Source organism: Antedon mediterranea, chromosome 1 (assembly GCF_964355755.1).
Source record: "Antedon mediterranea chromosome 1, ecAntMedi1.1, whole genome shotgun sequence".
In the NCBI taxonomy this organism is placed as follows: Eukaryota; Metazoa; Echinodermata; class Crinoidea; order Comatulida; family Antedonidae; genus Antedon; species Antedon mediterranea.
Window position 1 is genome coordinate 35,287,237 of NC_092670.1, and position 229,144 is coordinate 35,516,380.

General features: G+C 33.4%; 13 protein-coding genes across 19 annotated transcripts; 6 read left to right on the top strand and 7 right to left on the bottom strand.

Annotated features, from left to right (window-relative positions):
- Positions 1 to 21,349: 21,349 nt before the first annotated feature.
- Positions 21,350 to 103,530, top strand: LOC140044030 (PDF receptor-like). Of its 4 annotated transcripts, XM_072088654.1 has the most exons (16): positions 21,350 to 21,541; positions 45,480 to 45,600; positions 80,356 to 80,775; positions 83,020 to 83,133; positions 83,763 to 83,899; positions 85,337 to 85,440; positions 85,816 to 85,972; positions 88,815 to 88,968; positions 89,229 to 89,286; positions 89,950 to 90,019; positions 90,361 to 90,446; positions 94,152 to 94,344; positions 94,747 to 94,851; positions 96,743 to 96,790; positions 97,840 to 97,931; positions 101,385 to 101,472. In XM_072088654.1, exons 3-15 carry the CDS (start codon positions 80,697 to 80,699, stop codon positions 97,912 to 97,914), a joined length of 1,380 nt encoding a protein of 459 aa, XP_071944755.1. In that variant the 5' UTR covers positions 21,350 to 21,541; positions 45,480 to 45,600; positions 80,356 to 80,696; the 3' UTR covers positions 97,915 to 97,931; positions 101,385 to 101,472. The 4 variants fall into 4 exon arrangements, with proteins under 4 accessions (XP_071944755.1, XP_071944810.1, XP_071944643.1 ...); XM_072088542.1 differs by lacking the exon at positions 97,840 to 97,931 and having other exon boundaries at positions 21,355 to 21,541; positions 101,385 to 103,529; XM_072088709.1 differs by lacking the exons at positions 96,743 to 96,790; positions 97,840 to 97,931 and having other exon boundaries at positions 21,354 to 21,541; positions 94,747 to 94,809; positions 101,385 to 103,530.
- LOC140043671 (uncharacterized) lies at positions 29,469 to 32,707 on the top strand. Its single transcript, XM_072088201.1, has 6 exons — positions 29,469 to 30,431; positions 30,980 to 31,007; positions 31,270 to 31,659; positions 31,778 to 31,865; positions 32,145 to 32,322; positions 32,433 to 32,707. Exons 3-6 carry the CDS (start codon positions 31,461 to 31,463, stop codon positions 32,691 to 32,693), a joined length of 726 nt encoding a protein of 241 aa, XP_071944302.1. The 5' UTR covers positions 29,469 to 30,431; positions 30,980 to 31,007; positions 31,270 to 31,460; the 3' UTR covers positions 32,694 to 32,707.
- LOC140043774 (P2X purinoceptor 7-like) lies at positions 32,807 to 35,943 on the bottom strand. The gene is made up of 5 exons (XM_072088276.1): positions 35,624 to 35,943; positions 34,744 to 34,804; positions 34,327 to 34,493; positions 33,976 to 34,145; positions 32,807 to 33,468 (listed from the first exon to the last, which is right to left on the bottom strand). The coding sequence occupies exons 1-4, from the start codon at positions 35,854 to 35,856 to the stop codon at positions 33,977 to 33,979; spliced, it is 630 nt and encodes a 209-aa protein (XP_071944377.1). The 5' UTR covers positions 35,857 to 35,943; the 3' UTR covers positions 32,807 to 33,468; position 33,976.
- On the bottom strand, positions 101,552 to 126,777 carry LOC140043866 (general transcription factor 3C polypeptide 4-like). Of its 2 annotated transcripts, XM_072088446.1 has the most exons (17): positions 126,652 to 126,777; positions 126,185 to 126,335; positions 125,905 to 126,034; positions 125,462 to 125,537; positions 124,168 to 124,294; positions 123,500 to 123,626; positions 122,572 to 122,839; positions 121,912 to 122,041; positions 119,653 to 119,842; positions 119,288 to 119,391; positions 114,199 to 114,440; positions 111,228 to 111,327; positions 109,469 to 109,628; positions 108,686 to 108,735; positions 107,468 to 107,557; positions 106,105 to 106,188; positions 101,552 to 101,644 (listed from the first exon to the last, which is right to left on the bottom strand). In XM_072088446.1, exons 1-16 carry the CDS (start codon positions 126,757 to 126,759, stop codon positions 106,121 to 106,123), a joined length of 2,121 nt encoding a protein of 706 aa, XP_071944547.1. In that variant the 5' UTR covers positions 126,760 to 126,777; the 3' UTR covers positions 101,552 to 101,644; positions 106,105 to 106,120. The 2 variants fall into 2 exon arrangements, with proteins under 2 accessions (XP_071944547.1, XP_071944474.1); XM_072088373.1 differs by lacking the exon at positions 101,552 to 101,644 and having other exon boundaries at positions 104,919 to 106,188.
- A 553-nt stretch (positions 126,778 to 127,330) lies between these two features.
- On the top strand, positions 127,331 to 131,631 carry LOC140044290 (histidine protein methyltransferase 1 homolog). Its single transcript, XM_072088799.1, has 8 exons — positions 127,331 to 127,463; positions 128,053 to 128,153; positions 128,371 to 128,554; positions 129,035 to 129,195; positions 129,738 to 129,916; positions 130,399 to 130,497; positions 130,979 to 131,094; positions 131,207 to 131,631. Exons 1-8 carry the CDS (start codon positions 127,367 to 127,369, stop codon positions 131,245 to 131,247), a joined length of 978 nt encoding a protein of 325 aa, XP_071944900.1. The 5' UTR covers positions 127,331 to 127,366; the 3' UTR covers positions 131,248 to 131,631.
- Positions 131,632 to 131,780: 149 nt separating this feature from the next.
- On the bottom strand, positions 131,781 to 135,713 carry LOC140044385 (pyridoxine/pyridoxamine 5'-phosphate oxidase-like). Of its 2 annotated transcripts, none has more exons than XM_072088983.1 (7): positions 135,670 to 135,713; positions 134,815 to 135,106; positions 134,212 to 134,311; positions 133,903 to 133,956; positions 133,381 to 133,509; positions 132,720 to 132,796; positions 131,781 to 132,425 (listed from the first exon to the last, which is right to left on the bottom strand). In XM_072088983.1, exons 2-7 carry the CDS (start codon positions 135,099 to 135,101, stop codon positions 132,260 to 132,262), a joined length of 813 nt encoding a protein of 270 aa, XP_071945084.1. In that variant the 5' UTR covers positions 135,102 to 135,106; positions 135,670 to 135,713; the 3' UTR covers positions 131,781 to 132,259. The 2 variants fall into 2 exon arrangements, with proteins under 2 accessions (XP_071945084.1, XP_071945005.1); XM_072088904.1 differs by lacking the exon at positions 135,670 to 135,713 and adding an exon at positions 135,500 to 135,524.
- Positions 135,714 to 137,266: 1,553 nt separating this feature from the next.
- LOC140044579 (uncharacterized) lies at positions 137,267 to 145,813 on the bottom strand. Its single transcript, XM_072089154.1, has 13 exons — positions 145,549 to 145,813; positions 143,280 to 143,578; positions 142,491 to 142,747; positions 142,034 to 142,260; positions 141,670 to 141,914; positions 141,422 to 141,503; positions 140,894 to 141,054; positions 140,365 to 140,465; positions 139,684 to 139,946; positions 139,251 to 139,332; positions 138,595 to 138,738; positions 138,016 to 138,139; positions 137,267 to 137,506 (listed from the first exon to the last, which is right to left on the bottom strand). Exons 1-13 carry the CDS (start codon positions 145,811 to 145,813, stop codon positions 137,267 to 137,269), a joined length of 2,490 nt encoding a protein of 829 aa, XP_071945255.1.
- A 1,569-nt stretch (positions 145,814 to 147,382) lies between these two features.
- On the bottom strand, positions 147,383 to 158,283 carry LOC140044600 (cubilin-like). 2 transcript variants are annotated; one of them, XM_072089298.1, is made up of 16 exons: positions 158,054 to 158,283; positions 155,763 to 155,886; positions 155,020 to 155,235; positions 154,324 to 154,532; positions 152,805 to 152,964; positions 152,391 to 152,441; positions 152,054 to 152,282; positions 151,840 to 151,955; positions 151,073 to 151,441; positions 150,894 to 150,941; positions 150,609 to 150,727; positions 150,045 to 150,273; positions 149,453 to 149,821; positions 148,697 to 148,915; positions 148,602 to 148,660; positions 147,383 to 148,112 (listed from the first exon to the last, which is right to left on the bottom strand). In XM_072089298.1, exons 1-16 carry the CDS (start codon positions 158,132 to 158,134, stop codon positions 148,089 to 148,091), a joined length of 2,622 nt encoding a protein of 873 aa, XP_071945399.1. In that variant the 5' UTR covers positions 158,135 to 158,283; the 3' UTR covers positions 147,383 to 148,088. The 2 variants fall into 2 exon arrangements, with proteins under 2 accessions (XP_071945399.1, XP_071945318.1); XM_072089217.1 differs by having other exon boundaries at positions 147,384 to 148,112; positions 148,602 to 148,915; positions 158,054 to 158,280.
- Positions 158,284 to 163,872: 5,589 nt separating this feature from the next.
- Positions 163,873 to 178,799, top strand: LOC140044737 (uncharacterized). Its single transcript, XM_072089413.1, has 16 exons — positions 163,873 to 163,987; positions 167,966 to 168,225; positions 168,544 to 168,743; positions 169,605 to 169,729; positions 170,668 to 170,839; positions 171,986 to 172,091; positions 172,537 to 172,698; positions 173,869 to 173,909; positions 174,156 to 174,271; positions 174,468 to 174,741; positions 174,912 to 175,035; positions 175,541 to 175,693; positions 177,063 to 177,103; positions 177,685 to 177,809; positions 177,925 to 178,198; positions 178,634 to 178,799. The coding sequence occupies exons 1-16, from the start codon at positions 163,880 to 163,882 to the stop codon at positions 178,729 to 178,731; spliced, it is 2,379 nt and encodes a 792-aa protein (XP_071945514.1). The 5' UTR covers positions 163,873 to 163,879; the 3' UTR covers positions 178,732 to 178,799.
- Positions 178,800 to 178,845: 46 nt separating this feature from the next.
- LOC140044817 (tolloid-like protein 2) lies at positions 178,846 to 189,963 on the bottom strand. Its single transcript, XM_072089532.1, has 9 exons — positions 189,585 to 189,963; positions 186,053 to 186,158; positions 184,839 to 185,054; positions 184,023 to 184,307; positions 183,260 to 183,346; positions 182,934 to 182,981; positions 182,159 to 182,369; positions 181,069 to 181,217; positions 178,846 to 180,630 (listed from the first exon to the last, which is right to left on the bottom strand). Exons 1-9 carry the CDS (start codon positions 189,672 to 189,674, stop codon positions 180,182 to 180,184), a joined length of 1,641 nt encoding a protein of 546 aa, XP_071945633.1. The 5' UTR covers positions 189,675 to 189,963; the 3' UTR covers positions 178,846 to 180,181.
- A 4,614-nt stretch (positions 189,964 to 194,577) lies between these two features.
- On the top strand, positions 194,578 to 204,329 carry LOC140044517 (uncharacterized). The gene is made up of 16 exons (XM_072089098.1): positions 194,578 to 194,622; positions 194,918 to 195,031; positions 195,243 to 195,505; positions 196,803 to 196,999; positions 197,922 to 198,046; positions 198,282 to 198,426; positions 198,619 to 198,733; positions 199,068 to 199,232; positions 199,619 to 199,659; positions 199,975 to 200,081; positions 200,324 to 200,597; positions 201,169 to 201,458; positions 201,571 to 201,974; positions 202,441 to 202,546; positions 203,199 to 203,418; positions 203,873 to 204,329. Exons 1-16 carry the CDS (start codon positions 194,620 to 194,622, stop codon positions 204,097 to 204,099), a joined length of 2,796 nt encoding a protein of 931 aa, XP_071945199.1. The 5' UTR covers positions 194,578 to 194,619; the 3' UTR covers positions 204,100 to 204,329.
- Positions 204,330 to 204,853: 524 nt separating this feature from the next.
- Positions 204,854 to 215,626, top strand: LOC140049552 (uncharacterized). The gene is made up of 5 exons (XM_072094457.1): positions 204,854 to 205,383; positions 212,686 to 212,816; positions 213,263 to 213,375; positions 213,807 to 214,025; positions 214,234 to 215,626. The coding sequence occupies exons 1-5, from the start codon at positions 205,046 to 205,048 to the stop codon at positions 214,447 to 214,449; spliced, it is 1,017 nt and encodes a 338-aa protein (XP_071950558.1). The 5' UTR covers positions 204,854 to 205,045; the 3' UTR covers positions 214,450 to 215,626.
- Positions 215,627 to 217,132: 1,506 nt separating this feature from the next.
- Positions 217,133 to 228,334, bottom strand: LOC140049561 (polypeptide N-acetylgalactosaminyltransferase 1-like). The gene is made up of 11 exons (XM_072094468.1): positions 227,666 to 228,334; positions 226,162 to 226,358; positions 223,017 to 223,183; positions 222,276 to 222,534; positions 221,811 to 221,924; positions 221,264 to 221,381; positions 220,846 to 220,946; positions 219,702 to 219,927; positions 218,957 to 219,049; positions 218,679 to 218,819; positions 217,133 to 217,926 (listed from the first exon to the last, which is right to left on the bottom strand). Exons 1-11 carry the CDS (start codon positions 228,089 to 228,091, stop codon positions 217,774 to 217,776), a joined length of 1,995 nt encoding a protein of 664 aa, XP_071950569.1. The 5' UTR covers positions 228,092 to 228,334; the 3' UTR covers positions 217,133 to 217,773.
- Positions 228,335 to 229,144: the final 810 nt, after the last annotated feature.

Genomic DNA, 229,144 nt, shown 5'->3' on the forward strand with positions numbered 1-229,144 from the left:
TCACTACGACATCAGTAGTTTTACTTTAGGTTAGGCCTACTTGGCAGCCGCCTGGACTTCCTATCCGTCTTGGTTACGCGCTTATCGTCTATCTGTTGCCAAACAAAACTTAGGTCAGTAAGGTATGTCACGTCTTTCAAGACAGTTCCAGTTTAGCATGCAGTCATCATTAATTATCATAATAAGCGAAACTAATTTAAAGATGACTGATATGAAATGATCAATAATTTCGAATTTAGTTTCAGAACCAAGTTTATTTAGGTATCTTGGTGTATGATGAAAACTGAGTATAGTAATTCCGCAGGCAAGTGTGAGGTGTAAATGTGATGTGCCCATATACTGTATGGACATGGTGATGTCATATCACTACCATATTTAAGCATATCATTACAATTTTTGGGCACATCACACTTTTTTTTGTCAAACTAGTATGATAGTGTAGACATGGCTTCATTGGTGAAAGTATAGGCGTCTACTTGAATTATGCCAAAAGTTACAATATCAGCTTGATTATTTTTTAAACACATGTGGAGTATTTCAACATTTGAGTTTTTTTCTACTTTTAATTACATAGAATGGAATTTTGTTAGTAATGAAATGCAAGAAAAATTGCTGTTGTTGGAACACGTTCATTTACTTTCTTGTGACGTAAGAAGCGTTTTAATGTTTCACGTTTTTATTTACCACTGAGCCTTACCTGGCAAAATTTCAACACGAATATTGGGGATCTTGCTTCCTATCAATCTTCCACTACTTCCCCTTCTAACCACAAGAAAAAGGATTAAAAAAATATCAGTCAATCCTAAAAATATAATTTCACAATGATGCGTTTCATTTTGATGTACTTGTAAGTTAATAGTTTCCGAGTGGGTTGTTGTGTCCGTATCGTTAATAAAAATATTGACCAAGCGGTTATAAAATTAAAATTCTGTTTTAGTCAACAATATTATTGATTGACATTTATTAGATTAGATCTTGGCCTTCTAAAACAAAATGTTGTTGTCATTAGAATATTAATATTACACATGTAGGCCTTATTATTACAATGTAATTCCGTGTGCAAGTCCTGTTAAGACGCATAGATTTTATTTTTCATTGCTTTTCTGTAGATGATTCTTTGTGTATTTTGTAATACCGTACAGCGTTAGAAAACTGTAATTTTTCGAGATCCAAACATAGTAAACAAAAGCAATATATATATATTTTGTTAAGGCCTAATTATAACTACTTGATGCAAACTCTAGAATGTGTAAAATATTGATTTCTACTAAGTTTTTTTAGTGAATATGGATAATTAAAGAAATTAAATGTTGTTCGTTACTCAAAAAGTACATTTTAAATATTAAAAAAAATCAAAATTACTAGCCGACTAATATTATTTGTTACTTGCTTTACTTCCTTTTTATTTAAATTAGACTTGATATTTGTACGTTTTAGTTGAGATTTGGCAATTTATTTAAGTAGTATCATCATCCACAAAATAATATACAACTCTTTCTAACAGTTTAGTATAATCTGTATCAAAACATAGAAACTGCGAAATATAAGGTACCGGTAGCTGTGGTGTTTGAAAATCGGTTTACAGGTTACTGTGTTTTAGCATATAGGCTAATACGGTACTCATTACAGATACACAGTTTCAAGTCTATCAGAGGCTTTAGGCCTACTATTATTTCTTAAACATGTTTTAATCTAAGATGACAGAAGTTACCAAAGGCAAATCGTCATTATTTATCAGGGGACAGTCTGGTGATTGGAGACTACAAAAGTCACGATAAAATTGAATAAGCCGGACGAATCTATTAGCTTGATGTCTATCTAAAGTAAATATTGGATTTTGTAAAATTATGAACGACACAGGAATGTCTTGTTTGCTGACGAAATCGGGGAAACCTTAATTTAGACTGACTGTGAAAGGACGGTGAAAGAAACAGTACGAAGCGCGTACGCCAATGCGCCTCTGGTTGACCTGCGCGATACCTTTGATCTTTACCGCATGGATACCTGGGGTAATTTTGTTGGAGCTGTGTAGAAACTCATCTATCATTAAACTCGACAGTTTTCAGTACAACTATTATACACCACTGCTATTTGATAAATAATCATTCGCTTTGTATTTATAGCACGTACATCATCATTCTCACCAGATCACACAGCAAGTTTTGTTATTTTATTATAATTTTATTCGAATGGAAACCTCGGTATTTTAGCTTGACTAATTTGTTTTGATTCATATTTTGCTTAATAAAGATATAAAATACTCCAGTGGAATTTGTATTTTTTCCGTGACACAAAAGGTTTTTTTACACCTGTTCCTGTCCGGCTCCGGTAAATAAAATCGAACGTCAATGTTTTTAGTTATTAACGTAAATAAAACGTAGCGTAAATCGAACATATGAGCTCTGATTGGTTGCGCATTTTATTAGCGTGGAAAATAACTTTACTTTCTTTTTTTTTTCCAATACCAGATTTATTATTCCACTTTTTGTATTGTATTGGTACCGTACGGTACTCTTCTAAAATTTAGACTATAATAAATACATCAAAAAGGAACTATTGATGGTTGACAAACTCCGATTACATCTCATTTAAAAAATAATTTCATAATTCAGTTTCAGTTTTTAATAGTTATGTTAGGTTCTTTTAAGCTACTTACTAAATCATGCTCTGTCTACACTATCAAACTTTATGTGACAAACAAGTTTGATGTGCACATGGACATGATGATGTCATATCACTACCATATTTGGGCACATCACACTTTTTTTGTCAAACTAGTTTGATAGTGTAGACAGAGCTTTATGAAAACATTACTTCGGTAATGTTCCAACATAGACGAAAATGCAGAGCATGATTTTAGTAAGTTGCTTACCACTAAAAAAATACAATGAAACTATTATTATTTGTTGATTAATTAGGCATAGCATGACCATTTATTACCAATTAAACAAGACATTATTATTAAGAAAACCTTTTTCTATTACTGAATGTGCTCTATAACAGAGCGCCACTTTATTACACCTGAACATTCTCTGTAAATTGATATGTAAACATATGTTCCAACAAATTATGTACTTATAACGATTAGCCACCCGTTGATAGAAAAATGTACAGAATCAGATCTGATATACAATACAAACTCTCAAATATTTCTCTTACACGAATATAAAAGACAGTTCAAAATACTTTTCGATTGTCACTCAAAAGCAGCGATAATTTTTGTAAGGTTTGAGACATAATGTATCATTTTCAAGTTTAATGTAATTATAAACTGAAATGAAATTTGTAATGATCATAATTGATTTGATTTTATTCCGTTTCAACATATGATTACAAGACAATATGAATTCAAACAATGTACAAGCAAATATAGCCCATAAAGTCGAGAAAAAAAATCAACTTAATTCCAATGGGGTCCTTTAAAAACAGTATAAACAATCACAACAAACACCATAGACAATCACAACAAACAGCATATACATACAAATCAAACACGCATAAAATAAAATATGGCAGAAGATTTACAATTTAAAAAAAAAAAAATATGAGACAATAGCAATTGGATGAGCTAGTTTTATTATCGAATTGAAAGAAGCAAAACAATTAAACTATAACTCTTAATTTGGCTGACAGCAAATGTATGCGTTTTGATAATAAGTATGTAAATCAAACAGAGTTGTTAGATTTTTGCTAAGTATTTAGGCATCATTCAGGCATCAAATGTGAACACGGTGGAAAGAGGATAGGGTTAAGTTTCATTATGATCCCACATCATATTATAGTTTAGAAAAGCAGAGGTTTGGTTTTGCTGCTAAGTAAAAACAGTATGCTAAATTATTTTAATTAAAAAATATTATATTTGAGGTGATCTTTGGTTGGAAATTTAACATAGAGCATTCATTCATCCTTTATAGAAGGAGAGAAAACTTCTGTCAGTTAATATCAGTCAACGACACAAAATGATAATATACAAAGAATCGTTAAACAAGTAAATCGTCTCAAATACTTCCCATTGTCTAGAATATCTACAAGATTGTTATCTTTAATTGAACGTGATTTTTATATAACTAGACAGAATTATTATATTTTATCGTGGGTAGTTTAAAAAATAAATTAAATTAGATTTAATAGTAATTATGTAGACGGTACACCGTCTTGTTTGTGTTGTTGACAATTTTTCAGAGAGTGTCAATGACTCGGACATCGTAGGGGGATGACCAATATTTTGGTAGTAATGACCTCGAATTAGAGGTGGACAACCGCATTTATATTTTAAGAATATCAAAGCTGTCACAGAAACCTAGATAAGTAAGACAATTATTTCTATGTTTCGTATTGAATGTATCATGCTTTCTTCCAATTGTGTTTACTGAAAAATAGAAAATGTTTAAAACTTAATTTAAAAACAAAGCATTTTAAGAAAGAAATTAGGAAACTCAACTCCATAATTTTAACCAACCGATGTTCTAAAATACTATACTCAAAGTGTATAGTGAAAGTGAATGAAGATGATTTTTCGTGATTAAATTTTGTTGCATAGCATTTCTACTTATTTTATCTAGTTTATGGCAAAAGTATATAATACTGTACTATGTTTTTTTAAAAGAAGATTGTAAATTAGATATAAATAAAATATATAAAAAAAAATTAAATAAAGTCAGTGATCGAACAATCAACAGGTTATAATTTGTAGGCGTATGTATAGGCTACCGGTAGTATCTTGACGAGCTGCAATTACATACTCAATTATCAAGGTCGGGTGAGTCGATTACCCTTTACCTATAATAATTTTAGAGAAAAAAGAGAGAGTGGGTTCAAATATATCACAGGTATCTCAGTCACTAACCTCGAAAGATGGACGTCGATATAAAGATTAAGGTACTATATTATAACTAGAATTAGTTAGGCGCAAACGTAACGTGCATGTACGTACGCACGCTAAACCAGGTGTGCGTTATTAGGATGTATGCTATACTATGACCTGATGTTTGTTAACATTGTTAAATTTAATGAGGGTCCCTAATGATCATGGATGAACCACTCTCGTTAAATATTGTTGAAATAAAAAATAAAATAAACTAAAAAAGTCGATTTTGTACAAACACAATATGTGATGCGCAGATGGTGTATATAAAAAAAAAACAAACAAGCGCATACAACTCGACGCAAACTTCGTTAAACTAAATACTGTAAATACAAAAATAGGCCTACTGCAAATAAATAAATATATGAGCGTTAATATAAGCGTTATATGACTTCTGTATGCACTAGTAAGAATTCCACTATAACATAAATAACGATTCATAAATAAAGATTTTAAAAATGCTTTTACTTATTTAATTAATTATTAAACGAAGACCTTATTATAATGGGCTAATTGATGATGATGCCAATTTATACGTCATTTAAGCCTATGGTACATTTTTCTAGCACGTACGTTTACCTAGTTTTATGAGACTGTGGGATGACTTCTTGGAAAGAGGGCTGTCTAAATTAAAATAGGAAGTAGGTAACTACCGGCATCTACTTTAACATTAAATTAATGTGTAGTTCCAATTGTTGCACAAAATAAAACTAACCCGGTTTAAATCAAGAACAAATTATCATTATTATTTTTCCAGCATTTATGATTTGGTGGAAAATGGCTTTGCACGTGTAGTCTATGCGGTATTGACTACGGTATTGGAAGCAAAAATGTGCTAAAATTATTCTAAGCTGACACTTAAATGACTTTTGAGGGATGACAAAGGCTATAGCATAATCTTGTCACACCAATGTCAAGAAAAGGCGGGTGGGCTAAATGTTAACTTTATAGCCTGATTCCTTCAATCACTACGGAGCTCTGCCAGCAAAGTAATAAATCAAGAAAAGGAAATGAAAGTAAATTAATTGATGATAGATCTATTCAACATATCCTATAATTTCCTATCTGCTAATGATCGGTCAAGTCACATCATACTCTTACAATCAACTCAATCAGTTACGCACCGGAAAAAAGTGTTAACGGATCAGTCTCATCGGTCAGTAAAATGGTCAATCATAGACGGACTTGCTCTTCGGGGCCTACCAATGTTAGCTACAGGGCATTAGGGAGCCTCTGTACACTGCACGGAAGTTAAAGCAAGGGAAAGGAAAGTTTATGCAAAGTGGGGGCGCTTCGTCCACTAGACTACAGCATGTATTATATATAATAAAAAAATCAAAATAATAGAAAAATAAATAAGATAATTTACATATTTAAAAGATGAATATTATATTATTAATACTATAGTATTTAATATAATATCCATGTTTAAATATCTAAAATATCTTATTGATTAATTAATTAATACTTATGTACATAGTGTATTTTGAGTACTATTTTACTTAATTTCACCCGATTCTGCAGTTTTCATTAGATACTCTCTAACTGACTACTGAGAGTCAGTTAGTCTCTAACTGACTACTGAGAGTCAGTTAGAACTATCTAACTGACTATTGAGTGTCAGTTAGAAGTCTGGTGTATTAAAAGCTTCTATGTTATGTTTATTTGAATATGTCCAGAAATTATTTTGTCTTGACTCAAATCGTTGTTTGTGAATATTTCTTGAGTAGCCTAAAGTTGTTCATCGTGTCACAGTCGGCTTATGCTATCATTATTATTTAATTATTTTAATTTAATCAGTAATTCCAACCTGATCATTGTCAATACATTGAAATAATTAGGCATTAATTTAAGTAATTGTATTAAGTTGTGTCTGAAAATATCGAACTATGGGCGTGTTTAAAATCGTGATACATTCGGTATTTTAGTACAGTATTTGTAAACCTTATTGTGTATATTAAAACAAGGTTAATTCATGTCCAACGTGCTTTACAAGCGGTAAACACGTCTTTAAAATAGCAATATATAATTGTATTAGTATCGAATTAGGAATATTTGTCTAGGTTGCCTAAAGCACTTCTAAAATGGAAAATTATCTGATACAATTTGACTTGACAGAATACTGTATGTCCACTAAAGCTTGGTTCACACTAAGGTCATAGTGTAATGTAAAGTGATTTGACCAATCACAAGCGATATATTATTCAAATTGTCGCTTGTCATTGGTCAACTCGCTTGCGTTGCGTCTCTAGTGAGAACGCTTAATGTCAAAACAATTTACGGCGTGCGTAGGCCTTATGTACGTGTAGACGCACTCGTAGACACCAGTAACTTCACTCTTCTCTGTTGAATTTGGCAGAACTTAAACACTTGAAAATAAAATACTAAAATGGATGGAAGTACAGTATAGATATATATTCCCTCACTTGCACTGATGAAGGGCTAGTGTTTTCTGACTGTTTACTTTATCGTTTTGATTTAGCTTTTCGCTTTTTTTTTTGTATCTCCATTGACACGATATTATCACGGTATTCAACACGCCCACCACCACAACGCTCACTGCAACATTCTCTCTTTTAAACTAAAAGATATATATTTCAATGTAGAAAATTACTATTTATGAATCGTTTATATTTCCAAATACATTAATTTTTATTAGCTTTGATATTAACTTAGTTTAGAAAATGGCATGGATTTAGTTTCATCATGTGAATTGACAGTGGCTTCCTGGGTCGGGTGACTGTGAGATAATCACGTGACTAACTAACCTTACTGAATAAGTGAAAGGGACATAAGTTACCCCAATGTTTGAAACACACATTTACATCGTCAGAAAGCATTTTGTAATTGGAATTGATTATACGGTCCCATATAGATAAGTATCATTTCAATGTTAGGTATGAGCTATGTTAATTAGTTCTATGGTACCACTATTACGTGTTCAAAATGTCTGGTCAATGTTTAGATTTTCAGATACAGGACATAACCATCAGGAATTGCAGCAGATAATTACTATACATAATTTTAAATGAGTTTGTTTTATTGAAACTTTTCATATAATTATTTCATTATCTTTTACATTCCTATTCTTTCTGATGTAGTAATCTTCTTGTATTTAAAGTTGTCATATATTTAACTGGAATAGCGCATAAATAGTTTGAAACTATATTTCGAAAAAAAAAACTGGCTTAGTTAGAAATGGTTAAAAACAAATCTTTAACTTTTAAGTAAAATTAAGCCTAGTGTATATTTAATCGAGCCATCTTTAATAGTTACTTAAATTAATTGAGAAACAGACGCTTTTCTATTTTTTTTTTCAAGAAAAAAGCGAAAGGTTTTTTTAATTAGGTCAAATAATTGGGATGGTTACTCACATCGTATTAGTGTACTGACCTATTTTCTCACCAATGACTATATATTTTACTATTATAGGTCACTTTTTGATTTTGAAATAGAATTGCCTGTTTTTGCCCGCTTAGAGAGTTCATAATAAGTAATATAATATATTTCGTTCAATATTTTATACTTTATGGACTTTATTATTACAAAAAAATTTGCAAATATTTAAGATAATTACAAATTAAATTATTGGCTGGACCGAGTATAGAAAAGTTATGTTTTTGCGACAAACTGTGTTAAAATTAGGAATACACATGCCTACATTATCTAAAATGAACGAAAAAGTGGGAACAACTTTGAGCAAGGAATCAAAATGAATTTAGCAAAGGCAATACTTTGCTCTGTATTAAGTGAGTGAGTGGCCAAGCAGTTAAGACAGTGGAACCGTAATTACGTAGCCATAACATCGGCAGGGGTTCGAGGCTCACTCACTCCATGGTTCTGGTGGTAGAACGAGTCTTCTCGGATAAGGACTATAAACCGTAGGTCCAGTGTACACATCTAGCTCGTGTGCACTTTAAAGAACCTAGTACATCTTTCGAGACGTGTAGGGGGTTACCCCGGTGTATTAGTACATCACAGCCACTGATCACCAATTCAATTCAATTAGGGAACACACTTCATTTCAATTATACTTTTAGAAACCGCGACGTGATATATTTTTACTATAATTTTGTTTTGCTCTTTCATAATATAGAAAATAGTCTGAAAATGACGAAATACCGTATTGTGAACAAGGGAAAAGACTCTTTCCTGAGTAAACTAATATAATCGTCAAATTATTATTATTATTTTTTATTTATTGTACATCCAACAGTGTAAACACCAATAACAAGATGAAATATACATATATATAAGAACTATTTAACATCAGTAACGATTAGAATCATATTTAAACATTAATAAAAATGTTTAATTATCTAACTTATGTATCAGACATTTAAACTTAATTTTAACATTAAGACGTGAGAATTGTACATTTATAATTACTTTGGGACGGAGATTATAGACAGGGACATTAAGATAAAAATTAGAAATGAGATTACAGGTAAACATAGAATTTAAACACTTGTACAAAAATAGTAGATCAATAATTTGTCTTCTCAATTTTAGAGAGGTAATGGGACAGAAGACAATCCATTAATATTATTATTATTATTATTGTTTTTTTTTATTTAATTGAAAAAATATACATAAGAAGGTTACCGGAAAAAGGGTGATTTGAAAAAAAAAATATTATTTTTTATTTTTCACATACATTTATTTATAATATCTTACATCATATAAAAGAAGTGTAGCAATTACAAAATAATTTAGTGGACTAATTGCAAAAAAAGTAGTGCAGGTCGTCATAAAATCTATACAATTATGTCAACGTACTTGCTAAATGATTACTCAGGATTATGATATTAAAACCATGTTTTAATAATATCATCAACAGACATTTCAACCGATTTCATGACTTTCGTTTTGGCCATATTTTTTATATAGTTTAACTTTTATGTGACCTTATGTCAGATAGTCAGGCACATTAAGATAATGAGATAAACGTTTTTCGTACGCGTAAAAATTCGTCAACGTAAAATTACGTTACGTTACGTGGTTTCACTGTCGATTCCACTGGGAAGTAATAGTTTATGACAATAATAACAATACACATTATTAATAACTATCAGTACCATTAATTTTTACTGCGCAGTTATTGTTTTTAGCTTTTGACACTTGAATGAACAGTATCTTCACAGGCACTATTTAGGCTATGAAAACACCAAGAAAATGTCTTTTTCTGAAACGTATACCACACTGTCAAATCAATTAGTCCTTCATGTCACGTCTTATTACATTGCTGTCATACAACATTGTTATTTTTCTATAATTGGCCACATCTCTCACGGGAGTTATCGGCTAGACTGCTTTGATCACTCGTGGGAAGATCTTCACCAGTCGTACCTGGTGGTAAGAGTAATGCGGCTAGATAACCACGTGACCACTTACATAGCTTGACGTGAATTGGCGTAATAATATATCTATGACGTCACCGCGACCAAAGCGCGACATTTGAGTAGGTAAAATGAGACAAAATAAAAGTGTTGGTTGACGAGGCTGCCATGATCAGTCAACACGAGTGGATTATGAAATTGAATCGCAATAATAATATATTTATTATGAAAGTTTACATCGAACGTGCAATACATATAATAACATTTGACATACATAATGTGTTTAACCAGATCAAACATTGGTTCATTGTTATGCCTCCTTAGAGAGGAGATGGTTGGTATAAAAAATGCTTGATGTAATATTTACAGCAAAAAAATGTGTTAAGCTCTGTCTACACTATCAAATTAGTTTGACAAAAAAAGTGTGATGAGCCCAAATATGCTATGTGATATGCTTAAATATGTCATTGATATGACATCACCTATCCATATATGGGCTCATAACATTTTGTTGTCACATAATGTTTGGTAGTGCAGACAGAGCTCTAGACAAGTAAGAGGTGTGAATTTCACTCTTCCCTATCTAGGTTAGACCTATAACAAACAATACACCTTTTAGTGTTTTTAAAATGTATCTTTCAACGTATTATTTACTTATAAGTTTAATCATTCGATTTAGACAGGGTAGTTAATTAATGATATTGAATCGTACAAAGCAAATCGTAAATTTGTGCGAATCAACACGATCGTGTAAAATATAAATCAGCAACATAATTCACTTATACCCAAAATTCCCCCAAAACTGTAGCTAATGTTCTTTTTCTTTTGTAGTTTTCCCACTTTTATTTCATCGTCATTAAAATTGTTTCATTCATTATGTTTTTTACATTTATGCATCTAATCTAATTCATCATAATTACATATTTACAGTATTCGGTTTGTACCATGCTACAAATCATAACCAAACTATTTACAGTATGGGAATGTAGAAAACATATACCAATATAACATACACATCTATACATTCACACACCTTAGGCCTATACTAATTCATATCTTTTCTTCATTGAAACGTATTCATCAAATTATCTAGTTTTGTTTATTACCCAATGTTATTAAATTTAAACTTGATATAATATGTCATTCTGATGACCTGTTTTAGTAATCAATCCAATCCGACAGCCAAACATGTCGCGTGGTAACAATGTCATAACATAAACCACTAAATACCCCAGCATTACGATTCAAGTGTTTTCAAGTCGATGTTAGCACAACAATGAAAACAAACCTAGGAAACGATTAGTGGTTAATGAAATATTAATGTACTAGACTCAACTCAGTACCATGTCTACGTAAAATAACAGATTTAACAGAATTCAAATAAAAACATTAACTCAAAGATGTAAACACTTCTTAAAAACAAAAAATATTGACGGGAATGAACTGAAATTTCACCTCGGCTATTGTCATTTCCAATACAGACGGAAGGAGGTGGGGGATACATTATTCCACCAACCAAACAATAAACGACACTAACAAATAATGTACATAATAATAATAAAACAGAACCGACCCACGTACTTCTAATTAAGTTAGGAAATTAGGAAATATTAAGGTCTGAAACATAGTTAGTTAATCAATAATATTTTATTCAGTGAGGCCTTGAAATATTTATCGAAATATTTTAGTAAAACTTTGTAAAGTTCACAATATAGTACTGGTGATAATTTCATATTCCATACCATCAATACAACTCTATTTTGAATGTTAAAAACTGCCGCAAGATGGCGCAGTCTCGGAAGTGACTTCGGCGAATCGAAACCGGAGGTATGACCGCTTGAGTTAAAGCGCCACGAAATCGAAAAATTTAGGATCCAAAATACTTCATTTTCTTATACTAAGAGACAAAATATGGAACAATTATAATGTAATTGTACTAACATGTTAACATGAATCTACCTATCGCGGAACATCTAAGACAGCCAGGGAAGACGGTTAGGCATATCGTTGCATTGTCCATCTACTACCTCATCGGAAAATTAGGCATAATTTATTGAAGATAAAACGTTCGTTGATAGAAGAGAATAAGATACAACATACAGCGACATAATATCTCTAGTAGACTGGTGGAAATAGCTCAAAAATAGCCTTTGAGTCAAACAAATTGTAAAAAAAATTGTTTTATTGTTAAAATATGTTCAAAATCCACCCTGATCTGCCCCAGTATAAGTGACCTAATTTGCATAAAATCAAAATGGCTGCCATTTGACATTTTTCATCGCAATTATAATGATACAATGAACGGTTTTCACTGTCACTTACTAATTTATACAAATACATTCTGTTTACTAAATCGTTTTAAATGTAGCCTTGATTAATTTACCTTTTGCTTTTAAAGTTTACGTCATGTTACCGCACTAATGAGCTATTGATTAGTGTCAACAATTTCCTTAGTTTTGTTAAGAGTAGGCCTAGTAATGATCAGCACGTTCATTGGCCTGTGTCCAGATCTTGACCAGATAATTATTAATTTAAATTAAAATCCTGTTTGGTCAAGTTCCAAATACAAATTAAAAATAAAATAATAATAAAAGGCGTCTTCAAATTATTATAAATGACAAGTTTTAATCTTGTTTTTTTGTTAAAAATAAAACACTTTCACAATTATTACCAACATGGATAACTCAATATAAAGTACAATTTTGTTTTTATAAAATTATCTGCGGCCTAAAATGAATCTGTTCAAAAAATTGCAGAGAGCAATTAATAATGAATAAAACGGACCTCCTTGCCAAGTTTTTTAATGTTTAGTAGAGGGCGCTGACATATATTTATTATATATCTTAACATGATAATTTTATTCATATATCCCGATTTGTATGCCTAATATTCCTGGTATACGCTGCGTAATGAGTAGCCTTTTAAATTGTGAATCATTAGAAAACAAAATCGTAGTAGTTAGACTAGAATTTGACTTAATTTTACTTTAGGCCGATAAATGTTTATTTTGACAACGTCTGTGGCACCAAAAAGATTCATAAACGTAATACTGTAAGGCAACATGCTGCAATAAACTTTATTTTAAGAGATTCATGGCATTTCTATGGCATTTCTCGTCGTGACGTCATTGTAACTATAGTTTCATTCCGTTAAACGTAAATAATTTTGCTTTAAATACATAAAGTGGAATCATATTTCATATTTATTTCTATAGCTATTAAAATAACAGATGACTTCTTTTAAAGAATTATTAGGCCTAAAGTCAGATGTAAAGAAAACATAATTATAGTGAATATAAATGGTTTCGTGACTTTATTTTCATGTATACTGCCCTCTTATTTTAATAACGAATATTTACGAGAGAGTTATGGTACAAATATTCCATGAGGTTAGAAATAAAACCTGGCCTAGACTGTTTTAACGTGGAATTTGTTTTTCGTACCAAAAAAATAAATGAAAACAGGTACTATCATCACACGATCGTTAAATAGTATACAAATAATGAATGACGTTTATGAGTGGAATGTTTGAAATATAATCTTTCATCATTCACCGAATGACATTATTTTTAGCATTCCACGAATATAAACATACATATGTGTTTTATGTAACATCTAAATAGATTCCTGTCATTTGAATCAGATTAAATAAAAGGTATAGGCCTTTCCACAGTAATGGTATTAAAACAAATATTTTCCAAACGCGAAAAGTACTATTGCACGCTAGACGACCCACAATCCAGTACCTGTAATGAACAGATATTACTAACCCGCTCCACAATCGTTTAATCAAATAAGAAGAATATATTTAGTTATTTTATAATGATGCCTAGCTACGCCTTTATTTGAGTGCTTGCATTTAATTTGTATAGAATATTACTTGTGTTTTACACAAAAGGTATAGGCCTTTCCACAGTAATGGTATTAAAACAAATATTTTCCAAACGCGAAAAGTACTATTGGACGCCAGACGACCCATAATCCAGTACCTGTAATGAACAGATATTACTAACCCGCTCCACAATCGTTTAATCAAATAAGAAGAATATATTTAGTTATTTTATAATGATGCCTACCTACGCCTTTATTTGAGTGCTTGAATTTAATTTGTATAGAATATTACTTGTGTTTTACACAAAAGGTATAGGCCTTTCCACAGTAATGGTATTAAAACAAATATTTTCCAAACGCGAAAAGTACTATTGCACGCCAGACGACCCACAATCCAGTACCTGTAATGAACAGATATTACTAACCCGCTCCACAATCGTTTAATCAAATAAGAAGAATATATTTAGTTATTTTATAATGATGCCTACCTACGCCTTTATTTGAGTGCTTGCATTTAATTTGTATAGAATATTACTTGTGTTTTACACATAAATACAATACATACAAAATCAAATGATATAAATATTGTTGTTATTTATTATTTATTATTTTATTATTTTTATTCAAAATTTATAGCAAAAATACAATTCTTTGTCGAATTTGACGTTCCATAGCATAACTAACTATCACGTATCGGTATGTCCATACCTAAAATGTTTGTATTTCAATGCGCATCCTCCACATCACTGCTAAGTCAATATAAAATGTAAGGTAATCAATATCAACGTGCCGTCTCTACGAGTAATAACACGAAATAGTATCTTACGTGCATGCATGAACTGTCATTAATTCGTATCGGGGATAAAATGAGTGATTTATGAGGCGCAAATGCGAAAACGATTATAGGAGGCCTACGGGCGACATAATAAAACAAAATAGAATGTAATTCAATGTTTATCAATAAAGATAGCAATATAAATGGTTATAATGATAAGTTTTGTTTTATAGACTTCTAGAGCGAATGAGAGTTAATTGCCGAGGAAGTTCTATCAAAGACTTCTATGCAAAGTACTGTATCATACGTACGTCTCGACTATATAGGCCTAATTTCCATACATAATGCAGACATAGATTGAGGAAAATGATACATTCCATGGATTATATTACTAATTAAAGGCAATTGGAAAGATCATTATTAGGCCTAACTAAATTTGAGTTCTGGTCAGAAGAAGCGTCATGGGCCGAGAAAACACATTTCTCCCTGCTACACTCGCGATCACTACCCGCCCCCATACGTATCCTAAATCTGAAACGTCTACATTGATTAGTCTTCAACAATTTGAATAATTGGATTGAACATAGAACTTGATTAGCTGAACAATGAATGAAACATTTTTTTGACTGGGCGAGGTGGATGCACGTAAGGCCTACCCAATGTAAAGCCACCAACAACGCAATAAGCCTACACTTGTACAACCAAACAAATGCAATTAAAACGCAACCTTAAAGCTGTTCATACTGTGCGTCAAACTTATCCTATTAATATTGCTCCATGTGAACGTAACTTATCAACAGTTTTAAGGCTGTTTCACACTATTAAGCATTCGAACGTACGTTGTTCGTCGTCTGCAGCAGTGTGGACGCCATCGAATTGGAATTGTTTTAATGCACGTACCAGTCCTTTAAAATCCAATTCAGTTAACGTAGACATTCAATAAACTAACAATAAATATTTCCACTTTATCTAAGCAATTTGTATAAACAGATTGTCCACTTGAAATGTACGTTGTAGAGTAAAACTTAAACATTTTACAGCAAATGTCACCTCGGAGTAAAATAATGAATATATCAAATAACGTTGAATAAACTTTTCAGATTGAATTTGCCAATACGGCCTCTAGGCTCATAAAACGAGAATGGAAATTCTAGAGTGTTTATTCTAATCGCCAGATGAACCGTTCTATCCAGGCAAACATAACGACTCACTTTAAACATGAATTCCTAGAATGTTTTTTTATCCTCAGTAGAGGAATGTAAATGGGCTGTGATTTATAGTGTCAACTAACTCCGCAGTGGGCAGTCTTCCAGTGGGCCTATGGTCGTTGACATAATGTTTCCCCAGTATCCTTTATATACAAGATGAGTTGGTGTTGTTTTTTGTCACAGGTGCCGTAAAGGGACATTTAGCTAGCAATTATGGATCAGAGTAGTTTGTCTTAGGTATTTGAATTGGATCAACGATGAACGTTGTAAACCTATCAGCATATTCAATTCAATGTTTAGTCGCGTGCGTGCAACGCGACTCTACAGCACACTATTATGTCGGTCGGATGGTTGGTAAACACCTCAAATTTGAGCACGCGACTGCAGCCATGTATATGGCCTTGTTTATTTCCGAATTTCGTATAAATTAACAAACAAAACAATCTGACACACGACATTGATGATGATAATGATGATGATATTCGTTATGTAGAGTATTGATCTGTTAGTGTAAAGTTTTACGAGGCAATCGTAATACCTTGATAGAAAACAAATGGTTTGTAAGCACCTCAATTCATTAAACATCAAACCTGCGATTAAATGTTGATTGACTTCGCAAAGTTGCATCTCTGAACTGAGTAGCGTCATGACAAGCAATGTCAGTACAAAACTACTCTAGGCTGACATCGTAAAATAAAGCCGTTTATACGCGTGTCTAAAATTAGCCACTGTCACTTTTGATTTTCCGTAAAGGCAGTACGAGTACAAAAATAAGAATGGTCCCTGAAACCATGGAACTGAAACATAGGCCTATTAAAGATGTATTGTCCCCTGAAAATAATATCTTTTTTACATTTTTTTTTCACACAATATTAACTATTCACTTTGACCAAAAATTGTATCAAAAACAAAAATTATTTAAATTTGCCTGAAAAACTATAACTTAAAACAAAAAATAGTCAAATTGGCTGTCAGCCAATGGGCTTTTGATTGAATTTAACCCTTTATTTTGTCATTTCATAAAGTGAATACATTATTTTGTGTTTATTTTTTCTACGGAAGTAATTAACTTGATTAAAACTAAAAAATGACATATTCAAAGTCGGATTTAATTAATCTTCATTGTTTATGTTTTTGGGGGACAATACATCTTTATAAAAAAAACCCATTGCATTTTACAAACAGATATTGATAGCCATTGTGGCTAATGATATTGTTTATGATAATGAGTAATGCTGTATTATGCTTATGTATGCTACAGCAGTTATGTGACGCCGATGTTTCATTTCGGGCAATGACTTGTTTTGCCCGTCTGGCGTTTCATACCCGTTATACGTTAGATCAATATACGAATTAATTTTGATCATCAAACGTGTCTCAATATAATACGACCGTAGTTCATCAAATAACACAAATATTAATAGAGATAAACAATAATTAGGTACACGTGGTAAATCTATATATTTTACTGGGTTCAGTATTTTCTAGTTCAAAGAGATCTAAGGCCCTTTTTGAGATCATCCAGACGTATTTTTTTTTCTTGGCGGCTTAGTTGTCGTATCGTACTTTTCGTGTCGTTAATTTTGTATCGACTGTAATGTAAAAACGCATGGCAGTAGGCCTACATGGTGAAAAGAATATACCGACAGTAACGTTTAGTAGATGACACCGTTTGACGGTGACGTTAAATAACGACAATGTTATTTAGGATGTTTTGGTATATACTTGCATACTTCATTACATCAATATGTTACATATTACTAATATGTAATGAAAATGAAAAACCATAGCCCGGTCTCTGCGTTAACGCAAAACGTAACAGTGTAGAAAGATTTGAACGTTGAGTCCCGGGTATCCTGACTGTAAGATAATGCAATCCACTTAATCAGGGGAAGATTACTTTTTCCTGGTTTAATAACCTAAAGCTCTAAAAATACAGGATATAATACTTTTTTTCTTGTTTTTAGTGATGCGGGTTCAATGACGCTGGTAAAATACTGTTTTCAGAATAAGCCCTACTATTGTATTATTTCTTTGAAATAGTTAATGTACTAGTTTCGTAGATACTAATTGTCTCGACCAGTGTTGATGCAAATATGTTCTGATTGATATGTGATAGAAAAAAAGGGTTTATAACATTAATCAACGTTCATTGACACTGGTAATAAAGATGTGAAGCATTTGTCTCTTAGAAACATGTCTAGTTAAGCATGCTAGAGTTCGGGGCTATCGTCCGGTCTCAGAGTGTTGATATCTTAAACAATGATTAAACGTGTTTATAGCGTTTACAGTACGTCGATTAGTGTGCGATCATGATTAAACGTGTTTATAGCGTTTATAGTAGGTCGATTATTGTGCGTTCATGATTAAACATGTTTATAGCGTTTACAGTAGGTATTGTGCATTCATGATTAAACGTGTTTATAGCGTTTACAGTACGTCGATTATTGTGCGATCATGATTAAACGTGTTTATAGCGTTTACAGTAGGTCGATATTAGGCGTTCATGATTAAACGTGCTTATAGCGTTTACAGTAGGTCGATTATTGTGCGTTCATGATTAAACGTGTTTATAGCGTTTACAGTAGGTCGATTATTAGGCGTTCATGATTAAACATGTTTATAGCGTTTACAGTAGGTCGATTATTGTGCGTTCATGATTAAACGTGTTTATAGCGTTTACAGTACGTCGATTATTGTGCGTTCATGATTAAACGTGTTTATAGCGTTTACAGTAGGTCGATTATTAGGCGTTCATGATTAAACATGTTTATAGCGTTTACAGTAGGTCGATTATTGTGCGTTCATGATTAAACGTGTTTATAGCGTTTACAGTACGTCGATTATTGTGCGTTCATGATTAAACGTGTTTATAGCGTTTACAGTAGGTCGATTATTAGGCGTTCATGATTAAACGTGTTTATAGCGTTTACAGTAGGTCGATTATTAGGCGTTCATGATTAAACGTGTTTATAGCGTATTACAGTAGGTCGATTATTGTGCGTTCATGATTAAACGTGTTTATAGCGTTTACAGTACGTCAATTATTGTGCGTTCATGATTAAACGTGTTTATAGCGTTTAAAGTAGGTCGATTATTAGGCGTTCATGATTAAACGTGTTTATAGCGTTTACAGTAGGCTACGTCGATTATTGTGCGTTCATGATTAAACGCGTTTATAGCGGTTACAGTACGTCGATTTAGACACACGCACAGTTTTAACCCAGTTGATATTTTTTGTCTTTGACAAGTATTATAGATATATACCGGTTAATCATTTCCACCTTTTAGAAACATACTGATAATGAAATGATCGTTGTTTTAGAGAGAAATTGATACAGCATTCCAGAATATTCCACCGAAGATTGCAGGCTCCTTTTGTATTTCTGTAGGCTTATTCATTTTAAATTGTTTTAAATCATTGTAATCATTATATTCAAATTGCTGTTTGTATAATTTTGTCAGTTTAGTGCATTTTACTCTCAGTGAAAACTACCTTTTTTGTTTTGCTGAAAAAAAAAGATTGTTTGTCTTTTCTTAAAATTAATTATTTGCCTTGTGCCTTTTTGATATTTCTATTTATGTATATAAATCCAAAGGCAAATAACTGAAAAAATGACAATGATGTGGGTATCAGTGACTGGATCTCAATGGAGATACAAAAAAAAAGCAAAAACTAAATCAAAACGATAAAGTAAAACAGCTATAAAAGTTAGCAGAGCTTTCGGGCAACACTAGCCCTTCATCAGTGCAAGTGAAGGAATTTGGATAACGTCATAGTATAAGAACTGGCAAGTGCTGCCTTGGTGGACTATGATTATTTATGTATGTATCCTTATATGATGAATGGAAATAAATAATTAAAGAAAGAAATAAAGAAGAAAAGAAATGGTACAACCTATTTATATCCGGGCATCTTAGATGATATCCTATATGTTTGTTTATATATTTCCGGACACCTTCCTTTGAATTTTTGTCCCTATTAATTTCATTACTTTTCATTTTCATTGACTTTTGTTATGTATGAATTTCGCATTTTTTTATATTTTTGCTTCGCTGTTAAAAACATACCTTAGAGGGTTGTGAAAATGTCATAGTTAACTATAACGGAAATAATGGGCACATCAATTTTAACAAACAGAGGTTCAGTAGGCAATAGGTTTTAATTTGGCCTACTTTTACAAATCGCCGTAGGAGAGGTTGATGTTATGCAACTGTAACTGGCCTAGGCCAGGTTTAGGCTTAGGCTAGGCTGGTTGAAAAAAAAGGGATCGCCGAATGTTGGGTACATGACAGTAAGGGCCATAATTATTCCCTGTAATGACATTTTACTAATTATAAAACTGAAAACATTGCTGCTGCATATACGGAGAAGTGACATCATGCTACTTTTATCACTTAACTGTGATTATATTTGTGTTAAAAAATTGATCGATTCAAACCTGAAATATATAAACACAATTATTGGAATATAAGTTTGAATCATTTATGGAAAAAAATTTCCAACATATTTTATGATGGGCCAATACATATTATCTTATTATACTTCTTCTTAGCCTAAACTTTCCCATTATAACTAAACTAAACTAAACTAAACTAATTATGTTTTAATTTTAGGATGAATACAAAATATGGAAAAGACATTATAGGCCTACAACAAATCGAGTGTGGATAGCCCTTATACAGGTAAATCCTTCACTCTTTTGTTTCGTGGTTATTGCATGCTGGTTTGTAAAAAGTTATTTTTAAATCTCTATGAACTCCTTCTGACTTGTATTTGGATGTCAGCGAAATGTTAATAAAATGTCTGGCAAACAATAATTAGGACGACTAAAATATGTGGAAACGACACTATGCTACAAATCGAGTGTGGATAGCTCTTATGCAGGCACACCTTTCACTTTTTGTTTGGTGGTTGTTGTTTGTTTGTAAAAAGTTATTTTTAAACTCTTACTGAACTCCTTCACGCTCACTTGTATTTGGGTGTCAGCGAAATGTTAATAAGAATGTCTGACAAACAATTTTCGTTTCACCTGTGATTGCCTTCAGTTTCAAAACAGATAATCCAATTTCAAAACGATTTCTGACAGAACATAACAAATTGATTTAATTGAGATGATTTGATAAAGTTGGCAACAAGTGTATCGATTCAATCTAACAGTGTGTCATATAATCTAAACTGAATGCGGGGAATCAATGACGTCACTTTCTAGATCAGATATCTAAAAAAATTATGATACACCATAGACATTTAATATTTCAGGCACAAAACTACTTTACACATTCTAAACGCGACGTAACAGATATCACCACTTGGGTTTTCAAGCTTGTTTAACTTGTGAAGCTAGATGCATCCGTAGAGAGCGCTGTTTTTGGGGCGCTATACTTTCATCGCCTACTTGACTGCATGCATTTTGCTTCTCTCCAAAGCGCTCGAAACACAAACAAACAAAAGCTTCGAGAAGGATAAGGACATACCATCTACCATCGGATATCCGCACATGCTTGAACCACAGCCTCATAAGGTAAAAACATCTTATATATTTGTAATCATAAAGAAGACAAAGGCATCAATAAATCCTCCGAACAAATAAGTAGAATATAGTTATTTAATGTAAGTCGTGACCAACAACTGCTGACATGACATGTACAGCAGATCTTTTTAAGTAGATCAAACTAATTTGTCTTTTTTATTTTACTCGACAATTATTTCTTTCTAGAGTAACTGTTAAGAATGTTGTAGGTTAAAACTATATTTTCTGGAAAAAGGGAAGTAAAATACGTATCAACCAGATTCCTAAATAGGCCTATATCGGCTAGCGTCATCATTACTATGGTTTAAATCCATGGGCCCGTGAGACGTATCGATCTAAATCTCTATTATATTGACAAAACATTCATTTACCACCAAATAATTATTGAAATAATATTTCATATATATATCATATAACGTTGCCCTAACATGATCTCAACCGAGGGATGAGGTCAGTCGGGTTGAGTAGGCCTAGCTACCCAGACATAACATTCCAATTCAAGCAATTCATTTCCGTAGAACCGCGTGAGACCATTAATGATTGTATCTTAATTGACACCGATGAATTGCCTGTTCCATTTGCTTCCTGAATGCCATTAGTTTGGTATTTAAGCACAATGCTCTTGCCAACCTAGCCTAGCACATACTTTCATGGTCCGGCAAAAGTTCTCGTAAATTAGACCTATTGTTATGCGTTATTTAACAACATTGCGCGCCGTCCAAACGCTGATAAACCCACGTGACTAATGTGCGTACAGTGTACTTATCAGGCTATAGTGGAAATGAGATCTTGACCGGACGAAAACATTTCATTAGTTAAAATTAGTAAATTGGTCTAGTGCAACAGAAATTTCGGCCACCAAATGTGAAGATTGATATACTTACGGTTTATATGGGACATTTGAGGTTAGGGTTAATAATCGTAGCTTCTCGAGTCGACTGTATGTCTCCGTTGGGTCACTGACCAGTTCGGTGAATTTTGAATTCATTCACTATGCCTTGACTTTAAATATGTAATAAAAGTGGTTATTACTATTTATAAAAGAAAAGGTCTTCACTCCAAAAACACGCCTTAAATCTTACCCTAAGGGTTTTTTTTTTTGCAGAAGCGCCACTAGTTTGGAACTAGTTTTCAATCCATATCGGTCAATTAAGTCTTGTTGGTCTTTAAGCGCTGTGAGGGCATTAGTAAATAGCGCTTTAATAAACAGTTTATCAATATTATTATTATTACTTTACTTAACTGTTATTGAATTATAAGCTATGCCTTCTAATTATATAATTGGTAGGCCTATATTAAACAGAAAATAAACCAAAATCAAATTGACAAAAACAGTGGGTGTAGTGTGAATTACCTATGACTCTCTTGACAAAAATAATGAACATTACCCTTAACAAAAACAACTTTACAGATTAAGAATTATGTAACTTCTATACCGTATCGCATAGGGTTCAGTATAACAGTTACTGTATGATATATTTAAGCCTGCTAGCCACAACGTGATCAATATGTTACTTTAATTGCTGTTGTTGTCAGTGAACTTGTTTTATAACTTCCGTTTTCACTGCTTTAAAAGTTTATTCTGGATTTAGTTTTTGTAACATGTCTATTTTTATCCCCCATAATCATCTTAGTTTATTTGATGGGATTGAGGATAAATGTAACAACTCACTTAAGTATTATTAAAGCTCATTCACATTTCTACTGACATTTAACTTATTGAATATTCAACACACTATTAATGCCCGTAGCTAGCTAGTGGATACTAACAGGTCTTCACCTTTTGGATATCCCTTTAATAGAGGTGTCCCCTAAATTAGGAGTTGGTAAAAAATATATTTCCCGTCGCTTGTCCGATGAATTTCCACAAGAAAGTGTTCCCATAGTGGCTGTAAGCTGAAGAAATTCCACATTCACCAACAAACTTTAATATAAAGTGTTAGATGCGTATGAAATAAAAGAGAAGAAAGTGTCCCGTTAGTAACTGTAAGCTGCGGTGACCCCGCATTCGTCGACAAACTTGCAGATAAAATAGTTGATAATTACCGGTTCTGGGCATAGGCACAAGTGTACCACAAAAATAGCCCTTGTGATATCCCCAACAAAACAATAACAGTACTTTAGTTTACCATACTGATGCCAAAGAGTAACGTGTTGATTACATAATTTGAGGCAATACGATGGTCCCATACATATGGAGCGTCGTAGTGGACAAACTTATGTATTGAACATTAATTATAGAGTGTCCACTTGGGATTTTTTAAATAACATTATCGACAATAGTAGGCCGATTTTTATTGTAGGTCTATTAGTGATATATGCCGACGATACGTCTGAACTTGATCATGCTCTGCGGAATTCCAGGTATAATTTAAATAGGCACATTTGATATTGTAAATATACAATACAACAATCCCAAATAATGCCAATGTACGAACTATTTTTTTTCTTCTATAAGTTATGCTATGTGAATGATGACATGGTAGGCTATATTTGCTGTATTATTTTGCATTTTTAGAATCTTTAAAAAGAAAAGATTAATCCATAAATCACAATAATATGGAAGTATCTTACGCTACACGTGCATTTACATATTTACCAAAGATTAATAATTACAGCTAAAACTGTTCTGTCGTTTAAAATAACAAACGTTTACGCATGCTTAAATTATTGTTGCAATTTTAGTGTTAGTTTAGTGTTTTTATTTTCTTGTCTGTCTATTTTATGTTTGCTAATCGGCCGATAATTATAGCTTTCAATATTGAATTACCGTTATTTCTACTATTGTTATTGTTTTTTAACAATGGCTTTCAATACGTGATATTTTAACATAGTATCATGTTAATCGTATTAAATAAATGACTTCTGGGTTGTCGGATCTTGGTTGCTTGGCAACGTGAACCCAGCTACTGCTATTTGACCGACGATGCTATTGTCACGTAGCTATTTGTCCCCAGGGACACTTTTGTACTTTTTTTATGAACTTTTTCTTAGTTTGTATATAGTACTGTATATGTAAACACAGTTTTCAGTACCTATAAGACTCTGTATATCTTGGATCATTAACCATTTTAATTAGAGCCTGTGACTTTACGACGAACAAATAGCGATGCGTGCCCGTCTTTCTAACTTTAATTAAAGAAAATGATACATCGAATAGAAATCTAGAATACACTGTGTAGTATATACGATATATGAAAAGACGAATATAAGAATCCCAAACTTACTCCTATATTTACCATAAACCTTACAAAACCGCAGCATTAGGCCGACATTCGTTCGAGAGTCTATTAACAATGTTTACGTTCTTTCAATAAAGTTTCGATTATGTTATGACAATATTTTTTGATAACCTTATCGTCCTAATCAATATTCGTGGTAATGTTTTATTGTAGATAAGCTTTGTGCGGCCAGTGCTCTCAATATGCGCAGTTGAGATGAAAAAAACCCCTCAAACTTTCTATATTGTGTTACATTATAAATAATATACAAATTACCCAATTATCTATTAACAATTTTATATCACCAGCTATTATAAATATTGGATGTGATACGTAAACGGTTTTCACAGCAAGATCCAAACCGTAGGATATTCCAAACCCTAACTTATGATATTGAATACGAATGGCATCGGGTGGTATGACCTTTCCGATGGACAGTTGTTGTGTTATTTTACATTTCCTTATGGACTTACTGGAATGCCATAGTTTCCTTTTATATAATATATATTATTGTTATAGCATGTAGCCTAGTAATAACAAAACAGGCCGAGTTTCCGCTGCCGTAACAAAATTATCGGTTAATTGTTTAACCAATCAGATAATTACTAAAAAAAAATAAAGTGCGCATGATCAGATTTTACCGAACAATCAAGTGCCCAATCACAACGCAAAGATTTTTCCTTCAGGTCAAAGGTTAAAAGTGATCGCATTTATCCAATAATTATCTGATTTGAATGAGATAATTTATTTATTTATTATAATTAAATTTTATTTTTTCTCGAGCGGAATCGGTTAAACCCCGTTTCCACAGGCGGTTTATCGTTTAATTTTCATCGGTTAAAAATGTTCATCGGTTAATTTTTGGCTGCGGAAACACGGCATCGAAGATTCCTTTTATAACATACTGTAGTAGCCTAGTAGCAATCGAAAAACAGTTTATACGCCACGACATTTGTACGAATTGATAATGCAAATATACAGTGCGTGCCGTGATTACTTTCACTTTTGTATTAACGATTATTATACATCACTTTATATGCAATGCTTTACTACAGTACTATGGAAGGCGAACACCGTCAAAATACAATTACAAACACAACGTACCTACTACTACTACTATTACAAACATATGTAATAAAAAAAAAAAAAAAAAAAAAACCCATAAATATGTAATTTCTAATAATTCAGAGGCAGCATGAAAGAAAATTGCTCTAAAACCATCCCGACCACTAGCATTTATAAGTATAGTCTCTTTTTGTACGATCACTCATGTTAATTTAATTATTAAAAAAAAAAAACCGCTTTAGGGCCTAAGTAAAAAAAATAATGGTAAAAAAAATGTTTAAATGTAGGCCTAATTGCCATGTCAGAACGTATACGTATGAATAGACAACCGATTTCTTGACCCGTGTAGTCTTATAAGAAAACACAGTAATAAATGTCATGGCATGTATTTTATATAGATATCTTCTTTCTACCCATCTTGGGCCTCTAATAGTTCTATCTCCTGAAACTGTTGTTGATACTGGCTTCGAGCCTGAAGACACATAACTGGTTTGATAAATCTATAATCTTCGCCCAAGTTATTTCTGGTGGTTTTCCATGATTTTTATAAATACTGAATAAATAAAACGCGGATTATTTATTGATAAAATTTGTACCAAAGTTACCACAGCCGTCTATCAAAAATGCGTAAGCATTGGACTATTAGTAGGGAATGGAGATGTTCAGTCATTTCTAGTTTCCTTGCAGTCGTTTTAAAATGATTGCTAGTTTCCTTACAGTCGCTATTCTCAAAGTAAAGTAATAAGTTCTATTTCGACTTCTAAAGTACAGTGAGCAACATGATATAGACAAATTAAGTTTTGCTAGTCTAAATCTAATAAGTACAATTTTTACTAATTTGTATTCCATTAATACTAATTATAAGATGCTCGGCAATGTGCATTGTGCATGACAGAGTGTATTGTAAGATTGCATATTGTAATTTATACCTATGTTCAGTTGAACGCTCCTTGTCGAGGATTTAACAAACATGCAAATTGTCAATATGTAATATGCCTATATCAAGAGAGAGAATAAATTATTTCTTTTTTGTTTTATTTGTAAGGTCTATCTTTCAATGTGTACTACTACTGTAACTGTGGCCTCACTGGCCACTTCTTTGAGTTGAAAGAACACTGAGGTCTTGAGTTGTATTACGATTGTGTTACAGTTACACTACTATATTGGGAAGTTAAAATACTATTATTGAACGTTATAAAAATAAATTGATTGTGGCTTGATTACAAATTGTTCGTGTTCTTTCTTATGTATTATCTAAACTCGAAGAAGTTGCCAGTAAGGCCGCAGTTATAACTATTATATTTTATGGCCCCAGATTGCCCCAAATGTATAAAATGCACTGATATTTCCCCGTTCTAATTTGGTACGTACCGTACTAGGTTACTGTACAGTAGTTCCGCAGTACGATTACAAATAAACTCAACTCAATTCAATTGCCTTTCCACACTTCATCCTGGTACCGATGTAGATATAAAATCAGTGGTGGTGTAACATACAGCTCCTGGTTTAGGAACCCTAAGTTAAGAGGCCCTACAATGCTGGAGGCCTCGAGCGTTTTTAGCCTTTTTTTCGTAATGCCTGTTTTTTCCCCTGGGCACTGATCAGGGGCCCCATAAGCTACAGAGCCCTTGAGTTTAGCCAGTGAGCGCTCATAGCCGTTACGCCATGACTGTTATAAAATGTGACGATGATGTTCTACAGTAATAACTGATATAAGGCGATACACTAAACGTGTTTTCCAAAATGTATTAGGGACATACACTTATCGGGCAATGAATAGTCATAATTAACTACGCGGCAATAAAGTAGACCACCAAAGCATGTCCTGAGACCACGTGATATATATACATGCACATTGTATTTAACCGGATACAAATGGTCTGTCATCATCTCCATAGTTATTTGTAACTGAGCTAAGTGTATGATATTTTCTTACATTAAAAGGATTTGGCATTTTAAAAGTGAAGATAGTGCACCATTGATTGATATTCGCTTTAAACCACAATTCAGCATTCATTATGTCGCTAGAGGCATTGTAGTTTAAAAGCTATTTCTGAAAAAAATATACTGAGTATACGATGTTTATGTAGCTTGCGATTCACGTTGGGAAGATACCCAAGTAAAGTTATCCAGCCGGATCCTATGTGAAAATATTCAGACATGTTTTAAAGCAAAACAAAGATTTTTAATGGGGGTCTTAAAATGGATATGAAACAATATCAAAATATCAACAAAAATAATTTTGTATGAATGCTTTACATATGAAATAACACCACACCAAAAATTAGGTTTAAATACCTTGTAAAACTTGAGAAATAAATAAGTTAAAATTCAGTGTAAAACCATCGAAAGATGGCCGACCAACCATCATGCCATCTTGGATTTTATTAACGTTCTAAACAAACGTACGCGGAATCTTCCGATTAATTTAAAACGCCCGCTTTTGCATCCACGGCAGCAGCTGTTTCGTGATTGGTTAAGAATGCCCAACTACAGCCAATGAGCTTCTTTCAAAGCGGACAGGAAGCGAACGTAAACAACACACGTCATACATCACACACACGATACACACATGTCAAGCCGATTCTAGGCTAGGCCGGCCGACCGAGTGTTTACATTTTCTCCAATATTTTTACCTAATGAAGTTTTTTGCATAAAACCTAATATGATATAAGCCCAATTGAAGGACAATGGTAGTAGTAGACGGCAAAAGACGAGAGCACCTCTTGAATGGACCTTGAATGATGATGGATTGCCTTGAATATCACGCATCGTGCATTAAACTAAAAAGGTGGACAATTTGTACCTGATGAAAAAAAACCGGGTAAGCTCTACTTTTTTATTCGTGACTCTAAATAATGGCCATCATATAAACTGTAGTACAGTATTATTAAATATATGAATTATATTATTTATTTAATTTAACCTTTTGTTTACTAAAAATACTGCTGTTAATTCAAGTTACAAGCTTGACCTATATATTATTATTACTCAAACTTTGTTTACTCGACCATTACTGGGCAGTAGCTAGGCCTACCTATGGTACCAGTCGAGTTTTAGGGGCTATACCAATTACCTTTATATATATTATATACTTACTATCTTTTATCTTTGCAGATGGAATATTGACTTGTTGTGGCAAGAAATGCAAGGAATTAAAAACTGATTTTACAGCATTGTAGATTTATGTTGCATTAATAATAATTCTATTTAAACATAGAAGAATCTTAAAATGTGGACCAAGGAGTATTGTTCAGATTTATAAACATTTTAATTATATAATAAATAATATTAATAAATGTTTTAGTCAATTTGAAAGAGTAGGGCCTATATAATTTTATATTTATTTAATTTCTTGCTGAATGAAAATAAATGAATTAAATGTACACTTGTCTCAATACTATTTTTTATATTACACACCTAGTCAACCATTTTCAAACATTGGCCTATTTTTGTTCACCATTTATTTATGATGTAGCTGTCTACCTAGTTGTTGAAATATTGGATCGTTATCAAGCTTGGTTAAAAACAATGGCCAATACTGTATATACTTATATAGGACAGGCAGCTCTATCATTGCAAAAAAATTTCAGAAATTTGTCTGTCCAGCGTCAGCGTGTGACACACTGACATGACCCTTTGGAAAATCCATAGAGGAGGCATGCGCGTCCTCTGGGACACGTTGGTTTGAGAAAAAATCGAGTTGAATACAGTGCAGTCGTCCAGTTGGATAGTACAGTATAAGGTTTTCCGAACAATGCCTAATGCGTGCTGTATTGGGGGGTGCAACAGGACCCCAACATCCCACCCACATGTATCCTTTCTCCTTTTTCCAAGCCAAGTGGACCAAGTGGAAACTTTCAAAAAATGGGAGGATTTCGTAAAACTAACTAGAAAAGGATACATCTGGAAGCCGTCTCATAAAATATGCACCGAGCATTTTTGTATAGAAGATAACATAAACCACACCGAAATACAAGAGATGGGAAAGAAGGGGAAAAAAATAAGATACCGTCTTCGTCCTGGCGCTTTCCCAACATTGAAATCGCCAGTAATAGAAGAGAATAGGGATGATAGCACGAAGCCAAAAAAGAAGATGCGGACCTGTTATCGGAGGCGAGAGGTCAATAGGGTAGGCATACAGTACTCAAATCACAAAACATTTTGTTTATCATAAATTGCCCAGATAGAATATTGGTATTTTACTAAAATACAACTTACGAATAGAAACAATCTCCATTTAGGCCTAGGTCCTAATTTATGAATTGAAATATAATAATTGTGGATAGAAATAATCTCCGTGTAGGCCTAAACTTCTTCGTAGATGCATGACGGCTAATTTAAAAATAGCCAAATTTTGAACGCGCGTTACGCACAGTACTTTTTAAATTGCCGTACGAAATAATGGAATGCGGCATACAGGGTCTAGCATTGTCACTAGACTCTATAACTTATTATACCGTCTTAGGCCTACAATCGTTTTAGATTAGTTCAATCTGGTAAATACGCATAGGCCAAAAAAACGCAGAAATTATTTATTTATTTCTTCTTTTTTTTTTCAGATTTTAGCCAGCCGTGGTCCAAGTACATCGTCGGTAAGTAGGCCTTTTTCACGGATGGCAAACAATGCTGTGCAGGGAAGCGTAACCAACAGAAATAACATAGCACACCACAGTAGTGTATAAAAGCATAATAGGCGCCGCAACTGCATCGCGGGAAAAACGGTGGTGACAAACGCTTATGCTTATACACGGGTGTTTTTTTTTTATGGATTTTAAGCGAACAAAAAAAACAATTTCTAATTTTTTTTCAGACATACAGTGATGTTTTAGGCCAATCTTTTAAGAAAATGTTACAGTAACTTTATTTTCTCATACGATCATCCATCCGTTCAGGGGTTACAATTTTTTAATTAACATGGTGTCTTCACTATTTTTTTTTACGCTTCCCTGCACAGCATTGTTTGTCATCGGTCGAAGATGTCTTCCATTTCGTGAAAAGGCTTATACAAAAAGTCTATGCCTATCTACCAATTAAAATTAATGCAGGGAGTCGTCATTAGATTAATTTTGATTAAATCCCTATGGAAACTATTACTAGTACTGTTTTTTAAATGTAATAATTACTATATTTTTGTACATAGGCACAAGGACAGTATGTGCAGTCTTCAGGTAATGCCAATATTAATACTAAACTTTTTTACATTGATGATTCTGTCTTCACTATCAAACTACTATGCTTACATATGATGGTTCTATGACATCATCATGTCCATATATGGGCACATCACATTTTTTTGTCACATAAAGTTTGACAGTGTAGACAGAGCTTTAGGCCAATTGTTTTTATTGCACACTTATATATCTTAATTTGATGTAAATCAAATACTTGTCAATGCTGTTTTTTGACATGACAAATTTACTTACACAATAGATTCAGATGATGAAGGAAGAAATATAAGAGGCACACGTGGCGCATTCAATTTATATTCGGAATCCGACAGTGATAGTGACCATGACGATGCAGATGCGGACTACATTGCTCCAGATGACCAAACAGATTATATAGAACCAGCGGATACTGTTAGAGGTCAGCGAAAATATATCGTTGGTCAAAGAGAATTAATGGCTCTCTTTGACAGGTGTCGGCAGTGTGGAGGGAAAGCAGATAGAAAAATAAAGAGAGAATGTGGAACAGCAGTAGAGATAGAGTCAAAGTGCAGAAATCGAAGTTGCGGCTATCAATTTGAATGGATGAGCCAACCAAAACATGGAAAAATGTTTTTGTTTAACATTCTTTTGTCTGCCGCTATTCTTGTGTCAGGTAAGATAAGGTTTATTCTTTTTAATTTTTATGAAGGCTTGAAATAATCTAAAAGTTTACGGTTCAATCAACATGGACACTATTTACAGTACATAAATACATTTTTTTATATTTCTAGGTTGTTGTATAACACAGTTTTTAAGAGCTATAAGATTTTTAAACATTGCAGTTTTTACTGATAGAACATATTTTTACCACCAGAAATGGTAAGTACAGTACAACTATTATTATATTTTTTAAATGGTCTATCGCATTCATTTACTTCTGCTGCCTCTCGCTTATGGAATGACCTACCCGCCTCAATTCGATCATGTTCTTCTACTATCGCCTTTAAATCTGCCTTAAAAACTCAAATTCAAATTAGCTCTCTCATACACCGTGCCTTTAATCACTTACTGCTGGAATTGGCGCTTTACAAATTTGTATTATTATTCACAGCAATAAACGCTCATTGGAGCTCGATGATGTGTTATGTTTTTTTTTAGGTATTTGCTGCCAGCTGTGTCCTGTGTTTTCGCAGCGCAGAGAGAACACAATTTCAAGAGCAACATGAATATTTCATGTGATATGCGCTGCGATAGCCCAGGACATACAGCCAAGTTTGGCACGTATACCACAATTGATGCAGACACCCATAAAGTAATCCACATTGAAGTGGTCCAAGTAAGTCGTCAAGTCAAATTTTCTCCATCTTCATTGTACCATAATACTTTACCTGTACTGTGCTTATAACAATTATTGGTAATAACTTTTTAACTGAATTTGTTTTACAGAAAGATGAATGTTCGAATTCACCAGCAATGGAACTGGAGGGGCTGAAAAGAACATTGATGGTTTTAAAAGGTTACGGAGTTACCGTGGAAAGAATTGTTTCCGACAGACATAGTAGTGTAGCTGCCTACCTCAAAAATTCCATGCAGAATATAATACACTACTTTGATGTGTGGCATGTTGCTAAAGGCAAGTATTTAACTACTTCAATTCATCACCTTTGCTGGACCAGCACTAATATGGTACATGATTATTATTATTAAATTATACACTCAACTGTTCAGTACAGTAGTCCATTTAATTGCCAACAATCTTTAAACACAATTTTTTTATTTTTTTAAAAATAAAAAGCGTGTATACTATTTGAAGATGTTTAATATGATCAAACTGCTTAGTTAAATAATATAAAAACTGTATTTTCTTAAATTGACATGCAGGTGTAAAAAAACAATGTCTGAAGGGTGGAAAGCTTAAAGACTGTGACCAGATAACAAAATGGATCAAATCTATTGTAACTATGATTTATTGGATTGCGTCAACTACACCCGAGACTAAAGATTTGAGTTACGACAAGGAACTAAGAGTCCAAAAATTTAAAAGCATATACAATCATGTAAGAGGGATACATGAACATGAAACTCCATTGTATCCCAAATGCATGCATGGTGAACTGGAAGAACGGGATTACATTCTCCCAAGTAAGTATCTCATGTGTATAATTAAGTAGTAACCAATCTCAATCAAGGGAAAAATTGCACACTGACAAACGAACATTTTACAATTTTACAATGTTTACTGTAATGTCTAAACACATGATTTGTTATTATCTCGAATACAGGCTCTAAAGCTGAGGAAGTTTTGTCAAAGATTCTGAATTCTTCATATCTTTTAAGATCAGTTCAACAGTTATCACCTACTATCCAGACATATTCTAACGAATCATTCCATCAAGTTATCAATCACTTCGCTCCAAAAATGCATCCATACCGTTTCAAGGGAATGATTGCAAGGTAGTATTATACATCTTCCCAAAACAAGCTAAAAAATGAAACAAACAAAAATAACTCGAGTCATTGGAATGGTGAAAGACAAACAAATTTTTTACTATTTTCAGAACGTACATTGCTGCACTGCATTGTAATGAGAATGTCGGACGGTGCCAGCAAGAAAATAAAAAAGGCGAGAAAGAGTATTCATTGTGGTATTCTAGAGCCAAAAAAGACTGGGTGGCAAAAAAACATTTAGTTAACCCCACTTTTGGTAAGATTGATTTATTTATTTAAAAAATATAACATAATTATATGTTTTCTGTAATCGAAAAGTCTTATTAATATTTATTTGGTTTTCCTTTCAGAATACGCAATTAACGTCATTGAAATGGCAATGTACATGGCAAAAACAAATACAAAAGAACTATATTACACACCAGAGATAATGTGTGACCCAGGCACTATTGCAGAGAAAATGCCAAAACCTGACAAAAATGAGTTTGTAGCCCAGTTATTAAGCAGATTTAAACCTACAACATAATGAATTGGAGTCTACCTTATCTATCCAATGGTGGATATTTGAACCCTGTGTAATTGTTGGCTTCATCTGGGAAAACATCTCGTATTTTTTTCATAACACAAGATGGCATTGGTATTCTTCGGTCCTTGCCAAGAAACCCCCAGCACCAACGTACAAATTGGCGGTATGCAGTATATCTGTATCGCCTGGAAAAATGTACAAACAAAAGAAAAATACATGTTATTGTGTTCAAATTATTTATTTATTTGTCTTGTAAGATTCCCGTCATGTACATTCCTCCAGTTGGAAATTAATAGTAGATTGATATACATATGATATGATGTAATATATTTTTACTTTGCTTTTTACTTTTACTCTGTACAGTACCTTTCTATTGCACCTTCCACCACATGTTCTTGGTATTGCGAGACATACTGCCAATACGCAATTTGTAGTGTTGCTGGGTTTAAAATTGCAGGTTCGAACCATGGGTGTGTTGTTACGCACCCAGTGTGCTGAGGTCCCTCCTTATTTTTGTTGTTGATTTTTTCTACCTGTAACAAAATACAAAGAAAACATGTAAAAAATTTATTTAAAGCCAAAAAATAGTTGGTCCGAGTCAGATTTAATGGGTTTTTGGTTATATTAAGCCATTTATTTTGTCTTTTTATTTACTAAAACTGTAAAACGGCCTACCGTACTATATTCGAAATTTGATTTTATATCTTCATTCTTCATGTGACAATGCAATTCTTGAATTTGTGTTTTTTCTGAAAATAATTAATTATTAGAAATTAATATTACCTGTTGGCAACAGTATCTATTCTCCCATGTTTCTTCTTCCACACAGTTTCCACATTCACACCTATTTAAACAAAATCATAGATTACACATTAATGTGGCTCATTGTTTCCTACTTTCGCAACGTGTATAGTAGAGCCCTAAATATATACAGTAGATAATTAATATGATTTGTGAAAGTGTAGTTGCAGTAATTTTAATGTACTGCCTAATTTAATTAATTATGCCTACATTTAGTCATTACATAATAATAGGTTGTACTAGCATACTATTACTAGCCTAGGCCTAATGTACAAAATGCTAATATGGTGGACTGCCTCTCTGCTTAGCTAGCCTACCATACATACCTACTATACTAATCTACTCTGTAGTCTATTTTTTATATTCTAAAAGTAATTCTCCTACCTAGCCTAAAATAATACTAATAGTAGCCTACTACTAGGCCTGGTAATTATAATAACTACAACTTCCTGATACTGATAGTACTAACTAGCCAGGACTAGGCTAGGCTATATCATATATGAGCCTACTAGTTAGGCCTATAATAGTAGTAGTAGGACTATTGAATATAGCCTAGGCCTCTAGCTCTATCTCTAATATAGCTAGGCCTAGTAGCAGGTGGACTATATTTATATAGGCCTAGCTAGGCCTAGGCCTCTGTACTAGGATAGGCCTAGGTTCAGCTAGCCTAGGCCCTTAGCCTGGCCCTACTAGTAGGCCTAGGCAGGACAGGCAGGGAGGCTTTATTTTCGCGTTGAGTACAAAGAGTGAAAAATCTAAAAGGTGGGAACAGCAGTAACTCCAAAAGAACTCCAAAAGTAGGTCTAAAAAAACGGGGGGGGGGGGGGGGGGTCCCATCACATTTCTCTTACTTATCGCTTACCATTCTCGACCTTGCCTAACATGCATGTTAGGTGGAAGCCCAAACCGTCCGAATTCCCTGGCCCGACGAGCGTCAGGAGGTAGGCCTAGGCCTAACCGATCGTCTGCTGCGGGCCTTTGCAATGGTGGTAGACGTGGGTCATTATCGAACGGTCTTAAATTGTCAGGATTTACTGGTAATAAATCTTCTTCTATTTCTATATCCGCTACAAAATATTCCTCTTCACTATCCATTCCAAAATGATGATAAAAATAAACTAAACACTCCTCCGCCGTCGATAGTGGAAAAAAAATGGCGTCGGGGTTTCTCCATAGCGATCGTCGTGTAATTGATATTTTCACACATGCGCACTGTATCTACGTTTCTCCAGCTTCCCGGTGCAAAACGTTAGTCAATTTGCAGAAGATCGCCATAAGAACAGATTTTAAAATTCATTTTAAAAAATAATCGGTTGACAAACAAACAAAAATTTTATCCGAAAACATTTAAAACATATTCATAAACAAAAATGTAAAGCGGATAAGCCAACGCTGTAATAGTATAGAGCCAATCTGCAAAAGTCTGTGAATGACGGATTCTCCTAATGCAAATTTTTCTTTTTGTGACGTCACAAAAAGATTTTTTGTCACCGATTGAGGGGGACCCAGACGTCCATAATATTTAGCATAAAGGTCACTGACATGATTCTATGCGTACTTTCCGATAATGAAACTAACTCATTTTTTTTAACATTGTTTCATATCCATTTTAAGATTACGAACTCAGTCGTGTTGAGGCATAATTAAGGTGTTCAAGTATTAAAATCGATCGCTGGTGGTAGGTGAGTATTGCGGCTATATAAACGATTAAGGTTCCGTATCATGTTAAAATAAATAAATCAAATCATTACGGATAATAGCATAAATAGCCCGGCAGTAATAGCTATTCTATACTTGGTATTTCAGCTTTCTATTTACAGCTTTCTTTCCTCGGGATCTTCCGCATTTGTACCTCAACTCCCGTCGGGATCTACCGAATTTGTACCTTATCTCCCCTCAGGATCTACCGAATTTGTATCTCATCTTCCCTCGATATCTACCGTATTTGTACCTCATCTCCCCTCCGGATCTACCGAATTTGTACCTTATCTCCCCTCAGGATCTACCGAATTTGTATCTCATCTTCCCTCGATATCTACCGTATTTGTACCTCATCTCCCCTCGGGATCTACCGAATTTATATCTCATCTTCTCTCGGTATCTACCGTATTTGTACCTCAATTCCCCTCCGGATCTACCGCATTTGTACCTTACCTCCCCTCGGTACCTACCATATTTGTACCTCGACTCCCCTTCGGATCTACCGCATTTGTACCTTATCTCCCCTTTGGGATCTACCGAATTTGTATCTTGTCTCCCCTCCGGATCTACCGCATTGGTACCTTATCTCCCCTCAGGATATACCGAATTTGTACCTTATCTCCCCTCGGGATCTACCGAATTTATATCTCATCTTCCCTCGGTATCTACCGTATTTGTACCTCAATTCCCCCCCGGATCTACCGCATTTGTACCTTACCTCCCCTCGGTACCTACCATATTTGTACCTCGACTCCCCTTCGGATCTACCGCATTTGTACCTTATCTCCCCTTTGGGATCTACCGAATTTGTATCTTGTCTCCCCTCCGGATCTACCGCATTGGTACCTTATCTCCCCTCAGGATCTACCGAATTTGTACCTTATCCCCCCTCGGGATCTACCGAATTTATATCTCATCTTTCTTCGGTCTACCGTATTTGTACCTCATCTCCCCTCCGGATCTACCGCATTTGTACCTCAATTCCCCTCCGGATCTACCGCATTTGTACCTCATCTCCCCTCGGGATCTACCGAATTTGTACCTTATCTCCCCTCAGGATCTACCGAATTTGTATCTCATCTTCCCTCGATATCTACCGTATTTGTACCTCAATTCCCCTCCGGATCTACCGCATTTGTACCTTATCTCCCCTCCGGATCTACCGTATTTGTACCTCAACTCCCCTCCGGATCTACCATATTTGTACCTCATCTCCCCTCCGGATCTACCGCATTTGTACCTCATCTCCCCTTTGGGATCTACCGAATTTGTATCATCTTCCCTCCGGATCTACCGCATTTGTACCTCATCTCCCCTTTGGGATCTACCGTATTTGTACCTCATCTTCCCTCGGTATCTACCGAATTTGTACCTTATCTCCCCTTTGGGATCTACCGAATTTGTACCTTGTCTCCCCTCCGGATCTACCGCATTTGTACCTTATCTCCCCTCAGGATCTACCGAATTTGTACCTTATCTCCCCTTTGGGATCTACCGAATTTGTACCTTGTCTCCCCTCCGGATCTACCGCATTTGTACCTTATCTTCCCTCAGGATCTACCGAATTTGTACCTTATCTCCCCTCGGGATCTACCGAATTTATATCTCATCTTCCCTCGGTATCTACCGTATTTGTACCTCATCTCCCCTACGGATCTACCGCATTTGTACCTTATCTCCCCTCAGGATCTACCAAATTTGTATCTCATCTTCCCTCGGTATCTACCGTATTTGTATCTCAACACCCCTCCGGATCTACCGCATTTGTACCTCATCTCCCCTCAGGATCTACCGAATTTGTATCTCATCCTCCCTCGGTATCTACCGTATTTGTATCTCATCTTCCCTCAGGATCTACCGTATTTGTACATCAACTCCCCTCCAGATCTACCGCATTTGTATCTCATCTCCCCTCAGGATATACCGAATTACGAATTTGTATCTCATCTTCCCTCGGTATCTACCGTATTTGTATCTCAACACCCCTCCGGATCTACCGCATTTGTACCTCATCTCCCCTCAGGATCTACTGAATTTGTATCTCATCTTCCCTCGGTATCTACCGTATTTGTACCTTATCTCCCCTCGGGATCTACCGAATTTGTATCTCATCTTCCTTCAGTATCTACCGTATTTGTACCTCAAATCCCCTTCGGATCTACCGAATTTGTATCTCATCTTCCCTCGGAATCTATCGTATTTGTACCTCATCTCCTTTCGGTATCTACCGCAGTTGTGTCTTGTCTGGCCCCAAGATCTACCTCATTATTTTGTACCGCATCTCCTTCGGTATCTACGGCTTTTGTATCTCATTATTTCCCCTCGGGATCTATCGGATTTGTAACTCGTTTCTCCTTGGGATCTATCGGATTTGTATCGTTGTCAGTTTGAACACAGGTACATTTTCTTTTCACAAAATGGGATTTTGGTTAAATTTAACTTTTATTTTGTTTTTTTTTATAAGGGAAGTCAAATATTTTGTGTTTTTGTTATGGCCGTAAATAACTTAAAACTGCAAAATGGCATTCAGTATGATTTTATTGATCTTAATTTTGAGGGACAATACATCTTTAAATTAGATTAATATACATACGGATGTAATATAAGGTCAAAAGAAATAAAGAAACAAATTGTGAGTACTGATTTAAGATATAATACAAGAAACAGCTACTTTTTAATACATTTCTTAATATAAAGTAAATTTAAATGATAAATAGTTGTACTTTTACTATAACTTGCAATAAACATAAAATGTACGTTTTTAAAGCATACTTTTACTCCATCGATTTTATGTACATGTATAGATATAGTGCCTTTTTAGCTGTTATATTGCATTTTATTGTTCTTTATTTTATAAAAATGTATGTATGTTATGTAATATATATTTGTAAAAGGAATGAATAAATGTGGGTGACCCCCACGAAAGAGAAAAAAAATATACAACTAAAAAAGAACAGACCTTGCAAGGAAAGTCCTTGCTCTTTATTAAACTTAACTTAAAGCTACTATATATCGCAACCAGATTAATTTGGAGGATAAATCCGTACTCCTTACTATATTTTTCGATTTTGAAAGTTTTGTATCTTTATGTTACTTGAATAAAACTTTCAAAGTAACACAAGTAAGATTTTACCTAAAGTTCTTTGTATCAAACTAGTTTGACCAAAAATGTGCTAAAAAAAATAGTAGTGATGTGCTTTAAATTCAGAAACATCACTACCATTACTATCATGTTTAATATGAAAGTGATATGACATCATCGTGTCCATGTATAGTCACACATTTTGTCACATAAAGATTGAGCTTAAGAATTGTTTGTGCTCATTTAGCAGACCGAAATAACATCTGAAACATTCCAGTCAGTAAATTGTAATATAATTATTATGCATTATGCACTCCTATTACAGTATAAGTAAGGGAATGCATCCGGCACACAATAATGTGTCCCCTTGATTACGATGTCCCCTGCATACGGTCGTCCCAAAAAGGAGAGGGTTTCGACTGATTGCGTGTTTTTGTTGCATCTAATAGTGAACCAAAGAACTGGAACGATCATTGTTTTTACAAAGAATTGCGTCCAATTAAACTTTATCAAATAAGAACGCCCACATCAAGCTAAAATAGCGAAAGTATATTAACAACAGCAAATAATTGGTTCTATTCTAGTAGTAGGTTGGTGATAACAGCTACTCTATACTACTACGTGTTTTTGTTACTTATTTTGCTATTATTTTAATCAAATGTGTTGAAGGAAATTTATGAAACAAAGTACAAAGCATTTATATAGATTAATAATATGCCTGCACATATATATGGCTATAAATTGTCTTTACCTATCTGCACTAAGGTCTGAAGTCTGTCTGATTATGGTAAATACAACAGTTATTAGCTACACAGATGTAAACAAACAAACAGATCATCTGCGCATGTGTATTATTTTCTGAGTGAGCACAAACACATAAACAAGTACGCGATCTTGTAACATTTATTATATAGCTCAGTTTTCAAATTTCAAAGTGCATAGTTTTAAAACCATCAAACATACACACACGTAATAGTTAATTACAAGAAAAACAAATTCGAACATAGGTGATGTTGTTGTACAGGGTAATAAATGAACATCACAACACCAGCATAGAAACATCATAATGTTAGCATGATATTCTGCATGCAAATTGTGAATAATAGCAACATGAATACACTTTATTGCAAACATCTATATGTCTATGTCTATTTATATTATTGCAAACATGAACAAAAGTAATTGTAATCGTATACTTTACTATAGAAGATGAAATACAGTAGTGTATTGTAATCGTATACTATAGCAGTAAAAAACATCAGTAATTATCTTCTCCAGAAAAAAATAAAAGTCAAGAGAGCTTAATAGAAACAGAATCCGTAGATTCTTCAAAGTAAGGACAGCGAAATGACCTATATAGTTTCATATTATCTATTTTGAAATTATTACATTCTAGCATAAAGTTTAGCCATCGTCTGTCTTTTCATGCCTATTTGGAATTAGAATTATATATAGCGAAATATTTCTATTAACAATTAAATTACATTACAAGATTATGGAACGCCGTTTATGCAACATTTCGATGAAATAAATTTTATGACGCGATATCTGAATTTCATTCAAAAACATTTCATTCACAAATTTCAATTTAATTAAAACATTTTTTATTCAAAACAGTTCAATCAATTCATATCGATGCATTTCATTCACATATCGCGTCATAAAATTAATATCATTGAAATGTTGCGTAAACAGTGTTCCATACAAGATTGTTGTTTTTTCAATAGAGGCGAATAATCGTTTTAAAAATAATTTTTAAGGTTAACAATATTCCTTTTACTTTTATGATGTTGTTTTAGGCAGTTACAATAAAGAAGAAGGAAGCATTCGGAAACTGTATCACGCGAAAGCTTACCGAATACTTACTACGGCTAACAAAAATTAGTATTTTGAAACTGGAACTGGGCATGCGCAAACACCAAAGCACGTCTGGGAAAATAGAGTCTATGCAGACAGTAGTAAGACCTTTTCAATAATAAACAATGTTTTCATTTTGCGTTTCAGTTTATCTTTGTAAAAATATGGTAAATATTTTTGGTGAATGATGTAAAGATGGAAAATTGCTTGATTAATGAGTACGTTTGTGGGCGTCTGGAAAATTAGAATCACGGCCTTGCTGAGTAATCCCGGAGTACTGTACTAAGTTTAGCTTACTACTGATTGTTAAACAAAAAGGCCTATTTCTTACAATTTTAAAATGGAATATCAATAAAAATGCATCATTTAAATGAAGAAAGAACAATAATTAAAACTGATACGTCAAAAAGTCGGGCGGCGTTTTTTGTAAGAAATATTTCTTGTTTCAACAATGATTGTTTTAAAAATAATTTCTAGATTGTATTTTTGTCAAAATACCGATGTTTCTTCCTATAGCTTATTTACGTGCGTGGGTTCAAGTGTCATGTCAAATTTAACGACTTGCTATTTGGTCTACAAGTTAAAAATACATCTAATTATTTATATTATGAAGTGATTTATTGGTGTTCGAAATGTCCATAATACCTAGCATTGCTGTGTCACTGGAGTTAAACGTGATGTGGTATGAAACGCCAAAGAGAAAAACATTTTTCCATCTCCTTATTCGAGAGAATTTTATGCACCATTCAAAGTTGTTTAATATAGTATTGTATTACGCCTCTATTGTTAAATTGCCATGGTTGATAATTCCTAAGTGTATTAAAATGTTTCAGCGAGATCGAGTCAGTAGACCAGAAGGCTTATTGGAGACAAACTTACACTGTTAACCAGAACACCTTCGTGTTTTAAAAACTGAAACATATGTCTTTTTACATACCAAGGGGCCTAACCTAAATGGCCAATACTATTTCCAGTTTTTTTCTTGGACCTCTCAAAATCCTAATAAGAAGTCACTTGGTAATGGTATAAGCATATGAAAACTAGCACCCCCAAGCGGTTTGTTATGATTTATACTCACTTGATTTGTGTTTGATCACCATTTTTCTCTATTATCTTAAAAGCGAATTTTATAGGCCTATAATTTGAAAATATGCGGATCAAAATCAGTTAATGTTAAAATAATTAAAATAGCAATTAAATTATAATTATGGTAATTATTGCGTACTGATTGACAAAGACGAATGATATCCTTTAATATTATTAATCTTTTCTAGCTTGATCGCTTATTTTGAAATGAAATCCCACTAATTAGCGTCTCCCAGAAGAGCACTTGATATGAAAGCTGATATAATAGTGCAATTGAGTGTCAGAGGACATGATCTGTTGTCACTCTGTAACCATGGTTACATCATAATTAAAAGGGTATTCTTACGACGAGTCTTTCACAAAATAATTTTTTACTTGACCTAACACCTAATTATCTCTATATTTTATAATTTAAACAATGTTCATGGCAAGAAAATCAAACAGTTCAACATTTATGGCACTCACTTACTATAATAGTTCAATGATATGGAATTAAGCTTATTTACTTAAACATTAAGCGTCCTCGGTGAATCGATTTATTATCAAAGGTGCAAAACGCGTTCCACAGTCACAGAACGATATCTACGTAACGTTCGTCGTTGGGCACATTTTGTCGCTCAAGAATTTACGATAAGATAACATTCCATATTTTACGAGAGTAAATCTAATGTAAACTTTTGATTTCATATTAACAAAACTGATGATTGATATGTAGTTACTGTTTATGGACCTCATCGCGTGACCGGCAAATTGTTGTACATTTTATACAGTACCAGAACAATATTTATCTTAACACAAAATTATGTTAATACATTTTTTCATAATGTTAGAATGACCAGACCACGTCAGTAAACATAATCAACGAATTCCTTTCGATAATGACGGATTCTTCGTCATCTAAAAATAAGTAAACTCGTTTAACTATATTCATATTGTTACAGCACAAATTAACCCCCACACCCTCACGTTGATTTTAGAACTTGCAGCATTTTTCCAAAAAACAAATCCTTTAAAAAATAAAAACTTTTAACTGGAATCAATAATCATTCTACATTTTAATTCATTACTTTATTGAGGCTTTCTTATTAGACAGTAATTATTAGTGAGTCAAATTATGTATTTTGTTCAACATTAGGAATAAAATAAATAAAATGATTTATAAAATAAGCCGTTTGATTTGATTATTTTGTATTTTATAGTAGTATTTTTAAAGAAATTATATACAAACAATAGTGCTAATATTTTAAAAATTATATGAGAGCATGTTCCATGTTGGAGAAACACACCTTACCGGTGACAGCGTTTTGTTTAATGCTTTTGTCTCTCCTCGGCTTCGTGTCTTGTCTTCATATATATATATATATTTCTATGTTTTGTAATTATTATTTCATGTTTATTGCCGAAATGAATAAAATAAATGCGTTTGTGCTACTTTATAATTTGAATGTTTGTTTTTATTAATAGCGCCCTCTGTTACACAGATTATGTTTGATACGTAGTTTACAAGACTACACAGCTGTTGAGTCTGAAAGACATTCTGTGAAGGCAAAATGTTTGTTAGATTCAACTGCGTAGTATAGCGCGCATGCGCAGAATGTTTGTTTTGTTACATTCTGTTATTCGCCTTTGAATTGTACCTTGTCTTAAAATCGAAAGTCCCTCTCAAACTCCAATAAATACTCTAGACTGTTTATGATTTTATGTAATAAGACCAGTTAGAAGTGTAATAAGTGCGTAAACCCATATAAATAAAAAAATTAGCTGTGTTAATATTATGCGGAATTCTGTAAAAAAAATTAACCCCCCACCCCCAACTTCCCAACCCTAACTTCCCAACCCTAACCCCCACCCCACCATCCCCGAATACAACAACATTTCACCATTGTTCTTTATTGTATGTGTTTTTATCGTAGTCTTCTTAGACAATTCTTTACTGATTGATACAAATTAATAATTGTATTTAATTGTTAAATGAACTCTTACGTTCAACATTGATTAAATCCGATTCTTCCCGAAGAGTTGCAAATAATCTGTTTTGTTGTTGTTTTGTTTTTGAAATACTATAATCTTAATTTTAACGACAGAAGATGAAAGGAAAAGAACGTTGTTTAGAATAAAATGTAAATTTTAATCTCTGTATAATTAACATTACCGTACCCTCACTTAAGCTTGTTGGCAAACCATGTATGGTTGCAGGCAAAATTAATCAAAATGGTAGCTAAAATGTTTATTGACCACCAGGCAACCACTGTGTGTGTATCGTTGATAACACTCTAAAATCGTAACAAATTCACATGCGATTTTATTTAGATGTGTTTAATAGGTTTATCCTCGAATCATTGCATCGTCGTTCTAATCTATTTGTCAAATTGATAACAAACGAGTTATTAACCGTCTGAATTGCCATTAAAAGCAGTTATTAAGAATAATCATGGTGTTTCTCTCAAAACACTGTTACAGCAATTGCTAAGAAATGGTTTCCACTTTTAACGGTTTACATAACGCCCGTAAACTGCATTTAATTTACTTTAGTTATAATAGGCCTAAGTGGTATTCATTATGCAATACTTTAGGAAATTGCAGTGTTTTCGCTGCAGTTCCTCGGTAGTCATCTTCAATTATATACATTGATGAATGCACGGAAAGCAACGTTGTCAACGGTTTTAACTCCAGGTATCGTGTTACCAATAATTGAAATATCCTGGAACGCTTGACCGTATTGTATTGATTTTTCATAAAGAAGAGATTTTTAGTTTATACATAGTTATAATACTTCAACACCGGTAAAGGTCATTTGCAGTCACGTGTCACTCTTATCTTATTCATATGAATCTGATTAATGTATTACATACAGTATAACAGTTTTTTTTAATAGACGTTCAATTCTAAAGCTTACTGAAAGCAACTGAAAAAAACTACAGATTAACGCTTACCGGTGCGTGTGTTATCGAATCGCCCTATTTATACTAAAATATGCATTATTATTTTATAGATAAGGTTGAAACATCGATAGTTTGCCGTTGATGCAAGTCAGTTGGAAAAGACACGTGCAAATACACATTGTATAATATTGAGTTCAAGTAGGTCTGAGCACATTGATCCCATGGCCTAGGGTAAGTCATTTTGTAGTTGTTTATCTCGTGTGTATACCAGTGGTGGCTCACAGGTTGATGAATGGTGGTGGTAGGCCTAATATGGTTGAAATACTGCTGAGTGAGAAGAGTGGAGGACATTAGTTTATTTTTCTACTAAGTTGATTGAACAAAACGTATGATGTAGAAGTACTCCTACAGTTACAAGTATTATTAGATTTGTCTATTGAGTTTGTGATTACGATTAGAAAAAGCAAAATATAATGTCTACTTTTTCGTTAAAACATAAATTCGGTTTCTTCAAAAGATTCAGCATACGTACAGAATACCAATGTGCTTCACGACCTGGCTTTCATCATCCAGTGTTCAAAATTAATCAGACAGTATATATAGCATGCTCTAATGTGGCATAATGTTTCTTGTGATCGTTTCTATTTAATTTATCGTGAAAATAAATTTAAAGTAGTGTAAATTTATCCTTGAACTTCAACTTTCTCTTACTAGTAAGTTAATACTGATTTTGCCATTTATAAATGTTCAATGATACGTATTAACGATTGAAATGTAACCTATAGGATTTAATATCTGACACGTTCAAATGTCTCTCGATGAAGGTCACGCCGCAATGTTTATACATGATTTTAGTTAGTACATGTGTCCATTATTAGATATTAATATTTCCTTATTCGTAATCCGTTTTTGTACATGTGTAGTATACTAACAGTTTCTCTGCTTATAATTATTATGACCGCGACTTTGTGGGAATCAATTAGTGTACAGCTGTAATAATAGGCATTTTGGTAACATTACATGCGACGTGTCCATAATGTGTATGCACTGCGAAAGCTACCATTTGGAAGCAACGTAACGACGTAGGTGCCACGCGAGTGGTTTTTGAGCAATCACAATCGACAACTCGGGTGCTCCCTCCATCGCGACATGATTGGTTAAATTACATGCGATGCGGTTACGTCATTGCGTTGCGTCTAAAGCCCTGTCTACATTATCAAACTTTGCGAGAAAGACATATTGTGATAATGCTCATTATATAACGACCATATTTGGCGCACATCACATTTTTTGTCACATCAAGTTTGATACACCGGTAGTGTAGAAAGAGCTTTAGTGGGAACTAAGCTAAACGTGCGTTCAGACGATAATAAGTTTATCGCCTTTGTTCCGGCCTCGTCAAGTGTGTCCATAGTATGTTATGAATGCGTTTTTTATGGCCATCATGTCGTGATCTCTATGGACAGCCAATAAGGCCAAAATAAAGGAAATGTCGAGAGATCTCAATATCTTCATCTACTGTATCTTTTTCATTTTAATTAATTTGAAAGGTTTTTTATTACTCTTCGTGCAAAAAGGCAGACGAGTAAGTATTTTCAACAGACGATATCTACATAATTATTCCCATATATTTGATCTAATGACCGTTTATTTACATTACAATGCGCTAAGTAACATTTTGTTAATTATTTACTCGTAATGGCGCATTAAGAGATGATTCCTACACGCGTAATTTTCCATCGTACTGTGCTGGAAGCAAATCGATTGGATCATACCACTATATTGAGTACGGTATCATTTAAAAACAATTTGTCATTGTTTAATTACCAGCTAATGACACTGTTTTATGTTTGGTTATTGTTAAAACTTCGTACGTTTTGAACATTAAATTGTGTATGGTTGGTTTTAAAACGTGAAAGAACTAGGTGTATTACAGTATATTTAACCATAACTGTAGATGAGGTTAGGCTTGGAACGGTGTATGATATCACTCTGGAATAAAGAAACTCTAGGCCTATTAATTGAACTAACTACTGCTCCAATACCTTGTGGCGTTTGTATTTGATCCGGTCGTAGTGTACAAAAGATGCACTTGTTTTAAAAAAGGTTCAAAGTTCAAGTTTTCAATTTCCTTTTCAAACAATTCACAATACAATCTGATAATATATGTATTACATAACACAAAACGCACTTTTCGATGTCAATGGCACACACACAGCAAATATCTTTGTCCAGCGTAACAAGATGATACACACAATAGGCTTCCGGTCTGTTGCCATTAACACGTTGCCACCAACACGTTGTCCCCCGCCCATTCCCCACCCGGCCTGTTGCCAACCGACCTAATATTTTCCCGTCAGCACCCGACCTATTATTTTCACTTGGACTATCCCCACCCGCTATATTTTCTCTAATTGGCTTTTCGCTGCCCAGCCTATTTGTTACCCTTTCGCCATCAATTACATTATACTATTAATAGTATGATTCCTTGACACATCTACATGCGCGCGCACCTAAACTATACTGTAAATCTCAGACAATTAGTACAAAAAGCTAATTACTTTTTCCGCGTTCACACGACGACTAAGGACATAACATTTTACCGACGTCATTATTTAAAACATAGTTTGTTTTAAATTAATGAGTTCACAACATTTCATTGATGTAAGCCGTATTTTTTCTTGTATTGTGTGTCGTACGATGTAATTAATTAAAACCACACACAGGGTTGCTTATGTGTCATTTAATATTATCGTAAAACATTGTTTTTTTATAACGTTAATGTGCGGGTATATCAGTGTGTTTTGAATAATGCCTACATGAATGTTCGTTTGTAATGCATTAACTGTAAAGCTTGGTTCCCAACTTGAAATATTCCAAGTGACAGTTTTGATGATCCATCGCGTCGTGATTGGTCAAATTCCGTTTACATCCTCGGGTTGCGTCATGTAAACCAATGTTGGTTATTGTACAAAATGAATTCTCAATATCCACACTCTATCCAGTAATTACAAACACGTAAATTGTAAACCGACAAACATAACATTCAGTGTATATTGTAAATAAAGTTCTCAGTTTTCCCCTTTCTATTTATATATATAGCCAGTGTAGCATACACAAATCTACATTATTACTAAACAAATGCAATACAAACTCTAAATTCAATCAATCAATCAATCAATCAATCAATCAATCAATCAATCAATCAATCAATCAATCAATCAATCAATCAATCAATCAATCAAGCAATCAACGTAAACATTTATTTTCTTTTCTGAATAAGGTATTAAAAAATTACGAATTTCGAATAATACATTTCATAAATATATATATACGGAACTTTCGCCAATGAGCTATGCTCGACGCGACTATGAGATCATGTTCAGAATATGAGCACTGTTTCTATAATTTACAGTATGATTTATATATATATGTTATATATATATGTTTCTATAACTTGCTGTATGATTTTGTTTTTGCCAACTCTTATGCTATGACTTTATCCAAATTCCCTCACTTGCACTGATGAAGGGCTAGTGTTGCCCGAACATTAATTCTAAACCGCCCGGTGAAATACTGAAATTTAATTAATTAATTTGAAACGATAAAGATGAGGAAATCTGTGAGAATGAGAAAAAGTCGCCCAAACCGAGACTCGAACTCGGAATGAAAGCCCCAGTAGTCTAATGGTTAGGACATCTGCATATCAAGCAGGCGGTCCGAGTTCGAGTCTCACAGATTTCCTCATCTTTATCGTTTCAAATTAATTAATTAAATTTCAGTATATCACCGGGCGGTTTAGAATTAATGTTCTTTGCCTGTTGTGTTTATATAGACTATTTTGACTTAGGCCTATACACAAATAAACCTTATATAATAAGAACAGCAACATGTAGAAAGAAAGATGGCAATCCACGAAAGACAAAAATTAATCAGTCAAATTTCTTGAAGGTTTTACATGTTAATACAGTTAGAAGATTACGTAATTTTATAGAGCTTAAAAATAATTCTTGAATATACCATTTTAATGTCACCTAATAAAACAAAATGTATTTACCTAAAAAACTGTAATTTAAAGCAAAAATATAGTCAAATCGACTGCCAGCCAATGTGTTTTGGTTGAATTTAACCTTTTATTTTGTCATTTTATTTTCAGGGTTTTTTCTACGGAAGTGATAGACTTTATTAAATTACAAAATAATCTATTCAAAGTCTGATTTTATTAATCTTTTTTAAAGCACAAATACATCTTTAGAAAAAAGATTTTAAATCAAACAAGAGCAACCTTAATCGTCGTATGTAGTCCCGGGGCTATATAATAATATACAGTACTTTAAAATGATTGTCACGTGAACTGAATGACATTGTCATTTGATTGATGTTCTAGAAAAATCCTTATTCTACAATGTATAACATCAATACATTCGATAGCATGAGGCAACAATAGAGATTATTACCTCATAACATAGATTAACATGATTAAATGTAAATGTAATTATAATCGTCCTCGGGTCGACTTATCTGGAGAGTATGAGGACATTCGGAATACAGACCCTAGGTATAATAAACCAAGTTGACCAGACGAAAGACAGGGTCAGAATACATCGGAGTAATCCCCTGTTAGTGGAGTAGAATGCTGTACTTATTTCTTAATGATAAAAAAAAATTGTTGTTGAATATGCCATTTTAATGTCACATAATAGTTATCCAATTCGAACACAAATTAAAAAAAAATATTTATTAAATTATAAAAAGACTGATATCGATCGACAAAACTAAATATTACATTTTCATTTGAATCACTTTTGAATCGCATTTAAACAAAATATGTCAAAATATGTATATTTTGTAATATGTTATAATGTTTGAATAACATTTTTTTGTTGTTATTAAACTTTGTGGCTGACATGCATGAGGTCCAAAACACTTAATAAAAGAGAACGATATAAACACGAAAACGAGAAAAAGATATGCCGGGTTTAGGTAACCCGAGTTCTGATGCTGTAAGCCGGGTTTGGGTAACCCGAGTTCTGATGCTGTTATGCAGGGTTTAGATAACCCGAGTTCTGATACTGTATGCCGGGTTTAGGTAACAGGTAACCCGAGTTCTGATGCTGTATGCCGGGTTTAGATAACCCGAGTTCTGATACTGTATGCCGGGTTTAGGTAACCCGAGTTCTGATGCTGTATGCCGGGTTTAGGTAACCCGAGTTCTGATACTGTATGCCGGGTTTAGGTAACCCGAGTTCTGATGCTGTATGCCGGGTTTAGGTAACCCGAGTTCTGATACTGTATGCCGGGTTTAGGTAACCCGAGTTCTGATACTGTATGCCGGGTTTAGGTAACCCGAGTTCTGATGCTGTATGCCGGGTTTAGGTAACCCGAGTTCTGATACTGTATGCCGGGTTTAGGTAACCCGAGTTCTGATGCTGTATGCCGGGTTTAGGTAACCCGAGTTCTGATACTGTATGCCGGGTTTAGGTAACCCGAGTTCTGATACTGTATGCCGGGTTTAGGTAACCCGAGTTCTGATGCTGTATGTCGGGTTTAGGTAACCCGAGTTCTGATACAGTATGCCGGGTTTAGGTAACCCGAGTTCTGATGCTGTATGCAGGGTTTAGGTAACCCGAGTTCTGATACTGTATGCAGGGTTTAGGTAACCCGAGTTCTGATACTGTATGCCGGGTTTAGGTAACCCGAGTTCTGATGCTGTATGCCGGGTTTAGGTAACCCGAGTTCTGATACTGTATTACCCTTTTTACACTATCGACTGAGAGAGGAACACGAGTTGAACTCGGAGGCAATTTCCATTTACACTAGCCAAAAAAACTGCGAGATGAACTCGAGTTGCGCCCATTTACACTGCATCGATCACCCCGGTGCTGTCAATCAAATTACTATTGCAAGCGCACACGTGGAACTTAACTGACTATGATTTAAACACTGGAACATATCGACAAATCTCATATAAAAACATAATAATCCGAATTTAAACACAATTTATTTAATTTTGAATATAATCCAGTGTTATATTTTCTTTGTGGCTATTAAGATTATCATTTATTATTTTAAAAATTAGGGCCTAACAATTATTTTTGTTTTTAAAATGACTGCATTTCCGCCTTGTAGACTGTACGTACATTAAATAGACCTTAAATTGTTAGGTTGGCGTAAAAATAGGGTAGATACGGTAAGTATTTAAAATAAAAAATGTATTTGTTAATTAGCATAACAATGTATCAATGAAGGAAAATTATTATATGGTACTTTTTCAGTTCCTAAAAAAGATATCATTTTCATCCATTGGGACGTCAGTATTATATATATTTTTCCCTTTTTCAATAATTAGGCCTACATAGAATCGGCCAGAGTAGAGTTACACCAATGTTAAATTATTTTTTGGCTTTCTGGTAAGGTAGAATGCACACGAACAATTTCAATATTTTCAGCAGAGAAGAAAAGTCATAAATTTGTTTGTGCCTTTAAAAGAAAATAACGAACAGCACAACATATCGTACAATTATTGTTTTAAGCAAAGAAGGTGTATTTTAAGCAAAAAAAATCTATTTCGTTTGCATAATATATTGTATTTCTGTGACAACATGTTAAATTTTCACGTCAATGACCTTTAACAGCTCGGTGTTGAACCACAAAAACCGTTTACACTTCGTGTCTCTGGTGTAGATTCGACTACACCGGAGAAGGTACACCGAAAACATTCAGCTTCGTTTCACCCCGGGGAGAGCACACCGGGGTGGTTGGATTTTCCCATTTACACCAGTCAATAAAAACCACAACACCGGAGTTCAGCGGCCTGGTGTACTAACAACTGCGGGGTTACACCGCTGTTATGGTGATAGTGTAAAAGGGGTATGTCGGGGTTAGGTAATCCGGGTTCTATTACCTCGGATTTTATTCGTATAGATTTTATACAGGAAAAGAAGAGGGACACTCTTCTGCATACCCCTATTATAGTATCATCGCGTTTGAATTATGTGCACACAATGTTCTTAATTGTATGTATAGGTCTAATTCTCGATTTAAACCGAATCTCAATCCCTCTCAAGCCTCTCCCCTTCCCACACACTCACTGTATTGTTGACATTATACAAACTACAGTATTCAAAATAATAATGCCATGTTGATACTTTTTAATAAACGACTTTTACTGATCGATTCAACACTTTGAATCAAAATCCCCCATTAATTAACTGTGTCATCTGCAAGTAATGCTTTTTAATTTGTCAAAGAATGTTTGTCCTTTTGTATCTGTTTGTATAGGATTAGTGTTGCTACGTAGCAACTTCGCGATTGTGACGATTGTCTTGAAATAGAAAATATTTAGCAATGTATAAATACAATACAGGAAGAGAATAAGGAAGAAAAAAAGAGAAAAACAGCAAAAGGAAAAAGACAAAACAGGAAAAAAGGAAAAACATATAAAGAAAAAAGGAGAAGAAAGATTAACAAGCACGAATGTGCAATACTCGGGGTACAGCGAAAGAAGCTGTATACAGACGTATACAGTTAGAAAGTAAAGAAAATAGGTTTCGCCAGGGCTCGAACCGGGACCTTCTGCGTGTTAAGCAGACTTGACAACCACTACACTACGAAACCTCTTACATTAAAAATGTGGGTTACAGAAAGTTATTTAATCCATTTAAATTACAAATAAATGGTAATAAGCACAAAGCAAAATAAACATGTGTAAAAGTGATAATTACCGATTACACAAAATAAGTATTTTAAAAAATAATAAAAATAAGATATACTCTGTATAATTATCATATTGCGTATACAGTACTTTTCACCATAAATTAAAAAAAAAAAGGTTTCGTCCGGGCTCGAACCAGGTACCTTCTGCGTGTTAAGCAAACGTGATAACCACTACGCCAAGAATCCGCATATAACCATATAACTACATAACGCTGTGGTGTGTGTCACACATTGTGGCTTCTTAATTAAACAAATTAATTAACAAAAAATTAAATATCCGGCTCTATAGCTTTGAGGACATGTCCCTGTAGTATGTTCATGCCAAATCCCAGCTCAATACTATAACGAATAAGGGAGGAGTAGTACTTTAAAAATCGCACTTTTTACTCAATAGTGTCCAGATGGAGGAAGAGAAGGAGAAAATGAGTAAGTACTAGACTCGGGTACCCCGAGTAAAAACTAAGAAAAAAGAAGAAAAAAATATGATTGTTTTTTAAAATAGGTATTGTATTGATAAATATAAACTCAAAAAATCATTAATTTCGAAGAAGAGCTGAGACAAAGTCGAATAGTACGGTAGCTTTTGTGATGCCAATTAATTCAACAGCTAACTTTATCTCTCAACACTATACGCTTAATGCCTACAATTTAAGCTACTTCCCATACCAAGTATAATCTTGAAGCAGTTCAAGCGATGTATTGCAAGGAAGCTATAGTGCGGCTTTTCAAAAATATGTAATACGTGCTTCTCTGTTGTATGTTTTGATGTGTGTAAGACGATTGTTTTGAGTCCTTAAGTGAAGGTTTTACGGCACGAAGTATCGGCGTGCCGTCAATAGACCGGTAACTTTCCAAAATGATAAAATATTTAAAAAGTGGATGCTCGTTCTATTAAGAAAATTAACGCATTAAATAGTAATTTACTTGAAGAGTGTGTATGTATCACTTGTAACTGTGAATTAGGTCGCTCGTTCTCACCAACATCAACGGTATAGCATTATATTACTGTACATCAGGTATTATAATCTTTATTTTGTTGTTGAAAGACTTGCTGTTTTTATTGCTCTCAGTTTTTGGTTCCTATTTTTAGACTTGATGAACAATTGAAATCAAGAAGCACGTCTATTTGTGTACGTGCGTACATGCGTAATGTGCACGTACTATATGCGTTTATTACATTGTATGTTGTTGTGATTGATTCGCAACTCACTTTGACAAGTGACATACTTTTGAGTGTGTATACAAAAACCGTTTTGGTTCGTACCTGTTTATATTAAACATGTTTTTTTTTCTCAATAAAGCATCTCATAGTTTTTTTAGACAACATACATTCCAAATATCGAAATAATTGATTTTATTTAGATTTATAGTGTCATAAATATTTAAATAAATGTTCTATATCGCAAAATACTCAATAAGGTGAAAACCTAATGACAGAGACATCGTGTATTAAAAGTACGTAATACAGTTAGATAGGTATCTGGTACAATTAATCATTATTCATTTATATTGACCATTATAGTCTAGTTGCAAAAAAAAAACCAAAAACATCGCATATTATTAAATTTTAATTAAAGATGTATTGTCCCCAAAACATGAAAAATGGAGTGAAGATTAATTAAATCAGACCTTGAATATGTTATTTTGTAGTTTTAATCTATTTTGATAAGTTAATCACTTTCGTAGAAAATACGGAAAAAACGGTTTTATTCAATCAAAAACTCATTTGCTGGCAGCCAATTTGACTATTGTTTGCTTTGGATTACAGTTTTTCCAGGTAAATACTTTTTTTTCTATCCAATTTTTTTTTTCCAATAACTATGTGACCGTTTGAAATAGCATATTCAACAAAAATATTTTTTTAAAGAATTTTTTTTTTCAGAGGGACAATATATATCTTTAAATTATAAATATGGCAACTATGATAACACAAAGTTTGAATTCAATTTATGTAACCTGAAAAGCTAAGCAAATTTATGTATTATAATTTGTATGACGCAGTTATATTATATTAATGAAACATTTACCGTGAAGCGATTGGTTTAAAGCGTATTGGAGTATTTACTTTTCCGTATATAACTCGTCTAAAAAACTTCGCCTAGCCTCTTCTTATATTTAATATACAGTTAACCAGAAACGTAGGTCAGAGGTCAGGAGACTTGCTATTGGTAACCAACCTGTAATCCAACTGCCTGCAGCAGGGTCGGGTCACCGGCGACTAAACCGGTACCCCACCAACTCATGACAAGTCAGGTCAGGTGTGGAGAGTGGTTGGACATCCAGTACTAAAAACAAAAACCAACTATAAGGGAGTTGGTTCAGGAGGACCAACGACGGCCATCCAGCAAAACCCCGCCAGCCTGGAGAGAAGAAAGGCACCCTTGGGAGATATGGCTTATGCATGTGTATGACATGATAAGTACAACTACAGTACTAATTTCCCTATGGAAGCACTTGGTGCTCTACATCTCATCTGCTATGCCCCTACGATACTCTAGGTCATGGGACAACTATAACTAAGGAAACTCGAATAGACATGTCAGTATGCAGTATGCATTATGTATCAATCTCAAAGAACTGGTAATCGACAATAACTATAATATCGCTTCAAAATCAATATTTTTTACCTTTCACACATTTACCGTATAACAGGAAAAAATTACGAACTCGATGTAACTGTCACATGATGCACCCACTTACCGCGCGTAATTAGCCCCGTTTTAAACGCATGTTGAATTGTGCGTGTTATGTTTCTACAAGCGGGACGCTTCTATCGGTGTAGATTAAGTGTCTCATCCAGGCATTGCTTATGATTTGAGAGCACGTTGAATAATACTCCGTAAAAGTATCCGTTAAGCTACATATCACGCTGCAGCAATGTTATTACCTTTCTACCCTGTTTTATTTATTCTAAGTGCATCTGAAGACATTATTGAAGAGAAAACACATTAATTCCCGCAATGGAAGATGCAGTGAATCATATTAGCTCATTTAACTACAAGAGGCGCTTTGGAAAACTCATTTGCATCGCGTATTTGAAACATTAATTTCGCATTACACTTGTATGTAAATTAAATGCAAGTAGGTATACATGTTATACTCACGATTCACTGATAATTTGAGAAATAGTAATATTGGTTACATGTGCTTGTTAAAGTAAGAAGTGGGTTAGTCATATAGAATCTGCCGTAACGTAATGAGATGTGAAGTACATTTTCTCATCAATAAAAATGGAATGTCAATATCACCTAGCAGAGTTGTTCTCATGTGAGACTAGAACCCATCATCTACAGACGAGATTACTAATATGCCTTTGAAATCATACATGTGATGGAAGCCATGTTTATCGAGAAACAAACCATTTAAGAACAATAATATCAATGTAATGATCAATGAGAGAATTAAACTTTGTCTAGATTTTTTCATTTTTTCTACTTAAGTCAAAATAGTTAGGTTAAGTGAAAACTTCGATTTTTGAATGAATTACTTCATTTAAGATATAATAAGATAAAAAAGAAGTAAAATATTTTTTTAGGATATTTTAAAAAACTGACAAAACAACATTGAGTTAAAATTATGTTTTTGCCAAATCAAGTTTGATAAACCTCACCTCACTTGGTCCAAATGCAATGGTTCCTAGAAGCCTTTTTTGGCTTTTATCATTTGTTTGTACTTAAGTCCTTGAAACTTTGAAATGGATTTCTTAATTATGTAAGATAAAAAAAAAGAAAAACTGGGAAAATACTTAATTAAAATTATGTTTTTAGCCATCAAATTTGATAAACCTCACTACTTGGTTCCAAGGCAAGAAGCAAGTTATTATTATTTTTTTTTTCAATTCCATTGTATTGTAACCGATTGACGTAATTTGAAATGTAACTTTATCTTCTTCTAATATTAGGTTGCCTAATTGTGGACACGTGGCTCGTTAAGCCCTGGGTAGAATATAATTGTGCTATCTAGATCTAACGATACTGAATGAACTGGTACTAAGGACATTATTGTAAAACTTATTTGATATCTTTAATATTCACCCAAAGCAATGTGATATTGCTAATGACACATACCGACAAAAGTACATTCTCATGTTTCAGAAACGCATAATCAAAAAAACTTTATGCGGCAAAATCATCTACTATCCAAATATAGCGACTTTAAATACAATCGTAGTACAGCTTCTATATTTAGTTTCAATCGAGTAAACGACTTTGTAATCAGATCTAACAGGAACAAAAACGCTGTATCCATTGGGTGTTGGATAGAGACCCTTCCATTTTCGACGACCTAGGACCTAGGACCTATGACGTCATGGTTATATATTGTGCGCATACGTTTGAGTTTGTCATGTCGATTGTCGAACCCAATTTCTTCAACCTTTTTGAGGTACAAATAAATTGATTTCAGTGAACAAATTACGATGCATAATTTATTTAATTTAAGTCCTATATGTCACTGCTGTAAAGTTACTCCTTAAGCGGCTTTAAAATGACTTTTTCTCAGAAAAAGGAAATGTCAGGATTCACGCCTGCATATGAGGACGTCATTTGCCTATCATATTTCCAATTATGAAGTATATTGGATAAAATATCTCAATAAAAAAACCGATAGTGTCATGAGATGTTTACACATGTAACAAAGTAGAAATGCATTTCACTGTACTGTATGTGGTTATTTTCTTATAACTTTTCACATTTTAATCAGAGTAACAATGATAATCTACTCTCTGTAGTTGTCAATAAAACACCAAGTTGTTGGTATCTTTACTACAGCATGGCCTTTGATGCTTTAACATTCTAACACCACCACTAAAGGGTAACTAAGTTTTTAATATGTGAAATATCCTCAGCATGTGTACCAAATGTTACAGAATTTAGAAAAAAGTTGATGTTATGCCACAATTGCCACGAAGCCCGTAAATCACATAGTCCCCCAGGGTGGGGTTATTTGTCACGAAGGAAATTAATGTATTATAAATGGTGTTCTGATGTTCATTAGTTGCCAACAATTCTTTCACATACCATATTTATTCAACCGTGTCATAAACTGAATAAATTTATGTGAGAAGGTTTTATCATTCGATATTAATGCATAGCTTTATGATGAATGAACATATATATTTTTTTATTTTCATCATCAATATCCTCGTTTTAAAGTAGGTTAAGATAATTACACTTTCTAATTCCGTAATTGAGGTTTGGGTAATACATTTTTCCAATAAAGCAGTCGACATACATTGGTTAGAAGGTCTCTTAAAAGTTTTTTTCAACAAAACATGGACATTAAAGATGAATAAAATTGAAAAAAAAAAACTTTGAATACGGTATTCTCTAGTTTTAATAAAGTTATCCACTTTTAGCCTAAAAAAATACCATTTGGTTTCATTTAACAAGAGAAAATTCCCTAATTTAACCATGTCTTCCAACAACATGTTTCAGATAAATTAGGGTTCATTGAGTAAATCATTTTGATCTAACTTTTGGTCAAAGTGGACAATATTATGGGACGTTAAAATGGTCTATTAAGAAAAACACACTAAAACCTAATTATTATCTTTGACAGTCAATAAGATCGATAAGATTATTAACTTCTGCGACAATTTACCTTCTGTTACCATTAGCAGAATGAATTATCTTAATTTACTTGAAATGTTTGTATTGTGACTTTATGAAGGCTTAATTTATTTGCATCAGCAAAAATGTAATTGAATTAGATGATATAAGATAAAATAGTGGATTTAAAATAATCTGAATTGTCGGTTAGTTCGGTCATCGCCACAAGGTTGATGACCATACTATTTGAAACCGCTTTTGTTTAATAATATTGTTTGTGTTTTTTAAAATAAAAAATAATATAGATATGCAATAGAAGAATTATTTGATAGATTTTTCGAAAATCTATATGTTATCTTGGATTAGAATTTAGGTATTACTCGACGGTTGTATATTTCTTTATAGGCGAAACTTCCCAACGGTAAGTTTCGAGCGTTAATGCGTCTACAACGATCTGAGAATGCCACGTTAAGAGGTTCTTCAGTGGTCTTGGGCCTACATCCATTATTCACTTGGTCTGGTTTGGATAAGGACCTTTCCATTTTCGACGACCTAAGGGCCTACAGCCTATAATGACGTCATGTTTATATATTGTGCGCAGGTGCTTGAGTTTTAAGTTCAATGATGTTAAATTCAATTCTTGCGAATGATCGTTTTATAAGACATTATTATACCGTAGCTCTTTCGTGGTGTTGTTTATAAAACAACGTGTGAAATAAAAAATGTCATTAACTTGTGTTTCTTATGTTTATGTAATTACAAGGACTTTTGATAATGTTCTAGTAGTAGACGATTTTGGTTGTTAAACTAATAGTAATACTTGTGATTATCATAATCATCCGGGTCTGAATTTAACCCACCTCAGTTATTCTTGCGATATCTTTATTTCTTTTCTTAAATGTTTTAAACTGTTTTTTTCCTTTATGTTGGTCTTTTAGTGCTAATTGATATTCCTCTTTCCATTGCACTTTCTGTTTATGTCTTTGTACAGTAGTTGTAAATTGTGTTTTATTGATTTAAAACGTTGATTAAAACTCCTCTCCTTGGTGGCTTGTACACTTCTTTTTTGTTAAAATGTGTATACATTCCATACCAAAATATCCACTATTCATTTCTATATACGTATCTATTTCTTCACATTCTTTATTAATTTGTTGATTTTCTGCTGTGATCTTTTTTTGCTTTCAGAATATTTTGATATGTGTGGAAACACTTTATATTAGATCAATTTAGAACGGAGAACATCTCGACGTTTCGGTCAAAATACATTAATCTTTTTTTCTGAAATGTATCTTTCAGATTTATGAAATTGAAGAAAGAACACACAGGTGTTATTATACACATTATATTTTTGTCTTAGTTATAAATCATAAGGCACAATTACCAATGTAGACAAGGTGTAATAAATAAAACAGAAATATTAGGAATATTGGATCTGTCTGTATTTTATTATATAGGCCTATAGCTAGTTTATCCATGGTCATTCAACTACCTTTCTGAAGTTTCAGATATATATCGACTCCCCTGATCATGTAGCCATGTTCAGACGAGGTAAATGAAGTTAGAGTTTGCTAGTATAAAAATATCTGAGTAAGTGCCTGTGAAGACGATAAATTATCTCTTCTAAAAAAAATGTTTCTTAAAAACACTTTGTTGAATGTCCCTAGAATACTATAGAGAATGTTTTAGAACCAGGACAAGTTATTTTACATAATTTTGTTAAACGATTGGTTTCTATCCCCACGATCATTTTTTTTATCATAAAAAATGTTACATATTTATTACAATAATGCATTAAATGCATGTTTTGTATGTCAGTGCAATATATTATATTTATATGATGTAGGTCTGCATTAAACACGTTTTGCGTAGCAGCTGTTGCTGCTGCCAGGTCAACTAAATTTAAAATTGCTTAGTTTCATTGGCTAAAAAGACCTTTTTTTTATAGTACTGTACGGTTATAGATTTTATATAACTTGTTAGCGTTGTATATATATATATATATGTTTGGTCCACAACTAATTTGATGTCGTACAGAAAAAAAAAACTCATACCAAAGGAGTAGATAATGTACGTTAAATTGAGCATACCGTAACTTTGTATACCGTTAACGAGTAAATGACGTCTGGTATTCTCCTGTTAGACTAGTAGTCTGGCAGCAGCAATTTTACTTAGAATGACGTAAAGAGATCGATTGTATCAAAATATAATGTAGTGATCATTTACAAACAAACACGACTGACGAGGGTTAGACGGACTAATTCTACATTTTTGCTTCATAATGTTCTGCGTTGTTTTATCTGGAATTAATTGACAAACCAAACGTATACATGCATTTTGTGTTCTTTTTAAAAAAAAACGAATATTATGTGCGTACGTCGTAACACATTAGTATACACAGTACAAAGACGGAAAAATATAATATATAATGCTACAGGTAATAAAGAGCATTACACCTTAAAGTAGTTACGGCCGAGATTTACATGATAGAAATCCGGATAAAATGTTTATCAATGATGACCTGGATTTGAAAAGGTGTTTTTATTTTTAGTCTTGTTTACGTTTTATTTATGGCCGGCTAGATGATGTGATAAAGTTCATTGCGTCCAGCAGATATTTGGCAACAGATGCAAATGATTGAATGATAAACCACGATCCATCCAATATTTAAAGACCTAAAAATATTTAAGCCATCAGCAAAAAAAGGAAAATCTATGTAATCATGCAGAAACACAATTTACGACTTTTCTATACCTTGTTCTACTTAAAGAACAAGCAATTACAATTTTCTGGTTATTTTGCTATTTTTCCAAATTGAAATATTTAAACGGCAAAGAAGGTTTATCATTAATCTACGTGAATCTCTGCTATTTCTCTCAGAAAATAACAGATACGTTTTTCCAATAACTTTGAAAGCTCAATATAAACCAACATATTTAGTGAAAATGTTTCGTGTATGGACAGTTGCTTTTAATCGCACCATTTGCAAATGTTTGTAACACATTATGTAGCTTTTTGTTGATTCAGCTCATTATTTTTAGATAGGAACAAACATGTGGTACGTTTAGATTGGAATGTCGTATGATTTAGACTGGAAAATATAATATATGTAAAACACTATATACGTAAACTGATTAACGTTAAGTTCCAGTTGCTAAGCAACGAATATGATATTTGCGCCAAAGACATATAACGCTATTAATCTAAAATCACTTAATTTTAATTAGATATTATACTATGTATGTTTTTTTGTATTCACACTTTTGAAATACATGTTTTACGACTGAATGATCATTTTCGCACACTTGTATATCAAGTAGACAATGTGACGAGACGATATAAATGTATTTCCTCATAAAGGGCTCTCCAGGGGGTTTGTTTACTTGAAACAAAAATAACTATAATCAACATTTTATCATCTTTGACATCATCATCACGACCATTGTCATGTCATAATCATTTTGCAACATAACATAAACATGATATCATAGACTACATCAGCAGCATGTAGCCATTATCAACACTAGTATTAACTTGTAATCATCAACACGATATTATTAACATTTCATGCAAGCATGATATCAACAGCAACTTTCTCTACTTCGATATCATCAACATGATATCGACAGAGTCATCACTACTTCGATATCATCAACATGATGAATTAACATTTCATAAAGCAACATAATATCAACATTATCATCACTACTTCGATATCACCAACATGATTAAATAACATTTCATGAAGCAACATGATACCAACTGCATCATCACTACTGTGATATCATCAACATGATGAATTAATATTTCATGAAGCAACATGATATCAACAGTATCGTCACTACTATGATATCATCAACATGATGAATTAACATTTTATGCAAGCAACATGATATCAACAGCATCATCACTACTTCGATATCATCAACATGATGAAATAACATTTCATGCAAGCAACATGATATCAACATTATTACTACTTCGATATCATCAACATGATATCAACAGCATCATCACTACTTCGATATCATCAACATGATATCAACAGCATCATCACTACTTAGATATCATCAACATGATATCAACAGCATCATCACTACTTCGATATCATCAACATGATATCAACAGCATCATCACTACTTTGATATCATCAACATGATGAATTAACATTTCTGAAGCAACATGATATCAACATATCATCACTACTTCGATATCATCAGCATGATGAAATAACATTTCATGCAAGCAACATGATATCAACAGCATCATCACTACTTCGATATCATCAGCATGCTATCAACAGCAACATTCTCTACTTCGATATCATCAACATGATATCAACAGCATCATCACTGCTTCGATATCATCAACATGATGAATTAACATTTCATGCAAGCAACATGATATCAACATATCATCACTACTTCGATATCATCAGCATGATGAAATAACATTTCATGTAAGCAACATGATATCAACAGCATCATCACTACTTCGATATCATCAGCATGCTATCAACAGCAACATTCTCTACTTCGATATCATGAACATGATATCAACAGCATCATCACTATTTCGATGTCATCAACATGATGAATTAACATTTCATGAAGCAACATGATATTATAATTATTATTGACTTCATGTGACTTCGATATCATCAACATGATATCATGACACATATCTACATCATCATAAACTGTATATAACTTCTATTATCATCAACATCATCATCTGCATGTAATATAACATCATCAATGTCATGAACACGGTAAACCACTCTTATTTGATAACACGTATAATGTCTTTTTTGCGTGCTACAAACATTGAACGTAAAACATGTAATAATGAATATACACTTATTATATGTGGTTAACTTATAAATTTTGTCCGAATCAAGATTGACTATGGACAAATTCATACATAGTTTTAATAAACTCGGATTTGTGATAGAATCTATAATTTCATGCATTGTTGGTTATCTAATATATCCAATTAAATAATGGATGAGAAGGGAAAAAAACAGTTAACATGACTGATTTTATTCATTCATGTGTGTAATAGATGTAGATTAAGTTCAATTTTGAGAAAATTACGTATTATGTAGAGCTTTAACAGAGAGATTGGATTGGACTTGTATGGAGTATGATAGATAAAAGTAAATAATCAGCTGTGCTCACTGACCGTGTAAACATAATCTTAATTTAAATTATATTAACCTATGGGCAGCCAATCGGGTCATAATGACAGCTTAATAACTCGTGCATATAGCAATTTAACCCTAGGTTTATGTTCGGTTTTGAATCTAGGTTAACCAACGTATCCTTAAAGTTTTGAGTGTTTGTTTATACATTGCAGATATACGGAGACATTTCTGTAAATAATGATTATCGCATTTCATTGTCCGAAAATCATTGCAAAATCTCTCATCTTCATGTCCTAGTTGAGATACTTTGATCATGTGATTGATTGATTGATTGATTGAAATATATATTTATACTGGGTAACCTCTTCAGTCAAAGACTGGTCTCCCAGAGGGCCCAGTTGGTGATCAGTGGCTGTGATGTACTAATACACCGGGGTAACCCCCTACTCGTCTCGAAAGATGTACTAGGTTCTTTAAAGTGCACACGTATATGTTTAGTTTTGTCATTTTGTCATTCCTGAAAAAAAAGTGTGTGTAAAGTATCACTTCCAAGCCTCTGACGACAGGGAAAGAAGAAATACGTAGGATTGAATCTTTTAAGATGTGGTGCTGGAGGAAAAGGTTAAAAATTAATTATATTCAAGTTAAGAAGAAACGAGGACATATTGATTGAAATAGGAGAGGAAAGGCAAATAATGAGAAGGATAGCGGATCAGCAAAAACAATGGATTTGAAATAGAATTAGGGAAGGAGAATGATTGAAATTGTGATAGAAGGAAGATATGAAGGTAAAACAAGAAGAGGAAGAAAAGGGATAGCTTGGCTTAATAGATTAAAAAACTAAAAAGAAGAAGCACTAAATAGAGAAGCATTGAGAATATAGACTGTCATGGACCTGCCAAATGGCAGAAGACAAGATAAGACAAGATAGATAGACAAGACAAGGTTGTTTAGAATGATAGGCCTACTATAGTTCGTCATACTTCTACCACGAGCATTATTTATAAATTCGTTAGCAACTATATACCTATAACTTAACTCACTACTATATTTTTAGTAGTTTCCAATTGGTTATTCAATACCACAAAATATGTCATAAAAAGCACGTCTTCTTCTTCTGACTGGGGTATCACGTACGTTAATACCAAATATGAATAATTGATATGCTTATATTTATTTAAGGCGCTCTGGTTTCTGAAAGACTGGAATTTAGGAAAAAAAGTTTCTAGGGCAAGATCTGGAGTGTGTCGGCGCCTAAGGTAATTGCCGAGTTTTTTTAGTACGGAAGTCCCATGCATAATTAAACGTTACGCTGTCTATTTTTGACACGTATTAACGGTACATAAACACCCGTATGTAAACATAACCGAATTGTTTTGTTTCCTGCCACCTGAATGAAATCTTAAATTTCCAAAACTACATTCGGATTTTTTTCCTCAATTTTTTATATTAATATTATTTTTAACATTTTTATTTTATCTTTTGATATTACTGCATTCAAATAAGAAAAAAAAAATAAATTGTGCTTTTCAAAAATGCAATAATATACAGTATTATAATGTTATATTAATATTGTTTTGTAAGTTTTCCTTTTATCTTTTGACATTACTGCATTCAAATACGAAAAAAATATTGTGCTTTTCAAAAATGCAATTATATAAAGGCAACAAATTATAGGTTTACAATGTTTTATTGGTGGGATTAAGATGAAGGTCACATGTGACAACTGTAAAATAATGTGAGTAATATTTAATATTTTGACAGTTAGTTTTTAAAATATTCAATTCATTTTAATAACAGTATATTGATTTTCCTTTTAAGCAGGAACTCATAAATAAATGGATGAATAAATAAGTACAGTAGTATTTTAAGAATAGCCACAATTTTAGAAATAGGAAATTTGTCGAAGTAAACATAATAATAGTATTTGAAATCAAATTTTCGTTTATAGTGTTGTTATCAGTGTTGGCAAATCAAGCTGACATCACTACCTTGAAAAGTGCAATGATAACGCATAAAACGTTGGGTAAGTTCAACGTGATTTTGTCCTTCACTACCAAATTATATTGTTGGAAGGAGATGATTTTTTTCAATTTTATAATAATAGTAATCTGTATTATATTATATATTATATTATAATATATATTATAATACAAAAACAGAAAACATACCCAAAATATACATGTGATCATTGTTCACGAATACAATATCTAAACTGCAAATGCGTGACGAGTTGTTGTTTTTTGTTTGAGGTGTATTTTCTTTCAAGACAATACAAGCACAATCTTTTCATCTTAACGTAGTCTTCCTCTTCTGTGCTTGACATTAAAACTGCCCATAAGATGTAACCTATAATTTATTACTCTTTTATTAATTATTATATTAACTATAACAATAATCATAATAACAATAATTACAATAATTAAAAATAATACTACAGTAGTAATGACTATAATTTGTATGTGTTTTAAATGTAAATATGTATATGTTTGTATGATGTAGTATGTTTAAGAGGATATTAGCCCTTGATGGCATTTGCAGCAATAAAGAGATTGAATTGAATTGAATTAAACACATTGGCATTTCCACAAAATGCTATTAGGCCACTAATTATTGTAGGTGAAAATACAAATAAGGCCTACGATCAGTTAATTTGTTGTAGTTTTATTGTGTAGTGGCACGCATTCAACAAATATTGTTACATTAGTAGAATAGAATATCCACATATTGATACAATTATTCAAAACCATTATTAGTCATTACACATGGAAATAATCTTGGACGATGAATAAGTTCTATGGAAATGAACTGATTGACACCTATATCAATTAGGTTATATTAAAATGAAAAGGTTATACCATTTAGAAGAGGACAGGTGATTTTTTTGAGAAAAATATAAATGACGTCATAACAATATTCAAAATAATGTACAGTACACTGTTTTTAACAACCCTTTCGGGTCTTTCGGAAGGATATTAACTTACCTACGGGGCGCAGTTCGGGACAATACTTATGTCAACGACACAGAAAATAATTCTATTCAGGATTCAGGCATTTCTTGTTGTAATTTTAATCAATAACTTGCATAGTGATCAATGCATATTGGCTTTGGTATACTGTACTCTATCACAAACTGTTTAAAGTTCGGTCTAAACTTGTTATTTATTATTTTGGAAACACCTACTAGCATCTTTACATTCTCCTTCCTCTTCTCTCACTCTCCCGGCCTACTTCCACACCCCATTTAAGCTTAATTGTATGTTCCTCACGAACATTATGAACTGTTATCGTACAGAAATACTGCGCGCACTTAACAACCGTTTTTACTCAGGAAAGTGTATAACATTTAGTAGCATACTCCATGCTCCCCTCCCATATCACCAAATGCTTATTCGAGCGGGTGCGTGCGGTAGCCTAGCCTACTTCAATTTCATTGAGAGAATAAACTAATTTCAAATCCATTACCGTTGTGTATAGTAAGCAGGTGTCAGTATTTATCAACACAAAGTAAAAGCGATTACTTTGCGAATAATAGTTATTATACCTAACAAGCAAGACATTTTTTTCACAGGGTCATATTCAGTCTTAAACCGTAGTTTATGTGACAGAAAATCGATGGAACGCAACACCTGCTTAAGCGATTCACCTCAGTTTAAGCATGCGGTCATCCATCTTCAAGTTTTCGTCGTTAATGGCACGTCATAAGTAGTGAATTACATGCTCTCTTTATCAATTAGAGTTGTAACTTTGTCCTATTTCATTTTCCGGTTCTGCAATCATTGATAATCATTGCATATATTTGATAACGTATCGTGCGCAATCCAAATTAATTGAACTAACGTAAAATGCGAAACGGAAAATTTGATTTGAATGAAACTTTTTTCCAATCATGATATCAGAAAACTATAGAAATAGTCTCAGTTCCCCAGACCGTGAATGTATTGTATCTTTCGAGTCTTGCATTTCATTGGTAAAACTGTTATCCGGGTCCCAAAATGATCTGTGAAATAACACACGACGTAAATGCACTTGTTGGTGTCTCAGTATCTGACTATTTAATGATAAGTCAAATTCCTGAGACCCAACCTTAGATGCAAAGGAGGTCATGTGATACTCCACAGGTCTTTGAACTACATTTTATAGGGGTCTAATTTTTATAGGGGTCTAATTTCTGTGCTGCTTACAAAACCAAAAGTTGCGCGCATCATGACGTATGTACTTTGCGTTATAATGAACACGTGTTTGCGCAAACTCTGGTAATATTTGTACAGTACACTATGTAGAGCCGGTACAACGGTTTTAACACACTGAAAACCTAGGCCTACTGATTGTCTGGGTTTATAACATATGCCGCTTTGAGTCGTCGGCGTACGATGCAAAGAACACGCACATCTGCATTGTGAAAAAATAGATTTCAATTATCTGAGATAGGCCTAAAAATATATGCAAATAAAATGAAACTATGGCCCAATTTGTAAATAACATGCACCTTTCTTTTGACAGTCTTGGAAGAAAGCAACATAGGACATTTTCCCATCTGCCTTTTGTGAATGTTCCATTTCTTCACATCTGCCATGATCGAGTTCCGCCAAATGAAGCACATTTCCAAACAGTATACATTCAAAACACGCAGACAAGTAGTATTGAATTTCTAGCACAAATTACAATGATTGAGTATAAATTTGCCTCTGGAGGTGTCATGCCTTCACAAAAACCATTATCCTGTCAGTTCCAGTACATTATCATTGATCTATTAACTTATAGTAAATTGCTATTAATTTTTTCAAAACACATTCCTATTGAGTAAAAGTATTGCTAAATGCGCAACAATGGTAAACACATTGTGGATACATCGTAAGAAACCCCATTTATTTTGGTTGGCTTCGGGCGGAACTGTGGCGTTGGATCGACCAAATAACGTCCCAACCCTAAATCTCGCTATATTATTCGCAACGACGCCATTGGTAAACGGGGCGCCATTAAAAACAAAAGTAATGTCATACTCTATCCATCACTTACAAAATAGTGTTTGTTTCAGTAAACATCTTCCGACTTCTGACTCCAAGTACTGTAATAGATAAATAAAGGCTATATAACTATTTGAGGGCAATTATGTATGTGAGTATTATGAGTGCAGACAACGTACTATTTATATGTGAATTAGTGGCGTCTAGCTTCATGTTGACGCAATTGTAATATATTAGGTAAACCAGGAAAGAGTGAAATCACACTTCCTTAGATAAACGGTTCTCTCTATTTCAAAATATATGCGCACCGAACGCATTATTTTTTTACCATTTTAAGAAATCGTCAATATTTATTTTCTATGTTAAATAATTGCAAGATACCTGACATCTAACCTGCCAATATTTCCTTAATAAATAATGCCCACCGGATTCTTATTATAGAACACATACTGAATTTAGTAATTGCATGACAATTGGAAATAGGAATATTTGTATAGTTTACGTTACCTAACAACATTAAATGTTTGAGGCATCACCCAATGTTCATCCTTAAGATTTTTACGTTAGCGATCATTGTACCGTCATAATTTGTTTAAACTAGATTATACAGTTATACAGTGTCTCACGTGTTGGCATTTTCTCAATTATTTTACTGTTCTTTTTTATTTTGTTTAAACTGTATATCAATCAAATTTGAATTTAACGCATTACAATTGTTTAAAATACATATTACGTCCAAGCCGCAAGGTAAACGATATTCTCTTTTAACATCGGTTGAATGAAAAATCAAACGTCTACATCGTATCAAATATACTGAATTATATATCAGAACGTGAAGAATCCCTTTAATTATCACTATCACATAACGCATGTATAATTCAAAGCTCTTCTTCAGATAAAATGTCTAAACTTTACAACGTTCTATAAAATCGATTTCCTAACGTCTGTTTACTCATTAGTCCAGTCAATCTAATGATATACCCACCACAAATTGCAATAGTAACAAAGCAAGTATTTTTGAATTCCATATAAAGTGTAGAGCAACATACTAAAAGTCACCGAAAATCCAAGCATTGGGTCAAGGGGTCAGAGGTCAATAAAGGTCATTTTAATTCAAAATTAATATGCCCCATTAATTACATATATTTAACCATTTGAAATACATTATATACAAGTTTGATTTATGTCATCCGAAAGCTTATTAAATTTCCTATTCAGTGATATCAAACTTATAGTCATAAGATGTTATTTAGAATGTCATTTTTGCGGAAAAACACAACATAATGTGTCAATTTTGGCAAAAAATGTTGTTTTAGCTGTAATCAACAATGGTATACACACAGGGATACCCTGGGGTGAACATTTCAGTCCAAAGCGATACACTAATGACCAGCTCAAGATGCAGATGAGTGACATCTCCGTTCCTGTTGCTTCTGGATGATCTACATTCCATTTTTTCCAGATGACATTTGTGTTGCCATGGTTACAGTATTTATATTGGGATGTATAAGTATTTTAACGATTTTTTAACCAGTAGAAATACAAAGATGTTCAACAGCAGTTTGACAATGACCTCCATGTTGTATGACGTTCGGACCATCTGGACTGGATTGAAAGGGTTTCTATGAGAAGCCTCAAAGAAAACCAGAGGTTTGGCAAGAGATATAGGAATGAGTACATCCAGACCAAATCTGCGCTGAAATGTATGTAATGCCTTGCAATAGTATCAGGGCGTTACTCCAGCAGCGGCCAACATAAGACCTAATGGCCAAACGTCAGGGACACAATGGCAATTGAAAAATACATTTGGTTACGACTCAGAGACTTCATACCATTGATACGGGAGTTACTGCAGGTGATTCGGAATATAAGCAATGTGGTATTAAGCATTAAATATTTTGGCCAGAAAGTCTTGCAATGTATTCAAGATCCTGGTAATCAAGTCATATGTACATACAGGCAAATATGTGTGCATTGATCCTACAGTTCCAGAGGAGACTCGAGGTGACAACATGAACATGAACTTTGTTATCCACCAGCACTTTTTGAAACTACCAACTTACAATACTTTCAGCTAATAAACCAACATGATGCTATGTGGAAACAACTTCTTCTGAATAGTCTAACACATCCAAATCACTGAATGATGTCCAGTAGGCCTACATTCTAGATGGTAGTGCTCTACTGCACAGCATTCCATGGAATAGTGTAGAGATCTGTAAAAAATATTGCTCTGCCATCATAGTCTTTGATAATTATGAAAGCGGTTCATACACCAAAGACGGCGCACATGGTAAGGCGTGTCAGGTGGTAGTGTCCCTGTACATTTTACCAGTGACATGTTCCACAAAATTAGATCACTTTCTGTAACAAACAACAATTTATAAATCTTCGTAACTAGTATTTGAACAACATGGCAATGAGTGAATGCAACTGCTGATGCAGATGTTCTTTCGGATAGTACAAAAAACCATTGAATCAGCAAACAGGAAAACATCTGTCATTATCCGATGACACGGATCTACTAGTGCTCCTCTGCAATCAAGCATTTAAAACATCTTGTGATATTCTTTAGACTGGAACTGAGATGCTGGACTATCAAACTGGTTCAAACAGTACTTTTGAGAGACATCTGTGATAACCTTCTGTTTGCTCATGCGATACTGGTGACACAACATCCAGAGTTTTCAGAATTGGCTCTAAAAAAAGCTTGTCATTGCACTTATTTCTTACATTATGCTGTAGTCTTCAGATGCAAACAAGCTACAAAGGATGACATTGTGATTGCTAGAGAAAATGATTTAGTGTGTCTGTACAATGGACGACCTGGAAAACGTGGAATGCCTTTGACTCCATCCCATCTACAAGTACAACCTCGCATATCGCCAACTTCATAATCGTACCACAACCAAGGTACTTAACATCATGTTCAAGTTCAAGTTATCTTTTAGCAATGGAGTGGGGTTGATATGTGTACCGAGGATTGGGGATGGAAGATCAGATGATGGAAACATGGTTCCTCTACACACAGACTTAAAGCCAGCACCTGAGTATCTCCTTGAAGCATTCAGGGGTAACTAGAACTACATGTGGTGAATGCAATGGCATTTCACTGTACTAATACCCGAACAAGAAAGTGATACTGATGACATATAAGTTGTGAGTCCTTTTCTATTTGAAGGATTAAAGAATATCATCCCACACGGAGCAATTCAAATAAAAAGGTCTGGATTAAAATGATCCTACAAAATATACAAAAATATCACAATACACAGTACAATATAACAAGAGTCAAAGTTCGAGAAGAGTCGGATGGCAACTGGCAAAAACGAATTTCTTTTCCGGTTTGTTCTACATGCATCGAAAGCGACACCCATGAGGCATAAGCTCGAAATCACTGAACAAGGCATGGTTAACATTTTTTAGAATAGCTCTACTTTTTTCTAGAGTTTGCATGTCACAGAAGGAAGATAAGCTACAAAGTTGACAACCTATTAATTTAGAACTTAAGTTAACAATTCTTTGTAGTGAGTTTCTCTCTTTGACCCTAAGACTAAAAAACCAGCATATAAAGGAAAAAAGTTAAAACGTTCTTAATAAAGGAATTATAAAAAAAACCTGAGAATTACTTTATCTATCGACATTAAAATGGTTCAGCTTCCTTAACAGATAAAGTCTCTGGTGTCCTTTCTTTACTATTCATGCCTCTGTATTTAATTCCCAGCTGAGAATGTCCTCAAATATAGTACCTAGGTATTTAAAGGAATGGACAATATCGCTGGTTCGTCATTTATGATGGATACCAGAGGGCTGCGTCCTTTCTCCTTCCTAAAATCTACAATCATGTCCTTGGTTTTGGTCACATTGGGTTCCAAGTAGAAGTTTCCACAAAATTGGATAAAACAATCTAATGCGGAACCATGACCGTCCTGTGAATTTTGAAGGAGAGACAGCAAGACAGTGTCGTCAGCAAATTTGACAAGATGACTATTGTCCTGTTCTCTGCGACAGTCATCATTCTTCTAGCTAGCATTATTTTTCCTATTTCATGATGATGCAATAGGTACAGGAAAAACATTATTTGCACCAAATATTACCAAAATATAAATAAAATATATATAACCATAATTTAGTTTTACGTAAAAGGTCAATGACCTCTATAGTTACATAAAAACTGTTGTATCAATTAGTTTTTAGAGTAAGCAATACATATTATACACATTTGTAGTTATTTAGATGTTATTGGCAGGCATAAAATAATGTTACCTACTACTACACTACCTGTTGTTGATAACAATTTATCATTATTATAGGATTATTTTTATTATTGTTATTATTATTTATTTATTTATTATAAGTGCATAATTAATTCAAAATACTTAACATCATTTTTCCTAATTCATATGACGATAGGTACAGAAAAAACACAAGTTACATCAAATGCATCGACAATTATGGAATAAGACATTGCATGTTAATAATTTTGTTAGGAAAAATTTGAGTTTTTGTAAAAGGTCAATAACCTTTTGACCTCTAGTTACGTATAACTGTTGTATTAATTGTTTTTTTAATGTATATTAGTAGGATATATATACTCTACACATTGGTACTAAAGCTATTTAGATATGATTATAAAATAATAGATTATAGGCATAAACGCTACCCCCTACCCCAAAATTGTTTACATTACATTTGATCAAGAATCAATTTCAATAAGAATAGTACATCATTACTTTTAAAATTCTTCTAGTTAACATCATGTTTCCTATTTTATATATCGATAGGTACAGAAAAAACACAATTTTGATTAAAATGCATCCACAATTATGGCATACGATATTGCAGTTAATCATTTTTTTAAGGAAAAAATGATTTTTTGTAAAAGGTCAATAACCCTTTGACCTCTAGTTATATAAATAAGTGTTGTATTTTGTTTTTTTAAATTGCATTTTAGAAAGAAATATATATTCTACACATTGATATCAAGATTATTGAGATTGGATTTAATAAACCCACAAGTTATGGGCATAAATGTTACCCCTACCCCAAAAATATTGATGGAATAAAATCACTATATAGTTGTTGAGATTACGTAAAAAATAATGTGTTCCAATGCTTCAATTTTCGGTGACTTTTAATATGTCATTCTAAACTACATTTGGAATGAAAAAATCAATGTTTCGTTACTATTGCAATTTGTGGTGGGTTTACCTCTAAATATCACTAGATTGACTGGACTACATGGGATGCCTTCTGCTGTAAACACAATATTAAATATAATGCACAAGTACAATATTAAAAAAATGTGTAAAATCCTATTTTCCCCCTACGTTTAAGTCAACAGAAGTGCAAATATACATCGTTGATATATTTATTTGATAGGTACAATGGTTAAACCTAAACGTCACATGTTTCTTGGTAACAATTGGTAAGGATATCAACACGTAATTAGTATAATTTCAACATTTTGGAAGATATCAAATTTAGTTTACGTAAAACATAAAGAATAAAGCAGATAATGAACCTACATACGTTTAGTAAACAAACCTTCCTACACTAATATGAAAATCGAGTATAGTTTACTTCAATATGAAAAAAATACAAGATAATATGTATATCCACGATTCTATAAACTACGATATTAATTTGATTGTATTGGTTTTCCAGCGGCACTTTTAGACCTTATTATTTACTCGTTTACATTGGTTCGTATCCACCAAAGTTGGCGATAACTGCCAAAGTTACCGGGGTAAATAACTAAGCAGTGAGTGAGTGGCCGAGCGGTTAAGACAGTGGAACCGTAATTACGTAGCCATAACATCGGCAAGGGTTCGAGGCTCACTCGAGTCTTCTCGGATAAGGACTATAAACCGTAGGTCCAGTGTACACAACTAGCTCGTGTGCACTTTAAAGAACCCAGTACATCTTTCGAGACAAGTAGGGGGTTACCCCGGTGTATTAGTACATCACAGCCACTGATCACCAACAGGGTCCTCTGGGAGATCAGTCTTTGACTGAAGAGGTCACCCAGTATAAAAATGAACAAACAAACAAGCAGTGATGGTTCGTACCCACCGAAGCTAGCGATAACTACCCAACTTACCCGGGTAAATAACTAATCATGATGGTTCGTATACTTAGCAATAACTGCCCAACTTATCCAGGTAAATAACTAAGACTGTGGGTTCGTACCCACTAAAGTTAGCGATAACTGTCCAACTTAAACGGTTAAATAACTAAGCATCATGGTTCGTGTCAACCACCAAAGTTAGCGATAACTTTCTAACTTAACCGGGTAAAATAACTAAGACTGATGGTTCGTACCCACCAAGGTTAGCGATAAATGTCCAACTTAACTGGGTAAATAAGTAAGCATGATGGTTCATATCCACCAAAGTTAGCGATAACTTCCCAACTTACCCGGGTAAATAACTAAGCATGATTGTTCATACTCACCAAACTTAGCGATAACTGCCCAACTTACCCGGATAAATAACTAAGCATGATTGTTCATACTCACCAAACTTAGCGATAACTGCCCAACTTACCCGGATAAATAACTAAGCATGATGGTTCGTATACCCACCAAAGTTAGCGATAACTGCTCAACTAACCCGTGTAAATAACTAAGTCTGAGGGTTCGTACCCACTAAATACTCAACCTACCCGGGTGAATAAATGAGCTGGCCATAAGTCTCTTGGTTGGCCAAAAAACTTTGCTTCAAAAATATATTCCGGTAAATTCAAAATCTCTTTTCAATTTAAGACCATCGAACTGATTGGTCTTGTAAGGAGAATTTAATGACGACTTGTTGAAAATAGCAAAATGGAAATAGGTTTTTCATTTTGACCCGGCAGTAATTTTATGGAGATAATAATCCTTTCTAGATTAATATCATTTGTAGGTTAATCCGTATTTCTAGTCCCAACAGACGAAGGTAGCGACACGTCTCCATGGTAATGCGTTGATATTACCAGGCAATCAAATCGTACATTATTTTAGCTACACTTTCAATGGGTTGTTGGTACTATCAAATCCCATGTGTGTTAATGCTATAGGTCGTTTGGCGATAAGTGTTTTTCTGTCATCGGTCCTAGATTGTGGAATAACTTACCATCTTATATTCGTGAAGCCCCAAATGTGCAATATTTCAAGAAAATGTTAAAAACCTATCTCTTTCCTAAATAATGTTAATGAAATTATTACGGTAACTTTTTGTAGGCCTATAGGCCCTCAAAGTTTATATATATATATATATTTTTGTATTTTCATTCCATTTTCTATTTTTTGTTTTTTTGTAAGTTTTGTTGAGTATATAGTATTTTCTATTATACAGCGCTTTGGTCACTTGGAAAAGCGCTATATAAATCCAAAATTAAATTTAAAAAAAATATACCACAAAAGGGGGTATGATACATCTTTGATTCATTTTTTGTCTGTACCCATGTCTCATGAGGCGCCCTCTGCTAAGTTTTTGCTGAAAGTTTTCGGTAAATGTTAGCGTTGAAATATAGTTGATTGAGTTTTGTGAAAATGTGATTAAATCGTAGATTCTTTTGGAAACTGTGGTTTCAGAGGATGTCACAATACTTATCGTTTTAGACTAGCCTTAGTGGATTATCATTCGTGGCCAGGTGGTCTCGAATCGCGGCGGCCACACTATAAACATTCGCTGCGCCATGACCAAAAACAGTTGGGTTAGGAGTTAACGTTGGGATGTGTATGATTAGACTTGCCCCAAGTCTGTTTATTATCTTTTTTATGTTAGTCCACCAGTCGGCTTTTTATTTCAATTTTTATTTTATTTCGATTTTTAAGTAGTATACATATGAAATGCCATATGCGCCAAAATATTTTTTTGAAAACTAATATTAAGTCAAAACTCCGTCTAGAATAAAGACTAGTGCATAATGTGTATACTTCTGGTACCCAATACATGCCTCACCCGATCCATTCTGGTACCCAATACATGCCTCACCCGATCCATTGATAGGTTAATGGATGTTGAATCACATGTTTAATATTCATAGTGTGCTATATCCTCGGGGGACAAACTATTTTCTATTGAATTTCTAACTTTCATGAGAGACCTCAAATGATAACTTGGTCATTCATCTTCAGACACATTTTGCATAATGTTGTTAAGGTAGAATTACATTTAAAGGTGTTATTTCTTCTAAACCATTATTCTAAACATATTGTCATATTTGCTAATTACTAAAGTACATCATTTTAAATACATTGTCATTATATATAAACATACGATGTATCCAGATGTAATTGTGTATTTTAATTGATGTTAAATGTTAACACACTTTCAACAGGGAGTAACACTGTCAACTTCAAGTGTTTACTAAAATAAATTTTACCAATCTGTATTATTTACGTTAAACCAGTAAAGCTTGGTTTCCACTTGTTACGTAACGCAACGCGACCTACGTCGTCGGTTCCCACTTGTGATTACGCAATACATCACTTTGCGTCAATACGTCGCTGCGCTGCGTTCTAGTGGGAACCACGCTTACTAGATACGTAACCAGATGAAAACATTTTTTGAAAACTTTACGAATGATTGGTATAGCGACGCTTTCAAATTGGTACAGAGTCAGAACTAATATTTGAATCCGGGACCTGGGAATAAAGATCAAGAATAATTTCTTCCTCTTTAACGTATTCATAATATTGTTCGATTGAACAGTATTTTTTTCTGTGTGACAGCGACGAAATGAATATTTCTTTCTTTCTTCAGACTATTGTATACATAATAAATTATCATAATTGCTATAGTGAAATTCTGTAGGATTAAATATATATAACAACTGCGGTGTAAATTTTAGCCTGGTGTCATTTTAAAATATTTATTAACATAATTATTTTTGTTAATATATTAAATTGATATAGGCCTATATGTAGAAAATATGATTCAAATGAATATTATTAACAGACTATAAAAATTAAAATTGCATTGAACAATACTACGATTGTAATTCGAACACTTCTGCGCACAAATACTGAGCATCATTTTTAACCAATAACAAACTTGGCGATTAAATGAGACGTGTTATGTAAATTACAGTCAGGCGGAGACATACAGTTTTAACTGTTCATTTGAACAGCGTATTTACTCGAAGTCGAGTTCATCTATAGGCCCCCCAAAGGCTAAGATTAAACAATTGGATTTGTAACTTTTAGGCCATCCATCGTTTGTAGACGTTGATTTAAATTGCGATAATTTATTCTCAGACAGGCTAGGCCGGAATTTTCCACTTCAATTTGTATCCGTTTCGTCTGTATTGTATTTCATGAAAACTATGATAAATCTTGTACTCGTTTGAAACGTTGTATTTTTTTTACAAAGGTAAGTGTTTTTATGTTTTAAATATTAATTAGATAAAAGTTGTGAAATATTTGTTTATGTTTTAATTATTAATGATCTGAAAGTTGTGAAATATATAATTTCATAAGAAACAAGGCCATATACATGGCTGCAGTCGCGTACTCAAATTTTAGTTTGTGTTTAACGACCAACCGACCGACATAGTGAGCTGCAGAGTCGCATGAAAAAAAAGAATGTGACGTTAGTGTGTTCTTTGATGTTAATGTGTATGCTTCTGAAGCTTGTAACAAATAATAAATGAAATCATTGTTAGCAACATAATTACTGGTCACTGTGACTAAACTGGTAATGTGACTAAACTGGTAATGTGACTAAACTGGTAATGTGACTAAACTGGTAATGTGACTAAACTGGTAATGTGACTAAACTGGTAATGTGACTAAACTGGTAATGTTTCAGTTTTCAGTTTCAGTTTCAATTTTTATTTTCCAATATAAACAAGTGTTATGAATATATGCAAAAATGGAAGAATGACCAAAAAAGAGCAAAGCTCGTACAGTATTTGGCCACCTTAACAAAATAATTAATACATGATACAAACATAATTGAAGCACAGGACGAGACAATACTAGCTAAACATGTTGGAATATGAACTCAAAGATAGTGCGATAAAACCAAAAAAAGCAAAAGAATAATGTAAATGTAAACATATTTGTAACACTCATTGATAAGTTAAGAGTAAATTATTTTTATACAACTTTTTATATACTTTGACAGATGATGAATTACGAATAGAAGCATCAATACTGTGACTAAACTGGTAATGTGACTAAGTGGTAATGTGACTAAACTTGTAATGTGACTAAACTGGTAATGTGACTAAACTGGTAATGTGACTAAACTGGTAATGTGACTAAACTTGTAATGTGACTAAACTGGTAATGTGACTAAACTGGTAATGTGACTAAACTGGTAATGTGACTAAACTGGTAATGTGACTAAACTGGTAATGTGACTAAACTGGTAATGTGACTAAACTGGTAATATGACTAAACTGGTAAACTGTAAACAATAGTATTTAACTGCATAATTAGACACCTGCATGCTATGACGGTTATTTATCTTTTTAAAAGATTATTTCATACGCATCCAACAGCGAGCAACTCGGCAATTACAGGTTGGATAGACTAATTCATAATTTGACGTGCTTGTTATTTGAGTCTTGGGGTAGAGTAGATAAAGCTGTTAGTTACCTTGGTACTAAGTCAGGTTTGAACCATGAAATTCACAACAGGCAATCGACAATAAGAGAAAGCACCAAAAAAATAACAGAAAATAACCCTTAAACAACCGAACAAAGTAGTACTGTTACTGTAGTTTTCATAGTTTAAACATTTTGTTCATAGTTTAATAGATAATTTTAAATTTAATATCGAAGAAAAATAAAATAATTTCTTAATTTGATTTTGTAAGAAAAGGTAGTGCATCTTAAACACAGGGTTCCCAGAAAATACTGTAAACGTATGCCGTACACACTTTGACGTAATGTAACGCAATAGATTCACCCAAACTGTGTGTTGTGCCTACATCAACGTAATTCAATTTAACTCAGATCTTCTCAGTTTATAAAGCTATACATAAATCAACAGATAAAGTCAATTGAGCTGAAAAGCTAATGTCAGTCGTTGGCTATCAAGTTTGTGGAACATGAGATAATTAACAAGTGTAGTGCAGAGGTATAAGTCGTCCATACTTTAATCTGTACCGTCGGCTTTACGTTTTTTTAACTTTAATTCTGACAAATCCATCGCCTTTAGTTCAACATTTAAAATAATACCTTATAATTCTCAATAGAATGTTAATTATCTTTCCTTAATCTTCAATGTTTTTTCATATGTATATGGTTTATCATATGATAATTGATAATACATGTATTTTTTTAACACGCATGAAGAAATCTTTGGTGACATTAGACCTTTATTATTGGCCCTTATTTGTCAATTTCCAAAATAATTAGTATTTTGTCCTTCTACTTATGGTTATTCGTCCATTTTATTAATTCACGTATACAGTACACCAGTGCAAACTATCTGCAAATAATACATGTTATGCTACAAGCATCTTCGTTGTGCTTGCTATTTTACGTCATACGTCATATCCCGCGTTTAAAACAAATATAAGACGTTTCAATAACAATATTTTCCCTGAAATTGTCCTCATTCATTTATTTATATTTCTGTATGCTTTTAAATGCTTATTTCCACCCACAGATTTAATTGGACGTCAGAAGAACACGAAATTTCTAAAAAGAATTGTGATTGGTTGTCTTAAAGTTTGCATGTTTATATGAATTGGTTAGCTCAGAAACGTCGCAACTTAGTTTACGTCGAAGTTTGAAAATTCACTCATCTAGGCCTATTGGATTTCAATTGGTCATGTGAGAGCCTGTTATTGTTAGACTGGATTTGATTGGTCATCTGAGAGCCTGCTATTTTTAGACTGGATTTGATTGGTTGTTTGAGAGTCTTCTATTAATTATTGGTCGTACAGTATATGACGGGACAGTTACCTAAACGTACATTGAGTAGAAAAGTATAAATACAACTTTAAAATGGATTGGAATGATAAGGCGTGCACTGATAAATGCCGGGATAGATATTATGATTATGAAAAAGAATTGAATCTAAAAGGTAAGCTATTAAGTAAGATTGGTAAGATATTGAATAAAGCTAAACAAACGGTGTATTTAGGTAATTTATGACACAACGCAAGAACATACTGGTGGTATTTAAGGTAAAACTAATATTAAGCTCTGTCTACACTATTAAACTTTATTTGACAATATATGGCACATCACATTTTGTTGGTACCTAAATTTTGATATTGTAGACAGAGCTTTATATATGTCATGATCATGTCAGAATTTATATGTCATGGTGACGTTGGTCAAAATAGGTGATCTGTTTAGGCTAATGAATTATTTTTTAAACTAAAAATGTGCACGGCAAAATCACCAAAAAAAAGAATTTGTTTTTTAGATCCAGCCTCGAGTACGTCGAATGGATTCTAATAATAATAATCACATTTTTATGGAACCATTCTTAAAATGATGTCAAAGCGCTTTTAGAAATATTATATTGCGGAAATTTAAAATTAGTTTTCAGTAATTTCTAATACGAACATCTGTTTGAGTGAAGCGTTCCAAATGTACTTTTTATGGGTACTTTGTTCATCATTTTATTATTCCTAATTAAATGTTTCGTCGTAATTACACACGTGTGTAAGAAAACTTAACTTTAGTAGACAATTTAGTGGTGTAATAAATTCTGCATTATAACGCTTTATGTTCGCGTTTAAAGTAGATGATAAACTACTGGATGTAAAGCCTTTTTTTTATTTTCGAGGCCCCTTTATATTTGCGATATTGTAACCTTTTAACCTGTAACCTACTGCATCTATATATAAATGTACGTAAGGGCATCTATACAAATTATGAATAATTCTGAAATAATCGAACACAATGCAAACATGTTTACTTTTATATTATAAATCCAAAGACAAAATACTGAACAAATGACAATATTACTATTAGTAGCGTTTGCAACTACCAACGGTAAACCTCGGTCTATACTATCAAACTTTATTTGACAAATGTGATGTGTCCATAATTATATGGACACTTTGACGTCATAGGACTACGATATTTGGGAACATCACACTTTTTGTCAAACTGGGTTGATAGACAGAGCTTAAGAATCTAGGCATACATTAGGATAGCGTAGGCCTAAGTAGACGTACCGTAGAGTTTCCTCAGATTTGATTTTGATTCCAACTTGGACGCAAAAGATTCAACGACATTGGCGCAAGGCAAGTGAGTTGACGTATCACAAGCACGACATTTCACATGATCCATCGTGCGTCGTGATTGGTCAATTACTTGCGGGGCGTTACGTCCTTGCGGTGCGTGCAAGTACGTATGAACGAAGCTTTACTCAAATTTCAGTAACAAAGTGTCAAAATACAAAATTGAAGAAAACGTTGTTCCAATCAATCGTACAGTAGGCCTATACGATATGTTTACCCGTGCAATCGTGTTGTAAAGTTTGACCGTGAGAGGTTTATTTATTCTTCTTTAAACTCAATCTAGCATTGAAATTTGCTAATGTATAAATCTTCTTAATCTCTTACAAATCGCTTTGGATTTTTAGTCTAGAGTAGATTTACACCGCTCAACAACATCATATTAATATCTCCGCAGTTTAATCTGATATTAACACTAGCCAACTGATTGAATGAATCTAATTAGAGCAGTGTACCGTTAAAATACATTATATTCACCAGACGATAAACACGTTGTTGACAAGCTGGCCTACATTATAAAATCTGTGTCCACACACATACATACTAGTATTAATTTATTTAAAGACTTATGACCTATTTTGATAGCAGGGGTCATGACTAATTGTAATAGTTAAATAAAACAAACCAATAGATATCGTTTAGACGGATTTTATGTGTGATTTGAAAGGGTGTGTTACGTAATCTACGCAAGTTAATTATTAAAAATATAATTATACATCATAACATAATTTGATTGTTGTGGTGAGAATAAAACAATTATTTTTCAAACCAATCCAATAAATAGTTAATTCTAACCGCATCATCAACACAGATATATTTTAAAATAATAAACACAAACATAATTTGTTATTAGGCCTACATCAAACCCTGTAATGTCAACTATTACCGTTGTGGAGTTACGTAAGAAGTATCAGATATCTAAAATTGAATCGTCAAAACTTGCGTAAAACGCGTTCCATACTCCCTCAATTTCGCATTTACTGTAATATATTTTCCTGTTATATTGATTTACAAGAATGTTCATATTTCATGTTTTCGTTATAATTACTGTGCTTTTAATTGTTTGTTGACAGGTGCAGCGTACTGTGGTGTTGATTTTGACAGTACAATATGCTGGCCGCCTACACTTGCAAATGAGACAGCAGTTGTGGTGTGTCCTGAAGGAAACCCATTAATAGACACCAGCAGTAAGTATAGCAAAACAGAGATTAGTTGAAGAACAATAGTTTCTTGACTCAAACCGTCTTTATTAAGCATTTTGTACAGTATGTGAAACAGTATCAACCTGATTTCTGTTGCGCGTGCGCTTGCTTGTGAATTAGTACTGATGTGCTGTTCCTGATCATTGTCACTTCGTTCTACGCTGAGGTGATACCGAGTCACCATCCAATCGAATTTAAACAACAGAGGTACCATAAAAGCCCCAGTGGTCTAATGATTATGATAGATCAAGCAGAAAGTTCCGTGTTTGAATCTCTTTGAAAGATTTTTACATGTGTATGGTTTAAAGCATCTTTCGACAAACTGTTATGTAAAACTATATGCTTACTAATAATAGGCCTAACATGAATATTTGGGCAAAATGCATTTAGGTATTGAGGTTTCTACACTCAATTTTTCAAACAAATGTTTCTGTCATTCATCGCCACCCCTTTCTTTCTCTTCTCAAAATCCTCGTTTATCTGCGTTTGAATTTTAATGTAATTCGGTTACTTTATCTTTACGTTATCGAGTAGGCCTACTGTTTTATAAACTTGTTTTAATTTAACAATATAAACAAACAATAATACGTCTACCATGTCTTTTCTTTTGGCAGAAACAGCATTTCAAAAATGCAACATCAATGCAACTTGGAACAAAATTCCAGGATATATATTACAATGTTTTTACGACGACAACAAGGAAGTAGTAACTCATAAGCAAACGGATGAGGAATTAGCCGCAAAGGAACAGGTATACGTTCAAGTTTATATTAGTATCATCATTGAAGAAGTTTTTGAAAAAAAATTACGTATACATTATTGATTGCATGATTAGTTCCACAATGAGTTCGACCCTATCTGTATCATACTAATTGCATGCTTAAGCAAGATGACATGTAAAGCCGTTGGTCTCGTATACTTAACAGTGCACGTTAACGAACTTGGTACACTATTCGTCTCCCTAGTCCAGATCCCTATGTATTTTCGTGTGCAGATCATGGGGAAAGTGTAAACATTGTGTTTTATGAATATTTGAATCATGCTGGTTTTAAAAACCCATGTTGTCAAATTTCTAAAATTCATCTTTGACCTCTGACCTCAATTTGATTGTTTTGACCCATTGAAAACAAAATGATCATATCTTTGCAACGCTTAGATTAAATGAAATAATACATATCATATAACTCCGTAACTAATAGTTGGACAAACTTTAAATAGGGCTCAAATTAATCTGAAGGTATATGTTTCTATTCAGTCTAATAAGAACTTTTTCAAGAAAATGACCCGAAATATTTTTATTGACCTTTGACCTGTACTGGTAGTACATATTTCTATAATCTCAAAAACTATTGGCCGTAAAATGGTTGTTTTTGTGAAATGGTTCGAAAAATTTACATTTATATGTTGTATAATAACAACATTTTATAGAAATGTAAAAGAATTCTATTTATGATCACTAACTTTGTAATTTATTAACATCACTAGCATTTGTTATAATATTAAAATGTGTCATATTTGCTGATTTTAAGCACTTCACATGAATTTATCAGAAAATATGTGTATTTAATATAAAATTTATTTTTTTTTATATAAAGACAATTTAATTGTCTATCAAATAAGACTATTTTCAAATTATTATGGCTAAAACTTAATTAATGTTCACACTTTCCCCATGATCTGCACACGAAGGCACTTTTTTTGACATAGGGATCTGGACTACCCGGTGTGCTGATCTGGTAGGCCTGCACTGCGTGGGTCCATGGAGGGCTTAATCTGAGAATTTCCTCAGTTTCCAGTTAAGCTTGAGGACAAAGAATTATACATTTAACATTTAATCGTCCTCAATTTATTACTGCAGTTGGTATACCAAAAGACCTGCCTAATCACATTTATTAAAATCTATGAGTTATCTTCAATATGGGCCTTCTCTGAGTTACTAAGCGCTTACACTTATTGTTTCAGAATTATTATAAAAACGTAGCAACAAAAACTTCACTACCACGTCTTGTGGTTTCATTTCTATAGGAATCCGTTAGGAATCGAAAGCGTATCCACGCATGCGCACATTAACTTTACAGGACCTCTGTATTGTATAGGCCTACATTTTAAAATTGGTATTTATGCCTATAATTATGTTATGGTATGATGATTTCGTTATTCCTAATCAATAGTTTTATATATTTTACAGTTTTTAAACGACGTTGCTGGTATAAGTCGATTTGTTGAATTATTTTTTATCTGCCTCTCGTTATTCAGCCTTATCGTTGCGCTATTTGTCCTGAATTATTTCAGGTTAGTATTATTAGTGAACCAGAAGATTTAACTGTTTTTTTATAAGCGAAATAAATATGTTGTTATTTTTATTCTTATTTTTGTTAAAGGTAAATACATTTATTACAATTGCAAAATGACCTATTTAAAGTTGAATTTATCTGTTACTATTGAATACTGAAAAGCTTTATTTGTCCATTATCATATAAAATAATAATGGAGATTGGCAAATATATATTCGTACGATTAAAAACAGATATATATATTTACAGTATATATAATATAAACAAAAAAATTGAAATATAGAATACACACACATTGTTCGTGATTTTAGAGACAATACATCTTTAAATTGATAAACACGATACAAACTTGTTTTCGTTTTACTTTATTCAGTGCTCTTAAGTGCCACCGCACCCGCATTCACAAACACTTATTTTGTGCTCTAATCATCTTTGAGGTCATCTTGACAATCACTGTTGTCGAAGAATTAATTAGTTTCTATAAACCAGACCAGTGCTCCATAATTAAGGATGATACTATTGCGGCGACCGTAAGTATCATATCGCCATTCTTTTGAAATAATTACAAGTAATATATATTTATTACGATATAAAACAACAAGCAGCCTGAAAGTTAAAAACGTTGAACAAATATAATTGAGATAAAAAAAAATAAAGAGCATGGGCCCGATTTATCAATTTTGCTTAGCCAAAAAAGTCGTCTTAACTTTACCTTAAATTCTAAAGTTTAATTTTACGCATGCGCAAAGTAAATTTACCTAAGACAATTTTTCTGCTTAGACGGTTATTAAATTATCTTTAGTTATTTCCTTAAGCACTTCTGAAATATTTCAGCTTAAGCAAAAATATAAGCAAATATTGATAAATGCCAAACCTGTTGCTTAATACGTGAGTTGAGGGAAGGGATGTGTTTGTACGCAAGACAACCCTCGACTCGATGGCGTACGCTCCTGCAGAAGCACAAAACAACAGGTTCCCCGTTTGAATCTTTAATGAAGATATTGACTCATTATTGGCTCATAATTCAAAAACGTCACGCATACTAAATTTGCTCGCTCATGTGGTTTAATGCTAAAAAGTTAAACAAAGTTTTTCATCAGTGCAATTAAATTCTATGATTTCATCAATGTAACACAATAAGCAATTTCGATGGACCTGTAGTTTGTTTTATCGGAAACAGTACTTGCTGCACTATTATTTCACTAAGTAAAACAAGATTATTAAAGAAATACTCTAGGTCATTTTAAAGAATTGTGCACAGTACTGTACTTTATTCTTCATAATGTAGACAATTAGACCAAACTAAAATATAGGTTGTCCTAACAAATGTCAACGATGTAAGATCAAATACGCGTACACCATAAAATGATGACGTCATTAATAATGGGCCGGTCTCGTTACCCAAATTATTTAAATTCGTATTTAATGATATAGAACAACATACGATATACGACAGTATGCCTTCTCCCTTGAGGCATCGAGTAACGTATTTTGTTATGCTATAATGTTCGTTTCGATTCGACATACCGATTGGATATTGAAGTAGTTTTTCTATATCCGGAGAATTAATTACGATCTATAAGCAACTGTCAAATGTATTTTTCCCTTTTCAATAATACATCAGCTTAGGTTTACCGGCTTTAAAATGCATATATGTTCTATATCCATGCTTACTCAACGATGCGTATAAAAAGTACGCATGCAAACACACGGATAATTCACACTAAATTGCAAAATTTGTAACATTTCTACTAATCCTTGACTATTGTGAGCTTAAAACATAGTGTTAGAATTGCTTTATCTTTCAATCCATTCAATTTGGAGAAAAACGCTCTAAGCATGAGGTGATAGAACATTCTCTTCCTCGCACATAAAGTGTAAAACATAAATATAACTATACAGCAAGTAATGTCGATTGTAACCTTAGTCTCTTTTTTTTCAAATATCCCATCTCGTTGGTGAACCCACTTTTAAATATATAGTATCCAGCAGTATACTTGTTGAATGGTTAAATATTACAATAATAAATTATCATTATTATTCAGACAAACTTAGTCTGGTTACATCTTACATCTCTTAATGAACAAGTTTCCATGTTTTGTGTGACTACACCGTGCAGATTCTGTTTTCAATGAATTCCAACATGTTCTCCAATTATTGTACAAATTGCTATACAATAATATCTGTACTGTACTATATTTACGTTATAGAACAGTCCAGTAAAATGTTATTAAATGAACATTGTAAATGTTGGTATTTTAATACTATAGTCATCATCATCGTCACCAGCGTCGTCATCATCATTTATTACAGATCGTCGTCAACATTATCACAATCGTGATATTTATTTATCGTTATCATTATCGTCCTCATATTTTTACCATCGTTATCATCATAGTCAAATATCATTTTCAACATTGTCATTTTCATTGTCAGCATCATCATTAACATTTTCAACATCGTGGTCATCATTGTCAATCATCATCATTTTTACCATCGTCATAATCATTTTCAACGTTGTCATCTCACCATCGTCATCATTGTCATTATTATTGTTATCATTGTGAGCATCATTATTGTCATAATCATTTTCAACATTGTCATCATCATTGTTATATCATTATCACCATCGTCATCATCATTTTCACCATTGTCCCAATCATTTTCTACATCGTTATCATCAATGTCACCATCGTCATTGTCACCATTGTCATAATTATTGCCACTATCTTTATTTTCAACATCGTTATCATCATTGTTACCATCGTCATCATCATTTTCATCATTGTTCCAATCATTTTCTACGTTTTCTTCATCATTTCCATTGTCACCATCGTCATTGTCACCATCGTCATCTTCATTGCCACCATCTTCATTATTTTTCAACATCGTTATAAGTGTTACAATCGTCATTATCACCATTGTTATCATTATTGCCGTCATCTTCATTATTTGTCAGCATCGTTATCATCATTGTCACAATCGTTAATGCCACCATCTTTAATTTCAACATCATTATCATCATTGTCACCATTGTAATCATCATTTCCAACATCGTTATCATCATTTTCACTATGGTCGTCATCATCATCATAATTGTCACAATCATCATCATAATTGCCACCATCGTCATACTCATTTTACAATTGTCGTCATCTTTGTCACTATCCCTGTAATAATTAAATTCATATATGATTTTTTGTTTAACTTTGAAAAAAAACCCTATATTCATAACATCACGATTTTAAAATAATTTACCACAAAAATTTTTTTTTATTTTTTATGGTGATGAGAAAGCCGCCGTAGTTATTTTAAGTTCATGTAAAACTCCTAAAACTTGAAACTAACAACTACTGTTCTTTGTTATAACAGCCAATTTTATGTGAAACTCTGATTGTAGTGAGAGAATACAGCCGTTTTGTTGTCTTTGCTTGGATGTTCATCGAGGGACACTATTTGAATGGACTCGTATCAGCGGCAGTCTTCGGCACTCCGAAATTTGTTCTTTACTATATCTTTGGTTGGAGTAAGTAGACCTATGATTATAACTAATACTACAAGCTATTCTTTCAAAAATTTTTTTCGTATTAGAGAAGTTTGTTTAGATAATAATGACATTTTCAGAGCAACAGTCAAATACAAAAGTGTGGTTTGGAACACTTTTTATATGCTCACACAAGGTTTTAATGGTACATGAAATGTGTTGAAAGTCGTGAATTGAATTTTTTTGCTTGGTTTAAATGTTGGTAGATTGATAATAATGTTGTTATTTACTTTTAATTTCAGTGTCTCCTTTACCGTTTCTTGTGCTGTGGATAATATTCATGTCAAAATCTGTTTTGCAGTAAGTAGTTGATGGCACATTGAAAAGATCTTTGATTTGTGAATGGTTAATTTCCTATAAATACTTACGATATAGTCTAGACTTAACGATGATCGATCGAGAAGTTGGCTATGTATTATATAAACTATTAAGTGTCTGTTTACACGGGGCACCGTTACCCTTGACAAGACATGGACAACAATGGCAAAGAACAAAAATAAACAGGAAATTAAGATAATTATCAAACTAAAAAGTAAGAAGAACAATTGTTTAATGTTTATTGAAATTTTGTCACCGGGCATTTTTCCTTTTTCGTCTTTTTTCCATGTAAATTGATTGTCATCATGTATTGTCCCCCAAAAACATCATAAATGAAGATTAATTAAATCAGAATTTGAATATGTTATTTTGTAGTTTTTATAAAGTTAATCACTTTCGTAATGTTTTCACTTATAAAAATAAATCGTTAAATTCAACCAAAAGTTATTAACTATTATGTGACATTAAATTGACATATTCAACAACATTCAACAAAGCATTATTTTTTCATAGGACAATACATCTTTAATATTCCTAAACAAATTACGGACACAAATCAAAACGTACGTCGTAAAAGAAATAATAACTTGCTATGCGGCAATAAATTATAAATTAATGATAAAATGTTGTATTTTTATTATTTAGATGTTGGTATGATTATGCATCTTCAAAATATTATTTATTAGTCGAGATTCCACGCCTCTCACTTTTAGGGGTAAGTAAAATGGCGAATTTATAAACATGTACAGTACGTAAATGTGTTTTGCATATAATAACCTTATAAAAACAAAGTATAAGTGACAGTGGACATACACTAGAAATACCATGTAGGCCTACTATACATACTATATGTACGAATTATTTTTAATTCTATATGAGATGCATGTACCAGGTTTCAGGATAATGCAGGTGTTTTGGGATGTTTTGTATTCGTTGAAAGTTTGACGCCTCTTTAAACACTCTTTCAACCCGGGAAATTATTTTTTCCATTAAACTAGTTGTATATAAATATGTTGATATAATATGTATTTTTTTATGAATCCATTTTTTGTATAGATTAACATTGTTCTTCTTTTCAACATCATCCGGGTCCTTGTAACGAAACTTCGACAGAACAATTCTGGAGAAAGTCAGCTTGTGCGGTAAGTTTTCTGATCGAAATTAAATGGCCCTCTAATAATTAACCTCTTGTAAATTCAAGACCATTTAAATTAAAATACTTCTCAAATTAAACATCACTGTTTGAATATTTAATGAAAAGAGATAAATTTATTGATAATACAATATTGATAAAAATTAAGATTAATGTTATTATTAATAACATTGCTAAAATAATATAGTTTTTTACACTGACATAGTTTGTGCGGTAGGTTTTGTGATCTTCCTAAAATTAACTGGCCCTCTAATAATTAACCTCTTGTAAATTCAATACCATTCTAATTAAAATACTTCTCTAATTAAACACCACTGTTTAATATTTAATGAAAAGAGATACATTTATTGATAAATTCATTGATCAATATTGATAACAGTTTATATGTTGGCCTAAAATGAAAATTAATGTTATTACTAATAACATTGCATTGCTAAAACAATGTAGTTCTTTACACCGACTTAGCTGTTCACACTTGTTCCGATCTGTGCCTGAATAGGCCTGAAAGACCCTAAACGTCCAGAAAATCAGTACGTTTTGACGATTTTCTGTGTTCTATAGTATATAAAATAAAATGAAACATCTGCCTCTTCATCCTAAAGATTGGATAATATTGATGCCGAATAATATTGTTTTAGATCATTATTTAGCTATTACTGACGATTGTGATATGTCATAATTACTTCAGTGACATGATGGATACCCCAATGCTTAATGTTATTGAAAAGTATGTCATTATAAAAGTTGTTTACGTAACTGTGAGAAGAGTTTTTTTTATAAAAAGTACACGTTTTGATCATGAAAACTTTTGGAAATCTTAAATCTCTACATGCTAATATGTATTTCTCTTATTCTTATAATTGCAATGTACTAATTTAGGATTGAGTAAGTTGACACTCGTTTCTCGTACGATACTATGTCCTGCAACTGCAACCCAGCTAGCTGAATGTTCACCGGTAAAATAGTGTTTAGCTACCCAATGTTAAGGGTTTTAACACCGTCGATGTGTTATGTATATAATGAGATAGATAATTTAGACGGTTATGTTCACTTAATTGGACATTCGTGTGTTTGGGGTTTGTCTGTTACCCATCACCTGACATGAGCCAGCCTAGTATATCATTGCTTGAAGATATGAGAAACTGTATGAAATCGCCAGAGAAACGAAGTAGACCTTTAATGCTAGGTTGGTATTCTAGATAACCAATCGTTCATAGCTTCTATGACATCACAAACACATTTGACCGTTTATTTATAAGCTTCACAAGCCAATATGAAAACAATTCAAGGAACATAGTAATCAAGTCAGAAAATGTGAATAGCATAATGTGTTCTTTAATCGGAAATAGAGGATTAGAAGACTACGGGATATGTGTCTCTCGAAGTAGACCAGATTGGTTTCAGGCATCTCTCCATGTATGCTACAATAATGGTTTTTTAACGATTATAAGCAACGTCTTAGTTAAGTTGAAGATGTTCTCCAGATGGAATGCCATCCTGAGATGAGTAGTAGTAATTTTGTTTTTTTTATTTATTTCATTTATGTAATTTACTTTCTATGGACCAGAGTTTCCTAAATAAAAGATTGAATGAATGAATGAATGAATGAATGAATGAATGAATGAATGAATAATAAATAATTTGTAAATCACTCAACGCTTTATAGCTTTAGTTTTCTGGGATTTGTTCAAACCTCGGAACATTTTTTCAGAGGTGAAATAAGTTCATAAGTTGTGATTTAGATCATGGAGGTAAATCAATTAATGTTTATCTTTATAGAGCACAGCACAGTTTATGGTAACTCGTTTTGTAGAGTATGCATATACTATAATCTGGTGCTGGTGGTTGACTCTGTCCATTTGAGGCCTAGGCTAGTAGTTTTTTGTTCAGATTTTCTGTTTTAAACGCACTTTTATTGTTGCAATTGACACTACTAATTATGGTACAGTACATTATAAAAGAGATAATTAAATCGTAATAATAAAAGCAGCAAGTTTAGTGCTGAAATAAGTTGTAAATAAAAATAAAGCGTACGTCTGTATCCTTTGTATGCCTATATCTTGAGGCGGTTAAGTGCGCTGTTGTTCTTACATTATTTTAATTAGTGGTTTTCCACTGTAGATGATCACAATTATAGCCTTTAAGAAAGTGCAAAGCATTAGATCATCGAATCCAGAATCTTAAGTATAATCGAACGAGGAACAAACATAATGTGTCTAAGCCACTTCATCCTAGAGTAGGCCTTATGTCAGTTGATGCAATTTCATTTTCACATAATGATTAAGTAATTCAACGTAATATTAAGATGTGCACATTAGCCAATCAACGTTGAGATATAGATGCTATTCTCTATGGCGGTTTTATGCGACAAAGTGGAGACGTTAATGATATCATGAACGGTGGCGTATCGGATAACCCCTGAAGCAGCAGTGCCCAGGGGAAAGACATTAAAATATGTCAAAAAATGTTAAAAACGCCCGAGGCCTCCAACGATGGAGGGCCCTCGTGTCTCTACGTTAGGCCACTGATAATGGATCTCTAGTCCATGATCAGATCACCAAACACAAGTGTTCGTATGTAATCCCACATCCCTTATTATAACTCGCAAGGGTCTGGTTTTCCTCCACTGTCTACTGGACGCTTGAAAATATTATATTATTATTAGACATATTAGTATTATATAATCATTTATTTATTAACTGTTTGAGCTTTCTGTCTTTTATAAATCAATAATAGCAATATCAAATTAGTAAATCATATGTATGCAGTAACTACCGTTCAGTTTTATTGATGATGAAACAAGTGCGTAGTTAGTTAATTAGAGCATACTTGTCTGTTTTAAATAGCATTACATGCAATTAATTATATGTAGCTGATCATTAGTGCACGTTTGAAGTGACCGCCGCTTACGACCGACTTGGGATAACAGAGTATATGACAACTGTTTATTACTTGTTTATGATTTTTGTCGAATTGATTAGGCGGAAAGAAATTACCTCGTAACACAGTTCTACAAAAATTATGATTCCTATCAATGCTAAAACATAATTATTAAATACTCGATTGTTATTTTATCATTAATGTAAAACTTTAAAGTATTATATTAATATTAGTATGGTTTGGCGCCTTTAGCTTTAGCCGTACAGCCGCTTATGTCATTAATTATTATTATTCTATGACTTAAATGGTACCATGATTATTATTACGATTACTAAAAATAGCAATTACCGAACTTTCTAGACCTAAAATGACTGTTGAATTATAATTTATTGGTGTGAATGTCACGTGTGTTAATGGTTGTCATTATTTTTAGAACATCAAAAGGCATATAACTGTCGAAATAACATAAGTTATAGTCCTCTACTTTAATGTCGCACCATCCTAAAAAACTTTGTGATCTGAATGTTCTGAGGGAAATGGATAAAACGACGTCTTCAAACTATAAACCATTTGAGGGCGCTTATTCATGCTAAAATTGGTGACGTAATTAATATTTTCAGTTAACATTTTAAATTTTTTTTTAATTAACAAACGCTAATTATAAGCATAAATTAAACAAACGGTTTATTTATTTATACCTAACTCGTTTTTAAACATCTGTTCTCCATTTAACTCTTATATAACATAAATATAATACTTATTTTGTATCGTCTTATTCAAAATTATTAGTCTTTTTTTCTTTTTTCTTCCTCAGAAAAGCAATTAAAGCAACCGCTGTTTTAACACCACTGTTGGGAGTGTGTAACCTCACGTATTTAATAACCCCAAATTCTGAAGCACATGAGCAGTCTAAGGTACAAATAGTGTTCAATCACTGTATCATAAAGCTGCCACCTGCTATACAAGGCTTTATTGTGGCGTTGCTGTACTGTTTTCTTAATGGAGAGGTGAGTTCATAGCCTAAAATATCGAATCTAGGCCTATAATTATCGTGACTGATTACACAGTTTTGTTTTCGGCCGAAAATAAAGAAGATGGAAATATGAATACGCATGCGCATAAGCCATCTAATGGAAAAAAGCATTAACTACTAGTCAAAAAGTTTTACCTCGTTTTAAGTAACAATTATATTTTTATTAAAAAATTATTTCTGTCTTATTCTATATTATTCAATAATGTAGCCTGTTTGATGTGCAATATAACATGAGTATTTATATATATTTTCCTAGAAAAGCAAGTCCAAAGGAGGATCTTAAATGTTATATTATCCCATAAATCAGGCAATATTTTTAATTAATTTCGTCATCAACCAAGTTACTGCCCATGAAAGGATATCTGTTTGCTTTTAGGTGCTAGCCATTTTGCGGAGGCGATGGTCAAGTTGGCGATTACACCGGATCAGTGGTAACACAGTGCGTCGAACTTCAGCCTCAGTTTTCACCACTCTTACAGACGTAAGTGGGGTAGCCTTCCTCCTAGTTGATATAACTTAGCTCCTTGATATAATATTTAAATCAAAATATGTTCTTCAAATCCTTGCTTTTATATGGCGAAACACTATCTAGTATAGAATATCACGACTTGCATTAGGCCTTAGAAAGCATGAGTAATTTCTATCCTGTCACGTGTGAAAAAAAATAAACAAAAAAAAAAACAAAAGAAAAAAACAACAAAAAACAACAGAAACAAACAACAACAAAAAAACAACAGAATATTTGTTTGTATTTTAAATATTTATTGTGTAACTTATATAAAGTTTATTGGATTTATAATGATAATATTTTGTTGTGTTTTACCATGAGATTGAGAATCTGTAATCTATAGTCTCGGCATGTAGACTTCCTAAGACACGGTACTTACTCGAATATGTGCCTTGAAGATTATTCAACCAATCATCGTCACTGATGAAAAATAAACATTTTTGTTAGAGTTGAGTACTGTTTGTAAGCGACAGCCAACAGCACTTTGTGAAATATGTAATCATCCCTAAAAAACTTATTTCGGTCGTGGTTAGTAGTTCACCACGAAGAACATACCCACTCGATTAACTACACCTCTTGTCTGTGGTGGTTCAGGCGTCTTTATAAAACAAATATTAATTATGTGTTATGGAAAATTATACAGTAGTATTTTGAATATTTCCAATTTCCGTTCCTTAAGCTTGGTTCCCAATAGCGAGGCAACGCAGCGATGTATCGACGCAAAGTGCTGTATTGCGTAATCACAAGTGGGAACCGACGACGCAATAGTGCTGCAAATATCGCAGGTTTGATTTCACGCAGGCGGGGGCAAACACAATTATTAGAAGGGCATTTGCTTACGTTGCGTAAGCTTGGTTCCCACTAGAACGTAACGCAAGGACGTAAACGCAACGCAAGCGTTTTAACCAATGACAAGCGAAGTTATAGACAGTTAGCAATCACAAGTCAATTCACTTGCGTTGCATTACGTCCTTGCGTTGCGTTGCTAGTGGGAACCACGCTTTAGATTGCGTTACGTTGCGTCGCTAGTGGGAACCACGCTTTACTAGTGAACCGTAGCACATGACGTGAGCAACGCACTCTGGGTCTCATTCCAGAGGGTACGATATAGGTCCATCGATCAATTCCTATATCTCAGGCTCTAATATATTGTTTCAAATTACTTACCAACTAATTTTACTAATAGCTATTTGTGTAAAAATATGTCATGTTGAATGAACAGTATATACGTTAGTAACATTTATTCTAAATGTCGTGTCACTTTTAATTCAACTTTATCCGTATTAAAATTTATGTTGTGTGCTATTTATTTTCAGTGGGAACTCATTTATCAGTACAGTATTTATCTACTATAGGCCTACACAGATAGTTCTATATTTAAGAATTAAGTAAATCCGTTCATAGAGGTATAAACCACCATGATCCGATGAAATAGAAAGTGTGCAGTCATTTTGACTTTTTGTACTTAAAGGAACGTGGCCTTTTCTTTATAGGAGGGTTTATAATATTCGGGTATTGTTTTCAAAGAAATGGATTTAAAATGAATGACCGATCGTATTGGCCGCGTAATAGTACTTTTTCCATTTTGTCGTGTACGAAAAAAAAATCTTCTCGCGTACGAAAAGAAAAATCTGCATGAAATCCAATAGCAGCGACTCGCACGACGCGTTCACAACAACAAGATCGTAACAATGCATGGCAATGACAAGAATCTATTTAAGTAGATGATATATAAAACAATAGAATTTCATCTTTCACCTCATGAAATTATTTGTACAATCGCACTTACACACATTTAATTTTGTATAACATAAAAAAAACTTTTGGAATAGTTATATAACTTAATTTCATATTTTTATTGAAGGACACTGAAGCTACAGGAGCACGCCGCGCAAGTGCTCGCCAGACCTATGTAAGTTTACATTATGTATTCCAGGCAAAAAAAATGTGTTGCACTTAAAAATTGTATTGTTCTGTTGTGTTACATTGATATAATAGAAAATAGAAAAAAAATGGCCTAACACTTTATACTGTACTGTAAAATCATTAACATTGGTTTTTTTGCTAAATCGTTGTATTCATTCGTGTTGTATTTCATTTAAATTCGCATGGATTTAGACATAATTACTGTTAATTCTACGGTGTACCCTTTGAAATATATTTATGCTTTACTATGCCCAAACATGGTATGCCCAGGTTTTACTATGTCCAGTAAAAAACCTTTACCCCATTTTGCTTGAAGTCTTAGGCATACAGATTAATGCTTGAATGAAACACTGGGAGCTTCATTGTGCGTTTGTCTTGGTGACTTTAGACCAATCTTATTTTATCGTAGGCCTGGCTTGGTTTTTATAACTCATTGTGACCATGGTACCTCCATGTTGTGACGTAGACCAATCCTTATGTAGGCTTAGTTCAGATGTGCATGTATTTAGATGCAAGCTTGACGCAAATTGATTTGCAATAATGCTAACTAATCTTCAATGTAACTGTGTGTTGTGTTGTATATATTTGAAAGTTTGTTTCTGTTGGTCTATACGTAATGTTATCAGAACGCTTGATATCAGGAATTGGTCGATTGCATGACACGTGATACACACCAAACACTACGAATAAACAACTGGTAACGAATATGCGCATGCATGCACATGTTTACGTTGGTGGTAGTCTGGATCCTAGGCGGAGTTTTGACTTAATATATAAACAAGATAGATAATTTGGCACATATAGCGTTTCATACGTATAATACTCTAACATAAAAAAAGACCACAAATACAGAATTGGGGCAAGTCTACGTTATGGTAGCTTCCGCGACAACCCCAGTTGGGCACGAGTCGCGAAATCATGACGCCGGACGGTTTGGAAGACCTATATATTCGTTACATTGTGTTACTTCTGTTTAGTGTTTTGTCGTTAAATGTTAAATTGTAAAGTACTTAATATTATTTCTGTACTGAACAGTTCACTTATGCACAGAACAAGAAGACACCACCATCACCACCCAGGCCTAAATCTGACCTCTGGCCCATATTTTAGAACCACTACTCATCATGGTAATGTACGCATGCATTCACCACACTAATGCATGCACGTAGTTATCACACCTTTGTATAATCCCTTTCCAAAATGACTCAATACATTAAAGCTGACCGTGTATTGTAAAAGAAAACAAGTTTGATAAGCACAAGCGGCAATATTAGCCAATTACAATATCAAAAAGCAGAGCTCATTGGAAGGATCACACCTGACTACTTTTGTGACACTAAATAAGCTCAATCCACCAATTTAAACGCTACACTTGGGAAAGGTTGGAACTTAATTTAATGCAAACTTTTAATGTCAACATGACAGAAAATTCAGTTAATTTTGCCGCCTGAATCTTTGAAGTGCAGCGCAAGTCATTCGACCAATTATAGGGAATGGATTATTAGACTTGTCACTTCTCTCCCAACTCGCGTTGTACTTAGGTCCTTGAATTGCCAGAGCCATATATTGAAAGAGTTACGGTACATATCGGTGTATATAAATAAGAAATATTTCTTACAAAAAAACGCCGCTTGACATTTTAAAATTATTCATTATTCTTTCTTAAGATATATTAATAATTCAGACAAAATATGTTTTTGTTACCATGGAAACGTGTAACAAAATAAAAATATGTTGGTTAATCGCAAAAATACACAAAATCTAACATAGCTATTTAATTATAAATCACATCATGCCTATTTTGATGGGTGTTAGTAATCTGGTTGTATTTCATTGAATAATTGATATTTCTGCTAATTTTCAACAGCATTTAAAAGAAGACATGTGTACCTTTCCAACAATGTATTATTTTCCAACAAATGATATTCTACTAATTAAAAAATAGCATTTAAAAATCGATGGTCAATTTTGAACTTTAATGTGCTGTGTGTGTGTGACCTCAACCTGTAGGCATGCGACTGAGAGAGACTGAGAAAATTCTTCCACAGTCTGTTGATTCGCGTCAACCAATCAAAAGCCGAGAACCAAAAATCGTTCAACCGTGAGCCCTCATAGACTCTCTTTTCCCAGACGTTTTTTAGTTCCAGCTGGGACCTATAAATTATAGTCGAGTTTACAAATTCCCAAAACTGTCGGCCTTAGAACTATAGCTACCGTGATGATAAAGTTTCTTAATGAGTATGTCCTCTTGGGACATTACTGGCTGAAGCCGCGGCGCGAAAAATGAAAATAGAATTTTGCACTTGCAACTAATTTGCCGCCTTAAGACGCAAATTAAGTTCGGTTTCTAATTTGGCAGTGGAACCTAATTTGGCGTGACACCGGCCATCCGATTAATAATAATTATAAAATATTTAATTTAATATCAAAACAATCCATTTGTTCAAAGGTTTTTGTTAAAATAATTCTTTCAATAAGGCTTCCTTGCGTAAGCACGGTTGTGGTCGTACGTACGCGTGTGAACCTTTCAGTTACATAGCTAGTGTCAACCAGGCTTTAATGTACATTACAAGAAAGTATTGATTTTCTACTTAGTAAACGAACCTTACCTTTATTCTTGTAAACTCCTCCAACACAGACTATACGCTATCATTAATCGTGAATCGTTTGTTTATCGACTCAACTGTTTCATAATGGATCCCTCGGTAGTAAATAATGTTTATGCCAAGTACGTTTTCTTTTAAATACGCTAAGCCTATTTAGTAAAACACAACATGTATTAAGTTAATTCTATGATCGGAGGAGTACTTTCTAGGCCTACTAGGTGCACCCTGAGGAGAAGAGTCCAATGAGCATAATGAACATTTCGACCCTCACTGTATCGTTCAGTAGAAGTGGTGTTTACTAGCTAGGCCTACTAGGTGCACCCTGAGGAGAAGAGTCCAATGAGCATAATGAACATTTCGACCCTCACTGTATCGTTCAGTAGAAGTGGTGTTTACTAGCTAGGCTACTTAATATAGAACCTCCATTGCATTTCACCGTTTTTGTTAACAAAATAAAAACAATTCACTGCCTTGTAGTATTGTTATGAAAGTATAGAGCATTTTTGTGTTTGAATTTATACTGATTAGCATGTGTATGTCGTAACTGCATTTTGACTGACGTGTAACCGCCTATATTGTATTGTAATAACAGAATTGTGTTCTCTTCCCTATTAAAACCTTTTATTAAATGTAATGCATTTTTGTTTATCTGTTTGCCTTGTTTATATATAATGTTTCGTGTAATCAAATATTAAAAGTGATGAATTATACTAACTAATATTTTACTAATATTTAATATTATTAATGCAACAATGAATGATATGCTTGTTGGTATCGATTGATTGATTGATTGATTGATTTATCGATTCTATTTTGTATTGTATATTTTTTGTGTAAAGTTCCATGGCGTGCGCGTAAACCAAATTAATATCAATCATTCGCGCGTGCAACTTTTGTAAATCTGTGTTGTGTCATTGACGATAAGATAAATGTTAATATTAAGTGACCGTATTTTTTTATCATTACATCGTTTCAAGAAACAAATTGATTTGCAACGTCTTGCTTTGTAATGTAGGTCATTATATATAGGACGACTAAAATTGACCGGAAATAAAATTTAAACTTAAGAAAATAGATATCCAATTTAAATTATATGGATGTTTATTATTCTTAGTATTAACTTATGTTATGTTAGAAAATATCTACAACTTACAAGGCTACCCCATATTATGTCTTATGATAATTCAATACAATATATCAACATCATATAGTATAGTAATAACCATTGTTATAATCCAGCATGATCGTCATACCATGCCATAATATATCTAACATAATATTATCAGTAATCTTATATCATGATAACCCCCAGTTGTTTTATTTAAAACCATTATAGTTAATAGAAATCATGCTTATCAATAACCATTAACATTTGTATATAACATATAGTATAGTAATAACCATTGTTATAATCCAGCATGATCGTCATACCATGCCATAATATATCTAACATAATATTATCAGTAATCTTATATCATGATAACCACCAGTTGTTTTAATTAAAACCATTATAGTTAATAGAAATCATGCTTCAATAACCATTAACATTTTTATAGTATGTTTGTCTATTATGTAACTTGCCTAATCATCATTAATATTATCGTTTTTTAACACGATTTTAATCTCTTCTATTCACAAAATACATTTAGGCCTACAGTTTGGAAATATTTTATATTGTTTTCTTTCATAGTGAATTCATCATCATTATCATTACATCATTACTATAACAATAATCATCACCGTCATTGTAGCGTCATCGACATCAACTTTTCCACAATCTTGTTATGAATATTTTCAATACAATCAACACAGATGTTAATATCATCATCCTGATCAATTAACCGGTTTTAATTTAAGAGGCTATTTCATTTTATAATGAATTCGAATATTCATCAACAGTATAATCTTATGAATAATTATTCTTATTTATCCATATAATTATTATTATTTTGATTATTACTTTTAATGTTATAGGTCCGGATGGCGACAATAAAGGATGATGACGAGCTAGACAAAATTGATGAAACAACGCCCTGTGCACCACAACTTCACGTTGATAACCACGATAAAGAAACTAAATTAAATGGTCACGTGTAATGTTACGTGTATATATACACGTGTAAATATCCCCATGTAAATAGCCCCGTGTAAATAGCCGCTTGTAAATATCCACGTGTAAGTTAGCTTGCCTGCTTCCAAACGTTTTAACAATTCTCATTACCTTATCTTGCTTTCTGGAAAACGAAAGGAAATTATTATGAAAAACGTTACGTGATTTGCTTCCAGAAACTGAGAATAAATGACGATAAAGCTTCTTACTATTTATGCGTCGACAGTTGGGACAATAAATATGAACACTACTTGAAACTTTAGAACATTGGACGTTTTTAAACATGTGTATAAAATCGTAGAAATGCTACGCTCAAAACGGTAAAGTCGTAATGTTCGATACGAAAGCATATAATTTTTTAATGTAACGGGTTACAGTTTGGTACTGCTATTTATATTATTATGATATAATATTCTTAGAATTGCGAAGTTATGAACAGATTATTGTGCATCAAAGTATGTTGTCGCGACAGAGTAATTATGAAGTATTTTAACTTAAATAACGAATGTTTCGTAACTATGTAACAAAATGTAGATATGTTTTTAACAGAAACTTTTAATGTACATTTAAATATATTATTGTAAAAAGCTATTGTTAATGTTCTCAGATCGAATGTTGTGCTCGTATAATAGACAAATCTTGATTTATATTGTGGTATTTTAATCGTGTAAATGATACAGAATGTACACAAAAATAGTTGGACCTCAGTATCTTCAAGTGCACAAAATAGTAATAAAACAACTCATCAATTCTCCAGTTGGCTATTAGATGTTAGACATTTGATATTGATATTGCCGAACACGTTTGAGCGATTTTCTATAAAAAGTAAAACGATTGTGTTTTTGTTTATATATTGTAGAGAGTATTCGAGACGTTTACATTTCAGGTATAGTAATAATAGTTCCATTGTTGCGATTAAATAAGAAATAATGAGTTGAAAAGAAATAATGAAGATGGGCTGGTCTATTCAACGAGGCAGAGCCGAGTTGAATAAACCATCTTCTTACTAATTCCATTCATAAACATTCATTATTTGTACACTGTGCTAAATTATTTCATTAAATGTATCTATCCTTTAGTCTATCTTGGTTTAGGCTGTCTGTATTATTCAGCTTAAAATAATTAATTTCCTATGCCAGATGACCGAATTTATAAAATCGGTCTTTAGAATAAATTTATTGTTATTTTTATTACTATAAAGCGTTGCTTTAAATTATAGACCACCATTTCGTGGATACAACATGTTATATTCATTTGATGGTTTATTATACAGTATAGGCCTACTACACTGTAGCATGAAGTGAAGTAAGCCTACTAATGCATTACCAAATTCAATCAATGTTCAGTAGTATTATTTATTACTTGTGTGAATTCGGTTATGCCTGACTAGTTTTAAGATATACATATTTTAATACGTAACTGAATGGTGCTTTGTGTAGTCTTATAAGTTATATTAAACTTAAAAAATACATTATGATTCTGTACCATGGAGACAATTTGGTATAAATTATATTACAATCATTTGTTTAACTGTTTGTCATGAACCAGATAAACTATTAACTAGGAATTTTGATTTACAGACCAGATAAATAGAGTTCCAAAGATATATGCCTGTTCAACTGAAATGGTTGCAATTAGTGGCCATTTTTCAACAATTTTCCTGTACTATTAGTACAGGGATTTTTTTCGATAAATGGCCAAAATGTCATCTTTTTAAAATTCAATAATTATGCGATAATATTGCAAAACCAAAAGGGTCGAAAATTGGCTATTTTTCGAAAAATTTCCTGTACAGGGAAATTTTCGAAAGATGGCCCAAAAATATCCACCTTTTAAAATTCAATAATTATGCGATAATATTGCCATATGTGTGCATATATTGTGTTATTATCATCTTATAGGGCCATAGTAACTAGTTACGTCAAAAATAAAAGGGTCGAAAATTGGATATTTTTCAAATATTTTCCTGTACTATAATACAGGGAAATTTTCTAAAAATTCAATAATTATGCGATAATATTGCCATATGTGTGCATATATTTTGTTATCATCATCTTATAGGGCCATAGTAAATACTTATGTTAAAAATAAAAGGGTCGAAAATTGGCTATTTTTAGAAATTTTCCTGTACTATATTACAGGGAAATTTTCGAAAAATGACAAATTTTCGACCCTTTTATTTTTAGACATAAATGGTTACTATAGCATAATAAACATGCGCAGAGTCGAATAATGGGTTTTGCGCATTTCAATTATGCTATAGTAACCAATTATGTCAAAAAATAAATTGGTCGAAAATTATTTTCAGATATAAATGGTTAATATAGCATAATAAAAATGCGCAGAGTCGAATAATGGGTTCTGCGCATGTCAATTATGCTATAGTAACCAGTTATGTCAAAAAATAAAATGGTCGAAATTTGGCAATTTTTGGTAAAAATTCCTGTACTATAGTACAGGGAAAATTTTCGAAAAATGACCAATCTTCGACCATTTTATTTTTAGACATAAATGGTTACTATAGCATAATAAACATACGCAGAGTCAAATAATGGGTTCTGCGCATGTCAATTATGCTATAGTAACCAGTTATATCGAAAAATAAAAAGGTCGAAATTTGACCATTTTTGGAAAAAATCCCTGTACAGGGAAATTTTCAAAAAATGACCAATTTTCGACCCTTTTATTTTTAGACATAAATGGTTACTATAGCATAATAAACATGCGCAGAGTCGAATAATGGATTCTGCGCATGTCAATTATGCTATAGTAACCAGTTATGTCAAAAAATAAAATGGTCAAAAATTATTTTTAGACATAAATGGTTACTATAGCATAATAAACATGCGCAGAGTCAAATAATGGGTTCTGCGCATGTCAATTATGCTATAGTAACCAGTTATATCGAAAAATAAAAAGGTCGAAATTTGACCATTTTTGGAAAAAATCCCTGTACTATAGTACAGGGAAATTTTCCAAAAATGACCAATTTTCGACCCTTTTATTTTTAGACATAATTGGTTACTATAGCATAATAAACATGCGCAGAGTCTAATAATGGGTTGTGCGCATGTCAATTAAGCTATAGTAACCAGTTATGTCAAAAAATAAAATGGCCGAAAATTATTTTTAAACATAAATGGTTACTATAGCATAATAAACATGCGCAGAGTTGAATAATGGATTCTGCGCATGTCAATTATGCTATAGTAACCAGTTATATCAAAAAATAAAAAGGTCGAAATTTGGACATTTTTGGAAAAAATCCCTGTACTAGTACAGGGAAATTTTCGAAAAATTACCAATTTTCGACCCTTTTATTTTTAGACATAAATGGTTACTATAGCATAATAAACATGAGCAGAGTCGAATAATGGATTCTGCGCATGTCAATTATGCTATAGTAACCAGTTATGTCAAAAAATAAAATGGTCGAAAATTATTTTTAGACATAAATGGTTACTATAGCATAATAAACATGCGCAGAGTCGAATAATGGGTTCTGCGCATGTCAATTATGCTATAGTAACCAGTTATATCGAAAAATAAAATGGTCGAAAATAATTTTTAGACATAAATGGTTGCTATAAGCATAATAAACATGCGCAGAGTCGAATAATGGGTTCTGCGCATGTCAATTATGCTATAGTAACCAGTTATATCGAAAAATAAAAAGGTCGAAATTTGGCCATTTTTGGACAAAATTTATAAAAATGGCCAAAATATCCACTTTTTAAAATTCAATAATTATGCGATAATATTGCCATATGTGTGCATATATTGTGTTATCATCATCTTATAGGGCCATAGTAACTAGTTATGTCAAAAACAAAAGGGTCGAAAATTTGCTATTTTTCAAAAATGTTCCTGTACTATAGTACAGAGAAATTTTCGAAAAATTGCTAAAATATCCACTTTTGAAAATTCAATAATTATTCGATAATATTGCCATATGTGTGCATATATTGTGTTATCATCTTATAGAGTCATAGTAACTAGTTATGTCAAATAATAAAAGGGTCAAAATGCGGCTATTTTCGAAAATGTTCATGTACAGGTTTTTTTTTTTTTAAATTGACAAAATATCATTAAAATTATTATTGATGTAACATGCATAGAACATTTGATTCTGCGCATGCTCAGAACACATTCTGCAATTGCTCAGAACACATTCTGCACATGGCAATTATGATTTTTTTTTTGATTTTTCGAAAATTTGTTGAGGTAACATGTGAGTCTGTGCATGTAATTTATAGTATAGTTAAGTAATAAAAGGGTCGAAATTTGGCTATTTCTCGAAAAAAATGTGTGTTTCACAATTTCTTGTAGCTTGTGAAAGTATGTATTTGAATATTTTAAGAGCATTTCAATTTTGTTGTGAATACTTTTTTAAACAAAATGTATCTAAAATACATGCTGGTAACTAAGCATTAAAATTTAATCTTCAATGTGAAAAGTAGAAGTACATAGATGGTAGTAAATGGCAGGATAGGTGTTGACATTCATCCAAAGCTCTGATGCAATTTCTGTGTAGGTGAATATACAGTATGTATAACCTACTAACAAACAGAGATATATACTTGCCAATTATATGGCAATGTCACCATGGAATCATTTGCCCACCACAGTTGATACAGTTTGTCTTTAAAAACATTTTAGACCAGTCATCTAAGGAGAAAATATAAAGAACAATTACTTTTCCTCTAGAAGAAACACTGTTCCACCTAACTTCTGTTCCATTAAAAACCAAACCCTGTACCATCACTACCTCATCTCATCTGATACCCTACCACCAATCCACCTGACACCCTACCACCAAAGCACCTGATACCCTACCACTAATCCACCTGATACCCTACCACCAATCCACATGATACCCTACCACTAATCCACCTGACATCCTACCACCAATCCACCTGACACCCTACCACCAATCCACCGGACACCCTACCACCAATCCACCGGACACCCTACCACCAATCCACCTGATACCCTACACCTAATCCACCTGTTACCCTACAACCAATCCATCTGACACCCTATAACCAATCCACCTGATACCCTACCACCAATCCACCTGGCACCCTACCACCAATCCACCTGATACCCTACCACTAATCCACCTGAAACCCTACCACCAATCCATGTGACACCCTACAACCACTCCACCTTGATACCCTACCACCAATCCACCTGGTACCCTACCACTAATCCACCTGGTACCCTACCACCAATCCACCTGATACCCTACACCTAATCCACCTGATACCCCACCACCAATCCACCTGATACCCTACCACCAATCCACCTGAAACCCTACCACCAATCCACCTGACAACCTACCACCAATCCACCTGACACCCTACCACCAATCCACCTGATACCCTACCACCAATCCACCTGACACTCCACTACCAATCCACCTGACACCCTACAACCAATCCACCTGATACCCTACCACCAATCCACCTGAAACCCTACAACCAATCCACCTAGCACATCACCAATCCACCTGGCACCCTACCACCTGACACCCTACAACCAATCCACCTGATACCCTACCACCAATCCACCTGACACCTTACCACCAATCCACCTGATACCCTACCACCAATCCACCTGACACCCCACCAACCAACTCACCTGACACCCTACCACCAACTCACCTCACACCCTACCACCAACTCACCTGACACCCTACCACCATGCCCACCTGGCACTCCACCACCAATCCACCCGACACCAACCCCCCTTACACACCCCCAAACTGAAATATCAATGTGTTATTTTTGTTCTTACAGTGGATTTGTTACTTTTCCATTTTTGTTTGTACAACTCAATCGTGATCCAAATTAAAGCAATATTTTCAAAATAAATCTCATTTCATAATACCAAACACTTAAAGAGGATATGCAACAAATTCAAATGTTATCCATTGGATATGTACCTGCTTTCGGCTTTATTGCAATGGCACCGCAAATATCACAGTAATTCGTCTGTGACCTTTGACACAACTGTAATGATTGACTACATCGTCCTATATTTAACAAAAAAAACAACCAAAACTAATAACTATTTTTGTTTCAGAAAATGCTAACACAAATTGTTGTTGACAAAGAAATTAAAGTCAAAGCAGTTAGGTAGGGGCGCCCCGAACCATAAGCCAAATCGGCAGATTTTATAAGGCTCTCCTTGACTACATTTCTGGTACAACGTTTTAAAAATGGAGGTCTAGTGTGCAAATCTGGCTTGTGTGCACTTCATTGTAGGGTTTACCACAGTTTCCTCCTCAGCCTCCGTTGTTGTGGACAGACACATTGACAACAGTTTCAACTTGGTGACGGTTATTATATAAAAGCGCAATATAAATAAATATGAATTAATTACTGTATATAAATATGAATCTATTATTTATCATAGTCAACTAACTAGTGAATCTAAAATCTAAATATCGTCCATGTACGCATTTGATTAAAGATGTATTGTCCCTTAAAAACATGAAAAATTAAGATAAATTTAATAGGTTACTTTGTAGTTTTAATCAATTTAATCACTTCCATAGGAAAACTAAATTTAAAAATAATGTTTTTACCTATAAAATAACAAAATAAATGGTTTCATTCAACCAAAAACTCATTGGCTGGCAGCCAATTGGACTATTTTTGGCTTTAGATTACATTTTTTCAGTTAAATAATTTTTTGTTTTGATCCAATTTTTAGTCAAAGTGGATAACTTTTATGTGACATGAAAATGGTATATTCAGTCAAAAATGTTTTAAGAATTATTTTTTCAGGGGGACAATACATCTTTAAAACTTGAATACAATATTCAATTGTGTTTTAACAAAATTATCAGTTTAATACTTATGTTTATGTGTAATAATTTCTCAGAAATGAAATATCTAGCACATTTCCTGTACATACATAAATCATCTTTCGACAATAAACATTTCTTGGAAGACATTTTCCCATTAAAGCATTTAAAAATATTTACAAATTATGATTTATGATCGTTACTGAAATTAGCATTTATTTAAAACATTATGTCATTCCATCAGATTATAAATCAATACATCTTCATAAAGTTTACTACAACAATGTACTGCAGTAATCAATCATAGTACTGTACATATATTAATTAAACAAATAATATTTGCATACTTACTCCAGTTGTGTTTGTTTTTGCATTCATCTTCATATATATTAGTAAATGGAATATGTGAATTCACATTAAGAAAAATGATACATTATTGATTATATAAAATAAATTTCAAAAATCTTTGTCAAAAATCAATAGAAGTATAAAGTATTGTACATAATATTTCAGCGAGCACATATATCATATTCCTATTTATTTTTGTGATTAAACTAACAGCAGAAGCATTACTTACCATATCAAGTTCATCAGTATCAATCAGTGTCAATTTGTCTTATCACCGTATCATCATCTTGTCATATCATATTACTAAAATCATCAACATTTTTTTCTGACATTTTCTTCAATATGCATTGTCATAATAAACATTTTGCCAATTATTCTCATATCATATTCCATCATATTCATTATCATCATCATCATTAGTCATATCATATTACTAAAATCAACACCACTGTAATCTGACAAATTATTTTCTCATTATTATCAACATTTTATTCAATATGCATTATCATACTAATCATCTTCCCAATTATTCTCATATCATATTCTTTACTATCATCATCTTCAATAATCATACATATTATCAATTTAATTATCTCTATCATCATCACATCAATATGTATCCATCCTGTAAATAGAGAATTCTCGCTGTTGAGTGTAAATAAGATAAAATCCTCTTTCACTACTTTTCATCATCATAATCTTACCCATTCACATTTTTGTTATCATTGTCATAACCATTATCATCATCAGATCATTATCCTTTATCACTTAAAATAATCGAAAAGGATATCATTTTGACACAAACAACAGGATTCCCTATGTGTAATATTTGGGTTCGTCTTCTTCAACGAGTCGTAAATATTGTTTACTAACATCTTCTCTTCACCATCGCAAAGTGCGTTGCAACTTGACAGCCAGTTGAGGGCGACGTAAACTGTGGATATTTCTGAAAAAACGCACCAAACCAAAAAATTACCAAAAAAACATGAATGTTAATGTACATTTAAACATTAGTCTAATTTTTCCTGCAGCAAATAATAGGGCTAAAGTAACCTTTTCTATAATCTTGGCTTTGTAGACCATGTATTGTAGATTTCTGTCCTACCATGGTTAATTTAAACAAAATCCTTCCATGCTGCATTGCATAATATAACTTTTAAAAACATCTGTCCTGACGTCCATATGGTGTTACTTAAGCTCTGTCTACACTATCAAACTAGTTTGACAAAAAAAAGTGTGATGTGTCCAAATATGGTAGTGATATGCACAAATATGGTAGTGACATGACGGTGGACTAGAACACTAAAAGAGGAAAGAATTTGTAAAGTTTGTAACAATAATTTAGTTGAAAACAAGTTTCATTTTGTTATGTCCTTTATATAATAATGTAATTTAAGTAAAAAAGAAAATATTTATTCTAACCTTGCTAAGTTCATTTACTTTGCTTATAAAAAGAGAAAGCTTTATTTAACGCACTTGTTTATTTTATTTTTTGTATTTGGGCCAATTGCCTACGTATAATAAATGGCCTATACTCCTAGGAAAGAAAGACATCATATGTCTATATATGGCGCCGTAGTTGGCTGCCGATGACACGATGTGACCCTTAGGGGAGAAGAATGTTGTTGAAAAGGTGTAACATCAAAGTACACAGCACTCTGACCTTCATGAAATAGTGCTATAAATGTCGCATACATACATACATTACATATACATCACATTTTTGACACATTAATAAAGTTTAGTAGTTTATACAGATCTTTATAATAATAATAATTTATTTAAAAAAACTGAAAAAAAAAAGAATTAAGAATGGATAGACGAGTAGAAAACAAATTGAAAAACAAAGGCAAATACGTTCAAGTAGTGACAGACTCTTGACAGAGATCAGAGAGATCCATCATTCGCAAAGTAGAATCTACACTTGTGGATTAAAATATAATTTATAATGTATATGATAATGATGAAGTGAGAATCAATATTGTTTGACATATATTATGATTTAATATTACAGCCAATTTATAACTCCAAAATCATAATTTCAAATGATTTAAAAAGCTTGCCTTAATATAATCCAGATAGTATGGCGACCTACATCTTTTTCTTACAAATAAAAAGGTGGTTTAAAAAATAATATTCAACCTTTAACCTATCATCCATTACTGCGTTCTGATTGGTCAAATTGCTGTTCTAGTATAACGACCATGCTTCTTAGTACACTAGAACCCCTTCATTCGGACACATACAGTATTTAGGGACAGTACTTTCCAATAAAACGAATGAGGAATGTTTTAATATTATGGCCAAAATGCCTCTATTCAGGATACTTTGTTTGGTCCTGTATTTAATAGATGATTTTATACAAAACCTAAATAAGTTATTGTCATTTGATTGGATGATTGATGGTCACATGGCGTGGAATAGTACGCACTAAAACATATTAAGAAATTTTTCAATTCAGTAGTCATGTTAAAAAAAGGGTTAATGCATTTTTCAGTAATTCTATTACTACTACTTTAAACCATAAATATGCCATAGTTTTTACCTGTTTCTGTGAAAGATTGTTGTGAGACTTCCCAGAGCCTAAGGGAAGCCATTAAGTGCTCGGCTAAGAGGGTTTCAGTTATCTTGTCTGCCTCTGCTTCCTGTCAACACAAATAAAAGGAAGTGATCATTATTTAAAATGATGGGGATGAAATACAATTCTCCCAATATCAGACATTCTTTGGCTGGCCTGATTTTGTAATAACAATTCATCAATTTTATCAACAAGTTTTAACAATTAGTAATACAATTTAAATCATTAAATTGACTTTTAATTTATTACTTAATAAATTAAATAATTTAAATATAGTAATAAACCAACAACATGTATATGGTATTTTGAATGTGTTTTTAAAATCTAAAAAGATTTAGGACCATTTTTGGAAAAAATGGTTTTAGAAGAGTTTCTGCTTTTCAGAGTCCGGTTAGGAGCGTTATTTTCCATTTCATTGATAAAAAAGGAATCAAAATATAAAGCACTGATACAGATCAGCAAATCTGTACTGTCACCGCCAATTCTTTTAAATTGATGCTTATGAATTTTAAATATTTGTTGGAATTTCTAAATTGGGGCATCCATAACCAATTATGTAAAACTCATTCAAATTGTTGAAGAATTATTTGAGTACAGACTTAGGGGAATTAATCATTTTAGACATTACTGAAATTGGTTGATGGAAAACACGATTTGTAATGTACACACACGATGCATTCTGGGAAAAGTGTTACAATATAGATTGTACATTTGGGTTTACTATACAAACACACTAGCATATAAATGAGATCAACTGAAATCGAATGAATTATTGTAAAGTGGATTATTTAAATTACCAATGCTAATCTTCAAAAAAAAAATTTCAAATCATCAGTATTGAATCAATTACTCTACATCCATAATACTGAAGTGGCACTTAAATACTTCACTTTGGTACTATAATATTACTGATAAACTATTGTAACATGTGATGCCAATGTCATAAGGGCAAATAAGATGGCCACTACAAATAAAGTTTAACATGTATTATAATAAACTTTATTAAAACAATAAGTGTTATAAAATATATATATAAAAAAGCATGGAAAAAGTATCCCATTGGAAAATATTTTCTAAATTATTTAGTTTAAATGGCCGTTGTCAGTGCCTGTCAAACAATGTCATTATTACCTCTCACTAAAAATGGTGTGCTATATAAATCCAAAGGCAAATTATTGAAAAAAGGATACTGCTGTGGGTATCAGTGGCAGGATCCCAATGGAGATGAATAATAAGCAAAAAAGCTAAAACAAAATAATAATAATATATACAAAAAATATTTATAGTGCTTTTGAGATTTATTCTAAACACAAATTGTTTAGTAAATGATGTTAAATATTCTCCTAAAAAGTAGATAAATGTGTATAAACAGTCATAAATATAATGGTGTGAACATACTTTATGCATTCCAAATTTTATGGGATCTGTACTTTGATAAAGTAATCATTCCACAAATTTAAAAATGTTTATAATTTTGGACTAATTCCAACAAAATTGTAAAACTTTATATAGGAAGGAATGAATTGCTTGTAATAATCAATTATTTTAAGAAAAAGTTTAAATTAAATTAGCATAAAATTAGTATGGAATAAATTAATAATTAATTCTAAAAAAGGTTTAATTAAATTTAAAAAAAAGTGTAATAAAAGTTTTAAAAAGTTGTGCATATTGTAACTATTGACAGTTTCAGGTCACACCATTTTTAGTGAGAGATAATAACGACATTGTTTGACAGGCACTGACAACGGCCATATAAACTAAATAATTTAGAAAATATTTTCCAATGGGATAAGTCGGTCTCCTTAAAGGCCGGTACACACTGAAAAAAAATACACAAGGAGCATCAAATCACACCATAAGTTTGACGGTTAGTGTGAACATCCAATTAAAAATGTGCAAGTTTAATTCAACTTTTATTGTCAGCGACTGACTTTTTGTCTGAAACTTTATTATACCTCAAGTACTATACGTATGAAATGCTATATGTGCCAAAATATTTATCTTTTTACCAATATTAGGTCGAAATGCTGTCTATAACCTAGACTGGTATTATCAGTACAATAATATCTAAGTTTCAGTTGGAGTATTCTATTTTTCAACAACAAATTATTCATTTCAATTTCATAAAGTAAATTATCTTGATTTTCTAGATTTAAAACATATTATTCATAGAATAAAAAAACATGATTGATTACAATATAATTTAAATTAATGAGAAACCATTAGTAGTAATTGTATTAGCTCAAGAGAATTGCCCAACTCATAAAAAATTAAGCACAATGGCAATTTCGAAAAAATTATATTGCTATATAAATCCAAAGGCAAATTACTGAAAAAAGGATACTGCTGTGGGTATCAGTGGCAGATCTCAATGGAGATAGATAATAAGCAAAAAAGCTAAAACAAAATAATAATAATATATACAAAAAATATTTATAGTGCTTTTGAGATTTATTCTAAACACAAATTGTTTAGTAAATGATGTTTAATAATCTCTTTAAAATAAAAGTAGACAAATGTGTATAAACAGTCACAAATATAATGGTGTGAACATACTTTATGCATTCCAAATGTTATGGGATCTGTACTTTGATATAGTAATCATTCGACAAATTTAAAAATGTTTATAATTTTGGACTAATTCCAACAAAATTGTAAAAGTTTATATAGGAAGGAATGAATTGCTTTTAATAATCAATTATTTTAAGAAAAAGTTAGTATGGAATAAATTAATAATTAATTCTAAAATGAGGTTTAATTAAATTTTTTTTAAAGTGTAATAAAGTTCTAAAAAGTTGTGCATATTGTAACTATTGACAGTTTCATGTCACACCATTTTTAGTGAGAGGTAATAATGACATTGTTTGACAGGCACTGACAAAGGCCATATAAACTAAATCATTTAGAAAATATTTTGTAATTTATTAAAATTTCTCACCATATTTGTAATGGTTTGCTGACGATTGTGGTCTTCTTCTAGACCATGAGGGCGCTTTCTTTCGCATATTGCTTTCAATTTGCAGTTGAAGAGATTCAACTGGTTCAAATATTTATTATGGCCTTTGCTCTTTGCATCAGGTTTTGGAATAGATAACTGATCAACCTCCTCATCATCAACAGCAGTAGCAACAGATTGACGAAATAACTCTAGATACTCCAACTTGTTTGCAATATCCTCACCTAGGGCAAAATATAAACCATATATATTATTATTTTTAAATTCTATTTTGACAAACCAAAATTAGTAACTGACCTGAATGACACTTTTAGTGCTCATTTCACGAGTACTTTCTTCAGAGTGACGACTATATTGTTAAGCAAAATGCTCACCGTTAGGTGGCGTTCACCTAGTAACAATAGGGTCGTATACGTGACTCAGGAAATGGGCGCCTTTGTCTCGGTTCATGGTTTTCTCTCCTCTTCGTCTGCCTGATCCATATTGTCCCCTTGATGCGTCTGGTGTTTCCATCTTCTGCCCTGTCTATGATCCTATTGTTAGGCGAACAATGAGCGCTGGAACTGTCAGTTACTAATTTTGGTTTGTCAAAATAGAATTTGAAAATAACGTATCTTCAACCCAGATGAACATTTTCAATCAATTATATATATTAATTAGTTCCATTCCTAAATTGTTTATATCTACCAAGCTATCTTCATTGTTTTCTACTCTTACTCTCTCACCAGCCTATTTTTTTTATTTTTTTTTATTTCAGTCCACTCAGGCAGTGCTTTTCTTCCTAAATACTTTTTCCAAGTACTCTTATCTGCACTGATGAAGGGCTAGTAATGCCGGAAAGCTCTGCTTATTTTTCTGGCTGTTTTACTTTATCATTTTGATTTAGCTTTTTGCTTTATTAGGTTATATGCATGATATGCATATAACCTCTTGATTCTGTCAAAATCTTTATTTATTTATTTATTTATTTATTTATTTATTTATTTATTTATTTATTCTTTCCTTAGCACTATTTGTCCGTGAATTATCTTGGCATCAGTTTCATCTATCTAAGTCAATTTTTCAGAGTATATTCCTTATGGCCAGGAATCGATGTGGTTATGTTTTCACGATGCGCAATCAAAAATTACGCGGTCTACGCGCGATTTAACGAAATCACGTTTGTAATCATATCTTCACAAACATGAATCACTTTTAAACAAAATTTGGTACTCATAAATTTCAGGTCACATTTCATCATATGGCAATACAATTACGTGCGTAGCGCATATAACGCATGCGTACGCGCGCTTAAAATGTTGAAAATTGTCAGAATTTATTTTCGATGAAATTAGAGTACGTTTCAGGCAATTTTAAGCGTTTAAAAAATTGCCATGAGTGCGCAGATTTTTGCACGCGCACTGCGCGTCAAACGTTAATGCGCACTGTTTGTGTCCGATTACTGTTGTATAACCTTTCTTTAATAATATCATCATATTTTATTCACTTTTCAACGCGAAACAGCGTTATACGAGCACGTCAAAAGTGACGGGCTACGCACGTGTAAGTTAACAAAATGGTGAAAATATGCTAAATTTTAAAATTAATATATATCGTTAGAATGCTCGGGAACACCTATTTTTTATTTAATTTTCTTGAAGTGTATGTATCATATGTATGATTTATTATGAAATTAGAAGAACAAAAGTTGATTAAGTCATCATTAATGGCATATTAAATTTAACAAAATTAATTTCGACAATCAAACAAATTATAACATTTTCTTAGGCCAAAATAACAAACTTAACGTTAACTTTCTTCCTTAAGAAGTTCATATATTAAAGTTAAAAGTATATAGTTTGACAGTGCATCATTTTTTTAAATTTTTAAAGATGTCATCATAGTAAAACATTATAATTTATTGCGGTATGTATTAATCTATCTGCACCAAAGTGGTTACTGCATAGTAAATACATGGAGGAATTTTTCTCCAACTTTTAGTCAGTTGTGTATGGCTCGATGGTCTGTGCTCGTGTCAATGGCATTCAAGGTACCGAGTTCGAGTCTCACCTTGGGAAACGAAATAAGATTTTTTTTTATTATCCGTATTGTTCAAATTTATTTCTTAGTGTATATATTATACACATGATTTATAATGAAATCTAGATAAAAAGTTACTTTATGTCTTTATTATTATGTAACAACAAATGCGGTTTATGACATTATACGCAGAGGGATCTTTGATCGGATTGTGATACCGGCTATGGTGTTCGCGTTAGCAAGGTCCTATCATATATTATAAATAATTAAAGATTCTGAGAAAATCAATCAATCAATATATCTTTTAAAAATCAATTATCTTTATTTAAATCAATGCATATAACCTATAATTCGTCATAGTGACGAATTAAATCTAGTTCTATTTTGTATCTTCATTGAGATTCAGCCACTGATACCCACAGCATTGTCATATTTTTTTTTAGTAATTTGCCTATGGATTTATATATATATATATATATATACAGTACAGGATATTACGCTCCTCTACTTTCTGCTATATACATATATACTATGTTGTTTTGTAGAGCACTCTTCAGTTCGAAATGGTGCATTTTTGTTGTGAATACTAAATTGGCATATTAGCAACACTATTTGTATTTTTGTATTGTATTTGTATTTTGTATTTATATTTGTCCTCAAGCTTAACTGGAAACTGAGGAAATTCGGATTAGGCCCTCCACGGACCCACGGCAGCCAGCAGTGCAGCGCCTACCAGATTAGCACACCGGGAGACGATCCCCTACTCTTTTCGAATAGTGTACTAAGTTCTTTAACGTGCACTGTTAAGTACACGGGACCAACGGCTTTACATCCCATCCGAAGGACGAGGCAATGAGAGTAAAGCATCTTGCCTAAGGATGCAATTAGTATGGTACAGATAACCTCGAACCCATGCCTATCACATGCTAGTCCGATATTACCATTACACCATCACTCTCCAGTATATACAGCACCCGCCACAATTTCTAGACGGTCTCCCAACCAGAACGCAACCGGGCCCAACATTGCTTAACTTCGGTGCCCTGCATAACTGGCTAAGCCTATATTTTGTGCCAGTTCTGCGGTACATTTCATTTAGAAACCTGAGCTGCACTGACGAGATCTAATAAGATCGAAACAAGATCGAAATAGTACTGTCTGCAGGATATATATACAGTATATATATTTTCTTTTTCTTTATTGTTGTATCTAAAGGTCTTGCCAAATTGTATTTTTGCTTTGCTAGATGGATCAGCCTTATAAAATAAAATTGAAAAAAATTACATATATCAAATTATCATTTGTAGGAATAATTATTCTCTTTTTTTTTAAACCAAAAGTACAACAAATTCTATGTCAATTTGATTATTGACGTGCCCATTTATTATCAGGTATATTATATTATTATTATCTAATTATTACAGCTTAATTAAAAATAAAACAAATTAAACTACTATCAAAAACATTTTATAGGTTTTTTGATTGTTTGGAAATGGAGTGTTGGTTTCTTACCATTACCTGTTATTTATTGTTGACAAAATAGTGTGATAGCATAACTTTTAGACTGACTATTTCTAGCAAATGTTGTTAATATTTCAAATATGGTATATACTACCACTATTGTTTAGCTGTCTTAAATGGCTATAAATTGAAAGAACTGCTATGGAATTTCATTTTATTTATTTCAACAATATTTTATGAGGGTGGTCCATCCAGCATCAGCTGATCATTAGGGACCCTCAAACAATACAAACAGAAAATACAAAATAAACTATAAAAACATAAAATTAACAAAGATAAAAATAAATAAAATTAGAGAAAATCAGATAAAAGGAAATAAAAAAAAACAGAAGATAGAGATAGCTGAAACATAAAATACTTATAAAGAAAACGTAATGTAAGAATGTATGTCAGACAATGAAGTACTGTAAACAAAAGCCATTGGAGAACATTAGAAACATTACATTGTATAACCTGGCCTACAAATATAAATAACACTCTTAAAAACAATGTCGGTTGAAATTGATATAACATTTAAGGTAACTAAAACACAATTTACCATTATTCAATTATGAGTAAACTAGGTTGTATTGCATTGTTTTTATAAGATCATTGCGCACACTTCTATTTGAAGTATATTTAAGCTATACTAAACGAGAGAATGTACTGTGTTTGAATCATAATATCTAAACTATCGTTGCTATTAAGTGTTTTGCGAGTAAGGGTATAGTATTGTAAAAATTATGAACATTGTCAATTTTGCATCACATATCTTTACCAAAAAGCTTTTAATACAAATTGGAATAACGAGTAGTTTGGGTAGACAACTTCTCACATTCATCGATTGTCTGAACTACAGTACTCTTGTTGGTAAGCTTCAATCACTGCCATTTCATAACTGATTTATTTATAAATTCAAAGGCAAATTACTGAAAATAATGACAATGCTGTGGGTATCAGTTGCTGGATCTCAATGGAGATATACAATATAATAAGCAAAAAACTAAATCAAAACGATAAAGTAACACAGCCAGAAAAATGAGCAGAGCTTTCGAGCAACAAGTGAGAGTACAAAGTAGAGAGTATTAAACAGACAAGCGCTGCCTGAGTGGACTGGAATAAAAGAAATAAAAACAAAGGAGGCACAGGCTGGTGAATAGAGGGTGGAGAGAGTAAGAGTTTGAAAACAAAGAAGATAGCTTGGTAGATACCTGTATAAACAATTTTGGAATGGAACTAAAAAACAACTAAAATGGTGGTTAAAATATTTAAATTTAAACTTATGTAGTCAATGGAATAATTTTACCAATCTAGGAGTATATTCTTAATGTTAAGTACAAAAGGTTTTTTGGCATAATATGTTATAATGTATATTTTTTTCTATATGGTATACCTTAACTCAAAACATCTTCTGCCATTAACCTGTAACTTGGAGTTGTTGTTTTAATATTAGTTTTCAAAGTATGAGTTTTAAGTTTTGATTTCTGTATTTTGTATTTAATTGAGTGTTGAAATATGGTAGGTAAAACAAAAATTGTGTTTACTTATTTACCTTGGTCAGGGTTTAAAAGCTGCTGATGTAACTCTTCAGCTTCTATTTCCCAGTTAAATTTTACAAGGTCGCTCTTGTGCCGCTTCCGAGATCGTTTAATATTTCTAGAAAAAAAAAGTAATTTAAATATAATACTAAAACAACAAATAACGATTGTATGTTTTAGAGAAGAATTGCGCATGTACAATGTTTTTTTTTTTTTTTTTCACCTTATTTTGTCACATAAACTTTGATAGTGTAGAAAGAGCTTAATAGAGCTTAATATGCACAATGAAGACAGTTCTAGTCAAAGTTAATAAGTCAACAAGTTTTTAACAGACAATTTCTCACTAAGAACCGTACGCAGTCTTTAACGGCACACTTACGTGCAGACCTCGACAGAGAAGGCAGCATTGGGTGAGAAAACTGTGCCATAGCTAATTTTGCTTCTTGTTTTGGGTGCTTCAGCAACAGTGGTAGAAAGAACGAGCAAACTCCCTTCAACTTTGACAGTGATTTTTTGTTTCATCATAGTCCTACTAACAACAGTTATAACATCTCCATCTGAGCCGAGACCTGTGAATAATAAGAACAAAATAAATCTCTTATTGCTAGTTGTTTATTTTTGTTTTAATGTAAAACGCAATGTGGCTTTTAGCATAATGCCCTCTATCTAGCCCGATTTTTTATTATTATTATTCTCTATCAACATGTTCTACTGCTGAATGTTCGATCCAAAGGACCAGGCACCAAGAGTAAAGAATGGTAGAACACATATTATAAAGGACACCTTCAGGACCCAAAAGTGTCCACTTAATAGGGGTACCCCTTGAATAGGGAGAGATACTGCTAGCCATCGTCTTTGCGTAAGGCTGCATAACTAACTAGAAAGCCACTCCGAGAGTGCATACCTCCGCCTACTGTAAAATTCTCCTACATAAGATTTCTCCGGTAAAAAATATATCTATAAATATTTGTGTGTGTCTTAATGCTGTTTGCGATTTAGGCTAATTTCACTACAAGCATGTGTATTCGAGTTTGTAACAAGCCTTTCAATTAACAATAGGTTCAGTTGACTAACAATAGAACAGCAATGCGAAAATCAAACGAGTGAATTTGAAAAGAAATAGGTTTTTTAAACTACTCGCATCAACAAACGTGCACATTAAATCAAGTTATGTTTTAAAATTACAAATCACAAATTATAACTCTTGCCTCTTGTACAAAAATGAAGTTTTTTGGACAAGTAGTTCTCGAGAAAATGCAATTTCAGTTAACTTGTTACTTTAAGACTGCTCACCGGCTTTTGAAAAATTCTGTCCTATCTTTTAACACTAGCAGGTCTGAAAAGTATACTCAAAAAGTGGTCCAGAATTGGGACTGTGGTCCCAAATGGTCCCAAAATATAATGGAATGGTCCTTGACCACATATCTATCTGTATATTCATTTTGGTAAAGATCTTGTAATTACTTTTTGAGCAATCCTGCTAACAAACAAACAAACAAATGAAAGCACTCAGAAACTGAGTGAAATACTTGGCAAAATATATCCACTGACTCGGAGCATGTTGAAAGATACATTTTTTTTGCTTTAGGTATTAGCTTTACATTGTTAAAATCCTGCTGGGGTTAATAATGTGTTTAAATAATTTTTTGATACAAACAACTCCGGCATTGCAACAATGACCTTTCTAAAATCAAGATTGACCAGAATAATGATCGAGGAGTGTCTTGAAGCTGTACCGATTTGCGGCGCCTCTGCCTTAACCCATGTAGTAATATATCAATTTACCTGAAAATCAATAGGCATGTTCTGTAAGTATATACCTGATGAAATAAGGAAGGACACACGCTGGTGCTAACAAAACTACTTATCAACTTACAATAGTTTAATTTGAATAACAATAGAACAGCAACGCCAAAAACAAACGGGTGAATTTGAAAAGAAATAGGTTTTTTTAAACTACTCGTATAAAAAAGCTGGTACACTGAATCAACTTTTGTTTTAAAATTAAAAATCACAATTTATAACTCTTGCCTCTTGTACAAAAATGATGTTTTTTGGACAAGTAGTTCTCGAGAAAATGCAATTTCAGTACACTTGTTACTTTAAGACTGCTCGCCGGCTTTTGAAAATTGTCTCCTATCTTTTAACACTAGCCGGTCTGAAAATAATATCATTTTTGTTATTTGTGAAGTTATTAATAAACCAATTTTGTTGATTTTCAATAGGCATGGTCTGACAATATATACCTATCGACACCCAAAAATTCAGAACGATAACTTAAAAACTGTAGGCGCTATCGTGCTAACAAACTAACAAACAAACAAACAAACATACAAACATACATACAAACAAAGTGAATACTATACTTGGCAAAATTCTTTTTTGCCAAGTAACAAACAGACAAACAAACACACGCTACCGATTACATATACCTCCTTGGCGGAGGTAAATAAAACGGCTATTTTGACTGTTATGATTTCACGCTCTAGCGACACAGGATATTTGTTGTCTTCCCCCTAACCGTCATGTTTTGTAAAGTCCGTAATGTCTCTTCTAAATGACTAGGCACCAAGAATAAAGTATGTTTAATTTACAATCCAATATTGCATTTAAATCCTTTACATACTTTTAAACTTACCAGTAACTTGAGACGAGTGTAGTGCATGCGTGTACCCTTTTCTTATTACTTTTGGGTTGCCATTCTCATCAGAGTTTAAATCGAACACCAAAATGTATTGACCTTTGGCACAAACAAGTCTATAGAACATCTGCAGAAATAAAAATTACTATTTTTAACCAAATGAAAAAAGATTCTTTGGAATGGAACTGTCAAGAAATTGTATAAAAAGAAAGTGACACAATATGTACTTAAGGACATCATTCTTCCTTCAATTGAACATTGAATTTATATTCACTTTTCATAAATTAAAATACTGTATTATTTTAAAATCAATATTTCTTTTTAATTGAAGAACAGTACATATAATGTAACTTATAGTGACCTACATTTAATTCTTAAGAATAAAAAATTCAATATTAGTATTACTCATTTTGGACACTTCTATTAAAGACACTTTCATTTACTTTCATGAAACAAACAACTTGCTCAAATATACGGTATGTTTAAACACAATGGCCACGCCCTTTTTAATGAACACCCCGAATGGCCACGCCCTTTTTAGTGAACACCCCTAATGGCCACGCCCTTTTTAGTGAACACCCCTAATACAAGATGGAATTGAGAATTTAAACTCAATTAAGAATAAACACTGCTGTGCCACATATGATTAAGAATCACCTCATTTTCTTTTTTGTCAAACAAGCTCCACCAGAAGAAAGAAACTTCAATCAAATCTTCTTCCCAAAGTGTTACTTGATTTGCTAAAGTTACTTGTGATTCTGGTTCCTTTGTAGGGTCAAAGTTCAACTTCAAAATCTGTATTCGTCCATCAGTGGTTCCAACTACAAGTAAGCTATCCTCCAATTTTTTTGATTTCTGTTCCCATTTGATAGAAGATGGAGAAGGAATTCCAGCATCTAGAATGCCAATGAGGCTAATATCATCTCTAGAAGATTTAGGAAAATTACTTAGTTGAAATGAATTGAGACCATTCCCTGTTATAAGGTAATAGAAGGATAATTAGGAGCAAGAATTTTCTGCACATTGTCGTTTACTTTTCACTCTTTAAATGAATTCAAACAGTTAACTTAACATACTGTAAGTTTATATGTGTGGATGGAGGTTACAGTAAAGTTCATTGAACTTTAAGTCGAGGCATAATGACAATGATGTAGGACTTAATTCTTTGAATACAAGAGATGACAGATTGTGGTAGACCAGTTATCATAAAACTTTAACTTACATGCACGATGACAGCCTCAACCCTGCTTAACATGTACAGTACATACATTTTCAATAGAATTGCATATCTTATAAAATACATATAATTTTGCTTAATTTTATTTTTCTAATGGCAATATGCCCTACTTTACGGTGGCTCCAACACACCGTGACATTACGGGTTTGGGATAGAACTGACTGTCATGAAATGAAATCAGTATATAAATACATAGCAAACTAAAACATAGTTTGACAAAAAAGTTTGATGCCCAAATATGGTAGTATTATGACATCATCATGTCCATATATGGGCACATCACATTTTTTGTCACATAACGTTTGTTAGTGTAGACAAAGTTTTAGATTTAATGATTAAGTAGCTTACTTGGATATAAATGGAAGTAAGCATTTCCAAAATATCAATAGTCCATCTATTGTGTAAGTAACAAGAACTGTATAGGCTCTCTCTCCTGCTTCGATTCTTTCATTGTACACACCAGACCAACACATATCTAGAAGTATCAGTCAAAAATATATAACACTGAAAATCATAATTTTAAGTAATTAGGTTAGGACACCTCTATTCAGGAGACAACCTGCAATATAAGTTTTGACTTAATAGGGTTCTGCTGTTATGTGAGGAATACAAACAATGCCAGGTTGATTATTTGTGAAATGAACGAGTGGAATATATGTTTCAACAATACAGGCCACCTCTATTCAAGGGACACGCCTATTAAAGACGACACCCCATTATGGGTGACAGAATTCTTTGAAATAAACAAGGGGAAATACATATGTTTGGACACTACAGGTGTCCCCTAGGGTTTTACTGAACAAAAACCATGCAAGTGATTATTTGTCAAATGAACGAGTGGAAATATATGTTTTTAACCCTACAGACTTTTTAAGGGACACTCCTATTAAGGAGACACCTACATTAAAGGACCACCCCTATTAAGAACACAAATTTTTTGGTCTTGAAAGTTTCTCCCTTAATAAGTGTTCTACTTTATGTTAATATAATAATAAAAAGAGAATACATCTGATTACCATTAATAGATACCATTGAAAATCTATTTATAGCCAAATCGATGATATTCATTCCACCAGGATCAGGCCTTAGTCTGTAACCTTTGTCCTTAGCATAGTCAAGTAACATAGAAGAAACATTAACCACCTAGGAAAATGAAAAGAGGGAAGAGTGAATGTAATTTAGACATATGATTTAGTAATATTTGTATTGGCCTACATGTGGTATTAGATGGTATAATTATGAAGGTAGTTATGGCATTGTAAGTGCCACCGGCGAAGATTGTCCCCCTTAATCACAAAATCATTAAATTGTTGAAATGAAATAAAAAGTAAGACTATGACACGCATGGCGTATCGTATGTAATATCTTCAGACGCTTGATACGAGAAGAATTAAATTATGTAAAGAATTTGCACATCAATGCGTCTGTTCCAATTTCTTCAAAGAGTGGTTTCCTATTAATTCTCGTTCTCACAGTATGCGCCTTAGTAAATCCAACAAATTTCTCATCCCCCGTGCTCGAACCGAAAGATATGCCAAAAGTGCTATACCCTTTCTTGCCAAACTCCTTAATGACAAATTATTCTTGTTTTATTGGTCGTCAATTGCAATTTCTTCTTGCGTGTTTTTGTACTGCTTTTGTAAATTTTCAATTTTGTATATTTTTTATAGATTCTTGAATTTTTCTTAAAATTTTTAGATTTTTGTCCTTTTGATGTGTACATTATCATGGTAATATTGTTTTAATTCAGCCTTGTGCTGTGATTATGATATATTGAATAAATAAAAAAATAATGAATAAATATCAGAAAATATAGTATCTAATCTATTTGCATGAATATAACCCAGTGCCTAAAAGTGAGTAACCCAAAATAATTATATTTTTTTATGTGCTCAGAAATCAATTGAAACGACCTATAAATTACTCAAAGAGCCGGACTTCTTAACGTCGGATTTTTACCCCCTTTCCTGTAAAATCGTTGAATCCGGTCCATTTAACGCAACTTAACGTGACTGGAAAATAGGCTTTAGGCATGATCTTGAGACTTGTCTGCTTGTACTATAACATGCTTTACACTTGACTTGTCTTTCAGATGGGACATTAGGAGGGATCATTTTATAATGTGCTGATCATAGTTCTGTAGACTGTGGATATTGTGTGGGCACAAAGGTGACATAATTCAAACTTTTTTAGTTCAGAAATATATTTCCTTGACTGCTGTACAGTGAGCTTCAGACTCAAGCACCATTGGGAAAGCAATAATCATGGCCACCCCTAAATGAATGACAATAAAGCAAGGAATTTCCATACCTCTTTCCATTTACCTAATGTTGTTTCAACATATAGTTTTAGTTGATGGTCGGTCTTTAGAAATGACAAAATACACCTAAAAGACAAAGAATGTATTATTGTAAAATATAAAATTAATCATCACCATGTCAATTATGCCATAAACCCTCCGCCACTATTTTTAATGTTCTTCTCTAGACAAGTCTCAAGATCATGCCTAAAGCCTATTTTCCAGTCACGTTGAGTTGCGTTAAATGGACCGGATTCAACGATTTTACAGGAAAGGGGGTACCATTTCAAAATCTTTTGATGTCAATTTATACAACTCGGTAAAAATAAAAACCAGAATGAAAACAAATTATCAAGACTATCAGACAATAGAAGAGAAATGTAAAAATGAAATAAAATGATCATGTATCAGATGAGAAAAGAGAAATCTTTAAAAATTGAACTTAAAACATTACCTATTTGTGTTTGTACATCCTTTTGGGGACCAACATATTGATCTTTGAACTGAACGCATGAGACCACCTGATGCTGCATCACCAGTGGGTTTTCCAATTGTGCCGTCTATATGAAATCTTGCTCCACCATCTAGTAAAAAAAGGATTTTTATTTTACTCAAAGCTTGCACTTAGAATTTGTGTAATCTGCACAGAGAAGTATTGAAAATATTAAATTGCTGCTTTGAAATTAAATACATTTTTTTGCAGAATTTACTGGGATATTTTTTTTAAAGTTTACCACAGTTTTTGTTGAAATTGCTGGTTAGCTTATCAGAAATTTTCTTTACAGACAGTCCATTGGTAGAGTAGTAGTGGTGATCTTCATACTCTACTGCACATTTTTGGCAGACAAATGTGTTGCTGGTGTTTTCAATCTTGCACACTAACCTCTGAAAAAATGAAACAAATTACAAACAAAGCAGGCACTTCTTGAAAAGGCGCTTTAAATTGATTAGTAGGCCAGGCCCTAGCTGGTTCATTACAGAGAAAAGGTCTACGTCAATAACAAAAAAATAATTGGGGGCGAATCAACCTCGAATCAACAAACGTACGTCTATGCCGCTAGGTTGGTGTACTGTCTAGGTAGGCATATATGCATACGCTACCCGGCCTACATACAGATCGCAATAAAACCTACTCATAATTATATAAACAAAAGAGCTCATTTAATTATGATTACAAGCAAACTATTAAATGATATCATACAAATATGTTTATAGTCTTTTCAGATGCAACGGCAACCGTCAAATCATCAGAAATCGCAACAGAATTGCATCCATGCAAAGCACTAGCAATATTTATGGAAGCTGACATTTTGAATTTCAATGGAAAGATTCATTTTTTGGCGTGTACAAATTTTAATTTAAAAATTACCTTTTCCTAATAATATTAAAGTACAAAGTAGAGTCATCTATGTTTATAATCAGCCAAGTAGTTTTATAGTTTAATGTATTAATTATATTGATATTTGACTGAATAACAGAGATAATAAAAATAATAAATGAATTAAATATTCAGAATTGCAGACTTTAGACTAGTTTACACCAAAATTAAATGGAACAATCCTCATTATTGGTACTATTTGTACGGCAACGTGTACTAAGGGCAAATAGCAGGTAGTACGCTACGGAACGCTCCATTTTACTCCCGGTACAATCAAATTAATATTTACAACATTGAAATATACATATTTATCATTTAGGTTTAAATATTTCTCAAATATTATATAAAATTAAAATGTAATTATATTTTATTTATTCAATTAAATTATTATTCGATTAAATATGATAGGACGTACCTGCAAACGTTTGTTTAATTCAACTGTAAAATGGAACAATCCTCATTTTGGTGACACGTGCGTATACGGCAAAGTTAAAAAATAATAACAAAGGGCGAATAGAATGTGGTGTGGTTTGAATAAATGAGATGTAAACACGAAGTGATGGCAGAATTTCGGTTTGATTTTGTAGTTAAAGATAACGATGTTGAGACTGATTACCCATTAGAAACGCTGAAAAGTAATTGTGTATTATCAGTGCATATTAAAATATTAATTAATACTGTAGTAGTATTATGTATTTGCCTCCTAGCCTGACCCTAGGCTACTCACACACTGTTTATATACTACTACTACTACTGTATGTACTCTCTAGCGTGAGTAGGCCTATATAGTCCTACTACAGACATCTACAGTAGCTAGGCCTATTCTATTTATGCCTACTTGATTCAGATGATACAGACTCCCAGGGTGTATATACTATATTTAACTATAATACTGTACTGTACTAGCAAACTATTTCTCTTCTAATTTAGTAAGTAACAATACTACAGTGTCAGTAAGTAGGCCTACTAAATTCTAATACAGGGTACAGTAACAATTGTCGTATTCGATTGAGAACTTTCAACATAAAGATTCGTTGAGTACTTTTTGTATTCGAATTGTAAATTTGTGCTCAACAGAAAGTCATTTGAATAGAAAACGTTGACAACGAAAGCTTTTTCGTTTAAGAACAATCTCAACGCTCAAAATACTCTGTTAAAGAAGTACTCAACGGAAAAACTACTCAACGGTCCACTCGAATACGCTAAATGTCTTTTTTTATTCAGCTGCAGCTGTTCCCGAAAGTACTACTTCAGCAATAGGGCATAAAACATCATCAAAAAGTGCAGAAGAGCTCATCGTTGATCTGTCAGCTGTGGAAGACCAGGTTATATCATACTGTTTTATTTTTGTTTCTTACTGTTACATAATCAATGTTGCAAGAATGTAAAAACATACAGTAGTATGAAAGTATGTAGTATGAAAATGTCCTGAATGATCACCCCTCAATAATCTTGACACATTCTGTCTGAATAATTTCAACTTTATAACAAAATGAAACATTGTAACAAACTGTAAACAATATTGTGTTTTCTTTTTTTCAGATTAACCCTGATGACATTGATGTTATTCAAGTTGGAGATATTGATATCAAATACATAAATTCAACAGGGATAGAAGAAGAGATCAGGATAGAGGAGTGTGAAAGGGATAATAAAATCACCAATTCAGACAATTTGGCAAAAGCCATTTTAAACCGTTCAGATTTAATCAGTGGGGTTTATGAAGGTACTAAGTGTACATTAAAAGGGCACTCAGAGAGTGCAAACCTCCACCTATAATATTAAAACTAAACGTGTTCCCATAAAGCTAGCTATGAACCCATCCTTTAAAATCTTATGAAAATCGAGCAATAACTTTTTGAGTAATCCTGCTAACAAATATAGAAATAAAGAAACACACCCAATTGACCTCATAACCATTCTGGCAGAGGTAATAAGGTTGATCATTGTTATCGTGTTTTTAAGCCACTAAACACAACAAAAACTTACAGTGGTATATATATATAATAAATATTAAAATATCATGTAAATTAATTTCAAAATTAACTCCTTCTTCTGTCATGTTAGTGCTGCAGCCATTTCTGGGTTTGAATCTACCATATAAAATGCAAAAAACTCCATAAGATGCACTGTATCATCATGTATCTATGTTCTGCGTATTTAATTCTTGTCTAACAACAATCTATTTGTTTAACCTTGGCCTCAGGTGGATTGAAAGTATGGGAGTGCTCTTTAGATCTTGCCAATTTCCTAGCACAAGAAATCACATCATGTGAACATCTTGACGTCCTGGAGTTAGGATGTGGAGCTGGTATCCCAGGGTTATATCTTATGGCACAGGGTGCTCTAGTACATTTTCAAGATTATGTAAGTTTTAGGTATAGGCCAATAAAAGAGTGCAATTAGTCATTGGGGTGTCGATGTGCCTATAGTATCACAACTGATGTTGCATGATACTTAGCCTAAAGTTGCCCTTATGTCGACGTGGAAATCAACTGAACTGTGTTGACATTAGTGCTCCGAGCAACTGACAGGCACAACAAAAATGTTGACATAAGCTTAGTTGCTTTCACTTGTCAATGTCTGGGACTGGAAACATCAAATCAAGTCACACGTATGGTATAGGTAACTGTGATCAGTTCAATTTTACCGTAAAAGAGCCTGGGCATACACAACTATGAAGCGCACCGTACAGTTTCAGTATTGAAGTAAGTGCTCACACACTAGTTCCTTTCAGTTCTTTCGGTTGCTCAAGATGTCAACATAAGCGGTCTCATGCAACTATAGTTCCTTTCAGTTTGGTTGAGTTGAGTTCCATGTCGAGTTCTGTTACCCTTTAGTTCCAAATAATGTTTGACTATCTAAATTTCTTAAAATTCTAATTTACTTCACCTGTTTTTCATTAATAGAATTCCGAAGTACTGGAGCGATTAACTGTGCCAAACGTGATTATGAATCAACAGAATAGAGACGATCAAAAAGGAGTTAAAAATAAGAAAGAAAATCAAATAAAACAATCTTGTCGTTATTTCATTGGTGACTGGTCCGATATGACAGATGTCCTAAAAACCAACAATATACCCAACAAGTAATTTATTTCTATTCTGAAGGCAGTGCATTCATTCAAATTCACATTTATTCAGCAATATAAATATTTACATTACAGAGATCTTACAGAGACAAGTAATTGTCTGTAGTCGTAAGACCCTTTGGAGAAAAAAAATATAATCACAAAGAAAAAACATTTTAAAGGTACAACAAAAAAATAAGTAAAAGTGTGCATACATTCATTATATACATCGACAAAATGGCATATTCCATAATATAAAACAAACTAATACATATGTATCTAAAAACACCTTGTTATATTAATATGTTGAAGCTAAAAAGAAAAAATGTGGTATAAAATAAAAAGCATCTCAAAATAATATTTCCATCTTGTGAAAGTCAATATACTACTGTACTGGTAGATAGTCTTAATAAATGATGGAATGTTTTTTTTTGTGAATACACAATGAGTTACAAAACAGGGTTTTTTATAATAATATTTGTATTTTACTCTTTATTAAGGTATGACGTAATACTGACATCTGAAACAATTTATAATGTGTCTTACTATGAACGCCTTCATGATCTATTCTCAGCTTCATTAAAACCAGCAGGCTGTGTGTATCCTTTTGATGAAATAAAATCTAGAAAACTAGTGCTTTGGCTGGGGTACTGTACTGTAGGTCCAGGATTTCTGAAATGGGAAACAGAGGCGTGCTATCCAACCCCCTACTGTACACCCCCTTAATAGAGAAGAGGCCCCCTAAGCTCTTATAAATATTACAAAAGGTATAATAAACAAAATGATCCCAAACAATATGGTCTTGAAAAATATACCCCCCCCCCCTCCCCTACATCCCTCTTCTAGATCCCCAAAAATGTAGTTAAGCTCTGTCTACACTACTACACTAGTTTGAAAAAAACAAGTGTTATGTGCTCAAATATAGTATTGATATACCCAAACATGGTAGTAATATGACATCATCATGTGCATCATAAAGGGGCACGTCACATTTTGATAGTGTAGACAGAGCTTACACTAAAGTATGTTGGGTCAGGGAAAGGTTTTCGTGCTTTAGATAACTTCTTAACTTGTTATCAGATATGTAGCAGCAAAGACACACTACTTTGGAGTAGGTGGTGGCACCAGAGTCTTTGAAGAATTTGTTATCAAAAAGCAAATGTTTAACATTAGTTGTTGTTGGAAAAATAATGAAGGTAATATTACAGTTTTCATTTCACTGAATCTATAAATACAGTACTTTACAAATACCATTTTTAGTATTTAATTTTTAACATGATTACACAATGTGTTCTTTGTTCTTGATAGGTTTACAACGTGAAATTTTAAAATTGGAATTCAAAACATAGAAGAAATTAAATTGGTTTTAGATTCGTGAAATGATTAAAAGACCAAGAACGACAGACGATAAGGTGGAGCAGATTTTACCAGAATGGGAGACAGACGATAATGTGAAGCAGATTCACGATCCATGCGTCTTAAGCTCTGTCTACACTGTCAAACTTTATGTGACAACAAATGTGATGTGCCCATATATGGACATAATGATGTCATATCACTCTACCATATTTGGGCACACTTTCGCCTATAATTGTTGTTAGTATGTATTGTAGTACTACGTTCGAGAAAAGATTAAAACATAAAACAAAGTCATGTTATCTAGTAGTATTCAACACTTTTATTTAAATATTGTATATATAATGATGATAAATAATATTTACTATTCATTTTATAAGCCACACTATGATTTACCTATTCACAGCATATGAAAATCTTCAAAATTTTACCACTGTTTTAATTGTGCCCTTAAACAAGCACAATGTCTAGAATAAGGTACTGCAAATACTGTAGTATGTAGACACATAATAGAACCAACAAATTTAAATACATTATAATTTTATAGAATAAGTTTACATGGAGTTGAATGTCAACATGAGCCTGGTAATTACAGTGTCAGTTCAGATCTTTTTAAAGGACTTTTAACACGGAGCAGTGTACTTGAGTCATTAATATAACTATTGCCATGGAAATACTGAATTATATACAGTAGTACACTATTTATCATTTATAACTAATAGTATATTAAGTATATTTATTGTCCAAAAAAGACCCACAGTGCCACAAATAGCCTAAACTGTAACATTTTTTTACAATACAAAAATTCAAAAGAAAACTACATAATAGTTAGTGTTGAGTTATAATTAAGTGCATAAAAACCTGAAAGCTTGTAACACTCCCACCTACCTTTTGAATATCTGAAGCCTAACTTGCAATTACTTACTAGGAAGACCGTTAGATATCATTGCATTTATAGGCCAGCCCTGCCCCTTACAATTATAATTAGCTGTACATCTTCTAGGCCTAGGGTTGTTGTCGTTCATATACCCAATCACCTTCTCCATTATGTAATAGTACTTGATCTACTGTTTCATTTTCTCTGAGCTTTCTAAAGACGATCCTGTCGTGGATTCGATTGCTTTGACCTTGCCAAAATTCAATTTGATCTGGAATCACTATATACCCTCCCCTGTACAAAACAATGTTTTTGATAATTTTATAACTGATCTTAAATGTACAGAATATAAAAATGTCAATAGAGTAGGGCAAAGATCTTGAATCCTTTTTTTTTCTAAGAAAATTATGAGAGTCAAATGGCAGTGCGATTAAGGCAGGGGTACCGTTTACTGTACCCAAAGAGCCAATAATATTGGAATTTGGTTCGTGGCGGACTCGCTCCTACCTATTTGATATAAATAGTGGGGAGGGGATAGGGGAGGCTGTAAAAGAACCTCAGAATTAGTTGTAGAATTTTAAAAGTTACCAGAAATCAGGCTTTGGTATAAGTTTACTTTCATCTTGGTATTTCAATTCCAATTCTTCCTGTTTTTTAATTAGTACCTAAAAAAAAAAATCAATTTTTAATTACCAGCTTTGACATTTACCATCTTATGATGTAAGTTATGATGTAAGTTGCAATGTAAGGCAATCTAACAACAGGACACAGCTCACCTTGCTAAGATAGGAACTCCTAATAGTCCTTTGATCTTATTTCTGGCTGCGACAACAATACTGTACTATGTACTTATTCTCTGCAACGCGCAGTGTCTGTTAAGGAATGTGGAACTGATCGTGTCGCAGCCACAGATAAACCCTTTGATCTCTGGAGCTCAGCATCCTGTTGTTAATGTTAGATTGCCTTGCTTTAAACTCATCAATAAAATTGAACAAACATATTTACTGTTACTCGGATTTGCTATCAAAAGTTTGTATTTTAAATGTTTTTTGATATTGCATGCTTCTATTTTTCACATATTTATGCTACCTTTGTTAAAATGGAAGTTTACTATAGACCATGGCAAAAAAAATTAAAACAAAATATGGACTGGCAATGCTATATAACTCTCCAGATGTTCCATGTTGGCACCTCTGTGTTATTGTTTATAAATGCACTATTACGTTATATTTAATTGAACATTGCTTACATCTCTGCTGCTGATTGGTTGGCTTTGATTGCTAACAGTTGCACCTATTTGACTACATCTTGGTCTTGAATGGAAGTATTTACACGACTCCTCCTCAGACAACCTCCTCACTTTTCCGTCAATCCGAACCTGTAATTAAAATGCAGAAACCCATTATGGTATAACAATATCGTACAACAATGTGACTGTGATGAACGTCAGTTTACAAAAACAAAACACGTCCTACGTTCAAACGACACATACACTAAACATACACGTTCAACTAAAATTTCCTTTCGGAAATTTTTTAAATTTTAATTATTTTATAAAGCAAAAAAGAACAGCGTTGTTTTACAAAAATCTATAGACCATTTAATAAGCTCAAAAAATAAAAACTGGTGGGAAAGGGTATACATGCTCAAAACACAATAATGTGTTAAGTTGTTTGATTTTCAATCTACCGTCTTCGGTGCACAAACTTGTTTAGAACTGTGCTTTTTAGTATGTGTTCAATGTAGCACAGTAAGTCATAAAACATCATACCTGCTTGTTTAAAGGTTCCCAATAAAACACTAAAGATGCATATGGATTCTCTTTCTGAAAAAAGACAAATTTTAATTTAATAAATATCGTTGTTTATCAATTATCATCAGTATTCAATCAGTCTTTAAATTTACATTATTTTTGCATCTTGTATCCTCTGCCTGTGAATGAAAAATGAAATAACAAAAATATGCACAAATCTTAACAACAACAAACTGCTTAAGTTTTCCTAAATTTGAATTAAGAGTTTATTTTGTACAGATCAAGAAGCCTCCAAAAGTGCTAAATTTAAACCATCTTTTCACTTACAAGTTCTTTCCCTTTGCGACTGTTAAAGTTTGTATAGAACTTGAAACCTTCCCTGCAGTAGCCCTTCAAAAGTACCATTCGGGCTGATGGTCTACCTTCTCTAAAACAGTAAATGTGTTATTGATTATAATATAAATATTAAATGTAGTATTTATAAGAGCCATAAATGTCTCTGAATCTAAATAAAAATTGATCAATTGTGTATATAATACTTAATAAATTACATTAATATGAACTTTGGCCAAAAATAAATGTTGGTTTTACGTCCAGGATTTGAATTTGAATTACTTTAATTATTAGCCAGTGTGATGTACCAACATGAGAATGATAGGGTAAAAGTCCAAACTCTTAACAGTAATCATTCAATCCAACATTCAATACATTTTAAATTGAATAGACGTAGGGGGAAAAATAGCAAATCAGAGGAGGCGTGAAAATATTCTGTTTTATTTGGCCTATTAAGATCAATTTATATTTAAATTTTCTCAAACTTTTTTTAATTAATTAATTGACAACATGATGAGGACTTCAAATTCTCTCTCTCGATTCACCACACCTGATGTTGCACCTGATTAAAATGCGAAGCTCATCTAAATTTCTTACTTTGTAGCTGTGGCAATGGTCATTTTATTTCCTTCTTCAATCTTGTCATTATTGCATGCTTCCTTAAACCAAGCGTCGAATTGTTGAATGGGATCTTTGCTAGAAAGATGACATTCCAAAAACGCTTCATGTTCGCTTTTGTATGCCGTCCTCATATTAGCCACTTCTACATTGTTTATGTCGTTAATTATGCCCGACATACTCCAAAAGTGAGACGTGCTATTTACAAGACACTTTGGCACCGGACTGATAAGACGTTTTAAAATAAAACCTCTGAATAGAAACATCAAATCTTAAAAAAAAACATACAATTTGTTCAATCTGTAAAGGCTTTGCCACTGAATACAAAAAGCCTACCTAAAAAACCTAGGCCCTTTAGTACAGGCCTACTCTATTCAGAAATTATAACTTATTTAAAGTTAATATGATCATCAATCAAGCTGCGAAGTTAATGTTAACCCAGCCTTATAGTTCAGGCATAGAATGCTACTAACTAGGCCTAGCCCTCAAGAAGGCTAAGCTCACTGTGTACAGCAGTAGCAAGCCAAGGTCTAGGCATAGCTACTGGGTATGCTTAGTTAGCTGCTGTAGCTAGCCTCTCTATTAGGCTAGTTAGGCCCTGCTGGCCTGGACCTGCTGGCTGGGCGGACCTGGCCACAACACAACTTCATTCTCACGAGCCTACCAAACTTCATCATAATGCGTCTTCTACTTCCATGGATCGACTTGCTTAGTATTTATCAGGGATCTCCTTTATCAGATGCCTAATTTGTTTAGAACAGAATATATGAAAATACTAAAAAGATTACGAATCCAATCAATAGGAATTCTACTTTTTTTTATTTTAAAGCTTACCTGTGTTACATAACCAAAGAAATGTTTTTAATAACCGGCGGCGGCCAAACAAAGGTCATTTGTCATGGATGAATGATTCTGCGATTAGTCGATTATTAATATGGGGAGAGAGAGATGTCGGTCTCCAATCAGAGAAGGGTGGATACAAATTAGTAATAATTCATTTCACTTTATTTTTCTAATATCAATAATTTATCAATCTCATTAGTAAATGCCTGAGAAATTTACTTCTTAATTTTCTGTAAGATTTCATTAACATGAGATGCACGCAAATTACAATATGAAATATCCATCATTGTAAACTATATACTACAGGCCCGCTGTCTAAGCATGTATATTAAGAAGATGGAATCCCATGGAATACAAAGTTAGGCCTACAACATGAACAAGAACACTTATACAGTACTAACAATCAAAACGCCAATAAGAAAAGTTTTGCATTTAAATGTGCAAGATAGTAGGCCTATAGAAACTGAATTTCTGAATTTCATATCTAATATTTTTTTTCACACTATAGATAAATTTCCTTTCGGAAAACTAATAAAACCACTTGTTTTTAATTGAATGCAAAAATATATAGACTATTTAATAACCTCAACTGTTATTGTTTTCAGAGGTAGGTTTTGTAAAAATCCTTTCAATAACATTCTTAAAAATAATTTGACCAACATTAAAATGCTCACATTATCGTGATATTGAACTTCTGATGACCCGTTAAAATGTATAAATATAAATAATATATAAAAGCTATTTAGAAACTGAACCTTTACTCTTTAACCTGCATTCAATTCAATTTATTTCGAATTTTATATGAACAATACATACAATAAACATACATACACTTGCACAATGCTAGATCCCGGGGACCTCAACAGCGAACTCAATCGCTTTGATGGGAAGAACCTTGAAAAATCATATATGAAACACCGTCATGTGTCTCAATACAACGATACTATATAGTCACAGCATACCATAGCAGGCCTATGACTATAATACGGTACATTATTCTGGAAACATTTCGAGTGTTTCAAACCTTTGAACTTCTAACATTTATTGCAACCGATTCATTAGTCTTGTGGCTAACTATCATTTTGATTGTTTGAGCTTAATAAACGTGACAACGACTTAGAGGCTCGTGCACTAGCATCGGCACTCTAGATAATAAATCCAATCTAAAAAACTGGTCCGCGACACTAAAATTACCTAAGTAATTTTGGTAGATTTGCTAAATATTAATTTACTTACAGAACGACAAGTTAAAATACAAAAGACGATGAATAAGTTCTATTTACAATAAATATTCATAAGAAGTGGTTATTTATAACTTATATCATAACTACACTACATTTAACGAAGTTGATGACAATTTCGGAAGATAATTTCCTCATGCTTGATTGCCACTAGAGACGCAACACAAAGACGTACGGTAACGCAACGTAAGGCAGTTGAGCAATCACAATTAGCGATAAATTATGCGAACTGTCGCTTATCATTGGTCAACACGCTTGCGTTGCGTTTACGTCCTTGCGATACATCCTAGTGGGAACCAAGCTTAAGCAAAAACATATAACATTTAATACAAAATTAAACTTCAAAATCAAAGACTCGTATCCATCATTGTAAACTGCATTGTTGCCGAAGAAACGAGGTCTGACGTAGATGCCTGACTGTCGGATGATTTTCGTTTTTGTCGATTGTGGCGTCGCTTCCTCAAGTGATTCTTTACATTCAAACATGATAGAGATATCTTCCATTGCTCACGAACATCTTTGTATCGAGCGCAGTGAAACACGAAGATAAAAAATCCTTGGAAGGTTAATCCAATAACAAACAATGCCTACAATAATAAAATAAAAAATAGTAATAACTTGCAACACCTAGAGTCTTAGGTTAAATAGAAATAATGGTTGAGTATTTAGCGCCTAAACACGTTTCTAAAAGTTTGTAAAAAGCAGTGGGTAGATGTTACACATACAGTACTACAACTTACATCTTTCACAGTGGCCCCTTCGTGGCGAACTGCTGCCAAAAACGGCGTTAATTTGTCTGTTTACAACGACATTAGTTTGAGAATTTAATTTAGCTGTTCAATGGTTACTAAAAGAATACATAACGCGTATACCGCATGTAGCTAGTCCCGGGGTTCAATACTGACCTACGTGCCAGGGTTGTAACTCACGACTCTTTAACTCCACTCCCTACTAAAGCCTCAAATGTAATTTATAAGCACGAAATTATGAAATACTTTATCCATCCTGTAATTGGCGAGTTTGCTCGCTGTTGGATGCGTATGAAATATAAACAAAATATACATAAAATTTACAAAAATAATTACAATTGTCCTACCTGGCATACGATTTGAGTTACTTGCAGCGGAGTGTTGACTGAATTGTAATTGATGATAGCAGCCGCACCAAACACCCACGTAAGACCAAGAAGAACAAATAAGGCAACTGCACCTCTTAGCTGACTCAAACGATAGTCTCTATTGTCTGAAATACAATATTTGAAGATAAAAATAATAACATACTAAATCGTCACCAGGACTAGTTACCTGACGCGCGCACACGCACCGTAAATCATTGTGTGGGAAATTGCGATATGATCAACACGCCAAAAGCTTTCACTTAAGAATATTAGACCCATTCACTTGGAACTTTCATTCAGGATTAAGAGTTTAAGTAAATGGTGACTCGATCTGGCAAAACTGGCAAATATTTTTTAAATAATGAGAAACTATAAATTATTCAATTTATAAATTTGAAAATGACTCAAGTAGATTACAAGAAAAACAGCGTTTGAAAGTTTGCAATAAAATTGTTAAGCTCATAAAATTACCATAATCATGGTTTTGAGTGTTTCCACTTTCATTGACATTAGACGGAGATGATGATGCTGGTTAATTTTTGCCTAAATAATGGCAACTTAACTACTTGATACATACTGTCATGCTGTGCTTTGTCTTTAATCACTTTAAGAACAAGTCCAAAAACCGTTGCGTTGAAAATAACTATCAATGCCATGGGAAAAACAAACACCCAGTAGAAAGTTTTTCTACGCAAGGTGCATCTAAAAATGTAATAACAGCATGGTTAGTGTATAGTATATAGTACTTCATTTTCAGTTTTGGAAAGAGAGAAGCTTAAAAGTAGTCTGCACTAACAACTAACAACTTTAGCAAATTTGTCTGCAAAATGTTTTTTACCGAGTATGATAATAATGTAAAGTGTGCTCTCGTAGACTTCTCTGCAACCTTGCTTTATGCAGTTTGCCCGTCCATATACTAGCAAATTTAAAACAAACAGCATAAGCATTTCCTTTAGAAACCTAAATACTGATCTACATCTACAATTATGTAGTGTGGATTTATTATTATTGATGAAAAGGTTAAATAAGAGTGTCATCATTTCTATACACTATCGAACTTTATGTGACAAAAAATGTGATGCGCCCATGGAAATGATGATGTCATATCACTACCATATTTGAGCATATCACTATCATAATTTGGGCACATCACATTTTTTTCGTCAAACTAGTTTGATAGTGTAGTAGACAGAGATTTAGATCATCCAACTTACGTGAATGCACAGTTCGAGTATGTTCCATCATAACATTCCATAGAAAGGAGAAATGGAGTAGAGACTATAAATAATGGCAGCCCTGTAATAACAAATAGTTTCCTTATTCAAACGTGTCCTTTTTGCAATTAAATTTCACCATCATGGCGATCGTTACTGCTAAATATAGGCCTATTGAAACAACTTTGTCTTTTAGCGTTTTACAACAAATACACATTATTTTATTATTATTGAATTGAATTGAATTGAAATTTATATTTATACTGCTGGGTAACCTCTTATTTTCACCATAAATTCCTAGCAGCTAGTGACTATTTGATTCTATATTTTCTTCTTGTGTCGTGTTTGTTTAATTTGTTGATTTGTATTATATTCGTAAAATGTATCTTTTGCCTGAATAAGTAAAAGAAAAAAAACCCAGAAAAAAACTTGCCCCATGCTATGATACCGCTTCTTAGTACAAAATGCGAAGTGTATTGTGTAAACACTTTCACCAGGGCCAGGTACAGGTTCACAGCTTCTACTCCATTCCACATCATGGATACAAGTATGAAGTATGAACGAAGAAAGTTTGCCACACGGCAACCACGTATTCCACTAGTCATGGTTGAACTGATTACGAGTACCAACAGAAGTAGCAATACTGAAACGCTCAGATTGACAAGGATCAAAGTCGGGCGACCTCGTCGTAAGTTGCTAATGATAAATGGATTATGGTAAAATATTACATTGACGTCACATCATCAAAATGAGAACAAACTTCAATCAGCTACGTAACTAGATTGACGTTTGTGAATAAATAATTACCAAAATATGAGTTAAAGGAGAATTATTTTTAGCACTTTCAATGGCATTACACAGTGGTACTTTGCAGAATGGTGGTAATATGGAGGTAGTCATTCGGAGTCTGCCTGCACTAAGAGATTATATATGTTACAGTAGACATTTATTGGCTGTTCAATGTGTCCCCTCAATACTGTTGAAAAGGGGTAGGTCTACTAAACATCGTTATTGCCACTCTAGTTTCAAAGGTGTCTCACGCAGAAGGGTGTGCCAAATGAGAGGATCTACCGAATATTCTTTTAATATAAGCATTGGTAGGCCTACAACTTACCGATATATAGCATACGTCATTATTGTCAAAATTAAGCTAATTGTAGATAATATATACCCAATATAACTGACAATAGCAATGCCTTTGGTGTAAGGAAATCCCTGTAAAAACAAAGAGAGTAAACTGTTTGGAAATAAAATAATTTTTGTACTACATTATTGCAGTAGTAGCATTAGGCATACAACTCTTCCTCTACGACAAAACATGTTGTACTTCTAATGGAATGCTCGAGTGATATTCTAGGTAAAATCTGAAGTAGGCCGGTTTTTTAAAATATTTATTTTAAAGTATGCCTATTTTGTTTATTAGCCTTGAATTTGATCTCGATAATTGTAATGGATTATTAGTTTTAGTATTGTTGTAAATACTGGTCGGTCTGAAACCAATACAAATCTTGTGATATTGTGTAACGATTTAAAAAAAGGTTCACGGTAACAAGTACACATAAAACCATGTCTGGTTCGTCCACAACCATTTACAAATACACTATAGGTAGTCTGTCTATCGAATAAATACAAACAATATTTACCAGCCAATCGAATGAGCCCGATGGTGCTTCGGTGGGTTTTTTTGTTGGCGGGATTAACTCTTCAATGAGACTTATCAAATCAAGATCGTGGCACAAGCATCGTGTGAACGTGGCATTAGTATAATTCAAATGACATTCGGCTTCAGACCATGATAGTGAAACTAACAACATAAATAAAGATTGTAATAATAATTAGATAACGATGTATACATGCCAATTAATTAGTAAATGTGGTAGTTTTGGTGAATAATAGGACGGTTCTAAAAGGTGATGGCTCAAACACTGGTTAGAATTATTACCATCATGTTTCTTGTAGCCAAACTAGTAGCACACCAAGAATGATGCTATTTTATGTACAGTAATTACTTTGAAAATTAATCAATTATCTACTAACAATGTTACCGTATTATATAGTTCAGTATCTAGTTTAGTTAAATCACTAATTTAGTAATCGATATACTTATGTATGTATGTTATAAATACAATAAAAACAATTGAACAATTCAAATTATATTGTTAGATACCTACCTGGCGTGAATTCCAGGTCGGAAATTGTCACATTTAGTGGTGTAATGTCTCCAGCAGCGCATTGGAAACTTGGTCTTTCATACTACAAGATACAGCCATTTAAAAAAAGAATTTAATATAAAAATAATAAAAGTACCTTAGTAAAGTTTTGCAAAGATATTAGGCCTATAGATTAATTGTAGATTTTTGGAAGAACGCTTTTTGTAGATATAAATAGTAGGCTACATCAGTTTGTTCATTCTTCTTACCAAATCATGATTTTCAACAAGGTGATGGAACGTCACATATATTGGTTCAGTCAGAGAATCAACCGCTTTATCGTCTGCGAACGCATGTACATAAACCATGACGTTGTCGCTTACAGGAGTTACGTCACCAGTAACGGGAATGAAAAATTTGGTTGTGTAGTACACAATAACTGCTGACCTAACAACTGTTGAGCCACTACTACTCTTCGTATTCATTCTGTCAGTATCACCGTAGAACTTGAACGCTGTAAAATTGCAAGGTGGTTAACTAAATGACCTTAAAATTCCCAATAATCAAAAATTAAAAATTCTGTATAGTTAGGCCTAAAAGTTTCATCACCTTAGAAGGCCTAGCCCTACTTACATTTAGGCTCCCAATCTGTTACTTCGATAGTAAGAACAGTTGTTCCTTCACTGTCACCATCTCCACAGGCACTTGAAGAAAAGCTAAATTGACGTGGCAAGTTAAACCATCCGCTGCCTTTCGGTTGATTCAATTCAATCATGAGGTTAGCGGAATAATGTTCAATTTTCTCTGAATTCTGCGGAAAAATCACCGCCTCTGTATACTTCTCCAGGCTATTCGCTAAGCTGTTAAATAATATTAATAACATTTATTATAAATTTAAAGCACACGAGTATACGAAATCAAAAAAGTAGGCCTACTATCTAAAGCAATACTGTTGCAACATTACTTGTGATCCGTAGTGTTTTCTATATGTTTTTTGTAATCTATTTAATTTTGTCTATAACAATTTTCCATCGCATTTTCTGTATAGATAAATAATTATAATTATTACTCAATTGATTATTCTTTTTACCTTAATGTCGCATCCTGCGATTTATGAAGGATGTCCAATGGAATATCTAGGATATTACTTGCAATAAAAACCAGTAGGTCACCGACTGAAGGCATCAGGTCAAACACTTCGGCCATCCCGTAGCTTTGTACAAGTTCGACGATGGCTGCCGTAACTTTCACATCTTCCTCAGTCAGCAAAGTTTCGTTTCTGATTAAAGATTCGACGGTCTTTAAATACACAATTACTTCTGTTGTGTTTCCTACTTCACGTCTGTTCTGTAAAATACCATTTACTAAAATTTGTTTTCTTTCTGTGCAAATATTTTAAAATGAGATTGATGATAATGATCATGTATAAGAAAATTAAATAATGTTATAAAGATGTTTGAAAACAAAAAGGTTATTTAAACCAAACGTCTTTGTATAAACTTTTAAAACTTCTTTTGTAAGTGTATTATAGAAAAATATAAGAAAATTAAATGAAAAAAGGAGGTACGGAATTCAAAGTGAATTTACAAGATTTAAAAATGTTACTGAAATCAAATTGTTAATGATATTAGAAATTTAAAAAATGTGATAAATAATATGATTTTATGTGATGACATGAAAGATGATATTAATGTGAATAAAAGTGGTGTTTATGCCACAAAATAGAAAAAAAACATCTGTTTTCAAATTGATTTATTTTTTACGCCTTTAGCTTGTAGATTGCTCTTCTATCTTACCGCCGATGCAAATCCTTTTCATTTATTCATCCATGACCTACTTTGCTTAATTATATATTATTACAATTCTACATTACATTTACCATTGTCTGTAGAGATGATTCGAGACTGTCCTGTAACTCTTCAAGTACCAGTGTGATGTTCGAGTGCCATCTACACATGTCAGTGACTGCTGCTCCCCATGTAGAGTTAAGAGAAAACGGCATCCGTCTAATTAAAAAACCCTGCGGTGGAGGAATGCACGGCCTGTATGCCATGGAGCTAGGATGGTAGAATGGCCATACACCATTGGGACAGGGAAGGTAAGCATAACTTCCCGCAGTAGTTGTATTCCACATAAAATCACCCTTCAAATCATCGGTTGGGTCACTCCAGCAGATATCTGAAACATAGGTATACCACAGAAGTTATTGTATGCCTAATGATTTGTTAACATGTGTTTTTCAAACTAAAAAAGGGATTACTTTTTTTTATTAAACCTTTTCTGACTTCAAGCAGCATTTGTTATGTAATTGTCCAATAGTTAAAAGGATATGGAACTTCCTCCAAGAAAAAAAGGACAGTATTTTTAATACAAAATTGATACAATTAGAATCATTTATAAATCAAAGATGAAATTGTTAGAGATTATAATAATTTTTATGAACCTTTATTTTATTTTATAAGGAGATGGAAATCTATGTTGTTTTTGTTTGCTTTTAATTTTAATTTTAATATGATTATGTTTTCCTTTGTAATGTCTTATAATTATGAAAAAGATAGATAGATAGATTTTTCAAGACACATCCATTCACTGATAATACACATTTAGTTCATGTATAGTATAACATGTTTGGATTGAACAATTTATTAACGTAACAAGAAAACATAGGTCTGGCCATACCTAGATAAGCATTTTTAATTAATTATTTAACATTGCGCGTTTATAATTGGCAAAATAGCAATAATCTTCTTTACATCTAATGGAGTGACGGGTAATGTTTGGTGTACTAGTTACTAAACATACTAAACAATCAAATTGTAGGCATGTATCAAGTTATCGTGTAATTCTTCGTTCGCAGATGTTCTTAATGATACGGGATAATGATAAGCCAATAACTAAGCACCGGATACTCATACACGGTATTATAAGTTCGTAACAGGGAAATTCATCATAATATTCATACAAAACAGATTTCCTATGGAAAGCTCCATTAGAGTTCTCGCTAAAGTTTGGATTCAACCATGCTTTACATCGGTGGACGTCTTAAACAATTGTAATACCGGGTGTTGACGAAAAACAAAGTTAATTTGACAATAAAAGCTGTTCAAAAGTTATCAATGATTGGTCCACGGAACTATTTAACTTACCGTACCAGGTTAAATAACTAAACCTGAACGGACCGGCATTTTATATACGGTATCTAAAGATTGTATATGCTTAAAGGTAAAAACGGTACTGTACATAAGATTTTCCACTCCCGTGCGCATTACGCAATTTCATCACGTGTCACACACGATACTTATTTTTAAAATTACATGCGAGCATTTTTCAAAGGAGTGCTTAACAGTTAAGCACTCCGTTTTAGGGAAGATCATCGCAAACGCACATTGACTTCAACTGGAGTGCTGAGTGTTTACCAAACATGTTTCAATAGCCTCTTCCTGTGAAGCTTTTATTTCAAGAGTTTGTTTAACGATTGTAAAGTGTTAAGTAAACACAATTGCGATTGCTTCCAACTGAAGCACTAATAGTTTCACATCCAACAAGCAATAAAAGCAAAGAATATCATGGAAGCATTATTCGTTGGTTGGTGTTTCTTTTATAATTCTTGGAAGTCCAACCAAGAGTGTGTCAAAATATGTTTGATATCACTAACGTTAAGAAAACACCGCCTTCAAGTACTTGGAGTTAATGCACATGGTGTACTAAAGTTCATTGTAGAGGTTCTACCTGTCTATGTATTATACAGTACATTATTTTTATTCAGAAAATTATTCAGGTAACTTTTATAATAGCAGGTTTTGATAAATTATTGGGCTTTTTGTGTGTTTAAAACTGTACTATATAAAACATATTCAGGTAACTTGTATTGTAGCTGGCTTTGATAAATTACTGGGATCTTTGTGTGTTTAAAATTATACTATATGAAAAATTAACTTATATAAAACACAATGAGACTTTTACACATTTCACTGTTGACACGCCTTGATGTGCCTGTTCACATTCACCGAATCATATCAGAGTGATATCTGATGTATCTATTCAAGTTATTAAGTCCGATATACAGATAACTCCGATAGGTCATACTACATACATCAGGTTAAGAGCGCAGAACAAGTTAAACATAGATAAAATAACATTATTCTCACCTGTCCTGCATTCTTCTGTTGAGGGAGCATCCGCATTGTCCTTATGTAATTCTCTGAGTTCTTCAGGACTGGCAATTGTTGGCAAGGGCGCCATGGTTGATAGGAACTCAGGAACGAATCGTGAAGAGAAGTTTCTCAGCAAGTCAGATTTGTGAACAAAATTACCTTGATTATATTTATCTGATATGCTATCTGCTACAGTTTGTTTTATGACAATTATAATAAATAGTTTTAAAATAGTTGATGAACGGTTCTTTTTGGCCATTTTTAATCAACAACATTAATTTCAATAACAGTTATGTCATCTGACAAATTCGTTTAATTGCTGGCCACCTGAAGAAATACAAAGACACTTGCTATTGGTTCACAATTAATGCAAAAATTATAGATGGTATTGGTAGCAAAGTTAACATACAAACACATTATTATAGCCTACGAATATGAAAACAAAGTAGTACATTACATGACAATGGTTAAGACAAATAATGTGTAATTATTGTTTTGAATAAGATGCGCCTGGTGAATTAGATTAATATTAAATTATTTTCAACTCATTTTAGTCTAAAAGTTCATTCTAAGATCGATGCATTGATTTAAAAGGAGTCTAAGTGATAATTGATGAAAGTTTGTTACTAAATAATAAAAGAGCATAGAACAAAATTTAACCAATAAATGTTCGTGTCCGAGGAACAGTATAATTGTAAACAGTCTTCATTATAACTACATACTACAACAAAATCAGACACTTTATTTTATTAATGAAAAACAAAAAGAAAAAAGTAATCAATAACCTGATAGATTTGCCCTTTTGCATATAAAAAGAGAACTAATTATTTTGCTGTTACTACATCTTAAATGTACTTATTGTACTTGGGCCAGTGGCCTACATACTATAAAATAACAGGTCTTTAATTATTGACTAGGATTATGAGCAGGTACCGGTAAGCATGGCGGTGTTGAAAGAGCAATGATTGGTATAAACGCATATATTGCATTTCTTCAATACGCGCTTGGGATGATTGCTCATGGTATCATACCAGCCTATACATGTGTTTGTTCTTCCTGAATGGTATTGAAATAAATCATGGAAGATAAAATTAGAAATCAATTGAAATAGGATCGATTGTACTTCCTTTCGTGTGATAAAGAAAATTGTCGATTGATAAAGCTATCAGGATCATTTCAGTTCGAAATTGAAACTTGTTCATTATTCTATAGAGTGATTCTAATTAAAGACCAGCAGTTAGATATTACAAAATCTGTTTCTAGTTGTCTCATTATAGAATGGATAGGCCATGCTACATTCATTGAAATAGCTACATATAACATATTATGTACTTTCTATCATAATTTCAACATTAGATCCAATGCCACAACAATGGTATTAATAAGACATTGTACTTACCCTGTTTTTCGTCAAAATTGAATGGCACACTTTATTTTTGTTCCAATTTATATAATTCCAACATAGGCCTAAATATTTCAAGTAAGAATGTCTTTTCGACCTTTACGCCAGCTTTGATAACCTGAGATTGCGGTAATCAGTGTGTGCATTAAGATACCATTCAGGATTTTCAGAGTGATTGGTCAGTTAACTACCACGTGATAATCCATCAATTAAGGTTTTAAAGTATTAAGATAAATCGTATTTACCTACTATTGTTTACTTCAGTAATGTCATTGAACGAATGCGTTCAGTGTTGATGTAACGCGTTTTGTGCAATGTGTTTGAGATTCCTTGTGTTCCAAATCGACCAGTATGAATTCCTTTAGGTTCCAAAGTTTTGTAAACCAATAATTATAGCCGTATAGCACAACTTAACTCAATTTTATTTTCATATTTTACAAATCATGGAATAATTATGTATTAGTATACATTTAAGCAGCTAAATCATCTATTAAAGCAACATTAGTAATTATATTGTTATTTGTTTTTATCTATTAATTGAAAAATATCTACATTATAAAATCTACCTTTTCAATAAAAATCTATTAAAACGTATTAGCAACAATAACATTTTTATTATTCTATAAAAAGCAAGATTTAAAAAGCAACTATTTATTTAAATGTATTTATTAAAGTGCAGTTTACAAATGTTAAACTATTCTAAAACTATTTGATCTAACTTCTAAGTTCGATTAGCACGCGTATCATCTAGAAATTTGTTTAAAAAACAAATATGAAGCTTTAAAACATAATGAAAATAAACGAATTAAATCATAAACATTATACATTTACTATTATCAACGTTAAAAAAAGATCGTTATCATAAGCATTGGCCCTAATTTGCATAAAATAACGAAAATACCGTTGGTGGCGTCCTGGTAATAATTTTCTATTTTTTATTTGTTTATGAAATTCGGCGTTTTACGAAGGAGATGTTTTGTATAGTGTATGCCAATAGAATGTATATCAATACAGTTGTTGTCTGTTATTAGCAGATTATTTGTTTTAAATTTTGATCACGTCTAGGCCTACTTCTTACTGATGACCACTGTAATTCGATTAAAACTGGTTAATTATTAGTTTGTTCGGCCGTCTAGTACATCTCACGATTACCAGGCTAAAAGAAAATCATAATTATAATTATTATCTGTTTTTACACAACTAATCGGAACTTGTCTATACTAATGACAGAGTAATATTAAACTAGGTTAATTCATTTCATCCATTTTCACAAAACACACGGCAAGTTTTAGTAAAGTTAATGTTTAAGCAATAATACACCCTTAGCAAAATGAATTAAGGCTAGATACAAATCTCATTTCATTTCATAAACAATGTATTATTATTAAGACAGGATCACAATATAAAACAGATACACTGTTATCTGATTGTTTGATCCTGTATAAATATATTATTTATTATTATTATTATTATAAGGAAGTTATAATTAGTTTATTTTAGGAATTGTTTGTATTAAAGTTTGAATTATATGGGACATTCAAAAGTGTAAAAATAAAGAAATGAGGCACGCCTAAAAAGATAGTAAAACATGATATGACTCTTATAATATGGTGTTTGTATAGGTGTGCCATTAATAGAACCTTACCACAAATCCACTTCCTTCTTCTGGTTCTGGGTTAGCTTTCGGTCCTGGTTCTGGTTTACCTTCTGGTTCTGGTTTACCTTCTGGTTCTGGTTTACCTTCTGGTTCTGGTTTACCTTCTGGTTCTGGTTTACCTTCTGGTTCTGGATTACCTTCCGGTCCTGGTTCTGGGTTACCTTCGGGTCCTGGTTCTGGTTTACCTTCTGGTCCTGGTTCTGGATTACCTTCCGGTTTTGGTTTTCCTGGTTTACTTAGCGGTGGCTTTGTATCTGAATCACATTGGTATATTGGGTTACCACCAGCGTCTTCGGGTCCGTCTATCAATAAAACATTGGTAAATATTAGTGTTCATTTTCTATAGAAATAAATTCTGTATCTGTTTATTGTCCCCCTGAACATTTTGTTGTTGAATATTCCATTTTATTGTCACATAATAGTTATCCATTTTGACTCAAAATTGGATCGAAAAGAATTTTATTTATCTGAATAAACTGCAATTTAAAGCAAAAATAGTCAAATTGGATGCCAGCAACCAATAGGTTTTTGGTGTAATTTAACCATTTGTTTTGTCATTTTATAGGTGAAAATAGAGTTTTTCCCGTTTTTTCAACTGAAGTGATTAACTTTATTAAAACTACAAAATAACCTATTCAAAGTATTATTTAATTTAATCTTCATTTTCATTTTTTTTGGGGGAAAATACATCTTTAAGCTGGGTTCTCACTTGGACGCAATGCAAGCACGTAATAACGCAAGTAAGTCGAGCAATCAGTACGGCGCGATAAAACGTCCTTGTTGCATCTCCAGTGAGAACCAATCAAAAGTACTGTAGTGTAAAATAGTAATTTACTAACTAAATGTAAGGTCTGTATCTTCAAAGGAAATAGCGAACCCTTGGTAATCACTGCCGTAAACATCGGTATCAAACTCCATCCACAGGGCTCCTTCATTAGAAAGGAACGACACTGGGTCAGGTAGGGTAAAACCGAAATGACCATCAATATGTATCGTTTTATTATCGTTTTTGCTGCATCCGTCTCCAACTGTTAATGTATCACGTGCTCCTTCCGTTTGAAACGTCTGAACAGTTGCACGTATGCGCTTGCCTGGTGGAGCATTGATGATGTAAGTGCATTTGGTGTTAGGAGGATAACCCAACGGGTAACCTGGAGCTGCGATGGCAGTGCGTCCTCCCTCCGGTACGTAAAATTGTCCTCCGCATGCTGTAAAACGTGTGGAAAAAATGAAAACATTAAGTAGTAGCAGTGTGTTACATTTGTAGTTAACATTCCGTCTAATGTAGCAGTAAAATCATATCTTTGTCACAGTACAGTATGATTTTCTACGTGTGCAATTACCTAACCTCATCTTCGACTTGAAAGTATGCGTTTCAAAAGTATGCTATAATTCGTGTTTAATATAAAAAAAAAATATGTATATACATACTCGTATCAGGAAATGAATCAAATTCTACTATCCATCCCTTCATTTCAACGAGGAAATTTGACCTGAATCGTACCCACAAGTCTGTCGAATTTAAAAGAAAATCGTCCGGACGATCACTGCCACTGTGCGACAGAATGACGCTATCAGTGTCGTCTGGGTCGTTGCCGCGTCCCATTTCAAATAGGTCGTTCGACAACTCGGTTTCAAATCGCATAAAACGAACATAAAGCTATAAGAAAATAAACATAATTGTATGAGATGAGACATTAGGGCTACATTATTTACGTACGAAAAGAGTCACGCTTATGGTTCTGGTAACACATTTACCCAAAACTATCAACTTGTAGGCATGCATCTTGTCATTTTGGTTCGTGTGTGATGTGTAAAGTGGAAAACTGACACCCACGTCCACCATTATGTAAAATTGCAAAAAGAAAAGAGGTACTGTATATGCAGGATACAAGGATCAAGTTTGAATAGATACTAAGCTAGTAATGTGGTTGTTAGTTAAAACTTTTAAATAGTTTGCGTTATTCTATGAACAACTTAGTCAAATAAAGTTACCTCTGCTGCTATGGGGAAAGATAGAAGCCACGTGCATTCCATCATTGGATTGTAAGCAGGCGATCCGGGTGATTTTAATTCATATAAAGTGTCCGTTACTGTTACGATGTCACCGCAACCTTTGTGTAAAATGTAATGATAATTATTGACTTAATTTGAATCTACAACATGTTATATTTTAAAATTCTGTACAAAGGTTATGTACTTGTATGGTGCCTATAAATCATTATGAATGTACATTGTTGTTTTCGTATAGTTCTAAAGAAAAAATGCACCCTTTTTTACCTGTGTCTAACTTTGGGCCTTCCTTTGGCTTAAATTTTGTGCTGGCCTCTGAAAAATATTAATGCATACAGAATACATTACAAATGATCCAATTATATATATTTAAGGTAATATTTTCGATTACAGGTCCTAAAGAAGCTACTGTTTTCTAAATAAGTGTTTCTGAATGAAATACCCACTTTTGTCTGAAGCATCATATACATCGACGAAGAAGCCCTTGTCTGCTGTTGAGTAGTCAGACGAAAATACCAGCCAAGCATTGTTTTCTCCAATAGTTATGTTAGCCGGATTTGGTAGTTTTCTACCGGTGTGTAAGGTGATAGCATAATTTTCACCATTGACAGCAGGTTCCTTTCCGCTTCCCAAGCTCATACTATCAAACAAATACTCAGTACGGAAGACTCTGAAGAAGAAACTTAATTCAGTACCTGGTGGGGCACTGATCTGCCAGAGACAGAAGGAATCTAGCGTGTAAGAACGATCGGGATAGTACGGAGTTGCAATGGATGCACTTCCTCCAGAAGGAAGCTCAATATTGCCACCACAATCTAAAAGACACAGAACAATAATTATAAGTTTTAGGATAAATTAACAATCTCAGATTTTAGTTTGGTTTATTACTACAAGTCAACGCAAAGGCGTGTGTTACAGTTTTAGGATACAATGCCATTCTAGTCCTAGTAGTAGGCATACGGCGGATGTTGGATTTTGGACACCTGACTTGCTAACTTCTACTACAGACTTGAATTTAAAAAAATTTATGACGTAAACATATTTTTACCATAATTATCAAGGTATGATTGTAGGTAAAATTGAGGTAAATTGTAAGTATTAGGCCTACTAATTTTCACAATGGAAACGTACCATATCTGCATCAATCGGTATGAATATGCCTAATAGTATGACTATATTGCCTACATTCAGAACTGGAATGTAATATACATACCGTTGTATGGCTGATCACGAACAATTGCTTCGAAACCAGTCCTCGTCAAAGCACCATTGGTAACTAAACGTACCCACAATTCGCTTGTTCTTGAAACAAAGGAATCCGGTAAGTCTCTATGCGAAAATAGAAAATTTGTTTAGACAAATGACTCAACAATTTTGGAAAATAAATTAGGCTCACTTTACCTCTTGACATGCATAATGTATCTTACCTCCCCGTGTAAACCTTTTCTGGTAGAGTAGGCTTAGCTCCGGATCCTACCTCTATCCTATCCATTCTCTCTTCAACATCCATTCGCGTAAAAGTGATACCTGCACGGCGTCCAGGTGTAATTTTGACAGACCATACACACGATAGGCTGTTGTTATAGTTACCGGGGTGGTTAGGCGATTTGATTTTTCTTGATTCATTCACAGCTAGTTCAATTTTCTCATTGCAATCTTCAAAAATGTGATGAGATTTACTATGTTAAAGCTTATAAATGAACCAATTATAATATAACCGACTGATAATATTACAAGGAAGACTGTCAAAATACTGTACGTTACCTTCGTTGACTTTAAAAGGAAACGGACTACTGGCAACTGGAACTTTCGGATCTTTGAAAGAAAGTGAAAAAGAAACAATTAACTGATAAGAAAGCCTATAAAGTACCACAACACACACAAAAAAAGAACTAGTGTTTTTGTAATTTTTATGTCCATTTTATCAGTTCTTTTGTTATAGGACCCAAGTTAAAATAAGTTTTAAACTGTTCTTAATATTTCTTTGCATTTCTTGTAATCAAGGCCTGTTAGTTTTGTGCAATTGTTTTTCTGTTATTTCTACGTTATTTCTAATTATTTTTAAACCTTGATTGCCAATTAAAGAAATATAAATTCAGGAACTTTATTTGTAGTTTTTTTTTTTTTAATAGAAGCATAATAGTAATATAATTTTCAGAATAAAAATGGTTTCATTACTGTACACTTCAGAGTCAGCTACATCTATTTTAAAGCCGGCTTCTCTATCCCAATCATCGCTAATGAATGTGATGAACAACTCATTTCCAGACGTCGTGAAGTTGTTAGGTGTTGGTAATTTCAAGCCAGTATGTCGGTAAATGATATATCTATCTTTTTTCTAAAGAAGGAAAACATACATTATTTTTTAATGAAAGGGTACTGTAATAATAAATAATAATAGGATTTTTATAGCGCACATACCACTCAAGAGTGCTCAAGGCGCCGTGAAGTTGTTAGGTGTTGGTAATTTCAAGCCAGCATGTATAATAGAATTCAACAAAACAATAACAACAAAATAACAAGGCCAACAGCCATTAAGTCGCGTGCTACAATGCATAGTGATACCGGACCGACAGACAGACCGACAGACAGACCGACAGACAGACAGACCGACCGACCGACATAGGGAACTATACTGACCGAAATTACTGAACATGTTTAAAAATGTTGAAATGTTTAAAAAAACATTTATATTTTTTTAATTTACACGTGCGTAGCCTGTCACTTTCGACGTGCTCGTATAACGTAATTTCGAGTTGAAAAGTAAGTCAAGAAAACAGAAATCGGGCAAAAAGAGTGCGCAATAACATTTAACACGCAGTGCGCGCGCAAAAATATGCGCACTCATGGCAATTTTGTAAACGCTTAAAATTGCCTGAAATGTACTCTTATTTCATCGAAAATAAATTTTGAAAATTTTAAGCGCGCGTACACATGCGTTACATGCGCTACGCACGTAATTGTATTGCCATATGATGATTTATGCCCTGAAATTTATGAGTACCAAATTTTATTTAATTGTGATTCATGGTTGTGAAGATATGATTACAAACGTGATTTCGTTAAATCGTGCGTAGACCGCGTAATTTTTTATTGCGCACCGTGAAAACATAACCACATTGATTCCTGGCCCTAAGGAATATACTGTGAAAAATTGACCTAGCTAGATTAAACTGATATCAAGATAAGGTCAGAAAGCGATAAAACGCATAGTGATACCGGACCGACAGACAGACCGACAGACAGACAGACAGACAGACCGACCAACCGACCGACATAGTGAACTATAGAGTCGCTTCCACGCGACTAATAACTAACGCCTGTGTTGAATATTTATGGAGTCATTATAAACGGCAACAAACTGTCACCAGAATTTTTGTAATAATGCCCGACTGCCTAAACATTGTAAAATAAAATGTCGAAGCTAAACTAATGTTCTTTTTTTAATTTGCAATGTTTAGATTTTAAGCTGAAAACAGGGTGCCTCGCTAACGAGGCTGGGCAGCTGTCACCTAGCTCCGCCAAATTTGTACTTTTAATCACTTTGATGCGACTGAATATTTTCTCAAACAATTCAGTGAAATCACTGGTTAAATGTCAGTTTTGTTGGAGACTGTGTGAACTTCCGATAGGCAAGTTCACAAGTACGTAAGTATATACGTGTATGACTATGTCAAACAAACAATACAATAACTACCGTTGAGTCTTCTGTGAGTCCATTGCCCATACTGACGTAGTCCACTTCTGGTTCAGTTTTGAAACCTGTAACGATTGCTGTAAGCTGACGTCCCTCGGGTACTTTGACACTCCAGTAACAGTCCATGTCGTCTTCGTAACGGGCGGGGTAGTTTGGTGATGTGATGGTAACCTTACCTTGGGCTTTTAACTCAATATCTTCACCACACCCTAATTGGTAAATATTCGTATTAAAAATAAGTTTATGATAGGGCTCGCCGACATTCATATCCTACATTTAAAGATGCAATTGTTATTGTTATATTGTATAAAACAGTAAGATAAATCACAGTGTATCGATTATCAATGTGATCGAGTAAATACACAACATAGTTAAGGCCTATAACATTTATATGAACAATTATACAGTACTATGATGAGAGATTTAGCTTTCATATTCACTCGAACAAAATGAACTTATGTATCCTTGTACATCAGGAAGAAGTTTACATTTGAGACTACTTACAATTTTTTTTCCAGATCACAAGTATTCTCAAATGTACTAGGAATATTCTGTATTATTACGACAGAGTTAGGCTAAACATTTCTACTTGATTCCCTGACGTAAACACTGGGCCACGAGTAATATAAATTTACATATCATGTCACATTGTTTTATCACATTGTTTAATATAATAAATTTTAATTTCTAACGTACTTGTAGGTTGGAATTGACGTAATCCGCACCATTCTTGTTTCTCTTCACCGGCACACTTTGACTTATCTTCGTAACCATAGTTTTTCAGTGTCTGATTTAGGCATGACGGTAGCTGTTCAAGTGCACACGTTTGGTAACCATCACAGATCTCTTCCCATGACACGCAGATGTTCTCTTCGAAACATTGTACTCCTTTAAATGGATTGCCCTCACAGACTATGGATAATCAATTATTTTATTTTATAACAGCCCTGTAACAACATCGGTAACAAAATGGTAAATTAATCTATGTATTCATTTTTTCTCGTTTATTTATTCGTATTTTCGTTTGTTTTGTTTTTTTGTTTTTTTTGAAATATATATTTATACTGGGTAACCTCTTCAGTCAATGACTGATCTCCCAGAGGGCCCAGTTGGTGATCAGTGGCTGTGATGTACTAATACACCGGGGTAACCCCCTACATCGTCTCGAAAGATGTACTAGGTTCTTTAAAGTGCACACGAGCCAGATGTGTAAACTGGACCTACGGTTTATAGTCCTTATCCGAGAAGACTCGTTCTACCACCAGAACCATGGAGTGAGTGAGCCTCGAACCCCTGCCGTTGTTATGGCAAGGTAATTACGGTTCCACTGTTTTAACCGCTCGGCCACTCACTCATCAAATGTTTGTTTCATTCGTTTATACATTGATTCATCTCATATAACATTACGTACAGCAAAGCATAATTATTGTTATACTTACAATCAGTTCCTATTGCGTCAACAAGAATTTTAGCCGAGTCAATAATGTATTCATTGTATTTTTTAGAATATCGAGATGCCTGCCTCCGTTGTCTGGAGATGAGATCTTTTAAATTCAATTTTTTCTAGAAAGAAAATTTTACAAGGAACAGTAAATAGTTTTTATAAGTAATAAAAATGTATACAAAAAACATTCAAACACGAAATAGCCCATATAAAACAAAGGGAAAATCAACCACAGCAAAAAAGTGATTAAAATTTATTAAATTAAAACATGATAATATTTTGAATGCTACAGAACATTTCGTAATAAGACAGTACAGTATTATACACATGCAGTCAAATCATGTATTAGTTTTGTACTATACTAATAAGTACCCTAAGGCCTATATTTAAAGTAGAGACATATAAAAGTATTTCTTTTTAACCACCACAATCATAAGGGTGGAAGTAATTCAAGCAATAAAGAAGGTGACAACCAGACAATATTCATCCGCTGTTTTGCTTTGACAAAATACAAATGTCGTTTTATTTACTAAGCATGAAAAAAACAAGTCAAGTAAAAGCCCATAGATTAACCAGGGGACTTCAGTAGCAGTTTGCTCGGATTAAAGGTTATTTTTCAGAAAGAACCTTTCGAAGAAAATCTGTATACGTCATCTTGCAAAACACCATTACATTGTGGAACAATTGTTAACGATCTACAATGGTATCTGTTAAATACTGATAACAATAGGCCTACAACACAATAATTTTTGTAGAGAAATCATGTCGCGCCAAACGTTTATTATTATTACTAAAAGAGCGAAAATTAATTACTACGTATACATTTTGAACGCGCGATAACTTCTTGTTTTTTACATTATATATTTAGGGGTTGAAATAATGAACTTAAATGTGATGCAAATACTGTAGTAGGTGCATATACAATAAATTACAAAAACGTCTCTTCTTTCTACGCAAATTAAACTCTTTTAAAATTGACCGTACTATTTTACAACTTTTTTTATACTTATCTTAAACAGTGTACTTAGTTTTTGCTTAATATGTTATTATGGTAATTCACGTTTTAAAGATAGACTTTTATTTAATAAAGTAGTTAAACAAGGCAGTAAAATAGTAGGCTCGGAACAAATTAAACCTGAAGTTTTATATAAGGAATTAGTAATTTACAATTATTTCAAAAGACCACGCTCCCCCTCTGCACTATGAACTTAACAAAAGTCAACGTAGTGACAGACTCCTTCAAAGAAAAATTAAAACAAATAGATATGGCAATTCATTCGTCCTTGCTGCAATTTATTAGTAGTATTTTAATCGATTTTTTAGGATTTTATATCTATATTTTATATCGTAATTTATATATTTTATGTACTGTGTCCATTTTATATTTGTATGTAGGCCTACTGTATTTTGAAAAGGCCAACAGAGTTTCCCCATGGTGATAATAAAGATTTTAATTGAATTGAATTGATTTCTGATTGGACGCGCAATCCAATTTCATTAAGCATAATAAAGTTTAGAGACAACTATATTAATTTCATTGAAGCGAAAATATCAATGAACTGTGATCTCTCGCTGAAATGGTTCTGGAAGATAGAAATAATAATGACTTCGCATGCGCATAAGATGGGCTTTCGGTTCGCGCGTAAAACTGACCTACTGTGAAAAAAAAAAGGAATTAAGGTTTACTGGACATAGTTGAAATATAATAATGGTAAAAACATTCCTTAGACGGACAAACTTGACTAAAAATACAATGAACAACGTGGCAATATTCAAGGCTATTGTTATTAACTTTTTGTTGACCTTAAACTGTCTTGTCAGTCAATTAAATATTGTATAGTGTATTTTAGTTTATTTTGATATTAAGATTAAAATATCATTTGATTGATACGGTCCAAAGTAGTTTAACAGCAAACAAGAACACTGTGGTCACTGTGTTAGCTCCCACTAGCTTTTGTTTATACCGACAATTGTTGCAAATAAAAAAACTAATAATCATGACGTAACGATGACGTCACAGTGATACTTGCGTTAAAATTTGATGCAATTAGAAACATGATAATTAATATTAGGCGCCATACGCAGCAAAAGTTTTAAAATTTCCACTTGTATTTTTGCTTGACACTTTTGCTGCGTATGGCGCCTCATAGATATATACCGTATAATAAAGGAAATTACAAAAAGGTTTATGTCGGAAAAACTTTATTTTAATTTATCCTATTTTAGTTTTGTTTTAATTGCTATATTTATGGAAAATTACACACGAATAAAGAGAGGTTAACTTACAAGCTCAGCATCACTGCGATACCTGGACTCAGACAGAGCAACCAATGCACCTATGGCAAAAAGAACGCACCAGCCCCTCATACTGAAATGACCTCTCAAGGTAGTACTTTAACGTCTATCCTACTAAGCTAGAACCTCTGCAACAAGACGTCCACTCCTTGCCCCTAGACTGACAAAGTAACAAGTAATTCGTTCACCTTGGATCTCATCGAAAACGGTTCACATATGGTTTCTACATCTTCGGGTTATGGACTTCTGACGATCGAACCCTGGGAATATTATTAACAAGTCCCTATGGACCTGGGTTTGAAGTTTTGACCAATCAGAAGTGTCGGTCTGCGACACAATTGGACAGACAAGTTTGGTGTGATCGTTACAGATTACGAGTATTAGCAACTAATATTTGTCGGTCGATCGGATTAACTTAATTCGGTTAGTAATAACACAATTTATTAATTTTGTTGGAAGCTGGTAACTCTTATAGAGAATAAAAATAATAATAGAAGATCTAATAGTTTGAAGAGATGAAAGGTATTTCCTATTCGATACTAATCGAATATGACGTATCTAATATAAGTGTGTTTAGTATACATTAATCATTGGAAACTGGTCGTAAAGTTGACTGCATTAAATGTCATTATGCCTAAGTTAACTATTGTAACAGCAAAGTAAAACAACATTTAATGCAATTACATTCCCTACAAAACTGCATGTCAGAATATGATACCGTATTAAACCACCACCCAAACGTGCCTGCAAACAATTTGTAAAAACTTAAATATATTGAGTGAGATTAGTATGGTACTAATATTATTATATAGGCCTATTCAATATTAAATAAATGATAAAGACGCTAGTAAATTACCAACTGAACATTTTATTGCACTCAGGCTGTTTCATGAGTATGAACTCAATCTTCAGGTGCTTGGCTCTGAATGATAGTCACAAGTGAATACAAAAAGCTATAATGAAGTTGTAAGGCAAAATTAAATATTATATATTAGATATATATTAGATATTAAGAGATATCTTTATTTCCGAATTGATTACAGCTTGGCACACCATAGTATGGTATGATATGAATGATTTTAAAGTAAAAATAAGCAACAATTATTATGTAAAGCACAAATTAGAGAACCAGCTGATTAGGTAAAAAATAAAATTGAGGTTGTTTAAAGACTATAAGGTTCAGAAATCAAGTAAGTTTAATCTTAAAAGGAATTACTGGATTGTCCTGTTGTTTTTCATCATAGTCTGAAATGGAATTACACTTCGGACAGTGACCATCAACCGTATAACAGGTGTTATTAAGTTTTGTAATCTAGGCCTATATTAACGATTAGAGCTGCAAGAAAAGTACCTTTGACATTTACTGTTCATCCTCACGCCCTCTTCAGTCGACATCTGCGTGTGAACTTTCAGTTTGTAGTATCATCATCACAGTATGACAAGCCGTTAATACGTATGTTTTGATAATAATGTTTATTATGTAATACAATTACAGCGCTACAAATGTAAGAAGTCACGCCATAAATAAAAGATGATTACTTTTTCCAAAAAAAACACCGTATTGATCAGCATGCATAGGCCTGATTAATAAAACAAAAATAAAATCAGTAAAACATAATAACTGTAGTATATAGCAAGCCCTTCAAAAGTGCTGATAAATATGCTTAGCTGGCCTATAGCTCATGACGATCTTTTGAAAAAAGTGCCATTTCGTAAAAAAAGAACGCCCTTCACATAACCTGAAGCTAAAATGTTGTGTTTTATTTATAAGCGTTTCTTCATGAAATACAATTTCTGGAACAAATGCTTGTTTTAAAAATATAAGTCATTTATATTGGTCAGAGTTCATATACAGATGTACAAATACATTTAATTCGTTGGTATTTCAACTGACTGGGCTTGGAATCAGAATCAAAATAGCACCATCAAAATTGGCATCACATTAATTCCACTGAGAAATAAAACTATTGTGCTATTACAGAACACATTACTAGGAATATTGTATTAATTGAAATCCCCAAAAGTGTTCTTATCTTTTCTTGAGTGCCTACTGTTTCCTATCTAGCCTATATAACATATCCTCAAATTGCAGTTTGTTGTTATATATTATTATTCGATATAATTATGTAATTTCAAAAATTATTCTCATATTTTTTTAGTATGAGTGTTTATTATTTTTTTGATATGATGGCTATATCATGTTGATTTACTGAGTTTTATCTGAATCCTAATGTACAGTAAGTATAGCGACATTGTGTATTTAATAAAAATAGATATTTTTGATATAGCGCAAATAAAAGATGTCTCTATGCGCTCCACAATAAAAGAGAAAGAGTGGAAAACAAAAGGAGGAGAACAAAAAGACAAAAACAGCAAGCTAGTACCCAAACTGGAGTATGGGGATACACCATCACCGCTAACTGGGGATCAGATATTTGGTAGGGAAGTAACTAAGACTAGGTAAAAGGTTACTCCAGGCTAATTTAATTCCTCGGATTAAGCACTGTTATACAATTTATAATTAGCCCGGTGGTTTTTGATTGACAACATGTAAAGTTAGTTAAACAATATAAACCGTGAAATGTAAAGACATCAATCAAACGTTATTGCTCAAATCACGATTGCTGTTGTAAATTGATGTCCGCCCTCATTCAATCCAATTGTTTTCTTCTGCAAGTCAGCTTTTGGTGCGTATTAAACTATTCTGATTGGTTAAAGTCAACTGCTAATCCTGTGTTATCATTCTAGATATTACGAATATCTGTCTGGACCGGAACCGAAAGAAAGGAAAATCAATCGATTAAAGAGCTATGAACTATACCGGAAAATAGTCAACAGAATGAAGAGATATGATAATTATTCATCTGTTGAAAAATCGTGGTAGATTACAAAAGTTGTGATTTGTTATGGTAGATACGGAAGTCACCTTTAGTTAAAGCCCCATTCCCTACGTTTTTTAGATCTAATTTAAGATCACAGACTATATTTAATGTAAAAATAATACTATATGGTCCTATTGCGATAACTTTTTTCGTCTTTAAACGGTTAAAAATGTGAAAAATAAGTCGATTCTAATAATTATAGCGGCCCGCTATAAATCCCAAAATGCATTGCGCGCGGATGGATATTTTTGTTTTTCACCTGTAATTCGCCCACTTTTCGATCGATCGTGAGGCCAAAACAAATGGAAGACTCCTAACTTTTCAGCGAAAATACCGGGTTTTCCCCAATTTGTATCAACGGAGTATGGCAAAAATAGAAAGACAATTAATGCAGCAACTATACAACGTCAGGCTAGGTATATAGGTAGCGTACGATGTTCGTACGTTACCGATGTTTACCAGCTAGGCCTACAAAACTAAGCCTAGCTAGGCTAGGCCTAAGACCGTCCACGAGAGGTCGATCGCCGCGAGCTACTTAGGTAGTGCATTGTTTCTCACTTTTTATCATAATTTACCATAAAACGTACATTTAAGACAAGGAATGACATGGTTTAATGTTTTTAAAGTGATATATATGTATTATTTTCCAAAAAACGTCCAAAATTGCAGGGAAGGGGTCTTTAAAACTCCGTTTGTAACATTACTACGTGTAAAGATTTGTCTACACTATTAAACTAGTTTGACAAAAGTGTGATGTGCCCAAATATGGCAGTGATATGCCCAAATGTGGTAGTGATATGACATCATTATGTCACAATGATCATGGGCAAATAACATAACTCTTGATAGTGTAGACAGAGCTTTACCCGTAGTATGCCACGAACGAACTTTTAACCAAAGGTTCAATACAACGTCTCTCAAGCGTGGTTCCCACTAGAACGTAACGCAAGGACGTAAACGCAACGCAAACGTTTTAACCAATCACAAGCAAAGTTATAGACAGTTAGCAATCACAAGCGAATAAGCCATCGCTTGTGATTGGTCAATTTACTTGCGTTGCGTTACGTCCTTGCGTTGCGTCGTAAAGCTTGGTTCCCACTAGAACGTAACGCAAGGACGTAAACGCAATGCAAGCGTTTTAACCAATGACAAGCAAAGTTATAGACAGTTAGCAATCACAAGCGAATAAGCCATCGCTTGTGATTGGTCAATTCACTTGCGTTGCGTCCTTGCGTTGCGTCGCTAGTGGCAACCACACTTAGCAACACATTTATACAGTATATGCCTACTTTTTATTAAGGTGTTTTCTATCTACTCGTATATAGGCCTATTTACACTTCTCTTATCACTATAGAACATGAAAAAACTTATTTATGGAAATATTTTCTATTTCACTAACAGGATTTAAACACTATTGAGAAAAGTTAATTGTCATGGTGCTTTATGCAATGTGTTAATTGATATAAGAGACAGGGAAGGGAAACCAATCCCATATGTATTCGGTTTAGTATGACTTACAAACACTAATAGAATAATTTAAACCAATCCTAGTTTTAACCCTTTAGTGGGTACTCAAACGGTTGATGCACTTTTTGAATTTCATGACACTTTGAGGTTGGGTTCGATTAAGGTAGGCCTATTACAAATAAAAAATTCAAAAAATCAATTACTAGGCCCTACTAGAAGCTAACAGCAGTCATCTTCAATCATGTTACGAAATGTTAACATTGGAGCATAGTTTGAATACAGTTGAAGTAAATAAAGTTTCTAAGTTAGAAAACCCAAGTCTAAATTACGTTTAATCTACCGGAAAACAGACTTCAAACTAATTCTCACATACTGCAAATAAGTTTGAAATAAAATTGAGGACGCTGCTTCATTTGACGGAGTCACGTGATTATTTCTGTTTCAAAAGGAAATGCTTTTCATTCAACACAATGAAACATTAATCAATTATAATTAAGTAATTATAAAATAATTTAACCTATCCTATAAAATGATTGGTAAGATGTGTGTTAAAACACAGAGGAAAGTAATTCGCGATCAAATTACAGAAAAAAAATAAATTCAATTGTTAGCCTACTTTCCTGAGAGCCAACCGCGACTCGATGTTTTTAGTTTGTTTAACCACCTTTCTAAATGTTGCGCCAAAGTTGAGTTAACGATAAGAATAATCGTGGCTACCATGAACACTTTTAGCAAACGTTTCATTACCTTTTCCATGCAGTAGGCCTATCTTACAACGTCAGACCTACTATAACCCCCTCGGGTTTCTATATTTCAAATGGCAGGAATTCATTTCAATCCGGGGTCACAGTGAGCCGTGTATGTACCTGCATACGGGCTTATTTAGGAATGTCACTCTTATCCCAAAAGAATTTCGTAAAGTCTGAATTTAAAAATAGAAAAAAAAAATCAACCTTTTCATTACTAAAGAAATGCAAATACAGTTATGTTTCTATTGAATGTTCTAGAATTATTTAATTCGATATTCAGTAGTATATATAATACTGTCTAATAATGTTTAATCAACTTCTCATAAAAAATAAAAGCAAATTGTTTAGCAACCACATCATCAATTTCAAACTATTTCTGGAATTTGGAAATATTACTTAATTAAAAATGCAGGTAGTTAATCGACTATCAATATTATTATTATTATTAATTTTATAATAGAATCTTTACTGTTTGAAAGTCTTTCTTTTTCTTGTCATCTATATATCATCACGTGACTTATCTATTTTGCCTGTCTCAAAAGAAGTAAAGCAATAATTGAGTGAATTCCGGGAATAATAAGAAACATAAGTCGATCAATCCAGTGTAAGTCTAACGTCACCCAACGATAAGTGCATATATTTGTTAATACTTTAGACGTTTCAAAAGGTGTTGCATAACCCCTGGATAGGTGAGTTTACGCGTATCTCAATGCTGCAACATGGTTCGGCTTGTTGTTGTTATCACGCTGATTTGTTTCTGTTGCATTGGAGATACGAATCATTATCTAGGAGGAACCTTTAACTGGCGACCACTCAATCAAGGAAAGGTAAAGTACACATTTTCTAATTTTAACACTTCTTTAAACGTAACGAATTTTTTCCTGTTGTTTTTCATCTTCTTGTTGTTCTTGTTGTTTCTAGTTTTTTTTTAAAATTATTATTCTGTACTATTGGCCATTGGCTGTTGGATGTGAATTAAAATAAAGTAAATAGTTACGGACCAACTTACTAATGATTATGTGTTTTAATAATCGTAAGTATCAATATTATATTCGAGTTTAGCTTTACTAAAATATTTCTATTACCTTTTTATAAAATATCAATCATTTCGTGTTTCATGTTTCCTTCTGTCTCCTGCTATTCTTTCAGATAATTGTTTTTATAGTGAGCATGTACACAGCTGAAGCGTGTCCCACAATTTGTATCTATCATTTTTTCTCTAAAATACTTAGCTTCTTTAAATTCCATTAAAATAATCTGTACTTTTGAAACGTGAAAATCAAATTAGCGGATATATTGATTATACATTTTAAAACTAAAAATATATATTTGAATATATTTGAATGCCAGAGGAATTTTGTGAATAGCGACCTTTGACCCTGCAATTCCATTCCGATTTTGGTGTCATATTGTAGATCAAATGGGGCCATGTTTCGTGAGATCTGGATGTGATCTCTGGGTTGTTCAGATAAACAAACAAACCAACCAACCAACCAACAAACAAACCTATGGGAGTGGAAACACAACCGCCTACGTATACATTCTTTGTACACACTAGGCCTAGTAATGTTACTTTCAATATACATTATAATCTGTATTTGATAGCACGTAACAATGCTAAATGTCATACGAGGTATTACAAAAAGTTAAATCTTTTGAGACAGCCTAATAAAATAACATTAAGTTTTGACAAATCACCGACAACAGTTCCAAATGTAGCTTCTTATAGCCTATGAAATATCTAGTGTGCACGTAGAGGAGGTCCGGGGTTTTAACAGCTACATCCGGAATAGATTAAATTATCATTAATTGCACATCAAAGTCGTGGTTATTTGATATGCATTTTTAATCTCAAAAATTATTTTGAATAAATTTTAATTTATTTAGGTATCCTATTATTGACATGTATGTTACTTATAAACTATGTTTAGTGAATAAACACAGACCAATATTCAGAGAGAGCGTTTGTACGTTCAAATTCAAATATTCTTTATTCATCCTCAATCATGAAAATATACAACAACAATATATGAGAACATAAAAAAGATGAAAAGGAAACACATAAAAACTCAAAAGAGCTTGACGTTTGCTCGTTATTCCAAGCATTTACTACCGAAATGATCATGAGTATAATTTTTCATAGTATAATTTTTGTAGTTAAGTGTTTGCATATTTTAATTGATTTTGATATATTTGAATACCTTACAATTAATTCTCGGTATCCAGAGTCCCTCACCTTTAAACACATGTATGCTAGAACTAATGCATTTAAATACTCCCTGTTTGTTAATTTCCCTCGAATATGGGAATGTATCCCGCATGAAGTTCGTAACAAAGTCCTGTTTAACTTTAGGGGGTTTAGAAGGGATTTGAAAAAATGTATTACTGATATCGAATTCATCTAGACTATCACTGTGTTTTTATGTCTATTGCGTTTTTCGTACTATTAGTTGGGAAAGCCACTCGACAGTGCAGTTCTTTTGAACTGATCCACTTTTGGTTACCCGCAGGTGCTGATAGTACTTTTGTTCTGTTTTGTTGAATGATGCCGTACCTTGTTTATGATATTTGTATGTTACCTGGAAATTGAATAAAATAAAATAAAATAAAAATGAGAAGGCTTTAAAATACAGTTTGATATCTTTTATAGAGAAATATAATAATAGGGCCTAAATCTCACAGATTAGACAAGGAATTATTTAGAATGAGTTTTAAACTTAACATAATAGGCCTGTTTTTGACAACATAAAAATACACACAAGTGTTTATACCATTATATAATTTAGAATACCACAGTTGTAGAAAACTAAGCGGAAAATGTTGCTATTCATTTACAAAATGGATACCGCCTAAAGGCCTGTTCATACTAGGACGATAACAAACGACGATATATGAATGTACACATTTCCTACAAAAAACTGAACAAGTTTTCATTTTATACTTGTAATATCTTTTGTGAAAATTAGGGAAGAGTGAAATTACAAATGAAAATTATTAATTTCACTCTTCCCTGGTGAAAATAATATTTCACAAATCGTAACAATAGAGTTATTGATCGTCATTAGTTATCGTCCAAGTATAAACAGTCATTTAAGTGACGTCATTTGGGTATAAATAGTTGTCTTAGTTCTTACTGATGTTTTCATATAATAATTTGGATTGTGATGATAACTTTGTATTCACGGGAACAATATAGTAAGTTGATGCTGGTTCATCTTCTTTGATATTATAATTCATGATGGTGTTGAACATTTTCATAATAAAGAGAAAGTTATTTCACATTATTGTCAATGTGTTTCCAATTAAAGTTATTAGTGGTGAAGTGAAACATTAAACTAATAATACTGGTAATACACAATGCACACATACACCACCGGTGCATACACAAATCTCTAAATATAACTTTGGAACAAATTGTTTCCATGGTACAAACGTGTAAAAGTGTTTCCGTTTTACATTGATGTAAAATCTAAGAGCTTTAAAGTCCCGTTTACACTAGGGCGATACCAATCGAAAATAAATAGATAAACATACATTTTTCTTACATAAAACAAAAATAAATTGGAAGTTTTTCTTCTACCGCAATATGATAATCATTTAATACTGTCCTTGATAAATGTAATATTTTAAAAAATCTAATCAAATGACGTCATAATCAATAAAAACAATAAAATCGTTGTATTGTCACTATATTATTGCACATACTAATCATGACGTCATTTCATTGGACGTGTGAACATAATTATTATTTTCATCAAAGGCAGGATAGATGGTTATACTATAGTTCTAGGATAAAAACTTGTTAGATTTCTTTTGTTTTATGTATAAAAAATGTATGTTTATCTATTTATCGTCTATCGTTATCGCCCTAGTGTAAACGGGCATTAAAACACATACAAAATGATTGTAAAAGCATCACCGCTACAAAATGTGATTGATAATGAATAATTGGATCTATTGTCTTGTCATCTTCATGTTATAGTTGCCAAAATGCAAAATATAATATGATAATGCATTTCCCGTACAGTACTTAACCTGACACACTTGTAGCTAACCTGACATAATATGATTTTATTTGATTTGAATTTCATTTTTGATACAGACACTATGTTGATATCACTCACTTAAACACGTATTATGTTATTTCAAATTAAAGGATCATTGGCAATTGGTAATATTTTCTAATAATCAGTTTGTCTCTTTTAGCACCAACATGTTCTAAGTCTCTTAATATATAAATACATAAATATTGTTTCAGGTTATGCGACAGTATAGTCGCTTTGTAAATATTTTTATTTATAAATTCCATGACTAACTTCTGTGCACAAATAATATAGCCACGTGGACGATTTTTGAAGTTTGCCTTTTGGGACAAAATGACTCAAACTAGACCTAGACCTATGTCATCTTTAAACTGTTTTGATTTTGTTTTTGTCTGATTAGATGACGTCATAAATAATCGTATAGTACATTTAATTTATTGAAATGATCATTAATTGTAGTTTATGTATGCAATGGTTATGACTCAACGCGTGCGAACAAACAGCAGTCAGAATGGACTGGAATGGCCTATAACGTCGAGTCGAGTTCGAATCACAGATTCGCAATGGCGCATTCGTAATTGCACGAACAACTAACATGTTTATTATCTTTAAAGAGCGAAATGAATGAATAATTGAAAGGAATTACTTCTGTTTAAATTCGTACCAAAAAAATGCTTTGTGGTGTTACTTTATTGTAAAAATGAAAAATAAAACATAAATGATTTGTAATTTATTATGTTATTTTTATTATAAAAACATCAGGTTGAAGTTTCATGGACAATATCTTGGGATAGAAATGTAGAAAAAAGTTTGAAACCGTTGTTTGATTGTCAGGGAAGAGATGAGATCAAAGGCGAAGGTCTTCTTTTTTGTCTTAACTGTTCAAATCCTGTGGCTTACCCCAAACCACTGCGACTAAGATGTGTTGGTTACAGCATACAGGATGGGTACAGTTTGGGCCGAAACTCGTTTGTATTTGAACCAAGAGATAAAAAGCAACCGTTATCAAAGTTTATGCTGTCGTAAGTAAACATATTTTACGTTAAAAAAAGATACACATAGCAGAAACTTTCTTGGAAACTTCCCGTGAAACGTAGATGCATGTTTTAACTATATGGCCATTCAGAAGGACACAAACATTTTGTTCAATTGGTTCCACTGTAACTGTATTAACATTAAAACTGTATATTATTTTGAACTATTACACAACAGTATTAACTTGAATTGTACTTAGATGTTCTTCATATTTTCTTCAATTTCAAACACTAATCAGCATTGTGCAATAAGCGCTATATAAGAACGAGTGTATTATAATTATTGTTTTTTAATAATTTCACAAGATATCAACGTTCCAAGAACATCAGTCGATCGAGTAGTTATTGGCGGCAAATATCAAATTACGGCGGCGGATCAATGTACAAATTATGGAGAATGATGGTAGATATTGACACGACAATCGAAAACTCATCGCCAATAGCAACATTTCCACCTATATACATCGTGCAATACGCATGCGGAGATGTGAAGATTAAAATATCTGGTGTGTAGGCCTATCTTTTGTGTTAACATATATACGCCTAGATCATAAGTCTATTACAAAGGCCCCAGTTATCTAATGGTAGGACCTCTACGTCATATTAAGCAGAATGATTTCTTCAGCTTAACCATTTTACAATTGATATTAAAGTTCTATATGGTTCTTGTGTGGTTTAGAATGTCTTATGTTCCTTTCAAATTGATATAATAAATCGTAATGACAATAATAATTTCTAAATCGAAAGCTTAAAAAGTACCATCTGTGTGTAGGTTAAAATGTTAAAAAAGTATATGATTTGATTAGGCTGTTTATACTGGAGGCCTACTTGGAAGAAACAGGAGTGAAGTTGTTACCTGGTGGTTATGATGCTTGGCTACCACTCCAAGGGTCCTGGGTTCAAGTCCTGTCACATGTCAGGATTTTTTCTAAGGACCAAATTACTCCACTCCCAAAGACTTGTAATAAGACTTTGTTTATGTAGAGCATCTTGTGTATATGTTTGTCTTGTGAACCTCTGAGGGTCCGTAATGATCAGCAATAGCTGGATGGATCACCCTCATTAAAAAAAAAAACATTATTAAAAACAGGTTATTGTACATGTACTATAAGCTAGTTAAACGTAACTATTATATCTTTGTTTTATATTGTTTGAAGGTTTGCATGGAGAAATCAAATATTAACATAACGTTTGCGGTACACCACGTATATTAGTTTCGCATTCTTACTCGGCCTTAGAACGATCAAAGCATATTGATGAAACGTCGAGAAACTCAACAGTTCTTTTCAGAACTAATATACCTGGTGTACCGCAAACTTTACATCAACATATCTTAATTGTTATTCTTTGGACTTTTTTTTTTGTAGTTTATGATCCCGACGGCGATAAAGTGAGATGCCGGTGGGCAAGTGGTCCAAGCGAATGTCCACCACAAATTATGAATGTTGAGCCGGTATGCGGTCAAATATCACCCCATACAATAATGGATGAGGTATGACACATAAAAGCCTATTCTAGCCTGAAATTGACACACGCTAATCATAGTTCTATAGTTTTTCTAATATACGGAAAATTTTCAAATTGTTCACGATGTCGAGCGTTGACTGTTGCTTTCAAGCAGCTGTGATTGATCAACGTAAACTCCTATGTTACAATGTGAATGTTGAAATTTTTTTTAATGAGATGTAAACTTCGAATGTTGTATTTTGAGCTACTCTGTAATTTGGTCACTAACCGGATAATTATAACGCCCACACACAATATGACATTGCTAAATAAAACTTTCCGGGTAATGCTTCGGAGATATTATGTTTTCCCTTATAGAATGATAGGCACGGCCGGTGATTAACCTTTTTGTGACTTTATAAATTAAGTTACTTGCTTCTCTGCTTTCAAATTAAAGACAAGAATCACTTAAATTAGGCATAAATTTGATTTTCAACTTACTTTTTACTAGAAATTTCAATGGCTTGGGTTTTTCAAAAAACGAATACATATGTTACTGTAACAAATACAATACAATGGGTATCAGTGGCTGGATCTCTAGATACCGTAGATACAAATGAAATAAGAAAAGAGTTAAATCAAAACGGTAAAGTATATAATTAGGCCATATACACGGCTGCAGTCGCGTGCTCAAATTAGTGTTTACCGACCAACCGACTGTAGAGTCACGTTACACGCAACTAAAAAGACAGAAAGTGTTAATCTTTTGGAAACACTAACATGGCTATATATCGGCTTTATACAATTATTTAGTTTTACTTAATTTAATTAATAGCATACAGAGCTGTATACATAGGCATAGTTAAACAGGCTATAAAAAGGTACACAATAAGAGTGAACATAAAATATTCAATATTATTTTTTCTGTATTGAATATGATATCAGAATGATACTTATGCTAGTAATACATTATTTCAATTTTAGGATAACTGTGAATATACGTTTCCCGTGTCCTCACTTACCTACAGAAACCCCGATTATGGAAACCGAAAGAAAAGCTACTGGTTTGCCGTTCCGATAACTATCGAGGATTTCCGAGACGGCAAAAGACTAAGCAAAGTTCCATTGCAGTATTTAATAAGAGTAGATAAACGAGGTAGTGTATAATCATTACTCTTCATAATCATTTCATACACCTCTCCTAACTGTTTACAGGGATTGAAACCTCACCCATGTCCCCCTTCGCTGATGCTCTCAACAGGGACATGAATTAAATTACCCGGGTAAAAACTATGCCTAAAAAGTTCGAAAAACTCTTTTTGATGTTTCGCTGAAATGACCAAACACAAGAATCCCTCCTGTCTACATGATAGATGCTAATCTCCACATTTCCATTTACCTCTTCCTGGCATATATATGGAAATTAAATTCCACTGAGATAAAAACATCATTTTTCAAATTTAAAAACAAAAAAGTGCAATGATTAACACGTGTCTAAGCATTTCCGATATAGCCATAATAAAAACCCCAGTTGTTTGGAGATACGGACCTTTCACAAACATAGCTTTCCCTGCAGTTACGTGTACTCCATTGGGGGTCTACACAATTCTTCCCTGGCCTACTCTTTTCCTTACAAGTATTGAACTCATATCATCATATTGTTGTTAATTCGGCCTAGCGCCAAAACGTCTTATTACTAAATCTGCAACGTTATGGGGCACTTCTCCGGGGATTTGTCGTGAGACATGATGAGTTGTACTGAAGACATGAATAGACTTCATCGGTTCCTAACAGAAATGAATTTCAATGGATGATCTATACTGTATAAGAAACTTTTTGGCAGTAACATGATATTAGGCCTATGTAGAAAATCTTTGTTTAATGTGACAATTTCCGTTTTTATATTGTTCAATTACTTAGCTCATTTCCCCATCTTATCTTCAACACCAGTCTAGCTAAATTGAATTGAATGACCCAATTTATAACGACATTTCTTATAATATTCTTAAAGATGTATTATCACCCAAAAACCTTAAAAATTAAGATAAATTAAATCAGATTTTAGTTTGGTGAAGTTATTGTGTAGTTTTAAATTCCGTAGAAAAAAACGGAAATAACAATGCTTAAAAAATTACAAAATAAACCAAAAACCCATTTGCAGCCAATTTGACTATTTTTACTTTAAATTTTTTTTTCGATCCAATTTTTTATCAAAATGGAAAACTATTATGTGACATTAAAATGGCATATTCTACAAAAAATGGGACAATACATCTTTTATGTTTCCTTTGTTTTGTATTAGTTCCTAGTGTATGTGAAAGGCCAACGTTGCAAATTGGACAAGAATGCCTTTATCTACTTGTGGGAGAAATGTGGATGCTTACAGTGAAGGCTGATAGTTCGTATGGGTATGACAATCCTAGTTTTTATTTTTTTAATTTCAACTATCTTTAAAGAGAGTAACTCTTCCAGTTTTAGTTCAATGAGTTAACCGATATTCAGGGGTCCTCTTTAATAAAATTAAAATACATTGCAAATTAACAATAGCAAGCAATTATCATTAAAATTAGGAATATCACAAAAAAATATATAAAATAACATCTAATAAATCAATACTGTAGCTTTCATCTTTCAAATTTTAATAATTTTACAGCAAAAAAAAAATCGAATCTATTTAAATAATTTATAGCTACAGTTGCATATGGCAACATACTCTGTTTAGTTTTCATTACGATAATATTGTTCCTTAAAATATATATTAATTTTTTTGTAGTTATCAATATGCTATTGTTTATTACAATTATGTTTTTTGTTGTTATTACAATGCTACTTGTCTTTTTACAATTCCACTAGTATAAGGGACATTGCGATTCTCCCTGGAACAACCGACATTACGATGTTTGAACTAAACGACGCCTCTACAAAAACTTCAGGATTTAGAAAAATAACTTGGACTCCCACTGCTGGTTTTACCGGACAACATTTCATATTCATCTACGCTATTGACAATAACGGGTAAAGTATCATTAAATTATTCACAAAGTCTAAACAAAAATAATGGAAAGAAAAAAAAGAAAACAAAATCCAAGGGAAAAAAACCAATTATAATAACTACATAATTATTTAGATAATGAATGTGAATTTAGATACAGGTAAATGTGTAGTTTGTTGAGCCATGAAAAAAGCCATACGTACTATTGATAATAATACAGTAACGTTTTACAATGTTTTGTAACAAACCTAATTAGGGAATAGAGTGGCTTATACTATTAAGTGCCCATATATGGACATGGTGGTGTCATATCGTTACCATATTTTGGCATATCACTACCATTATATGGTGGCTTATACTATTATATTGCCTAAGGTTTGACAGCTTTGCATGTAAGTAACTGTGCCGAGCAATTAATATCGTATAAACAATTTCATCAAACTTTTAGAGTTTAAAATAAGTTTTATACAGTAAAGGTTAAAAGTTGAAAGCTCATAATTATGTGGATTAAATGATCTGATGGGGCTAATCATTCCTCATCATGGAGAGTAACAACTGTTACTAGTTATTCGGTTGCCTTATCCTCGAGTACATCCTAGAGGATTCTAAAAACATTCAAATATCTTGAAAATGAATTATTAAATATGTGTTTTTCTTTCTTTCAAAAATTGGGTCATTTATAGTTCATGTTTTAAATGTAAATGTTTGGTGTTAGTTTATGATCATTTAGTACTGTAATTTAATTTAAAAATGTCAATTAAAAAAAAAAATGTATTTTTCGATCTTTCAAAAATTGGATCATATTTATAGTTTTTTGTTTGTTTTAAATGTAAATGTTTGATGTTAGTTTATGATAGTAGTATCATTTAGTATTTTATTTTAAAATAGCAATTAAAAAAGAAACATATTTTGTATTAATATTACAATTTTTTAGACTGATATTAAGCTAAGGAAATACAATTGAACGTTTACAGTACTTCACAGTAATTGTAATGGTAAGGGTCCTGCAATGAGAAAAGGTCATTGGATTAACATAAAGTTCTGTCTACACTATCAAACCATATATGGACATGATGATGTAATATCGCTACTATAACACATTTTAACAAGTTTTAAAACTAAATAATACATTTTGTAATTTTCCAAATATATACTAATAACATTAATTACTTTTTACTGTATTTTAATCATAGATATCGCAGTGAATATAAGACAATTACGGTTAATGTAATTCGTAAGTAGAAATTTCATTTTAATGTCATTTTTTATTTGATTAAAAAAGTATTTTTCCCCAAAAATAAAAAAAAATTAATATTAATAAACTTAATCGCTTTCGTTAAAAAAGGAAATAAATATATACAGATAAATATTGTTTTCAATTTATACAGTATTATCTTTAAGCTAATCGGAGAAATTAATTACCATAATTCCTTTAAAAAAATATAATGATTATGCTAATTGGACTCATTATTTATTATAGAAAAATGGGCTGATACAAAAATACCGGAAACACCCGAGGTCACAGGTCACTACCCAGCATCAAATAAAGTCTATGATATCGAGAATCGCTTCTGGAACATTTCATTTGATCATACGGTAACGTGGTTATACTGTATTATATTGATGCGCTGGTTTCCACATGTTTATCTTATTTTTTATATAGAAGATTCCATCATGAACCCAGTAAAGAGTGAAGTTTGATACACGGCGCGGCAGTAAGAAAAGCGACAATGTAATGGTAGTTTGCGCATGCCTACGGAGTTGATCTATATTCCTCTTTATAATTATTCAGATACAACGTCCAAGCGACTCCCGTTACGTCACTGTTTTTGATGATGCTGACAACAAAGAGACATTCAAAGTGGACTTGTCAAACGAAACTGCTGTCAAAATAAACGACCGGAAAACCTATCACTTTTACGGACCTAGGCTGGAGCGTGGCCAAACGTACCGTGTCGTCATCGATACTGGCGCTACGGAATCGCAATCATGTGACGCGTGCACTACCAGTTGCGCACGTTTTCCGTCAAAGGGTGTTACTTTTCAAGTGCTTACTGGAGAAATAGGTATTTTTTTTAATCTTAAAATTCTAACGTAATACAATAACAGTATAGTATTGTAATCATTACAGATAAACCGCAGCACCCATGAGGATCTGGTTATTGAACATGCTGGAAACATTGGTTTCTCTGTTTGGAAGTTTGAATAATAACAAAACTATCATTTTTTTTCGTAGTTGAGGTAACCGAATCTCCTTCTTGCGATTTGATCCTGCCAGAGGTTGACATTGGACGGAACTGTACCTATATACAAGTAGGTTCGATATGGCAAAGAACAATTACTGCAGTGAATACAAATGGGTGAGTTTAATGCTATACATTTTATTAATGCTACCGGGTATTGCTAAACCCCGCGAACTAAACAAAAACATAGCAAACCCATTTGACCGAAATACAATTTATTGAATCATATATAGTGTACGGTACGACTCACTTGATAAAGTGTATTAGTTATAAAAATTAAATTATGTTTGTTAACTTTTTATTTTTGGGTTAAAACATCATTTTTTGGTTAAAAAGGATTGTGTTAACAACTGGTGTTTTACCCTATATATATTTGTTACAAACCAAAATGTCATTGTTTTGGCTGGCATACCAAGTGAGTCGTACACTATTCAATTACATTTATTTCGGTTCAATTGCGTTTGCTGAGGATTTGCGGGATTTAGCAATACATATGCTACCAACTATATGCAGTCAAATTATGGTAAATTGTTGAAGAGTAGTAGGAGCATTATGTGACTCTCCTAAAACCTCAATTAAATTCAAAATACTTAATAAACTGCCCAAAAATTCAAAATTTCAGATTCATGTCACTGTTCATTGAGGGCGTCAATGGAATGACCATAAGCAATGGTTATTTAAGAGGGGATTTATATGTCCGGAATCTGTCGTGGAAACCAAAGAAAGTTAACAAAGGACGGAATATAGTACAAGTTATAGCTATTGGAAGTCATGGGTAAAGTATAAATATTCATTCATTCATCAGTGGAAAATTACTTCTATTTATTGTAATTTGCATATAAAATATACATAGAAATTATGTTTGCTCTGAGATATACAAAAACAGAAAAATTGAAAAACTAACAAAAACATTCACTCTCGTACGGTATACGTATTCAGTGCCCGAATGGCAGCTAGATAAAAGCTGTTACGAAACCTATTTGTACGAGAGACGATGGACCGGTAAACGTCTACCACTACGTAACACCTCAAATACATTATGCATGGGATGAGTAGAATCTTGCGATATAGCATGTGTTTTTTAAATTAATCGATTTTCAAAAAAACGGATTCAATAGAACTCTGCTCTGTTCCAATATACATGATGCGTATAATAGTTGTTCACATGACTGTATAAACCTATACAGAGTGTGTTAACGTTCACTTAAGCTTGGTTCCCACTAGAACGTAACGCAAGGACGTAAACGCAACGCAAGCGTTTTAACCAATGACAAGCGAAGTTATAGACAGTTAGCAATCACAAGCGATCAAGCCATCGCTTGTGATTGGTCAATTCACTTGCGTTGCGTTACGTCCTTGTGTTGCGTCGCTAGTGGAAACCACGCTTAAATGCTATTGTTACCATGACCAATAAAACAATTACTGTATCTTACATTAAAGGCATAATACATTCCATTTACAATTACTCCTGGGTCTGAAAGCAGTTTATTCTGTAGAGAAAGTTCGTAAATGAGAAGTTCAGAAGAAAACTCTACACTTAGGAAAAATGACGAATGCCATGCAATTATGAAGACAATTAAAGTCTACTTCCATTTTTAACTGTCGTAATTGAGTTAGTAATAATAAATCATCTATTCTAATATAACTAAAGTAATAATTGTATTTCTAACTTTACAATATAATGTCAACTAAAGATATTTTTTTACAAAACCATTGACGATCTTTCAGATTTGATTTGATTGATAGAAAGGTAATCACCAATCAACTTAATACAAATGTATTAAGTTATTTACTTTTAGCAAATCAAAAAGAGGTTAGGATGTTTATGAGTGAATGTTATTTTAAGATTCTAAAAAGTCCAAAAGCCAAACTGATGGTGTTCTAGTTAGTGTGAAGGACGCCACTAAGCAAGCAAGATCAATGAAGTTAATTTATTCTCTTTGTGGAAAATCCAATGGATTTAAACATAATTTAGGTGATCACGATACTTTTCTAGGCCAAGCTGATGTGATTTCCAAAAAAAAGATACAAAATGGTTTCATCTTACAGGCCACCATATGGCAGGCAAACGCCACCAAAATCAACCATGTTGAACTAAACTGGAATTTGATTATAAAATATACTGTCATTTCTATAATTTACAGAATGTCTAGCCTTACTGAAGAAATAGAACTGATTGTTGTCGGTAAGAACAAACAAATAATAATTCTTAATACAATAATAACAATGACAATAATATTCAATACAACTTTGTAGAAAGTTTACATCTTGTTCCTGATGCTCTTTCTACTACCGTCACTAATTGATACTTTTCTTTCTTCTTGTTGTTTTTACAATAACAATTATAGGACTTCTTCGTCTTTATAACGTGAATTTCTTTGTTTATATAAAGTTTACGGTACACCACGTATCTTAGTTCTGAAAGGAACTGTTGAGTTTCTTTTTATCTCATCTTTGTTTAGGCATGTCTGTCACAAGCTTTTTGCTTTTTTTGAACATGCCTTCTTCAATTTAGTTACCTTTCTTTACACCATTTTGTATACTGTTTTAATTTGAAGAAAATAAATGTTACTTTGATTGATTGATTGATTGATTGATTGAGTTTCTCGACGTTTCAATCAATATGCTTTGATCGTCTTTAGGAGTGAGAATTCAGAAAGTTCAGAAATTGAAATATGCTTAAGTCGCTTAAATGTATACACTACAGTATTCTGTTACAATATTGTTGATAGTGTAAATGTTGAACATGGACTATCATATTTTCAGACCAAGCACCAAAAGACCAAGATAATATCAGCGGACCAGCAGTAGTTACGAGAGAAAGCAAACCTCACCAGAACGAAGTAGTAACATCACCAATTACTAACATTACTATAGCATTTGATATGAAGGTAATACTTCCTAAAATTAAAATGCTTTACATTATAGGAAAAAAATCCATATTTACTCCTCGGTTAATTAGAGACAAAAATGTGAAAATATTATTTTTGTACATTTTTTTAAAAGATAACAAAACCTGTTAGTTCGGCATACATCCACATACAACAACAGACAACCCCACACACCGTATATAAAATTGATGCGTCTGGTGAAGACGTCACAATCGATGACGTCACAGGACGTAAAATGACGGTTCTTCTACCCGATGGAAGTATACATGGTTCATATAGAGTGGTAATTGACGCTGGCGTCGCTGTTTTTCTATTCTGTGATATTTGCAATAGTTCACCAGAGTGCAACTCATTCAAATCACAACCAGCTCAATGGGAATTTCATATAGGTAAGACGATATTTAAAATTTCAATTTATTGAAGAATACAACAAATTCAACCTCACAGGAGAGCTCTTAAGTTTGAGTTATGGGTCTCATTTTTTAATATAGGGAAGTGGTGAACATAATATGTATATTTCTACAAGCGATTCCGATTAAAATCATACGTTATGGGCGCAAATTGTCTCAATGTTTATACACAGTGTCAAACTAATAATGTCCGGGATGGCGTAGTTTAATTAAAAAAATATTTATAATTTATTCCACTTGTTATAGTCGTTGTTCGAATTTTGAGAAAAGAAAGAAGTGGGAGAAAACTGTAATTTAGGCCGACTATAAGATTTGAGTTTTAGCCTATTCCGCTGTTAATGTTCAGTGGTATCTCCTAAAAATCCTTATATCCTTAAATATTTAACAGTTCCAATCATTGTTTCTTGTTTTCAGACAAATGTGGTTGCAACACAATCCTTCAACGTTTGAACGATGCTGAAGAGCGCCTCTTGCGGTTAGAATCAGCTTTGCAAAATTTAAATTCCAAGTAGACCTAACTGAAACAATCTATTTTTATATATAAATATAAATACAAGGACGACTAGTGCTTAATGAAACTACTAACAATGTTACTGAACAAACGGACAATGCTAATTCAGACAGTGTTAATTTCATACTAAAGTATTTATTAGATCTCGTTTAATTACAGTAATCTTCTCCTCTTCTAATCAATTAGGTCTATTGACATAGTGAAAGTGTGTCCTAGCCTAGGCTGGAGTCTCTGATTAGGTACAAAAATCAAAACTAACAGAATTCAAATTAGGCCTATTTAGACCCTCAATGATTTTGTTTTGGGTCATTCCTCTTCCTGGATATGTCGCAATCGGCGTTTCATACGATAATGCATAATAACCCATTTACGATCAGTATCCGATGGTAAAATCTATAGTTTTTAATTAACACGATGAAAATGTGTATCTGAAAGAAACTTTGCCTACCTCAATTAAAGAAGAATGATACAAGTCATCATTAAGTCAAAACACTTTATGTATGAAACTTTCAAAAATAAATCCATGGAAGAGTTAAAGCCTTCCTGATATGTGTACGTTACTATCGTTATGGCGGTAATACGTTAGTGACGATTAATACCAGTTTAAAATGACGCTTGAATGAACATGCATGCCGGTGACGTAACCATAATTACGTAATACTGTATTTATTTAAGGCATGTAAGCTATTTGTGATTTTTCATAATGCATATTCATGTCGGTCTTACGTCACGTCATTCTGAGGGACGGAATCAAGTGACGACCGTAATGACGTAATGAAAACGTCATCAATTATGAAACATTGTAAGCGCAACGGTAGATCAACTAACTAGTTTAAACGATTAGATGTACCTATGTAGTTGTGTTATTTAAAACATGTTGATACATAATGCAATCTAAATATTGAATTGCAGAAGTTTAACAATCAAAAAATAAAATTAAGATAAAAGGAAACATTAATAAGAACCAAAAAAAATGTATATAACAATAGTCTAAACTTAAATCAGATGTAAATAATTGTGATTTGCAGTACACTATTACATTTTGGTATTTAACAATTGTATATAGTATTAAAAGCATACATACATACATCCATACAAACAATTTATTTTGCGCCTTATCAAACAATTTCAAGGCGCATTTAAATTATTAATAATGAGCATCAATAAAAAGTATAATAAGTTTTAACAAATGTCTTGTCATTTGCCCAAAAATGTATCTAAAATGTTACAAACAATTCATAAATTAAGTTTTAAGATTTAAAAGCAAAGCTACAATTGGTAAACGTGTTAAACCAATTTATGTTACGGCAGAACTAAGAAGCTTACTAAAACATTGATTGCAAATGTTAAAATACAGCATCAACGTGCATAACATATGCGAGAGAGTGGATACGCCATACTTTCAAGCGATAATGTTTCCTTTTTGGTGTAGGCACTGTTAATAAAACAAATTAGCCGGCAAGGTCTTCGTCAACAGACGATGAAACAAAGCTAATGGAAGCCTCGCTGTTACCATCCTCACTTGGAAAGAGTTCGTCATAGTGTTTCTTGTCATATACTTCTATTATGAAGCCCGCCATCTGTTTAACATCATCAGACGTGAAAAGCATCCATCCTTCAGATCCAGACGTCGTGTAAACATTAGGAGTAGGTAGCTCTCCACTGTGCGTCTCGATAAATGTATTGGTCATATTTTCGTCCGGTTCAAAGCCATCGCCAAGTGTAAATTGATCATAGTTTTCCTCTGTTTCAAAATCTAGAATCTTGAACGTAATCTGGCGTTCCTGGCTGTGGACGAACTGCCATAGGCATTCACTTGAAGGCTCGTAATTTTCGGGAAAGTTTTGTGAGGTAACTACTATACTCTTTCCATCTGGTACCGTCAATTGACCACCACATTCTAGATAAAATAAAGTAAATTAAGTGATTTAAAAAAGCTTACAGTACAGTAGTTATTATACCATCACGTATGAACTTTTATTTGAATACTCTTATAATATAACCAGTTGTTTTGTCGACGTAGTATATTTAAAGCACATCTAAATATGACATTGTTAGAAGATGACTTTGAAAAAAAGGTATATTTCGTTAATAAATAACTATAATATAAAATTCTAGAGAGATCAAGTACATTCTGTATAACCAGTCGACGTAATATCATTTTCAGCACATTATAAATATGACATTGTAACACGTGGTATTTGTTGCTTTCTCTTGGAAGATGGCCTTTAAAAAGTATATAATCGTTAACCAATAACTATATAATATATGAGTTATAGACTAACAGTATTGTCCTATTTTTCATGTGTCAGGGTACAACAAGACACGTCATACTTACCAGAGTAGTATTTTTCTTTAACCTGTATTTGAAAACCTTTTCGGTTAATGGCAGCATTTGTCTCAAACTTGATCCATACTTGGTTACTCTTAGACACGATGTTCGTTGGCGCTTTACCACCACTGAACGATTTCAACAGATTTGCAGTCCTTTGGAAATTAAAATTAAATCGTAACATAGTACATATTTTACCATAATAATTCTATCGTATTAAGCCAAAGAACTTATAACACAAGAATCTCCTGTCCTTCAATTTGCATTCAAAACACAGTATCGGAAGTACAGGGTTAAAAGGTCAAACTGGGCGACGCCATTTCACAGCATGGAGCAGCGCCCCCTCCAAACTAGGAAGTCAATTACTCTACCCCCTAGAGTATTAGCAGATCCCCTCTATGATTTTGACTTTCTAATTTGATGCGGGCGCCCTACTCCTCAGTCAATTAATCTATACCCCCTAGAGCAATAGCAGAACCCCTCTATGATTTTGACTTTCTAATTTGATGCGGGCGCCCTACTCCATGGCTCATAATGGCGCCACCCATAGCTCTATTCTATCCCACAATGCCTTTCGAAATTGTTACGCGCTTCGGACGAACAGGAGATTCTTGTGTTATAAGTTCTTTGATTAAGCGTCTTTCACACCTGTTCCGGCGACGGCAAATCCAATCGAACGTCAATGTTTCGTTTTTACGCGGCTACGCTTGGCCGCGTGGAGCGTCGTGAAAACGAAACATTGGCGTTCGATTCGCCGGACCGGAACCGTGCCGGAACAGGTGTGAAAGGCCCTTACACCTGCTCCGGCACGGTTCCAGTCCGGGTCAGGCACATCAAATCTAACGTCAATGTTTCGTTTTCACACGGCTACGCGCATATCGATTGGTGCATAGCCGCGTAGAGCGTGGTGAAAACGAAACATATTGACGTTCGATTTGATTTTCCGGCGTGCCGGAACAGGTGTGAAAGACCCTTTACTCAACTAACATCGGTCTCCGCAGGGCATCTGGTTAATTTAAACATTAAGATGACATCTGCTCCCGCAGAATCTAGATGTACAGTTTATAATCATTATAAAAGTGGAGAAATAAGTTACCTTCTAGGATCAATTCCGTCACCGATGTTTATATCGTCATGGTTGTCTTCAGTAGAAAATTCGATAAAGTTTATACTAATATGGCGTCCGTTACCGACTCGATATTTCCAAATACAATCCATATTTGAACTGTAAAATTTCGGGAAGTTTGGGCTTTCTACAATAACCGTTTCTCTGAACCCTATTTCAACTACCTCTGTGTTACCACAAGCTAAAATAAAAACACGAAGTTTGAATATTGTATTCAAAGGTGTGTGCACAATTATTGGTGCTACTGCAGTTTTGCACCTGGGCATAAGACTTCACAGTCACCATCACCGCCGGGAAATTGGGAAAGCTCGGGAGATTTAGGTGCGAAAGTGCAGTATCACCAATTTAGGGATTCGGACATATAAGATACATAATAATTTGATTATTATTATAATAATATTGATTATTATTTTGAATATTGTATTAAATTATGTTTTCTCTGGTCGTATCTACAATCAACAACCTCTTGCATTAAGCACAACTTTCGCTAAACAGTGGCACACTCTGAGTTCGCAAACAAATTTTTACTAGTGTATATTATGCTGCTTTTGTAGTATATTTGGGAAACCTGTCAAATATGTCAGCGGAGAACAAAACCAAAACAATTACAAATACTACTGTAGTATAGTATGTATTTAAACCAGCAAAAGTATATCTCATTCGAAAGATAAGGAATTACATTTAAAACAATCTTTAGGGCTTAGTATTAGGAAGGCAAACGGAAGATCGACTGATGTATACTTACATATCCGTTCGGTATTCTTAAACGCATTCTCACCAACAACCTTAGCCTCTAACAAAAGCAAATGTTAAAAAGTTAATTTAAAATACTTTATTTTTTAAAAAGCGCAAATGTTAATCACAGGCTTTCATTTGTTGTTCTACATTTCGTTAAATTAAGGTATAGAGGGCAGCATACTGTTTTTCACACACACACTCTTGCCTGCTTTGTTTGTATGACATGAAATAGTGTTTTATCTTCAATTCCCGATGCCTAATAAAACAAGGCAATTTATCCCCGTTTTCTGCTGATAATATTTGAATAATTAAATGAAAAATAAAACATCTCACCCTTGACCCTTGTGTTAAAAAAGTCAATAACAAATCCTTTTCTGCTGTCCCAGTCATCTGATTTGAATGTTAACCACATAACGTTACCTACGAATTAAAAAAGTGGATGTAAATGTCCATATTTACACTCATGAAATTATATTGACAAATTATAATAGAAAAAAAATGCTAATAGGAAACAAAGGTAGGCAAATAGGTCTAACAGAAGGAAAACAGTTATTTAAATAATTTTACCTCTATCTCTCTTTTATTGTATCTAATTGTTTTTAAGAAAGGAGAAAAAGAAGAAAAATGTTGTACATGTACTTGTTTGGACGAAATTTAATCTGTGTTTGTAAATATATATCATTTGATGTTTTTATCTGTGTTTTAATTGTACAAATGTGGTCAGCCATAAGCCATAATTGGCTGTTCTTGTAGTAAGCAAGAGTGTGATTAATACAAATAAATATATATATTATATATATATAAACATATGATGTTTATATATATAATTATCTGCACTGACGAGATCTAATACGATCGAAACAGTACTGTCTGCAGATTGGATATATATATAAACATATGATGCTTAATACGGTTAATAGAGGTCATCGTGGAAAAGTTATAAATCCAAATCCACGGTTATTAATCAACATCAACAGAAAAACAATTTAATAATAATAATAAATAATAATAAATAATATATTTATACAGGATAAAACAATCAGATAACAGTGTATCTGTTTTACATTGTGGTCCTGTCTAAATCAAATCGTTATACCAGTGCTAGTGAATGACTTTGGTTTTGGTAAGTTTTCCCCACTGTGTTTATAGACGATCGTCTCGGCGTCATTGTCGTATTTTTCGCCGTTTCCGACACTGACATAGTCGTAGTTCAGCTCTGTGTTGAACTGCCGGAAAAAGACGCTGATCCTGTCGCCCTCTGGTACACGAATTCTCCAGAAGCAGAAACGGTCGTTGTAGTAGTTATCAGGAAAGTTCATGGAACGGATTCTTCGACGTTTGGCTTTCTTGTCTCCGCTGATGAAATAATCTTGTCCACATCCTAAACGCACAATTTATAGAAACATTTTTCGTTTATTTTAATATAATTTCAATAGTAGTATTATGAATTGAGAGTGAATGTGATGTGTTAAGATAGTTGGATTTACATAGCAGTTGGTGGATGAAACAAGGTGGCGGGAGGCATTATTTCTTTTCCTATTAGGTTATGGTAGAAACAATAGAGGGCCTGAATCCATGCATTAATATTCATGATGTGACGGAAAACCTTGGAAATAGTTTTAACGCGGTAATCGAAAATAATCTCTCGTCGCGCTGCTAGGGTAGGTGCTGAAAAACTCACCAACCATGTAGCCGCACCTACCGTGTACGTAGGTTTCTTAACCTAATAGTGAAACAAAATAATGCTGGCTGGAGGAATTAGTATTATTTAAGGAGTAAGCATAGGTTAATCACAAATATGTTATGCTTAACTTCCAAACATTAGACCTATTGTTCCAGGATGACTGTTAGACGTCCATTGACCTCAGGATATAAACGTACATGTGTCTTGTTTTTTAGAAAGTTTACTTACTTTTTGGCGCCATTTTCTTCCAAACACACCAACGTTCGTTCTCATCTCCATCGCACATGCGCTTATCTACTTTACCGTAGCTTGCTATCGTACGATCGATGCACTGGCTTTTATACTGGATCCCACAAGTCTGTTCGCCATCGCAGATTTGATGCCAGTCCACGCAGACCATTTCCTCTGGACATTGGACTCCTGAGTATGGATCGCTATTACAAACTACAATTTACAATAATATAGGCATAAGAATAGCGAATTAGTATTAGTTACTTGAGTTAGGTTTCAGCACTTTACTTTGATGTGTGGTATATAGTACCTTTGTGTGGGAAGGTTATTGGGGGAAGGCACAGTACTTAACATGTAGTATTCTTGGCTTCCAAAAAATTATTCTTAATATTAATAATGTTGACATAATTAGCAATGTTCCGAACTTGGTATTACTTTGGTATCCAGTACCTTTGACCTTTGTGTGGGAAGGTTATTATGGGAAAGCACAGTACATAAAATGTAGTATTCTTAATCATATGTTTACATAATTTATAATATGTAGACATAATTTGCAATGTTCCGAACTGCGCCTCATAACGTATCGCCCGGTTACCTTTTAACTTTGTGTGGGAAGGATGTTATAGTGAGGAAGTCACTGTACATAAAATGTAGTAAATTTTCCTTCCAAAAAAGTATTCCTTCCTAATAATATGTTGACATAATTAGCAATGTCCTGAACTGCGCCCCGTAACGTATCGCTCTGTATCTTAAAGAATATAGATTTTTATTCAATTTGTAGTGTGTCATTATCAAAATAAAGAGATTTATTCATACCGGAATTGATCATAAGGGAAATAATCCGTTTAAGTATCATTGGAAGTGACTGTTAGGTGTTACACTATCATTACCCTTCATTAATATTGTTCTGACGAAATAAAACTTATACAATGAGTAATTTCGTAGGTTGGAGACTTTGCCAACCCTTGAAAACCTCTCAAACATCATGTATGACGTGTCCTACAGGCCTACAATATGCTGTCGCTTGTTTCTGTCGGTGGCCTTTACAACGTACAATGATAATAACCTTGTTTTTTTTTTGCAAATACGGTTAGCCTATGCGTTTTTAATGACAGCAAAGAAGACAATTTAACTGTGTACATATATGGATTTACATGGATTCATTTGCATTACTGTTCGCTATTATAATACAAAGACAAAATAATACTTACAATATAAATCTTCGTTATTCAGATGTACTCTTAATGTATTAATTGTTAGCTGTGTATATTTATTTGAAACATCTACGTTTCTCCGAGACCGCAACGATCTATCAATCTATTTAAAAAAAAAAAAAAAAAGAAGGAACACATAAAACCTCGAAATCGAAAAGAATCCCTTCTCTTTGGTCTGCAAAAGTAATCTCGAAAAGAAGCCCATCTCGAAGTAGGCTTTATTTCGAGATATTGAATATCAAAGAAACAAGATGATTTAAAGTCTTGGTAACATGACGCAGATATAATGTATGGTCGAGTTATGTTGTACAGTACATTCATTTTACAGTTTTAAAATGGTATTTTGATCACAAATATGTAAAATTGGTAATATCTTAACAATTCTATTATTGTACTACAATTCACAATATTTACGGCAGTCATTTTGAAAAGAAGCCTCTTTTGTTTGCATACTTCTCAAACAGATTTTTAGTTAATTCCTCTTATAAAAAATCCCCAGCATACTTATAATAATTACTATACTATATGTATCTTTAATCAAAGATGTAAAAGTCCCTGATATATCGATGTATTTGCATATCACTGTTATTGATATCAATGTGTAGATTGTTAGTTAATTTCACACTGCGGGGGTTATTTAAACTGGGAGCTTATTGTAGGCTGTCTACACGCAATACTGTATTATAACAACAACAAAAAACGTTTAACTTTGTAACTCTATGGGATGAATAGAATGGAACTGCGAACATGTATACTGTACCGTTACTGTGTACGATTAAGCGTGGTTCCCACTAGCGACGCAACACAAGGACGTAACGCAACGCAAGTGAATTGACCAATCACAAGCGATGGCTTATTGGCTTGTGATTGCTGTCAATAACTTCGCTTGTCATTGGTTAAAACGCTTGCGTTGCGTTTACGTCCTTGCGTTACGTTCTAGTGGGAACCAAGCTTACGCGTGGTTCCCACTAGCGACGCAACGCAAGGACGTAACGCAACGCAAGTGAATTGACCAATCACAAGCGATGGCTTATTGGCTTGTGATTGCTGTCAATAACTTCGCTTGTCATTGGTTAAAACGCTTGCGTTGCGTTTACGTCCTTGCGTTACGTTCTAGTGGGAACCAAGCTTTATACAATAAATTTACTGTACGACGCAGTGAATTTACATTATCTATGACTAAACAATGACGAAAATTGTCTTGATATATACACTGGTATAATTGTATTGTTCTACATTGTTTCTACCTACTCCAGAAATAAGCATAATTTATAGACTAGATGGTACGCGGCGGGCGAATCACGTGGTTAAAATCAGTACCGAAAGTACGAGCCAACTTTATATACTACCATCGAGTAAACATTTTAGAAGTAACGCGCGATTAACCGAATTTTGCCCAATTACGTAAATTTATATATAGGCCTAGATGATATAAATTACAGCAGCATAAATCAATTATTATTTTTTTGAATTAAAGTCTTAATATAGGCCTATGCCTAGTAACATTAAAATCATGATGTGCTGTACTTGGATAACATTTTTGTTGAACTGTATTTTTTTTATTGTTATTTTTATAAAGTGCAAACACCTTTCATGTTTCTTGTTTGTGGTGAGCATTTCCATAACTTGTTAACAGCCATTTCCCTAAAGTGAATGTAAAGGAACTACTTAGTTTAGTACTTAGTAAAGTGTCAATAACACACATGATTAAACATAAAAAAGTTCTACGAAAAATGTATTTAGGTTTAAGATATTATACAGCATTTATAATGTGTCAGTGACGTCACTAACAGACGTAAATTCAACGTACGCGCAAAAAAAAGTTGTCAATTTTTAAAATTATTGTGACGCACGCGTCGTACAAATAGAGCTGTCTAAAGCTCTGTCTACACTATCAAACTAGTTTGACAAAACCAATGTGATGTGCCTAAATATGGTAGTGATATGCCCAAATATGGTTTGATAGAGAGAGCCTAATGTTCATCAGTATATCGTTGATATAGTTTTTTTTAAACAAATGTTCAAAGGTTAACAGAATAGAAAATACACGTGTGGTAGTAATTATTTAATAGAACAAATACGTATTGTAACAGTAAAGCGTTAGCTGTACTACTGTAAAACTACAAGAAAAACATACAAATATGAAAGGATCTTGGGTCACTAACATCCTTATTGCTTAATCCAGCTAATCCACTTAAAATTATTGTCGTCCGATATTAACAAGTGATTGCTGTTAGTTGTTTATACAAATGCTATTTATTCTAAAAATATAAATGTTATACTTTATTTGAACCAAAATGCCTTATAAATGAAAAGAATGTCCTTGAGCAATGTGTGGAAAACGAAATTGTAAAAAACACACTTGCAATGTAACAAGTTAAAATATGTTATCACTATAATTTTTAATCACCATGAAGATTGATGTGTTAGTTAAGGACACGTGGTAGTCATGTGACCTTAAGGGGTCATAGGCTGCATGATACGGAATGTTCTAATGCAACGATGTATTTTTATGTGAAAACAAGTTGCTAAGGAATGTGGAAATTGCTATTTAAACACTTTTGTATAATTATATTGCCTTTTATAGAAGGTAATAAAAACAACAACCTTCAAATTCTACCGCTGCGTTTTCAATTTGACAATTGCTGTACTATTGAAATGCTTTCACTCAATGACAGCTATAAAATAAAATAGAACATAAGTCGGACGTTGATAGTGTTATGTACAATAGTTTCCTGTGGCCTACTGCTGCTAATAGTTAATACGGTAAAAATACGTGTGTACAAAATTCGAGTAAATGGCGTTCACAAAAATATTAATACTAAGATGTATGGCATTAAGTCTGAATTTCAGAACTTGTAAAAGATAATATCTCAACAGATATTCATTATTTTAATAGTTAATATTATCTATAATAAGTTTTAATGGATATACATTTTTAAAATAATATATTTCCAGTAAAAACAAATATATCTTGTTATATCTCTATCTTGGGATTAAAAGAGATTAATATCTTGATTAACAGAGATATATTTTCAATTCAAGATTACAATACATTTATTTATGTTACAATTAAAAGACGCTGTAAAACTTCATTTTAAATTTGTATTATTATTTGTATAATAGTCTAGTATTATACTGATTTATATGCACCTTTAGGTACCGTACAGTTTCATATTCTAATATTATAAAACTGTACATAAAGGTGCATACATAAATCAGTACTATAAATTTTAAATAAACTCGCATCATTATTCTTTTGAAGAAAATAAAATATTATTTAGACGACGGTATCCCTGGTAGGCCTAATAATTAAAGTAAACAACACAGCATTTTTCAGCGAACCCCAAATAATCTATGCTACGGGGTAGTGAGTACAAGGCCTACTTCACTACTATATGACTATATGACAGTCTCTGTCATAACATTCATTTACTGATCCGGCAACAGAAAATGCATTATAACATTCACACAGAATGTTTCTTTATTTACCAAGTGTTGTCTTTAGCTCAAAAAGTTTCACCCTTACCTTTGACATCCTTGTCTCCTTCGCTGAAACAGACCCGCTGAAAACAACGAATAAAAGAACAAATATCGGCCTCATCTTCACGAGAATCATCCTCTTCCTTCTGCCAAACAATCGGTATCTCCAGTCTTCTTCAAGCACGCGGTTTTTCCAACCAAGGTTAGAAATGTTTTTGATTACGCTCTCGGCACGACTACAGGCTTGTCAAGCGGACAAGAATGTTTACCAGCGGGAACTTGAGGGGGCCTACGAAGTGTCAAGATAATAATACTTCGCGGAATAATTATTTGTGTCTGGCCAAAACAACGTGTGCCAAGTTAGGAAAAAAAAAGAAAAGCAAACGAACATCACACCTGTTAGTTCAAAGGTCAAGATCGAATTGCCAATTTTTGTGTGACGTTTTGGACTGTTTTGTCAATTATGTCTTAAAACTTTTTAGAAGTTAGCTCACTGTCTAGCGGAACTTTTGTTGCGGTTTAAAACCTTAATCGCATATACTTAGAAATGTATGCGATGTAAACACGAGGCCTAGTGTTGACAGTACCATTTAGATAATTGAGTAACAGGATTTTATTACAATTTATTTATTATATAGGCATTTTTAATTTCAAAATAACAATTTCAACCCCGGATGAAGAGGGCATCTTGAAATTTCGATGAAACCTGTCATTACGTCCTGAATTTATTTTTTAATCGTAAATTTTAGTCATTGGACTTTAGTGTAAGCAATAACGTTATCTGCCCGTAGTAAATAACATGCTAGTACTGTTTTATACAGTTTGGAACTAAAAATAAAATAAAAAAAGTAAGAAGAATATTTAGAATATTTAAGTTTAAAACATACAGAAAAATCAAATAATTAAAAGAAATTGTGAGAATAATTAGAAGTATATAATAAATAATAAATTTGTTTGTTTTATACATACAAAAAACACATTTAAACCAAAGGAAAATTACAATTAAAATAAGTTAAGTAAGAAAATAATAAAGCACCCATAACCCACTAGGCCCTTAAGCAAGATCTACAATGTTGTTAATCTGTTTAATATGAATTTAAGGCTTTTAAAATCATAAATAGTGTAATAATATTGGAAATGTGGTACATTATTTTTTATTCTGCAGGCATAAATATAATGTTTTGTAAAGTAATAATTTTGTTAATTAGTTCGCAGGCATGCGTATTCATGTTCCAAATTTCTCTCTACGCATGCGTATAAGTTGACGCTTTCGATTCGCGCGAACAAATTCGCCTAGTGGAAATAGGCTATATTCCATAGTGTTTGAAACATTCTAATAAATCTAACGCTGCTGCCGCTTCAGTGTAGGCCTAATTGATATCGACCAGTGCTGCCGACCGACATCCATGATGATTTCAACATAAAAGTTGATACTATATCAAGTTAGAGGGCGGTACTGCAATCTAAGTTTTTGATTTTGTTGATCTTATTCTTATATAAAAATAGGATTAATATTTAGAATATTTAAGTTTAAAACATACGAAGAAAATCATATAATCATACGAATTAAATAATGTACTTATTAGTAAAATATAATTATTATATTATTTTATAAAAAAAAACTTGATATAAAAAGAGGCTACTAACAAGGCTATCAAACACTACACTGAGTGAACGACATAAATTAAAGTTGATACTATACTAAGTTAGAGGGCGGTACTGCAATCTAACTCATTCTTATTCTTAGTCGAATAGGACACTCTCTGATGACGCCCTAAAGTAATTGTCTTGTCTTCGTTCCCTTGCGAACGCCACCAGTCACCAGTGTTTTGATTCAACTAAAAGTATACATATGACACACAATGTTATGCCGTTGCTGTCTAAACCCTAAACTATAACAAAAAGTCATTTGTATCTCATTGGATATATTGATTGATGGAATTTCTTTAAAATCATCATGGTTATGACGACAAGACAGCATATTAGACCAATTTATTGTTATGTAATAATATGATAATATATATAATATAAAACTCAAGTTGATGATGATGACAAACAAAAACATTATGTAATAATTAATTTTGTGAAACTGTCTTGTAAAACATTTGGTCAGGAATAAATCATATCTACTTAGTCATCATCATAAAACAAAATTAATACGTTTCCCGGTTTTTAAACAAGCACGAATGTGCAATACTCGGGGTACAGCGAAACAAGCTGTAATGACGTCATACGACCGGATGTAACGTCACATACACATCAATAACCGCGCTACCAAATACGGCTATACGGTACCATCTTCGAGACGTGATATGGCTGCATCCGGTTTGAAATTAAAAAATCCGGCTCTATAGCTTTGAGGACATGTCCCTGTAGTATATTCAGGCTAAATCCGAGCTCAATACTACAAACAACTAATAAGGGAGGAGTAGTACTTTAAAAATCGCACTTTTTACTCAATAGTGTCTAGATGGAGGAGGAGGAAAAAATGAGCAAGTCCTAGACTCGGGTACCCCGAGTAAAAAATAATGTAGTTAAACATTAACTATAGAGGGCGACATAAACTTTTATCCAACCTATGATTTTCACCAAACCGTACTGTGAGCGAGTATACATTTTATTGAATTGTGTACGAATAAAAACATTCTATATTCCGCCACAGTTTATTACACTTTTTCTTTCTTTAAATATAGGACAGTTTATAGTTTGATTTATCGCCGGAATTGACCTAGAATTGACCCCTGTTAATGTGAAAGTTTGTATACAACAGCCTTTGTTAGGAAATACGTCATTGGAATTTAGATTTATTTTACAGTTCAATATTTTTGATTTTTTAAATATATCATAGATACCTAGTAGGACAATATCTTAGCGCTGGGAACAGTTTTTAAATTTCAGATTACTATTTATTGTGCAGAGCTTTATCACGCGTGATAGCCTGAAATGACCAGTTAGATTACTGTTTATTCATTGGCTAAATTCAGTATTTAAAAAAATAAATTAACAATAATAATATTTTATATGAGATTTTTTTTCTATTCGTTCACATTATTTATTAGAAATAGGCCTATTTAAAAATATAACAATTAAATTCACACAATTTAAATAAGTAATAGAATAATATGTTTCAGGGATCTTATAACAACCTTTAAAGAGAAAAAAAGAACAAACAATAGCAACAACTATTTAACTAATAATTATAGTTAATAATAATCAATAGTAGGCCCTAGTACTAATAATGATAACGACAGTGGTGATGAGAGTAGCAATAGTGGTTATGATATACAGTAGTGATCATAATATCGGTGATAGTAGTGATGGTAAGTGATGAAAGTAGTGATTGTGGTGGTGATATAGTGATGATGATATCAATGATAGTGATGAAAGTAGTGATTATGGTGGTGATATAGTGATGATGATATCGATGATAGTGATGAAAGTAGTGATTATGGTGGTGATATAGTGATGATGATATCGATGATAGTGATGAAAGTAGTGATTGTGGTGGTGATATAGTGATGATGATATCGATGATAGTGATGAAAGTAGTGATTGTGGTGGTGATATAGTGATGATGATATTGATGATACAGTGATGAACGTAGTGATTGTGGTGGTGATATAGTGATGATGATATCGATGATAGTGATGAAAGTAGTGATTGTGGTGGTGATATAGTGATGATGATATTGATGATAGTGATGAAAATAGTGATTGTGGTGGTGATATAGTGATGATGATATCGATTATAGTGATGAAAATAGTGATTGTGGTGGTGATATAGTGATGATGATATTGATGATAGTAATAATTGTGATGGAAGTGATGAAAATAGTGATAGTGGTGGAGGGTGATATAGTGACAATAATATTGATGATAGCAGTGATGATAATATTTATGATAGTAGCGATGATAAGTGATGAACGTAGTAAAAGTAGTAATTAATAGAGGTGATAATATACTGTACAGTAGTGAAGAGAATATTTATGATAGTAGCGATGACAAGTGATGAAAGTAGTGATAGTGGTGATGATATAATGATGATGATATTGATGATACAGTGATGAACGTAGTAAAAGTAGTAATAATAGAGGTGATAATATACTGTACAGTAGTGATGATAATAGTTATGATAGTAGGCATAATAAACGGAAGATGTGATGATAGTGACAATGTTGCCGATGATTGGTGATGATAGTGACAATGTTGCCGATGATTGGTGATGATAGTGACAATGTTGCCGATGATTGGTGATGATAGTGACAATGTTGCCGATGATTGGTGATGATAGTGACAATGTTGCCGATGATTGGTGATGATAGTGACAATGTTGCCGATGATTGGTGATGATAGTGACAATGTTGCCGATGATTGGTGATGATAGTGACAATGTTGCCGATGATTGGTGATGATAGTGACAATGTTGCCGATGATTGGTGATGATAGTGACAATAATGCCGATGATTGGTGATGATAGTGACAATGTTGCCGATGATTGGTGATGATAGTGACAATTTTGCCGATGATTGGTGATGATAGTGACAATGTTGCCGATGATTGGTGATGATAGTGACAATGTTGCCGATGATTGGTGATGATAGTGACAATGTTGCCGATGATTGGTGATGATAGTGACAATGTTGCCGATGATTGGTGATGATAGTGACAATGTTGCCGATGATTGGTGATGATAAGTGACAATGTTGCCGATGATTGGTGATGATAGTGACAATGTTGCCGATAATTGGTGATGATAGTGAGAATGTTGCCGATGATTGGTGATGATAGTGACAATGTTGCCGATCGTTGGTGATGATAGTGATAGCCTACAATCGTATGAATATGACCATTTGTTTGCCTGTCTATGGTTTGATTATTTCAGAGGACAAAAATTTCGTTTAGCCTTGAATTGCCCAAGGGTAATAACATTTACCTAGTTTTTAACAATGATTTATGTATTTCTTTATGATTACCATGGTAACCATTACATCGTACCTTTCATCACATATTTAACAACGTTCCAACAGGTAACAGTTCATTTGGAAGAATTTGGAAATATTTTAAACAGAAACGAAACAAACAATGGTAAGATTGAGTTATTTCATTTTTACGCTATAGGCCTATTCTACAGTAAGACGAGAAATGTACTATCTAACGCAATGCGCAATTGAATCCGCGTCGTCGTAACAACATCATATTATGCGATTATCTTTGCAAACCTTTCTATTTTTTTGTTATGACTCTCCAATAAGGTTGAACCAAATTATTTAGGACAACAATTATGGGCCTATAATCTATGGTTGCTGGTTAGAGGTTACGTACTCATTCCGCCTGAACATTCAGCCTTTTCAAAATAATAACTATTTCTCAACTTTTGTAGGATATCTGGTATCACGGTGTTTTACTATTAGGCGTTGCTCTTTTTTCTTCTGTGGAATCAACTCACTTCCGCGGAGGGATACTTGGATGGAGACCCGCTGAAGACAACAACAAGGTAGGCCTAAGTCTGAAAGAATTTATTTTAAAGAAAATAGTCGTTATTTACTTCAATAAACATAATTTCACTTACCATTGCAGCACTAATATATTGACATATCATCTAAACACGTATCCTATTTTGTAAATAGTTAATGAACCAATTGAATTGAATATGTTACTCTAAATTTCAATACTTACGTGGCTAGTTTGATTTCTAATAAATCCAGATTGTAATCTTCTGGCAAGTCGCATGGCGTCGTTCTTGGGACACACAAACCACGCATTGTAACACGCGAGGTGAAGTAAAAAACGGAGAGGGTGTAATCAGGTGGTGTCAAGAAGAAGAATGTGATACTAGTGGTAGACCCTCGTCTGAATTGATCCACGGACCACTTGAGTTTGACTGTACCGATTTTAATGAGATTGAAGACTGGAGCACCGGAGTAGGCTCGTACGAGTACCAGTACACGCAAACTGAATTTACTATACAGTAAGTCTCTTAATTTGAAGTAGGCCTAACTACCAACTTTTAACGAAAGAATTAATTTTCTATACTAATTATGTCGACATAATACACTTAAGCTACACAATAGGGCCACGGATTCCGTTCTGCAAAACGTGCGTATGTGAACGCAGCGCCCGGAAAACGTAACTAACACGGCTCAGTGTGAACGTACGGTTTCAAGTATAATAGCCAAAATATAATTTATATTATATATTAAAAATAAGAAAGCATTCAAGTCTTTAAATCATCATACTAATACTGATTATCTGCAGCTCTCTTACCGATGACAAAAAAAAAAACGCTGATGGTGCTTGCGTACAAGTGTGACGTTTAAGCTAGGTTCTCACTATGACGTAAGCACAACGTTAGACTTGCCCCAAGTCTGTAGTTATTTCAACGCTTTTCAATGTTTGTCTGAAATACAGTGGTATACATATGAAACGCCGTATGTGCCAAATTTATTTTTTTACTAATATTAAGTCAAAACTCCAGACTAGCACAACGTAAGCCAATGACAAGAGAATGTTCAGATAATCAATCGCTTGTGATTGGTCAGATCACTTTTGCTGCGCCCTTGCTTTGGGTCTCTAGTGTGGGAATCAATCATTAAGCGTGGTTCCCACTAGCGACGCAAGTGAATTGACCAATCACAAGCGATGGCTTATTCGCTTGTGATTGCTAACTGTCTATAACTTCGCTTGTCATTGGTTAAAACGCTTGCGTTGCGTTTACGTCCTTGCGTTACGTTCTAGTGGGAACCAAGCTTACGCGTGGTTCCCACTAGCGACGCAACACAACGACGTAACGCAACGCAAGTGAGTTGACCAATCACAAGCGATGGCTTATTCGCTTGTGATTGCTAACTGTCTATAACTTCGCTTGTCATTGGTTGAAACGTTTGCGTTGCGTTTACGTCTTTGCGTTACGTTTTTATTTTATGTCTTTAGGCAATGTTGCCAAGGATTACCAATAGTGAATTAATCACTGTCCTATCAGATAGGTGGTAATCCCCCTGATACAGGGGCTATTGTGTGAACCAGTTCACCGGGGTAACCCCTTACGTTCTAGTGGGAACCAAGCTTTAGCGTTGCGCTTACGTCAATACGTTGCGTCCAAGAGTGGCTCTGGAATGTGTCACTTTTCATCTGGTTGTGTTCAGGCAGTGACCACATCACGTTTACTAATCTAAAAGTATTTAGTTTGTAACATTTCTTACAATACAGTGACCAAAGGTTTATTTCAAAATACATCATATTTACTATTATAGTATACTACTTTTCAGGTACGCGCCACTTTATTCTAATAGCTACTGGATAAATCTTCAAAATTATGGAGACGCACAAAAATGGAAACTGGTCTCTAAAGTAAACATATCGGTGAGAGCCGATAAAGAAGGACGACTTAATTCATCACCGATTACATCTATGATACCAGTCATCAAGGTACAAGAGGGTTGTAGTAGCACAATAAATATTCCAGGTAAGGAGTTACAGTATATGTGAAGTGAATAATATGGTATCCTTAAGGCCAACTCCGACACTGTCGTACGACGAGGCCTGACGAAACGTCTTGACTCGTCGGTGCTATCTGAGTTGAATCACGACGAGACGAGTCATCTTGAGATAACGACGGACTTTGTTTTTATGTCGTCGGAAGAACATTGAACACGTCGTATTTTCTCCCGACGAGGCGACTCGTCGGGCCTCGTCGTAGGACACTGTCTGAGTTGGCCTTAATTCAATTGGTTCTCAAACAATAATTTGTGACCAAACGAATTGTTAATGCCTCGGACGTGCACGAGTTCTATCACGCGTGATACCATGAAATGATCATCTACGCACAGTACGTTTACATATATTCCATTTTCCAGTCCATCCCGTTCACGTTAGTTTAAATGAACTAAAACAATTAAAACATATTGGACTGTAACATTAAAGATGTATTCGTTCCACTGAAAAAACTATTTTTTTAATATGTCATTTTAATGTCGCATTTATTCTGTTTGACCAAAAATTGGATCGAAAACAAAAATATTTACCTGAAAAAACTGTGATTTAAAGAAAAAAAAAGGTCAAATTGGCTGACAGCCAATTGGTTTTTGGGTAGAAGTTACCAGTTTATTTTGTCTTCTTATAAGTGAAAACATTGTCGTTTTTTTTTTATACGGAAGTGATTAACTTGATTAAAACTACAAACTGACATTTTTATTTTATCAATTTTCATTGTTCATGTTCTTGGGGGACAATACATATATATATATATAAACTTTAATTAGACACGAGACTGATGTGCAGTACAACACATCTTTAACTCAGCGATAACATCATAATTACTAAATATTTAATAGATAGCCTCTTTTCTAATTTTTGCTCACTATTAAAAAACCCAAATGTTTTTAAAGCACGTGATCCGGACGGTGACGTTGTCCGTTGTCGGTGGGCAGATGATAGTAAAAAGGAGTGCCCTGATCCTGTGAACGGTGCACGTGTTTGTGGTCCTCTGTCAGACGACAGCTATCTTGACCCGGTAAGGATACGAATGTACCATGTTTAGTTCGTTATTTAATGTTGTCTTTTCATTAGCAGTTTTAATGAAGGGACAGTTGATGTTGTAATGACATTTAATGATCATCCGGACATAGCATGCCTCCATGTATACAGTGATAATAACAACACGTATACACACAAGTTACGTACCGGTACGTCTCAACAATGCAGTACCACTTTTTAGACGCTTATCGTTTTAGTTTCTTTGTTTGCAGGACACGTGTCAAATCACATTTAATGCTACGGGTAATCCAGGATGGTACGCTGTGTCCGTCATAATTGAAGACTTTGCATTAAAGAACTCCACGGAAGCAATCAGTCAAATACCACTTCAATTTCTCATTAAAGTGTTCCCACTGTGTAAGTCAAGCCTAAAGTGACCATCCCAGTTACTCACAAGGCGAACTTTAAACTTCCGCACCTATTAGCTGCTTTCACATAACCGAATGTTTATTGCGCCCCGTAGTGAGAACTAACAAAACAATAAGTCTAAACTCGTACAGTGTATAAGACGAGACTTGTGAATTCCATTTATTTTTGTTTAAATTACAGCCGACATTTGCAGAAAAATTTCTATAATCGAGCCAACTGGATCATGTGACATCATCAGACCAGGTGAACATTGGCAAATGGATATAGTAGCCAAACCCGCAAGACCATCTGTTGAGTAAGTGTGTCTACTAATTAGTATGGGTTCCATACGGGGTTTTGACTTAATATTAGTAAAAAGGTAAAGATTTTGGCACATATGGCGTTTCATACGTATACTACTTGAGCTTGTATTTTTAGACAAAAAATCGAAAAAAAAAAAAAAATTTAAATAAAAAAGACAATAAATACAGACTTTGGGACAAGTCTATTTACTATTAAACGCTTTGAATTTAGTTTCAGGTGGTACTGGCATACCACCAGGTGACATTTACTGCAGTAACGCAGGTTGTTATAAATGACACACATTTTTGTAATTATATTGATAAATTAATGTATTATTGTTCATCTAGTATTACGCAGATTTCGACTTCCTCTCCATCCAACGTGGCTAAGACGTCCCTCATGCAGTATAATACGGGTACTGAAACACTATACAACGTCACGTTGGCGTGGACACCGACAGACAACGATATCGGTGAACACTTTGTTTGCTTCTTTGCTACCGATGACGACGGGTTAGTAGAATTACATGTTCACTTTCAATATACATCAATAACTAAACGTATAAACCTGACTCCATAAAAATTTTAAAATCCAGAAGCATTTTTACTGAAACTAAATTTACGACGCTTCTCATGTTCGACAGTTTGGCGCGCCATACGTAAAGCCCCGTCTACACTCAAACTTTATGTGACAAAAAATGTGATGTGCCCATATATGGATATGATGATAATGTCAAACCATATTAGGCATATCACTACCATATTTGGATACATCACACAGACAGAGCCTTAGATAGCCTAATATCGGGTAAATCTAAAGAACTAATCTCAAAGATGCTGAGCATTGTTAATAATAATAACAAAACAGAGATATGAACAATTATTATTTATATTTTCAGGGTCTCATCTGATCAACAATGTGTTACATTGATTGTCACAAGTGAGATTTTTTAATATCATTTTTACGCTCGAGTTCATTATTATTTTGTATTCTCTCCTTTAAAAGCATACTTATGAATTTCCATACATAAATACAGATTCTTTCGAGGACTGTCTTGTTCTGTTGGTTTTTCCACTTTTCCATATCTAAATTCATAACAAGGTCTATTGCTCAAAAACAGATTCTTATTTAAAGTTTTTTCCGGTTTTTTTAAATATTTTATTTTACATATTATAGTAATTATATAAATCGTAAAAATGTCCAAAATAGGATCTTTAAATAGAAAGTATTTCATACATTTTTACAATTATTTAGACGAACAACTTACCCCGCCTTCATTGTTGCCGAGTGAGTCTGTGCCGAACGATAGGATACCTTTAAACCCCGAAGCCGAGGAGATGATATTCGTATTTAGTACCAAGGTAAGAATGCAGATCCGTTGTATACGTCGTGAGCCACACCCCGTGTATACGGGGCGCCGTATAGACACAAAAATATGCATGCATGTTAACTACAAATAATACTTTTTATAGTGGTTTTTCTTCCATTTATTATTTACAAATAGCATTTCATATCTGAATGTATATACAAACTATACCATGTTGATAGATTAATGAGTGAAGTCAGTTAACTTCGTAATTGCATTCTTTCTTGTGTACACTAGATACAGCGACCAAAACAATCTAAGTACGTGTCAATATATAAGTTCCGTGGTGATACCTCGCGCCGGATTGCACGATATGATACGTCTCGGTCTAGACGAGTGCAGTTTCCTGAAGATGAGCCAACAACTGTAAGAATCAATATCACTAACCTCAACCTACGGCATGACCGCATTTACTATGTCGAGTTGGACAGTGCAATCGTTCTAGGCCACTACAGCGACTCGTGCTCAGCCACGAGACCTAACGATGGCGCAATGTGGTTTTTTGCTACAGGTAAGCTAAACGCTATTACCACTAGATTGAATCTATGACATGACCACGGATACATTTCCATATAAAAAAGGATCTTCAAATCGTGTGGGACCTAATTACATGTTTTTGTGAATATTTGTTCAAAATCTGATCCCGTTATCGTGCTACAATTATTATCCTACGCACTGAAAATGTATACATTCTTGAATACACGTGCCTTAAGCTCTGTCACAAACTTAATGTGACAAAAAATGTGACGTGCCCTTATAGACATTATGATGTCATATCACTACCATGTTTTGACATGTCACTACCATATTTAGGCACATCTCACTTTTTGCCAAACTGTATGATATTGTAGTCAGAGCTTGAGTCCAAGGTGTTAGAGCACAGTAGAAAACCTCCTTCAGGAAACTCCTATTCAGTAGAAACGTGAAATAAAGGGACAATTTTCCATGAATCAAACGAGGGAAAAAATATGTTTTAACACTACGGTAAACCCTAAGGAGCACCCTATTAAAGGGATACATTGTTGGTCATGATTGTGTTTGGAGACTCTCCTGCTCAAAATCAAATTATAATTCTAAATTAGCCGAAGAACCAACAACTACAGTACCACCGACAACAACCACTATGCCACCGACAACAACAACTATGCCACCGACAACAACCACTATGCCACCGCCAACCCCAGAAGCCATCACTGCACCGGTAGCTGAATGTAGCAGCTCTGGTATTCGGGTCCTTGTTCCTAAACTTATCGTAGGTGATGTAGATCCAGGACATTTACATTTCAATGACCCGAATTGCATTGGTCTATCTGCTAACAGGAGCGTTATATTAATGGAAACTGGTTACGATAGATGCGGAACAATCACAAGAGTAAGTCAAACCTTTAAAACAAATTATTCATAAGAAAATAAATGCTTTTAAAATCTAATAAACTATACGATGTAATTGTTTCATAATTGTGATTAATTGTAATTGTTTTAAGGTAAAGCCTAGTGGACGCGTTAGATACTTGAACACAATTTTCTCAGAGCCACTGCCTGTAACCGATACACGCATAACACGAGAGCGGGAAATTCAAATAAACATTGTCTGCGAAACGAGTGCAGATGGTGTTATTCACGCAGTTTTTGATCCTGATACGTCACCACTTGTCTTTGATATTCGTGAGACGGCTTCCTTTAACTTTGCACTTCATATGTTTCACGATGAAACTTTCCTGGAGCCCTACACGGCACTGGATTACCCTATTCCCGTACAGCTACGTGAGCGTCTGTACTTCTCTGTTAGAGCATCAAATCCAGGATTACATATCAGCATAGATAGTTGTAAAGCTACACCCCAGGCTGATCCAGCTGCTCAGGATTATTTCTACTTCATTCTCAATCGGTACGTAAACTAATCCATATCTCTCTAACCCATATTTCACGTAAGGGCGTGTGGCGCATTGTGTTGGACGTTTGACTACTGATCGTGAGATCGAGGTTCGAATCTAACTCTCACCGCATTGCTTGTATCCTTAGGCAAGATACTTTACTTACCTTTGCCTCTCTCCACCCAGGTGTATAAATGGGAACCCAATTAGATCAAGACACAACTTTGCGCAGATTACTAGCTGCATTATGGGAGTACGTTTAATCCCAAAAAAAATGACTGGGGTAATAATGTTCAGCGCTTAAAGGTTTCATAACATTATGCGCTATATAAATCCAGGATAATATTATTATTATTACTTCAGTTTGGTAATCAACCTTCATACTACTTAATAAAACGCCCTAATAACTCTTATTTAAAAAAAAACATTGTCTTCCTATACTCATTATAACTATACACTTACTATTTGTTTTTACGACAGTTGTTTTGAAGATAGTACTGTAGAACTACACCAGTCACCGTCATTGTCGGAAGTGAGGTTCTCAATCGAGTCTTTTGAATTTCATCGACATGGGATGTTGGACACGGTAAAGAAAACATATTAATTCCTTTAAAAGTATGTGACAGCTGAATCTTCATTCCTAGTACACCTTTTCGTACCCTTTAGAAAGATGGTTTTGTTATATTACGTCATTCATCTGCATTGAGGAAATTAAGCCCGTTGTGGACCCATGTCAGCCACAGTACAGCGCCTATCATGAACAAACGACTATTAGGAGTAAAGGGCCTTTCACACCTGCTCCGGCACGGTTCCGGTCCGGCGCCGGAACAGGTGTGAACGACCCTTAAGATGGATCAGTGCACCGGGGTAGCTCTCTCCCAAATGATACACTGGTTTCTTTGCATTCGATCAGTCAGGTGTGTACACTGGATCTTTAGTCTTGGAGTATTGTTCTACTAACAGAACAATTAGTCGTGGGGAGCCTTAAATCGGTGCCGATACTACAGTTATGGTTGGTTTGTCCGGAGCCTGAGTTAACCGCTCGATCAGAAAATTCGACTGCTTTTTTATTCTCTATTCAAGGCAAGACATAATGTTCATCTAGGGTGGTACAATGCCATAGTAGTACCTCTTAATCAACATGAAAGCACCACTGTCAAGGAACCTAGATTACTTTACATTTCAAAATGACGAATATTTAGAAAAAAAAACATTAACGCCCTTTTTTTTAAATTCAGATTTTCATCAGCTGTGATGTAAACATTTGCTCACAAAACGATGTCAATTCAGTTTGCCAGCAAGGATGTTCAGAAGATTTAGACGACCAATTAGAAATAAGTGATGATGCCACTCGAGGTGATGGTCCTCTCCGCAAACGCCGGTCCAGTGTCAATTCCAACGCTGAAATCGAACATAGCGCACGCATACCCTTGATGTTTGCTGCAAGTAATGAACAAAGTAAGAATTCGGTTAAGCGTGGTTCCCACTAGCGACGCAACGCAAGGACGTAACGCAACGCAAGTGAATTGACCAATCACAAGCGATGGCTTATTCGCTTGTGATTGCTGTCTATAACTTCGCTTGTCATTGGTTAAAACGCTTGCGTTGCGTTCGAGTGGGAACCAAGCTTTAAACATTATATTCTTCCTTTTCTTTATGTAAATACGTTTATGAATTAAAAGGAAAAAGTCTGCGTATTTATGGTGAAGTATAGGTATAATACTGTATATTCACCTAACGGTGGAATGCGTGTCGCGGCCAAACAGTCAATCAACACTGTGTTCCTTCAATTACGAATATATTGGTCTATGAAAACACTTTCATCGATTGTAAGGCTCTGAGTTTCTTATTAATAAACCATGTGGCCACATTTATAGTAAATGAAATGTAAATCAGTTGCTTGCTCTTGCAGAATCTGGTGACACGGTGACTTCTAATACTGGACTGTTTGACATCACAGTACTGGTGGTTAACATCTGTCTCCTTGTCATCGTTAGTGTTGCCACGGTTGTCGGCATCAAGCTAACAAGAAAGCTAACCCGCTTCAAACAAAGCAGCGACAATACGCATGTGGAGGAGACAAAGGCCACTAAATCCATTATGAGATATGATAATAAAAGCTATGAGATTGATATTTAGTACGGTAACGAAAAGAAAACATTAAATATGTTTCTTCTTTTCATGAAATGTCTTTAATGGTCAATGATGTTAAACTTTTCTTATTTAAAACGTGTCACTAGTGTAGGCCTACATGCTTTGCTCAGCAATTCAAATTTATTTGTAGTTTTTTATCCAGTGATATGATACGGTATAGCTTGGTCTAGGCCTAATATTAATAAAATGTTTGTATGCAATCTATACAGTCTACGGTATTCGCTGGAATAATAATGGTATAACAAAAATCGGGTCAGATAATATACTCTAGGTAGGTGTTCCACCTTCCTTCTATAGTTCACGTCACCAGGTGTACTTGGGTGAACTATTTTTGAAAGGAGGTCCGATAGAACCGGTTGCCAAAGAGTTGTGGAGCTACCGAATGAGAATGACCAATGACCTGGCATGATCAATATAATGGTCAATTTATAGGCCTAATGTACGTTGGATGATACAATACAACATTGTCAAAATATTCGTATTTTAATTAGCACAAATGACGTGAGTTTCCACGAATGAGACGCTCCATGGCCAAGAACGAAGACATTGGCATTTTTATTCGGCACACCGAATAATTAAGCTCAATAATTCGAGCAAAATGTTAGTAATGCGTCTTTTGCAGAAGAGCCGACACTTATACCTGTTGAATCCCGCCCTCAACCATTTTCACATGGTCTAACGATTGTATTGTGTTATTGTGGTCTATCGGTAAAACTCTATTGTGTTTACTATTTTGGTTAACAATCGGACAATAAGCCTCATGTATTGAACGTACGTTGATACTTATGAGTGATTAAACGGAAACGAAGCGAAATCTCACAGTATGAGCTATCGAAGAATGTAGATAACGGCCTAGATAATATCATTAAAAAGAAAGCCGTGTTTACATAAGGAAGAAACGGGTTTAAATCTGCTAAGGGAAACAGCTACGATGGCATCAGAAACAAGAGGTGACATTCCACCGCCGACGATTGCAGTCACAAGTACTAGTAGTGTAACTATTAGTACGGTCGCCGAGAATGGAGCTGGTCCTGAAGCAGGCGGACCCCTACAAATTCCGGACAATTGCATGATAAGTATTGCCTTGATGTCTGATTTCATTAAACAACCACCTCATCCATTTCAAGTGAAAGGTGGTACTGGTAACGGACAGCAAATAATTACGACTGGCAGCGACATGGATAACCGTATAACACACGACCGAGACATAGTCAATGTTTGTGTTCGATTGCCAGAGAATGAATCAAAATTTGATAATAATATGGGCGGGTAAGTTTTATCTGATATATTCATTAAATTATTCGCAATTTCGTGAAATACTACACATTTAATTAATTATCTAATGACACAAACGGAAAGACAAATGCGCAGGCTTTTGTACACGTGCGTCAAATACATGCTGCACCATCATGATATGCTATCTCAGACGTAGGCCTACTAAAATTAATCAAAGAAGATGTTCAAATAAAAATGTATATAAAAAAACACGCCTGGTAGGTTCTGCATAATATAATACACGTATTGTACCTGCTGCTAATGGTAATTATAAAGCAGATCTCTGACTTTATGACTTGATTGCCTTTAATAGCGGTATTATAAATAAAATAAATACGGGTTATTAAATAAACATAGTATAATTCCACCTTATCCTCGTTTATATGTATATTATCATTTCGATTGCTCCATAAAACTAAATCATCAACACCGCTACTGTGTTTAAACCTTGTTCACGCACATTGGCATCGACACAATTTCATTTCTGTTGCTGTATCAATAGTATAAGTTTATCACTCTCACAAAATCATATACGGAAGTGCTTTTTATTTAAGAAAAGCCTAATTATAAGAGCTCATCGATAGACTTGCAACATACTGTTTGTGTCATCAATGTTACCAGCGAGTGCATGTTGTATTCATAAAGCCACTCATCTTTTGTTCACGGTGTAACATGTTATTAAAAAAAATGAGATATTATTAATCAACAATAGAAAATATTCTATATGATATACCATGGACATATCCGTGTATATACCAATTAATCAACTATTGACATTTGATTGAGTAGGTATACAGCACCGTTACGTACACAGTCGTTCTGTTTTATACGATAAGGCAGCCAAATCCAAAAATTCACTCGGGTATATATCATGAGTCTACAAAACGATTTTAAATCTCAAATGTGGAGATCATTTTTGTGTTCTCGATATACACATTACTCTCCGATTATCGGTACTATATATAAATTTGTCCAGTAGGCCTATACTATAGGAAGGGTACCGTGATAAATTATGACATGTTTTTCACATGTATCGCCCGGATCATAGACACTAACATAAACCTTATTTTCCATGATACAGACATCACGTGTTTTGTATTGGTTATTATCGTACGTGTTAATATAATTATTATTTTATGTATTTGTAATATTATGTGTGTAGAACATTTATTGAATATTGAATAAACGAATGAATAAATAGGAGATGCCGTATGACGGAATTAATCGACACTGGACATTAGCACTGGTAATCGAATGTATTAGCCCTATCCTTTTATAACTATAAGATGATTATTAAAGTATTTATTCTTTATATTACATTATACATTGTTTGTATAATTTTCTACGTTATATACTTGAAATAGAATAATGAATTCAAATATTGATCTAAGAAGAGTGTATACAAATTATGCGGGCAATACCGTCTACCAATGTGAACTGTACTCTAGAGTAGAAGCAGCACCCGCATTAAGTAATTACAATTAGGCATATAGGCCTAATAGCCGAATAAAAAAAAGTACAATAAAATAGATAGCCGTATTGCAGTACTGAATAAGCCTCGAGGAGGAGATACACAAGTAAACACAACCATTTATATTGCATTGAATATAGACGAAACGATTTAGCATGATGCAAAACATTTATATAAAATAGGAGTACAATACAAAATTAGTACATAAACATAAGGCCATAAAATGGAGGCATTAGTTCTGAGTCTTCCATGATCATACAAGGCTAACATGGCGTACGATACCGTATGCCTTATATCCCAGAAAGGTAGGCCTACGCGATGCTTATAAAGAAGAAAAGTCTTCCAATAAACATTTATAGATAACATTCAATATAGTGATTGAATTCAATACAATCGTTAAAATAATAACAAAATCATTAAAATATGATTTTTTCATTAATTGATATAGAATTTTAAAGATATGGCGTGTGGGGATTGGTTTTAGTTTCGAACGAATTCACCATGATGAACATTAAAGAGCTTTCAATATGCGGCGACTGACGACCAACCTAGGTCTAGTCAATCGATTGATCGTCGCCTGGACCTAGAAACCATCAAATCTATGTGTCCGCACCAATGAATCAACATGACGAAGTTTGGTCATCGGTTGTCGTAAATCGAATTCACCATGATGAACATTAAAGAGCTTTCAATATGCGGCGACTGACGACCAACCTAGGTCTAGTCAATCGATTGATCGTCGCCTGGACCTAGAAACCATCAAATCTATGTGTCGGCACCAATGAATCAACATGACGAAGTTTGGTCATCGGTTGTCGTAAATCGAATTCACCATGATGAACATTAAAGAGCTTTCAATATGCGGCGACCGACGACCAACCTAGGTCTAGTCAATCGATTGATCGTCGCCTGAACCTAGAAACCATCAAATATATGTGTCCGCACCAATGAACCAACATGACGAAGTTTAGTCATCGGTTGTCGTAAATCGAAACCTTCAAATAACCAGGATGTTGACGAAAAAATATTAATTGATCAAGTACTTTTATAGTGTTGCCACTCTACAATAGAATTATTCTCGTAATCACAATAGTTGGGAATTAACGGTTAGGACACATAAATTGATACTACAATCATTGAACTATTTGTAAGGCTAAATTGGTTCCTAAAATATGTTCCTTCACTTGTAAGACCGCCACGAATTTTTTATTGATGAAATGTAGGCCTACTTAATTTTACGGTAAGTACGACAATGCAACACATAAATTGATTCTACAGTATAATCATTAAACTATTTGTAAGGCTAGGCTAAATTGCTTCCTAAAAAATGATAATTATGTTTATAATAGAGATGTACCGTAACTCCCACTGTCTAGATTATTGGTAGGGAAAGAATAATTTATTCATTATTCAGGAAATTAAGATACATGTTACGAAAACTCATTTATAAATTTTCTGTGAATTAAATCACTGCCAGCAATTCAGTCATTACTTTTCTTGCAGTAGATCTTTAAGACGAATAATCTCATGATTAAATTGTGTTTATGATATGTCTAGAACGTGAATTATTCCTGTTATTGAGCGAGGCCAGAAAAAGGTAAATTAGGAAATTGAAAATTGCAATCATATTGTTCTATAATGCTTTTCGAAAAGGTAGTGTCCAAAGATTTTCAAACCGCGAGATTGGAATCACTCGTGTTTTCTTAATCTGGCTGTATAATGGTTATTAGTTAACAAACATAGCATATATTCCTTCGCGACTTGTGTAGAAACACACCTGTATTGGGCCTAAAGTAGCAGAGGTCTACATATCTACCACGTAAGGCACCAATATAGTGCGGCATACTGTTGCCTCTATAATGGAGGCAACAGTTAATTTTGCCCGGTGGTACATCCATGTAGGAACTTCATCTCTATCTACAATGGATGCAAAACATAGTTTACCCATATTAGGTATCCATGTAGGGACGTCATCCTCGTCTACATTGGATGCAAAACGGAGTTTACCCCGATGGGATATCCATGCTGTAGGAACGCCATCTAGGCCTAGAATGGATGCAAAACGGAGTTTACCTGTACCCCGATGGGATATCCATGCTGTAGGAACGCCATCTAGGCATAGAATGGATGCAAACCCACCATGTGATGAATGCAAGTACAGTCACGTCGCCATTTCCATCTACAGACTAATGACGAACATGTTTACGTACCCCCATTTGGGATATTCTTGTAGGAACAACGTCATCTCTGTTCAAGACAGATGGGAAAATGAATAGATGCAAAAACCCATGTGATGAATCAAAGTACAATCACGTTACCCTTTGCATCTGCAGACGAATGACGAACAATGTAGGAACGTCATCTCTGTTTTAAGATGGATGGAAAAATGATTTGATGCAACCCATTTGATGAATCTAAGTACAATCACGTCGCAATTTCCATCTACAGACGAATGACGAACATGTTTACCCACGTGGGAAATTCATGTAGAAACGTCATCTCTGTTCAAGACAGATGGAAAACGAATGGATGCAAAACCCACGTGAGGATCGAATACATAGGCCAGTAATCATGCCGCCATTTCCATCTACAGACGAACGAATGACGAACAATGTAGGGACGTCATCTTTGTTCATGGAACAATGTACAGATACAGACGTCATCTCATTAACGACGGACTCTGATGGTGGGGTCAACGAAATTGAAAAGAGTAGGCTTATTTATTCTAGGCTTGATTCCTCAAAACGGGATCTTTAGACGTCGTTCGTGTTCCTCATTAAAGTGAAATTGAAAATTACCACTCAAAGCATGTTTCTACGGATCTGCGCCATTGACGAACGATGCAAAACATGTAATTAGGCCTAAACATTTGTGAGATATAAAGTTTAAAGTTTATGTGTAAGAGGAAGTTCAACAATTATTTACTGTTGGCTCGGAGTTACAGAAGTTTTGACAGGACGGAACGACCACAGCCGACCTGGAGGCAGCGGGGCACGTACTGCCGTACCACATTTTAAACACTTTAAATCAGATTCAGTGATTCGCGCGCCGGCGTTACAAAATAACAATGTACACCAATATTAGTGTTAGATAATAACGATAGAATTTAATACCTGAATAACTTCAAACTCGTTGCACTAACTAGGCCGCAGTAGAAAACTTCACCACAGACATGTCAAAAGATGTTGAAAGAGAAACACGAAGGCCGCGTCACATGGTCTGAAAGCTTGCGCCCTCAAGTGGATTTTATTTATTCACAATTCATTTTAATATCATATTTTTAACCAAGAAAAACCCCAATAAAAACAGGTCAGGAAATTCAAAAACCGACCTAGGCCACTATGACAGAATGAGTCAGTAATACCTTTATATGATATAAACATTGGGTACAATAATTATTATGAAAAGCACTATTTACAATAAAATCAAATTACAGTACTGGACCTACAAATTTAAGATTTCAGGATAAAAGACAGTATACAAATTTGTATTGATTAAAAATCTATATATTATAATATATTCGTTAATAAAAGGCCGTGTGTCAATTATTAACAATAATATTAACCTACAATAATTTATCTTAAATTTCGGATTTCTGAAATAATATTATATAATATATTCTTTGATAAGTTTGCAGGTACATCTAATTTGCCTACGGTTTTTTTTATATAATATAAGACATAATAACTATAGTCGTTAATATTTTTTTTTAATATCGGATGCTCTTTATCATTTATGATAATTGAATGATTGAATTTGCATTAGCATATGTTTATAATAATATTATTTTTTACGATGAAAGAGTCCGTCGGATACTTTTCCAGTTGCGTCAATTGATTTACAAATGACGGAATATTATATAAAGTTTATCTTGATAAAAAAAATGTCCTCGTGTCCAAAAGGATTTTTAAAACACTAGATGTGTGCACAGTCTGCTCACCGCTTTACCTGAACAATTACCGCTTTACCTGAACAATTACCCCTTTAAAAAGCACAGCCAATGACGATCCCATCCCCTTCTCCAGGCCCTACCCCTTTTCTCCAGGGCCATCCTATTTTCTTCAGGGCCTTCCCCTCTTTTTTTCTCCAAAGCCTACCCCTTTAATCCAGGGCCTAACCATTTTCTTTAGGGCCTACCACTTTTCTCCAGGGTCTACCACTTTTCTCCAGGGTCTACCACTTTTCTCCAGGGTCTACCACTTTTCTACAGGGCCATCCCCTTCTACAGGGCCATCCTATTTTCTTCAGGGCCTACCCCTTTAATCCAGTGCCTGTCCATTTTCTCCAAGGATTACTCCCTTTCTCCAGAGCGTACCTCTTTTCTCAAGGAAGGCCTACCCCTTTTCTCCAGGGCCACCCCTTTTCTAAAGGCCAACCCCTTTTCTCCAGGGCCACCCATTTTTTCCAGAGACACCCATTTTCTCCAGGGACACCCCTTTTCTCTAGGGCCTACCCCTTTTCTCCAGAGCCTATCCCTTTCCTCCAGGGCCTACACCTTTTCTCCAGGGCCACCCTTTTTCTCCAGGGCCACCTCTTTCTTCCAGGGCCTACACCTTTTCTCCAGAGCCTACCCGGTCCTTTCCTCCAGGGCCTACACCTTTTCTCCAGGGCCACCCTTTTTCTCCAAGGCCTACCCCTTTAGCGAAGTACTGAGAAGTCCAGTCTGTAATAACTAGATCACGCGCAGCGAGTCATCACACTATTTATTTTTTTTATCAGTGTATAACTAATCACCTAATGTGTGGTTGTATAAAGAAAACCTACGTTCCTTAATCCGTTATGAGTCAGAAAAATTAGATTTTTGTGCATAATATAACAGTCGGCTTATATTGTGGTTTAGCATGAAGGATAAATTTTATGAATTTGTAATTATTAAATGGCTAAATATTGAATATAATAATTGTTATTAAATGTCAGTGAAACTAAGTTTGCGCATGTGCAGCCAAAATTTTGGCAACGATGTGTATGAGATATAATAATAAGATAAGAAAGTTAGTTAACCAATCACAAAAAGACAGATGATCGACTGGGTCGTGATAAAATCACTTGCGTAAAGCTCTGTCTACACTATCAAACTTGTTTGATAAATATGGTAGTGCTATGACGTCATCATGTCCATATTATGCGCACATCACATTTGTTGTGTAGACAACATTTTTAGGCTTGCGTCCTTGCGTTGCGTGTCCATTCAAGTGAGTAAATATTACCCTACAATGGTATATTATGCTTGAACTTGTGCGCACGCCTATGGAAAAGAGGCTAACCTCCTCATAACCTATCTGTATATTGCTTTTTTATAAAAGATTATTATTGGTTCTTGGCATTCAAAATAGTAAATACAGTGCTTTTGGGACACTTTGCATTTTTTTTATTCTTTATTTTTCTTTATTTAGTCCAATATAAAAAATACATCAGAAATTCCTCTTTTATACACTGCAGAGATAGTAACAAATACACATACAAAATACAAATCAATATAAAATCACATATAAAATATTAACATGTCTACGATCCAGATGTTCTCTCTCCATGAGTTAGCGTTGGATGGACAAATTTGTTACAGTGGTGACAATAGACTGTGGGACAAATGATTTATTATAGCGTTTAGTACGGCTTCGAGGCAGACGGATACGAATATTAGATGGAAGAAAAGTGTATTCCTTATGGAGGAGTGGTCTGTTTGGGAGAGTATACGTTTTACCAAGGAGAGAACACCTGCATCATAGTTGAAATTAAGTAGTACGGATACATCAACTTCAATAACTCACCCGGCCCTTCTGGTAATTTTATTTATTAATTCTTTATCTTAATAATGGTTCTTTCAGGTTCTTCCATATTACAACGGAGTCGGACCTTGAGGCTATTTCTCGTACATTGTCAAACAGACCAATTTTGCTAGACGTTCGATTGAGGCAGAAAACCAAATACAACACAAGTACAGTAGTAATTATACATGGTACGTACAGCCAACAGTAATGTACACATTTCAAACAATGCATTATAATTTATTGATTTTTTTCTACATAATTATCATTCGTCTATTTTGACGCTATTAAAAATGTTAATTTCATATAGTTGAACCATGAGGTAATAATCTGACGTACTAATCGCTTCGTTCCCATTGTTACGTTGCGTGTGAACTAGCGCGGGTATTGACGCAGCGCGGATAGACGCACTCACAGTGGGAACGTAAAAACAAAAGTGGTTTTTCTGATTGAGGTTCCTTATAACGACATGTTAGATGAATATGAATACAGGAGGTGTATATTTAAAATGGTTTTTTTTTTAAGTTTGACTGTTCCATGCATCTCGGTTCCTCATTATTCAATCCTTCAACTCGTGATAGTCTCTCCATTAAACTCATGACATTTCATTAAATGCAGTTTGTGTTTACATTTTTAGATGATTTTGCTGTGTATATCAACACACAGCACGAACGAATTAAGCAGCAGCTAGATAGTGCCTTCGAAGAGGCCAAGTCATGCGCCAAAATCGGACGAAAGTTTGTCTTGACGGTTAGTAGGCTATACAATGTATTATGATAAAAAGCATTTCATGTCGGAGTTAAAAATACGTGTTTATTCCGTTTCCTGATGAAGAGGAGTGAATCTATCTATGATTAATTATTACTAATAACAGAATGGTGATAATGATTTACACTGGCAAACTCTTTTTTTTCCCGAAAGTTTTCCTACCCTAGAAAAACACAATTTAAGAGCAGAATAAGCATTTTTTTGTTGTTCACCATCACCTTTATTCATTCATTGTCTTATGAATAATAATGAATGCATAATTCCTATATACAGACAAAAAGCTTAATGCACGTTCCTTTCAGCTTTTGTACTGTTCCTTACGAAACTTTTTATTTATTGTGAAAAATACCATTAAACTCATAAACATTCAAATGTTATACCGTACATTAACACTTTTTGTTTTATTTGAATAGCTTGATTTTGGTCCGCTTCTGAAAGAGTGGCTGAATGCCTTTTTAGAGGAACAAGGTATGCAAGAGTACGAATGGTACACAAAGATGGAATCCAAAAATGGAAGATTAGTGATAACAAACCATTACGAATTACCCGAACATTGTACTGGGTCACGTGACAACTGTTTATCGTGGTTGCTGTGTTTTCCATGTTGTTTCATGACATGCCCATGTTATAATGTACGTTTAGTTGAAGTTAATACTTATACATTTTGATTCTTGATCGGATGATCGTACGTGCATAAACTAGGCCTGACGAACAAGAGTCATGGTCAATTTTCCAATAATGATAATCTACATGCGTCAATTTTCCATTATAAGTAATTATGTTGGCAGACTACCTAAACTAATTATTATTATAATAACATATCGGTGTCTTTTTTTTTAGATATATCGTGCATTTGCATGTTACGACAGGAAGATACGCCTTCGTGCTCAGGTATCGTTAATGCATAAAGAGGGCGCTAAATTGGCAGACACCAAATCCGAACTACTTTCGTTAATCCATCGCGACTCGGCGAGATTTGGAGCCTCCTGGAGAAGGAGTTATCATCGACTCCGGCGCATGCTCAGTAACTTTTCAAAGGGAAAGTTCTTACAGTAAAATGTGTGTAATAATTGTAAACATGTTTACAGATTTTATTTTCATAAAACAAATATCGTGTTGAATATTTCCGGCGCATGTTCAGTAACTTTTCAAAGGGAAATTTCTTTGAGTAAAATGTGTGTAATATGTTTACAGATTTTATTTTCATAAAAAAACTAATATCGTGCTGAATATTAAAAATGGAAATTTATGACAGTAATAATGTGATTTTATTTTTAAGATTATTTAAACATAACTATTATTCCTATGAATGTTTGAATTATTGTTTATAATATGCTTATGCACAAAATTATATGTTAGTGGTTTTTTTTTCTCTTTTGTGAGGGCAACCCACTTTTATTGCAATGATAAACAATATATTATTAATTATAAATTATATGTTAGTGTTATGGACTTTTCTTCTGTAATTGTTGAAGACCTAATTTCTAGGGTTCATTAAATTAACAATAGGAAAAGACAGGTTGATTTCGCCATGCAAAACTTCGCCTTCTTGAAATTAAATATTTAATATATTATAATAACGGTAAGCACGACGCACTAGTTACTTTCAACTGAAAGATATTATTTTAACGCTGTTTAATTTACCAAATTAATTTAAATTATTTATCATAATTTATTAACGTGTTTTTCCGTTCTTCTTTGCTGTTATTGAATCATTGTTGTCTTCCATCCTATTAAACGTTACGTAGTGTGTTTGAGTTAGGCATAATGGTAGTTTGACGCCATTATACGGAAATAGGCGTTTACAGGGAAGGAAAACAGGAAATGGGGGATGGTTTTCTTCAACCTACATTTTCTCACCGTGATTATCCACTTTGTATATTATATATAAATATATATAACAATACCACATTAACGGTTCTTTTTTATATGACATTCAACACAATTCATGCACCCTATGGTAGTGACGTTTCACCTTGATGTAAGTTTGTATAATAGTATCATAAGCAGGAGGTACTAGGTAAAAAGCCTTAAACACTTGTACAACAAGGTATACCCGTGGCACTTTTAAAACGAGTATATCTTTTGTTATGATTAAGGTTTTCAACAGTACATGAGAGATATATTTTGGTGACGGTATGTAAATATTCGTTGATAAATAATATTTAAAGTTTTATATATTGTAAACATTGTATTGGTGGTCTTAAATATGACATATTGAAATAAAGATATAGTATGGTTTTGTATGTTTAATTTATTTCTATTTATCTAAATGGTGTCGCTCATAGCACCTGCCAAATGATAGAGGGCGTACTGAGTTAATAACCATTGCTCAAAATCAGACATTAAACTTGACACTCGATAGATACGTTTTTATACACACATACACAAGCCGCACCCGTGATCATGGCACGAAATACAGACATTAAAGATGTATTGTCCCCCTGAAAAAAAAATTATTTAACATTTTTCTGTTGAATATTCCATTTTAATTTCACTTAATAATTATCCACTTTGACCAAAAATTAGATCGAAAAAAAAAATGATTTACCTGAAAAAACTATAATTTAAAGCAAAAAATGGCCTATGGATTTTTGGTTGAATTTAACCATTTATTTTGTCATTTAAAAAGGGAAAACACATTTTTTTTTCTTTTTTCCTACGGAAGTGATTATACTTCATTAAAACTACAAAACAACCTATCCAAAGTCTGATTTAATTAATATTTATTTTTCATGTTTTTGGGGGACAATACATCTTTAAAAGGCAGACTATGAACAACCCAACACAGACAGAAATTTCAGACTATGAACACGCAACGCAGATACTTAAGGGCACACTATGGACACCCAACACAGACAGTAAAAGGCAGACAATAAACAACTCAACACAGACAGAAATGTCAGACTATGAACACGCAACGCAGATACTTAAGGGCACACTATGGACACCCAACACAGACAGTAAAAGGCAGACTATAAACAACTCAACACAGACAGAAATATCAGACTATGAACACGCAACGCAGAGATACTAAAGGGCACACTATGGACACCCAACAAAGACAGTAAAAGGCAGACAATAAACAACTCAACACAGACAGAAATGTCAGACTATGAACACGCAACGCAGATACTAAAGGGCACACTATGGACACCCAACAAAGACAGTAAAAGGCAGACAATAAACAACTCAACACAGACAGAAATATCAGACTATGAACACGCAACGCAGATACTAAAGGGCACACTATGGACACCCAACAAAGACAGTAAAAGGCAGACAATAAACAACTCAACACAGACAGAAATGTCAGACTATGAACACGCAACGCAGATACTAAAGGGCACACTATGGACACCAAACACACACAGTAAAAGGCAGACTATAAACAACTCAACACAGACACTAAAAAAGAGACATGACACTTCATCCACACTAAAAGGCAGACTACCCGACACCCAACATAGACATTAAGCGGCATGCCATGGACACCTCATTATAGACACACAGTACATATATGTTCATATTTAAAGGTTTGATCGATTTCCTCTTTAAACAATATCCATTATGCAAGTTCCTGATAATTATTTTTTTCAATCAAACTGTAAAGGCTTCCTTCCACGTTCAATATAATAATGCAATTACAATATCTAATTAGTTTTCTAATTTCTTTATTAAAAATTCCAAGAAAGGTAAACAATGGTAAAAAGCAATATAGTTATAATTATATCACTAAGGAAGGAAAAAAAATCAAATTAAACCAACAAAAAAATTAATAACACAGCTTATAAAGGCTTGAAATATAAAAAGTGTTTGAAAGAAAAATAATCATAAAAAGCCTTTTAAAAAGCAAGTACGACAGTGAGTGACACAAAAAAAAAATGCGATTTGGCAAAGATATTATTAAGGTTTTCAATAATTTCCATTAAATATTTTGTTGAAGTCATGTCTAACAGAGTTACGGCCAAGCCCCGTTATTACAAGTTTGTCACAAATAACTTACGCCCTTATAACAGTATAGTAATAAAAATCAAATCATTCAGCCAAACAGCCAAATGGCTGAGGCATTGGTTAAGGCAGAACCGTACCTAAAGAGCCAACAACATCGGAATGAGTTCGAGACCGCCCCACTGCTAGTTTTGGTGGTGGCTCCTGGTCTTCTCGGACAGTGATTAATTTAGTATTGGTAATCCTTGCCCTCTATGTAGACATAAAATAAAAGTAAAAAATAACGGTTCTGTGTCAGAGGGCATAACCAGTAAAACATGTTGGAGAACGTTATAGCAGAAGACAAGAAACTACCTGAACTGTTTATTGGCACTAGACATGATACCGTACAAGAAACTCATTCTGATTTTTCAGAGATGGCATTATCTTCTAAATAACCATTCGTTTGCCTTCATCGTCGTAATAATTGCTCCATCGCCATTGTTGATTTTTCCCACCATTACATACCCGTAGCGCCACACCTCTTAAATTATCTCCCATGTCTAAACATTTACTTCCAGAAGTAATATACATTGCACCGCCCTAAATATAAAGGTAGTATGGTTATTTTTAGTAAGGGGAAACTTACTGTTGATTGTATTTGGTCAGGGATCTGGCGTAACTGCGTCGGCCAGGGAAGATTCAACAGACAGGATGAGACCAAGGCAATCTAACAACAAGGCACTGAGTGTAACGGTCCTTTGTTCTTATGTCTGGCTGCGACAAATATCAACAGTACTGTACTAAGTACATTCTTCGCGGTGCGCGGTGGGGTGGTACTGATGCGTGTTGGTGCCACAGATAAACCCTTTGATCTCTGGAACTCAGCATCTTGCTGTTAGATTGCCTTGATGGGATAATAAGTATCCACGTTTGTACTTTTAGGACTCGTATCTACAAGTTTTCATTGAAATGAATTACTTTTAAAACTCATCATGCATCGACGGAGAATGTATCGCTATATGTTCATTGTGTTGTACTAACTGTGTCAGCTCATTGTATCGTACTCACATCGTAGTCAGTGTATGTACTTTGTCAAACACTATTCACTGTTACTGTTATACACAATATACCTCCCACCCACGACTGTCGTATTCACTGTGCCGTACCCATTGTGTCAGGCTCACATCTTCCTACTCACTGTCGAACTCACTTTGCCATACTAACTGTCGTATTCAACGAGTCGTACTCAATCTATCGTGTCCAATATCTATATCTCAATCCTATACTCAATACCACTCTCACATTAAATGATATTATTTTTTGTAGTTTTTTTTACTGCTATCATTTCTTACCTGTCTATGTTCAAATTTAAATGCCTTGCTTTCCGAATCACACTGAAGAAAGGTTATAGTCAACGCATGTTGATTGAAACTTCCAAGACATTTGTCGAAGCCGCTGCTCATTAGTTTACCTTTTAGACTATACATAAAATACTAAAATGTATAAAAAGAAAGAAAAGTAAATATTACTAAACCATGTTCGTGGTTTCAAATCCAGCTACATTATTTTAATCACTTTTATTTTTGACATAAATCATTTTTTTCTTTAGAATGATAGGCCTACTACCAACCTGATTTGCTCCTTGTCCATGACAAGGAAAAATACCAGGACTACCCTTGCCACCCATGTTATCAAGGCATCTATCTAGTCCAACATTTCTGAGCTGAAATAATAATTACAAAAGCTATAAAGATTTATGAAATATTATTTGTTATGCTTTTTCTTCATTACACATATATATATATATAAATTGATATAGCCGATATTCAAAAAATATGGAAATGGGAAATCGTGAGAGCAGATATCCCTGTTTTTGTATCCTGTAGAGTTGACGTACTTTATGTACAAATTCAATAAAGAGCTAATTATTATATTCTGCGTAAGTGGAGTCAAAAGCATACGAAATTATTATTATTTTTTATCCTTTCTTCATTCAAAACTAGACTTATGACTTTTCTCTAAACTATGTAATCCTTTTCCAGACTTTAAATTTGTAAAATATTAGTTCTAAGTATATATATTTATTATTTTTGCATAATTTAACAGTTATTTATTATATAAGAACTTAGTAATTTATTTTATTTATAGGATTTTGTTTTTCTTTAACTTTTCTGTTATTGTTGTATTTTGTGTATTGTATCTGTTCTGAGGGTCCAAATGATCAGCAATTGCTGGATAGATCACCCTCATTAAATATGGTTCAAATAAAAAATATGATTTTTTACTCAAGTCGATTGTAGACGTCTGTTCGCCATTTCCCTCTAGTATTCATTTATTACGTACAGTATTATTGAACAGACAAAATACATGCTTACTTCTCCATCAGCCCTAAATCTTGTTTCTGGTACGGACAGTGCTGGATATACCGTTTTCAAATACCAGTCAAAGCTTTTACACTGCTTATCCTTTTTAAACTGCAGTCGCTCACTGATGTCCCCAAAGTCCTTATGTACTAGTGATGGTCGCATTTTATAAAATATCTTCTTATATTTATCATCAAGCCATACTTCAACAACTCGTTGTGTGTTATAAAGGAACGTTCTTTAAAAAAGATAAAAACTATACGGTCCAATTTACACGGTACTGGCTACAACTGAATTTAGAGAAGACCAACAAACAAGTAGTATAGATTTTTTTATAGGATTACCGTATATTATAATCATTATCAATTTGAGCATTGAAGATCAGTAAAAGGTATGGAAATACACTTATTTCTATTTTTATGGTGTAGGCCTATATTATTATACTAATAATCAAATCAACTAATCAAATAATAAGGAAAATCCAAGTGTTCATCAATAAATATCTGAGAAGGATTCTCAGAATATGGTGGCCAGAAAAAATAAGGAACGAGGATCTCCTGGTTAGAACTGGACGAGAGCCAGTGGAAATTTTAATTAGCAGAAGGAAATGGAAATGGATTGGTCACACACTAAGGAAACCAAAACACAAGATAACTAGGCATGCCCTAACATGGAATCCCCAAAGAAAACGAAAAAGAGGACGCCCAAGGAATGCATGGAGGAGGGAACTGGATAAGGAGGTGAAGGATGCTGGCTATAACTGGACAGAGGTGGAAGGAATTGCCCAGAACCGTGTGAGATGGAGAGGTGTAGTTGATGGCCTATGCACTTCTAGGTGTAACAAGGCTTAAGTAAGTAATTCAAAAGAAATAATTAAAGCGGGAAAGTTTACTACGTTGCAACAAGAAATTAAATAAGACCATGTGTACGCATATTTAACAAGTCACCTAAAGCTATGTCTACACTATCAAACTGTGTGACAAAGAAATGTGACACACGATTGTGTCACATTACAACAATTTGGGTATTGCACTACCATATTTGGGCACATCACTTTTTTTGTCGAACTAGTTTGATAGTGTTGACAGAGCGCTTTATATTTTATTACCCTTTTGGTACAATGCAGTATACAAAGCATACATTTAGGCGTACTTACACCATATTTCCTTTTGGAAATTTGTAAGGTTGAGTTGATCTGAAGACATGGCCTACTCGCGAGCACGGTAATATCTCCAGACTACCCCCGCACATCCAAATCTAAAAATGTAAGAGAATTATTGCATTCATCATAATTGTATGAAATAGACCTACGAAAGAACTGTTAGAATATTCTGTTTATTTAGTAGGAAGCTTACGAGCTAGACAAGCTTGTTTTATTTTACTTATATTGGTTTGTAAACAATTAGTTATTTATAAGAATTATTCGTTTATGGCAAAGATTTTTCTTCTTTTTTTTCTTGTAGTTTTATTGTTTTTTATTGTCTTCATTATGTCAAGCAAAATGAATTTCCATTTTAACTGGACCAATAACATGTCTTGAATCTTGAAGATAATCTTGACATTAAATAACTTACTTTAAAAGAAAGTTCCAAGTTTTCGCCACCCCATATATCTAATCCTGGATCGTAAGTTCCGAGTTCATAAAAATAAGATTTATTTATTGAAAACAAACCTCCTGCCATCGTCGGAGACCTGTAGATAATTTGATAACAAGTTGAATTTCATTAACATACTTTTCTGTGTACCAGGTAAGAAAATAATTCATCTTACCCCGCACCGTGTAAAATATTGGTTGCATCTTCACATTAAACAGTTTCAGATAAAGTATTGTTCAATATGATGGTATCATGAATTTTTAATAGCTTTATCGTACTAAAAATCATCTCAATTCAACAAGTTTGGTAATTCTTCGTCTATTAAAACTTAGTACCAGTACGGGTGCGCTATGTGGAGGAAATATGCACATTCAGCGGACGCGACGTCACAAATGCCACTAGGCCTAGTTGAGTTCTAACGACCAAATACTATTCATAACATTATGATTTTGAATAACGAATCGTCCTCAGTCACAAAATCTAAGTATGATTGATAATCCATTCAGCATATCGCCCTCAAACTAACCTGATAGGCAAGCTTTGATCGGCGCGACGTTTTAACTCGTAGTCTGGCACTGCTGCCCATCGGAACTGCATCTCCCAATTAAAAGCTCCAATCAAATTACCAGATTGCATGTACCTGAAGAAAGAAAGGTTTGTCGAAAAAAACTATTGAAACTTGAAAAAAATAATTCTTAAAAGATTTTTTGTTGAATGTGCTATTTTAATGTCACCTAATAGTTATCCACTTAAATGACCAAAATTTGGATCGAAAAAAAATGTTTTGCCTAAAAAACTGTAATTTTGGAAGCAAAAAACAGTCAAATTGGCTGCCATTTATTTTATCATTTATAAGTGAAACGTTTATTTGTTCCGGTTTTTTTTACGGAAGTGATTAACTTTATTAAAACTATAAAATAATCTATTCAAATTCTGATTTATTAATTTTGTTTTTTTTGGGACTACATCTTTAAGCAAAAAATAAACTTACTTGAATGTTTTGTCATCAATGGCGTCAATAACTGGGCAGACGACTGTTGTTCTGTCCTCCCAAACTCTTTGCAGAAGTGGTTCCAACCAGCCTACGTTGCATTCAACGTGTGAGTCAAGGAACGTTAGCACTTCTCCATTTGCAATCTCTGCACCCTTTAACCTGGCACGGATTAAACCTTCTCGTTTTTGAAGTCGTAAAATTTTTACTTTTGGAAATTTCTTCATGTAGTTTTCTAGAGGTTCTTTTAAATATTGATCTAAAAATAAGAACAAACTTCACTTACCTAGTCTTACTTCATTAAACGGTTTTCACTGTATTTCATTTCAAAGAAAATTGGAAATAGTAAAAACAGTTGCAAAACGACTTTCTTAGCATTACTAATAAGATAGTTGTAGCAAAAATAGCAACTTTACTATATTACCTGTTGAAAACTACCAGATTTTACATGTCTCTAGGTAGATCATAACTGACTATTGACAGTCATTTAGATACGTATCTTGCTGTCTGGTGAATATTCAGACACCATAAACTCTTTTTTTTTTTTATCAAAATGAGATTCATTACTAATTATTTTTGTGTTAACTTTGTAAACTAAACGTAAAGTACATTCTGTCCACACAAATGCTATGGATGCTACTTATATAAGTTGTTTTTGCCACCAAACAAACTGTTCACTGTTTCCACTACTACTCGTATACTCAGTTTTAACCTACATTAGAAAGCTACTATATTGTTTACCTCTTTGGCTATAGTCATCAACCAGAATAATTTCTTCAATAAGTTCGGGAGGTGATCTGTTAATTACGCTATGAACTGTGCGTAAAAGTGGAGTCCATGATTCCTCTGTGAAGCAGATGATCACACTCGTTGAGGGCAACCTGTTTGAGTATTCTTTTGACTTGCATCTAAGTTGAAAAGGGAAATGTTTTTTAAAACTGGTGTAATCAGGGGTAAGTCTAATAAATTGTACGATTCTGTACCGGGCCTAAAGTTTTTTTTTAAAAAAAGCTGATCAAAATACTAATGTTGTCAGAACACTGGTAAGAACTCAAATATCACGTAATGCGCATGCGTAGATTTTGAATATAACTCCCTTGTTCTTATATCATAAACGGATTTTTTGTTTATTATTATTGTCAAAAATCACGAAGAACAATGATTGGCTAACAATAGGAAGATTCTTAAATAGGAAATGAAGTTCACAATATCGATTTCTGTAACTGTAGATTCATGAAATGGATATTTATTTTCTCCATCATGGTAGAGTATATTACTGTTGCGTGTCCATCTAACGACTATTGATTGATCAAACATTTTGTTTTCTATTCAAAAAATGATAATGTGTAGACAAGGATTCTGTTACAAAAAATAGCTAGGTCAAAGTTCAAAACAATAGACAAATGGATGAGCATTGTAAACCAAATACGGGAAATTAATTGCATTGTTCTTAGGCCTATATCAGATTCAGTCTCATCGATATTTTTATTCCATGATCAAAATAAATAGGATACACAATAATGACACGTGCTTTAAACATGTAATTCTACCAAAAATAACCAAATTTATAACCAAAATTGCGATTTCTTATCATAAATTGATATAATTTTCAAGAATGAGTTGTTTTGATCTCTGTTTTACAGATTGTTCTACATGATCTGTCAAATTATTCAAAATACATGTTCCTTGATAAGATATACATTGTTGACCTATAACTTTTGTGCGTTTCAATTGTGGACAAAAGTTTGTCCTGTTTTTCTAGGTAGTAATTATAGAATAGAACGAGTCAATAACTGCAAGGTTATTAAACGATACTGGATGAATAGATCATTTTTATATTGGTACATAAATATGTTAGTGTATTCAACATAAAGTTAAACAATATTTAATGAAGAATGTATAAACTGAACGAGACAATATTTACTAATAAGGAGAATTTTTAGGAGAATGAATAAGTGGTTTGTTTTACCATAGAAACAAATGCTATTTTGACTTCCTACATATTTATAAAAAGAGGAAGCCATGTATTTTTAAGTTATGTTAACTGTATTGCGTTTCATAAGTATACTGCTTGAGCCCATACTTGGGGAAAGTCTAGATGTTGAAGTGCTATTAAACTAGTCTCACTATTCTTTCCTAGTATATGGATTTTTGCAAATCAACCACTGTACCACTTCTATTGTAATCGTTTTCTTCTTGTACTTGTTCGTGTATATTGTTATTGAAATTATCATTACCAAATATAAACGAATGAATGAATGAATGAATGGGAATTCTGGTAGAGGATCTTTCAACAATACCAAACGTAAAGCGCGAACCATGACGACCCGCATGACGATCTTGTCACATGTTATACCGATGTACTATTTGTAAAGTACCGTCAAGGGAAATGCTCCAAATGTTTCACCCCATAGACAGTGCTAACATGTAAAACAATAGTATGGCATTATTCACGTGTAACGACGAAGGAAACAATAGATCATTAAGCGATTTTAAAAACCCCGGAGGATAGTCATGATAGAGATCTCTATGGTCATATCCTACACTAAATTGCACGTGAGTCTGAAATCATTTTGGCAGTGGTGTATAGTAACTTATTAGGTAGTGTGTTCTGTTTAAACCAAGGTTTATAACTTTTGTATAAATACTATTATGTCGCATTGCAGTAAACAATGATCATGCATTGTCTGTTACTGGTTTACCTACTCTTGTTGAGAGAAGAAACAAACTTGTGTTGTCTTTCGGGGAAGGCTTATTAAAATCCGAGCTGTTTAGAGAAACTTCCCCCTCTTCATAAGCCAGCTCGGTCTCTCAGATTCAACCGCTTTCTAGAAGTACCTCATTGTAAAACCAGCAGACTTAGGTCGTCTCCAGTTCCCACCATGGTGGATATAATTAATAGGCACCACTAGCTCTTTTTAGATATGTAATAAGTGAATGTTTTAAGGTTTTTTATTCATGTATTTTTTTAATTTTATGGTACGATATCTAATTTTAATAAGATGTTTCTATTTTTATAGCAATTTTAACTAATTTTTAGTCATTTGTAATGCAATTCATTTCAGTCCTTGACTGTCGTTTTGTAATATATTTTTATATACCGAATAAATAAATATATATAATATATCGCGTCCATTTTCCACTTTTGTTTCTTTTCTTGCACTATATTAAAATGTTCATTATTGGCTGTATATTTATGTGTTACTCTGTATCTTGTGACATTTTGTAATTTTATTTTGTTCAATCAACCAACATAAACATTTGTTTCCTTAAAAATCAGAACAGATAGAAACATGCAACGTACAAATCATAACTTTCATCAGAGAATTATAAAAGAATGGCACAATTTCTCTTTTGAAATGTTTCTGTATAATAAAAAGTAGCAAAGCAAAAGGTGACAACCTCCAAAAGTCAAGCCTGAGTTGGAGGAGCCATAACTAACTTTTTTGTATTTATCTGTTTTGTATATCTCACAGCAAACATAATTTCGATGTGTAATTATTTTATATGCAAATGACAATAAATGGAAGTAAATTTCCACTGATGATGATGATGATGATGATGATGATCTTATGTATACTTTGTGAAAATAAATACTGTATTATTATTCGTTTAAAACATGCCATATTGTTTACAAATTTCCAAGAAGTTCTTAAAACTAACGTGCCAAAATACACATGGTCTTCAAGATGATCACATTGAAAAGAAGTTGGAAATTAAGATCTATAACGGTTTCCTGTAAAACATGAGGAACAGAACAAAAATAATCCTTCCTATGGAACGCGATTAGTGCCTTTATAAATACAATTTATTTTTTATTTTTGAGTTCCACGTTTTGGATTTAGTGATATTAAATTATACTATGGAGGTAAAATAATATACTTACTGATTTGGTCTGGTATCCGGTATCGATCTTTCTAATGATATCATATCACTAACAAACTCGTTGAACGACGCATGACGCCACCCATCGTCCACTTTCTTTCTGTCTGCTATGTTAGTTTCAACGGGTAAGCCGCTTTCACCAGGTGCATTTTTGTCACGTGGTGATGAGGTTACATCCAGGTCTTTCACTAGATGAAACTGAGAAAATAGTAGCGAAAAAGCTGATCAAATAATAACGAAAAACAAAGCAAACAGAATCGAATTACATGTATAAACATTAGTGCTAATAGAAGAGAAACGTCACATACGAGGTTTAAAATGGAACGGTTATAAATAGCTAGCAAATGTCGACGTTCATTTAAGAAGAGATGTGTCACTGCCATTTTAATCATTGTCAATATCAACATTATTACTGAATAATCTAAATTAAATGACGTCATTACTTTAATCATACTACGTCATCGATCCTCTGGTCAGGTCACTTTCTTCAACATCATCAAGCTTCTTCTATTAATTATTATCATATCATCAACAGCATTTCAATCTTGGTAATAATTTGTTATGGAAATCGTTCTCAAAATACTTTCTGTAACTTGTGTATTAAAATTGTATTGATGAAAGCGAAACCGATTTTACGAATCATGCCAATAACAAACAATGCTTTTTCAATATCAATATTATAATTATTATATATTTTTTTTGCTTAACAATGTTGGTTTAAAAAAAATATTGTATTTCAAATAAACTAATTATTTTGTTTTACTTCATGCAAACAAAAAGGTCCAATGATGAAAACTATAATGTTTCTTAACTGTGTCAAGGCAATTGTGTGATGGCTGAATAGTATCTATCACATAGATTAATGGACTTACTAAGGCTTGGTAACCACGTTTTGATAGCGTTAAATACAAAACAGATAATGCAGAAAAGGAACACGGGATGCCGGTTGCCGGCTGCAGAAGGATACTACGTGAAATCATGGAGTAATAATTACCATGATGAAATCGAAGTGTCACTGTTTATTCACTTTGATTATGCGCATTCAAATTATAACGGTTACTACAGTGCGCGCGCCCATGCGAACGGTATGGTGGTACCTGTCCTCCCCTCTCTATCTATTCAGGTCTCATCAACGATAAAAAAACAAGAAGAACGATTATGTTGAAGAAGAATGGTATACTCTTATCATTCCCAACAAAGAAAATTTATAGTTTATTTATATAGATTGCCTTCCAGGTATTAACGAAAATCTATATTTTTGTACAGCACTAAAATTGATCTTAATAATGCTAAACACGTATTCAAGCTATGTTTCCCTACTGCTTCGAACATATAATAATAATTATTAATAAAAAATCATGCGTTTGATATTCGGTAATGAGGATAAATTGTTGATAAGCATACGATGTGTAGGCTTGTATTGTAAGGCCTACTAAAGAATTCCAATCCTCGAATTTCATTCGAAAATTACACGCGAGTAACTTCTTAAAATGAATCAAGCTTACCTTTTTGTTAACAACCGGTATATTATTATTATTCTGGATATCCGGATGTGCGTCTTGATGCATTGGAAGAGGATGATGTACTAAATTGTTGGAGAACTTTACATTTTTTATATCACCTACGTCGGACTCAATTTGTTTTAATCTAAGCTTTAAACTGTCTATATAACTGACTAATTTGTTCTGTTTATCTTTAAGATTACTTATTTCGTCGCTCATTCCACTATCAACAGGCACTTCCACTTGTATATCCTTTTGCCCGTCGTGAGTTTCATCTCGTACGTTTAAATTGGGCAATTTCATTGATGCATTTGGGTTGTCCGCCCCAGAAGACATTTCGTAAAGTGATATTAACAACATATCAAGTGTAATCCATAACACAGACGTCATGATAATAGCTCGTATAATTTTTCTTGGTATTGACATCATGTTAAAAGTTTATTCTACTTGTTCACGTATTCCTGACAATTTCGACTATGTTTTTAAAGAAAAATCGCGAGATGGATGCGGCATGCTCCAAACAAAAAATCTATCGTCGCTGTAAGCCTAATTTAAAATCATCTCTCGTACATTGTCTCGTCTGTACCCACTACATACACAACGTGATGATACTCAGATACCATAGGTGTGCTCCAGCTGACACCAACTGTAGGTATACTACGTGGATGCATCGATCGATTATAATTTGTCAATAAATCCAAAAGTGACTATAATAATCGCGCACACAATACAAAAGCTACATCCAACACTAATAGATAATACAGTTCGATATCAAACTCCATCCGTGAGTTAATTAATACAAGTACGGATGGTTGAATTATTCAATGGGTTTGCTTCATCACCCAAGTTGGTTTAGTACACTATGATTTGCTTGTAGACGGAATTAGCATACGATTGATTAATTTCGGATAATTATATTATAATAAAGATATAAATAATTGACATATGGTAGGCCTTGCTTTTCTCATGCATTATGCATATACACTATTCTGCATTATGTGGCATGTGTATTGCATTGTGTTAGAGAATGTTATTTCCCTTCCGTGGTAGTTTTAAGCTCTGTCTATCAAACATTATGTGACAAAATGTGATGTGCTAATATATAGACATGATGTTCACATCACTACCATATTTAGGCATATCACTACCCTATTTGGGTATATCACTACCTATTTGGGCACATCAAACTGTTTTTAGTCAACTAGTTGGATAGTGTAGACGGAGCATTACGCTCTCTTCCCCACTATGTTTGAGTAAGTTGAGTGAGAGAGACCGTCTAAGGATTGAAATCATGTTTATTTGCAACAGAAATAATCACTTTAATTCAACATTGTCGAGAAAAACGTGAATAACAAACGGCCATGAACCTTTTAGTTTGTTTCATGTATATCATGCTTCCGGGATAGCTGATGATTTGAATCATAATCATAATCTGAGTAGGTCGGCCTACCGTTCATCAGTGTAACTATTGCTTTTGTAAGG

What these genes read in the sequence shown, in the direction of transcription:
- LOC140044737 (XM_072089413.1), top strand. Translation starts at nt 163,880, where the DNA reads ATGGTTCGGCTTGTTGTTGTTATCACGCTGATTTGTTTCTGTTGCATT. An exon ending in AATTACGGTTAATGTAATTC is followed by an intron (nt 173,910 to 174,155) that starts GTAAGTAGAAAT and finishes TATTTATTATAG; the next exon opens with AAAAATGGGCTGATACAAAA. An exon ending in TCAATGGGAATTTCATATAG is followed by an intron (nt 178,199 to 178,633) that starts GTAAGACGATAT and finishes TCTTGTTTTCAG; the next exon opens with ACAAATGTGGTTGCAACACA.
- LOC140044030 (XM_072088542.1), top strand. Translation starts at nt 80,697, where the DNA reads ATGGATTGGAATGATAAGGCGTGCACTGATAAATGCCGGGATAGATAT. An exon ending in TTTGTCCTGAATTATTTCAG is followed by an intron (nt 85,441 to 85,815) that starts GTTAGTATTATT and finishes TACTTTATTCAG; the next exon opens with TGCTCTTAAGTGCCACCGCA. An exon ending in ACTGTTTTCTTAATGGAGAG is followed by an intron (nt 94,345 to 94,746) that starts GTGAGTTCATAG and finishes GTTTGCTTTTAG; the next exon opens with GTGCTAGCCATTTTGCGGAG.
- LOC140043671 (XM_072088201.1), top strand. Translation starts at nt 31,461, where the DNA reads ATGGCTCTCTTTGACAGGTGTCGGCAGTGTGGAGGGAAAGCAGATAGA. An exon ending in TATTTTTACCACCAGAAATG is followed by an intron (nt 31,866 to 32,144) that starts GTAAGTACAGTA and finishes GTTTTTTTTTAG; the next exon opens with GTATTTGCTGCCAGCTGTGT. An exon ending in TCCACATTGAAGTGGTCCAA is followed by an intron (nt 32,323 to 32,432) that starts GTAAGTCGTCAA and finishes TTTGTTTTACAG; the next exon opens with AAAGATGAATGTTCGAATTC.
- LOC140049561 (XM_072094468.1), bottom strand. Translation starts at nt 228,091, where the DNA reads ATGATGTCAATACCAAGAAAAATTATACGAGCTATTATCATGACGTCT. An exon ending in CCGGATACCAGACCAAATCA is followed by an intron (nt 223,184 to 226,161) that starts GTAAGTATATTA and finishes TTTTCAACTTAG; the next exon opens with ATGCAAGTCAAAAGAATACT. An exon ending in ATGGACAAGGAGCAAATCAG is followed by an intron (nt 218,820 to 218,956) that starts GTTGGTAGTAGG and finishes TATACATTTTAG; the next exon opens with TATTTTATGTATAGTCTAAA.
- LOC140044517 (XM_072089098.1), top strand. An exon ending in TTTGCTACCGATGACGACGG is followed by an intron (nt 199,233 to 199,618) that starts GTTAGTAGAATT and finishes TTATATTTTCAG; the next exon opens with GGTCTCATCTGATCAACAAT. An exon ending in AATGTGGTTTTTTGCTACAG is followed by an intron (nt 200,598 to 201,168) that starts GTAAGCTAAACG and finishes ATTCTAAATTAG; the next exon opens with CCGAAGAACCAACAACTACA.
- LOC140044385 (XM_072088904.1), bottom strand. An exon ending in ACCATTGCCACAGCTACAAA is followed by an intron (nt 134,312 to 134,814) that starts GTAAGAAATTTA and finishes TTACTGTTTTAG; the next exon opens with AGAAGGTAGACCATCAGCCC. An exon ending in AACCAATCAGCAGCAGAGAT is followed by an intron (nt 132,797 to 133,380) that starts GTAAGCAATGTT and finishes TTTTTTTTTTAG; the next exon opens with GTACTAATTAAAAAACAGGA.
- LOC140043774 (XM_072088276.1), bottom strand. Translation starts at nt 35,856, where the DNA reads ATGGATAGTGAAGAGGAATATTTTGTAGCGGATATAGAAATAGAAGAA. An exon ending in GTTAGGCAAGGTCGAGAATG is followed by an intron (nt 34,805 to 35,623) that starts GTAAGCGATAAG and finishes TTGTTTAAATAG; the next exon opens with GTGTGAATGTGGAAACTGTG. An exon ending in ATAGATACTGTTGCCAACAG is followed by an intron (nt 34,494 to 34,743) that starts GTAATATTAATT and finishes ATTTTGTTACAG; the next exon opens with GTAGAAAAAATCAACAACAA.
- LOC140049552 (XM_072094457.1), top strand. Translation starts at nt 205,046, where the DNA reads ATGGCATCAGAAACAAGAGGTGACATTCCACCGCCGACGATTGCAGTC. An exon ending in TTTGATAATAATATGGGCGG is followed by an intron (nt 205,384 to 212,685) that starts GTAAGTTTTATC and finishes TGGTTCTTTCAG; the next exon opens with GTTCTTCCATATTACAACGG. An exon ending in GACGAAAGTTTGTCTTGACG is followed by an intron (nt 213,376 to 213,806) that starts GTTAGTAGGCTA and finishes TTATTTGAATAG; the next exon opens with CTTGATTTTGGTCCGCTTCT.
- LOC140044600 (XM_072089217.1), bottom strand. Translation starts at nt 158,134, where the DNA reads ATGAGGGGCTGGTGCGTTCTTTTTGCCATAGGTGCATTGGTTGCTCTG. An exon ending in ACGTCAATTCCAACCTACAA is followed by an intron (nt 154,533 to 155,019) that starts GTACGTTAGAAA and finishes TTTACCAATTAG; the next exon opens with GGTGTGGTGAAGATATTGAG. An exon ending in TCCTTTTAAAGTCAACGAAG is followed by an intron (nt 152,283 to 152,390) that starts GTAACGTACAGT and finishes ACATTTTTGAAG; the next exon opens with ATTGCAATGAGAAAATTGAA.
- LOC140044817 (XM_072089532.1), bottom strand. Translation starts at nt 189,674, where the DNA reads ATGATTCTCGTGAAGATGAGGCCGATATTTGTTCTTTTATTCGTTGTT. An exon ending in AAAGTCATTCACTAGCACTG is followed by an intron (nt 183,347 to 184,022) that starts GTATAACGATTT and finishes TTTAATTCGTAG; the next exon opens with GTAACGTTATGTGGTTAACA. An exon ending in TAAAGAAAAATACTACTCTG is followed by an intron (nt 180,631 to 181,068) that starts GTAAGTATGACG and finishes TATTTTATCTAG; the next exon opens with AATGTGGTGGTCAATTGACG.
- LOC140043866 (XM_072088446.1), bottom strand. Translation starts at nt 126,759, where the DNA reads ATGTCAGCTTCCATAAATATTGCTAGTGCTTTGCATGGATGCAATTCT. An exon ending in TTGACAAAAAAGAAAATGAG is followed by an intron (nt 122,042 to 122,571) that starts GTGATTCTTAAT and finishes TTATTTCTGCAG; the next exon opens with ATGTTCTATAGACTTGTTTG. An exon ending in TGCAATAAAGCCGAAAGCAG is followed by an intron (nt 106,189 to 107,467) that starts GTACATATCCAA and finishes TTTTCTCCTTAG; the next exon opens with ATGACTGGTCTAAAATGTTT.
- LOC140044290 (XM_072088799.1), top strand. Translation starts at nt 127,367, where the DNA reads ATGAGATGTAAACACGAAGTGATGGCAGAATTTCGGTTTGATTTTGTA. An exon ending in CCCATTAGAAACGCTGAAAA is followed by an intron (nt 127,464 to 128,052) that starts GTAATTGTGTAT and finishes TTTTTTATTCAG; the next exon opens with CTGCAGCTGTTCCCGAAAGT. An exon ending in TAGTACATTTTCAAGATTAT is followed by an intron (nt 129,196 to 129,737) that starts GTAAGTTTTAGG and finishes TTTCATTAATAG; the next exon opens with AATTCCGAAGTACTGGAGCG.
- LOC140044579 (XM_072089154.1), bottom strand. Translation starts at nt 145,813, where the DNA reads ATGGCCAAAAAGAACCGTTCATCAACTATTTTAAAACTATTTATTATA. An exon ending in AACAGATTGGGAGCCTAAAT is followed by an intron (nt 141,915 to 142,033) that starts GTAAGTAGGGCT and finishes GCAATTTTACAG; the next exon opens with CGTTCAAGTTCTACGGTGAT. An exon ending in CGGGCTCATTCGATTGGCTG is followed by an intron (nt 140,466 to 140,893) that starts GTAAATATTGTT and finishes TTGTTTTTACAG; the next exon opens with GGATTTCCTTACACCAAAGG.